Source organism: Petromyzon marinus, chromosome 61 (genome assembly GCF_048934315.1).
Source record: "Petromyzon marinus isolate PM22_M1 ecotype Great Lakes invasive population chromosome 61, UKy_Petmar_22M1.pri1.0, whole genome shotgun sequence".
NCBI classification, from domain to species: Eukaryota; Metazoa; Chordata; class Hyperoartia; order Petromyzontiformes; family Petromyzontidae; genus Petromyzon; species Petromyzon marinus.
Window position 1 is genome coordinate 2,778,600 of NC_133727.1, and position 270,000 is coordinate 3,048,599.

At 53.6% G+C, this 270,000-nt stretch overlaps 4 protein-coding genes across 11 annotated transcripts; 1 reads left to right on the forward strand and 3 right to left on the reverse strand.

Moving 5' to 3' along the window:
* Window positions 1-2,870: 2,870 nt before the first annotated feature.
* Window positions 2,871-39,742, reverse strand: LOC116955686 (palmitoyltransferase ZDHHC20-B-like). Of its 7 annotated transcripts, none has more exons than XM_076053587.1 (14): window positions 39,301-39,742; window positions 37,522-37,548; window positions 36,341-36,435; window positions 28,090-28,210; window positions 27,557-27,626; window positions 26,291-26,323; window positions 23,609-23,741; window positions 22,244-22,376; window positions 21,663-21,762; window positions 15,268-15,294; window positions 12,481-12,564; window positions 9,090-9,190; window positions 8,572-8,652; window positions 2,871-7,936 (listed from the first exon to the last, which is right to left on the reverse strand). In XM_076053587.1, the coding sequence occupies exons 1-13, from the start codon at window positions 39,416-39,418 to the stop codon at window positions 8,615-8,617; spliced, it is 1,080 nt and encodes a 359-aa protein (XP_075909702.1). In that variant the 5' UTR covers window positions 39,419-39,742; the 3' UTR covers window positions 2,871-7,936; window positions 8,572-8,614. The 7 variants fall into 7 exon arrangements, with proteins under 7 accessions (XP_075909702.1, XP_075909703.1, XP_075909701.1 ...); XM_076053588.1 differs by lacking the exon at window positions 15,268-15,294 and adding an exon at window positions 19,899-19,925; XM_076053586.1 differs by lacking the exon at window positions 15,268-15,294 and having other exon boundaries at window positions 21,636-21,762.
* A 35,335-nt stretch (window positions 39,743-75,077) lies between these two features.
* LOC116955729 (uncharacterized) lies at window positions 75,078-83,817 on the forward strand. The gene is made up of 3 exons (XM_032976998.2): window positions 75,078-76,565; window positions 82,391-82,494; window positions 83,445-83,817. Exons 1-3 carry the CDS (start codon window positions 76,091-76,093, stop codon window positions 83,802-83,804), a joined length of 939 nt encoding a protein of 312 aa, XP_032832889.2. The 5' UTR covers window positions 75,078-76,090; the 3' UTR covers window positions 83,805-83,817.
* Window positions 83,818-89,073: 5,256 nt separating this feature from the next.
* On the reverse strand, window positions 89,074-233,087 carry ATRX (ATRX chromatin remodeler). 2 transcript variants are annotated; one of them, XM_076053581.1, is made up of 37 exons: window positions 232,829-233,086; window positions 228,838-228,929; window positions 219,343-219,413; window positions 214,020-214,066; window positions 207,478-207,830; window positions 202,438-202,614; window positions 167,393-167,502; window positions 160,644-160,711; window positions 152,139-156,235; window positions 151,229-151,307; window positions 147,648-147,778; window positions 146,271-146,449; window positions 145,527-145,623; window positions 144,367-144,499; window positions 142,533-142,629; window positions 141,003-141,260; window positions 139,767-139,908; window positions 135,406-135,515; window positions 125,273-125,416; window positions 122,993-123,170; window positions 120,974-121,111; window positions 115,791-115,966; window positions 114,735-114,852; window positions 114,088-114,218; window positions 112,878-112,978; window positions 111,744-112,000; window positions 110,802-110,928; window positions 108,514-108,614; window positions 106,221-106,329; window positions 104,281-104,458; window positions 103,517-103,705; window positions 102,877-103,026; window positions 99,652-99,762; window positions 98,504-98,599; window positions 97,477-97,605; window positions 90,020-96,902; window positions 89,074-89,388 (listed from the first exon to the last, which is right to left on the reverse strand). In XM_076053581.1, exons 1-36 carry the CDS (start codon window positions 232,846-232,848, stop codon window positions 96,627-96,629), a joined length of 8,970 nt encoding a protein of 2,989 aa, XP_075909696.1. In that variant the 5' UTR covers window positions 232,849-233,086; the 3' UTR covers window positions 89,074-89,388; window positions 90,020-96,626. The 2 variants fall into 2 exon arrangements, with proteins under 2 accessions (XP_075909696.1, XP_075909697.1); XM_076053582.1 differs by lacking the exons at window positions 89,074-89,388; window positions 90,020-96,902; window positions 97,477-97,605; window positions 98,504-98,599 and adding an exon at window positions 98,696-99,116 and having other exon boundaries at window positions 232,829-233,087.
* Window positions 233,088-246,610: 13,523 nt separating this feature from the next.
* LOC116955714 (dolichyl-diphosphooligosaccharide--protein glycosyltransferase subunit TUSC3-like) lies at window positions 246,611-262,540 on the reverse strand. Its single transcript, XM_032976976.2, has 10 exons — window positions 262,389-262,540; window positions 258,517-258,686; window positions 257,483-257,600; window positions 256,284-256,424; window positions 252,980-253,120; window positions 251,120-251,209; window positions 250,242-250,305; window positions 248,938-249,012; window positions 247,733-247,823; window positions 246,611-247,136 (listed from the first exon to the last, which is right to left on the reverse strand). Exons 1-10 carry the CDS (start codon window positions 262,497-262,499, stop codon window positions 247,121-247,123), a joined length of 1,017 nt encoding a protein of 338 aa, XP_032832867.2. The 5' UTR covers window positions 262,500-262,540; the 3' UTR covers window positions 246,611-247,120.
* Between the last annotated feature and the right edge of the window lie 7,460 nt (window positions 262,541-270,000).

Below are 270,000 nucleotides of genomic sequence, written 5' to 3' on the forward strand. Positions count from 1 at the left end.
CTCAACCACTCACCTGGTGAGTTATGGAGCCACCCTCACTCAGCCACTCACCTGGTGAGTTATGGAGCCACCCTCACTCAGCCACTCACCTGGTGAGTTACGGAGCGACCCTCACTCAGCCACTCACCTGGTGAGTTATGGAGCGACCATCATTCAGCCACTCACCTGGTTAGTAATGGAGCCACCCTCACTCAGCCACTCACCTGGTGAGTTACGGAGCGACCCTCACTCAGCCACTCACCTGGTGAGTTACGGAGCGACCATCCTTCAGCCACTCACCTGGTGAGTTAGGGAGCGACCCTCACTCAGCCACTCACCTGGTGAGTTAGGGAGCGACACTCATTCAGCCACCTCACTCAGCCACTCACCTGGTGAGCTAGGGAGCCACCCTCAGCCACTCACCTGGTGAGTTATGGAGCGACCCTCACTCATCCGTTCACCTGGTGAGTTCGAATCAGAATCAGATTTAGCGGCGGTCAGATTAGCGGCACTTGCAACGAGAAAACTGCGCCAAGCGTCGTCAGGTCGACATCCACAGGTGAGCGGAGAAGACAAAAACAATCCAGGATGTCTCAACACCTCCAATTTTAATTGGCCGATGGATTCTCTTCCAATCCGATGGCTTCTCTCCAAAGTCGATTGATTCTCTCCCGAGTCTGATGGATTCTCCCAATCTGATGGATTCTCCCAATCCGATGGATTCTCCCAATCCGATGAATTCTCTCCCGAGTCTGATGGATTCTCTCAATCTGATTGATTCTCCCAATCTGATGGATTCTCTCCCGAATCTGATGGATTCTACCAATCTGATGGATTCTCCCAATCTGATGGATTCTCCGAATCTGATGGATTCTCCCAATCTGATGGATTCTCCCAATCCGATGGATTCTCCCGAGTCTGATGGATTCTCCCAATCTGATGGATTCTCTTCCAATCTGATGGATTCTCCCGAGTCTGATGGATTATCCCAATCTGATGGATTCTCTCCCAATCTGATGGATTCTCTCCCAATCTGATGGATTCTCCCAATCTGATGGATTCTCCCAATCTGATGGATTCTCCCGAGTCTGATGGATTCTCCCAATCTGATGGATTCTCTCCCAATCTGATGGATTCTCTCCCAATCTGATGGATTCTCCCAATCTGTTGGATTCTCCCAATCTGATGGATTCTCCCAATCTGATGGATTCTCTTCCAATCTGATTCTCCGGAGTCTGATGGATTCTCCCAATCTGATGGATTATCTCCCAATCTGATGGATTCTCTCCCAATCTGATGGATTCTCCCAATCTGATGGATTCTCTCCCAATCTGATGGATTCTCTCCCAATCTGATGTATTCTCCCAATCTGATGGATTCTCCCAATCTGATGGATTCTCCCAATCCGATGGATTCTCCCAATCTGATTGATTCTTTCCCAATCTGATGGATTCTCCCAATCTGATGGATTCTCCCAATCTGATGGATTCTCCCCCAATCTGATGGATTCTCCCAATTAGATTGATTCCCTCCCGAGTCTGATGAATTCTCCCAATCTGATGGATTCTCCCAATCTGATTGATTCCCTCCCGAGTCTGATGGATTCTCCCAATCTGATGGATTCTCCCAATCTGATGGATTCTCCCGAGTCTGATGGATTCTCCCAATCTGATGGATTCTCCCCCAATCTGATGGATTCTCCCAATCTGATTGATTCCCTCCCGAGTCTGATGGATTCTCCCAATCTGATGGATCTCCCAATCTGATTGATTCCCACCCGAGTCTGATGGATTCTCCCAATCTGATGGATTCTCCCGAGTCTGATGGATTCTCTTCCGAGTCTGATGGATTCTCCCAATCTGATGGATTCTCCCAACCTGATTGATCCCCTCCCAATCTGATGGATTCTCCCAATCTGATGGATTCTCCCAATCCGATGGATTCTCCCGAGTCTGATGGATTCTCCCAATCTGATGGATTCTCTCCCAATCTGATAGATTCTCTCCCGAGTCACGCCGGTTAATACCACCGGCGGATTGTAATATTAACCATGCGGAAAAAGGAAAAAACGTAAAACCACGAACACTTATTTATTTATATAAATCACATCCGCCAATGAATTGCGCGAATGGATAAAACCGCATCAACATCATGCCCCCAACCCCACATCAACCCCTACCTGGCAGCAAACCGCCCACTCACAGGCCAGGCCCTCCGTGCAGCATTCACCCCACGAGGACAGCTGCCACCGGGGGTGCCCCTAGGCTAGACCACATAGCGGCAATCATCGCCACCCGGCTGGCAAGCAGACTGACGCCCCCATCACGCGGGTCCGCGTGCTGAGTCACCATGCACGGCACAGGAACAGCTGCCACTGGGAGTGCCCCGAGGCAAGTCCACATAGTGAACATCGTCCCCTCACGGCAGTCGACTAACGTCCACTCACAGGCCAGGCGCTGAGTCACCATGCACCCCACCAGGGACAGCTGCCACTGGGGGTGCCCCTCGTCCATCGATTCGCCTTGACGCGCACTGCATGGGAGGCGCCGTGTGCATATGAAGGTGATGATGATGATAACGACGATGACGAGCACGATTGTAAAGTTCCCCGGGGAATGCTCCGAGTGAAAAACAAAGCACGATGCGAGAGAGATCGGAGATACGACGACGAGGTGCTCTGGGAGCCGAGTGCTTTTGTGGAAAGATGTGTAAGGGTTAGAGACGTTGTCGTCGTCACACTGACCGTCATCTAGCAGCGGATAGACCGCGGTGCTGATGCTAACGAAAGCGGCAATGCCTTAAACGTGTTCCCGAATCCCAAAGCAGCGTGAATCGCGAGCACGGCGGCGGTGACGCCGAGGACAGCGGCGATAAAAAAAATGTACGACAAATTAAACACGCAGACTTTTAATAAAATACCCAGGGAGTGAACGCAACTTTTACTAAACATCACGGAGTTCGGCAGGAGTTCGGCGGAACCAGGGATGGGGGCCATCGGACTCGAATAATTTGGAATATATTTATAGAGAGAGAGCGAGAGAGACATATACACGGCAAGTTCTCGCTGAGCGCGTGGCGGTGTTCACGCCATTCACACCGTTCGCGGCACACGCACAACGTCACAACGTGGAACGCGTGTTCACCGTTACAACGTGGAGAGCGTTTCTACAGCAGTCGGCGACGAACTACTTCCCCGTGCCGCGCGGCGAAGCGGCTACGGTGTGATACGGCAACGCGACGGCGGCGGCGGTGGAGTAACCCTCGGCGGTTCGTCCCATCGCCATCTCGTTGCGCGCCGTAGCAGCAGCAGCAGTCAGCAGTGGCGCATCGTCGCTCGCCACACTTCAGCGTCGTTACTGCTACGGCGTGGGGGGGGGGGAACCGTTCTCTGCTTGACGCGGCGCGGTCCCGCTCCATGCGTCTACTCCGACCGCAACTGGCGCGTTAAAACGAGGACTCGCCCCCTACACACGGCTCCCAAGAGCCGCAGTTTTTGTTTTGCCAACTTCGTGCGAGGTCGTCCGCTCGGATTGCGCACGCGGGAGGCTCTCGCGAGGCCACGTTGGTGACAATTCGCGGGTTGGGGTTTTTTTTCCCGCGGTCTTGCCAACGAGCGCGGTGGTCCGTAGAGACAACTGTGTCGTGATACCCTCCGCCACCCCCCCGCCAGCTGAGTTGAGCCGACGCGGCCGCGACAATCAGCGCGCCGGGCGACGATTCAATTTGTACGGCCGAGTGTGTGTGTGTGCACGTGTGTGAGCGTGTGTGCGTGTGTATGTGTGTGCGAATGTGTGTATGTGCGAGTGCGTGTGTGTATGTGCGAGTGCGTGTGTGTACATGTGTGTATGTGCGAGTGTATGTGCGAGTGTGTACGTGTGTGTACGTGCGAGTGTGTGTATGTGCGAGTGTGTGTATGTGCGAGTGTATGTACGAGTGTGTGTGCGAGCGTGTGTATGTGTGCGAGCGTGTGTATGTGTGCGAGTGTGTGTATGTGCGAGTGTGTACGTGTGTGTGCGCGAGTGTATGTGCGAGTGTGTGTATGTGCGAGTGTGTGTATGTGCGAGAGTGTGTATGTGCGAGAGTATGTGTGTGTGTGCGAGTGTATGTGCGTGTGCTTGTGGCCTGGCCTGCCGTGGTGACGTCACCGTCACTTAGTGGCGAGTTAAATTCCCACTCACGATCACCAACACCGGTGACGATTACCTGAACTGGTCCTGGGCCTCCCCTAGGTCGACTCAGCCTCGAATGAGTACCTGGTGCGGTGTGCAGTAAACATCGTCACTGGGGAGACAAAGGCGGTCGTGCGTGGTGCTGGCCACCCACCCCCTCGTGTGCCGTGCCGGCCTTCATAGGTGCTCGCTAACAGCAACTTGCGCCCAACAATCTGTTACAGGCTACACGGGGGAACTTTGCCTTTTGTGTTGGGATGGTGGAGGGCTTTACGGCACAAATTTGGGTCGGATCGTTAGGACGCTAGTCCAACGCGGAAACAAAAAAATCCGGAATGCATCGTCTTTTTGTACGCGGCGCAATGCCGCTGCCGTCACCACCGTGATGCCGACGACATCACAGGAGAGTGACGCCATGACAATGACGTCACTTCCGGTGACGTCACCCTTTCGGAACTGGACGCAAAAAAAAATGAGAGCAGACGTTTTGGAACCGTCCGAAAGACGTTTGTCACCTGGGCCAGATATTTTACAAAATGCAATTGGTATAAAAAATCGAGATTGTAAACAAACCCCCCCAAGTACACACGAGCAGTACGTTTCAGATTGAACTCTCTTTGGGCGAAATTGGCTTTCGGTATTTTTTGTTTGTTTGTCAGTACGCCCAATTCCGCAATCGACCTCCCCCGATCGAACCGTTCACGCCGACGTCCCGCGTGCCGCGCCGTTTCCGTTAAGCGCGCGAGGCTCCTTCCCGCGGGGAACGTGGAGCGGTTGTTTTTTGTTTTCCATGTAAACATTGTGTGCGGGGGTGTAAATTATTTCACGGAAACTTCTGACGCGGGCACAAAAAAGAGGATGCGACGACGTCACGGCGGCGGCCGCCGCGGTCGTCAAAGAAAATGAAAATGGCGCGCAGCCACGCGGCGGCACTTTTGGCTTGAATAAAGCGCGACGCGGACGCTCGCAGGAAGTGACCTCATGGCTGTGATGCCGCTTCCTGTGACGTCACTTTTTCCCATTTTTCCTCTTCTACCCACACCCCCTTACCCCCCCCCCGCTCCCTCACCCTCCTCCCAAGTTCATAATTTCGCTGCAGACTATCATGGAACATCATGCATGGGTGTGTTCAACGTCACTACAATCCGGTGTGCAATTACAATTCTGTACGAGTCTAAAAGGGCTCTGTGTGTCTCTGCGCGAATCTATGGGTCTCTGTGCGAGTCTGTGGGTCTCTGTGCGAGTGTGGGTCTCTGTGCGAGTCTGTGGCTCTGTTTACGAGTCTACAGGTCTCTGTGTGAGTCTGTGGGTCTCTGTGTGAGTCAGTGGGTCTCTGTGTGAGTCTATGGGACCCCGTGTGAGTCTGTGGGTCTCTTGGCGAGTCTATGGGTTGCTGTGAGTCTATAGGTCTCTATTGCGAGCCCTTGGGTCCCCCAATGCGAGTCGCTGCGCTTCAGAACCCCAGTTTGGTGTGCGACCAGTGGCTGAGACCCGGATTCGAACCCAGGAATCTCAACGGAGCCGGCTCAGCGTCTCTGTAACCGACGGTACAGGGGCACGGCCCGTACCTCCACGAGAGGCCGCTCTCTGCAGAGCCCCTTGAGTGGCGCTTGGCCTACTCTTACCACGCTTTACCCCACCATTATAATACCTGTATACCGTATATATATAAAATCACCTTCAAATCGACGCCATTCCCATCGCATGCATTGCGTGTGCCAGGGCTGCCGTCCGGTTAGTGCCGCACCTCCGAACCCGGCGACCCGAGTTTGATCCCCGCTAACGGCCACCGACTCAGGGTTAAATGAGCACCTGGCGCGGAGACAAAGGTGGGTTGGGGCGTGGTGCTGGCCGGCCACCCACCACCTGTTGTGTGCGCCGTGCCGGCCTTCACAGGTGCTGCTCGCCAACAGAACTGCCCCCAACCGTCTGTGCGAGCTACGCGGCGGATCGTCGTCTTTGTCGCGGGGAGTGGCTGCGTCCGGCTCAGCGCTACGCCGCGCAACGAACCCCGGCCCCGCCCGAGTTCCATTCCCGCTCATGGCCAATGCCGGTGACGATCATCCGAATCGGACCTGGGCCTCCCCCCCTAGGTCGGCACAGACTCAAAATGAGTACCCGGAGCGTTTCCCTCCGCGACGCAACTTATTCTCACCAGAGCTCCGTTGGGATCGGTTCAACTTCACGGGAGGCGATGGTGAACACCGCCCTTGCGTTACGGACGAACGGACGCACACACTAAGATCACCCCCCCCCCCCCCCCGTATAGCCTCAACAGACTGTTGGGGCAAGCGCTGTTACCGAGGAGCAGCACGGCACACGAGGGGGTGGGTGGCCAGCACCATGCCCGCCCGGCCACCTTTGTCTCCCCATTGGCGATGTTTAGTACACACACAACACCGGGGTACTAATTTAAGGCCGAGTCGGCCTAGGGGAGGCCCAGGACCGGTGCAGATAGTTCTCACAGATGTTGGCCGCGAGTGGGGAATCGGGTTTCTTGGTTTGTAGCGCAAGTGCGCTAACCGCTCCCCAGACGCGCAGACACAAACACAGACGCAGACACACGCAGACACACGTAGACACACGCAGACACACGCAGACACAAACACAGACACAAACACAGACAAACGCAGACACACGCAGACATAGACACACGCAGACACAGACACAGACACACGCAGACACACGCAGACACAAACACATGCAGACACAAACAGACACACGCAGACACAAACACAGACACACGCAGACGCAAACACAGACGCAAACACAGACACAAACACACGCAGACACAAACACAGACACACGCAGACAAAAACACAAACACAGACACACGCAGACACAAACACAAACACAGACACACGCAGACACAAACACAGACACACGCAGACACAAACACAGACACAAACACAGACACGCAGTCACAGACACACGCAGACACAAACACAGACACAAACACACGCAGACACAAACACAGACACAAACACAGACACGCAGTCACAGACACATGCAGACACAAACACAGACGCACGCAGTCACACAGAGACACGCAGTCACAGACACGCCGACGTGCAGATAAAAGATGCAGACACGCGCAGACACGTAGACATAGACACGCAGACACACGCAGACGCGCTGAGTCACAGACACACAGACACGCTGAGTCACAGACACACAGACGCGCTGAGTCACAGACACACAGACACACAGACACGCTGAGTCACAGACACACAGACACACTGAGTCACAGACACACAGACACACAGACACACAGACGCGCTGAGTCACAGACACACAGACACACTGAGTCACAGACACACAGACACACAGACACACAGACACACAGACACACTGACGCGATGAGTCACAGACACACAGACACACTGAGTCACAGACACACAGACACACAGACACACACAGACACACAGACACACAGACGCGCTGAGTCACAGACACACAGACACACAGACACACACAGACACACACAGACACACACAGACACACAGACACACAGACACACAGACATACAGACACACAGAGGGAGAGGGTTGTCTGCGCTCCGTGCTCAGTCCTACGAGGACACGACGAGTGGCCGGCCCTGGGCTCCATCGTCACGATCATCATCATCATCGGCGTCGTCGTCATCATCGGCGTCGTCATCATCATCGGCGTCGTCATCACGATCGTCACCGTCAGCAGCGGCGGCGGCGGCGGCATCATCGACGCGGAACGCGGCTACACTGCGGTTGACGCCGACGTCCATGACGAACCCCATTGGGCGAGAGATTCTGCGGAACGCACAACGCACAAAAGACAAAGGTCCCCCGTGCAGCCTTAACAGACTGTCGGGGCAAGCACCGTCAGCGAGGAGCAGCGCCTGCGGCGGCCGGCTTCCGCCTCTCCCCAGGGGGCGACGTCTGGACACTCAAGGCTCACGTCCACCTGCGGGTCAGACCCGGGACGCGGATTCGTAGCGCCGAGCGTATCCACGGCACGCTCCACCTGGTGCCTTCGCCGTACGCAGACAACCGGGCAAATCGGGAGGTAAGCGGGGAGGGAGGGAGGGAGGGAGGGAGGGAGGGAGGGAGGGAGGGAGGGAGGGAGGGAGGGAGGGAGGGAGGGAGGGAGGGAGGGAGGGAGGGAGGGAGGGAGGGAGGGAGGGAGGGAGGGAGGGGCACGCGAACCGGCACCTCGCCCGCTCGGCCACCCGGTGCCGTGAGTGAAACACCCGCAGCTGGGGAGACAAAGGCGGCCGGGCGTGGTGCTGGCCGCCCACCCCCTCGTGTGCCACCCTGCCAGTCTTTCATAGGGTGCTGTTCGCCAACAGCACTTGCCCCCAACAGTTTGTCAAGGTTATACGGGGAATCTTTATCGTGTCTTCGCGTGGCGTGTGTGCGTGCGCGTGTGTGGGCGTCGCCAGCACCTGTGCGAGCCGTGCCTCCGAACCGACGGGCGACCTCGCCGCCCTAGTCCTGCTCCACATCCATGATGGGTTTGCGGGCGTCTGCCGGGTGGACATGGGGAAAGGGGCGACCACCACCCGCTCAGATTGGCACAGCGATCTCGACAACGTCTCGGTGACGGCAGTGGCGACTTTGATCACGGCGACGATCACGACGATGAGGATGATTATGACGGTGACGCCGATGACGATGATGATAATGACAATGACGACGATGACGCTGATTATGACAATGACGACGACGATGATGACGATGATGATGATGACTACGACGACGATTACGACGTTGACGACAACGACGATGACGATGATTATGACGACGACGATGATGACGACAATGACGTTGATTATGACGATGACGATTATGACGACGGTGACGACGATGATGACGACAGTGACGATGATGACGACGTTGATCATGACGATGACGACAATGATGACGACGAGGATGACGACGATGACGACGACGTTGATCTCACCCGAGTGCGCTCGCTCACCCCAGGCCTGCTCCCCGCCGCTCATCAGGAGGTGAGACTGCGGCTCGTAGGGGCAACCCGCTGGCTCGGGATGTCCGTTCCCACTGCGACGCGCAGACACGGAGACACACACACAGTGACACGGAGACACGCACACACAGAGACACGGAGACACGCACACACAGAGACACGGAGACACACACAGTGACACGGAGACACACAGTGACACGGAGACACACACAGTGACACGGAGACACACACACACAGTGACACGGAGACACACACAGTGACACACACACAGTGACACAGACACACAGAGACACGGAGACACACACACAGTGACACGGAGACACACACACACAGAGACACGGAGACACACACAGCGACACGGAGACACACAGTGACACGGAGACACACAGTGACACGGAGACACACACAGTGACACGGAGACACACACAGTGACACACACACAGTGACACGGAGACACACACAGTGACACGGAGACACACACACACAGAGACACGGAGACACGCACAGTGACACGGAGACACACACAGCGACACGGAGACACACACAGTGACACGGAGACACACACACACAGTGACACGGAGACACACACAGTGACACACACACAGTGACACACACACAGAGACACAGACACACAGAGACACGGAGACACACACACACAGTGACACGGAGACACACACAGTGACACACACACAGAGACACGGACACACAGAGACACAGACACACAGAGACACGGAGACACACACACACAGCGACACGGAGACACACACACACAGAGACACGGAGACACACACACACAGAGACACACACACACAGTGACACGGAGACACACACAGCGACACGGAGACACACACAGCGACACGGAGACACACACACACAGAGACACGGACACACACACAGTGACACGGAGACACAGTGACACGGAGACACACACAGTGACACGGAGACACACACAGTGACACACACACAGTGACACGGAGACACACACAGCGACACGGAGACACACACACACACAGACACGGACACACACACAGTGACACGGAGACACAGTGACACGGAGACACACACAGTGACACGGAGACACACAGAGTGACACACACACAGTGACACGGAGACACACACACACAGAGACACGGAGACACGCACACACAGTGACACGGAGACACACACAGTGACACGGAGACACACAGTGACACGGAGACACACACAGTGACACGGAGACACACACAGTGACACACACACAGTGACACGGAGACACACACACAGTGACACGGAGACACACACACACACAGTGACACGGAGACACACACAGTGACACGGAGACACACACAGTGACACACACACAGTGACACACACAGTGACACGGAGACACACACAGTGACACACACACAGTGACACGGAGACACACAGTGACACGGAGACACACACAGTGACACGGAGACACACACAGTGACACACACACAGTGACACGGAGACACACACACAGTGACACGGAGACACACACACACAGAGACACGGAGACACGCACAGTGACACGGAGACACACACAGCGACACGGAGACACACACAGTGACACGGAGACACACACACACAGTGACACGGAGACACACACAGTGACACACACACAGTGACACACACACAGAGACACAGACACACAGAGACACGGAGACACACACACACAGTGACACGGAGACACACACAGTGACACACACACAGAGACACGGACACACAGAGACACAGACACACAGAGACACGGAGACACACACACACAGCGACACGGAGACACACACACACAGAGACACGGAGACACACACACACAGAGACACACACACACAGTGACACGGAGACACACACAGCGACACGGAGACACACACAGCGACACGGAGACACACACACACAGAGACACGGACACACACACAGCGACACGGAGACACACACACACAGAGACACGGAGACACACACACACAGAGACACACACACACAGTGACACGGAGACACACACAGCGACACGGAGACACACACAGCGACACGGAGACACACACACACAGAGACACGGACACACACACAGTGACACGGAGACACAGTGACACGGAGACACACACAGTGACACGGAGACACACACAGTGACACACACACAGTGACACGGAGACACACACAGCGACACGGAGACACACACACACACAGACACGGACACACACACAGTGACACGGAGACACAGTGACACGGAGACACACACAGTGACACGGAGACACACAGAGTGACACACACACAGTGACACGGAGACACACACACACAGAGACACGGAGACACGCACACACAGTGACACGGAGACACACACAGTGACACGGAGACACACAGTGACACGGAGACACACACAGTGACACGGAGACACACACAGTGACACACACACAGTGACACGGAGACACACACACAGTGACACGGAGACACACACACACACAGTGACACGGAGACACACACAGTGACACGGAGACACACACAGTGACACACACACAGTGACACACACAGTGACACGGAGACACACACAGTGACACACACACAGTGACACGGAGACACACAGTGACACGGAGACACACACAGTGACACGGAGACACACACAGTGACACACACACAGTGACACGGAGACACACACACAGTGACACGGAGACACACACACACACAGTGACACGGAGACACACACAGTGACACGGAGACACACACAGTGACACACACACAGTGACACGGAGACACACACACACACAGTGACACGGAGACACATACACACACAGAGACACGGAGACACACACACACAGATACACGGAGACACACACACACAGAGACACGCACACACACACACAGAGACACGCACACACACACAGAGACACGGAGACACACACACACAGAGACACGGAGACACACACACACAGAGACACGGAGACACACACACACACAGCGACACGGAGACACACACACACAGAGACACGGAGACACACACAGAGACACGGAGACACACACAGAGACACGGAGACACACACACACACACAGCGACACGGAGACACACACACACACACACAGCGACACGGAGACACACACACACACACAGACACAGAGACACACACAGAGAGACACGGAGACACACACACACACAGAGACACGTCTGAGACACGGCTAGAGAGAGTGTGAGCGTGAGGGTGAGCGTGAGGGTGAGCGTGAAGGTGAGCGTGAGGGTGAGCGTGAGGGCTAGAGAGAGGGTGAGCATGAGGGTGAGCGTGAGCGTGAGGGTGAGCGTGAGGGTGAGCGTGAGGGTGAGCGTGAGGGTGAGCGTGAGGGTGAGCGTGAGCGTGAGGGTGAGCGTGAGTGTGAGCGAGACCTCAGGGCTGGGCTGGTGATGGAGCCGCCTGTCTCGACGTCTGCAGGGACGAGGCACGTGGGGAATGAGCAGCCATCTCCCAGACTAGGCACACAACAACAACAACATCAACAACATCAACAACAACATCAACAACAACATAAACAACATCATCAACAACAGCATCATCAACAACAACATCAACAACAACATCAACAACACCATCAACAACATCATCAACATCAACAACATCAACATTAACAACAAAACATCAACAACAACATCAACAAAAACATCAACAACAACAACATCAACAACATCAACAACATCAACAACATCAACAACAACAAAAACATCAACATCATCAACAACAACATCAACAACAACATCAACATCAACAACAACATCAACAACATCAACAACAACATCAACAACATCAACAACAGCATCATCAACAACATCAACAACAACATCAACAACAACATCAACAACATCAACAACAACATCATCAACATCATCAACAACATCATCATCATCAACAACATCATCAACAACATCATCAACAACAACATCAACATCATCAACAACATCAACAAGAACATCAACAAAAACATCATCAAAAAGAACAACATCAACAACAACATCAACAACATCATCAACATCATCATCAACATTAACAACAAAACATCAACAACAACATCAACAAAAACATCAACAACAACATCAACAACAACATCAACAACAACATCAACAACATCAACAACATCATCAACATCAACAACATCATCATCAACATTAACAACAAAACATCAACAACAACATCAACAAAAACATCAACAACAACATCAACAACAACAACATCAACAACAACATCAACAACAACATCAACAACAACAACATCAACAACATTAACATCAACAAAAACATCATCAACAAGAACAACATCAACAACATCAACAACAACATCAACAACATCAACAACAACATCAACAACATCAACAACATCATAAACAACATCAACAACATCAACATCATCAACATCAACAACATCAACAACATAAACAAGAACAACATCAACAACATCATCAACAACAACAACATCATCAACAACATCATCAACAACATCAACATCATCAACATCAACATCATCAACATCAACAACATCAACAACATCAACGACATCAACGACATCAACATCATCAACATCAACAACATCATCATCAACAACATCAACAACATCAACAACAACAACAACATCGTCGTCAACATCGTCCTGCTGGGTACGGGCAGGATCCAGTACCTGCCCTGGTCCCCAAACACCTGCTCTCATGTATGAGTGTGAGTTAGTGAGTGAGTGTGAGTGAGTGTGAGTGAGTGTGAGCGAGTGCGAGTGAGCGAGTGTGAGTGAGTGAGTGTGAGTGTGAGTGAGTGAGAGTGAGTGAGTAATTGTCAGTGAGTGTGAGTGTCAGTGAGTGTGAGCGAGTGAGTGTGAGAGCGAGTGTGATTGTCAGTGAGTGTGATTGTCAGTGAGTGAGTGTGAGCGAGCGAGTGAGTGAGTGTGAGCGAGCGAGTGAGTGTGAGTGAGTGGTAGTGAGTGTGAGCGAGGTCCCACCTGCTGGGTAGGGGCAGGATCCAGTACCTGGCCTGGTCCCCAAACACCTGCTCTCATGTGTGAGTGTTAGTGTGAGTTAGTGAGTGAGTGTGAGTGAGTGTGAGTGAGTGTGAGCGAGTGCGAGTGAGCGAGTGTGAGTGAGTGAGTGTGAGTGTGAGTGCGAGTGAGTGAGTGAGAGTGAGTGAGTAATTGTCAGTGAGTGTGAGTGTCAGTGAGTGTGAGCGAGTGAGTGTGAGAGCGAGTGAGTGTGAGAGTGAGTGTGATTGTCAGTGAGTGTGATTGTCAGTGAGTGAGTGTGAGCGAGCGAGTGAGTGAGTGTGAGCGAGCGAGTGAGTGAGTGTGAGCGAGCGAGTGAGTGTGAGTGAGTGGTAGTGAGTGTGAGCGAGGTCCCACCTGCTGGGTACGGGCAGGATCCAGTACCTGGCCTGGTCCCCAAACACCTGCTCTCATGTGTGAGTGTTAGTGTGAGTTAGTGAGTGAGTGAGTGTGAGCGAGCGAGTGAGTTAGTGAGTGTGAGCGAGTGGTAGTGATTGTGAGCGAGGTCCCACCTGCTGGGTACGGGCAGGATCCAGTACCTGGCCTGGTCCCCAAACACCTGCTCTCATGTGTTAGTGTTAGTGTAAGTGTTAGTGTGAGTTAGTGAGTGAGTGAGTGTGAGTGAGTGAGTGTGAGTGCGAGTGAGCGAGTGGTAGTGAGTGCGAGTGAGCGAGTGGTAGCGAGTGCGAGCGAGGTCCCACCTGCTGGGTACGGGCAGGATCCAGTACCTGGCCTGGTCCCCAAACACCTGCTCTCATGTGTGAGTGTTAGTGTGAGTTAGTGAGTGAGTGTGAGCGAGCGAGTGAGTTAGTGAGTGTGAGTGAGTGGTAGTGATTGTGAGCGAGGTCCCACCTGCTGGGTACAGGCAGGATCCAGTACCTGGCCTGGTCCCCAAACACCTGCTCTCATGTGTTAGTGTTAGTGTGAGTTAGTGAGTGAGTTAGTGAGTTAGTGAGTGTTAGTGAGTGTGAGCGAGGTCCCACCTGCTGGGTACGGGCAGGATCCAGTACCTGGCCTGGTCCCCAAACACCTGCTCTCATGTGTGAGTGTTAGTGTGAGTGAGTGTGAGTGTTAGTGTGAGCGAGCGTTAGTGTGAGTGAGTGTGAGTGTTAGTGTGAGTGAGTGTTAGTGAGTGTTAGTGAGTGTGAGCGAGGTCCCACCTGCTGGGTACGGGCAGGATCCAGTACCTGGCCTGGTCCCCAAACACCTGCTCTCATGTGTGAGTGTTAGTGTGAGTGAGTGTGAGTGCGAGTGAGTGTTAGTGAGTGAGTTAGTGAGTGTGAGTGAGTGAGTGTGAGTGTTAGTGTGAGTTAGTGAGTGTTAGTGAGTGTGAGCGAGGTCCCACCTGCTGGGTAGGGGCAGGATCCAGTACCTGGCCTGGTCCCCAAACACCTGCTCTCATGTGTGAGTGTTAGTGTGAGTGAGTGTGAGTGTTAGTGTGAGTTAGTGAGTGTTAGTGAGTGTGAGCGAGGTCCCACCTGCTGGGTACGGGCAGGATCCAGTACCTGGCCTGGTCCCCAAACACCTGCTCTCATGTGTGAGTGTTAGTGTGAGTGTTAGTGTGAGTGTTAGTGTGAGTTAGTGAGTGAGTGAGTGTGAGCGAGTGTTAGTGTGAGTTAGTGAGTGGTAGCGAGTGATAGCGAGGTCCCACCTGCTGGGTACGGGCAGGATCCAGTACCTGGCCTGGTCCCCAAACACCTGCTCTCATGTGTGAGTGTTAGTGTGAGTGTTAGTGTGAGTTAGTGAGTGAGTGTGAGTGAGTGAGTGTGAGTGCGAGTGAGCGAGTGGTAGTGAGTGCGAGTGAGTGAGTGGTAGTGATTGTGAGCGAGGTCCCACCTGCTGGGTACGGGCAGGATCCAGTACCTGGCCTGGTCCCCAAACACCTGCTCTCATGTGTTAGTGTAAGTGTTAGTGTGAGTTAGTGAGCGAGTGAGTGAGTGTGAGTGAGTGTGAGCGAGGTCCCACCTGCTGGGTACGGGCAGGATCCAGTACCTGGCCTGGTCCCCAAACACCTGCTCTCATGTGTGAGTGTTAGTGTGAGTTAGTGAGTGAGTGTGAGTTAGTGAGTGTTAGTGTGAGTTAGTGAGTGTTAGTGTTAGTGTGAGTGTTAGTGTGAGTTAGTGAGTGTTAGTGTGAGTGAGTGTGAGTGTTAGTGTGAGTGAGTGAGTGAGTGGTAGCGAGTGATAGCGAGGTCCCACCTGCTGGGTAGGGGCAGGATCCAGTACCTGGCCTGGTCCCCAAACACCTGCTCTCATGTGTTAGTGTTAGTGAGTGTTAGTGAGTGTGAGTGAGTGTTAGCGAGTGTGAGTGTTAGTGTGAGTGAGTGGTAGTGAGTGTGAGCGAGGTCCCACCTGCTAGGTACAGGCAGGATCCAGTACCTGGCCTGGTCCCCAAACACCTGCTCTCATGTGTGAGTGTTAGTGTGAGTTAGTGTGAGTGTTAGTGTGAGTGAGTGTTAGTGAGTGTGAGTGTTAGTGTGAGTTAGTGAGTGTTAGTGAGTGTGAGCGAGGTCCCACCTGCTGGGTACAGGCAGGATCCAGTACCTGGCCTGGTCCCCAAACACCTGCTCTCATGTGTGAGTGTTAGTGTGAGTGAGTGAGTGTGAGTGAGTGTTAGTGTTAGTGAGTGTGAGTGTTAGTGTGAGTTAGTGAGTGTTAGTGAGTGTGAGCGAGGTCCCACCTGCTAGGTACAGGCAGGATCCAGTACCTGGCCTGGTCCCCAAACACCTGCTCTCATGTGTGAGTGTTAGTGTGAGTTAGTGTGAGTGAGTGTTAGTGAGTGTGAGTGTTAGTGTGAGTTAGTGAGTGTTAGTGAGTGTGAGCGAGGTCCCACCTGCTGGGTACAGGCAGGATCCAGTACCTGGCCTGGTCCCCAAACACCTGCTCTCATGTGTGAGTGTTAGTGTGAGTGAGTGTTAGTGTGAGTTAGTGAGTGGTAGTGAGTGTGAGCGAGGTCCCACCTGCTAGGTACAGGCAGGATCCAGTACCTGGCCTGGTCCCCAAACACCTGCTCTCATGTGTGAGTGTTAGTGTGAGTTAGTGTGAGTGAGTGTTAGTGAGTGTGAGTGAGTGTGAGCGAGTGCGAGTGAGCGAGTGTGAGTGAGTGAGTGTGAGTGTGAGTGCGAGTGAGTGAGAGTGAGTGAGTAATTGTCAGTGAGTGTTAGTGTGAGTGAGTGTGAGTGCGAGTGAGTGTTAGTGAGTGAGTTAGTGAGTGTGAGTGAGTGAGTGTGAGTGAGTGTTAGTGTGAGTTAGTGAGTGTTAGTGTTAGTGAGTGTGAGCGAGGTCCCACCTGCTGGGTAGGGGCAGGATCCAGTACCTGGCCTGGTCCCCAAACACCTGCTCTCATGTGTGAGTGTTAGTGTGAGTGAGTGTGAGTGTTAGTGTGAGTTAGTGAGTGTTAGTGAGTGTGAGCGAGGTCCCACCTGCTGGGTACGGGCAGGATCCAGTACCTGGCCTGGTCCCCAAACACCTGCTCTCATGTGTGAGTGTTAGTGTGAGTGTTAGTGTGAGTGTTAGTGTGAGTTAGTGAGTGAGTGAGTGTGAGCGAGTGTTAGTGTGAGTTAGTGAGTGGTAGCGAGTGATAGCGAGGTCCCACCTGCTGGGTACGGGCAGGATCCAGTACCTGGCCTGGTCCCCAAACACCTGCTCTCATGTGTGAGTGTTAGTGTGAGTGTTAGTGTGAGTTAGTGAGTGAGTGTGAGTGAGTGAGTGTGAGTGCGAGTGAGCGAGTGGTAGTGAGTGCGAGTGAGTGAGTGGTAGTGATTGTGAGCGAGGTCCCACCTGCTGGGTACGGGCAGGATCCAGTACCTGGCCTGGTCCCCAAACACCTGCTCTCATGTGTTAGTGTAAGTGTTAGTGTGAGTTAGTGAGCGAGTGAGTGAGTGTGAGTGAGTGTGAGTGAGTGTGAGCGAGGTCCCACCTGCTGGGTACGGGCAGGATCCAGTACCTGGCCTGGTCCCCAAACACCTGCTCTCATGTGTGAGTGTTAGTGTGAGTGAGTGTTAGTGTTAGTGTGAGTTAGTGAGTGTTAGTGAGTGTGAGCGAGGTCCCACCTGCTGGGTAGGGGCAGGATCCAGTACCTGGCCTGGTCCCCAAACACCTGCTCTCATGTGTGAGTGTTAGTGTGAGTTAGTGAGTGAGTGTGAGTTAGTGAGTGTTAGTGTGAGTTAGTGAGTGTTAGTGTTAGTGTGAGTGTTAGTGTGAGTTAGTGAGTGTTAGTGTGAGTGAGTGTGAGTGTTAGTGTGAGTGAGTGAGTGAGTGGTAGCGAGTGATAGCGAGGTCCCACCTGCTGGGTACGGGCAGGATCCAGTACCTGGCCTGGTCCCCAAACACCTGCTCTCATGTGTTAGTGTTAGTGAGTGTTAGTGAGTGTGAGTGAGTGTTAGCGAGTGTGAGTGTTAGTGTGAGTGAGTGGTAGTGAGTGTGAGCGAGGTCCCACCTGCTAGGTACAGGCAGGATCCAGTACCTGGCCTGGTCCCCAAACACCTGCTCTCATGTGTGAGTGTTAGTGTGAGTTAGTGTGAGTGTTAGTGTGAGTGAGTGTTAGTGAGTGTGAGTGTTAGTGTGAGTTAGTGAGTGTTAGTGAGTGTGAGCGAGGTCCCACCTGCTGGGTACAGGCAGGATCCAGTACCTGGCCTGGTCCCCAAACACCTGCTCTCATGTGTGAGTGTTAGTGTGAGTGAGTGAGTGTGAGTGAGTGTTAGTGTTAGTGAGTGTGAGTGTTAGTGTGAGTTAGTGAGTGTTAGTGAGTGTGAGCGAGGTCCCACCTGCTAGGTACAGGCAGGATCCAGTACCTGGCCTGGTCCCCAAACACCTGCTCTCATGTGTGAGTGTTAGTGTGAGTTAGTGTGAGTGAGTGTTAGTGAGTGTGAGTGTTAGTGTGAGTTAGTGAGTGTTAGTGAGTGTGAGCGAGGTCCCACCTGCTGGGTACAGGCAGGATCCAGTACCTGGCCTGGTCCCCAAACACCTGCTCTCATGTGTGAGTGTTAGTGTGAGTGAGTGTTAGTGTGAGTTAGTGAGTGGTAGTGAGTGTGAGCGAGGTCCCACCTGCTAGGTACAGGCAGGATCCAGTACCTGGCCTGGTCCCCAAACACCTGCTCTCATGTGTGAGTGTTAGTGTGAGTTAGTGTGAGTGAGTGTTAGTGAGTGTGAGTGAGTGTGAGCGAGTGCGAGTGAGCGAGTGTGAGTGAGTGAGTGTGAGTGTGAGTGCGAGTGAGTGAGTGAGAGTGAGTGAGTAATTGTCAGTGAGTGTTAGTGTGAGTGAGTGTGAGTGCGAGTGAGTGTTAGTGAGTGAGTTAGTGAGTGTGAGTTAGTGAGTGGTAGTGAGTGTTAGTGTGAGTTAGTGAGTGTTAGTGAGTGTGAGCGAGGTCCCACCTGCTAGGTACAGGCAGGATCCAGTACCTGGCCTGGTCCCCAAACACCTGCTCTCATGTGTGAGTGTTAGTGTGAGTTAGTGAGTGTTAGTGTTAGTGTGAGCGAGGTCCCACCTGCTGGGTAGGGGCAGGATCCAGTACCTGGCCTGGTCCCCAAACACCTGCTCTCATGTGTGAGTGTTAGTGTGAGTGAGTGTGAGTGTTAGTGTGAGTTAGTGAGTGTTAGTGAGTGTGAGCGAGGTCCCACCTGCTGGGTACGGGCAGGATCCAGTACCTGGCCTGGTCCCCAAACACCTGCTCTCATGTGTGAGTGTTAGTGTGAGTGTTAGTGTGAGTGTTAGTGTGAGTTAGTGAGTGAGTGAGTGTGAGCGAGTGTTAGTGTGAGTTAGTGAGTGGTAGCGAGTGATAGCGAGGTCCCACCTGCTGGGTACGGGCAGGATCCAGTACCTGGCCTGGTCCCCAAACACCTGCTCTCATGTGTGAGTGTTAGTGTGAGTGTTAGTGTGAGTTAGTGAGTGAGTGTGAGTGAGTGAGTGTGAGTGCGAGTGAGCGAGTGGTAGTGAGTGCGAGTGAGTGAGTGGTAGTGATTGTGAGCGAGGTCCCACCTGCTGGGTACGGGCAGGATCCAGTACCTGGCCTGGTCCCCAAACACCTGCTCTCATGTGTTAGTGTAAGTGTTAGTGTGAGTTAGTGAGCGAGTGAGTGAGTGTGAGTGAGTGTGAGTGAGTGTGAGCGAGGTCCCACCTGCTGGGTACGGGCAGGATCCAGTACCTGGCCTGGTCCCCAAACACCTGCTCTCATGTGTGAGTGTTAGTGTGAGTGAGTGTTAGTGTTAGTGTGAGTTAGTGAGTGTTATTGAGTGTGAGCGAGGTCCCACCTGCTGGCTAGGGGCAGGATCCAGTACCTGGCCTGGTCCCCAAACACCTGCTCTCATGTGTGAGTGTTAGTGTGAGTTAGTGAGTGAGTGTGAGTTAGTGAGTGTTAGTGTGAGTTAGTGAGTGTTAGTGTTAGTGTGAGTGTTAGTGTGAGTTAGTGAGTGTTAGTGTGAGTGAGTGTGAGTGTTAGTGTGAGTGAGTGAGTGAGTGGTAGCGAGTGATAGCGAGGTCCCACCTGCTGGGTACGGGCAGGATCCAGTACCTGGCCTGGTCCCCAAACACCTGCTCTCATGTGTTAGTGTTAGTGAGTGTTAGTGAGTGTGAGTGAGTGTTAGCGAGTGTGAGTGTTAGTGTGAGTGAGTGGTAGTGAGTGTGAGCGAGGTCCCACCTGCTAGGTACAGGCAGGATCCAGTACCTGGCCTGGTCCCCAAACACCTGCTCTCATGTGTGAGTGTTAGTGTGAGTTAGTGTGAGTGTTAGTGTGAGTGAGTGTTAGTGAGTGTGAGTGTTAGTGTGAGTTAGTGAGTGTTAGTGAGTGTGAGCGAGGTCCCACCTGCTGGGTACAGGCAGGATCCAGTACCTGGCCTGGTCCCCAAACACCTGCTCTCATGTGTGAGTGTTAGTGTGAGTGAGTGAGTGTGAGTGAGTGTTAGTGTTAGTGAGTGTGAGTGTTAGTGTGAGTTAGTGAGTGTTAGTGAGTGTGAGCGAGGTCCCACCTGCTAGGTACAGGCAGGATCCAGTACCTGGCCTGGTCCCCAAACACCTGCTCTCATGTGTGAGTGTTAGTGTGAGTTAGTGTGAGTGAGTGTTAGTGAGTGTGAGTGTTAGTGTGAGTTAGTGAGTGTTAGTGAGTGTGAGCGAGGTCCCACCTGCTGGGTACAGGCAGGATCCAGTACCTGGCCTGGTCCCCAAACACCTGCTCTCATGTGTGAGTGTTAGTGTGAGTGAGTGTTAGTGTGAGTTAGTGAGTGGTAGTGAGTGTGAGCGAGGTCCCACCTGCTAGGTACAGGCAGGATCCAGTACCTGGCCTGGTCCCCAAACACCTGCTCTCATGTGTGAGTGTTAGTGTGAGTTAGTGTGAGTGTGAGTGAGTGTTAGTGAGTGTGAGTGTTAGTGTGAGTTAGTGAGTGTTAGTGAGTGTGAGCGAGGTCCCACCTGCTGGGTACAGGCAGGATCCAGTACCTGGCCTGGTCCCCAAACACCTGCTCTCATGTGTGAGTGTTAGTGTGAGTGAGTGTTAGTGTGAGTTAGTGAGTGGTAGTGAGTGTGAGCGAGGTCTCACCTGCTAGGTACAGGCAGGATCCAGTACCTGGCCTGGTCCCCAAACACCTGCTCAACGTTCTTGCGCACCCCGAGGTTGAATCCGTTCTTGTCGGGGCCGTGCCTGAAGATGGGTGCCCGGAACGCCTCTTGGAACACCACAGCGCGGGGCGACACGGGGGCGACACGGGGGCGACACGGGGGCGTGCGGGTGAGCGGACGGGCGAGCGGGCGGGCGGGCGAGCGATCGAGTGGGTGAATTGACGGGCGAGTAAATGAGCGATCGACCGAGCGATTGATTAAATGAGCGATCGACCGAGCGAGCGATCGATTAAACGAGTGAGCGACCGAGCGAGCGATTGATTAAACGAGTGGTTGAACGAGCGAGCAGGTGAGCGGGTGAGCGGGTGAGCGGGCGGTGAGCGGATGAGCGGGCGGACGAGAGAGTGAGCGGATGAGCGAGTGAGCGGGCGGGTGAGCGAGTGAGCCAGCGAGTGGGCGGGCGAGCGAGTGGGCGAGCGTGTGAGCGGGCAGGTGAGCGGGTGAGCGAGTGAGCGGGTGAGCGGGTGGGCGAGTGGGTGGGTGAGCGGGTGAGCGGGTGAGCGGGCGAGTGGACAGGTGAGCGGGTACCCAGGGTGGAGCGGTTCTTGCACACGAGCCAGCAGTGGTACCCAAAGAGCGACACGACGCTCACCCCGAAGATGACGCCGGCGAAGAAGAGGAAGAGGACGTGGAACTTTGCCTGGTCGTCGGGCAGGGCGCTCTGTAGCACAGGCAAAGGTCCCCCGTGAAGCCTCACACAGGACGCTGGGGCAAGGGCGCCGCTGCGGATAGGAGACGTGAACTACCTCGCCTGGTGTACCAGGAGGTCGTGGGTTCGATCCCGATGTTAACTACCTCGCCTGGCCTACAGGAGAGCTCTTGGGTTCGATCTCGACCCTAACGACTGCTGTATATTTGGGAGTCCGCTTGTTTCTCTCTCTCTCTCGAACGCCCACCGGCAGGAGGTCACGGGGCAGACCCGGCAGGTGCCACGGGTCGACTGACTGAGACGACTGGCTGATGCACCACCCGTGCCCCCTACTGTGCCAACTCGATGTGCTTTAGCCACCCGGCGCTCCGCTCGTTGTTGTGAGCGTCGCTCCTCCGCCCTCCGTTTCTGCTGGAGGGCGACTGCCTTCACCTGACCAGTAATCTCAAGGTGCACCTAGCCTGGCACTGCCCAGTAGCCTCCTCAATGTGCACCTAGCCTGGCACTGCCCAGTAGTCTCCTCAAGGTGCACCTAGCCTGGCACCACCCAGTAGCGGCGTCCTTCACGAGCCTCCTCCACAGAGGCCGATCTTGACACCACTGGTACCGGTCATCGGCAAGCCCACTCAGCTCCACATCCTCACACAAAGATAAAAGACAAAGATCCCCCGTGTAGCCTGTAACAGACTGTAGGGGCAAGTGCTGTTAGCGAGTACCTATGAAGGCCAGCACCATGCCCGACCGCCTTTGTCTCCCCAGTGGCGATGTTTACTACACACCGCACCAGGTACTCATTCGAGGCTGAGTCGACCTAGGGGAGGCCCAGGACCGGTTCAGATAATCGTCACCGGTGTTGGCCGTGAGTGGGAATCGAACCCGGGTGGCCGGGTTTGTAGCGCAGCGTAGCGCTAACCGTTGCGCCACCGCTCCCCATCCTCACGCACACACACACACGCACACGCACGCACACACATGCACACACACACACGCACGCACACACACACACACACACGCACGCACACACACGCACACACACACACGTACAGACGCACACACACATACACACGCACGCACACACACGCACACGCGCACACACACACACACGCGCACACACACACGCACACACACGCACACACACACACACGCACACACGCACACGCACACACACACACGCACACACACGCACACACACACACACACGCACACACACGCACACACACACACGCACGCGTGCGTGTACTCACCCGCGTACTCACCCTCCAGAACATGAGAAAGTACTGCAGCACAGTGGCGGACACGTACACGCAGTAGAGGAGCGAGTAGGCCAGGAAGAGCACAAAGAACTTGTAGTTGGCAAACCCCACGCAGTTGTTCACCCTAGAGGGGGCGGGGGGACGGAGGACAAGTAGGTTGGTTCAGGCTCACGCCAAAGATGGTACTGAAGATCATGGGTTCAAGGGTTTCTCTCTCTCAGGGAGTGGCCGTGTTCAGGAAGTGTGTGATGAGTGTTCAGGTTGGTTAGTGACAGGGTGATGAGTGTTCAGGTTGGTTAACGACGAGGTGATGAGTGTTCAGGTTGGTTAGTGACAGGGTGATGAGTGTTCAGGAAGTGTGTGATGAGTGTTCAGGTTGGTTAGTGACAGGGTGATGAGTGTTCAGGTTGGTTAGTTACAGGGTGATGAGTGTTCAGGTTGGTTAACGACGAGGTGATGAGTGTTCAGGTTGGTTAGTGACAGGGTGATGAGTGTTCAGGTTGGTTAGTGACAGGGTGATGAGTGTTCAGGTTGGTTAATGACAAAGTGATGAGTGTTCAGGTTGGTTAGTGACAGGGTGATGAGTGTTCAGGTTGGTTAGTGACAGGGTGATGAGTGTTCAGGTTGGTTAGTGACAGGGTGATGAGTGTTCAGGTTGGTTACCGACGAGGTGATGAGTGTTCAGGTTGGTTAGTGACAGGGTGATGAGTGTTCAGGTTGGTTAGTGACAGGGTGATGAGTGTTCAGGTTGATTAGTGACAGGGTGATGAGTGTTCAGGTTGGTTAGTGACAGGGTGATGAGTGTTCAGGTTGGTTAGTGACAGGGTGATGAGTGTTCAGGTTGGTTAGTGACAGGGTGATGAGTGTTCAGGTTGGTTAATGACAAGGTTATGAGTGTTCAGGTTGGTTAGTGACAGGGTGATGAGTGTTCAGGTTGGTTAGTGACAGGGTGATGAGTGTTCAGGTTGGTTAATGACAAGGTTATGAGTGTTCAGGTTGTTAATGACAGGGCGATGAGTGTTCAGGTTGGTTAGTGACAGGGTGATGAGTGTTGAGGTTGGTTAATGACAAGGTGATAATTGTTCAGTTGTTAATGACAGGGTGATGAGTGTTCAGGTTTGTTAGTGACAGGGTGATGAGTGTTCAAGTTGGTTAATGACGAAGTGATGAGTGTTCAGGTTGGTTATTTACGAGGTGATGAGTGTTCAGGTTGGTTAATGACAGCGTGATGAGTGTTCAGGTTGGTTAATGACAGCGTGATCAGTGTTCAGGTTGGTTAATGACAGGGTGATGAGTGTTCAGGTTGGTTAGTGACAGGGTGATGAGTGTTCAGGTTGTTAATGACAAGGTGATGAGTGTTCAGGTTGGTTAGTGACAGGATGATGAGTGTTCAGGTTGGTTAATGACAGGGTGATGAGTGTTCAGGTTGGTTAGTGACAGGGTGATGAGTGTTCAGGTTGGTTAATGACAGGGTGATGAGTGTTCAGGTTGGTTAATGACAGGGTGATGAGTGTTCAGGTTGGTTAGTGACAGGATGATGAGTGTTCAGGTTGGTTAATGACAGGGTGATGAGTGTTCAGTTTGTTTAATGACAGGGTGATGAGTGTTCAGGTTGGTTAATGACAGGGTGATGAGTGTTCAGGTTGGTTAGTGACAGGATGATGAGTGTTCAGGATGGTTAATGACAGGTGATGAGTGTTCAGGTTGGTTAATGACAAGGTGATGAGTGTTCAGGTTATTTAGTGACAGGGTGATGAGTGTTCAGGTTGGTTAATGACAGGGTGATGAGTGTTCAGGTTGGTTAATGACAGGGTGATGAGTGTTCAGGTTGGTTAATGACAGGGTGATGAGTGTTCAGGTTGGTTAGTGACAGGATGATGAGTGTTCAGGATGGTTAATGACAGGTGATGAGTGTTCAGGTTGGTTAATGACAAGGTGATGAGTGTTCAGGTTATTTAGTGACAGGGTGATGAGTGTTCAGGTTGGTTAATGACGAGGTGATGAGTGTTCAGGTTATTTAGTGACAGAGCGATGAGTGTTCAGGTTGGTTAATGACAGGGTGATGAGTGTTCAGGTTGGTTAGTGACAGGGTGATGAGTGTTCAGGTTGGTTAGTGACAGGGTGATGAGTGTTCAGGTTGGTTAATGACAGGGTGATGAGTGTTCAGGTTGGTTAGTGACGAGGTGATGAGTGTTCAGGTTTGTTAATGACAAAGTGATGAGTGTTCAGGTTGGTTAATGTCAGGTGATGAGTGTTCAGGTTGGTTAGTGACAGGGTGATGAGTGTTCAGGTTGGTTAATGACAAAGTGATGAGTGTTCAGGTTGGTTAATGACAAAGTGATGAGTGTTCAGGTTGGTTAGCGCTACGCTGCGCTATGAACCTGGCGACCCGGGTTCGATTTCCGCTCACGGCCAACACCAGTGACGATCATCTGAACCGGTCCTGAGCCTCCCCTAGGTCGACTCAGCCTCAAATGAGTACCTGGTGCGGTGTGTAGTAAACTGGGGAGACAAAGGCGGCCGGGCGTGGTGCTGGCCACCCACCCCCTCGTGTGCCGTGCCGGCCTTCACAGGTGCTGCTCGCTAACAGCACTTGCCCCTACAGCCTGTTACAGGCTACACGGGGGATCTTTGTCTTTGTCTGTGTGTGTGTGTTCGTGTCTGTGTGTGTACCATGGGCAATGATGGTCCATCTTCAAGATACACCTGGAGGGAGACAGGGAGACACAGACACAGGGAGTGAGACATTGGAGACAGGAAGGGTGGTGATGGGAGACAGGGGGGGGGGGGTGATGGGAGACGGGGGGGGGGGGAGACAGGGAGGGGTGATGGGTGATGGGAGGGGTGATGGGTGATGGGAGGGGTGATGGGAGGGGTGATGGGTGACAGGAGGGGTGATGGGAGGGGTGATGGGTGATGGGAGGGGTGATGGGAGGGGTGATGGGAGGGGTGATGGGAGGGGTGATGGGTGATGGGAGGGGTGATGGGAGGGGTGATGGGAGGGGTGATGGGAGGGGTGATGGGTGATGGGAGGGGTGATGGGAGGGGTGATGGGAGGGGTGACAGGGAGGGGTGATGGGAGGGGTGATGGGAGGGGTGATGGGAGGGGTGATGGGAGGGGTGATGGGAGGGGTGGTGGGAGGGGTGATGGGTGATGGGAGGGGTGATGGGAGGGGTGATGGGAGGGGTGATGGGAGGGGTGATGGGTGATGGGAGGGGTGATGGGAGGGGTGATGGGAGGGGTGATGGGAGGGGTGATGGGTGATGGGAGGGGTGATGGGAGGGGTGATGGGAGGGGTGATGGGAGGGGTGATCGGTGACAGGAGGGGTGATGGGAGGGGTGATGGGAGGGGTGATGGGTGATGGGAGGGGTGACAGGAGGGGTGGTGGGAGGGGTGATGGGTGGTGGGAGGGGTGATGGGAGGGGTGGTGGGAGGGGTGATGGGAGGGGTGATGGGAGGGGTGATGGGTGATGGGAGGGGTGATGGGAGGGGTGATGGGAGGGGTGATGGGAGGGGTGATGGGAGGGGTGGTGGGAGGGGTGATGGGAGGGGTGATGGGAGGGGTGATGGGAGGGGTGATGGGAGGGGTGGTGGGAGGGGTGATGGGAGGGGTGATGGGAGGGGTGAGGGGTGATGGGTGATGGGAGGGGTGATGGGAGGGGTGATGGGTGATGGGAGGGGTGATGGGAGGGGTGATGGGAGGGGTGATGGGAGGGGTGATGGGAGGGGTGGTGGGAGGGGTGATGGGAGGGGTGATGGGAGGGGTGATGGGAGGGGTGATGGGAGGGGTGATGGGAGGGGTGGTGGGAGGGGTGATGGGAGGGGTGATGGGAGGGGTGAGGGGTGATGGGTGATGGGAGGGGTGATGGGAGGGGTGATGGGTGATGAAAGGGGTGACAGGAGGGGTGGTGGGAGGGGTGGTGGGAGGGGTACTCACGCTTCGCAAGTGGAGCAGTGGTGGCAGCGGTCCGGCTTGATGAGGTTGCACTTCTCACAGTAGCGGATGGCTGCAGAGAGAGGGGGGGGGGGGGGGGTGGGTGAGGAGCGTGGGTGAGGAGCGTGGGTGAGGAGCGTGGGTGAGGAGCGTGGGCGTGGGTGAGGAGTGTGGGTGAGGAGCGTGGGTGAGGAGCGTGGGTGAGGAGCGTGGGTGAGGAGCGTGGGTGAGGAGCGTGGGTGAGGAGCGTGGGTGAGGAGCGTGGGTGAGGAGCGTGGGCGTGGGTGAGGAGTGTGGGTGAGGAGCGTGGGTGAGGAGCGTGGGTGAGGAGCGTGGGTGAGGAGCGTGGGTGAGGAGCGTGGGTGAGGAGCGTGGGTGAGGAGCGTGGGCCGGACGTGGTGCTGGCCACCCACCCCCTCGTGTGCCGTTCCGGCCTTCACAGGGTGCTCGCTAACAGCACTTGCCCCTGCAGTCTGTTAAGGCTACACGGGGGATCTTTGTCTTTGTGCGTGCGTGCCCGTGTGTGTAGTCATCACCCCCTGCCAGCGTCCGCGTGTGCAGGGGTAGCGACGCGGCCGCCCGTTGGAGGATCTCGTGGCGCCCGTCCTCCCGGCCCTCCCTCTCCAGCAGCTCGCGCTCCGTGTACGGCAACGAGAACTGGGGGGCACGGGAGGGGGGGGGGCACGAGGGGGGGGACACGAGGGGGGGGGCACGGGGGGAAGGAGGCAAAGGTAAAGATCCGCCCTGCGTGTAGCCCACACAAGCTGTTTGGGGCAAGTGCAGTGCTACCCTTCCAGTTTACATCTCTTATAACAACATAAAACTAAATCCGGCTTCGTGTGAATTATAATTGTGTAGTGACAGTAGAGTCAGCCTGCAGTACGAGTGGACTGGTGGCCACGGGAGGTAATGACAGGGGAGTCAGCCTGCAGTGCGAGTGGACTGGTGGCCACGGGGGGTAATGACAGGGGAGTCAGCCTGCAGTGCGAGTGGACTAGTGGCCACGGGAGGTAATGACAGGGGAGTCAGCCTGCAGTGCGAGTGGACTGGTGGCCACGGGAGGTAATGACAGGGGAGTCAGCCTGCAGTGCGAGTGGACTGGTGGCCACGGGGGGTAATGACAGGGGAGTCAGCCTGCAGTACGAGTGGACTAGTGGCTATGGGAGGTAATGACAGGGGAGTCAGCCTGCAGTGCGAGTGGACTGGTGGCCACGGGAGGTAATGACAGGGGAGTCAGCCTGCAGTGCGAGTGGACTGGTGGCCATGGGAGGTAATGACAGGGGAGTCAGCCTGCAGTGCGAATGGACTGGTGGCCACGGGAGGTAATGACAGGGGAGTCAGCCTGCAGTGTGAGTGGACTGGTGGCCATGGGAGGTAATGACAGGGGAGTCAGCCTGCAGTGGGAGTGGACTGGTGGCCACGGGAGGTAATGACAGGGGAGTCAGCCTGCAGTGTGAAGGGACTAGTGGCCATGGGAGGTAATGACAGGGGAGTCAGCCTGCAGTGTGAGTGGACTGGTGGCCATGGGAGGTAATGACAGGGGAGTCAGCCTGCAGTGCGAAGGGACTGGTGGCCACGGGAGCTAATGACAGGGCAAGAGGACGGTGGAGTCTGCCGGCGGAGCGAGCGGTCTCGAACCAGCGAGAAGGTTTGGGATTGGGGGCGTGGCCTCGGACCGTATATAAGGGAGATGCGCGGGAGACTCGGGGCTGTTGCGGTGGGGGTCTCCGCCTGTCCGAGTGTGAGCACGTGGCTCCACAAATGAAGACACCATCTCAAGACAAGTCCGCCCAGGCCGTCATCACAATGATGACAATCGTGCCGAGATCACGCTCGTCTCGCTGGGCCGAGGGAGGAGGCGCAGGAACCCATGCGGACCATCCTGAGAGATGTTTGGTGGCCATGAGCTGGTGAATCGAACGCTCCGAGTTGGGGAGGGGGGGGTATGGATTTGTAAATTACCAATTAATGAGCCACCTGGCATGGCTCGTTAATTATTAACGAGGCGCTAATTAGCATGGCTAGGAGGTGGTGGCGGCGACGATGGCACAGCGGTGCTCACGCCCGCCCGGCCACCTTTGTCTCCCCAGTGGCGATGTTTACACACTATTGCAGCAGGTACTCAGTTGAGGCTGAGTCGACCTAGGGGAGGCCCAGGACTGGTTTAAAAAAAATCATCGGCACCGTGATGGGTGGCCGGGTTCGGAGCGCGGAGCGCAAACCGCTGCACTGCCGTTCCCCACACACAGACACCACACACACTCTAGACACACACAAAGACACTCACACACACACTAGACACACACACAGACACTCACACACACACTAGACACACACACAGACACTCACACACACACTAGACACACAATAGACACACAAGAGACACACACACTCTCACACACACACAGATAAACACCACAAAAGACAAAGATCCCCCGTGTAGCCTTAACAGACCGTAGGGGCAAGTGCTGTTAGCGAGCACCTATGAAGGCTGGAACAGTACACGAGGGGGTGGGTGGCCAGCACCACGCCCGACCGCCTTTGTCTCCCCAGTGGCAATGTTTACACACCGCACCAGGTACTCATTTGAGGCTGAGTCGACCTAGGGGAGGCCCGGGACCGGTTCAGATAATCGTCACTGGTGTTGGCCATAAGCGGGAATCGATCCCGGGTCGCCAGGTTCATAGCGCAGCGCGCTAACCGCTACACTATCGCTCTCACACACACACAGACAAACACCACACACACTCTCACACACACACTAGACACTCTCACACACACACAGACAAACACCACACACACTCTAGACACACACACACACACTAGACACACACAGTAGACACTCACACACACACTAGACACACACACACACTAGACACACACACACTAGACACACACACACTAGACACACACACACTAGACACACACACACTAGACACACACACACTAGACACTCACACACTAGACACACACACACTAGACACACACACACTAGACACACACACACTCTCACACACACACACTAGACACACACACTAGACACACACACTAGACACACACTAGACACACACACTAGACACACACACACTAGACACACACACACTAGACACACACTAGACACACACACACACACACTAGACACACACACACTACACACACACACACTAGACACACACACACTAGACACTCACACCCACTAGACACACACACACACTAGACACACACACACACTAGACACACACACACTAGACACACACTAGACACACACACTAGACACACACACTAGACACACACACACTAGACACACACACACTAGACACACACACACTAGACACACACACACAACACACACACTAGACACACACACACACTAGACACACACACACACTAGACACACACACACACTAGACACACACACACACTAGACACACACACACACTAGACACACACACACACTAGACACACACACACACTAGACACACACACACACTAGACACACACACACACTAGACACACACACACTAGACACACACACACTAGACACACACTAGACACACACACACACTAGACACACACACACACTAGACACACACACACTAGACACACACACACTATACACACACACACTAGACACTCACACACACTAGACACACACACACTAGACACACACTCACACACACTAGACACACACACTACACACACACACACACTAGACACACACACAAGACACACACACACTAGACACACACACACTAGACACACACACACACACACTAGACACACACACACTAGACACTCACACACACTAGACACTCACACCCACTAGACACACACACACACTAGACACACACACACACTAGACACACACACACTAGACACACACTAGACACACACACACTAGACACACACACACTAGACACACACACACTAGACACACACACACTAGACACACACACACAACACACACACTAGACACACACACTAGACACACACACACACTAGACACACACACACACTAGACACACACACACACTAGACACACACACACACTAGACACACACACACACTAGACACACACACACACTAGACACACACACACACTAGACACACACACACACACTAGACACACACACACACTAGACACACACACACTAGACACACACTAGACACACACTAGACACACACACACACTAGACACACACACACACTAGACACACACACACACTAGACACACACACACTAGACACACACACACTATACACACACACACTAGACACTCACACACACTAGACACACACACACTAGACACACACTCACACACACTACACACACACACACACTAGACACACACACAAGACACACACACACTAGACACACACACACTAGACACACACACACACACACTAGACACACACACACTAGACACACACACACTAGACACACACACACTAGACACACACACACTAGACACACACACACCCACTAGACACACACACACACTAGACACACACACACACTAGACACACACACACACTAGACACACACACACTAGACCCACACACACTAGACACACACACACTAGACACACACACTACACACACACACACACTAGACACACACACACTAGACACACACACACTAGACACACACACTAGACACACACACTAGACACACACACACACTAGACACACACACACACTAGACACACACACACACACTAGACACACACACTAGACACACACACACTAGACACACACACACTAGACACACACACTAGACACACACTAGACACACACACACTAGACACACACACACTAGACACACACACACTAGACACACACACACTAGACACACACACTAGACACACACTAGACACACACACACTAGACACACACACACTAGACACACACACACTAGACACACACACACTAGACACACACACACTACACACACACACTAGACACTCACACACACTAGACACACACACAAGACACACACACACACTAAACACACACACACTAGACACACACACTAGACACACACACTAGACACACACACACTAGACACACACTAGACACACACACACACTAGACACACACACACACTAGACACACACACACTAGACACACACACACTATACACACACACACTAGACACTCACACACACTAGACACACACACACTAGACACACACTCACACACACTAGACACACACACTACACACACACACTAGACACACACACAAGACACACACACACTAGACACACACACACTAGACACACACACACACACACTAGACACACACACACTAGACACTCACACACACTAGACACTCACACCCACTAGACACACACACACACTAGACACACACACACACTAGACACACACACACTAGACACACACTAGACACACACACTAGACACACACACACTAGACACACACACACTAGACACACACACACTAGACACACACACACTAGACACACACACACAACACACACACTAGACACACACACTAGACACACACACACACTAGACACACACACACACTAGACACACACACACACTAGACACACACACACACTAGACACACACACACACTAGACACACACACACACTAGACACACACACACACACTAGACACACACACACACTAGACACACACACACTAGACACACACACACTAGACACACACTAGACACACACACACACTAGACACACACACACACTAGACACACACACACACTAGACACACACACACTAGACACACACACACTAGACACACACACACTAGACACTCACACACACTAGACACACACACACTAGACACACACTCACACACACTAGACACACACACTACACACACACACACACTAGACACACACACAAGACACACACACACTAGACACACACACACTAGACACACACACACACACACTAGACACACACACACTAGACACACACACACTAGACACACACACACTAGACACACACACACTAGACACACACACACACACACTAGACACACACACACTAGACACACACACACTAGACACACACACACACACTAGACACACACACACACTAGACACACACACACACTAGACACACACACACACTAGACACACACACACTAGACACACACACACTAGACACACACACACTAGACACACACACTACACACACACACACACACTAGACACACACACACTAGACACACACACACTAGACACACACACTAGACACACACACTAGACATACACACACACTAGACACACACACACACTAGACACACACACACACACACTAGACACACACACTAGACACACACACACTAGACACACACACACTAGACACACACACACTAGACACACACACACTAGACACACACACACTAGACACACACACACTAGACACACACACTAGACACACACACACTAGACACACACACACTAGACACACACACACTAGACACACACACACTAGACACACACACACTACACACACACACACACACTAGACACACACTAGACACACACACAAGACACACACACACACTAAACACACACACACTAGACACACACACTAGACACACACACTAGACACACACACTAGACACACACACTCTAGACACACACACACTGGACACACACACTAGACACACACACACACTAGACACATACACACACACACTAGACACACACACACTAGACACACACACACACACTAGACACACACACACTAGACACACACACACTAGACACACACACACTAGACACACACACACTAGACACTCACACACACTAGACACACACACACTAGACACACACACACTAGACACACACACACTAGACACAAACACACTAGACACACACACACTAGACACACACACACACTAGACACACACACACACTAGACACACACACACACTAGACACACACACACACTAGACACACACACACACTAGACACACTAGACACACACTAGACACACACACACACTAGACACTCACACCCACTAGACACACACACACACTAGACACACACACACACTAGACACACACACACTAGACACACACTAGACACACACACTAGACACACACACACTAGACACACACACACTAGACACACACACACTAGACACACACACACTAGACACACACACACAACACACACACTAGACACACACACTAGACACACACACACACTAGACACACACACACACTAGACACACACACACACTAGACACACACACACACTAGACACACACACACACTAGACACACACACACACTAGACACACACACACACACTAGACACACACACACACTAGACACACACACACTAGACACACACACACTAGACACACACTAGACACACACACACACTAGACACACACACACACTAGACACACACACACACTAGACACACACACACTAGACACACACACACTAGACACACACACACTAGACACTCACACACACTAGACACACACACACTAGACACACACTCACACACACTAGACACACACACTACACACACACACACACTAGACACACACACAAGACACACACACACTAGACACACACACACTAGACACACACACACACACACTAGACACACACACACTAGACACACACACACTAGACACACACACACTAGACACACACACACTAGACACACACACACACACACTAGACACACACACACTAGACACACACACACTAGACACACACACACACACTAGACACACACACACACTAGACACACACACACACTAGACACACACACACACTAGACACACACACACTAGACACACACACACTAGACACACACACACTAGACACACACACTACACACACACACACACACTAGACACACACACACTAGACACACACACACTAGACACACACACTAGACACACACACTAGACATACACACACACTAGACACACACACACACTAGACACACACACACACACACTAGACACACACACTAGACACACACACACTAGACACACACACACTAGACACACACACACTAGACACACACACACTAGACACACACACACTAGACACACACACTAGACACACACACACTAGACACACACACACTAGACACACACACACTAGACACACACACACTAGACACACACACACTACACACACACACACACACTAGACACACACTAGACACACACACAAGACACACACACACACTAAACACACACACACTAGACACACACACTAGACACACACACTAGACACACACACTAGACACACACACTCTAGACACACACACACTGGACACACACACTAGACACACACACACACTAGACACATACACACACACACTAGACACACACACACTAGACACACACACACACACTAGACACACACACACTAGACACACACACACTAGACACACACACACTAGACACACACACACTAGACACTCACACACACTAGACACACACACACTAGACACACACACACTAGACACACACACACTAGACACAAACACACTAGACACACACACACTAGACACACACACACACTAGACACACACACACACTAGACACACACACACACTAGACACACACACACACTAGACACACACACACACTAGACACACTAGACACACACTAGACACACACACACACTAGACACACACACACACTAGACACACACACACTAGACACACACACACTAGACACACACTAGACACACACACTAGACACTCACACACACTAGACACACACACACTAGACACACACACACTAGACACTCACCTCTGCTGACGGCCCCTGTGGCTCTGTGAATATCGTCTTCCAGTAGGACCACACCAAGACAGCAAACAGCACGTGGAAGAGTAACAGGTAGACCACTGTGTGAGGGCGACACACACAACAACAACAACCAGCGTCATCAGCAGCACAACAGCAACAACCAGCATCATCATCAACAAAAAAACAGCGTCATCAGCAACAACAACAACAAGCAGCATCATCAACAAATACAACAATCAGCTAAGCTGGGTGGGTGGAAGGGTGTGCGGGTGGGTGTGCGGGTGGGAGGGAGGGTGGGTGTGCGGGTGGGTGGTGTGTGGGTGGGAGGGAGGGTGGGTGGGTGTGTGGGTGGGAGGGTGGGTGTGCGGGTGGGAGGGAGGGTGGGTGTGCGGGTGGGTGGTGTGTGGGTGGGAGGGAGGGTGGGTGGGTGTGTGGGTGGGAGGGTGGGTGTGTGGGTGGGAGGGTGGGTGTGCGGGTGGGAGGGTGGGTGGTGTGTGGGTGGGAGGGTGGGTGGTGTGTGGGTGGGGGTGCGGGTGGGAGGGTGGGTGTGCAGGTGGGAGGGAGGGTGGGTGGGTGTGCGGGTGGGAGGGAGGGTGGGTGGGTGTGTGGGTGGGAGGGTGGGTGGGAGGGAGGGTGGGTGTGTGGGTGGGTGTGCGGGTGTGTGGGTGGGAGGGTGGGTGGGTGTGCGGGTGTGTGGGTGGGAGGGTGGGTGTGCGGGTGGGAGGGTGGGTGGGTGTGCGGGTGTGTGGGTGGGAGGGTGGGTGGGTGTGCGGGTGTGTGGGTGGGAGGGTGGGTGGGTGTGCGGGTGTGTGGGTGGGAGGGTGGGTGGGTGTGCGGGTGTGTGGGTGGGTGGGTGGGTGTGTGGATGGCTGGGTGGATGTGTGGGTGGGTGGCTGGGTGGGGAGGGTGGCTGGGACCAGAGGCGGGACACGGTGGAATGGAACTTACGACCTCAAGGTTGTGACTGCAGTGCTAAGCGAGTTGCAGTGTTATCGCTGACCAATGACCACTCGCTCACAGCATAGCCACGCGAGTGGGCAATGCAAGTTATGTGCGGTCAAAGGCAACGTGATGCAACTAAAATAATACTTTACAGAATAAGAATCTTAAGAGACAACGTTCTACTGTTTGGTATTTCTATGCGTTTCAAATAAAAAAAATATTCATCTAAATGTGATATTTACCTTTTTCACCGACGTTTTGCACAGTAACTGTGGGGAAAACAGAACATTATGCAACGTCGGTTAGAGTCCAATGAACAAACGGGAAATTCCACGTTACTATGCCGGGCAAAAGTACATCCCATATATCCGGGGTAATACCGACTTCCTGTCCCGACCGTAGCAGCTTCGAGAAATTGAAGCTTTAAGTCATACGAAGCATTAGGTAACATCACGTAAAGAGCTCAAGCACCTTTAAGTTCGGTCCAAACAACTTTAGAGTTAATTCACGTAAATGTTCACATTTTATAAGTGGCTTAAACACGTTTAAAAATCTAGGCCAGGCCGCGAATTAGAAACCACAGAGCAGATAGGCGCAAAGCCCACGCTGATTGGCTAAGAGCGGACGCTCTACCAATCAAAGCGCGAGATCGGCTCTTGTTTTGCCTATGACGTCTAGGAAATCTAACCCCCCATTCAACCCGATACAATGCCTATCCGTGTACAATTGTGATGTGGAAGTGGATGGGGGTGATGGTGATGATGGGGGTGATGGTGATGATGGTAGTGATGGTGATGATGATGGTAATGATGATGATGATAGTGATGTTGATGGGGGTGATGATTGGCAATGATGGTGATGATGTTGGTAATGATGATGGTAGTGATGTTGGTAATGGTGATGGTTGTGATGTTGATGGGAGTGAAGGTGATGATGTTGGTAATGGTGATGGTTGTGATGTTGATGGGGGTGATGGTTGGCAATGATGGTGATGATGTTGGTAATGATGATGGTTGTGATGTTGGTAATGGTGATGGTTGTGATGTTGATGGGAGTGAAGGTGATGATGTTGATAATAGTGATGGTTGTGATGTTGATGGGAGTGATGGTGATGATGTTGATGGTAGTGATGATTGGTAATGATGATGGTAGTGATGGTGATGTTGGTAATGACAATTGGTTATGATGTTGGTAGTGATGATGTTAATGGTGGTAGTGATTATGGTAATGGTGGTAGTGATGATGGTAATGGTATTGATGATATTGATAGTCGTGTGGTGATGGTAGTAGTGATGCTGATTGGTAGTGATGGTGATGATGGTAGCGATGATGTTAATAGTCGTGAGTGGCATTGATGATGATGTTTGGTGTTGCTGATAATACTGATGTTAGTGATGATGAAAGCTATGATGGTAGTGGTCATGTTGATCATCTTACAGCTGCTAATGTAGCTGACTATTGATTATAATGCTGATGTTAGTGATGATGAAAGCTATGATGGTAGTGGTCATGTTGATAATCCTACAGCTGCTAATGTAGCTGATTATTGATTATACTGATGCTACTGATGATGAAAGTTATGGTGGTAGTGGTCATGTTGATCATCTTACAGCTGCTAATGTAGCTGACTATTGATTATAATACTGATGTTAGTGTTGATTAAAGCTATGATGGTAGTGGTCATGTTGATCATCTTACAGCTGCTAATGTAGCTGACTATTGATTATAATGCTGATGTTAGTGATGATTAAAGCTATGATGGTAGTGGTCATGTTGATAATCCTACAGCCGCCGACACTAATGTAGCCGATCACGATGACAACCCTGCCGATGTTAACGATGCTGACCGATGGCCATCATCGATTGCCGTGCCGATGTTATCGACACCGCCGACGATTTCGAGTAATTCCGCTCTCTCTCTCTCAACGTTGGCACAGGGTTGCCCGAACGTTGCCACGACGTTCGGGCAACGTTGGAGATTGCGTGTGTGTGTGGGGGGAGTGTATGGGGAGTAAACTCACAGACGCACAACTCTACCACGTAGGCAAAGTAGGACCAGCAGACGACCAGGACGATGAACACGACCGGTACCCAATTCACCACCCGCACACAGCATCGCAGGGCCGGGTAGGGCGCCATCACCACCACCACAACTACCACCGGCCGCCTCGTCAGCCTCGTCTCCTCTCCCCACACACGTGAGATCTTCTCTGAGCTTCGTCTAAATAATAAAACAACAACAACAACCCCTCCCCCCGTGTTCAGGCTCTTCACCCGTGTGGTGGTGGTGGTGGTGGTCTCTGCGGAAACGGGGAAGGCGGGCACGCGTGTGAGTTTGGTTGTAGGAAGTTGTTGTTGATGGTGGTGTTGGGTGGTTGTGTAGTAGGTGGTGGTGGTGTTTCAGAGTGCGCGTTTGCTCGGGACATCGCGGTACTGCGCGCGAGTGAATGGGTGGGGAGTGGCGCTTTACCATAAATAGCAGAAAGAAAGCGCACAAGGTGGACGTTTGCGATTGGCTTAGACCGGATTAGTGCGTTAAAGTCACGGTAAGTGGAGGTGAGTGCGCGTTTGCAAGCGATATCGCGGTACTGTGCGAGTGAATGGGTGGGGAGTGGAGCTTTACCGTAAATAGCCGAAGGAAAGCGCACAAGGAGGACGTTTGCGATTGGCTTAGACCGGATTAGTGCATTAATGTCACGGTAAGTGGTGGGTGAGTGCGCGTTTGCTAGGGACATCGCGGTACTGTGCGAGTGAATGGGTGGGGAGTGGAGCTTTACCGTAAATAGCCGTAGGAAAGCGCATTAGGAGGACGTTTGCGATTGGCTTAGACCGGATTAGTGCGTTGAAGTCTCAGATGATGGCACTGACGTGTTCATAGACTCGCACAGAGACCCAGAGACTCGCACAGAAACCCATAGACTCACAGTGACCCATAGACTCACATAGAGACTCATAGACTCACATAGAGACCCATAGACTCACACAGAGACCCATAGACTCGCATAGAGACCCGTAGACTCGCATATAGACTCATAGACTCGCATAGCGACCCGTAGACTCACACAGAGACCCATAGACTCACACAGAGTCCCATAGACTCACACAGAGTCCCGTAGAATCACAGAGACCCATAGACTAGCATAGAGACCCATAGACTCACATAGAGACCCATATACTCACACAGAGAGGCGTAGACTTGCACAGAGACCCATAGACTCACACAGAGACCCATAGACTCACACAGAGACCCATAGACTCTCACAGAGACCCATAGACTCACACAGAGACCCATAGACTCACACAGAGACCCATAGACTCGCATAGAGACCCATAGACTCACACAGAGACCCATAGACTCACATAGAGACCCATAGACTCACACAGAGACCCATAGACTCACACAGAGACCTATAGACTCACAGAGAGACCCATGGACTCACACAGAGACCCGTAGAATCACACAGAGATCCATAGACTCACACAGAGAACCATAGACTCACACAAAGACCCATAGACTCATACAGAGACCCATAGACTCACACAGATACCCATAGACTAACATAAAGACCCATAGACTCACACAGAGACCCATAGACTAACATAGAGACCCATAGACTCGCACAGATACCCATAGACTCACACAGAGACCCGTAGAATCACACAGAGACCCATAGACACGCATATAGACCCATAGACTCACACAGAGACCCGTAGACTCACATAGAGACCCACAGACTCACATAGAGACCCACAGACTCACATAGAGACCCATAGACTCACACAGAGACCCATAGACTCTCACAGAGACCCATAGACTCACACAGAGACCCATAGACTCACACAGAGACCCATAGACTCGCATAGAGACCCATAGACGCACACAGAGACCCATAGACTCACATAGAGACCCATAGACTCACACAGAGCCCCATAGACTCACACAGAGACCTATAGACTCACACAGATACCCATGGACTCACACAGAGACCCGTAGAATCACACAGATATCCATAGACTCACACAGAGAACCATAGACTCACACAAAGACCCATAGACTCATACAGAGACCCATAGACTCACACAGATACCCATAGACTAACATAAAGACCCATAGACTCACACAGAGACCCATAGACTAACATAGAGACCCATAGACTCACATAGAGACCCATAGACTCGCATAGATACCCATAGACTCACACAGAGACCCGAAGAATCACACATAGACCCATAGACTCACACAGAGACTCGTAGAATCACAATCACACAGAGACCCATAGACTCGCATATAGACCCATAGACTCACACAGAGACCCGTAGACTCACATAGAGACCCGCAGACTCACATAGAGACCCACAGACTCACATAGAGACCCATAGACTCACATAGAGACCCATAGACTCACACAGAAACCCATAGACTCACACAAAAACCCATAGACTCGCATAGAGACCCATAGACTTGGATAGAGACGCATAGACTCGCACAGAGACCCATAGACACGCATAGAGACCCATAGACTCACGTAGAGTCCCATAGACTCACACAGAGACCCATAGACTCGCACAGAGACCCATAGACTCACACAGAGACCTGGAGACTCACACAGAGACCCATAGACTCGCACAGAGACCCATAGACTCACACACAGACCCTCAGACTCACACAGATACCCGTAGACACACACAAAGAGACCAATAGACTCACACAGAGAACCGGAGACTCACACAGAGACCCATAGACTCGGATAGAGATCCATAGACTCGCATAGAGACCCATATACTCACACAGCGACCCATAGACTCATCACACAGAGACCCATAGACTCACACAGAGACACATAGACTCACACAGAGACCCATAGACTCACACAGAGACCCGTAGAATCACACAGAGACCCATAGACTCACACAGAGACCCATAGACTCACACAGAGACCCATAGACTCACACAGAGACCCATAGACTCTCACAGAGACCCATAGACTCACATAGAGACCCATAGACTCTCACAGAGACCCAGACTCACACAGATTCCCATAGACTCACACAGAGACCCATAGACTCACACAGAGACCCGTAGCCTCGCACAGAGACCCATAGACTCACACAGAGACCCATAGACTCTCACAGAGACCCGTAGAATCACACAGAGATCCATAGACTCACACAGAGACCCATAGACTCACACAGAGACCCATAGACTCGCACAGAGACCCATAGACTAACATAGAGACCCATAGACTCACATAGAGACCCATAGACTCGCATAGATACCCATAGACTCACACAGAGACCCGAAGAATCACACAGAGACCCATAGACTTGCATATAGACCCATAGACTCACACAGGGACACGTAGACTCGCACAGAGACCCACAGATTCACATAGAGACCCATAGACTCGCATAGAGACGCATAGACTCGCACAGAGACCCATAGACACGCATAGAGACCCATAGACTCACACAGAGACCCATAGACTCACACAGAAACCCATAGACTCGCACAGAGACCCACAGACTCACACAGAGACCCGGAGACTCACACAGAGACCCATAGACTCGCACCGAGACCCATAGACTCACACAGAGACCCACAGACTCACACAGAGACCCGTAGGCACACACAGAGACCCATAGACTCACACAGAGACCCGGAGACTCACAGAGAGCCCCATAGACTCGGATAGAGATCCATAGACTCGCATAGAGACCCATAGACTCACACAGAGACCCAGACTCACACAGAGACCCATAGACTCATACAGAGACCCATAGACTGACATAGAGACCCATAGACTCATACAGAGACCCATAGACTAACATAGAGACCCATAGACTCACAGAGACCCATAGACTCACACAGAGACCCATAGACTCACACAGAGACCCATACTCACATAGAGACCCATAGACTCACACAGAGACCCATAGACTCACACAGAGACCCATAGACTCACACAGTGACCCATAGACTCACACAGAGACCCATAGACTCTCACAGAGACCCATAAACTCACATAGAGAGCCATAGACTCTCACAGAGACCCAGACTCACACAGAGACCCATAGACTCGCAAAGAGACCCGTAGACTCGCACAGAGACCCATAGACTCACACAGAGACCCATAGACTCACACAGAGACCCATAGACTCACACAGAGACCCATAGACTCACACAGAGACCCATAGACTCACACAGAGACCCATAGACTCTCACAGAGACCCATAGACTCACATAGAGACCCATAGACTCTCACAGAGACCCAGACTCACACAGATTCCCATAGACTCACACAGAGACCCATAGACTCACACAGAGACCCGTAGACTCGCACAGAGACCCATAGACTCACACAGAGACCCATAGACTCTCACAGAGACCCATAGACTTACACAGAGACCCAGAGACTCACACAGAGACCCATAGACTCACACAGAGACCCGTAGACTCACATAGAGACCCGCAGACTCACATAGAGACCCACAGACTCACATAGAGACCCATATACTCACATAGAGACCCATAGACTCACACAGAAACCCATAGACTCACACAAAAACCCATAGACTCGCATAGAGACCCATAGACTTGGATAGAGACGCATAGACTCGCACAGAGACCCATAGACACGCATAGAGACCCATAGACTCACGTAGAGACCCGAAGAATCACACAGAGACCCATAGACTTGCATATAGACCCATAGACTCACACAGGGACACGTAGACTCGCACAGAGACCCACAGATTCACATAGAGACCCATAGACTCGCATAGAGACGCATAGACTCGCACAGAGACCCATAGACACGCATAGAGACCCATAGACTCACACAGAGACCCATAGACTCACACAGAAACCCATAGACTCGCACAGAGACCCACAGACTCACACAGAGACCCGGAGACTCACACAGAGACCCATAGACTCGCACCGAGACCCATAGACTCACACAGAGACCCACAGACTCACACAGAGACCCGTAGGCACACACAGAGACCCATAGACTCACACAGAGACCCGGAGACTCACAGAGAGCCCCATAGACTCGGATAGAGATCCATAGACTCGCATAGAGACCCATAGACTCACACAGAGACCCAGACTCACACAGAGACCCATAGACTCATACAGAGACCCATAGACTGACATAGAGACCCATAGACTCATACAGAGACCCATAGACTAACATAGAGACCCATAGACTCACAGAGACCCATAGACTCACACAGAGACCCATAGACTCACACAGAGACCCATACTCACATAGAGACCCATAGACTCACACAGAGACCCATAGACTCACACAGAGACCCATAGACTCACACAGAGACCCATAGACTCACACAGAGACCCATAGACTCTCACAGAGACCCATAAACTCACATAGAGAGCCATAGACTCTCACAGAGACCCAGACTCACACAGAGACCCATAGACTCGCAAAGAGACCCGTAGACTCGCACAGAGACCCATAGACTCACACAGAGACCCATAGACTCACACAGAGACCCATAGACTCACACAGAGACCCATAGACTCACACAGAGACCCATAGACTCACACAGAGACCCATAGACTCTCACAGAGACCCATAGACTCACATAGAGACCCATAGACTCTCACAGAGACCCAGACTCACACAGATTCCCATAGACTCACACAGAGACCCATAGACTCACACAGAGACCCGTAGACTCGCACAGAGACCCATAGACTCACACAGAGACCCATAGACTCTCACAGAGACCCATAGACTTACACAGAGACCCAGAGACTCACACAGAGACCCATAGACTCACACAGAGACCCATAGACTCACACAGAGACCCATAGACTCACACAGAGACCCATAGACTCACACAGAGACCCGTAGAATCACACAGAGACCCATAGACTCACACAGAGACCCATAGACTCACACAGAGACCCATAGACTCACACAGAGACCCATAGACTCTCACAGAGACCCATAGACTCACATAGAGACCCATAGACTCTCACAGAGACCCAGACTCACACAGATTCCCATAGACTCACACAGAGACCCATAGACTCACACAGAGACCCGTAGCCTCGCACAGAGACCCATAGACTCACACAGAGACCCATAGACTCTCACAGAGACCCGTAGAATCACACAGAGATCCATAGACTCACACAGAGACCCATAGACTCACACAGAGACCCATAGACTCGCACAGAGACCCATAGACTAACATAGAGACCCATAGACTCACATAGAGACCCATAGACTCGCATAGATACCCATAGACTCACACAGAGACCCGAAGAATCACACAGAGACCCATAGACTTGCATATAGACCCATAGACTCACACAGGGACACGTAGACTCGCACAGAGACCCACAGATTCACATAGAGACCCATAGACTCGCATAGAGACGCATAGACTCGCACAGAGACCCATAGACACGCATAGAGACCCATAGACTCACACAGAGACCCATAGACTCACACAGAAACCCATAGACTCGCACAGAGACCCACAGACTCACACAGAGACCCGGAGACTCACACAGAGACCCATAGACTCGCACCGAGACCCATAGACTCACACAGAGACCCACAGACTCACACAGAGACCCGTAGGCACACACAGAGACCCATAGACTCACACAGAGACCCGGAGACTCACAGAGAGCCCCATAGACTCGGATAGAGATCCATAGACTCGCATAGAGACCCATAGACTCACACAGAGACCCAGACTCACACAGAGACCCATAGACTCATACAGAGACCCATAGACTGACATAGAGACCCATAGACTCATACAGAGACCCATAGACTAACATAGAGACCCATAGACTCACAGAGACCCATAGACTCACACAGAGACCCATAGACTCACACAGAGACCCATACTCACATAGAGACCCATAGACTCACACAGAGACCCATAGACTCACACAGAGACCCATAGACTCACACAGAGACCCATAGACTCACACAGAGACCCATAGACTCTCACAGAGACCCATAAACTCACATAGAGAGCCATAGACTCTCACAGAGACCCAGACTCACACAGAGACCCATAGACTCGCAAAGAGACCCGTAGACTCGCACAGAGACCCATAGACTCACACAGAGACCCATAGACTCACACAGAGACCCATAGACTCACACAGAGACCCATAGACTCACACAGAGACCCATAGACTCACACAGAGACCCATAGACTCTCACAGAGACCCATAGACTCACATAGAGACCCATAGACTCTCACAGAGACCCAGACTCACACAGATTCCCATAGACTCACACAGAGACCCATAGACTCACACAGAGACCCGTAGACTCGCACAGAGACCCATAGACTCACACAGAGACCCATAGACTCTCACAGAGACCCATAGACTTACACAGAGACCCAGAGACTCACACAGAGACCCATAGACTCACACAGAGACCCGTAGACTCACATAGAGACCCGCAGACTCACATAGAGACCCACAGACTCACATAGAGACCCATAGACTCACATAGAGACCCATAGACTCACACAGAAACCCATAGACTCACACAAAAACCCATAGACTCGCATAGAGACCCATAGACTTGGATAGAGACGCATAGACTCGCACAGAGACCCATAGACACGCATAGAGACCCATAGACTCACGTAGAGACCCGAAGAATCACACAGAGACCCATAGACTTGCATATAGACCCATAGACTCACACAGGGACACGTAGACTCGCACAGAGACCCACAGATTCACATAGAGACCCATAGACTCGCATAGAGACGCATAGACTCGCACAGAGACCCATAGACACGCATAGAGACCCATAGACTCACACAGAGACCCATAGACTCACACAGAAACCCATAGACTCGCACAGAGACCCACAGACTCACACAGAGACCCGGAGACTCACACAGAGACCCATAGACTCGCACCGAGACCCATAGACTCACACAGAGACCCACAGACTCACACAGAGACCCGTAGGCACACACAGAGACCCATAGACTCACACAGAGACCCGGAGACTCACAGAGAGCCCCATAGACTCGGATAGAGATCCATAGACTCGCATAGAGACCCATAGACTCACACAGAGACCCAGACTCACACAGAGACCCATAGACTCATACAGAGACCCATAGACTGACATAGAGACCCATAGACTCATACAGAGACCCATAGACTAACATAGAGACCCATAGACTCACAGAGACCCATAGACTCACACAGAGACCCATAGACTCACACAGAGACCCATACTCACATAGAGACCCATAGACTCACACAGAGACCCATAGACTCACACAGAGACCCATAGACTCACACAGAGACCCATAGACTCACACAGAGACCCATAGACTCTCACAGAGACCCATAAACTCACATAGAGAGCCATAGACTCTCACAGAGACCCAGACTCACACAGAGACCCATAGACTCGCAAAGAGACCCGTAGACTCGCACAGAGACCCATAGACTCACACAGAGACCCATAGACTCACACAGAGACCCATAGACTCACACAGAGACCCATAGACTCACACAGAGACCCATAGACTCACACAGAGACCCATAGACTCTCACAGAGACCCATAGACTCACATAGAGACCCATAGACTCTCACAGAGACCCAGACTCACACAGATTCCCATAGACTCACACAGAGACCCATAGACTCACACAGAGACCCGTAGACTCGCACAGAGACCCATAGACTCACACAGAGACCCATAGACTCTCACAGAGACCCATAGACTTACACAGAGACCCAGAGACTCACACAGAGACCCATAGACTCACACAGAGACCCATAGACTCACACAGAGACCCATAGACTCACACAGAGACCCATAGACTTACACAGAGACCCAGAGACTCACACAGAGACCCATAGACTCACACAGAGACCCATAGACTCTCACAGAGACCCATAAACTCACATAGAGACCCATAGACTCTCACAGAGACCCAGACTCACACAGAGACCCATAGACTCGCAAAGAGACCCGTAGACTCGCACAGAGACCCATAGACTCACACAGAGACCCATAGACTCACACAGAGACCCATAGACTCACACAGAGACCCATAGACTCACACAGAGACCCATAGACTCACACAGAGACCCATAGACTCTCACAGAGACCCATAGACTCACACAGAGACCCATAGACTCGCACAGAGACCCATAGACTCACACAGAGACCTGGAGACTCACACAGAGACCCATAGACTCACACAGAGACCCATAGACTCACACACAGACCCATAGACTCTCACAAAGACCCATAAACTCACATAGAGAGCCATAGACTCTCACAGAGACCCAGACTCACACAGAGACCCATAGACTCGCAAAGAGACCCGTAGACTCGCACAGAGACCCATAGACTCACACAGAGACCCATAGACTCACACAGAGACCCATAGACTCACACAGAGACCCATAGACTCACACAGAGACCCATAGACTCACACAGAGACCCATAGACTCTCACAGAGACCCATAGACTCACATAGAGACCCATAGACTCTCACAGAGACCCAGACTCACACAGATTCCCATAGACTCACACAGAGACCCATAGACTCACACAGAGACCCGTAGACTCGCACAGAGACCCATAGACTCACACAGAGACCCATAGACTCTCACAGAGACCCATAGACTTACACAGAGACCCAGAGACTCACACAGAGACCCATAGACTCACACAGAGACCCATAGACTCACACAGAGACCCATAGACTCACACAGAGACCCATAGACTTACACAGAGACCCAGAGACTCACACAGAGACCCATAGACTCACACAGAGACCCATAGACTCTCACAGAGACCCATAAACTCACATAGAGACCCATAGACTCTCACAGAGACCCAGACTCACACAGAGACCCATAGACTCGCAAAGAGACCCGTAGACTCGCACAGAGACCCATAGACTCACACAGAGACCCATAGACTCACACAGAGACCCATAGACTCACACAGAGACCCATAGACTCACACAGAGACCCATAGACTCACACAGAGACCCATAGACTCTCACAGAGACCCATAGACTCACACAGAGACCCATAGACTCGCACAGAGACCCATAGACTCACACAGAGACCTGGAGACTCACACAGATACCCATAGACTCGCACAGAGACCCATAGACTCACACACAGACCCTCAGACTCACACAGAGACCCGTAGACACACACAGAGACCCATAGACTCACACAGAGACCCGGAGACTCACACAGAGACCCATAGACTCGGATAGAGATCCATAGACTCGCATAGAGACCCATATACTCACACAGCGACCCATAGACTCATCACACAGAGACCCATAGACTCACACAGAGACACATAGACTCACACAGAGACCCATAGACTCACACAGAGACCCGTAGAATCACACAGAGACCCATAGACTCACACAGAGACCCATAGACTCACACAGAGACCCATAGACTCACACAGAGACCCATAGACTCTCACAGAGACCCATAGACTCACATAGAGACCCATAGACTCTCACAGAGACCCAGACTCACACAGATTCCCATAGACTCACACAGAGACCCATAGACTCACACAGAGACCCGTAGACTCGCACAGAGACCCATAGACTCACACAGAGACCCATAGACTCTCACAGAGACCCGTAGAATCACACAGAGATCCATAGACTCACACAGAGACCCATAGACTCACACAGAGACCCATAGACTCGCACAGAGACCCATAGACTAACATAGAGACCCATAGACTCACATAGAGACCCATAGACTCGCATAGATACCCATAGACTCACACAGAGACCCGAAGAATCACACAGAGACCCATAGACTTGCATATAGACCCATAGACTCACACAGGGACACGTAGACTCGCACAGAGACCCACAGATTCACATAGAGACCCATAGACTCGCATAGAGACGCATAGACTCGCACAGAGACCCATAGACACGCATAGAGACCCATAGACTCACACAGAGACCCATAGACTCACACAGAAACCCATAGACTCGCACAGAGACCCACAGACTCACACAGAGACCCGGAGACTCACACAGAGACCCATAGACTCGCACCGAGACACATAGACTCACACAGAGACCCACAGACTCACACAGAGACCCGTAGGCACACACAGAGACCCATAGACTCACACAGAGACCCGGAGACTCACAGAGAGCCCCATAGACTCGGATAGAGATCCATAGACTCGCATAGAGACCCATAGACTCACACAGAGACCCAGACTCACACAGAGACCCATAGACTCATACAGAGACCCATAGACTGACATAGAGACCCATAGACTCATACAGAGACCCATAGACTAACATAGAGACCCATAGACTCACAGAGACCCATAGACTCACACAGAGACCCATAGACTCACACAGAGACCCATACTCACATAGAGACCCATAGACTCACACAGAGACCCATAGACTCACACGGAGACCCATAGACTCACACAGAGACCCATAGACTCACACAGAGACCCATAGACTCTCACAGAGACCCATAAACTCACATAGAGAGCCATAGACTCTCACAGAGACCCAGACTCACACAGAGACCCATAGACTCGCAAAGAGACCCGTAGACTCGCACAGAGACCCATAGACTCACACAGAGACCCATAGACTCACACAGAGACCCATAGACTCACACAGAGACCCATAGACTCACACAGAGACCCATAGACTCACACAGAGACCCATAGACTCTCACAGAGACCCATAGACTCACATAGAGACCCATAGACTCTCACAGAGACCCAGACTCACACAGATTCCCATAGACTCACACAGAGACCCATAGACTCACACAGAGACCCGTAGACTCGCACAGAGACCCATAGACTCACACAGAGACCCATAGACTCTCACAGAGACCCATAGACTTACACAGAGACCCAGAGACTCACACAGAGACCCATAGACTCACACAGAGACCCATAGACTCACACAGAGACCCATAGACTCACACAGAGACCCATAGACTTACACAGAGACCCAGAGACTCACACAAAGACCCATAGACTCACACAGAGACCCATAGACTCTCACAGAGACCCATAAACTCACATAGAGACCCATAGACTCTCACAGAGACCCAGACTCACACAGAGACCCATAGACTCGCAAAGAGACCCGTAGACTCGCACAGAGACCCATAGACTCACACAGAGACCCATAGACTCACACAGAGACCCATAGACTCACACAGAGACCCATAGACTCACACAGAGACCCATAGACTCACACAGAGACCCATAGACTCTCACAGAGACCCATAGACTCACATAGAGACCCATAGACGCTCACAGAGACCCAGACTCACACAGATTCCCATAGACTCACACAGAGACCCATAGACTCACACAGAGACCCGTAGACTCGCACAGAGACCCATAGACTCACACAGAGACCCATAGACTCTCACAGAGACCCATAGACTTACACAGAGACCCAGAGACTCACACAGAGACCCATAGACTCACACAGAGACCCATAGACTCGCACAGAGACCCATAGACTCACACAGAGACCCATAGACTCACACAGAGACCCATAGACTCTCACAGAGACCCATAGACTCACATAGAGACCCATAGACTCTCACAGAGACCCAGACTCACACAGATTCCCATAGACTCACACAGAGACCCATAGACTCACACAGAGACCCGTAGACTCGCACAGAGACCCATAGACTCACACAGAGACCCATAGACTCTCACAGAGACCCATAGACTTACACAGAGACCCATAGACTCATACAGAGACCCATAGACTGACATAGAGACCCATAGACTCATACAGAGACCCATAGACTAACATAGAGACCCATAGACTCACAGAGACCCATAGACTCACACAGAGACCCATAGACTCACACAGAGACCCATACTCACATAGAGACCCATAGACTCACACAGAGACCCATAGACTCACACAGAGACCCATAGACTCACACAGAGACCCATAGACTCACACAGAGACCCATAGACTCTCACAGAGACCCATAAACTCACATAGAGAGCCATAGACTCTCACAGAGACCCAGACTCACACAGAGACCCATAGACTCGCAAAGAGACCCGTAGACTCGCACAGAGACCCATAGACTCACACAGAGACCCATAGACTCACACAGAGACCCATAGACTCACACAGAGACCCATAGACTCACACAGAGACCCATAGACTCTCACAGAGACCCATAGACTCACATAGATACCCATAGACTCTCACAGAGACCCAGACTCACACAGATTCCCATAGACTCACACAGAGACCCATAGACTCACACAGAGACCCGTAGACTCGCACAGAGACCCATAGACTCACACAGAGACCCATAGACTCTCACAGAGACCCATAGACTTACACAGAGACCCAGAGACTCACACAGAGACCCATAGACTCACACAGAGACCCATAGACTCACACAGAGACCCATAGACTCACACAGAGACCCATAGACTTACACAGAGACCCAGAGACTCACACAGAGACCCATAGACTCACACAGAGACCCATAGACTCTCACAGAGACCCATAAACTCACATAGAGACCCATAGACTCTCACAGAGACCCAGACTCACACAGAGACCCATAGACTCGCAAAGAGACCCGTAGACTCGCACAGAGACCCATAGACTCACACAGAGACCCATAGACTCACACAGAGACCCATAGACTCACACAGAGACCCATAGACTCACACAGAGACCCATAGACTCTCACAGAGACCCATAGACTCACATAGAGACCCATAGACTCTCACAGAGACCCAGACTCACACAGATTCCCATAGACTCACACAGAGACCCATAGACTCACACAGAGACCCGTAGACTCGCACAGAGACCCATAGACTCACACAGAGACCCATAGACTCTCACAGAGACCCATAGACTTACACAGAGACCCAGAGACTCACACAGAGACCCATAGACTCACACAGAGACCCATAGACTCGCACAGAGACCCATAGACTCACACAGAGACCCATAGACTCACACAGAGACCCATAGACTCACACAGAGACCCATAGACTCTCACAGAGACCCATAAACTCACATAGAGACCCATAGACTCTCACAGAGACCCAGACTCACACAGAGACCCATAGACTCGCAAAGAAACCCGTAGACTCGCACAGAGACCCATAGACTCACACAGAGACCCATAGACTCACACAGAGACCCATAGACTCACACAGAGACCCATAGACTCACACAGAGACCCATAGACTCACACAGAGACCCATAGACTCTCACAGAGACCCATAGACTCACATAGAGACCCATAGACTCTCACAGAGACCCAGACTCACACAGATTCCCATAGACTCACACAGAGACCCATAGACTCACACAGAGACCCGTAGACTCGCACAGAGACCCATAGACTCACACAGAGACCCGTAGACTCTCACAGAGACCCATAGACTTACACAGAGACCCAGAGACTCACACAGAGACCCATAGACTCACACAGAGACCCATAGACTCGCACAGAGACCCATAGACTCACACAGAGACCCGTAGACTCGCACAGAGACCATAGACTCACACAGAGACCCATAGACTCTCACAGAGACCCATAGACTCACACAGAGACCCAGAGACTCACACAGAGACCCATAGACTCACACAGAGGCCCAGAGACTCACACAGAGACCCGTAGACTCGCACAGAGACCCATAGACTCACACAGAGACCCATAGACTCTCACAGAGACCCATAGACTTACACAGAGACCCAGAGACTCACACAGAGACCGATAGACTCACACAGAGACCCATAGACTCACACAGAGACCCATAGACTCACACAGAGACCCATAGACTCACACAGAGACCCATAGACTCACATAGAGACCCATAGACTCTCACAGAGACCCAGACTCACACAGAGACCCATAGACTCGCAAAGAGACCCGTAGACTCGCACAGAGACCCATAGACTCACACAGAGACCCATAGACTCACACAGAGACCCATAGACTCACACAGAGACCCATAGACTCACACAGAGACCCATAGACTCACACAGAGACCCATAGACTCTCACAGAGACCCATAGACTCACATAGAGACCCATAGACTCTCACAGAGACCCAGACTCACACAGATTCCCATAGACTCACACAGAGACCCATAGACTCACACAGAGACCCGTAGACTCGCACAGAGACCCATAGACTCACACAGAGACCCATAGACTCTCACAGAGACCCATAGACTTACACAGAGACCCAGAGACTCACACAGAGACCCATAGACTCACACAGAGACCCATAGACTCGCACAGAGACCCATAGACTCACACAGAGACCCATAGACTCACACAGAGACCCATAGACTCACATAGAGACCCATAGACTCTCACAGAGACCCAGACTCACACAGATTCCCATAGACTCACACAGAGACCCATAGACTCACACAGAGACCCGTAGACTCGCACAGAGACCCATAGACTCACACAGAGACCCATAGACTCTCACAGAGACCCATAGACTTACACAGAGACCCATAGACTCATACAGAGACCCATAGACTGACATAGAGACCCATAGACTCATACAGAGACCCATAGACTAACATAGAGACCCATAGACTCACAGAGACCCATAGACTCACACAGAGACCCATAGACTCACACAGAGACCCATACTCACATAGAGACCCATAGACTCACACAGAGACCCATAGACTCACACAGAGACCCATAGACTCACACAGAGACCCATAGACTCACACAGAGACCCATAGACTCTCACAGAGACCCATAAACTCACATAGAGAGCCATAGACTCTCACAGAGACCCAGACTCACACAGAGACCCATAGACTCGCAAAGAGACCCGTAGACTCGCACAGAGACCCATAGACTCACACAGAGACCCATAGACTCACACAGAGACCCATAGACTCACACAGAGACCCATAGACTCACACAGAGACCCATAGACTCACACAGAGACCCATAGACTCTCACAGAGACCCATAGACTCACATAGAGACCCATAGACTCTCACAGAGACCCAGACTCACACAGATTCCCATAGACTCACACAGAGACCCATAGACTCACACAGAGACCCGTAGACTCGCACAGAGACCCATAGACTCACACAGAGACCCATAGACTCTCACAGAGACCCATAGACTTACACAGAGACCCAGAGACTCACACAGAGACCCATAGACTCACACAGAGACCCATAGACTCACACAGAGACCCATAGACTCACACAGAGACCCATAGACTTACACAGAGACCCAGAGACTCACACAGAGACCCATAGACTCACACAGAGACCCATAGACTCTCACAGAGACCCATAAACTCACATAGAGAGCCATAGACTCTCACAGAGACCCAGACTCACACAGAGACCCATAGACTCGCAAAGAGACCCGTAGACTCGCACAGAGACCCATAGACTCACACAGAGACCCATAGACTCACACAGAGACCCATAGACTCACACAGAGACCCATAGACTCACACAGAGACCCATAGACTCACACAGAGACCCATAGACTCTCACAGAGACCCATAGACTCACATAGAGACCCATAGACTCTCACAGAGACCCAGACTCACACAGATTCCCATAGACTCACACAGAGACCCATAGACTCACACAGAGACCCGTAGACTCGCACAGAGACCCATAGACTCACACAGAGACCCATAGACGCTCACAGAGACCCATAGACTTACACAGAGACCCATAGACTCACACAGAGACCCATAGACTCACACAGAGACCCATAGACTCACACAGAGACCCATAGACTTACACAGAGACCCAGAGACTCACACAGAGACCCATAGACTCACACAGAGACCCATAGACTCTCACAGAGACCCATAAAGTCACATAGAGACCCATAGACTCTCACAGAGACCCAGACTCACACAGAGACCCATAGACTCGCAAAGAGACCCGTAGACTTGCACAGAGACCCATAGACTCACACAGAGACCCATAGACTCACACAGAGACCCATAGACTCACACAGAGTCCCATAGACTCACACAGAGACCCATAGACTCATACAGAGACCCATAGACTCTCACAGAGACCCATAGACTCACATAGAGACCCATAGACTCTCACAGAGACCCAGACTCACACAGATTCCCATAGACTCACACAGAGACCCATAGACTCACACAGAGACCCGTAGACTCGCACAGAGACCCATAGACTCACACAGAGACCCATAGACTCTCACAGAGACCCATAGACTTACACAGAGACCCAGAGACTCACACAGAGACCCATAGACTCACACAGAGACCCATAGACTCGCACAGAGACCCATAGACTCACACAGAGACCCGTAGACTCGCACAGAGACCCATAGACTCACACAGAGACCCATAGACTCTCACAGAGACCCATAGACTCACACAGAGACCCAGAGACTCACACAGAGACCCATAGACTCACACAGAGACCCAGAGACTCACACAGAGACCCATAGACTCACACAGAGACCCATAGACTCACACAGAGACCCATAGACTCACACAGAGACCCATAGACTCATACAGAGACCCATAGACTCTCACAGAGACCCATAGACTCACATAGAGACCCATAGACTCTCACAGAGACCCAGACTCACACAGATTCCCATAGACTCACACAGAGACCCATAGACTCACACAGAGACCCGTAGACTCGCACAGAGACCCATAGACTCACACAGAGACCCATAGACTCTCACAGAGACCCATAGACTTACACAGAGACCCAGAGACTCACACAGAGACCCATAGACTCACACAGAGACCCATAGACTCGCACAGAGACCCATAGACTCACACAGAGACCCGTAGACTCGCACAGAGACCCATAGACTCACACAGAGACCCATAGACTCTCACAGAGACCCATAGACTCACACAGAGACCCAGAGACTCACACAGAGACCCATAGACTCACACAGAGACCCAGAGACTCACACAGAGACCCATAGACTCACACAGAGACCCATAGACTCGCACAGAGACCCATAGACTCGCATAGATACCCATAGACTCGCTTATAATAAGTTGTGAGCTGTCATTTGCGACAGTCCGGGTCTAGTTAAACAAAACAATAGTTTTAGCTCCTCAACTTTGGCACTGAGCCTCCTGGGACAACATCTGCCGTGGAGCTTTTATTCGTTCATTCATTCATTTATTAATTCGTTCCTGCAGTCGTTCGCGTGGCCACAGTGAGGCAGCAGAGGGCCGCGCCTGGCCTCTGCCCAACGCTCGTCTCTGAAGGGGAAAGGAGAAACCTCGTTGCATAGGCTGTGGTACATTATGCTAATTCTTTATGCTAATGTATTATGCTAATGTTTTATGATAATGTGGTATGCAAATGTGCCATTCTGCATTATGCTAATCTAGCGTTGTACATTATATTATTTTAATCACACATTATTCAAATTTTAGTGTGCATTATGCACATTTATTATCGGACGTTATGTTAATTTAACTACGTAGATTATATTTTGATTTAAAGCTTTCGTGACTGCAGTAATTCATATTCTTAGTTTTTCGGTAAAGTCACGTTGAAGAGAAACAACAAAATAATAAAATATATATAAAACAATAAAAAAATTCTCACGACGTTTCGACCATAACTCAAACGGTCGTCTTCAGGTGTGTTGGTTCGCATAAATTTATTTTTAAACGGCGCATTTATTTATTTATAAAAAACGTTAGCGCCACGCGCAACGATTTGGCAGTTTACCCAGGACTAGTCCATCTATATTCTGAAAAGAGGAGGGGGGAGACGAATTTTTTTTATAATGTATGCTGTCTGAAAGCCACTGTAAGCGTGAACAATCAATTAAGACCTGAAATGGTTTATCAAATCTTTCCAATGATTGCTAAGATAGAATCCATCTTCTCGGTTGAAATTGTCTCTGTGCTTGTATATGTGGATAGCCTCATGAACGAATCTCTCATGGAAGCCAGATGGCTTATTGTTTTATATATTTTATTATTTTGTTGTTTCTCTTCAACGTGACTTTACTGAAAAAACTAAGAATATTAATTACTGCAGTCACGAAAGCTTTAAATCAAAATTTAATCGCCTCTACGGGGAGGGTTTTCACATAACTTTAAGATCCTTCAACAAACTCCGGGATAAGAAGGCTCAGCTGATCGAGTCTCTCACCTTCCTGAAGAGATGCTGCGACTCTGGGGTAATAACAATCGCATTTACACTGACCTCTGCTGCTGTAACTTCTTCTAATGCGAAACGAATTATTTTCAAAACTAGCTTAGCTCTTATCTCAGAAAAAAATCAGACTTATACGCACCGAACTAGATCAGTTAGACAAGACACTCTACAAATCACACTTATCATTGACGGCAACAATGTCCACATCGGATTGGGAACATGTAGACAATGTGACTGCCTCTTCAGCTGCTACTATGTCGACCAAATGTTAGGAAAACCTGATTTCCAAATGTAACCTCCTCTTCAACAAAAGACAGGACCCACACACCAAATAGCTAAGTTAAAGTATACACATCCGCAGAGGTACCCCTTGACAAAGGAATTAGCAGCTATTTCAATGAGCCATTTCAATGATAAATTATATGCTAATTCCTTTGTCAAGTCGCTTGGTCTTTTTCTTCTCACACAGCTTAAAGGTCGTGATCTAAGCGTGGCTTCTTCCACTCCAGCGCTGTCCTCCAGAAAGTCTCGTCCCTTCACCTGATGAAGGCCACTTGTGTTGTGGCCGAAACGTCGTGATTTTTTGTTATTTTATTTCCACCTACGTGACTTTACCCAATAGAACCAAAGAGTATGGATCCTAGCAGTCACGAAAGCTTTAAATCGAGAACCGTCAATTATGTTAATTGCCACGTCGCGGCCCACGTGCTCGTCGAATTAACATAATTTATATTTCACGTGGGGGGGGGGGGGGAGGAGTCTCCTTACTTCCTCCACTACACCCCCTATGTTAATTAATATAAGAGTTTGCAGGTCCAACACGGGCACGTGTTTGTGCTTCTCTCCCTTGCGATGGGACTTTGTGGGAGTGAACAGTGGAGATGTATAAGGGGCGACGGCGTGGCCAATAAGCTCTGAGTTTGTCTGTAACAAGCTGGAGGTCATCACCAAGAAGGAGTTTGATCGGCGAGGTGAAGAAGGCCCTCTCGTGGACATGAGAGGCACAGTATGCAGCCAGGGGGCCGTCCATAAATGACGTCACGCACCTAGGGGGTGTGGGGGGTGGGTGGGGGTCAGACATTTGTGACGAGGGAGGAGGGGGGGTTTGAGAAATGTGACGTCACATCAAAATGCGCAACTTTAAATAAATATAGAATCGTTATAACAACACTAATTGTTATAACAACACTAATTGTTATAACAACACTAATTGTTACAACAACACTAATTGTTATAACAACACTAATTGTTACAACAACACTAATTGTTACAACAACACTAATTGTTATAACAACACTAATTGTTACAACAACACTAATTGTTACAACAACACTAATTGTTACAACAACACTAATTGTTACAACAACACTAATTGTTATAACAACACTAATTGTTATAACAACACTAATTGTTACAACAAGACTAATTGTTATAACAACACTAATTGTTATAACAACACTAATTGTTCCAACAACACTAATTGTTATAACAACACTAATTGTTATAACAACACTAATTGTTCTAACAACACTAATTGTTACAGCAACACTAATTGTTATAACAACACTAATTGTTATAACAACACTAATTGTTATAACAACACTAATTGTTATAACAACACTAATTGTTCTAACAACACTAATTGTTATAACAACACTAATTGTTTTAACAACACTAATTGTTACAACAACACTAATTGTTACAACAACACTAATTGTTACAACACTAATTGTTATAACAACACTAATTGTTACAACAACACTAATTGTTACAACAACACTAATTGTTATAACAACACTAATTGTTACAACAACACTAATTGTTACAACAACACTAAAACAACACTAATTGTTACAACAACACTAATTGTTATAACAACACTAATTGTTATAACAACACTAATTGTTATAACAACGCTCCTACAACATCAGAGTTCAGCGCCACATTAAATACGCACTACTACAATGCAAATATGGTTTTGGGGGGGAGGGGGGGGGCAAAGCTTTGTGACGTCATAGTTGAGGGGGGGGGTCGCGTGACGTCATTTATGGACGACCCCTGCGATGGTGATGCATCGTCATTGTGCTGCTCGCCTTGTGACGTCCTCTGGCCTGTCGCTGTTTGTTTACTACACACCGCACCGGGTAGACATTTCAGACTGAGTTGACCTAGGGGAGGCCCAGGAACGGTTCAGATAATCGTCACTGGGTGTTGGCCGTGAGCGGGAATCGAACCCGGGTCGCCAGGTTCATAGCGCATCGTAACGCTAACCGCTACACTATCGCTCCCCACACACAGACACACACAGACACACACACGCACACATACACAGCTGCACACACACACACACGTAGACAGATACACACACATGTACACACTCACGCACACACACAGATACACACACACGCACACTGATACACGTACACAGACACACGCACACAGATACACGCACACGCACACACACACGCACACACGTACACACACACGTACACACACACGTACACACATACGTACACACATACACACGTACACACGCATACACACGCATACACACGCGTACACACGCATACACATACACACACATACACACATACATCGCATTTTTGAACCGGGTCCAGAATTTTTCAACCATTTCACGTTTTTGCTGCATCTCACGCTATCTGACTCACACACACACACCGACAGACACACACACACCGATACACTCACACACACCGATACACTCACACCGACACACTCACACACACACACCGACACACACACACTCACACCGACACACTCACACACACCGACACACACCGACACACTCACACACACCGACACACTCACACTCACACACACCGACACACACCGACACACTCACACACACCGACACACTCACACTCACACACACCGACACACTCACACTCACACACACCGACACACACTCACTCACACACACCGACACACACTCACACCGACACACACTCACACCGACACACACTCACACCGACACACACTCACACCGACACACACTCACACCGACACACACTCACAAGTACAAAGACAAAGATCCCCCGTATTAACAGACTGTTGGGGCAAGTGCTGTTAGCGAGCAGTACCTATGAAGGCCGGCACGGCACACGAGGGGGTGGGTGGCCAGCACCACGCCCGGCCGCTTTTGTCTCCCCAGTGACGATGTTTACACACCGCACCAGGCACTCATTTGAGGCTGAGACGACCTAGGGGAGGTCCAGAACCGGTTCAGATAATCGTCACCGGTGTTGGCCATGAGCGGGAATCGAACTCGGGTAGTCGAGTTCATAGCGTAGCGCGCTAACCGCTGCGCCACCGCTCCCCACACACATCTAGACACACCTACACGCGCCCACACACACCTAGACAACACACACACCTGTACACACCTGTACGCACATCTATACACAGCAAGACACACATACACCCCTTGACAGAACACACACACCTGTAAACACACACCTGTACACACCTGCACACAGCAGGATACACCTACACACGCCCACACCCACCTAGACACAACACACACACACACCTGTACACACATCAATACACAGCAGGACACACACACCTTGACAGAACATACACACATCTGTACACACACACCTGTACACACACACCTGTAGACACATCTATACACAGCAAGACACACCTACACACGCCCACACACACCTAGACACAACACACACACACACACCTGTACACACATGTACACACATCTATACACATCAAGACACACCTACACACGCCCACACACACCTAGACACAACACACACACACACACCTGTACACACACACACCTGTACACATACACCTGTACACACATGTACACACATCTATACACAGCAGGACACACCTACACACGTCCATACCCACCTTAACACAACACACGCACACACCTGTACACACACACACCTGTACACACATCTATACACAGCAAGACACACCTACTCACGCCCACACACACCTAGACACAACACACACCTGTACACACACACCTGTACACACATCTATACACAGCAAGACACACCTACACACCCACACACACCTAGACACAACACACACACACACCTGTACACACACCTGTACACACATCAATAGACAGCAGGACACACATACACACGCCCATACACACCTAGACACAACACACACACCTGTACACACACACCTGTACACACACCTGTACACACACCTGTACACACATCAATACACAGCAGGACACAGATACACACGCCCATACACACCTAGACAGAACACACACACACCTGTACACACACACCTGTACACAACAACAACAACAACCGCCATTCGCCACTAAGTGGCGGTGACGTCACCACGACGCTTGTGCCAGGCTATGTGCACCCTGAGGCCACGTGAAGTGTCGAACGCCCGCTGGCAGGAGGTCACGGGGCAGACCCAGGTGCCACGGGTCGACTGACTGAGATGACTGGCTGATGCACCACCTGTGCCCCCTACTGTGCCAACCTGCTGTGCTTTAGCCACCCGGCGCTCCGCTCGCTGTTGTGAGCGTCGCTCCTCCGCCCTCCGTTGTTGTTGGAGGGCGACTGCCTCCAACTGCCCAGTAGCATCCTTCACGAGCCTCCTCCACAGAGGCCGATCTTGACACCGCTGGTACCAGTCATCGGCAAGTCCACTCAGCTCCACGTCCTCCTGTACCACATCACTCCATCTCCTCTCTAGCCCGTGCCGCGCCCGCCTAGCCCCCTCAATCCGGCCAAACAAAAGCTGTTTCGGCATGCGGCGGCTGGGCATGCGGGCCACATGACCCAGCCATCGCAGCCTTGCCTGCCGGAGGAGCTCACCGATGGGACCCTGCCCAGCAAAACAACCCCCCTGTACACACACACCTGTACACACACACCTGTACACACACCTGTACACACATCTATACACAGCAGGACACACCTACACACGCCCATACATGCGTCGAGACAACAAAACAAAGATCCCCCATATAGCCTTAACAGACTGTAGGGGCAAGTGCTGTTAGCGAGCACCTATGAAGGCCGGAACGGTACACGAGGGGGTGAGTGGCCAGCACTACGCCCGACCGCCTTTGTCTCCCTAGTGGCAATGTTTACACACCGCACCAGGTACTCATTTGAGGCTGAGTCGACCTAGGGGAGGCCCAGGACCGGTTCAGATAATCGCCACTGGTATTGGCCGTGAGCAGGAATCGAACCCGGGTCGCCAGGTTCATAGCGCAGCGCGCTAACCGCTACACACCTACACACGCCCACACACACCTACACACAACAAACACACACACACCTGTACACACACACCTGTACACACATCTATACACAGCAGGACACACCTACACACGCCTACACACACCCAGACACAACACACACAACAACCGCCATTCGCCACTAAGTGGCGGTGACGTCACCACGACGCTTGTGCCAGGCCATGTGCACCTTGAGGCCACATTAAGTATCGAACGCCCGCTGGCAGGAGGTCACGGGGCAGACCCAAGTGCCACGGGTCGACTGACTGAGATGACTGAGATGACTGGCTGATGCACCACCTGTGCCCCTTACTGTGCCAACTTGCTGTGCTTTAGCCACCCGGCGCTCGGCTCGTTGTTGTTGGAGGGCGACTACCTCCAACTGCCCAGTAGCGTCCTTCACGAGCCTCCTCCACAGAGGCCGATATTGACACCGCTGATCCCAGTCATCGGCAAGTCCACTCAGCTCCACGTCCTCCTGTACCACATCACTCCATCTCTTCTCTAGCCAGTGCCGCGCCCTTTTAGCCCCCTCGATCCGGCCAAACAAAAGCTGTTTAGGCATGCGGTGGCTGTGCATGCGGGCTGCATGACCAAGCCAACGCAGCCTTGCCTGCCGGAGGAGCTCACCGATGGGACTTTGTCTAGATCTTTCAAGGATTTGTGAGCTCCTCACACAATCCAGCCTGGTTAAACTCAGGATGGATCGTAGGCAGGCCGGCCTAAATATTTCTAACCGGCGAAGATGTTCCATTAGGGGGGTCCACGTTTCACAAGCGTAGAGAAGGGAGGGAATGACTGTGGCCGAGAAGACTTGAAGCTTCGTGCAGAGCGACAGACCACGTAGCTTCCACACAGCGTTACGCAACCGATAAAAAATATTGCCGCTCGACTGATTCGGAGTGAGACCTCTGCTGTTAAACTGGAGCCAGTCATAAGCACACTGCCCAGGTATGGGAAAGTCTCCACTCTCTCCACAACTGCCCCATCACCGATTGGGAGTTGTGGGGGTGGAGTGTCCGATGGTACAAAATACCCAGGCAGGTGCTTAGTTTTGGTGGGGCTGATGGTAAGGCCGCATCTCTTAGTAGCACGCTCCAGTCTCAACAGCAGCGTCTCCAACTCCTCCTCTGAATGAGCAGCTATTACCAAATCATCGGCATACATAACGTCGTTGAGCAATAGGGAGCCATCCCTTGACCGCACCCGGGCATCGATCAGCCTCCAATTATATCTGTACCATATGGAGATTCCCCCGGTACAGCTATTTTGTACACCTGTACACACACACCTGTACACACACACCTGTACACACACCTGTACACACACACCTGTACACACAGCTAGGGACACCTACACATGCCCACAACGACCTAGACACAACACACACACGCACCTGTACACACACACACTTGTATACACACACCTGTACACACACACACCTGTACACACACACCTGTACACAACAACAACAACCGCCATTCGCCACTAAGTGGCGGTGACGTCACCACGACGCTTGTGCCAGGCTATGTGCACCCTGAGGCCACGTGAAGTGTCGAACGCCCGCTGGCAGGAGGTCACGGGGCAGACCCAGGTGCCACGGGTCGACTGACTGAGATGACTGGCTGATGCACCACCTGTGCCCCCTACTGTGCCAACCTGCTTTGCTTTAGCCACCCGGCGCTCCGCTCGCTGTTGTGAGCGTCGCTCCTCCGCCCTCCGTTGTTGTTGGAGGGCGACTGCCTCCAACTGCCCAGTAGCATCCTTCACGAGCCTCCTCCACAGAGGCCGATCTTGACACCGCTGGTACCAGTCATCGGCAAGTCCACTCAGCTCCACGTCCTCCTGTACCACATCACTCCATCTCTTCTCTAGCCCGTGCCGCGCCCGCTTAGCCCCCTCAATCCGGCCAAACAAAAGCTGTTTCGGCATGCGGTGGCTGGGCATGCGGGCTACATGACCCAGCCATCGCAGCCTTGCCTGCCGGAGTAGCTCACCGATGGGACCCTGCCCAGATCTTTCAAGGATTTGTGAGCTCCTCACACAATCCAGTCTGGTTAAACCCAGGATGGATCGTAGGCAGGCCAGCCTAAATGTTTCTAACCGGCGAAGATGTTCCATTAGGGGGGTCCACGTTTCGCAAGCGTAGAGAAGGGAGGGAATGACCGTGGCCGAGAAGACCTGAAGCTTAGTGCGGAGCGACAGACCAGGTAGCTTCCACACAGCGTTACGCAACCGATGAAAAGATATTGCCGCTCGACTGATTCGGAGTGAGACCTCTGCTGTTAAACTGGAGCCAGTCATAAGCACACTGCCCAGGTATGGGAAACTCTCCACTCTCTCCACAACTGCCCCATCACCGATTGGGAGTTGTGGGGGTGGAGTGTCCGATGGTACAAAATACCCAGGCAGGTGCTTAGTTTTGGTGGGGCTGATGGTAAGGCCCCACCTCTTAGTGGCACGCTCCAGTCTCAGCAGCAGCGTCTCCAACTCCTCCTCTGACTGAGCAGCTATTACCAAGTCATCAGCATACATAACGTGGTTGAGCAATATGGAGCCATCCCTTGACCGCACCCGGGCATCGATCAGCCTCCCATTATATCTGTACCATATGGAGATTCCCCCGGTACAGCTATTGAAGGCTTCACGAACTACGTGGTCAAAATAGATGTTAAATAATGTGGGAGCCAGAGGACATCCCTGTCGCACCCCAAGGTGTACAGGGAATGGCTCTGACTCCCGGCCACGTAGTTTTACCCGGGCCCGCTCACCATCATGAAGGTCCTTAATGATCGTGAGCAGAGGGTCAGGTACTCCAAAAGCACGAAGAACGACCCAGAGCCCAGGCAAAACAACCCCCTACCTCCTCGCGGTGCCGGACGGGCAACTCTGTCGTGGACAGCGCTGTGGGGGGAGATCCAATTTTGATTGGCTCCTCCCCTCATGGCATATGTGTCCACCACAGGGGCTAAACGGGGGCTCTGGACGGGTGCGAGGGGCTGGTAACCCCTCCACCTTCAATTAATTACCACGAAACTACGAATTAAACTGAAATATGTAACACCTGTACACACACACCTGTACACACACACTTGTATACACACACACCTGTACACACAGCTAGGGACACCTACACATGCCCACAACGACCTAGACACAACACACACACACACCTGTACACACACACCTGTACACACAGCTAGACACACCTACACACACACATAGACACAACACACACACACACACACCTGTACACACACACACCTGTACACAGACACACCTGTACACACAGCTAGGGACACCTACACATGCCCACAACGATCTAGACACAACACACACACAACTGTAAACACACACCTGTACACACACCTGTACACACACCTGTACACACACACACTTGTATATACACACACACACACCTGTACACACAGCTAGGGACACCTACACATGCCCACAACGACCTAGACACAACACACATACACAACTGTACACACACACACACACCTGTACACATACACCTGTACACACAGCTAGACACACCTACACGCCCACACACACATAGAACCAACACGCACACACACACCTGGACACACACACACACCTGTACACACACACAGCTAGACACACCCACACACGCCCACACACACATAGATACAACACACACACACCTGTACACACACACACTTGTACACACACACACCTGTACACACACACACCTGTACACACACACACACCTGTACACACAACAACAACCACCATTCGCCACTAGGTGGCGCTTGTGCCAGGCCATGTGCACACATAGACACAACACACACACACACCTGTACACACACACCTGTACACACACATAGACACAACACACACACCTGTACACACCCACCTGTACACACACTTGTACACACACACCTGTACACACACAAACACCTGCACACACTCACCTGTACACACACACCTGTACACACACACCTATATACACACACACACACCTGTACACACACACCTGTACACACACGCACACCTGTACACACACCTGTACACACACCTGTACACACACACCTGTACACACAACTAGACACACACCTGTACACACACACACCTGTACACACACACCTGTACACACACCTGTACACACACACCTGCACACACACATAGACACACACACACCTGTACACACACACCTGTACACACAACTAGACACACACACACACCTGCACACACTCACCTGTACACACACACCTGTACACACAACTAGACACACACACACACCTGTACACACACACACCTGTACACACACACTTGTACACACACCTGTACACACACACCTGCACACACACATAGACACATACACCTGTACACACACCTGTACACACAACTAGACACACACACACACCTGCACACACTCACCTGTTCACACACACCTGTACACACACCTGTACACACACACCTGTACACACACCTGTACACACACACCTGTACACACACATAGACACACATACCTGTACACACACATAGACACACACACCTGTACACACACACCTGTACACACAACTAGACACACACGCACCTGCACACACTCAGCTGTACACACACACCTGTACACACACACACACACCTTTACAGACACAAATAGATACAACACACACACCTGTACACACACATAGACACACACACCTGTACACACACATAGACACACACACACCTGTACACACACACCTGTACACACAACTAGACACACACACACCTGCACATACTCACCTGTACACACACACCTGTACACACACATACCTGTACACACACACACCTGGACACAACACACACACCTGTACACACACACCTGTACACACATAACTGTACACACACGCACACCTGTACACACACCTGTACACACACCTGTACATACACACCTGTACACACACACACCTGTACATACAACTAGACACACACACACCTGTACACACACACACCTGTACACACACACCTATACACACACCTGTACACACACACCTGTACACACACCTGTACACACAAACCTGTACACACACATAGACACACACACTTGTACACACACACACCTGTACACACACACCTACACCTGTACATACACAGACACACCTGTACACACACCTGTACACACACCTGTACACACACACCTCTACACACACACCTGTACACACACATAGACACACCTACACATGCGCATTCTGAAGTGACCGGGTGTGAACTGGTATCTCCGAGGCTCAGCGAAGGAGGAGGATGTCAGCCTGGATATCAGCGCCATGAGTAGCAGGTGCTATAGGCTGCGTTCTAGTAGAGCGGAGGGAGGGCAATGGGAATGAGATTTGTTGTACTGTACTGTGCTGTGACTTCTATGCTCCCCACATCCACTCGATCGACCTCTAACATCGTCATCAGAAGAATCGGCAGCAGCAGCAGAAGAAGAATCAGACGGAGAATAATAATCATCATCATCATCAGTCGTAGCAGAATAATCAGCATCAGAGTAATCGTTGAAGCTGATGCAGAATCTTGATTTGAAGCTTTCGTGACTGCAGGAATCAGATGCAGAATCACGAGCAGAATTGGCACGATCAGCAGCGGAATAATCATCATCTGTCGCAGAATAATTATCAGCACAATAATCATCATGAATGGCACGTGAAGAATAATCAGCAGCGGCATAATTAATATCATCATTATCAGCAGCAGCAGCAGAATCAGCAGCAGCAGAATAATGACACGATCATATATCATCATTATCTTATTATTATTGGAAGCAGCATCGTCATCATTACCACCGCAATATCATGCTCACGATCATCAGCAGTATGATCAGCAGCTGCAGAATCATCAGCACCGTTATCATCGTCTTGATCATATCAGCAAAATCATCATCAGCAATAACATCACACCGTTACATCATTGCGATCATTACCATCATCATCAGCACCATCATCAGCATCATCATCATCAGTAGAGTCATCAGCACCGTTATCATCATATTGATCATATCAGCAAAATCATCATCAGCAATAACATCACACCATTACATCATTGCGATCATTACCATCATCATCAGCACCATCATCATCAGCAGCACCATCATCATCAGCAGCAGCAGCATCATCAGCACCATCATCATCAGCACCATCATCATCAGCAGCAATAGAACATGCCCCGCTGCCACAAACTAAGAGGTTCATTGACAGAATGCGAGCTCCATTCATGAGATGAGGAGAGGGTGGGGGGGGTAGAGAGAGGCGGGTGAGAGATGGGAGAGAGGGGAGAGAGGGGAAGAAGAGGGGGGAGGGGAGGGGTAGAGAGATAGGGCGGAGAGAGAGAGAGAGAGGTGAGAGAGAGGGGAGGGAGATGGAGGTGGTGGAGGGGGAGAGACGTGAATGTGGGAGACAGAGGGGAGGAGAGGAGGTGCTGGAGAGGGACATTCGGCAGAGAGAGGCGAGAGAGTGGGGAGAGAGGAGGAGTTAGAGAGAGAGAGTGAGAATGTAGCTGGTGTGGGAAGAGGAGATAGCAGAGAGCGTTATAGCGGTGAGAGAGGGAGAGAGAGAAGGGGAGAGTGCGGAGGGAGCGACAGGGCGAGACCTGGAGGGACATTCGGCAGAGAGAGGCGAGAGAGTGGGGAGAGAGGAGGAGTTAGAGAGAGAGAGTGAGAATGTAGCTGGTGTGGGAAGAGGAGATAGCAGAGAGCGTTATAGCGGTGAGAGAGGGAGAGAGAGAAGGGGAGAGTGCGGAGGGAGCGACAGGGCGAGACCTGGGAGAGGGAGGCAGAGAGATGGAGGAGGGCGGGTGGGGGGGGGAGCAGACAGAGAGAGAGAGGGGGTAGAGAGAGAGGGGATAGAGAGAGAGAGAGGGGGTAGAGAGAGCGGGGGTAGAGAGAGAGGGGGTAGAGAGAGAGAGGGTAGAGAGAGAGAGAGGGGGTAGAGAGAGAGGGGGTAGAGAGAGAGGGGGGTAGAGAGAGAGTGGGGTAGAGAGAGAGAGGGGGTAGAGATAGAGAGGGGGTAGAGAGAGAGAGAGGGGGTAGAGAGAGAGAGGGGGTAGAGAGAGAGGGGGTAGAGAGAGAGAGAGGGGGTAGAGAGAGAGGGTAGAGAGAGAGAGAGGGGGTAGAGAGAGAGAGGGGGTAGAGAGATAGGGGGTAGAGAGAGAGGGGGTAGAGAGAGAGGGGGTAGAGAGAGAGGGGATAGAGAGAGAGAGGGGGTCGAGAGAGAGGGGGTAGAGAGAGAGGGGGTAGAGAGAGAGGGTAGAGAGAGAGAGAGGGGTAGAGAGAGAGAGGGGGTAGAGAGAGAGGGGGTAGAGAGAGAGAGGGGGTAGAGAGAAGAGAGGGGGGTAGAGAGAGAGGGGGTAGAGAGAGAGGGTAGAGAGAGAGAGAGAGGGGGTAAAGAGAGAGGGGGTAGAGAGAGAGGGGTAGAGAGAGGGGGTAGAGAGAGGGGTGAGAGAGGAGAGGGGGTAGAGAGAGGGGGGTGAGAGAGGAGAGGGGGAGTAGAGAGAGGGGGGGTAGAGAGAGAGGGGTAGAGAGAGAGGGGTAGAGAGAGAGGGGTAGAGAGAGATGGGGTAGAGAGAGGGGGTAGAGAGAGGGGGTAGGGAGGGGGTAGAGAGAGGGGTAGAGAGGGAGGGGTAGAGAGAGGGGGGTAGAGAGAGGGGGTAGAGAGAGGGGGTAGAGAGAGAGAGGGGTAGAGAGAGAGAGGGGGTAGAGAGAGAGGGGGTAGAGAGAGAGGGGAGAGGGAGGAGAGAGAGGGAGAGAGAGAGGGGTGAGAGAGAGGGGGTAGAAGAGAGGGGGTGAGAGAGAGGGGAGTGAGAGAGAGAGGGGTGGGGAGAGAGAGAGAGGGGGTAGAGAGAGAGGGGTAGAGAGCGAGGGGTAGAGAGAGAGAGGGGGTAGAGAGAGAGGGGGAGAGAGAGAGGGGGTAGAGAGAGAGAGGGGTAGAGAGAGGGGGTAGAGAGAGAGGGGGGTAGGAGAGGGGGGAGGAGAGAGAGGGAGGTAGAGAGAGGGGGTAGAGAGAGGGGGTAGAGTAGAGAGAGAGAGAGGGGGTAGAGAGAGGAGGGTAGAGAGAGAGGGGTGTAGAGAGAGGGGGTAGAGAGAGAGAGGAGGAGGGAGAGAGAGGGGGTAGAGAGGGTGAGGGAGGGGGGGTAGAGAGAGGGGGGTAGAGAGAGAGGGGTAGAGAGAGGGGGGGTAGAGGAGGGGGGGTAGAGAGAGAGGGGTAGAGAGAGAGAGGGGATAGAGAGAGGGGTAGAGAGAGAGAGGGGGTAGAGAGAGAGAGAGGGGTAGAGAGTGTCTTCGAAGAAAGTAGCACAGATTGATTTTGTTGCACAATGGGAAAACAGAGAGACAGAGAGAGCGAGCGAGCTCTTCGTGAAGCGTTCCATATTTATATTCTTGGTTCTTTCGGTAAAGTCACGTAGAAGAGAAACAATAAAATAATAAAAATATAAAACAATAAAATTCTCACGACGTTTCGACTGCAACACAAGCAGTCATCACCAGGTGTGAAAACCACAACAAGAAAATGTTCTAATTTCTTGTTTATATTCAAATTTTCTTGTTGTGGTTTTCACACCTGATGATGATTGCTTGTGTTGCAGTCGAAACGTCGTGAGAATTTTACTGTTTTATATATTTATTCTTTTATTGTTTCCCTTCTACGTGGTGACTTTACCGAAAGAACCGAGAATGTGAATCCCTGCAGTCACGAAAGCTTTAGATCAAAATCCGTTCCATATTTCTAAAGAGAGGAGGGGGAGAGTAAGGCTGTCTGTGGGCGTGTCTTGAGAGAGGGGGAGGAGTGAGGCTGTCTGTGGGCGTGTCTTGAGAGAGGGGGGAGGAGTGAGGCTGTCTGTGGGCGTGTCTTGAGAGAGGGGGAGAGTGAGGCTGTCTGTGGGCGTGTCTGATAGAGGGGGAGAGTGAGGCTGTCTGTGGGCGTGTCTGAGAGAGGGGGAGAGTGAGGCTGTCTGTGGGCGTGCCTGAGAGAGGGGGAGAGTGAGGCTGTCTGTGGGCGAGTCTTGAGAGAGGGGGAGAGTGAGGCTGTCTGTGGGCGTGTCTTGAGAGAGGGGGAGGAGTGAGGCTGTCTGTGGGCGTGTCTTGAGAGAGGGGGAGGAGTGAGGCTGTCTGTGGGCGTGTCTTGAGAGAGGGGGAGAGTGAGGCTGTCTGTGGGCGTGTCTGATAGAGGGGGAGAGTGAGGCTGTCTGTGGGCGTGTCTGAGGAGAGGGGGAGAGTGAGACTGTCTGTGGGCGTGTCTTGAGAGAGGGGGAGAGTGTGGCTGCCTGTGGGCGTGTCTTGAGAGAGGGGGAGAGTGAGGCTGTCTGTGGGCGTGTCTTGAGAGAGGGGAGAGTGAGGCTGTCTGTGGGCGTGTCTGAGAGAGGGGGAGAGTGAGGCTGCCTGTGGGCGTGTCTTGAGAGAGGGGGGAGTGAGGCTGTCTGTGGGCGTGTCTTGAGAGAGGGGGAGGAGTGAGGCTGTCTGTGGGCGTGTCTGAGAGAGGGGAGGAGTGAGGCTGTCTGTGGGCGTGTCTTGAGAGAGGGGGAGGAGTGAGGCTGTATGTGGGCGTGTCTTGAGAGAGGGGGAGAGTGAGGCTGTCTGTGGGCGTGTCTTGAGAGAGGGGGGAGAGTGAGGCTGTCTGTGGGCGTGTCTTGAGAGAGGGGGAGGAGTGAGGCTGTCTGTGGGCGTGTCTTCAGAGAGGGGAGGAGTGAGGCTGTCTGTGGGCGTGTGTTGAGAGAGGGGGAGGAGTGAGGCTGTCTGTGGGCGTGTCTTGAGAGAGGGGGAGAGTGAGGCTGTCTGTGGGCGTGTCTTGAGAGAGGGGGAGGAGTGAGGCTGTCTGTGGGCATGTCTGAGAGAGGGGAGGAGTGAGGCTGTCTGTGGGCGTGTCTTGAGAGAGGGGGAGGAGTGAGGCAGTCTGTGGGCGTGTCTAAGAGAGGGGGAGAGTGAGGCTGTCTGTGGGCGTGTCTTGAGAGAGGGGGAGAGTGAGGCTGTCTGTGGGCGTGTCTGAGAGAGGGGGAGAGTGAGACTGTCTGTGGGCGTGTCTTGAGAGAGGGGGAGAGTGTGGCTGCCTGTGGGCGTGTCTTGAGAGAGGGGGAGAGTGAGGCTGTCTGTGGGCGTGTCTTGAGAGAGGGGGAGAGGTGAGGCTGTCTGTGGGCGTGTCTTGAGAGAGGGGGAGAGTGAGGCTGTCTGTGGGCGTGTCTTGAGAGAGGGGAGGAGTGAGGCTGTCTGTGGGCGTGTCTTCAGAGAGGGGGAGGAGTGAGGCTGTCTGTGGGCATGTCTGAGAGAGGGGGAGGAGTGAGGCAGTCTGTGGGCGTGTCTAAGAGAGGGGAGAGTGAGGCTGTCTGTGGGCGTGTCTTGAGAGAGGGGGAGAGTGAGGCTGTCTGTGGGCGTGTCTGAGAGAGGGGGAGAGTGAGACTGTCTGTGGGCGTGTCTTGAGAGAGGGGGAGAGTGTGGCTGCCTGTGGGCGTGTCTTGAGAGAGGGGGAGGAGTGAGGCTGTCTGTGGGCGTGTCTTGAGAGAGGGGGAGAGTGAGGCTGTCTGTGGCGTGTCTGAGAGAGGGGGAGAGTGAGACTGTCTGTGGGCGTGTCTTGAGAGAGGGGGGAGTGAAGCTGTCTGTGGGCGTGTCTTGAGAGAGGGGGAGAGTGAGGCTGCTGTGGGCGTGTCTTGAGAGAGGGGGAGAGTGAGACTGCCTGTGGGCGTGTCTTGAGAGAGGGGGGAGTGAGGCTGTCTGTGGGCGTGTCTTGAGAGAGGGGGAGGAGTGAGGCTGTCTGTGGGCGTGTCTGAGAGAGGGGGAGGAGTGAGGCTGTCTGTGGGCGTGTCTTGAGAGAGGGGGAGGAGTGAGGCTGTCTGTGGGCGTGTCTTGAGAGAGGGGCAGAGTGAGGCTGTCTGTGGCGTGTCTGAGAGAGGGGGAGGAGTGAGGCTGTCTGTGGGCGTGTAAGAGAGGGGGAGAGTGAGGCTGTCTGTGGGCGTGTCTTGAGAGAGGGGAGATTGAGGCTGTCTGTGGGCGTGTCTTGAGAGAGGGGGAGGAGTGAGGCTGTCTGTGGGCGTGTCTTCAGAGAGGGGGAGGAGTGAGGCTGTCTGTGGGCGTGTCTTGAGAGAGGGGGAGAGTGAGGCTGTCTGTGGGCGTGTCTTGAGAGAGGGGAGGAGTGAGGCTGTCTGTGGGCGTGTCTGAGAGAGGGGAGAGTGAGGCTGCCTGTGGGCGTGTCTTGAGAGAGGGGGGAGTGAGGCTGTCTGTGGGCGTGTCTTGAGAGAGGGGGAGGAGTGAGGCTGTCTTGGGCGTGTCTGAGAGAGGGGGAGGAGTGAGGCTGTCTGTGGGCGTGTCTGAGAGAGTTCCTCTCTAGTGACGTCACAGCGCACCTGTGTGGGACCCGCAGAGTCTCCGGCTGTCCCCGCGTCTCCCTCTAACTCCCCTGTGTCTCTCTCCGTGTCTCTCTCCCTGTCTCTCTCTAACTCCCCCGTGTCTCTCTCCGTGTCTCTCCCCGTGTCTCTCTCTAACTCCCCCGTGTCTCTCTCCGTGTCTCTCTCTAACTCCCCGTGTCTCTCTCTAACTCCCCGTGTCTCTCCCGTGTCTCTCTCCGTGTCTCTCTCTAACTCCCCGTGTGTCTCTCTAACTCCCCGTGTCTCTCCCCGTGTCTCTCCCCGTGTCTCTCTCTAACTCCCCGTGTCTCTCTCCGTGTCTCTCTCTAACTCCCCGTGTCTCTCTCCGTGTCTCTCTCCCTGTCTCTCTCTAACTCCCCGTGTCTCTCCCCGTGTCTCTCTAACTCCCCCGTGTCTCTCTCCCTGTCTCCCTCTAACTCCCCGTGTCTCTCTCCGTGTCTCTCTCTAACTCCCCCGTGTCTCTCTCTAACTCCCCCGTGTCTCCCCGTGAGTAACTGCTCGAACCTTTGCCATGATGTGATGTCCTACTGCACACCATCTGTGTCACCATCACCACCGTCACCACCATCATCACCACCACCGTCATCACCATCACCACCATCATCCTCACCACTACCACCACCTGCACCACCTTTATGCACTGCTCCTGTGAGATTCGCCCACAGCTCATGGGCTGAGTTCGACGTTGATGTTTTTGGTGTTTACTGAAGTGGCAAGGAGTTGTAGGTTAAGATGTGACCTTTAGATACGCAGCGAGAACAACAACAACATCATCATCATCGACACCAACATCAACAACACGAGCAACCACAACAACATTGTCATCACTCTCATTATCATAATCACAATCATCACTATCCTCATCATCAGTACCATCAGTATCATCACTATCATCATCATCATCAGTATCATCATCGCCACCACCACCGCCACCGCCACCGTGAAGATTTCACGATGGCTCCGCTCGCCGTAGGCGCTCTGGCGGCAGGAGGCGTCACCTTGATGCTGCCTCCCGTGCCTCCACTCGTCCAGTACCGCGACCATCTCCTGCTGGTCCCACCTCAAGATGTCCAACACCACCAACACCACCACCAGCAGCAACAACAACAACATCATCATCATCACCATCAGAAGCAGAAGAAAAGCCATCACAACAACAACAACAACAACCGCCACCAGCAGCATCACCACCACCATCATCACCATCATCAGCACAACAACAACAACAACAGGAGGAGGTTCGAGGAGGACAAGGTGGAGCAGGGAGCTGGTGTCTCTTCTCTGGGCGCCCTGCTGGGCCTCAGCGACGTGTCGCACTTGCAGGGCGGCGTGATCAGGAGGCGGCAGCTCTACTGCCGCACGGGACATCACCTCGAGATCCTCGCCAACGGAACCATACGTGGGACTCGCAGGGACCACAGCAGATTCGGTACGGGGTGGGGTGGGTGGGGTGGGGTGGGTGGGGGGGAGAGTACTGCCGTGGGATGGACTACTTGGCGATGTGGACTGTGACATGGTGGTTGGGCTGTGAGATCGACTACGAGATTGACCGTGAGATTGACCGTGAGATTGACTGTGAGATTGACTGTGAGATTGACCATGAGATTGACTGTGAGATTGACTTGTGAGATTGACCATGAGCTTGACTGTGAGATTGACCATGAGATTGACCGTGAGATTGACTGTGAGATTGACCGTGAGATTGACTGTGAGATTGACTGTGAGATTGACCGTGAGATTGACTGTGAGATTGACTATGAGATTGGCTATGAGATTGACTATGAGATTGACCGTGAGATTGACTGTGAGATTGACTATGAGATTGACCGTGAGATTGACCGTGAGATTGACTATGAGATTGACTGTGAGATTGACTATGAGATTGACCGTGATGTGGACTATAAGATGGACTATAAGATGGACTGTGAGATGGACCCGGGTTCGATTCCCGCTCACGGCCACCAACACCGGTGACGATTATCTGAACCGGTCCTGGGTCTCCTCTAGGACGACTCAGCCTCAAACGAGTACCTGGTGCGGTGTGTAGTGAACATGACCACTGGGGAGACAAAGGCGGCCGGGCGTGGTGCTGTCCACAAACCCCCTCGCGTGGCGTGTCGGCCTCCATAGGTGCTGCTCGCTAACAGCACTTGCCCCAACAGTGTGTGACAAGCTACACGGGTGACCTTTGTCTTTGTTTGAGAGGCAGTTGTGGAGAGAGTGGAGGAATTCCCGTAGCCTGGGCAGCGTCCTTACGAGCGGCTCCGCTTTGGTAGCGGAGGTGTCACTCCGAATCGGTCGAGCGGAATTCATCTTTTCGTCGCCTGCTGTAATGTCGTGTGGAAGCTACCTGGCCTGTCGCTCCTCCGTACGAAGCTTCGGGTCTTCTCGGCCACGGCAGATGACCATCCCTTGTCTACACTTGCGAAACGTGGACTCATCTCCCCCCCCCCCCCCCCCTATATACATGGAACATATTTCGCCGGTTTTAAACACTCGGGTTCTGGCCTGCCCACGATCCATCCTCCGTTGAACCTGCAGGCTGGAATGTGTTGAGGAGCTCCACAGATCCTTTCAAGATCTGGACACATTCCCATCGGTAAGTTCCTCCGGCAGGCGAGGCCGCGTTGGCTGTGTCACGTAGCCCGCATGCCCAGCCACCGCATGCCCCAAGCAGCTTCCGTTTGGCCGTATAGAGAGGGAGCTAAACGGGCGCGGCACGGGCTAGAGAAGAGATGGAGTGATGGGTGAGTGGGTGAGTGCGTGGGTGAGTGACACGGGCTAGAGAAGTGATGGAGTGAGTGGGTGGGTGGGTGAGTGAGTGGGTGAGTGACACGGGCTAGAGAAGTGATGGGTGAGTGGGTGGGTGAGTGACACGGGCTAGAGAAGTGATGGGTGAGTGGGTGGGTGGGTGAGTGAGTGGGTGGGTGAGTGACACGGGCTAGAGAAGTGATGGGTGAGTGGGTGGGTGAGTGACACGGGCTAGAGAAGTGATGGGTGAGTGGGTGGGTGGGTGAGTGAGTGACACGGGCTAGAGAAGTGATGGGTGAGTGGGTGGGTGGGTGAGTGACACGGGCTAGAGAAGTGATGGGTGAGTGGGTGGGTGAGTGAGTGAGTGAGTGACACGGGCTAGAGAAGTGATGCGTGAGTGGGTGGGTGAGTGGGTGAGTGAGTGAGTGGATGGGTGAGTGAGTGACACGGGCTAGAGAAGTGATGGCGTGATGGGTGAGTGGGTGAGTGAGTGTGTGGATGGGTAAGTGAGTGGTTGAGTGACACGGGCTAGAGAACAGATGGAGTGATAGGTGAGTGGGTGAGTGAGTGTGTGGATGGGTCAGTGAGTGGGTGGGGGAGTGACACGGGCTAGAGAAGTGATGGGTGAGTGGGTGGGTGGATGGGTGAGTGAGTGGGTGAGTGGCACGGGCTAGAGAAGAGATGGAGTGATGTGGTACAGGAGGACGTGGAGCTGAGTGGACTTGCCGATGACCGCTACCAGCGGTGTCAAGATCGGCCTCTGTGGGAAGAGGAGGCTCATAAAGCACAATGCTACTGGGGCAGTGCTAAGCTAGGTGCACCTTGAGGCTACTGGGACAGTGCCAGGCTAGGTGCACCATGAGGAGGCTACTGGGGACAGTGCTAGGCTAGGTGCACCTTGTGAAGGCTACTGGGGCAGTGCCAGGCTAGGTGCACCTTGAGGAGTCTACTGGGCAGTTGGAGGCAGTCGCCCTCCAGCAACAACGGAGGGCGGAGGAGCGACGCTCACAACAACGAGCGGAGCGCCGGGGCGGATAAAACGCAGCGAGTTGGCACAGTAGGGGGCACAGGTGGTGCATCAGCCAGTCATCTCAGTCAGTCGACCCGTGGCACCTGGGTCTGCCCCGTGACCTCCTGCCAGCGGGCGTTCGACACTTCACGTGGCCTCAAGGTGCACATGGCCTGGCACAAGCGTCGTGGTGACGTCACTGCCACTTAGTGGCGAATGCCGGTTGTTGTTGTGTGTATACATGTAGGTGTCTGTGTGTAAGTGTGTGTGTATACATGTAGGTGTACCTTCATAGGTGCTCGCTAACAGCACTTGACCCTACAGTCTGTTAAGGCTATATGGTGGATCTTTGTCTTTGTTTGTGTATACATGTAGGTGTCTGTGTAAGTGTGTGTGTATACATGTAGGTGTATGTGTGTGTGTATACATGTAGGTGTATGTGTATGTGTGTGCACAATACAGTGTGCTAGATGTGGTGACACGTGTGTGTGTATGTGTATGTGAAGGTGTAAGTGTGTTTGTGTGTAGGCTTAGTGTAGTGTGCGTGACGTGTTGACACGTGTGTGCGTGTATGTATGTGTCTCTATGTGCGTGTAGCGGTTAGCGCGCTGCGCTATGAACCTGGCGATCCGGGTTCAATTCCTGCTCACGGTCAACACCGGTGACGATTATCTGAACCGGTCCTGGGCCTCCCCTAGGTCGACTCAGCCTCAAATGAGTAACTGGTGCGGTGGATAAAAACATAACCACTAGGGAGACAAAGGCGGTCGGGCGTGGTGCTGGCCACCCATCTCTGTAACTCGTACCGCTGTTGTAACTGCCGCGCCTGGAGATCGCATCGACCTGCGTTGTAATACCGTGGTGAGATGTTAACTACCTCGCCTGGTATACAGGAGGTCGTGGGTTCAATCCCGACACTGACCACGCCTGCTGCTGCTGCTGTATATTTGGAGTTTGCGTGTCTCTCTCTCTCCGTGGTGAGATGTTAACTACCTCGCCATGTCTACAGGAGGTCGTGGATTCAATCCCGACACTGACGACGCCTGCTGCTGCTGTATATTTGGAGTTTGCGTGTCTCTCTCTCCATGCTGCTGCTGTTGGGAATGTCCACGTGGCCACGACGAAGAGCGCCGTCTCTCTGTAGCCCTCAATTTGTGATATCCAGCGTGGCTGATGTAAATTGAAAGTGGCGTAGCACTGTCGTAGTAGCGGTAGGAGGAAGTTCGCGAGAGGGGCCTGGAACCGATGATGGGCATAACCGGGGACCCGTGGCTCAGCGAGCAAAGCGTCTCCGTGACACGGCGACGCTTCGCTTGCACCGTACGTAGCCAACCGCGTGTGCGTCTATGGGTCTTTGTGTGAGTCGGTGGGTCTCCGTGTGAGACTATGGGTCTCTGTGTGAGTCTGTGGGTCTCTGTGTGAGTCTATGGGTCTCTGTGTGAGTCTGTGGGTCTCAGTGTGAGTCTATGGGTCTCTGTGTGAGTCTGTAGGTCTCAGTGTGAGTCTATGGGTCTCGGTGTGAGGCTATGGGTCTCTGTGTGAGTCTATGGGTCTCTGTGTAAGTCTATGTACGTATGCTGAACTTCTTTCACACCGTGCGTAGCCAACCGTGCTGATCGGAGGTGCTTGGGGTAAGGAAAACGACACTGATCACAACACCAGCGAGCTGATTCCGCGTCTCTCCGTCGACTTGCGATAGACGAACGCCCCCCCCCTCCCCCGCAATTCCCACGGCAGTGAACGGAGTGGTGAAGTATGGTTAATGAGCACGCGCTGCTGCGTCACCTGACTGGGTGGGTGGGTGAGAGTGTGGGTGAGAGTGAAGGAGAGTGGGTGGGTGAGTGAATGAGTGGGTGAGTGTGTGGGTTGATGTGTGGGTGAGTGTGTGGGTGAGTGTGTGGGTGAGTGTGTGGGTGAGTGTGTGGGTGAGAGTGTGGGTGAGAGTGTGGGTGAGTGTGTGGGTGAGTGTGTGGGTGAGTGTGTGGGTGAGAGTGTGGGTGAGTGTGTGCGTGAGAGTGAAGGAGAGTGTGTGGGTGAGAGTGTGGGTGAGTGGGTGAGTGTGTAGGTTGGTGTGTGGGTGAGTGGGTGGGTGAGTGGGTGGGTGAGTGTGTGGGTGAGTGTGTGGGTGAGTGGGTGGGTGAGTGGGTGGGTGAGTGTGTGGGTGAGTGTGTGGGTGAGAGTGTGGGTGAGAGTGTGGGTGAGAGTGTGGGTGAGAGTGTGGGTGAGTGTGTGGGTGAGTGCGTGGGTGAGAGCGTGGGTGAGAGCGTGGGTGAGTGTGTGGGTGAGTGTGTGGGTGTGTGGGTGAGTGTGTGGGTGAGTGTGTGAGTGTGTGGGTGAGTGTGTGGGTGAGTGTGTGGGTGAGTGGGTGAGTGTGTGGGTGAGTGTGTGGGTGAGGGTGTGGGTGAGTGTGTGGGTGAGTGTGTGGGTGAGAGTGTGGGTGAGTGTGTGGGTGAGTGTGTGAGTGTGTGGGTGTGTGTGTGGGTGAGAGTGAGAGTGTTATCAGAATCTTTATCCTGGAAGAGGGGGTGAGGGAGAGCGAATTGAAGGGTTAAGAAGACGGCGGCGAGGGTAGGAGGATGGTGGGGGAGAGGGAGGATGGGGGGTGGGGGAGAGGGAGGATGGAGGGTGGGGGAGAGGGAGGATGGAGGGTGGGGGAGAGGGAGGATGGAGGGTGGGGGAGAGGGAGGATGGAGGGTGGGGGAGAGGGAGGATGGGGGGTGGGGGAGAGGGGGAACGAGGCAGAGAGGAGGGAGAGACGAAGGCAAACTATATAAACTACTAAACTATTATTTTATTTGACCAGGTAAGACCCCCACTGAACTTCTATGTTGCTCGAATCTCGACGAAGTGGGCTTATCAATGTACATATGTAGAGTAGCAGCCCAAAATTACTCTAAACGCTTGATGTAGATTTTACACGTGGAGGGGGAAACTCCAGGGGATCCGGAGAAAAATCCACGCGACCACGGGGACAGAGAGACACACAAATATACAGCAGCAGGCATCATCAGGGTCGGGATCGAACCCACGACCTCCTGTATACCAGGCGAGGTAGTTAACATCTCCTAGCCACTGTGATGATGATGAGAGAGACACACACACACAAGTAGGGATCGAACCCAGGTCCTCCTGCAGACCAGGCGAGGTAGTCAACATCTCGTAGGGAGGAGAGGGGCAGGGAGGCTGGAGTTGACAGGTCGAAGTTGGTCGGTGTCTGTCCACAACTCAGCCCCTCGTGTGCCACTCTGACGCCCTTCATAGACTGCTGCTGCTAATCGCTCGCAGCTATCTCGTACGTTGGTCCAACGTTGAACCAACGTTGGTTCAACGTCGGCGTGTAGTTGAACCAACGTTGGTTCAACATCGGCGTGTGGTTGAACCAACGTTGGTTCGACGTCGGCGTGTGGTTGAACCAACGTTGGTTCGACGTCGGCGTGTAGTTGAACCAACGTTGCAGCAACGTTGCAGCAACGTTGGCACTGTGTTTTCCCCAGGCATACTGGAGTTCTTCAGCATCGCCGTGGGCCTGGTGAGCATCCGTGGGGTGGACACCGGCAGATTCTTGGCCATGAACGACAGAGGGGAGCTCTATGGAGCGGTGAGACATCACCATCAGCACCATCATCAACACCATCATCAACACCATCATTATCATCAACACCATCATTATCATCAACACCATCATCACCACCATCAGCACCATCATCACCATCATCATCACCATCAACACCATCATTATCATCAACACCATCATCATCAACACCATCATCATCACCACCATCATCAACACCATCATCAACACCATCATCACCACCATCATCACCACCATCAACACCATCACCAACATCATCATAAACACCATCATCATCAACACCATCACCACCATCATCAACACCATCACCACCACCATCATCACCACCATCATCACCATCACCACCATCATCACCATCATCACCATCAACACCATCAACACCATCATCATCATCAACACCATCTTCACCACCATCATCACCACCATCATCACCACCATCATCACCACCATCAACACCATTACCAACATCATCATAAACACCATCATCATCACCCCCACCATCACCATCATTATCATCAACACCATCACCACCACCAACAACACCATCATCACCACCACCACCACCATCAACACCACCATCAACACCATCACCAACATCATCATAAACACCATCATCATCACCCCCACCATCACCATCATTATCATCAACACCATCACCACCACCAACAACACCATCATCACCACCACCACCCCCATCAACAACACCATCACCACCACCACCCCCATCAACAACACCATCACCACCACCACCCCCATCAACAACACCATCACCACCACCACCCCCATCAACAACATCATCACCACCACCATCACCATCATTATCATCAACACCACCACCCCCATCAACAACACCATCATCACCACCACCACCAACAACACCATCACCACCCCCATCAACAACACCAACACCAACATCACCACCAACACCATCACCACCACCCGATCTCTCCCTGTAGACGCAGCTGAGTGCGGAGTGCGTCTTCAAGGAAGAGTTCGAGGAGAACTGGTACAACACTTACTCCTCCAGCCTCCACCGACAGCGGCCGAGTGGGAGGCGCCTCTACCTGGCGCTCAACCGAGACGGCAGCGCGCGCGACGCCACGCGGACGCGACGCACGCAGCGCTTCGCGCACTTCCTGCCCAGACACGTGGCGCAGCAGCCTCAGCAGCGTCGGCAGCAGCAGCAGCCGCAGCAGCAGCCGCAACATCTGCGGCAGCAGCAGCGGCAGCAGCCGCAGCAGCAGCCGCAGCAGCAGCCTCTGGAGAGGAGCGGCCCGGTTCAACAGCGAGCGGCGGACAAACTTGACAACACCTGAACGGGTCCGGAGATTTTCGGGGTTTTTTTTTTTTGGGGGGGTGGGTGGGGGGGGATAGGACCGGAGCCGTTCGTCAGTGCCAGCCAGACAGACAGCCAGCCAGGCAGTCAGACAGCCAGCTAGCCAGTCAGACAGCCAGCTAGCCAGCTAGGCAGTCAGACAGCCAGCCAGCTAGGCAGTCAGACAGCCAGCCAGCTAGGCAGTCAGACAGCCAGCCAGCTAGGCGGTCAGCCAGCCAGCTAGGCAGTCAGCCAGCCAGGCAGCTAGGCAGTCAGCCAGGCAGCTAGGCAGTCAGCCAGCCAGCCAGGCAGTCAGCCAGCCAGGCAGTCAGCCAGCCAGTCAGACAGCCAGCCAGCTAGGCAGTCAGTCAGCCAGCTAGGCAGTCAGCCAGCTAGGCAGTCAGCCAGCCAGCTAGGCAGTCAGACAGCCAGCTAGGCAGTCAGACAGCCAGCTAGACAGTCAGCCAGCCGGCAAGGCAGCCAACCAGCCGGCTAGGCAGTCAGATGGCCGGTGAGTTAGCCAGCCAGCTAGTCAGTCAGGCGGCCAGTTAGCCAGCCAGCTAGCCAAACTTGTATTCTTTCTCCAATGGATTCGGGGGGCTCCGTGTGTGTAAACGCGTGTGTACACACACACGTGTGTACACACGTGTGTGTGTACGCGTAGCACAGTAGGGGGCACAGGTGGTGCATCTGCCAGTCATCTCAGTCAGTCGGCCCGTGGCACCTGCTGGGTCTGCCCCGTGACCTCCTGCCGGCGGGCGTTCGACACTTCACGTGGCCTTCACGTGCACCTAGCCTGGCACAACAAGCGCCGCGGTGACGTCACCGCCACTTAGTAGCGAATGGCGGCTGCTGCTGTTGTTGTTGTTGAGGGGAGCGGTGGTGCAGCGGTTAGCGCTACGCTGCGCTCCGAACCCGGCGACCCGAGTTCGATTCCCGCTCACGGCCACCAACACCACCGGTGACGATTCTCTGAACCGGTCCTGGGCCTCCGCTCGATCTACTCAGCCTCAAATGAGTACCTGGTGCGGTGTGTAGTAAACTGGGGAGACAAAGGCGGCCGGGCGTGTTGCTGGCCACCCACCCCCTCGTGCGCCACAGTGCCGGCCTTCATAGGTGCTGCTCGCTAACAGCACTTGCCCCGACAGTCTGTTACAGGCTACACGGGGGGTCTTTGTCTTTGTTTGTTACTGCTGGGGGAGAGGAGGGGGGTGGTGGATGAACTTCTGATGATGATGGGGGAGGAGCTAAGACGCCGTTGCCACAAGATGTCTCGCACCCCACCCGACCCACCACGCCTACGGCACCTGGCGAGGGCCTGGGTGGTGACCGCGCACCTGAAGACCAACCCAGACTCACGACGCCTGAGATCGGATGACCTCCCCCCGGGTAATCCATGGACGACCCTTAGATGACCCCCTTGATGACCTCCTTGATGGCCTCCTGGATGACCCCTAGATCACCCCTGGATGACCCCCGGATAACCTCCCGGATGACCTCCCGGATGACCCCTGGACGATCTCCAGGATGACCCCTGGATGGCCTCCCGGATGACCCCTGGATAACCTCCTGGATGACCCCCGGATGACCCCCCGGATGACCTCCTAGATGACCCCTGGATGACCCCCGGATGACCTCCCGGATGACCCCTGGACGATCTCCAGGATGACCCCTGGATGGCCTCCCGGATGACCCCTAGATAACCTCCTGGATGACCCCAGGATGACCTCCCAGATGACCCCCGGAAGACATCTGGATGACCTCCTGGATGACCTACCAGATGACCCCCGGAAGACACCTGGATGACCTCGATGACCTCCTGGATGACCTCCGCCGGATCGCGACAGAGCCGTGGACTTCTGGGGCAAGGGGCCCCCACGCTCTCGCTGTTCTGATGGCTCGATGTTCGTGTCGCCATGCCCTCCACCACCCACTGAGTGCGCGTGCCTTGAACTTCTTTCGCACCGCACGTGGCCGAACCGTGCCGATCGCGTCGAGCTCTCGGTGAGGGCGGTGCGGGGTGAGGAGGGGGGGGGTGGTGAGGGAGTGAACAATCGAGGGGAGCGGTGGCGCAGTGGTTAGCGCTGCACCGGGCACACGTTTGATTCACAGCTGCCCGCCCGCTGAAAACCACGTGACGATCATCTGCCGGACCCGGTATCTGGGCTCCGAGCCCAGGTCGACTGAGCCTCAAACGGGTACCTGGTGCGGTGTGCGCGTGTGAACCCGGGGGGGGGGGGGGGGGGGGAGAGACAAAGGCGGCCGGGAGGTGGTGTTCGTGGGCTGGCGCTCGTTAACGGCAGTCTGTTCTGGAGGGGGCAGCCTTCGTCATTTGTGAGTCCCCTTGCAGGCGTTCGTGATATCCGGGATCACCACCACGTGGACTCACTCACCACACGAACCCGCTGAGACGATGATGATGATCGTGATGATGATCGTGATGATGATCGTGATGATGATCGTGATGATCATTCTGGGCTGCAGAAGGCTCCACGTGTTAACTTTAAACGCTTGTTCCAAGTCACGAGGACAACATCGTACGCAACTAATAACTTTTAATGATTTTTTTTATCCTTCCGTCCTTAGCTTTGTCGCAACCCTTAAGATATATTTATTGGTAAGTTAAGATCCTTTCCGTTCGCGTCTTTGACTTAAGTGCCACCCGCCATGTCAAGCCCTTCTCTCTCTCTCAAGATGCGTGTACAAATATTTATTTTTGTATTTATTAAATTGGTTTTATGATCACGACTACAAGCCGCGGGCCTGCGTGATTTCCCCCCCCCCCGGGATTCCGTGGGTGAGAGAGACAAAGGCGGCCGGGCGTGGTTTCTGGCCACATCACCCCCCTCGCTTGCCACCAATGCCGGCCTCCAGAGGTGCTCGCAAACAGCACTTGACCCCCAAGTGTTACAGGCTACACGGGGGATCTGTGCACCAAAGTCAAAGATCCCCCGTGTAGCCTCAACAGACTGTAGGGGCAAGTGCTGTGAGCGAGTAGCAGCACCTGTGAAGGCCGGCACGGCACACGAGGGGGTGGGTGGCCAGCACCAAGCACGCCCGGCCGCCTTTGTCTCCCTAGTGGCGATGTTTACTACACACCGCACCAGGTTCTCGTTTGAGGCTTAGTCGACCTAGGGGAGGCCGTGAGTGCGAATCGAACTCGGGTTGCCGGGTTCGGAGCGTAGCGCTTACCCGCTGACGCTCCCCACTACCACACACAGACACGTGTGTGTGTACGTGCGCGTGTGTGGACAGGTGTGTGTAGACACGTGTGTGTGTACACGTGTTTGTGTACGCGCGCGTGTGTACTCGCGCGTGTTGTGGACACGTGTGTGTGTGTACGTGTGTGTGTGGACACGTGTGCGTGTACACACACGCGCGCACACACAGACACACCGCACCAGGTGTGCTGGCCAGGTAATGTGTACTGGGGGCAGGAATCCCGTCCTATCTCTCTGCCATCTCAATGCGCGCGGTGGATTCCCTAATAAGGCGTCATCACGTTACCTCTCGGGGGAGATGTTGAGAGGATTTGACAACAGACTCACTCGCATCGCAGAGACAAAGCTCCCCCGTGTTGCCTTCACAGACTGTAGGGGCAAGTGCTGTTAGCGAGCAGCACCTATGAAGGCCGGCACGGCACACGAGGAGGTGGGTGGCCAGTACCACGCCCGGCCGCCTTTGTCTCCCCAGTGACGATGTTTACTACACACCGCACCAGGTACTAATTTGAGGCTCAGTCGACCTGGGGGAGGCCCAGGACCAATTCAGATAATCGTCACCGGTGGTGTGGCCGTGAGCGGGAATCGAACTCGGGTGGCCTGGGTTCGTAGTTCAGCGCGCTAACCGCTCCCACACACAGACACGCGATTTCACCAACCCATAGACACACACACACGCGATTCACCAACCCATAGACACACACACACAGACACACACACAGACACGCGATTTCACCAACCCATACACACAGACACGCGATTTCACCAACCCATAAGACACACACATTCCTACAGTTTTCGGGTAGTGTCAGTCTGTGTCTGCATCAGTCTGTGTGTTTGTCAGTCTGTGTGTCAATGACACACACACAGTGACACACACACAGCGACACACACACAGTGACACACACAGCGACACACACACAGTCACACACACACAGTGACACACACACAGTGACACAGACACACACAGTGACACAGACACAGCGACACATACATTGACACACACACAGTGACACAGACACACAGTGACACAGACACACACACAGTGACACAGACACAGTGACACAGACACAGTGACACAGACACAGTGACACAGACACAGTGACACAGACACAGTGACACACACAGTGACACACACAGTGACAGACACACACACAGTGACACAGACACACACACAGTGACACAGACACAGTGACACAGACAGTGACACAGACACACACACAGTGACACACACACAGTGACACAGTGACACAGACACACACAGTGACACAACAACCGCCATTCGCCACTAAGTGGCGGTGACGTCACCACGACGCTTGTGCCAGGCTATGTGCACCCTGAGGCCACGTGAAGTGTCGAACGCCCGCTGGCAGGAGGTCACGGGGCAGACCCAGGTGCCACGGGTCGACTGACTGAGATGACTGGCTGATGCACCACCTGTGCCCCCTACTGTGCCAACCTGCTGTGCTTTAGCCACCCGGCGCTCCGCTCGCTGTTGTGAGCGTCGCTCCTCCGCCCTCCGTTGTTGTTGGAGGGCGACTGCCTCCAACTGCCCAGTAGCATCCTTCACGAGCCTCCTCCACAGAGGCCGATCTTGACACCGCTGGTACCAGTCATCGGCAAGTCCACTCAGCTCCACGTCCTCCTGTACCACATCACTCCATCTCTTCTCTAGCCCGTGCCGCGCCCGCTTAGCCCCCTCAATCCGGCCAAACAAAAGCTGTTTCGGCATGCGGTGGCTGGGCATGCGGGCTACATGACCCAGCCATCGCAGCCTTGCCTGCCGGAGGAGCTCACCGATGGGACCCTGCCCAGATCTTTCAAGGATTTGTGAGCTCCTCACGCAATCCAGTCTGGTTAAACCCAGGATGGATCGTAGGCAGGCCAGCCTAAATGACACACAGTGACACACACACACAGTGACACACACACAGTGACACAGTGACACAGACACACACAGTGACACAGACACACACAGTGACACAGTCAACATAAACAAACCGGCGAGGGTCCAGGCGACTAACAAATCAAAGTCTCGCGCACACCAAAAACAAGCCCTCAAAAAAGGGATGTTTTTATTATTATTATTACCATAATCATCATCTCTCAGTTTCTTTCAACTTCGTATCGCTGTTGTGTTTGTTTACATCTCCCACATCATCAACAACAACAAACCTGGCGAGCCACATGCTCAACAACAACCAAAAAAACGTAAACAGCCCCAAAACGAGGATATGAGAGGCCGATCCGCAACAGGAGGGGGAGAGAGGGGAGGGGGGAATCCAAAACAAGCTCCATGGAAATCGAGAATAAGCTCACCACCGCCCTCAGTAAGCTCACCACCACCGTCAGTAAGCTCACCACCTCGTCAGTAAGCTCACCACCGCCCTCAGTAAGCTCACCACCGCCGCCAGTAAGCTCACCACCGCCGCCAGTAAGCTCACCACCGCCGTCAGTAAGCTCACCACCGCCCTCAGTAAGCTCACCACCGCCGTCAGTAAGCTCACCACCGCCGCCAGTAAGCTCACCACCGCCGCCAGTAAGCTCACCACCGCCCTCAGTAAGCTCACCACCGCCCTCAGCAAGCTCACCACCGCCCTCAGTAAGTTCACCACCGCCCTCAGTAAGCTCACCACCGCCGCCAGTTAGTTCACCACCTCGTCAGTAAGCTCACCACCGCCCTCAGTAAGCTCACCACCGCCGCCAGTAAGCTCACCACCGCCGCCAGTAAGCTCACCGCCGCCGCCAGTAAGCTCACCACCGCCGTCAGTAAGCTCACCACCGCCGCCAGTAAGCTCACCGCCGCCCTCAGTAAGCTCACCGCCGCCGTCAGTAAGCTCACCGCCGCCGTCAGTAAGCTCACCGCCGCCGTCAGTAAGCTCACCACCGCCCTCAGTAAGCTCACCACCGCCCTCAGTAAGCTCACCACCGCCCTCAGCAAGCTCACCACCGCCCTCAGCAAGCTCACCACCGCCGCCGTCAGTAAGCTCACCACCACCCTCAGTAAGCTCACCGCCGCCCTCAGTAAGCTCACCACCGCCCTCAGCAAGCTCACCACCGCCGCCGCCAGTAAGCTCACCACCGCCGTCAGTAAGCTCACCACCGCCCTCAGTAAGCTCACCACCGCCCTCAGCAAGCTCACCACCGCCGCCGTCAGCAAGCTCACCACCGCCGCCGTCAGTAAGCTCACCACCGCCCTCAGTAAGCTCACCACCGCCCTCAGCAAGCTCACCACCGCCCTCAGTAAGCTCACCACCGCCCTCAGTAAGCTCACCACCGCCCTCAGCAAGCTCACCACCGCCCTCAGCAAGCTCACCACCGCCCTCAGTAAGCTCACCACCGCCCTCAGCAAGCTCACCACCGCCCTCAGTAAGCTCACCACCGCCAGTAAGTTCACCACCACCGCCGAGAGTGCGGGGGCCCCAGGGGAGGCCACCCCCTCCAACACGGCAGACTGAACGTCGCCACGCGTCTAGGCCGAGAAGCGTCCCCGTGGGACATGTGGAGGCGGCGGGCCATGCCCGAGAGCCGGCGAGTGGCACGGCGAGTGGCACGGTGTCACGGTGAGTGGTACTGTGTCACGGTGTCACGGTGAGTGGTACTGTCACGGTGTCACGGTGAGTGGCACGGTGTCACGGTGAGTGGCACGGTGTCACGGCGAGTGGTACTGTGTCACGGTGAGTGGTACTGTCACGGTGTCACGGTGAGTGGTACCGTGTCACGGTGAGTGTCACGGTGAGTGGTACTGTGTCACGGTGAGTGGTACTGTGTCACGGTGAGTGTCACGGTGAGTGTCACGGCGAGTGGTACTGTCACGGTGTCACGGTGAGTGGTACTGTGTCACGGTGAGTGTCACGGTGAGTGGTACTGTGTCACGGTGAGTGTCACGGTGAGTGTCACGGTGAGTGTCACGGTGTCACGGTGAGTGGTACTGTGTCACGGTGTCACGGTGAGTGGTACCGTGGCACGGTGAGTGTCACGGCGAGTGGTACTGTGTCATGGTGAGTGGTACTGTCACGGTGTCACGGTGAGTGGTACCGTGTCACGGTGTTACGGTGAGTGGTACTGTGTCACGGTGTCACGGTGAGTGTCACGGTGAGTGGTACTGTGTCACGGTGAGTGTCACGGTGAGTGGTACTGTGTCACGGCGAGTGGCACGGTGAGTGTCACGGTGAGTGTCACGGTGTCACGGTGAGTGGTACCGTGTCACGGTGTCACGGTGAGTGGTACCGTGTCACGGTGTCACGGTGAGTGGCACGGTGTCACGGCGAGTGGTACTGTGTCACGGTGAGTGGTACTGTGCCACGGTGAGTGTCACGGTGAGTGGTACTGTGTCACGGTGTCACAGTGAGTGGTACCGTGTCACGGTGTCACTGTGAGTGGTACCGTGTCACGGTGTCACGGTGAGTGGTACTGTGTCACGGTGAGTGTCACGGTGAGTGTCACGGCGGCCAAATGTTGACTACCTCGCCTGGTATACAGGAGGTGGTTCGTGGGTTCGACCCTGCCGACGCCTGCCGTTGTATATTTGGAGTTTGCGGTCTCTCTCTCTCTGCATCCCCGTGGAAATTCCTCCGGGTCCTCCCGATTTCCACCCTCCCCCCCGCCACCACATTGTTGAATCACCATCACACGGCGTTTAGAGGATTTGGCTATCTGCTATGAATGTCCACGTGATGATGACGACGACGACAGAGCCACTCTACATTTGCGATGGCCAGGTCCGCCTCTGAACAAACAAAACAAGTTACACAGCTCAGTGGGACCTTCACCTGGTTAAAAAAAGTTTAAGTTCCGTCAATCGAGCATCTGGATTCGGGGCCAAGCAGGGCCAGGCGCTCTTCATGCGTTCGCCCCGTGCGTGACGTCACCCCCCACACCACCCCACTCGAGCCAGATTCAGAGGCACGCACGGCTCGGTTCCAGCTCGGTTCCGGCTCGGTTCCGGCCCGGTTCCGGCCCGGTTCCGGCAGACAATGAGTGGGCGAGTGAGATTTAGGATCGACGTCACGCGTTTGTGGGAGTATTTGCGCTAGCGATATGATTTTCCACGTGACGACGACGACATCGATATCAGCCACCTCGCTGAAGCTGTCACCTGCGATGGCCAGGAGCTAAATAGTGGCTCAAGCGGGGCCTTGACCTGGTTCAAAATAATCACGAAAAAATGCGTCCGTACCCGTGCTGGCTCGGCTCGCATGTGGCCCGGTGGGGGTGGAATAACACGGCACAGGTTGTGCGCAGTTGGAATCTTCCAAACAACGCACTCCCCGTAAACAAATGGAACACTCCAACATTACAGTGACAAATAACTCTTGCTAATGGGGGGGGAGGGGTGTTCGGAATGTCCCACTTGTTTGAAGGGAGGGGGGGTGAAAGTGAATTTAAAACGAATACGAATTGACCCCCCCCAACCCCCTTTGGAATGGTAGAGCCGCCGTGAACAATGACGACAATACAATTGTCTCGGGAATTTGAAAACTCTCCTCCCCACAAACGCGTTGGGGGGGGGGTTCGTCAGAAAATAAATTCCTTCGCTTGTAAACATCCAAACAAATCCCGCTCCGATTCATCGTCAACTCCAGCCAGCAGCAGCAACAACAACAAACAACAACAAAGTTCCGCCCTCCCACCATCCCCACTGTGTTCCACACACCGCGATACACACTACACCACACACTACACACCGCTATACACACACACTACACCACACACTACACACCGCTATACACACACACTACACCACACACTACACACCGCTATACACACACACTACACCACACACACACCGCCATACACACACACTACACCACACACACACACTACACCACACACACACCGCCATACACACACACACTACACCACACACACACCGCCATACACACACTACACCACACACCGCTATACACACACACTACACCACACACACACCGCTATACACAGACACACACTACACCACACCACTACACCTCACCACACACACTACACACACACTACACACCACACTACACCACACACTACACACCACACACACTACACACACACACCACACCCCACACACCACACCAGGAACTCGTTGCCTGTCGTGGTTTTTTTCGGCGGCCGGCGAGGACGGAACCGGCGAGGCCCGTGTGGTAACAGCAGCGGCCCACCGCTCCTCATCCTTCATCGTCAACGTCACCATCGTGTTGTTACGACTTGCAACGCACCACAACACTCAGAGCCAGCACGGTACAGCTCGGGGTTTTTTTTCCCCATTGGCTGTATACCAAGCCGAGCCCAGCAGGGCCGGCCGGGGGGGCGGGGCAGGCGCTCACTGTGACGCGTTTCGCCATTCCCGAGATCCGATTGGTTGGCGTCGACGAGTCGTCACGCCGCGACCGGTGGTTGGACCAATGGGGGGAAGAGGGGGGAGGGGGGGAAATCGCCATGGCAACGTTTCCGCCATCGCGTCGACGGTCGTCGTCGCCATTACACAAACGAACATCGATCGCACGACAAAATAAAAAAATACTCACGAGAACAAACTCCGTACGGAGTGACGACGTCACTGAAAGGGGGGAGAGAGAGAGCTGTGGTAAAAAAAAAATTTTTACACAACTCGTAACAAAACCAAAACTTCAAGCTTTAAAAGTATCGGGGGGAAAGGGGGGTAAGGGGGGTGTCGGAGAATCCCACATCGCCACATCTCACGGGGGCGTCCCCGCATTTCACCGCACTCCTGCCGCCTTGGGCTTTGCCTCTCGACTCTACGAAGGGATGCGGCGGGGGGGGAGAGGGTCCCTCTGTTGTCGACTCGGTTACGGGGAATTCTACCGTGACACACCACCGGGGTTTGGCGGGGATCGGTTATGTCGGAGCGAGTCCAAAATCGGTAACTGGTGGGGGGGAGGGGGGCGGAGGGGGGGAGTCCCCCCCGGCGAATTCGCTTGCCGATCGCTCGACCGCTCCCCGTCAAACTCGGCGAGGCCACGGGGCCCCCGGAGGAGCGCGGTAACGCCGGCGACCATCGGCGGACGAGCGAATTTGTTCGGCTGTGCCGTCGTCCGTCGGTGGGTGGAGGGGGGTTTCAAACCCCCCCCCACCACCACACCCCACACCACCACCACCACCACCCTGCCCCCCCCCACCGTGCAGCCCGTAACAGACCGCTGTTGAGGCAAGGGTGCTGCTAGCGAACAGCGGCAGCAGCGGCAGCGCCTATGAAGGCCGGCGAACGAAGTTGGCTGCGTGGGAAAAGCACCGACGCTCGGCCGCCTTTGTCTCCCCCTGACTACGCACCGTGCCCGGTAGTCGTTTGATGCCGAGTCGACCTGGGGGGGAGGGGGGGGGGGTGGGGCCCCCCAGGACCGCTTCTGACGATCGCCCATCACCGGTGTTGCCGGTGGCCGCGAGAGCGGGGAACTGAACTCGGGGGTTCTCCGCTGCCGGATTCGTGGCGGCAGCGCGCGCCGACCGCTGCGCCACCGCTCCCCCAACGCCGCCGCCGCCGCCACCACCACCACACGGCGACCCAGCCCGTTGAAGACTCAACCGCACCGGACCCACCGCCCACGCTGCTGCTGCTGCTGGGTGCACAGAGGCGGGCGGGCGACGGTGGAGAGAGGGTTGAGAAACTCCGCCACACCCGTCGTGTTTTAACCGCCGCGCCGGGAGATTGGAAATGAACCGGTAGTGACCTCTGACTTCGGGAGTGCGGTGCACCGACCCGCTACACCACCACCGTGGAAACAACCCTCTGTTTGAAGTCTACGGGTCTCTGTGCGAGTCTACGGGTCTCTGTGCGAGTCTACGGGTCTCTGTGCGAGTCTACGCGTCTCTGTGCGAGTCTACGCGTCTCTGTGCGAGTCTACGCGTCTCTGTGCGAGTCTACGCGTCTCTGTGCGAGTCTACGGGTCTCTGTGCGAGTCTACGCGTCTCTGTGCGAGTCTACGGGTCTCTGTGCGAGTCTACGGGTCTCTGTGCGAGTCTACGGGTCTCTGTGTGCGAGTCTATTATGGATCTCGACGAGAGTCCGGACTTGCGTGAGACACGTGGTGGTGGGTTTGTTTAAAGAGAACACGAACGACACAGAAACAGGACCACTGACGGAATCGTTTGGACACGTTTATCTCAACCTCACAGCCGCCGGTTTGCCGTGACGCGGCGGGAACGCGGTGAATATTTACCGGGGGGGAATAAAATTAAAAATAAAACAAAAATGGTGGCAATGGTGTGGTCACGTCACGCGGAACGGCGAGCAGTTCGGCGTCGGTCGAGGGAAAACCCCGCGTGCCCGTCGCCGTCAAAACGCCGGGCGGAATCGACGCTCTGTCGGAAAGAGGCCTCCCCGTCCACCGCTGCCAAGGCAACCGGTTCGCGAGGGTTGGTCGCTAGGCAACCGGCCGCGCAGGTCTCTAGGCAACCGGCCGCGCAGGTCGCGAGGCAACCGGCCGCGCAGGTCTCTAGGCAACCGGCCGCGCAGGTCGCTAGGCAACCGGCCGAGCAGGTCGCTAGGCATCCGGCCGCGCAGGTCGCGAGGCAACCGGCCGCGCAGGTCGCTAGGCAACCGGCCGCGCAGGTCGCGAGGCTACCGGCCGCGCAGGTCGCTAGGCAACCGCCCGTGCAGGTCGCTAGGCAACCGGCCGCGCAGGTCGCTAGGCAACCGGGCGAGCGGGAGAGAGCGCGATCGGTGCGGTTGCACACGGCCGCTGGGATCTCGGTCTTTATAAAAATAACACACGGACGACATCACCAAGGCGACACCATCGCTGCTCCTGGACCGCAGCTCCTCACCAACGACTTCCGACATTGGGGGGCGGGGCGGGGGAGGGAGGGAGGGGGAGTACATTCCCGAAAGGAAAACAAAAGTGCCCTGGTGATGGCCAACACAAACTGGATGGCGATGCTGCACCAACGCCGACAGATACAGTAGCAAAAATCGGGGGTGGAGGGGGGGGGGGGATGTGGCGGAAGGGGGGGGGGGGGCCCGTGGTTGGTTTGCGTCTAGGCCGTCCATGGCCTACCCTGGAGGGGCGGGGGGGGGGGGGGGGCCCCCCCCGAGGCTGTATGACGTCGCCAGGCCGGAGCGAGGCCCCCCCACCCGCCGCCCCGTTTTGCGCTTTGCCCGTGGCTCAAACGGAGCCGAATCTCTCAATGGAGCCGGCAGCGGTGTTGACACTTAAAGTCGCACTGGGCCGTGTGTCAGGCCACAGTGGCCAACATTAGGCCACTGAGGCCCACGTTAGGCCACAGCGAACCCACGTTAGCTCGCTCCGACCTACAGCGAGCTGCCAATTAGGCCACGGTCGCCCCCCCCCCCCCCCACCGCACAAACAGGCCACAGCGACCCAACAACAACGGTCGGGCCACTTGCCAAGCTCCCGGCGTTTAGGGCCACCCACCCCCCCCCCCCCCCCAAACGATTATCATCTCGCTCCGACCCACCACGGCGAGCACGAGGGGAGACGGCGGTGACCCGGCGATAGGGCACGGCGATGGCCTACAGAGAGGCCTACAGAGTGGCCCCACCAACCCCCCCCCCCCAAACCCCACCGCCAACCACTCCGTGCCCGCCCTCACCCCCGGGCCAATCAACGTTTAGGCCCGTGGCTCCGTCACAATCACAGCAGAATGGGCTCCTGTTGAGAGCCGTCCCCCGTCTGGGGCACGACACCGGAGGACGAGCCGGGCATAGCGCCGCCAACACCGATACCGCCACGCTGCTGCTGCTGCTGCTGCTGCTGCAGGAGGCCGTGAAGGCCGCCCATGTGCGGCCTGTAGCCCGCGGCGGCCTGCATGGTGAGCAGCTGCTGCTGGTGCTGCTGCTGCTGCTGCAGCATGGCTTGCGCCTGGAGCTGCGCGGTCTGCTGGGCCAGGCTCTGGTAGGCCTGAAAGATCTGGTGGGTGGGTGGGGGGGGGGGGGTGGTCGGAGAGAGGGTGAGTACACGCGTGTGTATACACGTGTGTGTGTGTGTATACACGTGTGTGTGTACTCAGTGCACGTGCGTGTGTGTATGTGTGTGTACCCGGTGTACACGCGTGTGTGTGTGTACATGTGTGTGTGTGTGCACGTGGGTACACGTGTGTGTGCACGTGTGTGTATGTGTACATGTGTGTGTGGGGAGTGATAGTGTAGCGGTTAGCGCGCTGTGCTATGAACCCGGCGACCCGGGTTCGATTTCCACTGACGGCCAACACCCAGTGAGACGATTATCTGAACCGGTCCTGGGCCTCCCCTAGGTCGACTCAAATGAGTGCCTGGTGCGATGTTTAAACATCGTCACTGGGGAGACAAAGGCGGTCGGGCGTGGTGCTGGCCACCCACCCCCTCGTGTGCCATTCCGGCCTTCACAGGTGCTGCTCGCTAACAGCACTTGCCCCTACAGCCTGTTAAGGCTACACGGGGGATCTTTGTCTTTGTGTGTGTGTGTGTGTATACATGTGACGTCGTCCTCGTCGTCGTCCACGTACCATCTGGTGGCGCGCCAGCAGCTCCTGGTAGTTGGCCTCGAAGCGCCGCCGGTCGGCCTGCTGGTTACGCTGCACCAGCTGGCACACCTCCAGCACCTGGCTCTCGTTCAGCGTCGGGTTCGTGTTCCTCTACATGCCCGCCGTTGACGCGCCACGCACGCACACACACACACACGCACACACACACGCACACACGCACACACACACGCACACACACACACGCACGCACGCACAAACGCACGGGCGCACGCACATGAGCACACACCTCCGATTAGCGCGGGTGGATACGTACGGTGTGAAAGAAAGTCAACGTACGTACGTGCGTGCACGCGCACGCGCGCACACACACAGCCACCGAGGCTCGCTGGACGCTATCGGTTTCCTTCCTTTTGCCAAACGAGAAAAGTTAAACCGCAAAAAAGAAATACTTCACTCATTTGGGATCGCACACGGGAGCAGCAGCAGCAGCAGCAGCACCGCCTCCTCCACGCCCCCGCCCGCCTACTGCGGAATAACACCACGGGCCTGCGTCGGCGAGACAGCGGTGCCGTCCTGTTCAACGACTTCCCTTCGCCACGCAGGGGACGGCTGCCGCCGGGGGGCCGGGCCACTCGCAGACAAGCGGGGCCGCCTTCCCGCGCGACCCAAACGGCCCCCCCGAGCGCCGGAGGAACGACGGTGCTAAATTCCACGGCGTGTGGCAGCGTGCAGCGCGCCTACGGGTTTGGTGAACGCGTGCGCTCGCGTGCGTCTGCTCGCGAGTGCGCGGCCAGCGGCGGTGGCGAGCCTCCGGTGAACCGAGAGTTCCATTCCCGCTCACGGCCAACACCGGCGACGGTTTTCTGAACCGGTTCCCCCCCGGGCCTCGCCCTAGGTCGGCTCGGCCCGAAAACATCGCCGCTGCTCGCCACCAACAGCACCTGGCCCGCAACGGGCGAGTGGTCAAGGCTACACGGTTTGGAGCGGGTACGGGACCCTTTGTCTGCGGCGCGGCAATAGCCGGGGGCTTACGAACGAGTCGACTCACCACCCTGCGCAGGATCTCCTCTGCCGAGTCGAGTTTGTTCTGCGCTAGGCGTGTGTGGGCGTCCGCGACCTGCGCCCGGCTCGTGTTCAGCATCTCCTAGCCGGGAGAGGCGCGGCGAGGGGGGAACAGGGATGCAGAGACACGTGCGGAGAGTGAGAGAGAGACACGGGGGTGAGGGTACATGGACACGCACAGACACGGGAGGGGCTTGATAGGGTATGGAGACACGCGGAGAGAGGTGAGAGAGAGACACGGGGGTGAGGGTACATGGACACGCACAGACACGGGAGGGGGTTGACAGGGTACGGAGACACGCGGAGAGAGGCATGGCGAGGGGGGACAGGGATGCAGAGACACGCGCGGAGAGTGAGAGAGAGACACGGGGGTGAGGGTACATGGACACGCACAGACACGGGAGGGGGTTGACAGGGTACGGAGACACGCGGAGAGACACGGTGAGGGGGGAAGTCGTGGTAATATAAATCGGCACGCCGTGCTAATCCCGCACCTCTGATTCGCACGGTTGGCTACATACGGTGCAAACGAAGTTTAACATACAGTATATAGACATGCAGACACACGGAAACACGCAGAGATTCGTGTTCAGCATCTCCTGTGGAGACACTGGGACAGAGTACATAGACACAGAGACACAGACACGTGGAGACACACACAAGAGATATACATAGGCAAACACATATACACAAAGATTAAGCCACACACACAGAGCCACACAGACTTGTGTTCGCGTGTGGTGAGCGGTAGTGTAATGGTTAGCGCACTGCGCGATGAACCTGGCAACCCGGGTTCGATTCCCGCTCACGGCCAACACCGGTGACGATTATCTGAATCGGTCTTGGGCCTCCCTTAGGTCGACTAAGCCTCAAATGAGTACCTGGTGCGTTGTGTAGTAAACATCGCCACTAGGGAGACAAAGGCGGCCGGGCGTGGTGTTGTCCACCCACCCCCTAGTGTGCCGTTCTGGCCTTCATAGGTGCTACTCGCTAACAGCACTTGTGTGTGTGTGTGTACACGTGGCTTCAAGGTGCACATAGCCTGGCACAAGCGTCGTGGTGACGTCACCGCCACTTAGTGGCGAATGGCGGTTGTTGTTGTGTGTGTGTACATTCGTGTGCATGCGTGCGTACCTGTAGCTGCTGTGGGGAGGCGGTGAGCAGCGACTGGGCGTAGTCCATCCTCCACATGGCCAGGCTGGTCATGGAGTGGGCCGAGTTGACCTTCGCGTTCAGGTTCAGACCCTGCACGGAGCACGAGAGGGTCACGTGGGGGTTCGCTCACCAACACGCGAGCCTGTGGGTCTCTGTGCGAGTCTATGGGTCTCTGCGTGAATCAGTGGGGCTGTGTGCGAGTATGTGGGTCTTGTGTGTGAATCTACAGATTTCTGTATGAGTCTGTGGGTCTGTGTGTGAGTCTATGGGTCTCTGTGCGAGTCTATGGATCTGTGAGTTTACGGGGGTGAGGGTACATGGAATCAGTGGGTCTGTGTGCGAGTCTGTGGGTTTCTGTGCGATTCTACGGATCTCTGTGCGAGTCTATGGGTCTCTGCGTGAATCAGTGGGGCTGTGTGCGAGTATGTGGGTCTTGTGTGTGAATCTACAGATCTCTGTATGAGTCTGTGGGTCTGTGTGCGAGTCTATGGGTCTCTGTGCGAGTCTATGGATCTGTGAGTTTACGGGTCTGTTTGAGTCTCTGGGTCTCTGCGTGAATCAGTGGGTCTGTGTGCGAGTCTGTGGGTTTCTGTGCGATTCTACGGATCTCTGTGCGAGTCTATGGGTCTCTGCGTGAATCAGTGGGGCTGTGTGCGAGTATGTGGGTCTTGTGTGTGAATCTACAGATCTCTGTATGAGTCTGTGGGTCTGTGTGTGAGTCTGTGGGTTTCTGTGCAATTCTACGGATCTCTGTGCGAGTCTATGGGTCTTGTGCGTGGATCAGTGGGTCTGTGTGTGAGTATGTGAATTTCTGTGCGATTTTACGGATCTCTGTGCGAGTCTTGTGGGTCATCTGTGCGAGTCTTTAGGTCTCTCTGCGGGTCTCTGTGTGGGCCTGCGAGCCTCTGTGCGAGTCCACGGGTCTCTGTGCGAGTCCACGGAACTCTACGTGAGTCTACGTGTCTCCGTGCGAGCCTGTGGGCCTCTGTGCGAGTCTCCACGCTACTGTGCGGGTGTGTGTCTGCGTGCTACTGTGCGGGTGTGTGTCTGCGTGCTACTGTGCGGGTGTGTGTCTGCGTGCTACTGTGCGGGTGTGTGTCTGCGTGCTACTGTGCGGGTGTGTGTCTGCGTGCTACTGTGCGGGTGTGTGTCTGCGTGCTACTGTGCGGGTGTGTGTCTGCGTGCTACTGTGCGGGTGTGTGTCTGCGTGCTACTGTGCGGGTGTGTGTCTGCGTGCTACTGTGCGGGTGTGTGTCTGCGTGCTACTGTGCGGGTGTGTGTCTGCGTGCTACTGCGCGGGTGTGTGTCTGCGTGCTACTGCGCGGGTGTGTGTCTGCGTGCTACTGCGCGGGTGTGTGTCTGCGTGCTACTGCGCGGGTGTGTGTCTGCGTGCTACTGCGCGGGTGTGTGTCTGCGTGCTACTGCGCGGGTGTGTGTCTGCATGCTACTGCGCGGGTGTGTGTCTGCGTGCTACTGCGCGGGTGTGTGTCTGCGTGCTACTGTGCGGGTGTGTGTCTGCGTGCTACTGTGTGGGTGTGTGTCTGCGTGCTACTGTGCGGGTGTGTGTCTGCGTGCTACTGTGCGGGTGTGTGTCTGCGTGCTACTGTGCGGGTGTGTGTCTGCGTGCTACTGTGCGGGTGTGTGTCTGCGTGCTACTGTGCGGGTGTGTGTCTGCGTGCTACTGTGCGGGTGTGTGTCTGCGTGCTACTGTGCGGGTGTGTGTCTGCGTGCTACTGTGCGGGTGTGTGTCTGCGTGCTACTGTGCGGGTGTGTGTCTGCGTGCTACTGTGCGGGTGTGTGTCTGCGTGCTACTGTGCGGGTGTGTGTCTGCGTGCTACTGTGCGGGTGTGTGTCTGCGTGCTACTGTGCGGGTGTGTGTCTGCGTGCTACTGTGCGGGTGTGTGTCTGCGTGCTACTGTGCGGGTGTGTGTCTGCGTGCTACTGTGCGGGTGTGTGTCTGCGTGCTACTGTGCGGGTGTGTGTCTGCGTGCTACTGTGCGGGTGTGTGTCTGCGTGCTACTGTGCGGGTGTGTGTCTGCGTGCTACTGTGCGGGTGTGTGTCTGCGTGCTACTGTGCGGGTGTGTGTCTGCGTGCTACTGTGCGGGTGTGTGTCTGCGTGCTACTGTGCGGGTGTGTGTCTGCGTGCTACTGTGCGGGTGTGTGTCTGCGTGCTACTGTGCGGGTGTGTGTCTGCGTGCTACTGTGCGGGTGTGTGTCTGCGTGCTACTGTGCGGGTGTGTGTCTGCGTGCTACTGTGCGGGTGTGTGTCTGCGTGCTACTGTGCGGGTGTGTGTCTGCGTGCTACTGTGCGGGTGTGTGTCTGCGTGCTACTGTGCGGGTGTGTGTCTGCGTGCTACTGTGCGGGTGTGTGTCTGCGTGCTACTGTGCGGGTGTGTGTCTGCGTGCTACTGTGCGGGTGTGTGTCTGCGTGCTACTGTGCGGGTGTGTGTCTGCGTGCTACTGTGCGGGTGTGTGTCTGCGTGCTACTGTGCGGGTGTGTGTCTGCGTGCTACTGTGCGGGTGTGTGTCTGCGTGCTACTGTGCGGGTGTGTGTCTGCGTGCTACTGTGCGGGTGTGTGTCTGCGTGCTACTGTGCGGGTGTGTGTCTGCGTGCTACTGTGCGGGTGTGTGTCTGCGTGCTACTGTGCGGGTGTGTGTCTGTGTGCTACTGTGCGGGTGTGTGTCTGCGTGCTACTGTGCGGGTGTGTGTCTGCGTGCTACTGTGCGGGTGTGTGTCTGCGTGCTACTGTGCGGGTGTGTGTCTGCGTGCTACTGTGCGGGTGTGTGTCTGCGTGCTACTGTGCGGGTGTGTGTCTGCGTGCTACTGTGCGGGTGTGTGTCTGCGTGCTACTGTGCGGGTGTGTGTCTGCGTGCTACTGTGCGGGTGTGTGTCTGCGTGCTACTGTGCGGGTGTGTGTCTGCGTGCTACTGTGCGGGTGTGTGTCTGCGTGCTACTGTGCGGGTGTGTGTCTGCGTGCTACTGTGCGGGTGTGTGTCTGCGTGCTACTGTGCGGGTGTGTGTCTGCGTGCTACTGTGCGGGTGTGTGTCTGCGTGCTACTGTGCGGGTGTGTGTCTGCGTGCTACTGTGCGGGTGTGTGTCTGCGTGCTACTGTGCGGGTGTGTGTCTGCGTGCTACTGTGCGGGTGTGTGTCTGCGTGCTACTGTGCGGGTGTGTGTCTGCGTGCCCCACCCGGCACCTCACCTTCTTCTCGGCCTCGTACTCAGTCCAGGCGGCTTTGCGCTCCTCCTCCGTGAGCGCCTCCTCCTCCTTGTGGTCGAGCAGCGAGTCGTGCTCATGGTACTCCACAATCTGGTCCCGGTTGTTCTGCAGCATCTCCGCCAGGATCTTGTCCTGCGTGGCGGGGGCACGGGGTTGGCGCGGGGCCACAGAGCACCGTCATCGTCGCGGGCATCATCATCATCATCAGCAGCGTCGTGGGCATCATCATCATCATCAGCAGCGTCGTGGGCATCATCATCATCAGCAGCGTCGTGGGCATCATCATCATCAGCAGCGTCGTGGGCATCATCATCATCAGCAGCGTCGTCGTCATCATCATCATCAGCGGCAATAGCTGCAACTGCATCTTCATGAGCGCTGCCATCACCTTCACCACTACCGCCACCTTCACCACCACCACCACCAGCACCACCGCCACTGCTAGGTGACGGTGCAGCACCTTGGGCAGCCCCGGCGTGGGGCACTTCAACACCAACAACAAAACCACGTTTCACCACCATCACCACACACGTTTTCGCCATCATCATCACCACAGGGATCACCACCACCACCACAACCACGTTTCACCACCACCACCACCGCCGCGGCTATGCGACGGCACCTTGGGCAGCCGCGGCGTGGGGCGCTTCTTCTTCTTGTTGGGCTCGTCGAGGCGCTCCGGCTCGAAGGTGTAGAGCTCCGAGAGTTCGTTCATCGTGAAGTGACGCTCCACCTGCTGCTGGTCCACCACGCGGAACGACAGCGACTCCTTCGTCACCTGACGGTCATAGATCTTCTCCTCCATGGTGCCCTGACGGCGGGGAGTTTTGGGGGGGGGGGATGAGAGTCGTTCATTCATTAACCCATCCATTCCTTCGACCATTCATTCATCCATCCATTCCTTTGACCATTCATCCATCCATTCCTTCGACCATTCATTCATTCATCCATCCATCCATTCCTTCGACCATTCATTCATCCATCCATTCCTTTAACCATTCATTCATCCATCCATTCCTTCGACCATTCATTCATCCATCCATTCCTTCGACCATTCATTCATCCATCCATTCCTGCCGACCATCCATTCCTTCGACCATTCATTCATCCATCCATTCCTTCGACCATTCATCCATCCATTCCTTCGACCATTCATTCATCCATCCATTCCTTCGACCATTCATTCATCCATCCATCCCTTCGACCATTCATTCATCCATCCATTCCTTCGACCATTCATTCATCCATCCATCCATTCCTTCGACCATTCATTCATCCATCCATCCCTTCGGACATCCATTAATTCCCTCCGGTCATTCACCCATCGGTTCATTCCCCCGCCCTCCCCCCCACGACCGCTCCGGGTCCCCCCCCCACTCGCCGTACCTGCGCCAGGAAGCGGTAGACAAACACGGGCCGCGTCTGCCCAAAGCGGTAGACGCGGAAGATGCTCTGGATGTCGTAGGAGGGGTTCCACGAGGCGTCGAATACGATGACTCTGTTGGCGGCCACCAGGTTGATGCCCAGCGAGCCCGCCTTGGTGGAGATGAGGAAGAGGCGGCCCCTGTGGGAGCGGCGCGGGGACAGGGAGGGCCGCAGGGCGCTCGCACGGAGCTAAAAACTTCACCGAAAGGGCCAAAGAGTACGGACATTCCCTGCAGTCACGAAAAGCTTCAAATCAAGATTGGAGCTAAAACTGTTGAAGACGATTTGTTAAAAAAAAAAAATTTTACATAAAGTTTTAACTCAAGAAGGGGCCTCACACGTGACGTCATCGCATGTCTACAACTCCCCCCCCCCTCCCCCCCCTCGAAGCAGCAGCAGGAGGAGGATTGTAATTACTTGCGAAACATCGTACTCCACCAGAGTGCGAATGCGGTGGCTTTGCTCTCCAATGCACAACGGGCGGGTGCTGTACGAGTAACGAATTGGCCGCGTTCCGTTCACGCAGGCGAACCTCGCTAGTCGGCTGTGTCGGGTGGTGGCGGGTTTAACGACACAACACTTATATATTCACGCGACCTTACCCGAGAAGAAAACACCTGCATTGTGGTGGCAGGGCCAAGTCTGGGCCACGGGAGAGGGGTAGGGGTGGCGTTGGGAGTCGAGGAGTTTGCTGTTGTTTTGCGTTATTCAGCTAATTATCTTTAACAGGCGACACAGTTAAAAGGCCCCAAGATGTAACATATATATTAAAAAAATTGGCTCAAATAAAAACGGCCAGGTTGACATTGCGAGCGAGCGAGTGAACGAGAAGGCCCCCCCCCCCCCCGCCCCACACACGGGGGGGGTGGTGGTGGTGACCTTAGGCCTGCCGCGGTGCGGTTTGACGATTCGTTCGTCGAGCGAAGGTTCCCCGGCGATTCCCATCATCGGTTCCAGGCACCTCTCCACGAACCTCCCCCTCCCGCTACTACAGTACGACTACTTTGATTTTATATCAGGTGAGGCCCGACTGAGCTACGCAGCTCTTTTTCAGAAGCCGCCCTGGCGATCACAAATGACAACGCAACTAAGTGGCTTGTCATCATCACCGTCGTCACGTGGCGATTTAGAACAGCAGCAGCCATTATCACTCTGGACGCGTGAATGTGGAGGGGGAAAACCCCGGAGGACACGGAGAGAAATCCACGTTCACATCCTCGTCGTCGTCGTCGTCGTCATCGTTACAGCTCCATCAGTACAGACATCGTCATCATCGTTACAGCCCCATCAGTACAGACATCATCGTCGTCATGGTTACATCCCCATCAGTACAGACATCATCGTCGTCATCGTTACATCCCCATCAGTACAGACATCATCGTCGCCATCGTTACAGCCCCATCAGTAGACATCATCGTCGTCATGGTTACATCCCCATCAGTACAGACATCATCGTCATCGTTACATCCCCATCAGTACAGACATCATCGTCGTCATCGTTACAGCTCCATCAGTACAGACATCGTCGTCATCGTTACATCGCCCATCAGTAGACATCGTCATCATCGTTACAGCCCCATCAGTACAGACATCATCGTCGTCGTCATCGTTACATCCCCATCAGTAGACATCATCGTCATTGTTACATCCCCATCAGTAGACATCGTCGTCGTCATGGTTACATCCCCATCAGTACAGACATCATCGTCGTCGTCATCGTTACAGCCCCATCAGTACAGACATCATCGTCGTCATCGTTACATCGCCCATCAGTAGACATCGTCATCATCGTTACATCCCCATCAGTACAGACATCATCGTCGTCATCGTTACATCCCCATCAGTACAGACATCATTGTCGTCATCGTCGTCGTGGCAACGGGAGGGACAAATCAGGGTACCGGGGGTTGCTCTCATCGTTGAAGTCCTCCGCCCACTTCTTGCGGAGACTCGCGGACGTGGATCCGTCCATGCGGTAGTAGTCCACGTTACGGAACCACTTCCCCTTGCCTAGAGATACACACGCAGAGATATACACAGAGATACACACAGAGATACACACGGAGATACACAGAGAGATACACAGAGAGATACACAGAGATACACACAGAGATACACACAGAGATACACACAGAGATACACACACAGAGATACACACACACACAGAGATACACACACAGAAATATACACACAGTGACACACACACACACAGTGATATACACACAGAGAGATACACACACAGAGACACACACACAGAGATACACACACACAGATATACACAGAGAGATACACACAGAGATACACACACAGAGATACACACACAGAGATACACACAGAGATATACACACAGAGATACACACAGAGATATACACAGAGATACACACAGAGATACACACAGAGATACACACAGAGATACACACAGATATACACAGAGAGATACACACAGAGATACACACAGACATACACAGAGAGATACACACACAGAGATACACACATACAGACACACAGAGATATACACACACATAGATACACACAGAGAGATACACACACATAGATACACACAGAGAGATATACACACAGAGACACACACAGAGATATACCCATACACATAGACACGCATACATACAACAACAACCGCCATTCACCACTAAGTGGCGGTGACGTCACCACGACGCTTGTGCCAGGCTATGTGCACCTTGAGGCCACGTGAAGTGTCGAACGCCCGCTGGCAGGAGGTCACGGGGCAGGCCCAAATGCCACGGGTCGACTGACTGAGATGACTGAGATGACTGGCTGATGCACCAACTGTGCCCCCTACTGTGCCAACCTGCTGTGCTTTAGCCACACGGCGCTCCGCTCGTTGTTGTGAGCGTCGCTCCTCCACCCTCCGTTGTTGTTGGAGGGCGACTGCCTCCAACTGCCCAGTAGCGTCCTTCACGAGCCTCCTCCACAGAGGCCGATCTTGACACCGCTGGTACTGGTGATCGGCAAGTCCACTCAGCTCCACGTCCTCCTGTACCACATCACTCCATCTCTTCTCTAGCCCGTGCCGTGCCCGTTTAGCCCCCTCAATCCGGCCGAACAAAAGCTGTTTCGGCATGCGGTGGCTGGGCATGCGGGCTACATGACCCAGCCAACGCAGCTTTGCCTGCCGGAGGAGCTCACCGATGGGACCTTGCCCAGATCTTTCAAGGATTTGTGAGCTCCTCACACAATCCAGCCTGGTTAAACCCAAGCTAGATCGTAGGCAGGCCAGCCTAAATGTTTCTAACCGGCGAAGATGTTCCATTAGGGGGGTCCATGTCCACACATACATACAGATACACACACACATACAGATACACACATAGATACACATACATACAGATACACACATAGACACACATACATACAGATACACACATAGACACACATACATACAGATACACACATGCATACAGATACACACATAGACACACATACATACATACAGATACACATACACAGAGATATACACACATACATAGACAAACACACATACAGATACACATACAGATACACAGAGAGAGACACACACACACACATATATACACACACACAGATATACACACACATAGACACAGATACACAGAGATACACACACACACAGACACACACACACATACAGATACACAGAGAGAGACACAGAGAGACAAACACACAGATACACACATATATACACACACACAGATATACACACACATAGACATAGATACACAGAGATACACAGAGATATATATACACACACACAGAGACACACACACATACAGATACACAGAGAGAGACACAGAGAGAGACACACACACAGATATATATATACACACACGGAGAGATACACACAGAGAGATACACACAGAGAGATACACACAGAGAGATACACACGGAGAGATACACACGGAGAGATACACACGGAGAGATACACACAGAGAGATACACACAGAGAGATACACACGGAGAGATACACACGGAGAGATACACACGGAGAGATACACACGGAGAGATACACAGGGAGAGATACACACGGAGAGATACACACGGAGAGATACACACGGAGAGATACACACGGAGAGATACACACGGAGAGATACACACAGAGAGATACACACGGAGAGATACACACGGAGAGATACACACACGCATGAAGAGGCACACGCACGTGCGGCGCGTGGCACGCACCTTTGTAGGGACTCTGCTTCTTGGCCGCCTTGGCCTTGTTTGCCATCTCGAGGAAGTCCTCGATGAGATCGAGCGAGATGAGAGACTGGCTGAACACCAGACTGCAGGGCGTGACATGGTGAGACACGGTGAGACACGGTGAGATACGGTGAGACACGGCGAGACACCGCACACGGTGAGACACGGTGAGACACGGTGAGACACGCAGAGACACGCAGAGACACGGAGAGAATGGCTGAACACCAGCCTGCAGGACGAGACACCGTGTAAACACAGAGACACGCACAGACACAGTGAGACAGGGTGAGATGCGGTGAGACAAGCTCAGACACGGTGAGACACAGTGAGACACAGTGAGACAAGCTCAGACACGGTGAGACACAGTAAGACACGGTGAGACACGGTGAGACACAGTAAGACACGGTGAGACACGCAGCGACACAGTAAGACACGGTGAGACACAGTGAGACACGGTGTGACACGGTGAGACACGGTGTGACAAGGTGAGACACGGTGAGACACAGTAAGACAAGGTGAGACACAGTAAGACAAGATGAGACACGGTGAGACACAGTAAGACATGGTGAGACATGGTGAGACACGGTGAGACACGGTGAGACACGGTGAGACACAGTAAGACAAGGTGAGACACAGTAAGACAAGATGAGACACGGTGAGACACAGTAAGACATGGTGAGACATGGTGAGACACGGTGAGACACGGTGAGACACGGTGAGACACAGTAAGACACAGTGAGACACGGCGAGACATGGTGAGACACAGTGAGACAAGGTGAGACACGGTAAGACACAGTGAGACACGGTGAGACACGGTGAGACACGGTGAGACACGGTGAGACACGGTGAGACACAGTGAGACACGGTGAGACACAGTAAGACACGGTAAGACAAGGTGAGACACGGTGAGACACGGTGAGACACGGTGAGACACAGTAAGACACGGTGAGACACGGTGAGACACGGTGAGACACAGTGAGACACGGTGAGACACAGTAAGACACAGTGAGACACGGTGAGACACAGTGAGACAAGGTGAGACACGGTGAGACACGGTGAGACACGGTGAGACACGGTGAGACACGGTGAGACACAGTAAGACACGGTGAGACACAGTAAGACACGGTGAGACACGGTGAGACACGGTGAGACACGGTGAGACACAGTAAGACACGGTGAGACACGGTGAGACACGGTGAGACACGGTGAGACACGGTGAGACACAGTGAGACACGGTGAGACACGGTGAGACACGGTGAGACACGGTGAGACACGGTGAGACACGGTGTGACACGGTGAGACACGGTGAGACACGGTGAGACACGGTAAGACACGGTGAGACACGGTGAGACACGGTGAGACACGGTGAGACACGGTGAGACACGGTGAGACACGGTGAGACACGGTGAGACACGGTGTGAGATGATGCGCGACGATGGGGTCGGCATCCCCTTCCACCACCACCACCGCCGCCGCACACCACACAAAGGGCGGCTTGTGTTCCATTGTGCGGAGAGACCAACCAGCACGGGCAGAGTGGGGAGTGTGGGAGGGAGCGAGAGAGAGCGGGGAAGAGAGAGTGGGAGTGAGAGCGGGAGAGAGAGCGAGAGAGAGAGCGAGAGAGGGCAGGGGAGAGAGAGAGCGGGGAAGAGAGAGTGGGAGAGAGAGTGCGGGAGAGAGAGCGAGAAGAGAGAGTGCGGGAGAGAGAGAGAGAACGGGAGAGAGAGCGGGAAAGGGCAGGGGAGAGAGAGTGGGGAAGAGAGAGTGCGGGAGCGAGAGAGAGCGGGAGTGAGAGCGGGGAAGAGAGAGTGGGAGAGAGAGCGGGAGAGAGAGCGGGAGAGAGAGCGAAAGAGGGCAGGGGAGAGAGCGGGGAAGAGAGAGTGGGAGAGAGAGTGCGGGAGAGAGAGCGAGAGCGTGAAGAGAGAGTGCGGGAGAGAGAGAGAACGGGAGAGAGAGCGGGAGAGAGAGCGGGAGAGAGCGGGGAAGGGCAGGGGAGAGAGAGTGGGGAAGAGAGCGGGAGAGAGAGAGAGCGGGAGAGAGCGGGGAAGAGAGAGCGGGAGAGAGAGAGAGAGCGGGAGAGAGAGCGGGAGAGAGAGCGGGAGAGAGAGAGAGAGCGGGAGAGAGCGTGGGAGAGAGAGAGAGCGGGAGAGGGCAGGGGGAGAGAGTGGGGAAGAGAGAGTGGGAGAGGGCAGGGGAGAGAGTGGTGGAAAGAGCAAGAGAGAGTGGGAGAGAGAGAGAGAGCGGGGAAGAGAGAGAGCGAGGCCACGTACACTTTCTCGCACAACTCCTCGGCCATGGCGAGCGTCTCGAAGAGCAGCGTCAGCTTGCCCGAGTGGGCAATCACCTCGGCCTCCTCCTCCTTCACAAACTCCTTGAACCACTCGGCCGTGCCTTTGGCTGCGACACGGCGGGGGGTAAGGGGGGGAGGGGTCATGGGTCAAATGCCAAGGGTGAGCGGAGTTCAGCGGGCGGCGGCGAGCGTTCTAGTCGCCCAGCAAGCCACTCGCTGAGCTGAGCTGAGCTGACCGTCTGACCAGCCTGGTCGCCCACTCGCTCACGTAACCGAGTCAGTCGCTCAATCACTCGGTCAGTCAGCCACTCGGCTATCCGTCTGCCAGTCGCCGAGCCAGTTAACCGCTCACTCGCCCGGCTCTCCGTCCGCCCAGTCGCTCACCCACTCCCTCGCCTTCACCCAACTTAGTCATCCATCCACTCAAACACCCCAACGCCCACTAAGCCAACCACAACACACCTCGACAGGCATTCACCTGAGGCTGAGACAACCTAGGGCAGGGCTCGGGGACCGGTTCAGACTATCGTCACCGGCGTTGGTGGACGTGAGCGGGAATCGAACTCGGTTATCCGAGTTCGTAGCGTGGTGCGTGCTCACCGCTACTGCCACGCTCCCCACCACCCACCCACCCACAACAACAACAACGCCCGCCATTCGCCACGAACGCGACGGCGATGTCACCACGGCACCTACGCCAGGCCACCCACCCACACCACCACCACCCACTCACACCACCACCACCGCCACCACCACCACCCACCCACACCACCACCGCCACCACCGCCACCGCCACCCACACCCCCACCACCACCACCACCACCCACACCACCACCACCACCGCCACCACCACACACCCACCACCACCACCACCCACACCCCCACCACCACCGCCACCACCCACACCACCGCCCACGCTCACCGTCATTCTCCTCGACCTTCTCCACCTTGGGCGTGACGTGGGGCACGTCGTCGTCGTCAGGCCGAGTGTTTCCCGCGCCCCGCCGCGACCTCGTGTTCCACACCTTCACCACCTCCACCGTGTCCGAGTCGGAGCTGCGGCCACCGCCGCCCCTCCTGTCGTTGCCGCTGGGGCCGCCGCCGGCGCCGCCGGGGCCGCCGCCCCTCCCGCCGTCTCCGCCGCCCCCCTTGCCGGCGCCCTTCTTGCCCTTCCTGCGACTGTGGTGGAGGTGAGGTGGTGAGGTGGTGGGGGCGACGGTGGAGGTGACGGTGGGGGTGATGGTGGGGGCGACGGTGGGGGTGATAGTGGAGGTGACGGTGGGGGCGATGGTGGGGGTGACGGTGGGGGCGACGGTGGAGGTGACGGTGGGGGTGATGGTAGGGGTGACGGTGGAGGTGACGGTGGGGGCGACGGTGGGGGTGACGGTGGGGGTGATAGTGGGGGTGATAGTGGGGGTGATAGTGGGGGTGATAGTGGGGGTGACGGTGGGGGTGATAGTGGGGGTGACGGTGGGGGTGACGGTGGGGGTGACGGTGGAGGTGACGGTGGAGGTGACGGTGGGGGTGATAGTGGGGGCGACGGTGGGGGCGATGGTGGGGGCGACGGTGGGGATGGGAGGTGGAGGAGGTAATGGAGGAGGCGGTGAAGGAGGAGGTGATGGTGGAGTAGATGATGGAGGAGGTGGAGGTGAAGGAGGTGGAGGAGGTGATGGTGGAAGAGTCGAATGATGAGGTAATGGGAGGAGGTGGAGGAGCAGGAGGGGAGGAGGTGATGTAGATGGTGGTGGTGGTGATGGAGGAAGGGGTGAAGGAGGTGACGGTGAACAAGTTGATGGAGGAGCAAGAGGGAAGGAGGAGGTGATGGCGGAGGTAATGGTGGTGGAGGAGGAGGAAAAAGGAAGAGGTGATGGTGGAAGAGGTGATGGAGACGGAGGAGGTGGAAATAAAGGGGGGGGGGAGAAGGAGGTGGTGACGATGGTGGAGATTCTATCCCTGGTCGACAACTGTGATGGTGGAGTGGATGACGACGTTGTTGACGTTGTTGACGTTGTTGACGTGGGGGGTGAGGAGGAGGGGGTTCCCCGACGGCCCTCACCTCGTCGTGGGCTCCGAGTCCGACCCCAGGCCACTCATGGAGGCTTCTTCCTCGTCGGACGTGGCGATGAAGTCGTCCATGCTGTCTTCGTCGTAAAAGCCCTGCGGCAGCGATGGCGGCAGCGTTAGCAACGGCTCAACCGATGCTAACCAACCACTCAACCAACCACTCAACCACTCAATAACCAACCACTCACTAACCAACCACTCACTAACCAACCACTCACTAACCAACCACTCACTAACCAACCACTCAACCACCAACCACTCAACCACCAACCACTCAACCACCAACCACTCACTAACCAACCACTCACTAACCAACCACTCAACCCAACCACTCAACCCAACCACTCACTAACCAACCACTCAACCACTCACTAACCAACCACTCAACCACTCACTAACCAACCACTCAACCACTCACTAACCAACCACTCAACCAACCACTCACTAACCAACCACTCAACCACCACTCAACCAACCACTCACTAACCAACCACTCACTAACCAACCACTCAACCAACCACTCACTAACTAACCACTCACGAACCAACCACCCAACCACTCACTAGCCAACCACTCAACCAACCACTAACCAACCACTCACTAACCAACCACTCAACCAACCACTCAACCACTCACTAACCAACCACTCACTAGCCAACCACTCACTAGCCAACCAATCAACCACTCACTAACCAACCACTCACGAACCAACCACTCACTAACCAACCACTCAACCAACCACTCACTAACCAACCACTCAACCAACCACTCACTAACCAACCAACCAACCACTCACTAGCCAACCACTCAACCAACCACTCAACCAACCACTCAACCAAGCACTAACCAAACACTCAACCAATCACTAACCAACCACTAACCAACCACTTGCTCATTCAACCAACCACTCAACCACTTACCACTCAGCCAATCACTAACCAACCACTTGCTAACTCAACCAATCACTAACCAACCACTCAACCAATCCCTAAGCAACCACTCACTCAACCAATCACTAGCCAACCACTCAACCAACCACTCACTAACCAACCACTCAACCACTCACTAGCCAACCAATCACTAACCAACCACTCAACCAACCACTAACCAACCACTCAACAGCCACCCACTCAACCAACCACTCAACCACTCACTAACCACTGGCTCCCCCCCCCCCACCCCGCGGTGTGTGTGTGACGTGCCTTGTTCTCCTTGCTGATGTAGTCGAGGTGCAGGCACCAGGGGTGAGTCCAGATGCGGCACAGCATCTGGTAGTCGGCAAACAGCTTCGTGCCGCAGCGGCCACGGCTCTGCTCGCCCATCATCGCCGCGCCTGCACGCCACGGGGGAGGGGCGCGGGTCACGGCGAGCGACGGCGAGCGACGCGGCACACCGAGAGCCATGGCATGACGCACGGTGACGTCACCGTAACAACGCACGGTGACGTCGCACGGTAACGTCACCGTAACAACGCACGGTGACGTCGCACGGTAACGTCGCCGTAACGTCACACGGTAACGTCGCCGTAACGTCGCCGTAACGACGCACGGTAACGTCACCGCGCGTCCGTCCGCCAATTTAGTTTGTCCGCTAAACGATTTCATTTCTTTATTCGTCATTCATTCCCCCCCCCCCCATCCTCGCACCGCACGTGGATTCCCTGCAGCGCCAGGCAGCCATGCGGCCAGGCAGCCAGCCAAACTTATTGGCAATCGCCGCAGCTGAAGCCGGCGCTTCCGGCGGTTCCGATGGCGCTCGTAGGCCTCCCTCTCGCCCCCCCCACCACCACTACCTGCCCCCCTCCCCACCGCCCAGGGTGCGTGCCCTCCACCACTCCTCCTCCGCCGACCTGTGAAGTTGTCCAGGTAGTGCTGGTAGAGCTTGCACTGCAGCGGCGTGAGGCGGATGGAGAGCACGTACTCGTGCTTGGGGGGCAGGAACTTGGTGAGCGCCGTGTAGTCCTTCCTCTGTGCGGGCGACACGCACGCACACACACGCACGCACACACGCACGCACGCACACACGTACACACACACGTACACACACACGTACACACACACGTACACACACACACGTACACACACACGCACGCACACACACACGCACGCACACACACGCGCACACACACACACGTACACACACACACGCACACACACGTACACACACGCATGCACGCACACGCACACACACACACGTACACACACGCACACACACACGTACACACACACGCACGCACACACACGAACGTGCGTCAGTCACCTCGCCCGCGTTTCGTCGCGTGCGGACGCTGTGCTGCTGCTGCTGCTGCGTCGTCGACGTGGTGGTGGTGGTCTCGGCACCACGGAAGCAGACATCGTGGACCTGACTCGGAGAATCTCTACTCCTCCTCCTCCTCCTCGTTTACGGGGGGCCTCCTCCGGTATCACTCGCTCCGTTTGCCCGTTCACAAGCTCACCGACTCCCTCATCCACTCACCCCGTCACGACTCACCCATCCACCCACTCGCCCACCTACCCACCCGCTCATTCATTCACTCACTAGCTCACTCGCCCACCGACCAACCCGCTACTCATCCATTCACTCACTCACTCGCCCACCCACCCATCACTCATCCATCCATTCACTCACTCGCCTACCCCCCTACTCAATCAATCATTCATTCACTCACTCGCCCACCCACCCACCGGTTACTCATCCATTCTCTCACTCGCCCACCCACACATCACTCACTCACTCACTCGCCCACCCACCCGCTACTCATCCATTCCATTCACTCACTCGCCCACCCACCCACTCGCTCACTCATCCATTCACCCACTCGCCCCCCCCCACTCTCCCCCATTCATCCACCGCAACACCCACCCCTCCACCCTACCCACCCACCCACCGCCAACCCAGCACCCACCTGCACGCAGCCGGCGAGCAGCTCGTAGAGGATGTGTGCCCTCTTCTTCATGAGGCGCACGTCGGCCGGCGTGGAGTCAGAGCACTGCCCGTTCTGGATGGGGTTGATGAAGCGGTTCCGGAACTCCTTGGACGAGCCCAGCAGATTCTCCTTGATGAAGTTCACCATGCAGTGATCTGCGCGCACCACAATCCCCCCCCCCCCCCCGTCACACCGCAGCGGTGGGCGAGAAATGTTAACTGCCTCGCCTGGTACGTGGGAGGTCGTGGGTTCGAAGCTCGACCCTGGCGACGCATTGTGGTATATTTAGAGTTTGCGTGCTCTCTATCTCTCCCTGAGGTAGTCACGTAGATTTGTGTGCGCATGGACGAGCTCAGCAAGGGTTATCCTTGATGACGTTCGCGATGCAGTGGTCTGCGCATACCCCCCCCCCCCGTCACACCGCAGCAGTGGGCGAGAAATGCTAACTACCTCGCCTGGTACGCGGGAGGTCGTGGGTTCGACGCCCGACACCGGCGACGCATTGTGGTATATTTGGAGTTTTGTGTGTTCTTTCTCTGGCTGCTATAAATTTCCACGTGACGATGACAATGATGAGCCACTTCGTTGGGCAATCATTTGCCTTATCCCCGCTGAGCTAATGAATAGAGTTTTAAAAGTTAAACTTCAACAGTTTCAAAGGTGGTACCCCCCCTCCCCGTTTAGCTCTTCAAGCCTTTCCCAGTCTGATGACGTCTATGTCCGCGGGTTTTTTTTCCTTCCGATTCCATTTCGGAAGCAAAAACTAAAACGAGAGAGCTTCACCGGTACCGAGGCTCCCCACAAGGCCGTGCGGGAGAGCGCGTCGGGGCACAGCGTTGGCGCCGGCTATCGTAGGGTGGCGGCAGTCGTCTGGCTACGGTTCTCCGCGGTGCCGAGTAACGACGTCTTTAACAAACAACCACGGCGCTGCTGCTACTGATACTACTACTGCTGCTGCTGCTGCTACTGCTGCTGTTGTTACTAATACTGATACTACTACTGCTGCTGCTGCTACTGCTGCTGTTGTTACTAATACTGATACTACTACTGCTGCTACTGCTGCTGTTGTTACTAATACTGATACTACTACTGCTGCTGCTGCTACTGCTGCTGTTGTTACTAATACTGATACTACTACTGCTGCTGCTGCTACTGCTGCTGTTGTTACTAATACTGATACTACTACTGCTGCTACTGCTGCTGTTGTTACTAATACTGATACTACTACTGCTGCTGCTGCTGCAACTGCACCTCTCGGAATAAAATGAACGCTGTGAACCGATTTTAACAGCAGGTACATTTTTTTTTAAGGCTGAGTCGACCTAGGTGATTGCCCAGGCCCGGTCCAGATGTTCGCTCTCTCACTGTCGTTAGGCCTCGAGCGGGAATCGAACGCTCGGGCCGCCGGGTTCGTGGGGCAAGCGTGCTAACCGCTGTGCCACCGATCCCCATTATGCTGTCACACAACACGAAGATCCCCCACGTAGGCTAAACAGACTGTTGGGGCAAGTGCTGTTAAGTTAGTGAGTAGCAGCATCTATGAAGGCCGGCACAACACCCACGGAGGGGGGTGGGTGGCAATCGCCACGCCCGACGCCTTTGTCTCCTCAGTGGCGATGTTTACACATCGCACCAGGGACTTATTTGAGGCCGAGTCGACCTAGGGGAGGACCAGCGAAGCAGGACCGAGTTCAAATAATAATTGTCACTGGTGGTTGCCGTGAGCGGGAATGGAACCTGGGGTGTCTGCCGGGTTCTTAGCGCAGCGTAGCGTTAACCGCAGCACTACACAGACACGCGCACACACACAGACATGCGGAGCGCAGGGCCAACAGTCAGGCAAAACAAGATGAGGGGGAGACAGGGAGGGAGAGAGGGAGGGAGGGAAGGACAGAGGTGGAGGGAGGATGAGTGAGCGGATGAATGAGTGTGTGAGTGCGAGACTGAGCGAGTGAGCGACGGGCGGAAGTGAGAGAGTGAGAGGAGAGAGGAAGAGAGTGAGAGAGGTAAGTGGAGGGGGAGCCTAGGAGCAGAGAGAGGGGGGTGGGTGGGTAGGTGACTGGGCTGCCTTCCCACGCTGCTGTCGGGGCCAGGGTAGTGGCGACCGTGGAACCCGATCCCTTAATGGGCTAGAATAATCGTGCGACCACCACCGCCCCACCACAACCACCAACAACAACCGTCACCACCACGACCAAAGACAAAGGATCCCTCCCGCCCTTAGAGCCTTAACAGACCGTTGGGGCAAGTGCCCGTTGCACGCATGTACGTTGAACTTCCTTCGCACCGTACGCATCCAACCGTGCTAATCGGAGGTGTTTGTAGTGTGTAGCAGCGCCTATGAATGCTGGCGTGACCTAAGAAGGGAGTGAGTGGCCACCATCGCCACCATCACCACCATCGCCACCATCACCACCAACCACAACCCCCCCTGCCAGCATCAGCATCACCACAACCAGCACGACCATCACCGCCACCATTACTCCTCCACGCTCGGTATGCGGTCGGTGATGGTGGTGGTGATGTATCTGATGATGACGTTGACAGCGGTGGGTGGTGGTTAAATCGATTAATGACGACGACGATCAGCGGCCGAAATCCACCCCCCGAACCCCCGACCCGGGATTCAAACTCGGGCGGCTCCAACTCCGCGGAACCGCGAAGCGAGCGAGACGGAGCGAGACGGAGCGGATGATGGATCGATCGATTCCGTGCATCCACCGCCACGGCCACCACCACCGCCGTCACCGCCGTCACCGCCGTCACCGCCGTGGCTGCCTCAGCCAACTGACCGCGCTAAACGGGCCTTAACGGTGGCGTGCCGACAGTTTATGGTACCAGCATGAGGACGCGCGCGTGTGTGTGTGCGAGCGAGCGTGTCTGCAAGTGCGCGCGTGTGTGTGTGTGTGCACGTGTGGGGAGCGGTCGTGTTAGCGATCAGCGCTATGCTGATCGCTACGAACCCGGCAGAGACCCGGGTTCGATTCCCGCTCACGGCCAACGCCGGTGACCATTATCCGAACCCGTTCTGGGCCTCCCCTAGGGCGATTCAGCCTCAAAACGAGTACCTGGTGCCGTGTGCAGTAAACATCGCCACTAGGGGAGACAAAGGCGGCCGGGCGTGGTGCTGGCCACTCACCCCCTCGTGTGCCGTGCCGGCCTTCATAGGTGCTCGCTAAGAGCACTTGCCCCTACAGTCTGTTAAGGCTACACGGGGGATCTTTGTGTACATTGTGTGTGTCATGTACACTGCGTGTCTCACACACGAGGTTGTTCAGCAGTGAGGTTCCGGTGTGTTGTGTACATTGTGCGAGTGTGTGTTGTGTACATTGTGCGAGTGTGTGTTGTGTACATTGTGTGCGTGTGTGCTGTGTACATTGTGTGAGTGTGTGTTGTGTACATTGCGTGAGTGTGTGTTGTGTACATTGTGTGCGTGTGTTGTGTACATTGTGTGCGTGTGTGTTGCGTACATTGTGTGCGTGTGTGTTGCGTACATTGTGTGCGTGTGTGCTGTGTACATTGTGCGTGTGTGCTGTGTACATTGTGTGCGTGTGTGCTGTGTACATTGTGTGCGTGTGTGTTGTGTACATTGTGTGCGTGTGTGTTGTGTACATTGTGTGCGTGTGTGTTGTGTACATTGTGTGCGTGTGTGTTGTGTACATTGTGTGCGTGTGTGTTGTGTACATTGTGTGCGTGTGTGTTGTGTACATTGTGTGCGTGTGTGTTGTGCACATTGTGTGTTGTGTACATTGTGTGCGTGTGTGTTGTGCACATTGTGTGCGTGTGTGTTGTGTACATTGTGTGTGTTGTGTACATTGTGTGAGTGTGTGTTGTGTACATTGTGTGCGTGTGTGCTGTGTACATTGTGTGTGTTGTGTACATTGTGTGTGTTGTGTACATTGTGTGTGTGTGTTGTGTACATTGTGTGCGTGTGTGCTGTGTACATTGTGTATGTTGTGTACATTGTGTGCGTGTGTGCTGTGCACGTGTTGTGCGTGTGTGTTGTGTACATTGTGTGCGTGTGTGCTGTGCATGTGTTGTGCGTGTGTGTTGTGTACATTGTGTGCGTGTGTGTTATGTACATTGTGTGTGCTGTGTACATTGTGTGTGCTGTGTACATTGTGTGTGTTGTGTACATTGTGTGCGTGTGTGCTGTGTACATTGTGTGCGTGTGTGTTGTGTACATTGTGTGCGTGTGTGCTGTGTACATTGTGTGTGCTGTGTACATTGGGTGTGTGTGATGTTGTGTACATTGTGTGTGTTGTGTACATTGTGTGTTGTGTACATTGTGTGTGTTGTGTACATTGTGTGTGTTGTGTACATTGTGTGTGCTGTGTACATTGTGTGTGTTGTGTACATTGTGTGTGTGCTGTGTACATTGTGTACATTGTGTGTGCTGTGTACATTGTGTGTGCTGTGTACATTGTGTGTGTGTGCTGTGTACAATGTGTGTGTTGTGTACATTGTGTGTGCTGTGTACATTGTGTGTGTTGTGTACATTGTGTGCGTGTGTGCTGTGTACATTGTGTGTGTGTGTGCTGTGTACATTGTGTGTGCTGTGTACATTGCGTGCACTGTGTACATTGTGTGTGTTGTGTACATTGTGTGTGTTATGTACATTGTGTGCGTGTGTGCTGTGTACATTGTGTGTGTGCTGTGTACATTGTGTGTGTTGTGTACATTGTGTGTGCTGTGTACATTGTGTGCGTGTGTGTGCGCTGTGTACATTGTGTGTGTTGTGTACATTGTGTGTGTGTTGTGTACATTGCGTGTGTTGTGTACATTGTGTGTGTTGTGTACATTGTGTGTGTGTTGTGTACATTGTGTGTGTTGTGTACATTGTGTGTGTTGTGTGCATTGTGTGTGTTGTGTACACTGTGTGTGCTGTGTACATTGTGTGTGTTGTGTACATTGTGTGTGTGCTGTGTACATTGTGTGTGCTGTGTACATTGTGTGTGTTGTGTACATTGTGTGTGTTGTGTACACTGTGTGTGTTGTGTGCATTGTGTGTTGTGTACACTGTGTGTGTTGTGTACACTGTGTGTGTTGTGTACATTGTGTGTGTGTGATGTTGTGTACATTGTGTGTGTTGTGTACACTGTGTGTGTGTATGTTGTGTACATTGTGTACACTGTGTGTGTTGTGTACACTGCGTGTCTCACACTCCATGAGGTTGTTCTGCAGGGGGGTCCCTGTGAGCACGACGCGTCTGCGCGTCGCGATGGCGTTCATGGCTTTGGAGATGGCCGAGTTCTCGTTCTTCAGGATGTGGCCCTCGTCACAGATCACAAAGTCCGGGCCTACACGGGGGTGGGTGGGGGCCACGCGGGGGGAGGAGGGGGCACGGGGGGGTGGGGGCCACGCGGGGAGAGGAGGGGGGGGCACGGGGGGGGTGGGGGACACGCGGGGGGAGGGGGGGGGCACGGGGGGGGGGGGGGTGGGGGACACGAGGGAGACACGGGGAGATACGGGGAGACACGGATGTTGTCAACGTGCGGGGAGACACCGGGGAGACACGGGGGGGACGTGGGGAGGGGGACGTGGGGGAGACACGGGGTGGACACGGGGGGGACACGAGGGAGACACGGGGGTTGACAACATTCGGGTTGACAAAATGCGGGGAGACACCGGGGGGGTGGGGAGGGGGGGGGGAGACACGGGGGAGAGACGGGGGATAAGGGGGGACGTGAGCGAGACACGGGGGAGAGACCGGGGATAAGAGGGGGACGCGAGGGAGACACGGGGGACACGGGGGCACATGGGGGGGGGAGGGACAAAGGGAAAGCGAACGGGGGTAGATGCGGGGAGAGTTAGGGAGATAATCACCTGGTGAGTGAGAAAGAGACAGAAAAATGGAGAGACAAAGAGAGAGACACACAGAGAGACAAAGAGAGACACACACACAGAGAGACACAGAGAGAGAGACACAGAGAGAGACACAGAGAGAGAGACACACAGACAGAGAGACACAGAGAGAGAGAGACACACAGAGAGAGACAGAGAGATACAGAGACACAGAGAGAGAGACAGAGAGAGACAGACGGTGGTGCCGTCTCACTGGAGTTGACGAGTGTGCGCTCAGCATAGAGAGACAAGCTCAGCACAGAGACACACAGAGACACACCACAGAGACACACCACAGAGACACACCACAGAGACACACCACAGAGACACACAGGCATAGGCACGGTGGTGGTGGTGGTGGTGGCATCTCACCGGGGTTGACAAGTGTGCGCTCAGCACACAGAGAGACACACAAAGACACACAAAGACACACAGAGAGAGACACGCAGAGAGACACACACAGAGAGACACACAGAGACACACCCACAGAGACACACACACAGAGACACGCACAGAGAGAGAGAGAGAGACAAGGCACGGCGGTGGTGTCTCACCGGGGTTGACGAGTGTGCGCTCAGCACACAGAGAAACACACACAGAGACACACAGAGAGAGAGACACACACACACACAGAGACACACACACAGAGAGACACACAGACATAGGCACGGTGGTGGTGGCGGTGGTGTCTCACCGGGGTTGACGAGCGTGCGCTCAGCACACAGAGAGACACACAGAGAGACACACAGAGACACACACACAGAGACACACACAGAGACACACAGAGAGATACACAGAGACACACACAGAGAGACACACAGAGACACACACAGACACAAGGCACGGTGGCGGTGGTGTCTCACCGGGGTTGACGAGTGTGCGCTCAGCACACAGAGAAACACACACAGAGACACACAGAGAGAGAGACACACACACACACAGAGACACACACACAGAGAGACACACAGACATAGGCACGGTGGTGGTGGCGGTGGTGTCTCACCGGGGTTGACGAGCGTGCGCTCAGCACACAGAGAGACACACAGAGAGACACACAGAGACACACACACAGAGACACACACAGAGACACACAGAGAGATACACAGAGACACACACAGAGAGACACACAGAGACACACACAGACACAAGGCACGGTGGCGGTGGTGTCTCACCGGGGTTGACGAGCGTGCGCTCAGCACACAGAGACACACAGAGAGACACACAGAGACACACACACAGAGACACACACACAGAGACACACAGAGAGACACACACACAGAGACACACACACACAGACACACACACAGACACAAGGCACGGTGGCGGTGGTGTCTCACCGGGGTTGACGAGCGTTCGCTCGAAGGCCTCGCGCTGCTTCTTGCTCTTGATGTTGCGCCCCTGCGTGAGGTTGCGGTACATCTCATAGCCCATGATCATGATGCCGCCCGTCTCGTGCCACTCCTGCAACAGGCGCACGCGGTCCTGCACCCGCTTCACCGTCGTCAGCTCCCATACCTGCACAAGCAGCACACACCACGTCACGGCACACCACGCCACGTCACACCACACCACGTCACACCACACCACGTCACACCACGTCACGTCGTGGCACACCACGCCACGTCACACCACACCACGTCACGTCACACCACACCACGTCACGTCATGGCACACCACGCCACGTCACGACAAGCCACCCACAGCACGCCACCCACGCCACGTCACACCACGCCACACGTCACACCACACCACACATGCCACGCCACACCACGTCACACCACGCCACACCACGCCACACCACCCATGCCACGCCACACCACGTCACCCACGCCACGTCACACCACACCACACCACCCATGCCATGCCACGCCACGCCACGTCACACCACGCCACACCACGTCACACCACGTCACACCATGCCACGTCACACACCACGCCACGTCACACCACGCCACACCACGTCACGCCACACCACGGGGGCAACAACACCACCCATGAGTCTTGACATCCAGCGTTCAGGAGGGTGCTGCCAGTCAGCTGTGTGTGTGTGTGTGTCCGTGTGTGTGTCCGTGTGTGTGTCCGTGTGTGTGTCCGTGTGTGTGTGTCCGTGTGTGTGTGTCTGTGTGTGTGTGTCTGTGTGTGTGTCCGTGTGTGTGTCCCCGTGTTGACTCGGTCTCAAATGAGTAACTTGGTGCAGTGTGCAGTAAACATCGCCACTGGGGAGACAAAGGTGGCCGGGCGCGGTGCTGGCCACCCACCCCCTCGTGTGCCGTGTCGGCCTTCATCGGTGCTGCTGCTACTCGCTGACAACAAAAAGTCTATCAAGGCTATAAGGTCTTTGTCTCCGTCTCTCTCTATCCCTCTAGCTCTCCCCATCCCTCTATCTCTCTCTCTCTCTATCTCTCTCTCTCTATCCCTCTAGCTCTCTATCCCTCTATCTCTCTCTATCCCTCTATCTCTCTCTCTCTCTATCCCTCTAGCTCTCTCTCTCTATCCCTCTAGGTCTCTCTATCCCTCTCTCTCTATCCCTCTCTCTCTATCCCTCTCTCTCTATCCCTCTCTCTCTATCCCTCTATCTCTCTCTATCCCTCTATCTCTCTCTATCCCTCTATCTCTCTCTATCCCTCTATCCCTCTCTCTCTCTATCCCTCTATCTCTCTCTATCCCTCTATCTCTCTCCATCCTCCAGATCTCTCTCTCTGCCTCTCTCTCTCTCTGTATCTCTCTCTGTCCATCTCTCTGTCTCCCCGTCTCTCTCCTCTATCTCTTTCTCTGTCTTGCATACCACACACACGTCGGTGATGTGCACGTCTTCTTCGAACGCTGGGGAGCCGGACAAGCCCCCTGTACCAGCGTGGACGGCACCCTCATGTTCGCCTTCTGAAGCGCTCGCTCGTCAACGTGGCGGGCGTGATGACCACCACAACCACGTGACTTTTCTTTCGTGTTGTATGCGGTGCTTTTTAGTGCCACAGCGCGTGGATTTGTAACGTTTATTTTCATTTGTGTTGCTGGTGACTTTGTGTATTTCATATAGAAATCGCCTCCAGTGCTTTTGCTGCTGGCGGCAATAAAAGTTGTTTAAAAGTCAAAAGTCTCCGTCTCTCTCTCTCTATCCGTCTCTCTCTCTCTATCAGAACGTCTCTCTCTATCCGTCTCTCTCTCTATCCATCTCTCTCTCTCTATCTATCCATCTCTCTCTCTATCCGTCTCTCTCTCTATCCGTCTCTCTATCTGATTCTCTCTCTATCCGTCTCTCTCTGTCTATCTCTCTCTGTGTCTCCCTGTCTCTCTCTCTGTGTCTCCGTCTCTCTCTCAGTCTCTCTATCCGTCTCTCTCTCTATCTGTCTCTCTCTCTGTCTATCTCTCTCTGTGTCTCCGTCTCTCTCTCAGTCTCTCTATCCGTCTCTCTCTCTATCCGTCTCTCTCTATCCGTCTCTCTCTATCCGTCTCTCTCTCTGTCCATCTCTCTCTGTGTCTCCCTGTCTATCTCTCTCTGTGTCTCACTGTCTCTCTCTCAGTCTCTCTATCTCTCTCACCTCTCTCTCTCTCGATCTCTTCCAGACGACGGACCCACCTCCCCCCCCCTCCCCCCCCCCTCCCCCCCCGGGCCTCACCTCCAGCTCATCCTCTTCCAGGTTTCCGATCCAGAGGTTGAACTCGTTCTGCCAGTTGAGGACGGTGTTGAGGGGACACACGACGAGGGCCGTGTCGAAGTCGAGCTTCTTGTTGGTCAGCACGGTGTGAAGCAGCGTCACCACCTTCACGCGGCGCACGCACAGAGACGAAGACCAAGATCCCCCGTTCAGCCTCAACAGACTGTTGGGGGCGAGCGCCGTTGGCGACCAGCACGCTACGAAGGCCGGAACGGCGGCACGCTAAGGGGTGGGTGGACAGCACCGCGCCCGGCCGCCTTTGTCTCCTCGGTGGCGATGTTTACTGCACACCGCACCGGGTGCTCATTTGAGGCCCAGTCGACCTAGGGGAGGCCCGGGACCGCGTTCAGATAATCCGTCAGCGGCGTTGGCCGTGAGCGGGAATCGAACCCCGGCTCGCCGGGTTCGTAGCGCGGCAACGGCGCTAACCGTTACACCGCCGCTCCCCACTCGCACGGACGCACGCACCACGCACATAGACACAGTGAGAGACACACAGTGAGAGAGAGGCACACAGAGACACACACACAGAGAGACACAGAGCGAGAGAGGTAAAGACGACGAAGAACAGAATCCACGAGGCCTCTGTTCGATCTTGTCCAGGAGCGTAAAAGCCCAGTTTGATCGGAAGTAGTAAGGAGGCTTTCACCACCAAATCATCCGTAGTAACATTATCCGTGAGTAATAACATTATCCATATGTTTGGGGGTTGGATCGCGTGAATATAAATGTGCCGTTAGACCCGCCACCACCACCAACCACCACCAACCACCCCGACACACAGCCATCGCAACTACGCACTTTTAAATCCTTTCCCCTGCACCTCCGATTAGCGCGGTTGGCTACGTACGGTGCGAAAGAAGCTCAACGTACAGACATGGAGACTCACACAGAGACCCATAGGCACATCCTACAGAGACCCATAGACTCATAACGCAGAGGCCCATAATCATCACACAGAAACCCATAGACTCATCACACAGAGGCCCACAAACTCACATAAAAACCCACAAACTCAGAGACCCACCGACTCACACAGAGACCCACCGACTCACACAGAGACCCACCGACTCACACAGAGACCAATAGACTCACACAGAGACCCACCGACTCACACAGAGACCCACAGACTCACACAGAGACCAATATACTCACACAGAGACCCACCGACTCACACAAAGACCAATAGACTCACACAGAGACCCACCGACGCACACAGAGACCCACAGACTCACACAAAGACCAATAGACTTACACAGAGACCCACAGACTCACACAGAGACCCATAGACTCACACAGAGATCCACAGACTCACACAGAGACCCACAGACTCACACAGAGACCCATAGACTCACACAGAGACCCACAGACTCACAGAGACCCACAGACTCACACAGAGACCCACAGACTCACACAAAGACCAATAGACACACAGAGACCCATAGACTCAGACAGAGACCAATAGACTCACACAGAGACCCACCGACTCACACAGAGACCCACAGACTCACACAAAGACCAATAGACACACAGAGACCCATAGTTTGTTGTCCTTTCCCCCGCACCTCCGATCATCACGGTTGGCTACGTACGGTGCGAAAGAAGTTCAACGCCCATACAAAGGTCCCCCGTATCAGCCATGAAACTCGCCGCGTCTCGCTCGCTCGCTCTTAAAACTCCATGAAGAAGGTCCATTGCCTGCAACGTCGTCTATCATAAACGTTTCCTTTTAAGGCCACAGAAAGCGAAAGATCCCCCCCCCCCTGCATAGCATTCGGGGCAAGTGCTGTCAGCGAGTGGCACCTAACAAGGCCGGCACTGCGCGCCTGGGGTGCTCATCTGAGGCCGCCGTCGACCTCGGGGAAGGCCCCAGGATCGGTTCGGGATCATCGCCAGCCGCGAGCGGGAATTGAACCTCGGCTCGTGGCCGGGTCGCGGCGGCGTGCGCGCTAACCGCTGTGCCACCGCTCCCCACGCCCGTCACCTCGAAACGCCATTTCCCCACCACGACCACCGCCGCAAGCGCCACAACACAACCAGTGAGTCTCAACGCCCAGCGTTCAGGAGGGGCCCTGCCAGCCAGCTGGGTTTGTGTGTGTGTCTGTGTGTCTGTGGCTGGGTCATGTAGCCCGCATGCCCAGCCACCGCATGCCGAAACAGCTTTTGTTCGGCCGGATCGAGGGGGCTAAACGGGCGCGGCACGGGCTAGAGAAGAGATGGAGTGATGTGGTACAGGAGGACGTGGAGCTGAGTGGACTTGCCGATGACTGGTACCAGCGGTGTCAAGATCGGCCTCTGTGGAGGAGGCTCGTGAAGGATGCTACTGGGCAGTTGGAGGCAGTCGCCCTCCAACAACAACGGAGGGCGGAGGAGCGACGCTCACAACAACGAGCGGAGCGTCGGGTGGCTAAAGCCCAGCAGGTTGGCACAGTAGGGGGCACAGGTGGTGCATCAGCCAGTCATCTCAGTCAGTCGACCCGTAGCACCTGGGTCTGCCCCGTGACCTCCTGCCAGCGGGCGTTCGACACTTCACGTGGCCTCAAGGTGCACATAGCCTAGCACAAGCGTCGTGGTGATGTCACCGTCACTTAGTGGCGAATGGCGGTTGTTGTTGTCTGTGTGTGTATGTGTAGGAAGAGGTAGCGTAGCGGTTAGCGCTACGCTGCGCTATGAACCCGGCGACCCGAGTTCGATTCCTGCTCTCGGCCAACACCGGTGACGATTATCTGAACCGGTCCTGGGCCTCCCCTAGGTCGACTCAGCCTCAAATGAGCGCCTGATGCGATGTGTAAACATCGCCACTAGGGACACAAAGGCGCCTCCACCCCCCCTGTCACCTTGCGGAGTTAACTGGGTTAACAACGCTCTACTCTCTTGTTCTTCCCCTCCGTTTGAAGTTCCCCACCGTTTGTGTTTGTTTACCTTACCCTGTCCACTGGGGAAAACACACAGCAGCATTCCTCACCCTCACGCTCTCCCTCAGGCTCTGTGGGAGTCTGTGGGTCTCTGTGCGAGTCTGTGGGTCTCTGTGTGAGTCTGTGGGTCTCTGTGTGAGTCTATGGGTCTCTGTGCGAGTCTGTGGGTCTCTGTGTGAGTCTGTGGGTCTCTGTGCGAGTCTGTGGGTCTCTGTGCGAGTCTGTGGGTCTCTGTGCGAGTCTGTGGGTCTCTGTGCGAGTCTGTGGGTCTCTGTGCGAGTATGTGGGTCTCTGTGCGAGTCTGTGGGTCTCTGTGCGAGTCTGTGGGTCTCTGTGCGAGTCTGTGGGCCTCTGTGCGAGTCTGTGGGCCTCTGTGCGAGTATGTGGGTCTCTGTGCGAGTCTGTGGGTCTCTGTGCGAGTCTGTGGGTCTCTGTGCGAGTCTGTGGGTCTCTGTGCGAGTCTGTGGGTCTCTGTGAGAGTCTGTGGGTCTCTGTGAGAGTCTGTGGGTCTCTGTGTGAGTCTGTGGGTCTCTGTGCGAGTCTGTGGGTCTCTGTGCGAGTCTGTGGGTCTCTGTGCGAGTCTGTGGGTCTCTGTGAGAGTCTGTGGGTCTCTGTGCGAGTCTGTGGGTCTCTGTGCGAGTCTGTGGGTCTCTGTGAGAGTCTGTGGGTCTCTGTGAGAGTCTGTGGGTCTCTGTGCGAGTCTGTGGGTCTCTGTGCGAGTCTGTGGGTCTCTTTGAGAGTCTGTGGGTCTCTGTGCGAGTCTGTGGGTCTCTGTGCGAGTCTGTGGGTCTCTGTGCGAGTCTGTGGGTCTCTGTGCGAGTCTGTGGGTCTCTGTGAGAGTCTGTGGGTCTCTGTGCGAGTCTGTGGGTCTCTGTGAGAGTCTGTGGGTCTCTGTGCGAGTCTGTGGGTCTCTGTGAGGGTCTGTGGGTCTCTGTGCGAGTCTGTGGGTCTCTGTGCGAGTCTGTGGGTCTCTGTGAGAGTCTGTGGGTCTCTGTGCGAGTCTGTGGGTCTCTGTGCGAGTCTGTGGGTCTCTGTGCGAGTCTGTGGGTCTCTGTGCGAGTCTGTGGGTCTCTGTGCGAGTCTGTGGGTCTCTGTGCGAGTCTGTGGGTCTCTGTGAGAGTCTGTGGGTCTCTGTGCGAGTCTGTGGGTCTCTGTGAGAGTCTGTGGGTCTCTGTGCGAGTCTGTGGGTCTCTGTGCGAGTCTGTGGGTCTCTGTGCGAGTCTGTGGGTCTCTGTGCGAGTCTGTGGGTCTCTGTTTGAGTCTGTGGGTCTCTGTGGGTCTCTGTGTGAGTCTGTGGTTCTCTGTGCGAGTCCGTGGGTCTCTGTGCGAGTCTGTGGGTCTCTGTGCGAGTCTGTGGGTCTCGGTGTGAGTCTGTGGGTCTCTGTGCGAGTCTGTGGGTCTCTGTGTGAGTCTATGGGTCTCTGTGTGAGTCTATGGGTCTCTGTGTGAGTCTGTGGGTCTCTGTGTGAGTCTGTGGGTCTCTGTGCGAGTCTGTGGTTCTCTGTGCGAGTCTGTGGGTCTCTGTGTGAGTCTGTGGGTCTCTGTGTGAGTCTGTGGGTCTCTGTGCGAGTCCGTGGGTCTCTGTGCGAGTCTGTGGGTCTCTGTGTGAGTCTGTGGGTCTCTGTGCGAGTCTGTGGGTCTCTGTGTGAGTCTATGGGTCTCTGTGTGAGTCTGTGGGTCTCTGTGCGAGTCTGTGGGTCTCTGTGCGAGTCTGTGGTTCTCTGTGCGAGTCTGTGGGTCTCCGTGCGAGTCTGTGGGTCTCTGTGTGTCTATGAGTCTTTGTGTGAGTCTGTGGTTCTCTGTGCGAGTCTGTGGGTCTCCGTGCGAGTCTGTGGGTCTCTGTGTGAGTCTGTGGGTCTCTGTGTGAGTCTATGGGTCTCTGTGTGAGTCTATGGGTCTCTGTGTGAGTCTGTGGGTCTCTGTGTGAGTCTGTGGGTCTCTGTGTGAGTCTATGGGTCTCTGTGTGAGTCTGTGGGTCTCTGTGTGAGTCTATGGGTCTCTGTGTGAGTCTATGGGTCTCTGTGTGAGTCTGTGGGTCTCTGTGTGAGTCTGTGGGTCTCTGTGTGAGTCTATGGGTCTCTGTGTGAGTCTATGGGTCTCTGTGTGAGTCTATGGGTCTCTGTGTGAGTCTATGGGTCTCTGTGTGAGTCTATGGGTCTCTGTGTGAGTCTATGGGTCTCTGTGTGAGTCTGTGGGTCTCTGTGTGAGTCTGTGGGTCTCTGTGTGAGTCTGTGGGTCTCTGTGTGAGTCTGTGGGTCTCTGTGTGAGTCTGTGGGTCTCGGGAAGAAACAGTAAACCGTGTGTGCTTACGCGTCACGGTCTAGGTGACACACAACAGCCCCGCGGGCACGCAACTAACGCACGCACACACCAACATGCACACGCTCGCACACACGCACACTCACGCACACACTAACATGCAGACGCTCGCACACACTCACGCTCGCACACACTCACGCTCGCACACACTCACGCACACGCTAACATGCACACGCTCCGCCACACTCACGCACGCAAACACTCACGTACACTCAAGCACACACTAACATGCACACGCTCCGCCACACTCACGCACACGCTAACATGCACGCACACACTAACATGCACACGCACGCACACACTCACGAACACACTAACATGCATACGCACGCACACACTCGCGCACACGCTAACATGCACACGCTAACATGCACACACTCACGCACACGCTAACATGCACATGCACGCACACACTAACATGCACACACTCACATGCTCACGCTCGCACACACTCACGCACGCGCTAACGCCTGTGCGCACTATCGCACTCGCGAGCGTGCCCGGCAAGAGGACAAGCACGCGTTGCCCAGTCACTGTGCGGCAGTCGCCCGTCCACGGCGATCCCCCCCCCCCCGCCCCCCACCCTGATTTCGCCGGTGAACTTTCACATCCGCGAGCGACACGGCGATGTCTCGTCGCTGTTGATCGTCGGCGGGGACACAAAGGTTGGTGCCGGGGTGGAAGGGGCGGAGGGGCGGTCACGCCGGAGCTGCGGCGGGGCAGGCGGTGAAACCGAGCGCCGTCAGCGTGGCGGTTCGCTCGAGGTCAGGCGGATTCGTGGCGGGGGAGCGGCGGTGCAGCGGTTGGGGCGCCCGCGCCGAGCTACAAAACCGCCGGCGAGCCGCCGAGTTCGATTCCCGCTCGCCGCCAACGCCGATACCCGGTGACGGCGATTGTCCCGACCGGTCCTGGGCCTAACCCGGGCCTCAAACGAGTACCTGGTGCGGTGTGCAGTAAAACATCGCCACTGGGGAGACAAAGGCGGCCGGGCGTGGTGCTGGCCACCCATCCCCTCGTGTGCCGTGCCGGCCTTCGTAGGTGCGCTACTTGCTAACGGCGAGTAGCGCACCTAAGAACCGGTTCAGATATTCGTCACCGTTGTTGGCCGTGAGCGGGAATCGAACTCGGGTCGGCTGGGTTCGTGGCGCAGCGTAGCGCTAGCCGCTACAATGAGTACACCACACTTAGATACCCACACGCCCGCCCACCAGCTTGTTCACTCACTCACTTCATTTGACCCCAATATGCGGGAGAGAGAGAGAGAGATATACAGGGAGAGAGAGATGGGTTGAGAGAGACAGGGTGAAAGAGGGAGAGACGGGGAGAGAGAGACAGCGAGAGAGACACAGAGAGAGAAAAGACAGAGAGACAGACACACAGAGACAGAGAGACCGTGAGAGAGACACAAAGAGAGACGGGGAGAGAGACAGCGAGAGAGACAGCGAGACACACAGAGAAAAGACAGAGACAGACACACGGAGACAGATAGACCGACACAAAGAGAGAGATGGGGAGAGAGAGAGACAGCGAGAGAGACAGCGAGAGAGACAGAGAGAGAGACAGAGAGACAGAGAGAGAGACAGCGAGAGAGGCAGAGAGAGACACAGAGAGAGAAAAGACAGAGAGACAGACACACAGAGACAGAGAGACCGTGAGAGAGAGAGACACAAAGAGAGAGACAGGGAGAGAGAGAGACAGCGAGAGACAGCGAGAGAGACAGCGAGACACACAGAAAAAAGACAGAGAGACAGACACACAGAGACAGAGAGACCGTGAGAGAGAGACAAAGAGAGAGACGGGGAGGAGAGAGACAGCGAGAGAGACAGCGAGACACACAGAGAAAAGACAGAGAGACAGACACACAGAGACAGAGAGACCGTGAGAGAGAGAGACACAAAGAGAGACAGGGAGAGAGAGACAGGGAGAGAGAGACAGCGAGAGAGACAGCGAGAGAGACAGCGAGAGAGACAGCGAGAGAGACACACAGAGAGAAAAGACAGAGAGACAGACACACAGAAACAGAGAGACCGTGAGAGAGAGAGACACAAAGAGAGAGAGACAGAGAGACAGCGAGAGAGACAGAGAGAGAGACACACAGAGAGAAAAGACAGAGAGACAGACACACAGAGACAGAGAGACACAGAGAGAGAGAGAGACAGAGCGAGAGCGTGCGTGCTCTCTCCGTGGCACCCTCATGCGAGCGTGCTAGCGAGCGCTGCGGGGGGAATGCGAGAGCCGTCGCGGACAGCGCTCGTGATGATGTGGACGACGATGAGGGCGGCATTGAGGAATGACGCTAAGAGCCTCTCTCTCTCTCTCTCTTAGTTACAAAAAAAATATCGAAAAATGTTTTTTTCTCTCTGTCTCTTAAAATATTTCCCAGTGACTTGGAGAGGCAAAGGTGGGGGGTGTGGGGGGGAACGTGGGGGGATCATAATGTACGTGTCCTGTGTTGGAGCCCTGGGTGTGTGTCTCTGTCTCTCTGGGGGTTCATAATGTACGTGTCCTGTGTTGGAGCCCTGGGTGTGTCTCTCTGTCTGTCTCTCTAGGGGTTCATAATGTACGTGTCCTGTGTTGGAGCCCTGTGTGTGTCTCTGTCTCTCTGGGGGTTCATAATGTACGTGTCCTGTGTTGGAGCCCTGGGTGTGTGTCTCTGTCTCTCTGGGGGTTCATAATGTACGTGTCCTGTGTTGGAGCCCTGGGTGTGTCTCTCTGTCTGTCTCTCTAGGGGTTCATAATGTACGTGTCCTGTGTTGGAGCCCTGTGTGTGTCTCTGTCTCTCTGGGGGTTCATAATGTACGTGTCCTGTGTTGGAGCCCTGTGTGTGTCTCTCTCTCTGTCTCTCTAGGGGTTCATAATGTACGTGTCCTGTGTTGAGAGCCCTGGGTGTGTGCCTCTCTCTCTGTCTCTCTAGGGGTTCATAATGGCCGTGTTAGAGACACTGAGAGCCTGGGTTGGAGCCCTGGGTCAGTGTCTCTCTCTCTCTCCCCTTCCCCTCTCTCTTCCTGCTACCTCTCTCCTGTGTCTCTCTCCCTTCTCTCTCTCTCCCCTTACCTCTCTCCCCTTACCTCTCTCCTCCCTCTCTCCCTCAATCCTCCCTCCATCCCCCACTCTCTCCCTTGTCTCGCCCATGTCTCTCTCTCTCTCTCTCTACTCCCCGTACGGTGTCAAAAACTTCCCCCAAAAGTTGTCACAACAAACACGGTGGGGGAAGTGGTGGTGGTGGGGGGTGGCCTGGGGGGTGGGGGGGGATGGAGGGTAGGGGCACCCCCGATTCTCCGTGTCGGGTGTCAGGCTGATGGAGCAGAGTTGGCCGTGGTTGCAGGATGGGCGGTGGTGGTGATGCTGGTTACGGTGGTGTGGTGATGGTGGTGTTTGCCGGTGGTGGGTGTTGGCTGTGGTGACGCCACCGCCACTTAGTGGTGAATGGTGGCTGTTGCGGGTCGTGGTAGCTACAGTGGTCTTGATGAGGACGATGGTGGTAGTGGTGACAGAGGTGATTTGTTCTGTTTAGGGTGGGTGGTGCTGGTGGCTGTGATGATGGTGATGGTTGTTGTGTTTAGGGTGGGTGTTGGTGGCCGTGATGATGATGGTGGTGATGGTGGTTGTTGTATTCATGGTGTGGGGAGCGGTAGTGTAGCGGTTAGCGCTACGCTGCGCTATGAACCTGGCGATCCGAGTTCGATTCCTGCTCACGGCCAACACCGGTGACGATTATCTGAACGGGTCCTGGGCCTCTTCTAGGTCGACTCGGCCTCAAATGAGTACCTGGTGCGATGTGTAAACATCGCCACTAGGGGAGACAAAGGCGGCCGGGCGTGGTGTTGGCCACCCACCCCCTTGTGTGCATTGCCGGCCTTTATAGGTGCTCGCTAACAGCACTTGCCCCCACAGTCTGTTAAGGCTATACGGGTGATCTTTATCCTTGTGTTTATGCTGGGTTGTGGTAGCCATGATGATGGTGATGGTAGAGATGGTGATAATGGTGGTGATGGTGGTTGTTGTGTTTAGGGTGGGTGGTGATGGCCGTGATGATGATGGTGGTGGTGATGGCGGAGATGGTGATAATTATAGCGGTGATGGTGGTGGCTGTGTTGAGTGTGGATCGTGGAAGTGATAGTGGTCGTGATGATGGTGGTGGTGATGGAGATGGTGATAATGATAGTGGTGGCGATGACGAGTGAGCGTTAAAGCGGATGAGTCTGTCCGCAAGATGTGAGCAAGTGCATGTGTTGGTGAGCACGTGGGCGAGTGAGTAGATGAACGAGTGAGTAGGCGAGTGCACGTGAGCGGATGACTGGAGCGGTGGGTGAGCAAGTGGGCGGGTGAGTAGCGGGGCGAGTGAGTGTGTGGGTGAGTGAACGTGTTGGTGAGCGAGCGGGTGAGTCACGAGGTTAGTGAGCATGTGAGTGAGCAAGTGTGTGGGTGAGCAAGCGTGTGGGTGAGCGAGCGTGTGGGTGAGCGAGCGTGTGGGTGAATGAGCGTGTGGGTGAATAAGCGTGTGGGTGAACGAGCATGTGGGTGAGCGAGCGTGTGGGTGAGCGAGGGGGTGAATCGCGAGGCGAGTGAACGTGTGGGCGAGTGAGCGTGTGGGCGAGCGAGCGTGTGGGTGATCGAGCGTGTGGGTGATCGAGCGTGTGGGTGAGCGAGCGTCTGGGTAAGCGGTGATCGAGCGTGTGGGTGAGCGAGCGTCTGGGTAAGCGAGCGTGTGGGTGGGCGAGCGGGTGAGAAGCCAGGTGAGCGAACGTGTGGGTGAATGAGCGTGCGGGTGAGCGAGCGGGCGATTAACAAGGCGAGCGAGCGTGCGGGTGAGCGTGCGTGCGAGCGACCGAGCGAGTCAGCCAGCGACGAGCATCTTGCCTGCAGAGTCTTTCCGAGTCCCATGCAGTGAGCGAGGATGCACCCAGACCCCGGCTCCTTCTTGGCCTTCTTCACGGTCTCAATGCAGCAGTCCCACATGAACTGCACCCCTACGCTCGACAAAACACACACAAAGACAAAGGTCCCCCGCGCGCCACCAGTGTGACCTTAACACGCTGTCCGGGGGGGCAAGTGCTGCTAAGCGGAGGAGGCCTCGCCACCGGCGCCCCGTCCGCCTGTCTCTCCCGCCCATCGGCGACGCTTCACACGGCCAAAGGAACTTGTTTTAAGGTGGAGGGTCTCGGGGAAACACTCAAATATTCGCCAGCGGCATCGGTCGCGAGCGGGAATCCAACTCCAGCGGCCGTGCTCTGGGGAGCGGCTGCCCGCTAACCGCTAATCGCTCCCCACACACGCCAACAAAGACAAAGGTCCCCCGTGTAGCCTGTAACAGACTGTTGGGGCAAGTGCCGTCAGCGGGCACCTATGAAGACCGGCACGGCACACGAGGGGGTGGGTGTCGGCCAGCACAACCACGCCCAGGCCACCTTTGTCTCCCCAGTTGGCGATGTTTATTGCACACCGCACAGGGAACTCATTTGAGGCCGAGTCGACTTAGGGGAGGCCCAAGGCACACTCGAATGTTCGCAGTCAACGTTGTCCATCATCACATCATGAGGTTGGCCAGTAGGTAGGCAGGTAGGCACAGGTGGGTTATGCAGGTGGGTAGGCATGTACGTAGGTATACAGTAAAACCTTGGATTGCGAGCATAATTCGTTCCGGAAACGTGTTTGTAATCCAAAGCACTCGAAAATCAAAGCACTCGTGTATCAGTTGTGATCACGTGACGCTCGGCAGTACAAAGCGTATACGTACGTACTGCTCGTATTGCAAGACCTCGCTCGTTTATCAAATTAATATTTATTTAAAAAATGTGCTCGTCTTGCAAAACACCCGTAGACCAAGTTACTCGCATTCCAAGGTTTTACTGTACAGGTCTGAACGTGGGTAAGGTAGATTGGTAGGCAGGTAAACAAGAAGGTTAGTACACAGGTGTATATGCAAGTGTGATCGTGGATAGGCAGGTAAGTATACAGATGGGCGGGCAGGTAGGCAAGTGCACAGGTGTATGCAGGCATGAATGTGGGTAGGTCGATGGGTTTGGCAGGTATATGGCTGGGTAAGCACAGGGGTGCATGCAGGCATGAATGTGGGTATGCAGGTGGGTAGGCAGGAAGGGAAGGGAGGGAGGGAGGGTGAGCGAGTGAGGATAAAACAAACACACACACAGGTAAAGAAATGAGACCCACATGGCGCGCATTAGATTACAGCCTTGGCCAAGCGGCGGAGACGTGTGTGTGTACGTGTGCATGTGTGCGTGTGCATGTGTGTGCGTGTGTGTGTCAGTGTGAGGGTGTGTGCGTACGTGTGAGTGTGTGCGTGCGTGTGCGTGCGTGCGCGCTTGCGTGTGTGAGTGTGTCAGTGTGGGTGCGTCAGTGTGAGGGTGTGAGTGTGTGCCTGAGTGTGTGCCTGAGTGTGTGAGTGCGTCAGTGTGAGGGTGTGTGCATACGTGTGAGTGTGTGCGTGCGTGCGTGCTTGCGTGTGCAAGTGCGCCAGTGTGAGTGCGTCAGTGTGAGGGTGTGTGCGTGTGTGTGCCTGAGTGCCCCTGTGTGTGGGTGTGTGTGGGGAGCGGTAGCGTAGCGGTTAGCGCCACGCTGCGCCATGAACCCGGTGGCCCGAGTTTGATTCCCGCTCACGGCCAACACCGGTGACGATTATCTGAACCGGTTATGGGCCTCCCCTAGGTCGACTCAGCATCAAATGAGTACCTGGTGTGGTGTGTAAACATCGCCACTGGGGAGACAAAGGCGGTCGGGCATAGTGCTGGCCACCCATCCCCTCGTGTACCGGTTCGGCCATCATAGGTTCTCGCTAACAGCACACTTGTCCCTACAGTCTGTTCAGGCTACGCGGGGGATCTTTGTCTTTGTGTGCGAGTGAGTGTGTGTGTGAGAACCCCCCGTACAGCGTACGCAAGCAGTTGGGGGCAAGTGCTGTTAAGCGGAGTGGCATTTACGAAGGCTGGCACGGCGTAAGATGGGTTGAGTGGCCCAGCATCACGCCTGACTGCCTTTGCCTCCACAGTGGCGATGTTTAAACACCGCACCAGGTACTAATTTGAGGCCGAGCCGACCTAGGGGAGGCCCGGGACCGTTTCAGATATTCGTCACCGGTGTTGGCCGTGAGCGGGAATCGAACTCGGCTCGCCGGGTTCGTAACTACGCGCGCTAACCGCTACACCGCCACCGCTCCCCACATGCACACGCGCGCACACACACACACACACAGACATTTTTAAAAAGTAATCAAATGACAAAAACCTTGAGAGAAATGTAAAAAAACGACGATTCAAACGGCACGGCAATATCTCGGATGCAAACAGCCAGGGAGCGCAGGTGGAGGATGGATGAGGAAGAGGATGGAGGGAGGGAGGGATGGAGGTTGATGGAGGATGGATGAGGATGGAGGAGGATGGAGCGAGGGTATGGAGGATAGGTGGTGATTTGTCAAGGTGGCGGTAACGGAATTACCTTTTCATTATTATTTTTTTATTTTCTTCTTCAAGGGCCGCAGCTTTGTTCCAAAATATGTCCCCCCCCACCCATCGTCCCCGAACTTAGCGGCGTGTTTTTCTGAAATCCAAGACTCTCGCACTCTCTTGCTCCCTCACACTCGCCATCCCTCTCTCCCGCTCAGCCTCTCTCTCTCCCTCTCTCTAGCTCTCTCTCTCTCGCTCTCTCTAGCTCTCTCTCTCACTCCCTCTCTAGCTCTCTCTCTCTAGCTCTCTCTCTAGCTCTCTCTCTAGCTCTCTCACTCCCTCTCTCTAGCTCTCTCTCGCTCTCTCTCTCACTCCCTCTCTCGCTCCCCTGTCTCTCTAGCTCTCTCTCTCTCTCACTCCCTCTCTAGCTCTCTTTCTTCCCTTCACTCTCTCGCTCCCTCCCTCAAGCTCTCTCTCCCTCTCTCGCGCTCTCTCTAGCTCTCTCTCTCTCTCTATCTCTCTCGCTCTCTCTCTCTCTAGCTCTCTCTCTCTAGCTCTCTCTCTCTAGCTCTCTCTCTCTAGCCCTCTCTCTCGCTCTCTCTCTAACTCTCTCTCTCTCTAGCTCTCTCTCTAGCTCTCTAGCTCCCTCTCTCTCTCTCTCTAGCTTTCTCTCTCACTCTCTCGCTCCCTCTCTCTCTCTCTAGCTCTCTCTCTCTCTAGCCCTCTCTCTAGCTCTCTCTCTAGCTCTCTCTCTAGCTCTCTCTCTCTCTAGCTCTCTCTCTAGCTCTCTCTCTCACTCCCTCTCTCTCGCTCCCTCTCTCTAGCTCTCTCTCTCGCTCCGTCGCTCTCTCTCTCTCGCTCCCTCTCTCTCTCGCTCTGTCGCTCTCTCTCACTCTCTCGCTCCGTCGCTCTCTCGCGCTCTCTCTCTCACTCTCCCTCTCTCTCGCTCCGTCGCTCTCTCTCGCTAGCTCCCTCTCTCTCGCTCCCTCACTCGCTCCGTCGCTCTCTCTCTCTCTCTCGCTCCGTCGCTCTCTCTCGTTCCCTCTCTCGTTCCCTCTCTCTAGCTCTCTCGCTCTCTCTCACTCCCTCTCTCGTTCCCTCTCTCTATAGCTCTCTCGCTCTCTCTCACTCCCTCTCTCGTTCCCTCTCTCTAGCTCTCTCGCTCCCTCTCTCTCTAGCTCTCTCGCTCTGTCGCACTCTCTCTAGCTCTCTCTATCACTCTCTCTCCCCGTGATCCTTCTCTTCTCTCTGCAGTGGCGGTTGTAGATTTCTAAAATTAATTTTTCCATCACATTCAATCGTGAGCGCCACGCTCCTACCCACACGTCCGAGCGAGTGGTGAGCACGGGTGAGTGAGTTGTGGGAGTCGGCAAGTGGTGAGCGTCGGTGAGCGAGCCTCACCGTTCACCTGGCGAGCCTTGAGCTTACACACGTGGGTGAGCGTGGGTGAGCGTGGCTTGGTGGTGAGCATCGGTGAGCGAGCCTCACCGTCCACCTGGTGAGGCTTGAGCTTGGACACGCCGGAGTGAGCGAGTGAGCGTGGGCGAATGGGCGAGCGAGCGGTTGGTGAGCGAGTGGCGGTGAGAGATCCTCACCGTCCACCTGATGAGACTTAGCGCTTGGACACGCCGGAGTAAGCGAGTGAGCGTGGGCGAATGGGCGAGCGAGTGGCGAGCGAGCGGTTGGTGAGCGAGTGGCGGTGAGAGATCCTCACCGTCCACCTGATGAGGCTTGAGCTTGCACACGCCGGAGTGAGCGAGTGAGCGTGGGCGAATGGGCGAGCGAGCGGTTGGCGAGCGAGTGGCGGTGAGGGATCCTCACCGTCCACCTGATGAGGCTTGAGCTTGCACACGAGGGAGCGCAGCACCTCCACGACGGGCTCGTGGGTCTCGGGGTCCTCCTCCAGCACGAGCTTCGTGGTGATGGGGCACGGTGCGATCGCCTCATCCTCGATCACGATCACCTGCACCACACACGGGCGGTCACGCAAAGGCACGCACAGTCACGCACGGTCTGTCACGCACAGTCACGCACGGTCTGTCACGCACAGTCATGCACGGTCTGTCACGCACAGTCACGCACGGTCTGTCACGCACAGTCACGTACAGTCACGCACAGGCACGCACGGGCGGTCACGCACTGGCACGCACGCAGAGTAACGCACGCACAGGCATACACGGTCACGCCAGCCCATAACACAAACGAGCTAATCAACTAGCGAGCGAGCGTTTTAACTCTTGCAGCATCATCCCGCTCGTTCCTAGGCGGCCACACAGCACCGCTCCTCCTCCTGCAGCGCCTGTCGCGTCCCCTAACCATCATCACACTAACGAGTGAACCAACTAGCTAACCAATCAGCGACTCGGCTCACGCAGCTCGTCCCGCTTGTATCTAATCGGCCAACAGAGCGCCGCTCCTGCTCCTCCGCCCGCTGCGTCTGCCCTGTGACCCTCTGACCATCCCGCCAAGCATCATCTCGCTAACTGGTTTACCGACCAGCAACTCGCCTCGCTCAGCTCGTCCCGCTTCTCCTCTTCCCCGAGCGCCCGCTGCGTCTACCCCGTGACCCTCTAAGCATCACGCTAGCTCGTTAACTAGCGAACCGACTAGCGAGCCACTCGCCCCGTCAGCTCGTCGCCCTCTTCACTCGCGCTCGGTGACACGCCGCTCCTCCTCCTCTTCCACCAGCGCCAGCTGCGTCTCCTCTGTGCCCCTCTATCACGCTAACTAGTTAACTAGTTAACCAGCCAACTAACAGGCTAGCGGCTCGCCTCGCGCAGCTCATCGCGCTCGGTGACACGCCGCTCCTCCTCCTCCTCCAGCGCCCGCTGCGTCTACTCTGTGACCCTCTGACCATCACGCTAACCAGCTAACCAGTTAACGAGTTGACCGGCGAACTGACGAGCTAGCGACTCGCCTCGCGCAGCTTATCGCTCTCAGTGACAGCCACTCCTCCTCCTCCTCCTCCAGCGCCCGCTGCGTCTACTCTGTGACCCTCTGACCATCACGCTAACCAGCTAACGAGTTGACCGGCGAACTGACGCGCTAGCGACTCGCCTCGCGCAGCTTGTCGCGCTCCTTCTCGCGCTCGGCGACGCGCCGACGCCTCTCCTCCTCTTCCTTGAGCGCCTGCTGCGTCTCGTCGCGCAGCTTCGTGTCCTTGATGATCTTGCGGATCTTCTTGCGCCCCTTGCCGGGCGACTTGGAGTCGTCGTCGTCCGAGCCGCCCTCCTCGTCCGAGCTGCCCTCGTCGTCAGAGCCCTTCCTCTTCTTCTTCCTCCTCCTCTTGCGCTTGCGATCGCTCTCGTCCGAGTTCTGGCGGCCGGTGATGGCGGTGATGGTAGAGGAGGGGTGGAGGAGGGGTGGAGGAGGGGTGGAGGAGGGGTTAGGGGTCGAATCAACGGACGCCGTCATCAGTGACATCATCGTCAGCATCGTCAACATTGTCCTCATCATCGTCAACTACGGGTCTCTGTGCGAGTCTACAGGTCTCTGTGCGAGTCTACGGGTCTCTGTGCGAGTCTACGGGTCTATGTGCGAGTCTACGGGTCTATGTGCGAGTCTACGGGTCTCTGTGCGAGCCTACGGGTCTCTGTGCAAGTCTATGTAACTCTGTGCGAGTCTACGGGTCTCTGTGCGAGCCTACGGGTCTCTGTGCGAGCCTACGGGTCTCTGTGCGAGCCTATGGGTCTCTGTGCGAGTTTATGGATCTCTGTGCGAGTCTACGGGTCTCTGTGCGAGTCTACGGGTCTCTGTGTGAGTCTACGGGTCTGTGCGAGTCTACGGGTCTCTGTGCGAGTCTACGGGTCTCTGTGCGAGTCTACGGGTCTCTGTGCGAGTCTACGGGTCTCTGTGCGAGTCTACGGGTCTCTGTGCGAGTCTACGGGTCTGTGCGAGTCTATGGATCTCTGTGCGAGTCTACGTGTCTCTGTGCGAGTCTACGGGTCTCTGTGCGAGTCTACGGGTCTCTGTGCGAGCCTACGGGTCTCTGTGCGAGTCTATGGATCTCTGTGCGAGTCTACGGGTCTCTGTGCGAGTCTACGGGTCTGTGCGAGTCTACGGGTCTGTGCGAGTCTACGGGTCTCTGTGCGAGTCTACAGGTCTCTGTGCGAGTCTACGGGTCTCTGTGCGAGCCTACGCGTCTCTGTGCGAGTCTACAGGTCTCTGTGTGAGTCTATGGGTCTCTGTGCGAGTCTACAGGTCTCTGTGTGAGTCTATGGGTCTCTGTGCGAGTCTACAGGTCTCTGTGCGAGTCTACGTGTCTCTGTGTGAGTCTACGGGTCTCTGTGCGAGTCTACGGGGTCTCTGTGCGAGTCTACGGGGTCTCTGTGTGAGTCTACGGGGTCTCTGTGCGAGTCTACGGGTCTCTGTGCGAGTCTACGGGTCTATGTGCGAGTCTACGGGGTCTCTGTGCGAGTCTACGGGGTCTCTGTCTAGACTTGAGATCCCGGTTTAAATCACAGGGTCAAGGCTGGGAGAGGAGGTTTAGGGAGCACGGCCAATTTTACCGCCGCGCAAAGAAAGCAGCCCCCGGCGATTGCTCCGGCACCGCTGGCTTCAGGGAGCGCGGCGAATCGGGGACGCTACCTCGTCGGACGAAGACTCCTGGACCTTGATGCGTCGCCGCTTTTTCTTCTGCTTGTAGCTCCGCTGCGTCTCCTCCTCCCCCAGCTTCTTTGACGACCTTCGAACCCCCCCCCCGAACACACGCCGCTCGCTCACCCACTCAAAGGACAAAGATTCCACCCCGCCCCCCCCCCCCGACCCCGCTCGTATAGACCAGTTGGGGGGCGCTAAGTGCCGATGTGTCATGGCGAGCGGCACCACCTGAAGGCCGGCACGCGGCGCCACGCGGCGGGCGGGCGGGCGGGCGGGCGGCCTTCGGTCTCCCCCAACGGTGATGTTCACGACACACACAACGCGTGCCGGGATACTCGCAACGAACAACAACAAGACGGGCCGTTGGGGCCCCCGAGTGCTGTTCTCGGAGTGGCCGTACACACAAAAAAAACCACGCCCGCCCGGCCGGCTTTGTGTCCCCGGCAGCGATGTTTAACTCCACACCGCACCGGGTACTCATTTGAGGCCGAGTCGATCTAGAGCAGGGGTCACCAAACTACGGCCCGCGGGCCGGATCCGGCCCGCGACGGCAGCCCATCAGGCCCGCCGACGGTACTTGAATTTGGTTGATAAAACGTATGGAACACGAGACGTTGTGATACAATTTACATTTAAATATTATGTTTAGAATACGAGGAGATCCTCACGCGTGCGGAGAACTCCTGACTGCTATGTTCCTCAAATGTACTATTTTAAATTTCCAATTATTGTATCTAGATTTTCTTGTTTATGGTAACGTTTGCTTATTTCGCGCCTTCCCAAGTACTTCCCCGGCTCGTGGTAGCTCCGCCTTACGCTCTGACGTTACCATGGTTTCCAGGGCAACGTCATGGCAACACGTTACCACGGTTTCCATGGCAACACACACAAACACGCATCTTTCCCGCCCCCAGATTTTCCCAGCTGTCAACACAGGTCCGACGCTACAGAAATATTTATTCATTACGCGGCCCTTGCGCTCGTCATTCTTTCAGTTATCCGGCCCACTGTGAAAAAAGTTTGGTGACCCCTGATCTAGAGGGAGACCCCAGGGCCGGTTCAGACAATCGTCGCCGATATCGGCCGTGAACGGGAATCGAGCGGTGTTGGTTAGCGCGGTGCGCTGACCACTATGCCACCGCTCCTACACATCAGACCGACGCCGTGGCACGATCGCACAAACCAACACGCAATGGGAAGACAAAAACCAGAGAGAGACACACACACACAACACGTGACACTTAACCGCACCACTGGAACAAAGATAACAAAGACTTAAGATCCCACGTGCAGCCTCAACAGACTGTTGGGGCAAGCGCTGTTAGGGAGCAGCACCTGTGAAGGCCGGCACGGCACACCAAGGGGGTGGGTGGCCAGCACCACGCCCGGCCGCCTTTGTCTCCCCGGTGCTAGCGATGTTTACTACACACCGTACCAGGTACTCATTTGAGGCTGAGTCGACGTAGAGGGAGGCCCGGGGGGGGGGGCGATCTGCAAGGTCGGAAGTCGTCGATCGCACGGCCGATGATTTGGGTCCGATAACCGAGACCCTTTGACAGTAAATAAATGAATAAGCTCGCGGAAAAAATAAAAAAAACAACAGGCCGAGGCGTAGCCCTGCAAGCGCCCACCCGCGCCACTGCCGGCGGATGGGGCCTCCGCTCTAGAGGGAGCCCCCCAGCGACGCGCCGTCTCTGTTAAGACTCCTCGAAGTTTCGTGCTGCTAAGCGGGCGGCGCCCTATGAAGGTCGGCAGGAGGGGAGGGGGTGGGGACATTATTTTACTGCCGAGCGGACCTAGGCAAGGGCGAGGAGGGCTGCACCTGGTCTTGTAGGACTTCTTCTTCTTGCTGTCCGACTGCGAGTCGGAGGTCGTCCCGTCCAGCTCGGACTTGCGCAGAGACCCAGAGCTCCCCTCCTCCTCCGCCTCGTCGTCCTCAGAATCGTCGTCGCTGTCTGAGGGGGGTCGCAGTGCAAGAGGGGGGAGAGCGTCGGCACCATCAATCATCATCATCATCAGCAGCAGCAGCAGCAGTTGGCATCATCATCATCAGCAGCAGCAACAACATGATAATCAGCAGCAATGTCAGCAGAGTAATTATCACCGCGGGAGGACAAAGATTAAAGAAATGGAGACACGGGGAGACACACAAGGGAGACACACAAGGGAGACACCGGTGAGATGTGGGGAGACATGGTGGAGATGCAGTGAGAGGTGGGGAGACATGGGGGAAACCTGGGGAGACGCGGGAAGACATGGGAGAGACGCGGGGAGACACACACGGGAGACATGGGGGAGACGCGGGGAGACACACATGGGAGACATGGGGAAACCTGGGGAGACACGGAGAGACACACACGGGAGACATGGGATAAAACCTGGGGAGACACACACGGGAGACATGGGGGAGACGCGGGGAGACACACACGGGAGACATGGGGGAGACGCGGGGAGACACACACGGGAGACATGGGGGAGACGCGGGGAGACACACATGGGAGACATGGGGAAACCTGGGGAGACACGGAGAGACACACACGGGAGACATGGGATAAAACCTGGGGAGACACACACGGGAGACATGGGGGAGACGCGGGGAGACACACACGGGAGACATGGGGGAGACGCGGGGAGACACACACGGGAGACATGGGGGAGACGCGGGGAGACATGGGGGAGACGCGGGGAGACACACACGGGAGACATGGGGGAGACGCGGGGAGACACACGGGAGACATGGGGGAAACCTAGGGAGACACACACGGGAGACATGGGATAAAACCTGGGGAGACACACACGGGAGACATGGGGGAGACGCGGGGAGACACACACGGGAGACATGGGGGAGACGCGGGGAGACACACGGGAGACATGGGGGAAACCTAGGGAGACACACACGGGAGACATGGGGGAGACGCGGGGAGACACACACGGGAGACATGGGGGCAACGCGGGGAGACACGGTGTGGGGGGAACGCCCACCGGCCGTGTTGATGCCCCGGTTGGGTTTGCGTCGAGGCTTCTTGGGCGTCCGCTCCTCGTCATCCTCCTCCTCCTCGTCGCCCTCCTCCTTCCCCTCCTGCTCGCCGCGCGCGCACAGCAGCCCACCGCGCGTCACCCACGGCCCACGCAGGGCGGCCCCCCACCCCGACGGCAACAACGCCAAGCGGCCAGTAACAAACTGCACCGTTCAACGGGCGACACGCGGCTCTTAGCGAGTTGTTAACGCGGGTCTGAAATCGAGCGACGTTGTCGTTGTTGTTGTCGTAGCAGGAAGAGTTTGGGGGGTGAAGAGACAGTGCTGAGCGAGTGGGCGAGTGAGCGAGCGAATGAGTGAGTGGGCGAGTGAGCGAGCGAGTGAGTGAATGAGCGAGTGAAGGAGTGAATGGGCGAGTGAGCGGGGTGGACGAGCGGGTGGGCGAGCGAGCAGGCGGTTGAGCGAGCAGCGGGCGTGTGAGCGAATGAACATGTTAGCGGGCCAGTGAGCAAGCGAGCGAGCGGGCGAGTGAGGAGCGAGCGAGTTGCGCAATCAGGCGAGTGAGCGAGGAGCGAGTGAGGAGCGAGCGAGTGCCCGAGCGGGCGAGCGAATGAGGGGGCGAGTAAATGAGCGAGCGAGTTGCGCAATCAGGCGAGTGAGCGAAGAGCGAGCGAGTGAGGAGCGAGCGAGTGCCCGAGCAGGCGAGCGAGCGAGCGAGGGGGCGAGTAAATGAGCGAGCGAGGAGCGACCTTGGTCCCCTTGCGTGCGCGTGCCGAGTCCGAGTCGCTCTCCACCAGCTTGTGGCGCAGGAGGTGGTGGCGGAAGCGCGACTTGTTGGGGATCTCGAAGTCCGAGTCGGAGCCGCCACCGCCGTCGTCATCGGCCTCTGCCTCGTCCTCCTCCTCCTCCTCCGCGCCGTCACCGCTGCCTGGGAGGGCGAAACAGAATCCGCGTGTCAAGCGGCAGCAGCAGCAGCAGCAGGAGGAGGAGGAATCCGATGAGCTACGAAGTCACTCACGGGTGTCCAGTCGGGGGCACGGGGTCAGCGAGTTGCAACGGCAAACGATACAGCAACTCACCCACAGAGTCACCCACCTCGCCCATCAAGTCACCCATCGAGTAACCCACCTCACCCACCGAGTCACCCGCCTTACCACCCACCCCCTGGGTGTCTCTCTCTCTCTCTCTCGCCACCCTTCTCTCTGTGGGTTCATCATAGCGGTCGTGTCAAAGACCCCGAGTTGACACGGATGAGAGAATGACTGAGACCGAGGTCTGGGTCGTATCCACTGCTGGATAAATAATAATGTGATGATGTCTCGACCCTGTGTTCCTCTCATTGTAATGAATCATCACCACCATGGTGAATCCACCACTGATTAAAGCTCAAATGTGATGACAATGTCTCTAATCCGCGTGCTCCTCTGTCTTACGCTGTATGAATGACAGCACCAACACCTAATGCACGACATCTTTATTACATTTTCATTCTCTCAAGTTCAAGTGCCATGGAAGAAGGGCCATTGCGTGAAATGTCAACCTCTTAAATTATTTTCCTTTTACGGCCAGGCACAAAGACAGAGGAGCCCCCGTGTAGCCTTAACAGACTGTCGGAGCAAGGGCTGTTAACGGCAGCGATGTTGACCACACACCAGGTACTCATTTAAGGCCGAGTCGATCTAGCGGGAGGCCCAGGGACCGCTTCAGGTAATCGTTGGTGGCGGCCGTGAGCGGGAATCGAACCCGGGCCTCCGCCGGGTTCGGAGCGCGGCGCTAACCGCTACACCTCCGCTCTCGCCCAAGGAAAAGGTAAACATTTAACAAAGTAACATTCCAACGGATATTTTTCTCGTGTTATTATTATAAAAAAGAAAGATGATGACGGTGATAAGAATAATAAATGCTCGGCGTGTCTTTCCGCTGCTTTCGAGACGCCACGACGGTGACAGACACATCCACCGCCACTGCCGCCGCCACCACCACCACCACCACACCCCCGCCATCACCACCACCACTACCACCACGATAGTGGCAATGTTCCTGTAACGATGGCGGCGGCGATGATGATGGTGGTGGTGGTGGTTAAGGCGGAGCTGTGACCACGATCGCCGGCATCGTCACCTCACCTCCTTCGTCTCCCTTGCTCCTCTTCTTCCCGGCCGCCTGCGCATCTTCCTTATCGTCTTCCTCCGATGAGCTGTCCTCTCCCGACAGCTTCCCCACCATGATCTCTTGCAGCAGCATAGACTTGGCGATTCTTAGCACACAAAGGAAAAGGTCCCCCCCCCCCCCGCGTTGTAGCCTTCGACAGACTGCTGGGGCAAGTGCCGTCAGCGAGCAGCAGGACGGCACGCGAGGGGGTTGGGTGGCCAGCACCACGGCCGCCCGGCCGTCTTTATCTCCCCAGCGGCGATGTTTACACACCGCGCAATGTACTCGTTTGAGGCCGAGTCGACCTAGGGGAGGGCCCAAGACCGGTTCACTTAATCGTCACCGGAGTTGGCCGTGAGCGGGAATCGAACTCGGCCCGCCGGGTTTGTAACGTAGCGCGCTAACCGCTGCACGTGCACACAGATGTACACACACACACACCTGTGTATACACACGCAGACTTGCACACACATGTACACACACACACCTGTGTATACACACGCAGACTTGCACACACATGTACACACACACACCTGTGTATACACACGCAGACTTGCACACACATGTACACACACACACGTGTATACACACGCAGACTTGCACACACATGTACACACACACACGTGTATACACACGCAGACTTGCACACACATGTACACACACACACCTGTGTAAACACAGGCAGACTTGCACACACATGTACACACACACACCTGTGTATACACACGCAGACTTGCACACACATGTACACACACACACGTGTATACACACGCAGACTTGCACACACATGTACACACACACACGTGTATACACACGCAGACTTGCACACACATGTACACACACACACCTGTGTAAACACAGGCAGACTTGCACACACATGTACACACACACACACCTGTGTATACACACGCAGACTTGCACACACATGTACACACACACACCTGTGTATACACATGCAGACTTGCACACACAAGTATACACACACACACACCTGTGTATACACACGCAGACTTGCACACACATGTACACACACACACACCTGTGTATACACACGCAGACTTGCACACACATGTACACACACACACCTGTGTAAACACGCAGACTTGCACACACATGTACACACACACGTGTATACACACGCAGACTTGCACACACATGTACACACACACACGTGTATACATACGCAGACTTGCACACACATGTACACACACACCTGTGTATACACACGCAGACTTGCACACACATGTACACACACACCTGTGTATACACACGCAGACGTGCACACACATGTACACACACACACACCTGTGTATACACACGCAGACTTGCACACACATGTACACACACACAGACCTGTGTATACACACGCAGACTTGCACACACATGTACACACACACACACACCTGTGTATACACACGCAGACTTGCACACACATGTACACACACACACAGACCTGTGTATACACACGCAGACTTGCACACACATGTACACACACACCTGTGTATACACACGCAGACTTGCACACACATGTACACACACACACAGACCTGTGTATACACACGCAGACTTGCACACACACGTACACACACACCTGTGTATACACACGCAGACTTGCACACACAAGTATACAAGTGTGCGCGTACAGCCTTAACAGACTGTTGGGGCAAGTGCTGTTAGCGAGGTCTCACAGAGACCCATAGGTGTATATAGAGACCCAAAGACTCATCATACACTCACAAATAGATCGGCTGGTTGCGTGTGGTGGCGGCGGGATAAAGTGTGGGTATACTCTCCACCACTCATCCAAGATGTGCGAACCTGCTTGGAAGAGTAGGCCAAGCTACCTGCGTGTCTGTCTCTCTCTCTCTCTCTTAAGCGCTTCATGTTAGTGGAGGGTCCCCTTCCTCCAGCTGCAATCGAGTGAGCGATCGATTTATCGATAAGCGAGAGAGTGATCGAGCAATCGGTCGCTCGCTCGCTAAATCGGTCACTCGCTCGCTAAATCGGTCAATCGGTCGCTCGATCAATCGGTCGTCCGGTCGCTCGCTCGATCAATCGGTCGCTCGCTCGATCAATCGGTCGCTCGCTCGATCAATCGGTCGCTCGATCAATCGGTCGATCGTTGATCGATCGCTCGATCAATCGGTCGATCGTTGTTCGATCGCTCGATCAATCGGTCGTTGTTCGATCGCTCGATCAATCGGTCGATCGTTGATCGCTCGATCAATCGGTCGATCGTTGATCGATCGCTCAATCGGTCGATCGTTGATCGATCGCTCAATCGGTCGATCGTTGATCGATCGCTCAATCGGTCGATCGTTGATCGATCGCTCAATCGGTCGATCGTTGATCGATCGCTCAATCGGTCGATCGTTGATCGATCGCTCAATCGGTCGATCGCTCAATCGGTCGCTCGCTCAATCGATCGAGCAAGCTATCGAACGAACGCGCTTGCGGGGCCGATCCTTTACAGAGCTCTCTACCGTACGGAGGAGGGGGTGGGGGCGGAACGCCCTCAGGATTTATTCCGGCCAGGCCGGGCCCGGCCCGCCCGTTACGCGGAATGACGAGCACAAGGGACGTGAAGGGCGCGCGGTCTCCGCTGAAACCGGAGCCGAGCGATGGGGCCTTGGGGGTCGGGAGGGGGGAGGGTGGTGGTAGGCAAGGACTCAATCGCTTCATTGTGGGGCCACGTCTCCAGCGGTCTCGGCTACGGCACCGCCGCCACCACCACCACGACCCCCACCCCACTCTCTCTGCCTTCCCATCGCCCTCCTCTCTCCATCCTCTCTCTCTTTCTCCTCACTGCCCTCCCCCCCACTCTCTCTCCATTCTCTCTCTCTCTCGTCTCTCCGTCTCTTCCTCCCCGCCGCTCTCTCTCTCTTCCCTCCCTCACCCCCTTCAAACCACCAACCCTTCTCTCCATCTCCTCTCCACCACTCCCCCCCCCTTCTCTCCACCACTCCCCCCCCCTTCTCCCTCCCTTCCCTCCACCACTCCCCCCCCTTCTCCCTCCCTTCCCTCCACCACTCCCCCTTCTCTCTTTCTTCTCTCTCCCTTCTCTCCGCCACTCCCCCTTCTCTCTCCACCTCTCCCACCTTCTCTCTCACCTCCTCTCTCCCTTCTCTCCACCGGCCCCCCATTCTCTCTTCCTTCTCTCTCTTTCTCCCCATCTTCTCCGCCCCCCACCCCCCCACCCCCACCCCCCCCACCTCTGTCTATCTTTGCACTAAAAGTTCTTCCTCCAAGTAGAAGAAAAAAAGATCCAGCAATCAGAAAACAAACTACGACCGAGAGGTGGAATGACGTGACCACAACGCGGGACACGGGGGGGGTATGGGGAGCAGAAAGACACGGGGGGGGACACTGGGGGGACACTGGGGGGACAGGAGCAGCGGGACACGTCTTGCAAGAGTGGTGCTAAGTACCCACACTTCACCGCACACCGCCACAAGCGGTCCACAACTGAGGGTGTCCCGTCTGCGTGGCCGGCGGGGGAGAGCGGTCTCCGTCATCCAGCAGCGGATCGCTCGCGAACTGGCCGCGAGGACGCTACCTGTTTTCTGGGCTGTCGTCGCTCTCCTCGGACGCGGCGTCCGGCCCGTCCTTCACCTCCTCGCCGCCGTCGTCGTCGTCTACCGGAGGGGAGGGGGAAGGGGGGGGGGGGGGACAAACCCACGACACCTCGTCACGCTGACTCCTCCACCTACCTGCTCCACCGCCGCCGCGCGAACGCGCGTCTGTTATGCGCGTACGTGCGTGTACATGTGTGCACGCGTGTGCACGTGCGCGCGCGTAAGTGTACGTGCGTCTGTGCGTGTGCGCGTGCGTGTCTGTGTAGTCTCGTGTGTGTGTGTGTGTGTCTGTGTGGCCACGTGTCTGTGTGGCCACGTGTCTGTGTGGCCACGTGTGTGTGTGTGTGGGGAGCGGTAGTGCAGCGGTTCGCGCTATGAACCCGGCGGCCAACACCGGTGACGATTATCTGAAACGGTCCTGGGCCTCCCATAGGTCGACTCGGCCTCAAATGAGCACCCGGTACGGTGTGCAGTAAACATCGCCACCGGGGAGACAAAGGCGGCCGGGCGTGGTGTTGGCCACCGACCCCCTCGTGTGCCACAGTGCCGGCCTTCACAGGTGCTGCTCGCCAACAGCACTTGCCCCAACGGTCTGTTACAGGCTAGACGGGGGATCTTTGTCTTTGTGAGCGTACGTGTGGGCTACACGGGGGCTGACGCGTCTGTGTGTGCGTGTGGCGACCTCTGGTGGCTGTTTGTTGAAGCGTGTTATGTACGTGCGTGCGCACCTGCGCGTCCGTGTGTACGTGCGTGTGCGTTACGTGTGTATACGTGTGTGTCTGTGTACACACGAGTGTACGTGTGTATGCACGCGTAAGTGTACGTGCGTAAGTGTACGTGCGTAAGTGTACGTGCGTAGGCGTGTGTGTGCGCGCGTGCGTGGCCAGTCACCAGAGAAGGACTGCCCTCCGGCCTTGGCGTCCGCCACGCTGTCCACGATCGTCTTGATCCTCTGTGCCGACGCGTCCGATTCATCCCCACCCTCCTCATCCTCCTCATCCTCGCCCCCCTCCTCCTCCTCGTCCTCCGACGGCACCAACAGCTTGTCCACCTCTTCCTTCTTCACCCGTTCCTTTCGGGCTCTCCGTCGTAGGCGAGACTTCTTCCCCTCCTCGTCCTCCTCCTCCTCGTCGTCGTCCTCGTCCTCATCACCCGGCTCCTTCTTCACCTCCTTGCTCTTGAGCGCCGCGCTCTTCTGCCTCTTCTTTCTTGCCGCGGCCGCCGCCGCCACCTCGTCGTCGTCGTCGTCGTCGCCGCCGCCGTCGTCGCCCTTGGCCGTCCTGGCACGCTTGGCGGGCCGCAGCTTGCCCAGCCGTCCGATCTCCCGCTCCAGCTCCGGGTCGTAGTTGGAGGAGTCGGATCGCCGGCGCCGCCGCTTGGCGCTGGCCGACCTCGTCGTGGCGCGCGACGGCGACGCCGCCGCCGCCGCCGCCGCCGCCTTGCCGCGCTTCTTGCCCAGCCGGCTCGTGGTCTTCTCGCCCTCCGCCTCGTCGCCCTCGTCGCCCTCGTCGCCCTCCGCCTCGTCGTTCGACGCCGCAGCCTTGCCGCCCCCCGCTTTGCGCTTGCTTGCCAGGGCCGCCCGCTTCCCCTTCTTCGCGACGCCTCGCTTATCCCCGTCGTCGCCGCCACTGCCGTCCTTCTCATCGTCCTCCTCCCCCTCGTCGTCGTCGTCGTTGTCGTCGGACGACGCCCGCCCGGCCGCGCCGGCGTCCCTTGCGGACATCCTCAGGATGAGCGGCACCTCGTCCGAATCCGAGGCCTCGTCCGCCTCATCCTCGGCCTTCGTCGCGGTCCCCGGCGGCTCGTCGGAGTCGTCGCCGCCGTCGTCGCCGCCGTCGCCGCCGTCGTCGCCGTCGGCCCGCGCCGCCAATTTGCTCCCCCGCTTGGCCCGCCCACCCTTGGTGGGGCGTCGCGGTGACGCGGCCTCCGCCTTGCCCGCTGCGTCCTCGCCGCCGCCCTCGCCCTCGGCGTCGTCGTCGTCGCTGCTGTTGTTGTTGCTGCTGCTGCCGGGGCGACGCCAAGCGCCTTCCTCCTCGGCCGCCCCCAGGAGGCGCTTGGCGACGCCGGCCGAGGGGCGCCGCAGCGGCGTGGTCTTCTGCCGAGGCGACCGCTTGCTGTCTGCCGCGTCGGCTTTGTCGTCCCCGCCCGGCCGGCGAGGCGACTTCCTTCGTTTGGACTTGGGCCTCGCGTCCTCGTCGCCGCATCTCATCCGGCTCTCCTCATCCTCCTCATCCTCCTCCTCCTTCCCCTCATCCTCCTCCTTCCCCTCATCTCCCTCCTCCTTCCCCTCATCTCCCTCCTCCTTCCCCTCATCTCCCTCCTCCTCCTTCCCCAACTCCACCTCCCCTTGCTCTCCGTTCTCTCTCTGCCCGTGCGGCCGCTGCAGACGGTGGCGGTCCGACTCCACTTTGTCCGCCGACGCCTCTCCGGCGCCAGCCTCCTCCTCCTCCTCCTCCTCGCTCATCTTCTCTCCCTTCTTCTGTTTCTGCTTCTTCTTCTCCTTCTCCTCCTCCTCCTCCTCCCCCTCGCTCATCTTCTCTCCCTTCTTCTGTTTCTGCTTCTTCTTCTCCTTCTCCTCCTCCTCCTCCTCCCCCTCGCTCATCTTCTCTCCCTTCTTCTGTTTCTGCTTCTCCTTCTCCTCCTCCTCCCCCTCGCTCATCTTCTCTCCCTTCTTCTGTTTCTGCTTCTTCTTCTCCTTCTCCTCCTCCTCCTCTTCCTCGTATTTATGTTTCTTCTCCAGCGTCTTCTTGCTCCTCCTCGTCTTCTTGCCACGGCCACGGCCGTCGTCGTCGTCGCCACCGCGTTCCTTCTTCCGTCGCTCGGTCGTGGCGCGAGTGTGTCTACCCTCCTCCTCCTCCTCCTCGTCCTCCTCCTCCTTCTCCCCGTTCTCACAATCGTCGTCGGCGCCGCCGTCGTCGGTGGCCGGTGACCGCGCCCCCCCCTCCGTCGCCGTCGGGCCCAGGGGCTGCTCAGGCAAGGCCTTGATAGGCCTCAGCCGCACAACGGGGCCCGTCTTGACGCTGGGCTCCGACAGCGCGGACGGCTTGCTGGCAGCCCTCTCTTTCGCGGGGGTCACAGCCTCCTCCTCATCGGCCTCCTCCTCATCGGCCTCCCCTTCTTCCTCCTCCTCTTCCTCCTCTTCCTTCCCGTGGCTCTTTGCGTCTCCATCCTTGGCCTTACGCGACGCCGACAGCGGTCGGTTCTTCCCGTTGGCCTTCTTCTTCCTCTTCTTCGTTGTCGCTCTTTCCTTGCTCTTTGTACCGCCATCCTCATCCTCCTCCTCCTCCTCCTCTTCCACATCATCACCCTCCACGTCCTCCTCCTCCTCCTCCTCCACCACCTCCTCCTCTTCCCGCCGCGCGGCGTCGCTTTGCCGATCGTCGCCGCCGGCCTTGGCCGCGCCTCCAGCATCGGCGGCGGCTTTGCCGTCGGCGGCTTTGCCGGCGTCGCCGTCGGCGGCGGGCTGCACGCAGGAGGAGATGTCGCTGAGCTCGGCGAGCAGCCACGAGTCGTCCGCCACGGCGTGCTCCGCCATGTCAAAGTCGAAGTCCGCGGTGAAGGCGGCGATCGGCTCGTCGCCGGCCTCCGCTTTGCTCGCCCCGTCGACGCCCGACGGCGCCGGCTCTTCCGCCGACGGCTTCGGTTTTTTGACGGCGCCAATGCGGACGGCCCGATCGCCACCATGGCCGCCTCCGTCGCCCTCTTCGTCGCCGCTCTCACCCCCTCCTCCTCCTCCTCCTCCTTCTTCCGACGACGACGCCGACGCCGCCGCCGCCGCAGCCGCAGCCGCCGCAGCGTCCCCTCCGGGCTCCTCCTGCGAGCGGGCGGTGCGCAGGGACTTGCGGCGGTGGTGCCGCGGCGCCGGCGAGGGGCCGCCCGGCGCCGCCCGGCGAGGCTCGGACGCCGGGCCCCTCGCCGGCTCCTCCTTCCCGCCGGGTCGCTCTGCCGGGGCACCTTTGGGCAACCGCTCCGCGTCCTCCTCCTCGTCCTCCACCTCATCGTCCACCTCCTCGTTGACCTTCTCTCCCTCCCTCTCCGCTCGATGCCTGCCCTTGACTTTGTCTTTCGACGGGCGGCTCTCTGCCTGTGCCTTCCGCCCTCCTCTATTTCCTTCCTTAGCGCCCTTCCCTCCTCTTCCGCCCTCCTTCACCTCCTCCTCCTCGTCCACCTCCTCCTTCGCCTCCGCCGCGGCCTTCACCTCCGCCGCGGCCTTCGCCCGCCCCCCCTTGGCCTCCAGCTCCCTGATCGAGGCCGCCTGCGTGGCCACCTCCTCCTCCATGCTCCGGTGGAGGGCCACGTGGGCCTTCCTGAGCTCCGACAGCACCGAGCGGAAGGCCCGGGCCTTCCGCAGGCGCACCGCCAGCCTCTCCGGCGACGAGCCCCGGTGGCCGGCGTCGCCGGCGTCGCCGGCGTCATCGTCGTCGCCGCTGCGCGACGCCGAGCCCAGGAACTTGATGTACTTCAGGCTCAGGTTCACCGTCGCCTCGATCAGTTTCTGGGACTTGCGGAAAACCTCCTTGGGGATCATCAGCTGCCTCCGGACGTCCTGACCGCCGCCGATCGGCGGGCGCGGTACGGTGATCGCGGCGCCCGTTTCGGCGCACCTCACCGTCACGTCGCCGCCGCCGCCGCCGCCGCCGCCGCGCTCGCCGCGCTTGCCCGGCTTCTCGTGACGATTGCGCCGGTGGCGGACCTGCTGCTGCTGCTGCTGCTGCTCCTGCTGCTGCCGCCGATGCTGCTGCTGCTGCTGCCGGTTCTGGTGGTGCCAGCGCTTGCCGCGGAGGTCGAGGGACTCGAAGACGGCGTCGCAGGCGGCGACGACGTCGATGAGGGGGGCCGGGTCGCACACGAAGCAGGCCCACTTGGCGTCGCCGCTGGCGACGACGTCGCGCAGGGCCCTGCGGCCCAGGTTGCGCAGCACGCAGCTCTTGCAGAAGGCGTTGTGGCAGAAGTCGCAGCAGAGCAGGTTGCCACCCTCGGCACACCACCTGGGGGTACGGGGATGTGGTGGGGTGGAGGGAGTTTGGGATCAGGATCTACGGTAGAATCATCTTAACGACGGTGATTGGTTCCATGAAAGGCGATTTGGTCGTTAAGCGAGTATAGGAAATGCACGTTAAGGGCTTAATTCGTTCAAGGCGTCGAAGTTGACCCTTTTCACCCAAAAAACGTACTTTATAACATTCCAACAATGGCTATTAACACATGCAGATACTAACAACATTATAAATAGATAATACTAAAAGAAACACAGTTAATCGATGCACTAATTATTATAATTTACTGTACCTACAACAGCCCGTCGTTAACACGGGAATGGTCGGTAAGTGAACACATTGGGCTCTTTGGAGGCGCTACACTACTATACACTACACTATACACTACACTATTCTAATCTCCACTACACTATACACTACACTATTCTAATCTCCACTACACTATACACTACACTACTATACACTGTTCTAATCTCCACTACACTATACACTACACTACTATACACTACACTATACACTACACTACTATACACTATTCTAATCTCCACTACACTATACTACTATACACTATTCTAATCTCCACTACACAATACACTACACTACTATACACTACACTATTCTAATCTCCACTACACAATTCACTACACTACTATACACTACACTATTCTAATCTCCACTACACGATACACTACACTATTCTAATCTCCACTACACGATACACTACACTACTATACACAACACTACTATACACTACACTATTCTAATCTCCACTACACGATACACTACACTACTATACACTACAATACACGACACTGTACACTACACTGTACACTACACGACTACACTATCCACTACAAATTGGGCTCTATGGAGGCCCGTCGTTAAGCGATTAGTCATTAACAGGGATACAGTGAGGGAAACAAGTATTTGATCCCCTGCTGATTTTGTACGTTTGCCCACTGACAAAGAAATGATCAGTCTATAATTTTAATGGTAGGTATATTTGAACAGTGAGACAGAATAACAACAAGAAAATCTAGAAAAACGCATGTCAAAAATGTTATAAATTGATTTGCATTTAAAAGAGGGAAATAAGTATTTGACCCCTCTGCAAAACATGACTAAATACTTGGTGGCAAAAACCCTTGTTGGCAATCACAGAGGTCAGACGTTTCTTGTAGTTGGCCACCAGGTTTGCACACATCTCAGGAGGGATTCTGTCCTACTCCTCTTTGCAGATCTTCCCCAAGTCATTAAGGTTTCGAGGCTGACGTTTGGCAACTCGAACCTTCAGCTCCCTCCACAGATTTTCTATGGGATTAAGGTCTGGAGACTGGCTAGGCCACTCCAGGACCTTAATGTGCTTCTTCTTGAGCCACTCCTTTGTTGCCTTGGCCATGTGCTTTGGGTCATTGTCATGCTGGAATACCCATCCACGACCCATTTTCAATGCCCTGGCTGAGGGAAGGAGGTTCTCACCCAAGATTTGACGGTACATGGCCCCGTCCATCGTCCCTTTGATGTGGTGAAGTTGTCCTGTCCCCTTAGCAGAAAAACACTCCCAAAGCATAATGTTTCCACCTCCATGTTTGACGGTGGGGATGGTGTTCTTGGGGTCATAGGCAGCATTCCTCCGCCGCCAAACACGGCGAGTTGAGTTGATGCCAAAGAGCTCCATTATGGTCTCATCTGACCACAACACTTTCACCCAGTTGTCCTCTGAATCATTCAGATGTTCATTGGCAAACTTCAGACGGGCATGTATATGTGCTTTCTTGAGCAGGGGGACCTTGCGGGCGCTGCAGGATTTCAGTCCTTCACGGCGTAGTGTGTTACCAATTGTTTTTTTGTGACTATGATCCCAGCTGCCTTGAGATCATTGACAAGATCCTCCCGTGTAGTTCTGGGCTGATTCCTCACCGTTCTCATGATCATTGCAACTCACAAGGTGAGATCTTGCATGGAGCCCCAGGCCGAGGGAGATTGACAGTTGTTTTGTGTTTCTTCCATTTGCGAATAATCGCACCAACTGTTGTAACCTTCTCACCAAGCTGCTTGGCAATGGTCTTGTAGCCCATTCCAGCCTTGTGTAGGTCTACAATCTTGTCCCTGACATCCTTGGAGAGCTCTTTGGTCTTGGCCATGGTGGAGAGTTTGGAATCGGATTGATTGATTGCTTCTGTGGACAGGTGTCTTTTATACAGGTAACAAGCTGAGATTAGGAGTACTCCCTTTAAGAGTGTGCTCCTAATCTCAGCTCGTTACCTGTATAAAAGACACCTGGGAGCCAGAAATCTTTCTGATTGAGAGGGGGTCAAATACGTATTTCCCTCATTAAAATGCAAATCAATTTATAACATTTTTGACATGCGTTTTTTCGGGATTTTTTGTTGTTATTCTGTCTCTCACTGTTCAAATAAACCTACCATTAAAATTATAGACTGATCATTTCTTCGTCAGTGGGCAAACGTACAAAATCAGTAGGGGATCAAATACTTTTTCCCCCTAACCTGTACTAGCTAAGAGGGATTTCTACTGCAGTAGTTGCAATCGTAGTCGAGTTCATTTTAATAGTCGCACAAAAGAGACGAGGCGAAAGACAAACAGTGCAAATTAAAAAAAACCACGGTAAAAAAATAACACGCGCGTGCAAACGAGGCTGGAAAAGCCCAGCGGCGGGCTTTGCATGAAAACCACACCTGACAAAAGAGAACTGTGTGCAGACACAAAACTGATTGCTCACGCAATTAAACGGAGCGTAGCGATCACAATTAAACTTGTCGGAGGCAGCGTTCAAGCAACAAAAAAAACAACGCGTTTATTTTCGTTTGAGTTTTGTGTGTGGGGAGACCAAGGCGCCCGGGCGTGGTGCTGGCCAACCACCCCCTTTCCGTGTGACCGTGCCGGCCTTCACAGGTGCTGCTCGCTAACAGCACTTGCCCCAACAGTCTGTTACAGCCTACGCGGGGGGACCTTTGTCTTTGCCGTTGTGCGAATGTGTGCGAGTGTGTGCGGGAGTTATATGGGGAGCGGTAGGGCAGCAGTTTGCGATCTGCGCCACAAACCCAGCGACCCGAGTTCAATTCCTGCTCACGGCCAACACCAGTGACGTTCATATGAACCGCTGAACAGCCTCCACCCCCCCTAGGTCGACTCAGCCTCAAATGAGTACCTGGTGCAGTGTGTAGTAAACATCGCCACTGGGGAGACAAAGGCGGCAGGGCGTGGGTGCTGGTCACCCACCCCCTCGTGTGCCGTGCCGGCCTTCATTAGGTACTCGCTAGCAGCACTTGCCCCAACAGTCTGTTAGGGCTATACGGGGGATCGTTGTGGGAGTTAGGCTGCATGGAGGAGGACCACTGGGTGACATCGGACTCACTCTATGCTCGCAAGTTATTGAGGGACGATGATGAGATGTTGGCAACGTGCCAGATAGGAATTCCAGAGTACGGAACCCTCTGCATGGAGCGCTTTTCATCAAGCATCTCAAGAGCGCTGTGCAAGGGCACAGCAGCAGCAGCTGCAGTAGCAGCTGCTTGGCATTACAAATAATTACTTTATAAATACATTTGAACGAACATTCAATTGACAAATTAAACTAAAAGTTGAAATGGAGTACTTTTCACGACCAATATTAGTCACAATAAAGTATATTTGTTGGGGCGTTAGATTGTGTCGTTAAAACACCACTCGACACAGCCAATAAAAAATAAATAAATTCATGCGAACCAACACACCTGATGACGACCGTTTGTGTTATGGTCGAAACGTCGTGAGAATTTTTATTGTTTTATATATATTTTATTATTTTATTGTTTCCCTTCAACGTGACTTTACCGAAAGAGCTAAGAATATGTTCCTGTTAGTTTTACACTCTCCAAATACACGACCGGTGCGTGTCCTGCTGAACTCGTAACTAAACTGGCACGTTTTGTTTACGTGACAAACCCTTTACTAATTGGCTGTGTGTCATGGTGGTGGTGGCGGGTTTAAAGACACACGTTTATATTCACACGACCTAATGTTGTTGCTTTGCTCACAACAGCTCCATGGAGGTGGTGGACGGAGGTGGTGTATGGAGGTTGTCGATGGAGGCGGACGGTAGCGGTGGACGGAGGAGGTGGTGGTGGGAGGAGGTGGTGGTGATGGGAGGAGGTGGTGGTGGTAGGAGGTGGTGGTGGTGGAAGGTGGTGGTGGAAGGTGGTGGTGGGAGGAGGTGGTGGTGGGAGGAGGTGGTGGTGGGAGGAGGTGGTGGTGGGAGGAGGTGGTGGTGGGAGGAGGTGGTGGTGGGAGGAGGTGGTGGTGGTGGGAGCTGGTGGTGGTGGGAGGTGGTGGTGGGAGGAGGTGGTGGTGGGAGGTGGTGGTGGGAGGAGGTGGTGGTGGGAGGATGGAGACTGACCTGCACTGCTCATCCATCCCCTCTTCATCTTGGTTGATGTCATCGCTTGTGTAGTACTTGTAGCAGCTCTGCAACGACATCACACCATCACATCGCACCATCACATGGCACCGCAGGCGACATCACATCTCACCGCAGGCGACGTCACATCGCACCGCAGGCGACGTCACATTTCACCGTCACAAACCGCCACGTTTGCAACGCGAGTGTAGTTTTTGGCTACGTACGGAGCGAAAGAAGTTCACACACATACACAACATGACGAGACACTGCACGACTATACACGGAACTACTAAAATGCTCTATACTACAAATACTATATACTACAATACTGTAAACTACACTACTGTACACTACATTAGAGACTATACTACATTGGAAACTAATTTCTTTCGAACTGCTTTATGTTTAGTTTGTTGTTCTTCACCCCCCCCCCCCACACCTCTGATTAGCATAGTTGCCTATGTACACAATACACTACACGATACACGACTATCTGCAATATACCACACTACTATACACTACACCATTGTACACTACACCACGATACTGAATACAAAACAGATTTCCGTAGAACTGTTTTTTTGTGTTCAGTTAGCACGGGTGGTCCACGTAAGGTGCGAAAGAAGTCCAACATACAAAGACAAAGATCCCCCGTGTAGCCTTTAGCAGACTGTTGGGGCAAGTGCTGTTAGCGAGCACCTACATGCAAACACAACGCACGGAGGGAGGAAGGAGCTGGGGTTGGTGGGTAACGTTGCCGAGCGTGGCCGACACCGGGGTTGGTAGCGTGGCACACTTATTAAAACCGGTAACCGCTTCTCAGAAGTTCGCAAGGGGCGTTTGGGTTAACACGGGGACGCGGCTGCCACTGGGGGTGCCCCCCCTTCCTGCCCTTTGGCTAATTTACGGCAGCAGCCGGACGCTCTGAAACGGTGCGACGTCGATTCTAAACGTGGAGGGGGGGGGGGGGGAGTGGTGGGGGGGAAACCGGAGGACCCGGAGAAAAATCCACACGACCACGGGGAGGGCGAGAGAGAGAGAGACACGCAAACTCCAAATATGCAGCAGCAGGCGTCAGGGTCAGGATCGAACCCACGACCTCCTGTAGACCAGGTGAGGTCGTTAACACCTCCTAGCCACCGTGGTGCTCACGATGAGAATGACACTGCCACTGTTGCTATGGCTACTCCTGATGGGAACGACGATAGCAATGATGATGGTGGCGATGATAACAACATCACCGCTTGCTGCTCTGGGTGCAAACATCAAAATCATTTACCCCTCTCCCTACCCCTCTCCCTACCCCTCTCCCTACCCCTCTCCCTACCCCTCTCCCTACCCCTCTCCCTACCCCTCTCCCTACCCCTCTCCCTACCCCTCTCCCTACCCCTCTCCCTACCCCTCTCCCTACCCCTCTCCCTACCCCTCTCCCGACCCCTCTCCCAACCCCTCTCCCTACCCCTCTCCCTACCCTCTCCCCTCTCATCGCACCACCCCCCCTCCCTCTCCCGCAGCGATGTAAATTGGCAAGGTCACGGATGGCGGCTGGGGGTCTCGGTTCCCGACCGTCGCCCATTAATCTCCGCACCCCCTAGGCAGAGACCCCCCCCCCCCCGCGACACATAAAAAATTACACTAGCAAAACAACGATGCAGTTGATGCAGCCGCCGTTTGTTGATGCTGCTCGCAGAAGCGGACATCACATAGCTACTTCTGAGTTCCCATTATTCTGCAAGTGTCGCTCTCGTCCAAGCAGGGAAGCGGACATCACAGAACTACTTATGAGTTTCCATTATTCTGCAAGTGTCGCTCTGGTCCAAGCAGGGAAGCGGACATCACAGAACTACTTATGAGTTTCCATTATTCTGCAAGTGTCGCTCTGGTCCAAGCAGGGAAGCGGACATCACAGAACTACTTCTGAGTTTCCATTATTCTGCAAGTGTCGCTCTGGTCCAAGCAGGGAAGCGGACATCACAGAACTACTTCTGAGTTCCCATTATTCTGCAAGTGTCGCTCTCGTCCAAGCAGGGAAGCGGACATCACAGAACTACTTCTGAGTTCCCATTATTCTGCAAGTGAAGCCCTGGTCCAAGCAGGGAAGCGGACATCACAGAACTACTTATGAGTTTCCATTATTCTGCAAGTGTCGCTCTGGTCCAAGCAGGGAAGCGGACATCACAGAACTACTTCTGAGTTCCCATTATTCTGCAAGTGTCGCTCTCGTCCAAGCAGGGAAGCGGACATCACAGAACTACTTCTGAGTTCCCATTATTCTGCAAGTGTCGCTCTGGTCCAAGCAGGGAAGCGGACATCACAGAACTACTTCTGAGTTCCCATTATTCTGCAAGTGTCGCTCTGGTCCAAGCAGGGAAGCGGACATCACAGAACTACTTCTGAGTTTCCATTATTCTGCAAGTGTCGCTCTGGTCCAAGCAGGGAAGCGGACATCACAGAACTACTTCTGAGTTCCCATTATTCTGCAAGTGTCGCTCTGGTCCAAGCAGGGAAGCGGACATCACAGAACTACTTCTGAGTTCCCATTATTCTGCAAGTGTCGCTCTGGTCCAAGCAGGGAAGCGGACATCACAGAACTACTTCTGAGTTTCCATTATTCTGCAAGTGTCGCTCTGGTCCAAGCAGGGAAGCGGACATCACAGAACTACTTCTGAGTTCCCATTATTCTGCAAGTGTCGCTCTGGTCCAAGCAGGGAAGCGGACATCACAGAACTACTTCTGATTTTCCATTATTCTGCAAGTGACGCTCTGGTCCACACTCAGAAACGGCCAGTGGAGGCGGACTTCACAGAGCTACCTCAAAGACCCCCTTCTTCGTCTGCAAGTGACGCTCAAGAGAGCCGTTGATCTCGCACCACAGTAGGTGGCAGCACTTTCCCACGCTGCCCTGCCATGCCAGAGTATTGCTCCGTGGTGTCGTACGAGCGAGTTCAACCTCGCTCGCATTAACTCGCAGATATTTTTTTATTTGTCAGAGCTGGGGGTTTTGACCAAAATTACGAACAACTCGCTGCACTTGAGAACCCGACGGAATCACAATCCAGTCTAATCTTGATTTGAAGCTTTCGTCGTGACTGCAGGAACCCGTACTCTTTGGTTCTACTTCAGCAGTTTTTTCTTGCTGTGGTTGTCCCACCTGATGACGATTGCTTGTGTTGCGATCGAAACGTCGTCATCTGTTATTTTTCTACCTACGTGACTTTACCGAAAGAACCAGCGAGCATGGAATCCAGTCTATGCGAGTCTGTGTGTCTGTGCGAGGCTATGGGTCTCTGTGGAAGACTATAAGTCTCTATGAGTTGATGAGACTGCGAGTCCGTGGGCCTCTCCATAAAAGTTATGGATCTCTGAGTCTACGGGTCTCTGTGCGAGTCTATGGGTCTCCGAGTCTACAAGGTGTGTGTGAGTCTATGAGTCTCTGTGAGTCTTTCGATCTACGTGTGTATCATGTGCGAGTCTATGGGTCTCTGTGTGAGTCTATGGGTTTCTGTGCGATTCGATCGTTCTGTGTGGGTCTATGGGTCTCTGTGCGAGTTATCGGTATCCGTGCAAGTATATGGGTCTCTGCGAGTCTACGGGTCTCTCTCTGTGGGAGTCTACGTGTCTCTGTGCAAGTCTACGGGGGTCTGTGCGAGTCCATAAGTCCGTGTACGGTGCTCATGAGTCTGTGCGAGTCTGTGGTTCTGTGTGTGAGTCTACGGGTCTCTGCGTCGTAAGTTATGGGTCTCCGTGCGAGTCAGCGGAGACCCGGCTGAGACCATCCACTGGACACACACTTGAGAACCCGGATTAATAGCGGAGCAGCAGCAGCGGCGGCAACAGCGGCAGCAGCAGCTGCGTCGATTCAAGCCTCGCTTTGGAATTCCCAATTGACTCTCACCTGGCCATGAATCTCAATAGGCGGGCTCGCACTCTCGCTCTCTCGCCCGCCCGGTTATAAATCTCGACGGGCAGTCGGTTATTCCACACGAGATTGACTACGATAATTCCGGCGAACGAGCGAGCGAGAGAGAGAGAGCGAGGGCGGTGTGGCCGTTGTGTTGAGTAAGAAGTGTGGCGAGTGAAGAGAGCGAGCGGGAGAGAGCGCGCGAGAGAGAGAGAGAGTGTGAGCGAGAGAATGAGCAAGAGAGAGTGTGAGAGCGGGAGAGAGAGAATGAGAGAGAGGAAGCTAGAGAGAGCGAGCTGAAGGAGAGAGAGAGAGAGTGAGAGAGAGCGGGAGAGAGAGAGAATGAGAGAGAGGAAGAGAGCGGGAGAGAGAGAATGAGAGAGAGAAAGCTAGAGAGAGCGAGCTGAAGGAGAGATAGCGAGAGAGAGTGAGAGAGTGAGAGAGAGCGGGAGAGAGATAGAATGAGAGAGAGAAAGCCAGAGAGAGCGAGCTGAAGGAGAGAGGGCGAGAGAGAGTGAGAGAGAGAGAATGAGAGAGAGAAAGCTAGAGAGAGCGAGCTGAAGGAGAGATAGCGAGAGAGAGAGAGAGTGAGAGAGAGCGGGAGAGAGAGATAGAATGAGAGAGAGAAAGCCAGAGAGAGCGAGCTGAAGGAGAGAGGGCGAGAGAGAGTGAGAGAGAGAATGAGAGAAAGCCAGAGAGAGCGAGCTGAAGGAGAGATAGCGGGAGAGAGAGTGAGAGAGAGTGGGAGAGAGTGAGAGAGAGAGTGAGAGAGAGCGGGAGAGTGAGTGAGAGAGAGAAAGCCAGAGAGAGCGAGCTGAAGGAGAGAGGGCGAGACAGAGTGAGAGAGAGCGGGAGAGAGATAGAGTGAGAGAGAGCGGGAGAGAGAGTGAGAAAGCCAGAGAGAGCGAGCTGAAGGAGAGAGGGCGAGAGAGAGTGAGAGAGAGCGGGAGAGAGATAGAGTGAGAGAGAGAGAGCGGGAGAGAGAGAGCGGGAGAGAGAGCGGGAGAGAGATAGAGTGAGAGAGAGAGAGCGGGAGAGAGAGTGAGAGAGAGAAAGCTAGAGAGAGTGAGCTGAAGGAGAGATAGCGAGAGTGAAAGAGAGCGGGAGAGAGAGAGAGCGAGAGTGAGTGAGAGAGCGGGAGAGAGTGAGAATGAGAGAGAGAAAGCTAGAGAGAGCGAGCTGAAGGAGAGAGAGTGGGAGAGAGAGTGTGAGAGAGAGAGTGAGAGAGAGTGGGATAGTGAGTAAGAGAGAGGGAATGAGAGAGAGAAAGCCAGAGAGAGCGAGCTGAAGGAGAGAGTGAGCTGAAGGAGAGATAGCGAGAGAGAGTGAGTGAGAGAGCGGGAGAGAGAGAATGAGAGAGAGAAAGCTAGAGAGAGTGAGCTGAAGGAGAGATAGCGAGAGAGAGTGAAAGAGAGCGGGAGAGAGAGAGCGAGAGTGAGTGAGAGAGCGGGAGAGAGAGAATGAGAGAGAGAAAGCTAGAGAGAGCGAGCTGAAGGAGAGAGCGCGAGAGAGAGAGAGATGCCCCATTGTCAGCATTTTATTTCACGGGGCGCCAGAGAGAACCGTTATTCATTATTTTTTATTATACTTTTTTTTAAAGACAAACGCAAAATGAGATTGCATTGTCAAGGGGAAGGCAAAAAAATAAAACGACATATTAGGCGTCGGCTCATGCGGAGCGGGGCGGGCAGCAGTCATACCTCTGAAGCGAGTTTCAATTACAACATCATTCCTTGCGCCAAATTAAAAACATGACCCCCCCCTGCCCCTCAATTATTTAATTCTTTCCAAAATACTACTTACTCTCAACTATGTTTTATTTTACTCGGGAAGTACAGGACAACGCCACAGCACCCCCCCCCCCCCTACGGAGCTGCTACTGCATGGCTCTTTTGTCACAAATGATAGCATCTCGACGAGGAGGCGGCCCGGTTTTATCGTCGCCATCGCGGATATTAATAGCAGCAGCACAAATAACTCTTAAACGGCCACGGTGTCCATTTCTAAAAATGTGGGAGGGGAAAAAAAACGGAGGACCCGGAGAACAAAAAATCCACAGCAAGGGGTCAGGCTCGGAATCGAAGCCACGACCTCCTGTAGACCAGGCGAGGTAGTTAACATCTCACCACGGAGAGAGAGAGAGAGACACGCAAACTCAAAATATACAGCAGCAGGCGTCAGGGTCGGGATCGAAGCCACGACCTCCTGTAGACCAGGCGAGGTTGTCAACATCTCACCACGGAGGGAGACACACGCAAACTCAAAATATACAGCAGGCGTCAGGGTCGGGATCGAACCCACGTCATCCTGCACAGCAGGCGAGGGAGATAACGTCTCCTGGCCACTGGGGCATCCCTCCCCTCAAATACAAACTCCACACACTCACTCTGCGAAACAGGGCGAGGATAACAAAATCCACGTGACCACGGGGAGAGACAGAGAGACACGCAAACTCCAACATGTACATAACGTCTCCTAGCCACCGTGGCGCCCCCTAGAGCAATCCGCAGTGGCGAGTGAGGTGCCTGGAAAAAGGCCAAGGTGGGCAAATCCAGCAATTGGTTCATGTACAGGGGCCCTTTAGGATACGGGGGGGATTAGAGGAACCATGGCTTGGGGGCGACTGGAGTTGAGATAACCCTGACTGAGAAAAAATGCGGGTGAACAGCCACAGACATCCGCCAATTCGGCGGCGGTGCGGTGACTTCACCGCGGCGCCTGTGCCAGGCCATGTGCGCCTTGAGGCCGCGTGAAGTGTCGAAGGCTATCCGGCAGGAGGTCACGGGACAGACCCAGGCGTCATGGGGTTGACCAACTGAGGTGACTGCTACACGCAGTGTGTTACCTTGCAGATGAGCGTTTTGAGCACGGGGTGGCGGAACAGCGAGTCCTTGATGAAGTGGTTGACCTGCGACCCGCAAGCTGTGCACGACACGATGCTCTGCAGGGTCCCCTCTGCACACAGCACGGACAAAGGACGCTCGTTGCACCACACAAAGCACCTGGCAACACACGAAGCAGGACACCTCGCTGCTGGGCTCAAGGAGCTGTAAACCACCACCACCATCATCATCATCATCGCCACGCGAACTCCGCTCGTCATCCTCACAGCAGCAGCGGTGGCTTTTGACTCGGCCGTCGAACGAAGGCGGCGGTCGCCGGCAATCATCGTGCGGCGCTTTTGGATTGCGCTGCTTCTGCGGCCGTCTGGAACGCGCCCTTCCTTCCAATATTAGGAAGCCGCTGGGAGCTGTGGCACTTTTTAAATCATCACCTAGATTGACAAACTCATTTCTGTAGAAGTGCTTTTTGTGTATTTTCGTTTGTGGTCCTTCACACGGTTGGCGACTTAGGGTGCAAAAGAAGTTCAACATACAGTGAGGGAAAAAAGTATTTGATCCCCTGCTGATTTTGTACGTTTGCCCACTGACAAAGAAATGATCAGTCTATAATTTTAATGGTAGGTTTATTTGAACAGTGAGAGACAGAATAACAAAAAAAAATCCGGAAAAACGCATGTCAAAAATGTTATAAATTGATTTGCATTTTAATGAGGGAAATAAGTATTTGACCCCCTCTAAACAAGAAAGATTTCTGGCTCCCAGGTGTCTTTTATACAGGTAACGAGCTGAGATTAGGAGCACACTCTTAAAGGGAGTGCTCCTAATCTCAGCTTGTTACCTATATAAAAGACACCTGTCCACAGAAGCAATCAATCAGATTCCAAACTCTCCACCATAGCCAAGACCAAAGAGCTCTCCAAGGATGTCAGGGACAAGATTGTAGACCTATACAAGGCTGGAATGGGCTACACGACCATTGCCAAGCAGCTTGGTGAGAAGGTGACAACAGTTGGTGCGATTATTCGCAAATAGAAGACACACAAAAGAACTGTCAATCTCCCTCGGCCTGGGGCTCCATGCAAGATCTCACCTCGTGGAGTTGCAATGATCATGAGAACGGTGAGGAATCAGCCCAGAACTACACGAGAGGATCTTGTCAATGATCTCAAGGCAGCTGGGACCATAGTCACCAAGAAAACAATTGGTACCACACTACGCCATTAAGGACTGAAATCCTGCAGCACCCGCAAGGTCTCCCTGCTCAAGAAAGCACATATACATGCCCGTCTGAAGTTTGCCAATGAACATCTGAATGATTCAGAGGACAACTGGGTGAAAGTGTTGTGGTCAGATGAGACCAAAATGGAGCTCTTTGGCATCAACTCAACTCGCCGTGTTTGGAGGAGGAGGAATGCTGCCTATGACCCCAAGAACACCATCCCCACCGTCAAACATGGAGGTGGAAACATTATGCTTTGGGGGTGTTTTTCTGCTAAGGGGACAGGACAACTTCGCCGCATCAAAGGGACGATGGACGGGGCCATGTACCGTCAAATCTTGGGTGAGAACCTCCTTCCTGCAGCCAGGGGCATTGAAAATGGGTTGTGGATGGGTATTCCAGCATGACAATGACCCAAAACACATGGCCAAGGCAACAAAGGAGTGGCTCAAGAAGCACATTAAGGTCCTGGAGTGGCCTAGCCAGTCTGCAGACCTTAATCCCATAGAAAATCTGTGAAGGGAGCTGAAGGTTCGAGTTGCCAAACGTCAGCCTCGAAACCTTAATGACTTGGAGAAGATCTGCAAAGAGGAGTGGGACAAAATCCCTCCTGAGATGTGTGCAAACCTGGTGGCCAACTACAAGAAACGTCTGACCTCTGTGATTGCCAACAAGGGTTTTGCTAACAGAGGGGTCAAACACTTATTTCCCTCATTAAAATGCAAATCAATTCATAACATTTTTGACGTGCGTTTTTCTGGATTTGTTGTTGTTGTTATTCTGTCTCTCACTGTTCAAATAAACCTACCATTAAAATTATAGACTGATCATTTCTTCGTCAGTGGGCAAACGTACAAAATCAGCAGGGGATCAAATGCTTTTTTTCCCTCACTGTACATACATAAACTCACACAGAGAACCAGAGACTCACGCACAGAGACCCAGACTCACGCACAGAGACCCAGACTCACACAGAGACCCATAGTTTGTTGTCTTTCCCTCCCGCACCTCTGATTCACACGGTTGGCTACGTACGGTGCAAAAGAAGTCCAACATACATACAACATGAAGGTGCACTTCCCACCAACGTATTAGCTCAATCAGGTTTTGCAGGGGCAAGTGCTGCTGTCGCGAAGCACCAACATTGTAACCATCGCGACCCTGACGCCTGCTGTATATTTGGAATCTGAGTGTGTCTCTCTCTCTCTCTCCCCCGTGGTCGAGCGGATTTTTACCCGGGTCCTCCGGTTTTTCCCCTCCACATTTAGAATCGACGTCACCACGCGTGTTAGTTATTTGGCTGCTGCTATAAATTTCCACACAACGACGACGATAAGCCGCCGCTTCGGTTGAGGCCATCATTTGTGATAGGCCAGGGTCGCGCTTCTGGCAAACTAGCTCTCGCAGTAGCTCAGTGCGGGGCCTTAACTGGTAAAAAGTAAAAATGAATTTAGTTTGTTTTAAAGACAAAGTTCGCTACTGGGTGGCGGCGTTCGTCACCAGCAGCGCCCCGTGCCAGGCTAGGTGCACTTTTGAGGATGTGTCAAAGGCCCCGCTGCGAGGTGCAGGAGGTCACGGGGAAACAGACCCTGGGTGTTATGGGTAACTAACTGGATGTGCCAGGCTAGGTGCAGGAGGTCACGGAGACACAGACCACAAGTGTTATGGGTTAGTAACTGGTGTGCCAGGCTAGGTGCAGGAGGTTACAGGGACACAGACCCTGGGTGTTATGGGTTAGTAACTGGATGTGCCAGGCTAGGTGCAGGAAGTCACAGGGACACAAACCCTGAGTGTTATGGGTTAGTAACTGGTGTGCCAGGCTATGTGCAGGAGGTCACAGAGACACAAACCCTGGGTGTTATGGGTTAGTAACTGGATGTGCCAGGCGAGTTGCAGGAGGTCACATGGACACAGACCCTGGGTGTTATGGGTTAGTAACTGGATGTGCCAGGCTAGCTGCAGGAGGTCACGGAGACACAGACCACAAGTGTTATGGGTTAGCAACTGGTGTGCCAGGCTAGGTGCAGGAGGTCACAGGGATGCAAACCCTGGGTGTTATGGTTTAGTAACTGGTGTGCCAGGCTAGGTGCAGGAGGTCACGGAGACACAGGCCACAAGTGTTATGGGTTAATAACTGGATGTGCTGGGCTAGGTGCAGGAGGTCACGGTGACAGAGCCCGGCTGCCGTGGGTGAACTGGTTGAGATGACCGGCAGATGCGCACTGCCAGTGCGCGCCGATACGCCAACACTCATTCAAGGCCGCGTCCAGCTCGGGGAGGCTCACGACCGACTTAGTCGCCACCAGTGTCGGTGGCCGCGAGCGGGAATCGAACTCGGGTCGCGGGGGTCGGAGCGTAGCGTGCTATCCGCTGCAAGACAAAGATCTCCCCCTATAGGCTTCACAGACTGTTGGGGCAAGTGCTGTTTGCAAGCATCGACGAAAGGCCAGAACGGCACACGAGAGGGTGGGGGTGGCCAGCACGACGCCCGGCCGTGGCGATGTTTACTACGCACCGCGCACCAGGTACTCGTTTGAGGCTGAGTCGACCTAGGGGAGGCCCATGACCGGTTCAGACAATCGTCACCGGTGGTGTTGGCCGTGAGCGGGAATCGAACTGGGGTCTCTGCCAAGTTTCGTAGCGCAGCGTAGCGCTAACCGCTGCACCACCACTCCGCGCACACACCACACCAACACGCACGTGCGCGCACACACAACACAACGAAGACACGCACGTGCACACACACACACACGCAGGTGTCGACAAAGACACACACGTACGTGTGTACATACACACGTACGTGTGTACATACACACGTACGTGTGTACATACACACGTACGTGTGTACATACACACGTACGTGTGTACATACACACGTACGTGTGTACATACACACGTACGTGTGTACATACACACGTACGTGTGTACATACACACGTACGTGTGTACATACACACGTACGTGTGTACATACACACGTACGTGTGTACATACACACGTACGTGTACATACACACGTACGTGTACATACACACGTACGTGTACATACACACGTACGTGTACATACACACGTACGTGTACATACACACGTACGTGTACACACACACGCACGCGCGCGCGGCACGGCACGCACACGGGGCGACCTCAAGGACTCACGCCGCGAGCCAAATAAATCCATGAGCAAGGCAGTTTGCGCTTCCACCAAATCTCACCCCAAAAAAAATAAAATCCGCGCGAGATTCTCTTCTGTAGCGACTGCCAGCTGGGATCTAAGCTCCTCCTCCCCCCTTCCCTCAACAACGCCCCCCCACTCCCTCATGGCCACTTCCCTCAGCCCCCCCCCCCCGGCCCTCAAACCTCCCACCCACCCACCCCAGGGCGATTTCATGAGCTGCCCAGAAAGTTGTTTTGAAAGCGTAAAACGTAAACATGTTGTTGTTTTCAGCAGCAGTTGTTGTTGGTGGTGGTGGCAGTGGTGATGAGCAGCCTCAATTTGTAACTCCTCGCCGCCGCAAATCGCACCGTAGCCGCTCATCACTCGCATAAGCGGAGAGAGAGGGCGACTAGGAGAGAGAGGGCGACTAGGAGAGAGAGGGCGACTAGGAGAGAGAGGGCGACTCAAGGAGAGAGAAAGGGCGACTCTCCCAAGTGGCAATGTTTACACATCGCACCAGGTACACATTTGAGGCCGAGTCGACCTAGAGGAGGCCCACGACCCGTTCAGATGATAATCGTCACTGGTGTTCGTGGCCGTGAGCGGGACTCGAACTCGGGTCAACCCACGGGCTCTCCTCACATTCTCAACCACCCACCACCCAACCACCCAACCACCCACCACCCAACCACCCACCACCCAACCACCCACCACCCAACCACCCAACCACCCACCACCCAACCACCCACCACCCAACCACCCAACCACCCACCACCCAACCACCCACCACCCAACCACCCACCACCCAACCACCGTCGTTAAATTACATGTTTTTTTGTTGCCGCCCAGACGCATTTCATTTCGGCTCCGTGGGCAGCGCCGCTAACTTGGCGCTGCGCACGAGGGCCCTTATCAGTCGGAGCACAACTCCACGCTCCATCTCTGCCAGGATTTTGCAACCACCACCAACGTTACCACGACAGCCGCCACCACCACCACCACCACCGTTGCCGCCAAAGATACGGCAAACCGCGAACACCACCGTCACACCACCATAACCGCAACCACCGTCACCAGTGGACAACCACTACCGTCACTACCACCGCCGCTATTGCCGCGACCACCACGGCCACCGCTACGACCTGCCACGACCACAAGCACCACCATCACCACAATCACCGTAGCCACCGCTACTGCCGCCACCACAACCACTACCGCCATCACCACAACCATCTCCACCACAGCTTTGGCCACCAGCCACCAGTTTCACCAACAGCACAACCACCACCATCGCTACCACCCACAACCACTACAACCAACAGCACAACCACTACCACCACTAGACCAACCACCACAACGACTACCATCTGCATATTGATGTTGTTATTTACATTCTCAGTCAGTATATCAGTTGTGATCACGTGACGCTCGGCAGACAAAGCGTGTACGTACTACCCATGTTGCAAGACCATCGCTCGTTTATCAAATTAATATTTATTTAAAAAAATTACTCGTCTTGCAAAACACTCGCAGACCAAGTTACTCGCAATCCAAGGTTTCACTGTAGCTCCTTTCCAGAAGCGACCAGGCCACACATGATAGCTCAGCCAAGTGGCTCATCATCATCACGTGGAAATTCATACCAGCTGACAAAAACTCTAAACGCGTGATGTTGATTCTAAATGTGGAGAGAAAAACCGGAGGGCCTGGAGAAAAATCCACTCGATCACTGGGAGAGAGAGACACACCGTAAACTCCAAGTATACAGCGGGCATCAGGGTCAGGATCGAATCTCCTATCTCCTGCATACCAAGCGAGGTAGTTAACATCTCCTAGCCACCGCGGCGCCCATGTGATAATGGACACGGGGGGGCGGAGTGGGTGCTGGACTGGACTTGGGCTAGGGAGGAGAGCCCCACTCCTAATCGCTCCCAAAAGATGTAGGTAGGAGAGAGATAGAGAGGAGAGAGGGACAGGAGAGAGAGGGGGACAGGAGAGAGAGGGGGGGACAGGAGAGAGAGAGGGGGACAGGAGAGAGAGAGGGGGACAGGAGAGAGAGAGGGGGACAGGAGAGAGAGAGGGGGACAGGAGAGAGAGAGAGGGGGACAGGAGAGAGAGAGAGGGGGACAGGAGAGAGAGAGAGGGGGACAGGAGAGAGAGAGGGACAGGAGAGAGATGGATATAGGAGGGACATTAGAGGGGGATATGACACAGGGAGGAGAGGAGGGGCGTGAGAGATGAGAGAGAAGAAGATGAGGGAGAGAGAGGAGGGTCAGGGTGGGAGGGGGGGGAGAGTGAAACTTTTTAAAACTCTGATAATCTAGAGAGTGCGGGGGGAGAGAGGGGGGGGGGCGAGCGAGAGAGCGAGTGGGGGGAGAGAACACAAACCATTACAATTTGTGAGAAGGGACCGGCGTTGATAATTGAATTACCAGACTGAGATACGAGGAGGAGGAGGAGGGAATTAAGTGGCGTTGCGCTGCATGGCTCCGGAATGGGCCCGGGGTTCTAGCCCATCACCGCAGCGCCTGCTAGCACTCGCTCTCCTAGCGAGGCTGAGGGTGCTAGTGGGGGGGCGAGGCTGTGGGGTGGCGGCCACTGATAGCGACGCCCGTGGAGTCAATGCCGTGAAGGGCAGAACTCGGAGTGCGAAGTTGAGTTGCCCGTTGATAATTGAATTAGCAGACTGAGATAGGAGGGATGGAGGAGATGATGGAGATGGTGATGATGATGATGGAGATGGAGGTGATGATGGAGATGATGGAGGTGATGATGGAGATGGTGATGATGATGATGGAGATGGTGATGATGATGATGGAGATGGTGATGATGATGATGGAGATGGTAATGATGATGGTGATGATGATGATGGAGATGATGGTGATGATGGAGATGATGGTGATGATGATGGAGATGGTGATGATGATGGAGATGGTGATGGAGATGGTGATGATGATGGTGATGGAGATGGTGATGATGGAGATGGTGATGATGATGGTGATGATCATGGAGATGGTGATGATGATGGAGATGGTGATGATGATGGAGATGGTGATGATGATGGAAATGGTGATGATGATGGAAATGGTGATGATGATGGAGATGGTGATGATGGAGATGATGATGGAGATGGTGATGATGATGGTGACGATGATGGAGATGATGATGATGATGATGATGGAGGATATGGTGATGATGGAGGAGATGGTGATGATGGAGATGGTGATGATGATGGAGATGGAGGAGATGGTGATGATGGTGGAGGAGGAGGGATGGAGAAGGAGTGCCAAGTTGCATTGCTATCGGGGTCCCGCGGAGTTGATGCAACGCGTTTACGTTATTTGTGTCGAGAAACTTGGGAGCGAGACAGAGAGAGAAGGAATATGAATCAGTGCTAACAGTTTTCGGAAGAAACCCGCATCAAGGGAGCGAGCATCTCCTGTCCTCAAGGATGATGGGGAAGGGAGTATGACGACAATGAAGATTATGATGTTGGTGAAGGTAATGAGACAGATAGTGATGTTGATGATGATGATAAAGACTATGATGGTGATGACGAATGTAATGAGACGGATAGTGACGATGATGGTGATGAAGACTATGGCGATGAAGCTAATAATAGTGATGATGGTGATGATCAATGTAATGAGACATATAGTGATGATGATGATGACGAGGAAGGTGACGGTGACGATGACGAGGAAGGTGATGATGGCGATGACGAAGGTTATGACGATGGCGATGCCGGCAAGTGACTCACTCGCACTACGAGCTCACTCCGGTTAAGATGAAAAAGACAGAGAGAGAGAGAGAGATAGGGGGAGCGAGAGAAGGAGAGATAACACAAGCCTCTGCACGTACGCAGTGTCTCTCCGTCAATGTCGAGTGGTGGCGCAACGGTTAGCGCGCTGCGCTACAAACCCGACAAAGACCCGGGGTCACGCCCAACACAGGTGACAATTATCTGAACCGGACCTGGGCTTCCCCTAGGTCGACTCAGCCTCAAATGAGTACCTAAGCGCGGTGAGTAAACATCGTCGCTCGGGAGACAAAGGCGGCCGGGCGTGGTGCTGGCCACCCACCCCCCTTGTGTACTGTGTAGGCCTTCATAGGTGCTTGCTAACAGCACTTGCCCCAACGGTCTGTTAAGGCTATACGGGGGATATTTGTCCGTATTTTTTTGTCCGTCAATGTGGAGTGGTGGTGCAGTGGTTAGCACGCCGCGCTATAAAACCCGGTTTCCTGGTCACAGGCCAACACCAGTGACGATTATCCGAGCCGGTCCTGGGCTTCCCCTAGGTCAACTCAGCCTCAAATGAGTACCCGGTGCGATGTGTGAACATCGCCGCTGGGGAGACAAAGGCGTCCGGGGCGTGGTGCTGGCCATCCCACCCCCTCGTGTGCCACAGTGCCGGCCTTCATAGCCGCTCGCTGCCGGCACTCGCCCCAACAGTCTGTTGAGGCTGTGCGGGGGATCTTTGCGTGTGTGTGCGTGTGTGTGCGTGTGTGTGCGCGTATGCGCGATAGCGCGCGCGTAATTAAATGCGTCTGTTGTGCAAAAGCAACGGCGCCGACGCTAAGGGTATTTGACAGCGCGGGAAAGCTGTGGGTTGGGTGCGCGTGCACGCGCGGTGAACGTGTGAATGCGTTACGACGAGCGGAGGCGCTGCAGTTGGCGCCGCGAACCCGGTGAACCCGGGCTACGATTTTTTGGCCGATCGGCACGGGCCAATAATTCAGACATACGCCCATTGATTAGAATCGATTAGAATCGGTGGGTGGATGTCTGAACCTATCTAACCCCCCCCTAAGGCCGACTCGGCCTTATGAATGAGTACCCCCCCCCTAAGTTGCGGTGTGCAAATGTCATCACCACCGCCATCCTCAACAGTACCATCACTATCAGCATCATGTGTAAGGCTAATGTCGCTATCACGACCATCCTTAACACAACCATCACAATCACGACCATCACAATCACCATCACTACATGCCTCAACACTACCACCACAATCACCATCACAACCATCCCCAACACAGCAGTCACCATCACCACCATCGTTAACTTGACCATCACTATCACAACTCCAAACACTCCCATCACTGCCGACACCATTTCCATCATGATAATCATCATCACCTACCATCACCCATGACGATAACCAATACTCCGCAATTCGCCACTAAGTGACGGTGACGTCACCACGCGCCTGTGCCAGGCCAGGTGCACCGTGAGGCCACGTGAAGTTGTCGAAGGCTCACTACTGACAGGAGGTCACGGGACAGACCCAGTAGGTGCCACGGGTTGACTGACTGAGATAACTACTGGCAAACGCACCAGCTGTGCCCCCTGTGCCAGGCTAGGTGCAGGAGGTCACGGGACAGACCCAGTAGGTGCCACGGGTTGACCGACTGAGATGGCTACTGGCCTACACACCAGCTGTGCCCCCTACTGTGCCAGACGAGGTGCAGGAGGTCACGGGACAGACCCAGCAGGTGCCACGGGTTGACCGACTGAGATGAGTATTGGCCTACACACCAGCTGTGCCCCCTACTGTGCCAACTATAACATCCCTACCACCACCACAACCGACGCCACCACCACCACCACAACCTTCACCACCACTACCACCCATCCTCTGCACAGCACTGCACACGCCATTAGCTTCATGCTACCGTGTAACGTCCATAATTTATATTTAAAAAAAGTGAAAATCAAATCTCATTGACTGCAACACAAAGATCCCCCGTGTAGCCTTAATAAGACTGTTGGGACAAGTGCTGTTTGCGAGTAGCGGCACCTATGAAGGCCGGCACGGCACACGAGGGGGTGGTGAGTGGCCTGCGCCACGCCCGACCGCCTTTGTCTCCCCAGTTGCGATGTTTGCTGCACACTGCACCAGGTACTCATTGGAGGCCGAGTCGAACCTAAGGAAGGCTCAGGACTGGTTCGGATAATTCGGGCCGTGAGCGGGAATGGAACTCGGGTCTCTGGTGGGTTAGTAGCGCAGCGTAGCGCTAACCGCTGCACTCCCGCTCCCCACACATTTATAAATACACAAAGACAAAACAAAGATCCCCCGTAAGCCTCAGCATATTTGTACATGCACATGCACAATACACACCAGCGTGGAACTATTCACAAAACCGCTGCACAGGAGAGCGGCTCCTAATTTATTTACAAATTGGCGCTTGCAGAGGATGAGGTGGAGGGGTCGTGGAGGAGGAGGAGGCGGAGGAGGGAGGGGAGAAGAGGGGGATGGGGAGGAGATACAGCGTCGGCGGGAAGAGTGCCGCAGGATGGTGGCGGTGCAGCGGTTGGCGGTGCAGCGGTTAGCGCCGCGCTACGGTACGAACCTAGCAAAGACCCGAGTTCGATCCCCGCCCGCGGCTACCCGCCAGCGACGATTATCTGAACCGGAGCCGGACCTCCCCTAAGTCGACTCGGCCTCAAAAAACGAGCACCCGGCGCGGTGTGCACAAACGTCGCCGGCGCCACCCGGGGGGGGGAGACAAAGACGGCCGGGCGGGCAGGCATGGTGCCGACCACCTACCCACCCACACCCTCGTGTGCCACAGTGCCGGCCTTCGTCGTAGTAGGCGCTGCTACTCCGGCTAACAGCACTTGTCCCCAAGTCTGTTGAGGCTACACGAGGGGGTGGGGAACCTTTGTCTTTGGTGGTGGCTGTGCACGCTGGCGCGTCACGACCCGTTATCTCCTCCCAATGCGGGGCGCAAATAACAACAACGGGCGGCGGCTTAATAGCGCAGCGCTGCCGCTCATTAGACGCCTCGCCAAGGGAGAGAGAGAGCGGAGGAGAGAGAGAGAGCGGCGGAGAGAGCGGCAGAGAAAGAGAGAGCGGAGAGAGAGAGCGGCGGAAAAAGAGAGAGCGGAGAGAGAACGGCGGAGAAAGCGAGAGCGGAGAGAGAGCGGAGAGAGAGAGCGAGCGCGGAGAGAGAGCGGAGAGAGAGAGCGACGGAGAGAGCGCAGAGAGAGCGGCGGAGAGAGAGAGCGTGGAGAGAGAGAGCGCGGAGAGACAGCGGAAAGAGAGCGCGGAGAGAGAGAGCGCGGAGAGAGCGGCGGAGAGAGAGATAGCGGAGAGGGTGCATAGAGAGAGCGCAGAGAGAGAGCGGTGGAGAGAGCGGTGGAGAGAGCGGCGGAGAGAGCGGAGAGAGACGGGGGAGAGAGCGGGGGAGAGAGCGGGGGAGAGAGGGGGGAGAGAGGGAGGGTAGGGGAACGAGGGCTCCCGCGACCCGGAGGGAGATATTCGGAGCAATTCGGAGCGACGCCTTTGTGTGGTTGCGAGTCCGTCATTGTTGTGCAACGCGCGTCGGAAACGGCGTTTGTGAAAATTTAATTTTACTGGGTTTGGTTCGGGAGGTCGCGAGACACCGAGCCGCAACGGCTGAGATCCTGGGTTCGAGCCCTGGGTCTGGGTGTGTCTGTCTCTGTGAGATGATCATGGCTATGTCAAATACACCAAGCAAAGAGCCTGGGTTCGAGCACCCCTCAGGGTGGTTCATAATGGCCACGTCAGAGATATTAAAGCCAGCACTGCTGGGAATCCACCAACCCACTCGCCCACCCACTCACTAACCCAGTCACCTACCAACCCACCCACAAAACCAACCCACGCACTCACTTCAACCACCCACCCACCAAGTAAACCCACCCACCCACCCACCAACCAAACCCACTCACTTCACCCACCGATGTCAACACGACCTAACTACGCTACTCGCCCAGCAGCCCGCTCATGCACGCACAGGTGACCCAGCAGTGCGTGGGTGGGTGCGTTCATACGTGTGCGCGTACGTGCGTGCGCGGGCGGGCGGGCACCGGTGACACCAGCGGCGTAAGCGCAAGCTGGATTTATCGGCAAGGGGGTGGCACGCGACGCGGCCGGCGTGAGGAGGGCCCAAAGAAGAGTCAGCGGTTTTTTGGCGACGCGTCGATGACTTTGGGAGTCTCCGCGGCAGCTGCGGCGGAGGGCGCGTTGGGCGAGCTGAGTGCGCGGTTTATGACGCGTGAAACATCGAAGGCTCACTCCGCTCAAATCAACCACCGCCGCCACCAGCACCGCCGCTAACACCACCGCCACCACCACGAATAACACTGCCACGACCACCACCACCATCACCGCCACTAACACCACCACTAATAAAACCCTTGCCACGACCATCACGACCACCATCACCGCCACTAACACCACCGCCACTAACACCACCGCCATCACCACCGCCGCTATCAACACCGCTAACACCACACATAACACTGCCACAACCATCACCACCATCCCCGTCACCGCCACCATCCCCATCACCATCACCGCCACTAACACCACCACAAATAACACTGCCACGATCATCACCACGACCATCATCACCGCCATAACCACGACCAACACTAATAACACTGCCAGATCATCATCCAATCACCCCTATCACCACTATCACCATCACTACTAAACTCCGAGGAATTCTATGGGAGCTGGCCAGGTAGGATTTAGCGAGTGGCAGCTTCCGAGGATTACTACGTGGAGTTGGCACAGCGCTAACCTTCCGAGGATTTCTATGGGAGCTGGTCCGGCAAGATTTGCCGAGTGGCAGCTCCCGAAGAGTTCTACATCGAGCTGGCAGAGCGATAACATTCCGAGGATTTCTTTGGGGGCTTGCCCGGCAAGATTTGGTGAGTGGCAGCTTCCGACGATTACTACGTGGAGTTGGCACAGCGAGAACCTCTGAGGCCTGGTAAGATTTGCTGAGGTGGGAGCTTCCGAGGATTTCCGTGGTCATATTCGTAGCTTCCATGGGAGAGATTTCCCAAACTCGACCATCTGACATCGCGCTTTGCCAGATTTAATCACCGCATCAATCACGGCACTCGCACCTCCACCAAACGCCACGCCGCCACCAGGAACACCACCGCCACTACAACCGCCATCACCGCATCAATCACGGCACACACCTCCACCACACCTCACCACCAGCAGCAGCAGCAGCGACACCACCGTAATCGCCACCGCAACATCACGGCACTCACACCTGAATCACACATCACACTATCACCAGGAACACCACCACCACCATTACTTCTAAAGACAAAAGATCCTCCCCCGATATCTTTAACCAGCTGTTGGAGCAAGAGCACACTGGACTCGCATAAAGACCCGTAGACTCACACAGAGACCCACTGACTCGCACAGAAACACTTACAGAGAGGCTTGTAGACTCAAAGAGCCATAGATCCACACAAGAGACCCGAAGACCCACACAGAGACCGATAGACTCACACAGAGAGACCCATAGAGCCACAGAGACCCATAAACCGACAAGAGACCCGTAGTTCATAATAACGATGGCGACTACAACTATGATGGTGAGGACGATGACGGTGATCATTGACGCCGACGACGACGACAACTACAACGACACCACCGGGCACCGGTGAAGACCACGACGACACTAAATGACGACAATAACGTTAACAATTACGACGCCGTCCGACCGCCACGTGAACTCACGACCTTCCGACCCACGCCCCCCCTCCTCCACCCCCACACGCCACACCCACCCACACCCACGATCGTCGCGAGCGGGACGGACGTGCGGAATATAACAATTACGGAGTGAATGAACGAATGACGCGGGGCGCGGTAAACCCCCAGGAACGACTGCGCGAGAATTATTATCGCGCGGGTCCCTCGCGGCAAAGGCAGAGAGCGCCGTGAGCGGCATTAGACGGCATCTCTCCTTCCCACCGTTGATGATGTTTATTATTATTATTTTATTATCGCCATCAACGGAGGTGCGGAGGGGAAAGGAGTCGCGGGGAAGTGCGGGGGATGGAGGTCGCAAAAGGGGAGGGTCGTGGCGTCATCCAAGCGGAAGGGTTCACAATGGCCGTGTCGGAGGCACCGTGACGACAGGGCCGAGAGAGGTCCTGGGTTCGAGGCCTGGGCCCGGGTTTCTCTCTCTCTCTCTCTTTCAGAGGGTTCATAACGGCGGCATTAGATGCTGGGCAAGCACTGCTGAAAATCCTGGGTTCGAGACCCGGGTCTGGGTGTATCTATCTCACTCTCTCTCTCAGAGGGTTCATAGTGGCCGCGTCAGAGACACTGAGAGGACAGCACTGAGATTACGATCTTCAGCCGAAGGTCTACAATGTCTCTCTCAAGAGAGGACGTGGCTCGTGATGGCCGTGACGGAGACACCGAACCGGCAAGGTTACGAGCTCGAGTCCCGACTGAGCCAAAATTGAACTTGGGTCACCGGGTTCGAAATTCAGTAGGCTAATCACTGCGCCACCGCCCACCATGAAGACAAAGATCCCCTGCATTGCTTAACAGACTGTTGTGGGCAAGTGCTGTTGGGCGAGCAGTACCTATGAAGGCCGGCACGGCACACAAGCGGGTGGGTGGGGGAGGCCAGCGCCATACCCGGCCACCTTTGTCTCCCTATTGCTGATGTTTGTACACACCGCCCCAGGTACTCATATTGAGGCTGAGTTGAGCGAAAGCTGAGTCGACACGGACACATGGACGGGCCCACGGGGCAGGGCCCACGGGGCAGGGCCCACGGGGCAGGGCCCACGGGGCAGGGCCCACGGGGCAGGGCCCACGGGGCAAGGCACGACCATTCCTGCTGGGCGTAGCAATTGGCAAGAGGCAGCCCCCGCATCCTTCCGTAAAAAAAAAAACACCGCTACGGGAGATGTCGGCACAACGGTGAGAAGAGTTCTGAGACAGAGGAGAAGCGTGGAAGAAACGCAGAGGGGAGGGGGTTGGAGGTGTGGGGGGAGGGAGGGGGGGGGTGTGAGGGGGGTGAGGGAGGTGGGGAAGGGTCGAGGTGTGGACAGGGGCGTTGAAAGTTTAATGCGACGGGCGGGATCGAGCGTCAGCGGAAATCGTCCCCCGAGCGATGGAGCGAGCAGACGAGCCGGACGTCGATAAGTTTGATTCTCGATCCGGGGTGGGCGCGGGGTGGGGGACGAGGGTGGGGAGGCCGGCGGCGGGGGGGGGGGGGGTGAGTTACCGGACTGGAGGGAACGAGCTGCATCGTCACGAGAGCACGGGGGGCCGCGGTGATGCGACAGTCAAGAGCGGTCGTCGTCGCGATGGCGGTGATGGTAACGATGGCGAGGAGCGGTAGTACAGCGGTTAGCGCGCCGCACTACAGCACACAAGGGGGTGGCCAGCGCCACGCCCAGCCGCCTTTGTCTCCCCCGTGGTGATGTTTACGCACCGCACCAGCTACTCCTTTTAAGGCTGAGTCGACCTCGGGGAGGCCCAGGATCGGTTCAGACGATCGTCACCGGTGTTGGTGGCCGTGAGCGGGAGTCGAACTCGGCTCGCCGGAAACCGTAGCGCTGACCGCTGCACCAACCCGCCCACCCGCTACCCGCCTGGTGCCAGGCCAGGTGCACTTTGAGGCCACGTGAAGTGTCGACGGCTTGCCGACAAGACCCAAGTGCCTTGGGGTTGACTGACAGGGATGACCGAGCCGACCGAGATGACTGGGAAGGTGCACCAGCTGTGCCCCCCCCCCCCTTACTCTGCCAACTCACCCACCCCACACACACGCTCACCCACCTCCTTGACACTTGTGACCCGTGCTCTGCAACGGCCCCCCCCCAACCCCAAACTAATAGATAAATAATGGCTCGGGGGGGGGGGGGGGGGGGGGGGGGGGGGCACGGAAGCCGGCATTGGGGAGACGCGGCCAAGGATTTAGAATTTACGGCTCGTGTCGCCGCTCCGAGCCCGTCCGCTGCGATTAGCGCTGGCCATTACGCGTCTGTCGGCGTGCGGTGGCGGGCAGACGGGCAGTCGGGGGGGGGGGGGGGTGCGTGGGGGTGGCGGGCGACGTCACCGTTTAATTAGCGCCGCCGGTGATGAGAAACGGGGACGACGCGGTCACAGCCCACATCTCCGACCGCCACCGCCACCACCACCACCGCCACCACCGGCACGTGTGTGCACGTTCCACGCGGTCGCCCCTGTAAACCACGCTAAATGTACGTACGTATGTTGAGCTTCTTCCGCACCGTCCGTAGCCAACCATGCCATTCGGAGGTGAACGTTACGTGAGAGTTTCCCCCAGCTCGATGGGGCTCGCGCAAAATGAACGGGCTTCAGTGGCAGCACGGAAACGAGCTGTTTACGCTTCTGGTCTTATCCAGGGTGAGTCGCCAACAGCTGCGCAACGACACAGGAGTTCGTCATTCGTACCGGACCAACTCCGCCAGGGGCACCGTGACCCCACGTGACAGACGGACGCACGGACAGAAAGACAGAGACTTCTCCAGGGTAAGGCCCTAAGAGCCACCCGGGAGCGACACAGTCGCACAGACGCGCTTCCGCGGCCGTCCGAAACGCTCTTTCCCTTCCTATGTGACCGGAACGCAATTGGTTAAAAGTTATCAATACCGACAAGACCGAGGTAAGGGATCGTCGCCTCCAATGCTCGGTTCGGGCCGGCCCGGTGCGAGACCGAACTCGCACTCATTAACGGGGCTCAGCATCGCGCCCTGCCCGAGCTACGTAAACCATGAGGTAGTGGGGGTAGTGGTGGTGGTGGTGGTGGGGTTCTATTTGACAGCAGTCTAAACGTGCGCGTGCAGGCGGCGGCGGCTGTGGCCAAGTCCGCCTTCGAAATTTCACCTCCGCCAACACCTCCCCTTTCCGGTCAGCTTGCGACCTCGAGTCGCTGACCCTCGCATTTGCCTCGACCCCATCACGGTAACGCCCCTTGGCGCGCGCGCGCCGTGCTTCCACGTGCCTTGCCGAGGTACCCGCCAACCCCGGAATTCCCGTTCCCACTAAACCCTGCCCTCTCCGTACCCCATCCCTGTCCACCGTGTCACTTTCAGCTACCAACATCGTACCACTCGCAAAGCCTTGTGTGGGCGCAACGGATAATAGGCGCTGTACGAGTATTACGATAAGTGCTCTTGGGTTCTTTCGGTGAAGTCACGTGAATAGAAAAAAAACTAATTTTGATTTAAAGCTTTCGTGACTGCAAGGATTCATCTTCTTTGGTTCTTTCGGTAAAGTCACGTCGAATGAGAATAAAATAATACATTGATAAAATTAAATAGCACAATAAAATTCTCACCACGTTTCGGCTACAACACAAGCAGCCTTCATCAGGTCCAGCGCTCCAGCGCTGTCCTCCAGACAGCCTCGTCCCTTCACCTGATGAAGGCCGCTTGCGTTGTGGCCGAAACGTGGTGAGAACTTTATTGTGCTATTTAATTTTATCAATTTATTATTTTATTCTCATTCTACGCGACTTTACCGAAAGAACCAAAGAAGAAAAAACTAACAGATCAAGACGTTTCGATCGCAACACAAGCAATCGTCTTCAGGTGAAAAGGGTACAGCAGGCGGACCTGCTGAGGCAGGAATAAATGTAGCGAGAGAGCTTCAAGATATTAAGATGAGAAAATGCGGCGGCCCGAATTCTCAGGGCGTGCAGCCACGCTTCAAGCACATTACCCGCCCCCCACTCGCCACGATGTGCACTGGCTTCCAAGTAAGCCTTTCGCATCCAGTACAAGGTCGCCATTCCGGTCCATAAAGCTCGGCATGGTCTTGGACCAATGTAACCTGTGGGGCCGACTGATCTGCCACGCGACTGGGGTTTATAACTCTACGCTCTGCAGGAGCAGGACCTGCTACTACTCTTCCCAGCCTCGATGCTGGATGGGGGTCACATCGCTATCAACCCCTTATCAGTGGCCAACCTTATTACAGAACCAATTGAGATTTTATTTATTGGTCATCCCGTGCCCCTTATAAATCTCAACGTTCATTCGGCAAAGTCCCATCACAAGGGAGACACACAAACAAATAGACAATAATATTTTTGGCCGTATTGAAACGTTTGTTTGCCATATGGACCTGAAAACTCAGTTTCCTTGTACAAGAATATGGGGTAACCCGTATGGGTTGACAGGTGTGCTATAGCTATGTATCTCTATATATTTCTATGTGTCTCTATCTATCTCCATGGGTCTGTATATAATCATACCCGTCAACCCCTTATCAGTGCCCGACCTTACTACAGACCAATTTAGACCTTGTGGTCACCCCGTGCCCTTATAAATCTCAACGTTCATCCTACAAAGTCCCATCACAAGGGAGAAACACAAACGCATAGACACAAAGTTATATTTTTTGTTGCCCGTATTTAAACGGCTGTAGGCTGTATGGACTTGAAAACCCAATTTCCCTGTATAAGAATAGGGGGCAAACCGTGTGGGTTGACAGCTATGGGGTCGGGCCTTCTCAAGCTTTGCCCCAAAGATCTGGAATGCCTTGCCAGCGGCGATCCGGCACGCTGCGAGCCTCGGTGTGTTTGGGAGGGAGCGCAAGACTCGCGATTTTCTCACGGCTTTTACTTAAACGTGATTTGTCTTGGCGTTTTATTTCCGCGTGCAATGTTTTGACACCCCCTTGAGTAGAGGTAATTTTACATTTAAAAGACGGTTTTGCGATATTAGGAAGCCACTAGGAGCTATGCACTTTAAAATCATTTACACTGAAAACTCACTTCTTGAGAACTGCTTTTAGTGTTTAGTTTGTTGTCCTTCCCCCCACACCTCCGATCAGCACGGTCGGCTACGCACGATGCGAAAGTGCAATGTACATACTGCCCATAGACAAACACTACCCATAGACTCAACACTGCCCATAGACAAACACTACCATAGACTCAACACTACCCATAGACTCAACACTGCCCATAGACAAACACTACCATAGACTCAACACTACCCATAGACTCAATACTGCACCATAGACTCAACACTGCCCATAGACTCAACACTACCCATAAACTCAACACTACCCATAGACTCAACACTACCCATAGACTCAACACTACCCATAGACTCAACACTACCCATAGACTCAACACTACCCATAGACTCAACACTGCACCATAGACTCAACACTGCCCATAGACTCAACACTACCCATAGACTCAACACTACCCATAGACTCAACACTGCCCATAGACTCAACACTGCCCATAGACAAACACTGCCCATAGACAAACACCACCCATAAACTCAACACTACCCATAGACTCAACACTGCCCATAAACTCAACACTACCCATAGACTCAACACTGCCCATAAACTCAACACTACCCATAGACTCAACATTGCACCATAGACACACACTACCCATAGACTCAACACTACCCATAGACTCAACACTACCCATAGACTCAACACTGCACCTCCGGTCAGCAGGGTTGGCTACGCACGGTGCGAAAGAAGTGCAACGTACTGTCAATTGCGGGGCTGCCTCCTTGCCGGTTGTTGTCGAGTCAACACGGCGACGCAAATTCCCACCTCACGCTCCGATCCACGCCCGAACGCCCCCCCCCCCCATCTCCCTCCGCGTGAATCCCCAAAGCGCTCGCTCCGCGTTCTAACGGCGGAGACGCGCACAAACTTGCACCACCACCACCACCACCTCCAACCCCCACACAAACCCTTCCTGCCTTCCAACCCCACAAAGACAAAGATCCCTCCGTATAGTCTCGACAGGCTGTTGGGGCAAGTGCCGCTACGCAAACAGCAGTGCTTACGAAGCCCGGAATGGCGCACGGAGGGGGGTGGGGGGGTGGGGTGGCCAGCACCACGCCCGGCCAACTTTGCCTCCCCTAGTGACGGATGTTTATTACACGCCACTGCACCAGGTGACTCATTTGAGGTTGAGTCGACCGAGGGAGGAGGCCCAGGACCGGTTCAGATTAGAGTCACCGGTGTTGGTGGCCTTGAGCGGGAATCTAACTCTGGTCGTCGGGTATCTTAGCGCAGCGCGCCGATAACACCACAACCCGCCCCCCCACCTCCACCAACTGGCGCCACGTGCGTCAGTGATCAACAGCGACGTGACGCAGCTGCTCCCCGTCAAAATAAGAAAATATAAACCCCCCCCCCCCGAACGATGATCGCGCGCTCCGATAGCTCGACACGCTCACCGGCGGTGGCGGCGGTTCAGTCGCCTCCGTATCAGTCTTCCATAGCTGCTGCTACTGCTGCTACGACGACGACAATGATGATGGCGACCATCTACCGCGCGCTTTTGCTCATCGATTGCTCCACCCATGCTGAGAACTCGGGTCTCTACTGGACTAACCACTACCAGACCAGTACCACCACCACCACCACAGTGGACAGCCACCACCAGCACTACCAGTACCACCACCACCACCACAGTGGACAGCCACCACCAGCACTACCAGTACCACCACAGGCCGTTGAGGCAAGTGCTGTTAGTGAGTCACAGCTACGATGAAGGTGCAAGAGGACTGGGTGCTGAAGTGGACAGCACCACATCCGCGCTGCCTTTGTCTCCCAAGTGGCGATGTTTACACATCACAACAAGTGCCGATTTGAGGCCAAGTCGACTTCGGCGAGGCCCAGGACCGGTTCAGATCACCGCCACCGGTGTTGGTGGCCATGAGCGGGAATCGAACCTCGGGTCGCCGGGTTCGTCCCGCAGCGCGCTTAACCGCTGCACCACCGCTCCCCACTACACCTAAGATCCCCCGTGCAGCCTGTAACAGACTGTAGGGGCAAGTGCTGTTAGCGAGCAGCACCTACGAAGGCCGGCACGGCACACGAGGGGGTGGGTGGCCAGCACCACGCCCGACCGCCTTTGTCTCCCCAATGGCGATGTTGACACCACACCGCACCAGGGTACTCATTTGAGGCGGAGTCGACCGAGCGGAGGAGACCCAGGACCGGCTGTTCTGATACTCATCACCAGTGGTGGTGGTGGTGGCCGTGAGCGGCAATCGAACCTCGGGTTTGCCGGAGGTCCGTAGCGCAGCGCAAACAGCTGCACCACCGCTCCCCACTACACCGCCATTACCAGCACAACCACTGCGGTCACTGGATGGACACGGGGGGGGGGGTGGAGGGCGAAGGATCGATAGCTCTCTATTGTTGTGTTTCTGCTCGCATTGACCCGCAGACACAACGCCCGCCCCGCCCGCCCGTCTAATCAATTAGTGTCTGCGAGCAGAGGTGAGAGGTGAGCAGTGACAGGGTGAGGGGGTGGGTGGGGGGGGGGTGAGCGTGTGGGGTGACCCTCAATTAGTGGGGGCATGTCATTGCTCACTTGCATCATCTCACTCACTCGCTCTCCAACTCGCCCAACTAACACCCATTCATTCATTCGCCTGCTCACACACCTACCCAACCAGTCACTCACTCCATCTCTCACTCTCCTACTAACCCACTGAACACTCCCGCATACACCCATTCATTAATTCATCGACTCACTCACCAACCCACTCAACCTATCCACTCGCTCACATACACACCCACTAGGGAACGCCATCCACTCCCTCGCTTACTTCGTTCACTCACCAGCCCACTCACCAGCCCACTCACTGGCGCCACCTTCGCCCGGCCTTCCCACAATGCCAAGGGGGATGGGAAGGGGTGTGGTGTGGAGGGTAGGGGGGGTTACCCACAATGCACCGGTTACACCCCCCAATGAAATCAAAGTGGGACGACTAATTAATGAATCCATCTATCCGGCGTTATAAAAAGTATTATTATTATTAATTGGGTTGACTGCCCTCGCTCGATCACTTTCACTCACACCCGGATGTGGATCTGACAGCCGAGCGCCTAGAAGAGAGAGGGCTGGAGGAGGGAGAGGGGGGAGGGAGAGAGGATGGGGGAAGTAGGGAGGGGGATCTGTGAGGTGGAAGTCGTTGATCACACGGCGATGATTTGGGTTTGGATAACCGAGACCTTTGATAATAAATAAGCTTGTAGAAAAAGAGGTAAAGCCGCAGCCCTGCAAGTGCTCGTTCGTGCCGCTGCTGGCGGACGTGGCCTCCGCTCTAGAGGGAGCCCCCAAGTGAATGCGCCCCCTCTAGAGCGGGGGCGGTGGTTGCGGCCCGAGACAACGCGTCCATGCAAGACCGGCTCACCGTAACCCCGACCACTGGTGGCGGCCGTGGCCGGGAATCGAACCCGGGTCCACCTGGATTGGTAGCGGAGCAGCGCGGCTAACCGCTGGTGGAGACACCACTCTCCCAAACACATGCACACGCACGGACGTCCACACACGCGCGCGCACGCATAGATACGCACACGTGGTGCACAGATATGCGTGCGCACAAAAGACAAAGATCCCCCGCAAAGCCTTAACAGGCTGTTGGGGCAAGTGCTGTTAGCAAGTAGCAGCACCTAATAAAGGACAGCATGGCATACGAGTGGGTGGGTGGCCGGCACCACGCCCGCACGCCGCACCTGGTACTCGTTTGAGGCCGAGTCGACCTAGGGGAGGCACCAGGACCGGTTCAGACAATCGTCACCGGTTTCGAACTCGGGTCTCCTGCCGGGTTCGTCGCGCAACGCGCCGACCGCTGCGCCACCGCTCATAGACTTAACAGACTGTTGGGGCAAGTGCTGTTAGCAAGTAGCACCCTATGTCGGCCCACACGGTGACACCAGAGGGGCAGATGACCAGCACCATGCCCCGGCCGCCTTTGTCTCCCTCGTGGCACCGCCACACACGCACACACACTCACAAACACACTCACCGACACTCTCACAAACAGACACACTCACAAACACACACGAGCATCACTATTGATCGCTTGACCCCGATTAACACTGCGCTCTTACTGCCGCCCGTGACGGACGTCCGGTCCACCCCCACATCCACCGGGGGGTGGGGGGGGGGAAGCGGAGGACAACACCACCACGACATCACCCGGCAACCACACAGCACGCACGGTACACACACACACACACAAAGATCCCCCGTATAGCCTGAACACACTGCTGGGCCAAGCGCCGAAGGCCGGCATGGCACACAAGCCGGGAGGTGGCCAACAACACTTCCAGCCGCCTTTGTCTCCCCCAGTGGCTATGTTTACTACACATCGCACCAGGTACTCATTGGAGGCTGAGTCGACCTCGTGGAGGCCCAGGACCGGTTCGGATAACAGTCACCGGCGTTAGCCGTGAGCGGGAATCGAACTAGCGCTGTGCAGGTTCCCAGCACAGCGCTACCAACTCCGCACGCACGCACGCACACACACACAGACTTAAAACAGAGATAACATTTCAATGTCATCTATTCATATTTTTAATTCCTATTTTCCAAATGCACATGTTACACATTCAAATGTAACATTTATATTATCACACACGTCGTTTAGCATTTTGCAGGCTCGGGATGTAGCGGCAGATGCGTGGCATGGCGCAGGTGCAGGCGCACTTAGAGTGAGAATCTGCCTGCGTCTCTCCGCAAGGCGGCAGAGCAATGTAGTCAGGGGGACATCCATCGAGTACGTACGAATGGAGTGGGGGGGTCAACCCAAATGCGTACGCTTGCGTATGGGGGGGGGGGGTCTACTGACAATATATGTCACGCAAAGGAAACGGAGGGAGGGTGGGAGGGGGGGGGGGTGAAGCCTCGATAATAATTCGTCCACATTGGCCTTCAAATTAGTTAAGATAGTCTGGCGGTGGACTGTTGGCTTAAACACGTTAATATTATATATATCCTTAGTTTTTTCGGTAAAGTCACGTTGAAGAGAAACAACAAAATAATAAAATATATATAAAACAATAAAAAAATTCTCACGACGTTTCGACCATAACTCAAACGGTCGTCTTCAGGTGTGTTGGTTCGCATGCATTTATTTTTAAACGGCGCCTTTATTTATTTATAAAAAAACCGTTAGCGCCACGCGCAACGATTTGGCAGTTTACCCAGGACTAGTCCATCTATATATTGATCGTTTCTGCGTGGATTAAATATCGGCCGTTCTATAGGATTCGGGGGGGGGGGGGGGTGGTGCATCAAGCGAACGTACGCAGTTGGGGGGGGTAAAAAGTACTCGTGCGTACAGGTAGGGGGGGGGGGTTAAGTTTTGACAGCTTGTTGCGTACCTACTAAATGCATGGCCCCTAACGGGGAGTTGGGGGTGGGGGGCAAGGTGGGGGCCAGGGGGGGGCAGGGGGTGGGGGGACGACGCTCAGAGCTGGTGCCTCGCAAAATGTAATTCAGCGTTCCTGCGGAAGGGGGGATTACTGGCCAACCCTCATCATCATTCCTCGTCCGATTTGCCCGCTGCTTCCATCTCTTTCCCTCTCTCTCTCTCTCTTTCACTCTCTCCGATCGCTCGCTCTCTCCGTGCGTCTGTGTGCATCTCTCTCCACCTCTCTGCCTCTCGCTCCGATCGCTCTCTGTCAGTGCCACTCTCTCGCTCTCTGTGCCTCGCTCTCCAATCTCTCTCTCTCTGTGCCACTCTCTCCATCTCTCTGCCTCTCTCTCCGATCTCTCTCAGTGCCATTCTCCATCTCTGCCTCTCTCTCCCCCATCTCTCCCTTCCATCTCCTACTCTCACTCTCCCCCCGCCCTGCCGCTCTTCTTCATCTCTCCCCTCCCCCCATCCCCTCTCGCTCTCGAGTGATGAGCCCTGTGATTCGTGGCTGGGGTGGTGGCTGCGGTGGCGGTGTTGTGGTTGTTGCGGGAGCGGTGGCGCCGCGGTTAGCGCACTGCACTACGACCCCGGCAGAGAACCGGGTTCGATTCCCGCTCACGGCCAACACCAGTGACGATTATCCGAAGCGGTCCTGGGCCTCCCCCCCCCCCCCCCCCCCCCCCGGTGTCTAAACATCGCCACTGGGGAGACGAGGGCGGCCGGGCGTTGGTGCTGGCCACCCAGTCCCCTCATGTTTGCCGACCTTCATTAGGTGCTCGCTAACAGCAGTTGCCACAGCAGCCTGTTAAGGCTGCATGGGGGTGGCGGTGGTGGCAGCAGCAGCAGCAGCCTGGTACCGTCTCCGCCGCGCACCTTCTATCGGCACGGTTGGCTATGTACGGTGCCAAAGAAGTTCAACGCACGTACGTACGCACAGACACACACGCGGACACACACAGACACGCGCACACGAACACACCTTTCCTCTGGCTTCACTGTCAATTTTCACCACTGTCGCGTGATTTGTACTCCCACCGCAGTGATTTGGGGTCTCCCGGTTTTTTTTTTGGGGGGGGGGACAACAAAGAGCGTGCTTTGATAAACGCGTCGCTCGCTATTCTATAATCTCCAGGGTGAGAACCCAACCCAACCCCACCCCACCCCAACCCCACCCCACCCTAACCCCATCCCAACCCCACCCAACCCTACCCCAACCCCAACCCCATCCCACCCCAACTCAACCCTACCCCAACCCCACCCAACCCCATCCCAAACCCACCCCCATCCCAACCCCAACCCCACCCCAACCCCACCCAACCTCAACCCCACCCCAACCCCACCCCACCCAACCCATCCCACCCCCACCCAACCCATCCCACCCAACCCCATCCCACCCCATCCCCACCCCAACCCCATCCCACCCCATCCCACCCCATCCCACCCCATCCTCACCCAAACCCCATCCCATCCCCACCCCAACCCCATCCCAACCCCACCCACCCCATCCCATCCCCATCCCCACCCATCCCAACCCCACCCAAACCCCACCCAACCCCACCCAACCCCCACCCAACCTCACCCAAACCCCACCCCAACCCCACCCCAAACTCATCCCATCCCCACCCCATCCATCCCAACCCCACCCCACCCATCCCAACCCCACCCCAACCCCACCCCACCCACCCCCACCCATCCCATCCCCACCGAACCCATGACTTCTTGCATACCAGGCGAGGTAGTCAACATCCCACCGACCGCAGCACCCCTACACGTGTGTGTGTGTGTGTTGGGGAGCGGTAGTGTAGCGGTTAGCGCGATTTCGATTCCCGCTCATAGCCACCACATGAGACGATTATCTGAATTGGTCCTGGGCCTCCCCCAGGTCGACCGAGCCTCAAATGAGTACCTGGTGCGGTGGGTAAAGGCGGCCGGGCGTGGCGTTGGCCACCCAACCCAGCGTGTGCCGTGCCGGCCTTCACAGGCGCTGGCTAACAGCATTTGCCACAACAGTCTGTTAAGGCTACACGGGGGAATCTCTCGTCTTTTGGGGCGAACCGGTTTTACTTTCCCGACGCAGTTAACCGGTGAGACTAACCGCCACCCGGTTCAGGCGAAAGCAAATATATTTACAAGGGAGAGTAAATTAGCAGACGGGGGCCCGACGTTGTGGTATTTACTGGCCCCTGGGAGGACCGGGCGAAGGAAAGGTGAGGGAGGTTAACGGTCTGTATCCCGCTATTTATACTCGGGCTACATTATTAGGCCATTATTTTTGTTTGTGCGCAAAAGCGTGCGTGAGCGCGTGCGTGAGCGCGTGCGTATGTGTGTGTCGTATGTGTGTGTCGTATGTGTGTGTCGTATGTGTGTGTCGTATGTGTGTGTCGTATGTGTGTGTCGTATGCGGGGAGCGGAAGTGCAAATGTGAGCGGCGCTACGAACGCGCCGACCCGAGTTGGATCCCCACTCACGGTCGCCGATGCCGTTGAACGATTAAATTCTGAACCGGTCCTGTGCCTTGCCTAGGTCGACTCAGCCCTAAATGAGTACCTGCTGCAGTGTGTAAACATCGCCACTGGGGAGACAAAGGTGGCCTGGCATGGTTCTGGCTTCCCACTCCTTCTTGTGTCGTTTCGGCCTCCATAGGCACTACTCGCTAACAGCACTTGCCCCATTATGAGACCTCCCTTGCCAGCATCAAAACATAAGAATAGGGGGCGACTCGGAGAGGGGGCGACTAAGACACGGGATGACTCAGAGGCGCTGGGAGGAGGACCCACAGACGAGGAGGATCCGGCGCTATCCAACATTCGCCCAAGCTCTAAGGTCCTCTATATAGTAAGGTGCTACCGGCCAATAATTAATGAGCATTGATACTAAACTAAAAACTATTTTTTATTTTACCAGGTAAGGTCCAGTGAGCTATATACCTCTCTTTCAGAAGCGACATGGCCATCACAGACGATAGGTCAACGAAGTGGGGCTTATCATCATCGTGTGGACATTTATAGCAACAGCCAAATACTCGAAGCATGCGAAGTCGACTCTAAATGCGGAGGGAAAAACTGGAGGACCGAGAAAAATCCACGCGAACATGGGGAGAGAGACATGCAGACTCCAAATATACAAATGTCAAGGTCGGGATCGAACCCACGATCTCCTGCATACCAGGCGAGGTAGTTAACATCTCACCACGGACAGAGAGAGAGAGAGAGACACGCAAACTCCAAATATACAGGTGTCAAGGTTGGGATCGAACCCACGATCTCCTGCAAACAAAGCAAGGTAGTTAACATCTCACCACCGAGTGGGAGGAAACCGGAGCGCCCGGAACAAACCCACGCGTGCGTGGGGGCAACATCTCCCATACAGATGGAACGGATGGAGATCACACTTTCCTGTACCGCCTTCTCCTCGCAGAGCCAAGGGTACGGCTTCCTCCTCGACGCCCACCCACGGTGAAGGGAGCTTCGCACAAAATCCGAGAGGAATCCACCAACCCTCGCTGCTGCTGCTGCTGCTTCTTCCACAGCTCTGGGTCACGACACAGGCAGCCACGTGCAGCAGCAGCAGCGTAGCCGCCACCATCATCATCGCCACCACCTGCCATCACCACCCGCCATCACCGCTACCGCCACCACCAACACCACAGCCACCAAACGCCACCACCGCCACCCAGCTGAATATGCCAATCACACTTCTTGGATGTTATTTAAGGTCGTTGACCGGTTCAACAAGGTTAAACCGCTAACTATTTTCGCAACTGGTAACCAAGTCCAGTGGAACGCGAGTACCGCAAAGAACGCACCGATTGTGCGAACCGCACCGATTGTGCAAGCCGCACCGATTGTGCGAACGGCACGACGGCAGGCCCAAGTCACCGCGCGGTACGTACGCGCCGCTCGGCGCAACCGGTCGCAACCGGTTTTTAGGAAGTGTCGTTCCCTGGGCAGCGTGGGTCAGAGGGTCGATTCAGGTGACGTTGGGTTCTTAATTACAGTCACGGGGGGGGTGCTGGTGGAGGGGGGGGGGCGCTTTGCCGTGGGGGGGCAAGGTGGGGGGCTACTAACGAACCGTTCCAATCAGCGATAATTGGCTCAACGGAAGCGTCGATGGGAAATCGTTTGCCTAACGAGAGCGGCGGCGGCCGGGACGCGAGACCGACCGGAGTCTGTTTCTCACAGCCGCCGTTAGCCCCCCAACTCCCCCACCCCCCCCGCTTCTAAGTGTCAATGTCAAGAGTGTGTGAGGTTGGTGGCGCACAAAGAGATGGGAAACATTCAATGCAAGGCATTGAATTTGAGAGCCGAGACGGCGGTGATGGCGGCGAGCGGAGTAACGAGCGGGATGAGCGAGCCATCGAGCGTGTGAGCAGGTGAGGAAACGAGCGAGAAGGTGAGCGAGCGAGCGCCGAGCGAGTGAGCGGGCGAGAAAGGGAGAAGGTGAGCAAGTGAGTGAGTAAGCTAGCAGGTGAGCAAGTGAACACGTAAGCGACAAGGTGAGCGAGTGAGTGAGCGAATAAGCGACAAGGTGAGTGAGCGGGTGAGCGAGCAAGCAAGCGAGGTGAGCGAGTGAGTGAGCGAGCAAGAAGGCCAGTCAGAAGGCGAGCGCGTGAGCGAGTGAGGTGAGCGAGAAAGCGACAAGGTGAACGAGCGAGTCAGTGAGTGAGCGAGATGAGGGAGCCAGTGAGTAAACGAGCAGGTGAGCGACGGAGCGGGTGACGGAGTGGACGGGCGAGCAGAGGGAGGCACGGCGGGGTTTGTACATTGCAGAGACAAATGGGTGTTTGCTTATTTTCCCATCGAGCACCGGAGTCGTGGGAGCGAGGCACGGGGAAGGAGATTCGGGGAGGCATGGGGAGGGAGCCGCCGGGAGAGAGATGCAGGGAGTGAGACACAGGGAGGGAGACGCGGCGAGGCATGGGGAAGCGAGACACGAGGCTGCCCTCGTTCACACCCTGCCCACCGCTACCGTCGCCACTGCCCACTGTTGGGGCGATTGATAATTATTAAATAGTGTACAAACCGTGTGTGTCTTTGTGTGTCTGTGTGTGTGGGGAGCGGTGACGATTATCCGAGCCGGTCCTGGGCCTCCCCTAGGTTGACTCGGCCTCAAACGAGTACCTGGTGTTGCAGTGTGAAGCAAAACATCGCCACTGGGGAGACAAAGCGGCCGTGCATGGGTGCTGGTCACCCACCCCCCCCCCCCCCCCCGTGTGCCGTGCCGGCTTTCATAGGTGCTAGCTAACAGCACTTGCCCCCACTCACCTCATTCCGCTGTGAATTCGCCTGGTGGAAAATATCTTATTACGTTTGCGATCTCAGCTGAAACGCACCCCGTGACATTTTACTGTCCTTCATGTTTTTATTGCTCCCCTGCCTGCCTCTCTCTCCCCTGCCTGCCTCTCTCTCCCCTGCCTGCCTCTCTCTCCCCTGCCTGCCTCTCTCTCCCCTGCCTGCCTCTCTCTCCCCTGCCTGCCTCTCTCTCCCCTGCCTGCCTCTCTCTCCCCTGCCTGCCTCTCTCTCCCCTGCCTGCCTCTCTCTCCCCTGCCTGCCTCTCTCCCCCCTGCCTGCCTCTCTCCCCCCTGCCTGCCTCTCTCCCCCCTGCCTGCCTCTCTCTCCCCTGCCTGCCTCTCTCTCCCCTGCCTGCCTCTCTCTCCCCTGCCTGCCTCTCTCTCCCCTGCCTGCCTCTCTATCCCCTGCCTGCCTCTCTCTCCCCTGCCTGCCTCTCTCTCCCCTGCCTGCCTCTCTCTCCCCTGCCTGCCTCTCTCTCCCCTGCCTGCCTCTCTCTCCCCTGCCTGCCTCTCTCTCCCCTGCCTGCCTCTCTCTCCCCTGCCTCTCTCTCCCCTGCCTGCCTCTCTCTCCCCTGCCTGCCTCTCCCCTGCCTGCCCCTCCCTCATCCCTTTTCTCTCTCCCCTCTCTCCCACCGGTCCTCCCTTCTCTCTCGAATCTCTCCCCCCACTCTCTCTCTCTCCTCTCACTTCACCTCCCTCATTCACAATCCCCTCCCGAGGCCTTTTTGGGAATTGTTGAAAAGGGTCAGACAAGGTCACGTGACCCCAGAGGAGAAAGAGTAAATGCACCAATTACTTTTTGAGTCATTCATTCACTCATTCACTCACTGACATGAACACTACCGCCCCGCACAGAGACCCACAGTAAATTTAAACTATTTTGCCAGGTAAGGTCCACTGAGCTACATAGCTCTTTTTCAGAGGTGACCTGCTCGCAAATGATAGCTCAACGAAGTGGCTTATGTGGACATTTATAGCAGCCAAATACTTTAAACGCATGTTGATACTCAACGCGGATGGGAAAAACCGGAGGACCCGGAGAAAGAATCCACGCTACCATGGGAAGAGAGACATGCAAACTCCAAATATAAAACAGCCGTCAGGGTCGGGATCGAAACCACAACCTCTTGCATACCAGGCGACGGAGATAACATCTCGCCACCTCGGTGCCACATACCCTTACACACCCACTGACACTCCTACCCACCCACCCAACTACTCACTGACACACCTCTCTACCCACTCACCGAGTCACCCATTTGCTCACCCACTCGGCCACTAGCACACCTACTCACTAACCCACTCACAACAGCCGCTCACCCCATGTGAATATATAGAGGCAGCGTCCCGACTTACGAACGAATTCGTTCCCGAGAGCCGATCGTACGTCGACCGGTTCTCGTAAGCCGGAACACAATAATAAAAAATGTGTGTACTGTTCAACAACACATGGAAGCGTTGTTAAAACCCACCGAACCCACGAACTCCTGCGTACCAGGCGAGGGAGATAACATCATGCACACACGCACCAGCTCCCGTTGAATTTCCAAACGGGGGTGGGCGGGCGGGCGGGCGTTGTCGCTCTTGACGGATAATCGCCATCGACGGAATATAATATCGATCAAACATCTGCCAGAGGTCGGCAATTATAAGGGGGGCCCCCCGAGATGACGGGGCCTGTGGCGTTTCGTCCATATCTTATCAAACCCACCGCCCCACCCTACCGGGCGTGTGTCACACACGCAGAGGGCTCGGCTTCCCGCGATCGAACTCGTGGCTCCTTTGACTTTGGTCGGTAAGGTGAGCGAGTGAGAGGGAGAGAGAGAGAGGAGAGAGAGGTGGGGCGAGAGGGGGAGAGAGATTGAAAGAGCGGGGAGAGCAGGCGAGATTGGGTTGAGATGATGTGTTTATCTAGGAAAAAAAATTAAATTGGATTTTTATAAACATATGAGATTACAATGATCCACAGACTTAATAATGTACATAGATACCCACAGACGAACACAGAGACCCAGAGACTAACATAGAGACCCATATATACACACACAGCAACATATGCTTACAGAGAGCCATATACAGAGAACCACCGACTAATATTGAGACCCAGACTAGACTAACACAGAGACCCAGAGACATATACAGAAATCCACAGAAAAACATAAGAAACCCTAAGATATACATACAGCAAAACAAAGCTTAGAGAGCAATAGTCAAAGAACCACCTACTCGTATTGAGACACGGTGAATAACATAAGAGACCCATAGACATACATAAATCAAAACTCACACAGACCCATAAACTAACACAGATAACCATAGACTCAAGAGATCCAGAGTCTAAGAGATTCAGACTCGCAGAAGATCCACAGCCTTGTATAAGGCAACATCGGCACAGACCAATAATCTAGCATATAGACCCACAAACATGCATACAGTGAAGTGGACTTACAGAGACCCATAGGCTTGCACTCATAAAGACACACAACTACAGTCATAGATTAAAATAGAGTGATACCCCAAACTTACTGACACATATATACAAAGCAAGACTTACAAAGAGACCCACATGCTTACATAGAGATCCACAGAATTACACAGAGATCCATAGACTTAGATAAGAAACCCATAGGCACACACAGATCTATAAGCTTACATGGAGACCCATAAATTTACAAAGACACATGGATGCATGTTGACTTGCAGAGAGACCACTAGACTCACAGGAATACCCATAGGCTCACACAGAGACCCATAGACTCGCATTGATACTAACAGACTCATAGGGACCCATATGCTCACACAGAGACCCACAGACCTACAGTTACCCACAGATTTACAGAGACCCATAGGCTCACAAAGAGAACCCATAGGATCACATAGAGAACCCATAGTCTCACACAGAGAACCCATAGAGTTACATACACCCATAGACTTGACTTCGACTTTGGACGGGCCGGGTAAGCGAGTGAGCGTGCAAGCGAGGGAGGGCGGGGGAGAGCGAGAGAGAAAGAGAGCAAGACAGAGAGAGAGAGGGAGAAATGGAGAGAAAATGGGGTTGCGGCGGAAGTATGTTGATAAATTAAATGCATGCAACATGGGGAGACAGTCACTTAAGTGAGCCTCTCGGGTCTGTCAGGGTGAGGGATTGTACGGGGCAACGTGAGCATGTGTGCATTCCAATGTATGTACCGGAATTACATAGACTCATGTAATAACCCAGAGATTCGCAAAGAGATCCATGGACTCACACAGAGACCCGAGAGACTTACCGATACCCATAGATTTACATAGTCCCACAGACTTAAAATACCAGTACCTACAGAAATCCGTAAGACTTCAGAGAGTCCCAGAGAGGCTTACGCAGAGACTCATGTACATAAATAATAAGACCTCGAGGTGGAGGCACATCCACCAGCAGTGGCATGAGCAGGAAATTGCAAGGCTCAACCTTCACCATCAAGGTGACTCGCCGTTTTTTCCCCTCCCTCTCTCGGGCTGATGACATGTCCATCAGCCCTTGTATATTTAATAACAAATATTGACAAACATTTTCACGATCGCCCACCCACTCATCCATCCACCCACCCGCCCACAAATCCACTAACCCACCCGGCCAATCACCCACCCACCCAACCACCAACCAACCCAGTCAACCACCGACTCATACATCAGCCCACAAATTCACCAACCCACCCACCCACTTGTTCACTCACCCACACACCCGGCAACACTCTCATTCACCCACCTATACACCAATGCACTCACCCACCCATTAATACTTTCACTCACTCATACAACGACTCACTTACACACCTGCTCACTCACTAAATCACACACACACACTTAACCACCTACCTGCTCACTCACTAAATAACCCACCAACTCATCCGCTCACTCACCCACCCACCCACTCACTCAGCCGCTCACTCAGCCACCCACCCAGCCACCCACCAGTCCACTCACTCACCCACCCACTCGTCACTCAGCCATCCACCCAGCCACCCACCAGTCCACTCACTCACCCACCCCACCCACTCGCTCACTCACCCACACACCCGACAACATACTCACCCACCTATACACCAATGCACTCACCCACCCATTAATACTTCCACTCACTCATACAACGACTCACTTACACACCTGCTCACTAACTAAATCACACACACACTTAACCACCCACCCGCTCACTCACTAAATAACCCACCAACTCACCTGCTCACTCACCCACCCACTCGCTCACTCAGCCGCTCACTCAGCCACCTACCCAGCCACCCACCAGTCCACTCACTCACCCACCCACTTGTCACTCAGCCGCTCACTCAGCCATCCACCCAGCCACCCACCAGTCCACTCACTCACCCACCCCACCCACTCACTCACCCACCCCACCCACTCGCTCACTCACCCACACACCCGACAACATACTCACCCACCTATACACCAATGCACTCACCCACCCATTAATACTCTCACTCACTCATACAACGACTCGCTTACACACCTGCTCACTTACTAAAATCACACACACACTTAACCACCCACCCGCTCACTCACTAAATAACCCACCAACTCACCCGCTCACTCACCCACCCACCCACTCACTCAGCCGCTCACTCAGCCACCCACCCACCCACCAGTCCACTCACTCACCCACCCATCCCACCCCCCGCCAGCCCTCTCAATCACCCACCCCACGAGCCAGCTAAGCGATATATAAATAAACGATGCATGTGAGAACACAAATCGATGGGAAATTAAACCAAAGCGCGCGACAAAACAATCACAGCTTAAAAGGAATCGGCTATTTGTTAAAGACGCCTTTCTCCCCCCCCCCCCCACCTCTCTCTTTTTACTTTTCCAGGGGTGGAAAAAAAAAAGCACAGACACCGTTGGTTTTTTTTTGTTCTTTCGTCTAGCGCACGCAGAATTACCGTGGGGCTTTCAACCGCGTCGCCTCGCAAATCGAAGAGAGGTCCAGGTGCCACCCCCCCTCCCACACACAGTACCAAGCAGTAACCAAACCCCCTCTCCGCCCGCGAGCTCCCTCTACTCGCGAAAAGACCACCCGCCCCCCGCCACACGAGGGCCGAGTTCGTTGTTTGGCGAGCGAATGTTCTGGACACCGGTTCTCGGGGCTCCCCTAACCCCTAGGTCGACTCGGCCTTAGCCAAGTCACTCCACGCGCGTGCGCCCTTGCTTACACCGTGGCTTTCTGGGCCTCCCCCTAGGTCGACTCGGCCTTAACCCGGGGAAACTCCACGTGCGTGTCTTCTTCACTGCACTGTTTGCTGTCGTTTGCGGGTGTGTTGTCGTTTGCTGTGGTTTTAACTTGCCGACCCGCCACATGCTCGACATCGGTGGAACACAAGAGCTTCGCAGCTCTTCTGATTCTGCATCCTTTACCTGCGCCGTGCACCAATCGTCGTGACTTTCCGGACCTCCCTTCACTCCCTCCTCCTCCTCCTCTTCCGCCTCCACCACCACCTCCTCCTCCTCCTTCACTTCCTCCTCGGAATTCTGGACCCCGGAAGGCATCCCTCTTCTCATCCTGGACCGGCTCAGGCTCCACCACCACCGTGCCTGCAAACCCCAAAGACAAAGACGGCTGTGTCGGGTGGTGAAGGGTTTTAGCGACGCATTTATATATTTACGCGATCTCACCCAAAAACCTCTTACGGATAAAGATCCCCCGTGTAGCCTTAACAGATTGTAGGAGCAAGTGCTGTTAGCGAGCACCTATGAAGGCCGGCATGGCACACAAAGGGGAGGGTGGCCAGCACCACGCCCGGCCGCCTTTGTCTCCCCAGTGTCGATATTTACACACCGCACCAGGTACTCATTTGAGGCCGAGTAGACCTAGGGAAGGCCCAGGACCGGTTCAGATAATCGTCACTGGTGTTGGCCGTGAGCGGGAATCGAACTCGGGTCGCCAGGTTCGTAGCGCAGCGTAGCGCTAACCGCTGCACCACCACTCCCCCCACACACAGACAAAGGTCGGTCACTCCCCTGTACAGCCTCAGGTTTACATGTCCAGGACTCAGGAGTTGTATGTACGTGTGTCTGTATGTATGCCGAACTTCTTTCGCAACCGTACGTAGACAACCGTGCTAATCGGAGGTGTGGGGGAAGGACAACTACGGGTCTCTGTGTGAGGAGTCTACGGGTCTCTGTGTGAGGAGTCTACGGGTCTCTGTGTGAGGAGTCTACGGGTCTCTGTGTGAGGAGTCTACGGGTCTCTGTGTGAGGAGTCTACGGGTCTCTGTGTGAGGAGTCTACGGGTCTCTGTGTGAGGAGTCTACGGGTCTCTGTGTGAGGAGTCTACGGGTCTCTGTGTGAGGAGTCTACGGGTCTCTGTGTGAGGAGTCTACGGGTCTGTGTGTGAGGAGTCTACGGGTCTCTGTGTGAGGAGTCTACGGGTCTCTGTGTGAGGAGTCTACGGGTCTCTGTGTGAGGCGTCTACGGGTCTCTGTGTGAGGCGTCTACGGGTCTCTGTGTGAGGAGTCTACGGGTCTCTGTTTGAGGAGTCTATGGGTCTCTGTGTGAGGAGTCTATGGGTCTCTGTGTGAGGAGTCTACGGGTCTCTGTGTGAGGAGTCTATGGGTCTCTGTGTGAGGAGTCTACGGGTCTCTGTGTGAGGAGTCTATGGGTCTCTGTGTGAGGAGTCTACGGGTCTCTGTGTGAGGAGTCTATGGGTCTGTGTGTGAGGCGTCTACGGGTCTCTGTGTGAGGAGTCTACGGGTCTCTGTGTGAGGAGTCTACGGGTCTCTGTGTGAGCAGTCTACGGGGCTCTGTGTGAGGAGTCTGTGGGTCTCTGTGTGAGGAGTCTACGGGTCTCTGTGTGAGGAGTCTACGGGTCTCTGTGTGAGGAGTCTACGGGTCTCTGTGTGAGGAGTCTACGGGTCTGTGTGTGAGGAGTCTACGGGTCTCTGTGTGAGGAGTCTACGGGTCTCTGTGTGAGGAGTCTACGGGTCTCTGTGTGAGGCGTCTACGGGTCTCTGTGTGAGGAGTCTACGGGTCTCTGTGTGAGGAGTCTACGGGTCTCTGTGTGAGGAGTCTACGGGTCTCTGTGTGAGGAGTCTATGGGTCTCTGTGTGAGGAGTCTACGGGTCTCTGTGTGAGGAGTCTATGGGTCTCTGTGTGAGGAGTCTACGGGTCTCTGTGTGAGGAGTCTATGGGTCTCTGTGTGAGGAGTCTACGGGTCTCTGTGTGAGGAGTCTATGGGTCTGTGTGTGAGGCGTCTACGGGTCTCTGTGTGAGGAGTCTACGGGTCTCTGTGTGAGGAGTCTACGGGTCTCTGTGTGAGCAGTCTACGGGGCTCTGTGTGAGGAGTCTGTGGGTCTCTGTGTGAGGAGTCTACGGGTCTCTGTGTGAGGAGTCTATGGATCTCTGTATGAGTAGTCTATGGGTCTGTGTGTGAGGAGTCTACGGGTCTGTGTGTGAGGAGTCAACGGGTCTCTGTGTGAGGAGTCTACGGGTCTCTGTGTGATGAGTCTATGGGTCTCTGTGTGAGGAGTCTATGGGTCTCTGTGTGAGGAGTCTACGGGTCTCTGTGTGAGGAGTCTATGGGTCTCTGTGTGAGGAGTTTATGGGACCCCAGTTTAATCGCTGCGGTTGGGGCTGAAACCCGAAATTGGAACCCAGGATCTCAGCTGTGCCATCTCAGTGTCTCTGACACGGCCTTTATGAACCCCCTGGGAGATAGAGACAGACACCTAGACCCAGGATCCGAACCCAGGCCATCCTCAATGTTGGCTCAGCGTCTCTTCACCTCTGAGCCACCTCCATTTACTCCGTGCTTGATGAGACAACATTGAGCAAACGCTCTCTGCCTCTCACTTTCTCCCTCTCAACCCCTTCTGCCCTCTCCCCCTCTCTCTTTCCCCATCTCATTACCCCCCTCTCCATCTCTCCCTCTTTCTCTCTTCCACCTTGTCTCTCTTGCTGTCTCTCCCCCTCTCTCACCTTCTTTCTCTCACCTTCGCCGAGCTATCATTTGTGATAGCCAGGTCACTTCTGACAAAGAACTACGTAGCTCGGTGGGGGCCTGACTTGGTAAAAAAAAAAACATTCCCTCTCTCTTAGATTTAAAGCTTTCGTGACTGCTAGGATCCATACTCTTTGGTTCTATTGGGTAAAGTCACGTAGGTGAAAATATTATTATTTAATATTATTTTCACCTACATGACTTTACCCAATAGAACCAAAGAGTATTCCCTCTCTCCCTTTGAAATCTCTCACTTTCCTCCTCTTGGATATCTCTCTCTGCCCTTGTGCTCTCTCATCCCCAGCCCATCTCTCTCATTCTCACTTTCCCACACTCTAATCAATCAATCAATCGCTTTTCTCTTATTCTAATTCGTTCTTTTCCGTTGCTCCATCTCATCCACGCTCTTTCGCTAAAGACTCTCACGGAGACGCGAAGACTCACACGGAGACGCGTAGACTCATCACACACAGACCGAAAGACTCAAGAGAGATCCATAGACTCGCAACAGAGATCCATAGACACACACAGAGAGAGCCGTAGACTTACAGAGATCCACAGACTCTCACAGAGAACCACAGTGCATAACAGAGGTTTTTTGGGTTAAATCGTGTAAGGTTTGTCACGTCAAAAAAAGTGGCAATTCGTTGCTAGTACAGCACACCGGTGTGTTGGGAGAGTAAACCCGCAACATTTACAATTCTAGTACGACGTTTCGCCATCAATTACAACTAGCATCATCAGGCGACAGCCAGAGTTGTGGAGAAATCCTCCTGCTGTTTCGGTCTTAAATAGAGGCGGTAAATGCGATGTCGTCACTTGTGAGCCAATCAGGTGCGAAGGTCGGGGGGTGGGGGGGGGTTGATGTATGTGTAATGACAGTAGAGTCAACCTATGGTGTGAGTGGACTGGTGGCCACGGGAGGTAATGACAGGGGAGTCAGCCTGCAGTGCGAGTGGACTGGTGGCCACGGGACGTAATGACAGGGGAGTCAGCCTGTAGTACGAGTGGACTGGTGGCCACGGGAGGTAATGACAGGGGAGCCAGCCTGCAGTGCGAGTGGACTGGTGGCCACGGGAGGTAATGACAGGGGAGTCAGCCTGCAGTGCGAGTAGACTGGTGGCCACGGGGGGTAATGACAGGGGAGTCAGCCTGCAGTGAGAGTGGACTGGTGGCCACGGGAGGTAATGACAGGGGAGTCAGCCTGCAGTACGAGTGGACTGGTGGCTATGGGAGGTAATGACAGGGGTATTAGTTGTGGGTGCGAAAGGACTGGTGGCTACGGGAATGATCGAGATCGAGAATAGGAGCGTGGCGAGGTGACGGAAGAGGACGGTGGAGTCTGCCGGCGGAGCGAGCTGTCTAGAACCAGCGAGAAGGTTCGGGATTGGGGGCGTGGCCTCGGACGGTATATAAGGGAGATGCGCGGTAGACTCGGGGCTGTTGCAGTGGGGGTCTCCGCCTGTTCGAGGGTGAGCACGTGGCTCCTTAATAAAATAAACCATCGCAAGACAAGTGCGTCGAAGTCGTCTTTACACGTGTATATACATTACAATGGGTATTCATTACTGGTTGGGTTATTTATAGGGTAATCAACATACATTATATGCACGTACATCCTGCCATTTTTGGGTGCAAGAGATCGCAATTCCTGTTATTGTCTGCTCACAGTTAATCACCATCGACGTATGGTGACCTGCATAGGTATACAGTTAAACAGTGTATTACTTGATAATTCACTTCCAAGCAGCACTAAGCCTGTAGCTATCCGAACGGTTACAATTCTTTTTTATTTCTCTCAATTTCAATAGATTATCTAACTAGTCTTGGCCAGTAGTAATTCGTTTTTCAACATTATCAAAATCAATTGAGTGTCATTGTTGGGATGCGAGTTTTGCCACTGCCAATAAAAGACAGAGATCCATAGACTCACAGAGATCCATAGAGTCTCACAGGCCCGCAAACTCTCACAGAGATCCAGAGTCTCGCAGAGATCCAGACTCACACAGAGATCCACAGACTGTCACAGAGACCCATAGACTCACACAGAGACCCATAGACTCACAGAGATCCACACTCACATAGAGACCCATATACTCAAAGAGATCCAGTCCCACAAAAATCTACAGATTCTCACAGAGATCTAGTCTCAGAGACCCGCAAACTCTCACAGAGGAACCATAGCCTCACACAAGCCCATAGACCTCGCATAGATCCAGTCTCACAGAGAACCACCGACCCACACAGAGGCCCATAGGCTCACAAAGATCCAGTCTCAGAGATCCACAGCCTCTCACAGAGATCGACAGTCTCAAGAGTTCCAGACTCACACACAGATCCACAGACTGACACAGCGACCCATACTCACAGAAAACCACAGAATCTCACAGAGATACAAGTTGCACAGAGATCCACAGACTCTCACAGAGACCCATGGCAGAACCAATCTTGAATCTCACCTTCGGGCAGTTCCGAGACATCCATGGCGGCATCGGCAGAATCTTCCGCCTCCTGCTCTTGTGTCGCTTGTCTCTCCTTGTCCCTCCTCCTTCCTCCTCCTCCTCCTCGCCCTCCAACCATGCCCACTCGCCCCTTAGATCCACCGCCACCACCGCTACCATCGTCGTCGTCGCCACCACCACCACCACCACCACCGTCGTCATCCACCTCCTGTCCGTCCTCAAGATCGTCGTTGTCATCGTTGTTGTTGTTGTTGTTGTTGCCTTGCTCTTTGTTCCTGGCGTCTTCCTCTTCGGCCAGATCGTCGTTGTCGTCATCAGAAGCGATGACCTTGACGACGTGCGCGGGCTTCCTAGAGCGAGAGGGAGGGCGAGAGGGAACGGTGAGGCGGTGTCTCGCGCGGCGGCGATGTCTGCGGGTTCGAATCCGACGTCCCGCCCCGGTTATCACCACGGTTCGGGCAAAACTAGACGGGAAAAAAATTGTCCGTTCACCTATAACGCCGCGTGTGGTTTTCACAACGCGAATTGGATACAACGCGATGAAGAATATATTACAGGGAACACATTTTTGTATACAACGCGGAATGCGAATCGGATACAAGGCGATGATGAATGTATTACAGGGAACACTTTTTTGCATACAACTCGGAATGCGAATTGGATACGTGATGATGAATGTATTCCAGGAAACACTTTTTGTTATATAACGGCGAATGAGAATTGGATACAACGTGATGATGATGATGATGAATGCATTACAGGGAACACATTTTTGTTACATAACGCCGAATGCGAATTGGATACAATGCGATCGAGTGAACGGAAGTACATCGCAGTGGGAGTAAGAATAATCGGTCCTATGGCTCCCTCGGCGCAGCATCGTCACACACACGCGCCTCAGTCTTTGTTCGACGCATCTCGCATGCCATCGCGGACTGTGCACTACACCCCCTATATTATATTATTTATTATAACGCGGTGTTCTTAAAAGAACGCAACTGCCTACCGCCACGTTATACGAGAACAGACTGTACCACGGCCACGTCCCTCTCGGTGAACGTTAAAGATTCCCGTGACATCATTCTAAAAGAGTATAAAATCTATAAACAATTTTTTATTTGCCAGCTAAGGCCCGCTGAGCTACGAAAAAAATATTTTTTCAGAAGCAACCCGAGCTGTCATAAGTGACAGCTCAACATAGTGACTTGTCATCATGTAAAAATGTATCGCAGCCAATTACTCTAAATGCGTGATGTTTGATTCTAAACGTGGAGGGAAAAACCGGAGGACCCGGAGAAAAATCCACACGACCACGGGGAGAGAGACAAGCAAACTCCAAATATACAGGCGTCAGGGTTGGCGTGGAACCCACGACCTCCTGTATACCCGGCGAGGTCGTTAACATCTTGCCACTGTGTCGTCACCTAGGATCTCATCGGGACACGGTCCCCCCCATCATCGACGAGTTACTCCGGCAGGCGAGGCTGCGTTGGCTGGGTTACGTAGCCCACATGCTCAGCCACTGCATGCCCAAGCAGCTTCTGTTTGGCCAGATAGATGGGGCTTAACCGGCACAACATGGGCTGGAGAAGAGATAACGTACAGAAGGCTGCGAAGCTGAACGAACTTGCCAGTGAGAGCGGTACTAGCTGTGTCAAGATCGGCCTCTGTGAAGGAGGCGGCTCGCGAAGGACGCTCCTGGGCAGTTGGAGGCAGTCGCCCTCCGGGAACAATGGAGGGACAGAGGGGCCACGCTCACAACGAGCGGAGCGCCGGGCGGATGAAACGCAGCGCGTTGCCACAGTGAGGAGGGACAGTTGGTGTGCATCTGCCAGTCATCTCAGTCAGCCAACCCATAACACTTGGGTCTGACCCGTGACCTCTGGCCAGCAGCGAGCCTTCCACACTTTATGCGACAGCTGCAAAGCGCACCTAGCCTGACACGGAACACCGTGGTGATGTCGCCGCTACTGAAACTACACTATTTTTTATTTTACCAGGTAATGCCCAATGAGCTGTACAGCTCTTTTTTCAGAAGAGACCAGGCCTCAAATGACAGCCCAACAAAAAGTGGCTCATCATCATCGCGTGGAAATGTACAACAGCCAAATACTGTAAAACGCGTGATGCCGATTCTAAATCTGGAGGGAAAAACCAGAGGACCTGGAGAAAAATCCACGTGACCACGGACAGAGACCATAATAGAGGTTTGTGTGTTAGATGGCGTAAATATATAAACGTGTCGCTAAAACCCGCCACCACCCGACACAGCCAACTAGTAAGGGGTTGTCACGTAAACAGAACATGCCAATTCGTCACTAGCACACACACGCAAACTCCAAATATACAGCACGACCTCCTGTACTCCAGGCGAGGTAATTAACATCTCCTAGCCACTGCGGCACCCCTGAACAAGAGGGAGAGAGCTTCAGTCCACAGCAGCCACCGTGGATGATGGCCAGGACAGCAAACCACGCACGCGAGTGGGCGGATGTTGTTTGTCCGTACTATTAATTTGCGCAAATTACCGGCAATTATTTGACATGTGTCTGGCCATAAAAGACTGCTGTGTGGGGGAAGTGGTGGGGTCGATGATGGTAGAGGCAATATTTATTTGAGCATTCGGTGAGTGTCTATGTGGTGCGCACGTCAACAAATTCCAATAAAGGGGGGGAGGAGGGGGGGGGGGTGATACTGCCGCTTGTAAACCCAATTGAGTAATATTTTTGTAAGGTAATTTTACAGCATCGGGATGTTTGGGGCAATGGCAGTTGCATTGTCTGTGTGTGGGGGGGGGGTTACTTTTTAGCTATGGGAGGAAACCGGAAAACCCCTGCAGGAGACCCAAAGATTCGTGCAGAGATGCAGACTCACACAGAGATGTGTAGACTCACACAGAGATGCGTAGACTCACACAGAGATGCGTAGACTCACACAGAGATGCACAGACTCACACAGAGATGTGTAGACTCACACAGAGATGCACAGACTCACACAGAGATGTGTAGACGCAAAGAGAGATGCATAGATTCACAAAAAGATGCCTAGACTCACACAGAGATGCAGACTCACACAAAGATGCAGACTCACACAGAGATGCGTAGACTCACACAGAGATGCGTAGACTCACACAGATGCGTAAACTCACACAGAGATGCACAGACTCACACAGAGATGCGTAGACTCACAGAGATGTGTAGACTCACACAGAGATGCACAGACTCACACAGAAATGTGTAGACGAAAAGAGAGATGCATAGATTCACAAAAAGATGCCTAGACTCACACAGAGATGCCTAGACTCACACAGAGATGCACAGACTCACACAGAGATGCACGGACTCACGCAGAGATGCACAGACTCACACAGAGATGCACAGACTCACACAGAGATGCACAGACTCACACAGAGATGCATAGACTCACACAGAGATGTGTAGACTCACACAGATGTGTAGACACAAAGAGAGATGCATAGATTTACAAAAAGATGCCTAGACTCATACAGAGATGTGTAGACTCACACAGAGATGCATAGACTCACACAGAGATGCCTAGACTCACACAGAGATGCGTAGACTCACACAAAGATGTGTAGACTCACACAGAGATGCACAGACTCACACAGAGATGTGTAGACGCAAAGAGAGATGCGTAGACTCACACAGAGATGCGTAGATTCACACAGAGATGCATAGACTCACACAGAGATGCGTAGATTCACACAGAGATGCGTAGATTCACACAGAGATGCACAGACTCACACAGAGATGTGTAGACTCACACAGAGATGCGTAGACTCACACAGAGATGCGTAGACTCACACAGAGATGCGTAGACTCACACAGAGATGCGTAGATTCACACAGAGATGCATAGACTCGCACAGAGGCGTAGACTCACGCAGAGTTGCGTAGACACACATAGATGCGCAGACTCACACAGAGATGTTTTGACGCAAAGAGAGATGCATAGATTCACAAAAAGATGCCTACTCACACAGAGATGCATAGACTCACACAGAGATGCGTAGACTCACGCAGAGATGCAGACTCACAAAGAGATGCACAGACTCACACAGAGATGTTTTGACGCAAAGAGAGATGCATAGATTCACAAAGATGCCTACTCACACATAGATGCATAGACTCACACAGAGATGCGTAGACTCACACAGAGATGCACAGACTCACGCAGAGATGCACAGACTCACGCAGAGATGCACAGACTCATGCAGAGATGCACAGACTCACGCAGAGATGCACAGACTCACACAGAGATGCGTAGACTCACACAGAGATGTGTAGACTCACGCAGAGATGCACAGACTCACACAGAGATGCACAGACTCACACAGAGATGCGCAGACTCACACAGAGATGTTTTGACGCAAAGAGAGATGCATAGATTCACAAAAAGATGCCTACTCACACAGAGATGCATAGACTCACAAAGAGATGCAGACTCACACAGAGATGCACAGACTCACACAGATGCGCAGACTCACACAGAGATGCGCAGACTCACAGAGATGCATAGACTCACACAGAGATGCGTAGACTCACACAGAGATGCGTAGACTCACACAGAGATGCGTAGACTCACACAGAGATGCGTAGACTCACACAGAGATGCATAGACTCACACAGAGATGCGTAGACTCACACAGAGATGCGTAGACTCACACAGAGATGCATAGACTCACACAGAGAGGCGTAGACTCACACAGATGCATAGACTCACACAGAGATGCGTAGACCCACACAGAGATGCATAGACTCACACAGATGCCTAGACTCGCACAGAGATGCATAGACTCACACAGAGATGCGTAGACTCACACAGATGTGTAGACTCACACAGAGATGCGTAGACTCACACAGAGATGCGTAGACCCACACAGATGCCTAGACTCACACAGAGATGCATAGACTCGCACAGAGATGCGTAGACTCACACAGAGATGCGTAGACTCACACAGAGATGTGTAGACTCACACAGATGCATAGACTCACACAGAGTTGCGTAAACCCACACAGATGCATAGACTCACATGAAGACCCATAACACTCAGAGACCCACAGACGTACAGAAAGATGCGTAGACTCACAGGGTCGCATACACTCTCACAGAGACCCACATAAGCTCAGAGACCCACAGACTCGCACAGGGAGCCAGATTAATGTGGACTACTTTTCCACTGGCTAGGCGTCTTGGAAGGGGAAACAGTACCCACACTTGACTTCACCACACGTGACCTCGCCACACGTGACCTCGCCACACGTGACCTCGCCACACGTGACCTCACCACACGTGACCTCACCACACGTGACCTCACCACACTTGACCTGCTGCTCAACTAAGTGCGCTGAACCCCTCTCTGCTACTGTATGGACAGTCCAGCCATGCTGCTCATCAGGGTCAACTCAGCCAGAACTGAACACGCGGTCAGGCCTTCCCCTAGGTCAACTCAGCCAGAACTGAACACCCGGTCAGGCCTTCTCCAAGGTCGACTCAGCCAGAACTGAACACTCCGTCAGGCCTTCTCCAAGGTAAACTCAGCCAGAACTGAACACCCGGTCAGGCCTTCTCCAAGGTCGACTCAGCCAGAACGGAACACCTGACCAGGCCTTCTTCAAGCTCAACTCAGCCAGAACAGAACACCCGGCCAGGCCTACCCCTAGGTAAACTCAGCCAGAACTGAACACCCGACCAGGCCTTCCTCAAGGTTGATTCAGCCAGAAGTGACAAACCCCACCCCCACCCACCCCGCCGGCGTGAGTGGCGCTTGCTTTATAATTACCGATAAATTATATCTTAAGAAATATTCATCCCGCGCGGGCCGACAGGCAATTAAGGCTCAGCTCGTTAACGAGTTAAAATATTAATAGGGCCGCCGACGTTCAATAATTAACGAGGATGTAGGCGAGGCCCCCACCGATGCATTGGGCATTAGGGGGGGGGGGCGTGGGGGGAGGGGGATGTGGGGGGAGGGCGGATTTTTAGATTCAGGCGCCGCGGTGGTGAGATGTTAACCACCTCGCCTGGTATGCAGGAGGTCGTGGGCTCGATCCCGACAGAGACGAAGAGAGACAAAGAGATTCAGAGAGAGAGATAAAGAGAGAGACAGAGAGAGACAGAGAGAGACAGAGAGAGAGACAGCGAGAGACAGAGAGAAGGATAAAGAGAGAGACAGAGAGAGACAGCGAGAGACAGCGAGAGAGATAAAGAGAGAGAGAGAGACAGCGAGAGAGAGACAGCGAGAGAGACAAATAGAGAGAGACAGCGAGAGACAGAGAGAGGGATAAAGAGAGAGAGAGACAGAGAGAGACAGAGAGAGACAGCGAGAGAGACAAAGAGATGCAGAGAGAGACAGAGAGAGACAGCGAGAGACAGAGAGAGACAGCGAGAGAGACGTGGAGATGCAGAGAGAGATAAAGAGAGGGATAAAGAGAAAGAGACAGCGAGAGACAGCGAGAGAGCCGTGGAGATGCAGAGAGAGATAGAGAGAAGGTTAATCTTGTGATTTAAGTCTCGTACCTTCGTGAGCGCGAGGGACCGGCCTGTGGACTGGGAGAACTCGTGTCCTGCAGCACAAAGACAGCAGACGCAACTTTGTTCTTGTTGTCGTTATAACGCGGAACACACACCCCGTTATAAACACGGAACACACACACACACCCCGTTATAAACATGGAACACCCACCCCGTGATAAACGCGGAACACACACACACCCACCCCGTGATAAACGCGGAACACACACACACATACCCCGTTATAAACGCGGAACACACACACACACACACCCCGTTATAAACGCGGAACACACACACACACCGTTATAAACGCGGAACACACACACACACACCCACCCCGTGATAAACGCGGAACACACACACACCCCGTTATAAACGCGGAACACACACACACACCCCGTTATAAACGCGGAACACACACACACACCCCGTTATAAACGCGGAACACACACACACCGTTATAAACCCGGAACACACACACACCCCGTTATAAACACGGAACACACACACACCCCGTTATAAACACGGAACACACACACCCCGTTATAAACGCGGAACACACACACACCCCGTTATAAACACGGAACACACACCCCATTATAAACACGGAACACACACCCCGTTATAAACACGGAACACACACACACACCCCGTTATAAACCCGGAACACACACACACACCCCGTTATAAACCCGGAACACACACACACCCCGTTATAAACCCGGAACACACACACACACCCCGTTATAAACCCGGAACACACACACACACACACCGTTATAACGCGGAACACACACACACACCCCGTTATAACGCGGAACACACACACACACACACCCCGTTATAAACCCGGAACACACACACACCCCGTTATAACGCGGAACACACACACACACACCCCGTTATAAACGCGGAACACACACACCCCGTTATAAACCCGGAACACACACACACCCCGTTATAAACGCGGAACACACACACACACCCCATTATAAACGCGGAACACACACACACACACCCCGTTATAAACACAGAACACACACACACCATTATAAACACAGAACACACACCGTTATAAACACAGAACACACACCATTATACACACAGAACACACACCGTTATAAACACGGAACACACACCATTATAAACACAGAACACACACCATTATAAACACAACACACACCGTTATAAACACGGAACACACACCGTTATAAACACGGAACACACCCCGTTATAAACACGGAACACACACCGTTATAAACACGGAACACACACACACCCCGTTATAAACACGGAACACACACCCCGTTATAAACACGGAACACACACCCCGTTATAAACACGGAACACACACACACACCCCGTTATAAACCCGGAACACACACACACACCCCGTTATAAACCCGGAACACACACACACACCCCGTTATAAACCCGGAACACACACACACATACCCCGTTATAAACCCGGAACACACACACACATACCCCGTTATAAACCCGGAACACACACACACACACACCCCGTTATAAACGCGGAACACACACACACACACCCCGTTATAAACGCGGAACACACACACACACACACCCCGTTATAAACGCGGAACACACACACACACACCGTTATAAACGCGGAACACACACACACACACCGTTATAAACGCGGAACACACACACACACACCCCGTTATAAACACAGAACACACACACACACACCCCGTTATAAACACAGAACACACACCGTTATAAACACGGAACACACACCGTTATAAACACGGAACACACACCGTTATAAACACAACACACACCATTATAAACACAACACACACCATTATACACACAGAACACACACCATTATACACACAGAACACACACCATTATACACACAGAACACACACCGTTATAAACACAGAACACACACCGTTATAAACACAGAACACACACCGTTATAAACACAGAACACACACCGTTATAAACACAGAACACACACCGTTATAAACACGGAACACACACCGTTATAAACACAACACACACCGTTATAAACACGGAACACACACCGTTATAAACACGGAACACACACCATTATAAACACAACACACACCGTTATAAACACAACACACACCGTTATAAACACAGAACACACACCATTATAAACACAGAACACACACCATTATAAACACAGAACACACACCGTTATAAACACGGAACACACACCATTATAAACACAACACACACCATTATACACACAGAACACACACCATTATAAACACAACACACACCGTTATACACACAGAACACACACCATTATAAACACAACACACACCGTTATAAACACGGAACACACACCGTTATAAACACGGAACACACACCGTTATAAACACGGAACACACACCATTATAAACACGGAACACACACCATTATAAACACAACACACACCATTATAAACACAGAACACACACCGTTATAAACACAGAACACACACCGTTATAACCACAGAACACACACACCATTATAAACACGGAACACACACCATTATAAACACAGAACACACACCATTATAAACACAGAACACACACAGTTATAAACACAGAACACACACAGTTATAAACACAGAACACACACCATTATAAACACAGAACACACACCGTTATAAACACGGAACACACACCATTATAAACACAACACACACCATTATACACACAGAACACACACCATTATAAACACAACACACACCGTTATACACACAGAACACACACCATTATAAACACAACACACACCGTTATAAACACGGAACACACACCGTTATAAACACGGAACACACACCATTATAAACACAACACACACCGTTATAAACACAGAACACACACCGTTATAAACACGGAACACACACCGTTATAAACACGGAACACACACCATTATAAACACAGAACACACACCGTTATAAACACAGAACACACACCATTATACACACAGAACACACACCGTTATAAACACGGAACACACACCATTATAAACACAACACACACCATTATAAAACACAACACACACCGTTATAAACACGGAACACACACCGTTATAAACACCGAACACACACCATTATAAACACAACACACACCGTTATAAACACGGAACACACACCGTTATAACCCGAGACGCAGCCCGCTCTCCTACAACGCGGCGGTAGTAGCTCCGTTCCCGAAGAACGTCGCTCGCGAGATGCGTAAACGCAGGGCCGAACAAACAGACCGAGACGCGCGCGCGTGTGCAAGCGTGTCCAGAAGCTTCCGGCAGCGTCCCGAACGACTCGTTTCTGCGATGGCGCTACGCCGAGGTGGCGGCTGGCTACGGCCGCTCATTCCTACTCGCGTGGGTGGGGTAGCTGCGTCCACTCGACCGCGTTGGGTCATCCACACTCTCTCGGTGCTTTCGGTGAAGTCACGTAGATGGGGGGAAAAAAACAAGAAGAATGGACGAAAACACGACGTTTCGGTCGCGACACAAGCGGCCGTCTTGCGTCGACTTCACCGCAAGAACGGAGAGCGTGCGTGGACACTCCTGCAGTCACGGAAAGCTTCAAATCAAAACTGCGTCGTCCAATTCGCGAGATGCGTAGCGCAGGGCCGGACGAGACACCGAGGCGCGCGTGGGGTAGGGTCTGGAACGTTGGTCTACAACCTCCGCTGCAGCCGTGCACCCCCCCGCCCGTTTGGTTCTCAATCGTTAAAACGTCAATCAATCAAACTTTATATCCATAGCAATAACACCGAAATTGTGTTCTTAGTTCTTTCGGTAAAGTCACGTTGAAGGGAAACAATAAAATAATAAAGTATATATATAAAACAATAAAAATTCTCACGACGTTTCGACCGTGACACACCTGATGATGACCGTTTGTGTTATGATCGAAACGTCGTGAGAATTTTTCTATTGTTTTATATATATTTTATTATTTTATTGTTTCCCTTCAACGTGACTTTACCGAAAGAACTAAGAATATGAATTACTGCAGTCACGAAAGCTTTAAATCAAAACTGAAATTGTAGGCAAAATAATAAACAGAACACATTAAGAAAATCCAAATTAAAAGCAAGCTGAAAAAGGTAAAGTTTTTAGATTTATTTTAAGAGCGCTTAATGAGTCTGTTAATAAATACATAGGGTTTGATGAAAGCAAGTAGTTCATAATAAAGGTTTTTGGGTTGGATCGCGTTATTTATAAATGTGTCGTAACCCTCCACCACCCGACACGGCCAATCAGCAAAAAAAAGTGTCACGTTGACAAAAGACAAATAGTTCACTACTTTAGCCCACCAGTGTGTTGAAGAGTGAATCCACAACATTTACAGTTTGAATACATGTTACAATTCCTTATAGGGGAAACACATACTAATTAACGGATTACTAGCGTAGCATATATTCACAATAACACACAACTCATTACTAATCATAATCTATGACTGATTACCAATCGATTATATAATTACTGCACCTGAATGAGTAAAATGATGATATCACCCTGCTGCTCAATTTAAGACCGGGAGCAGGTGAGGGCTTTACCATTCTGGCGAATTGCCCGATGATGGTGGATGTAATTACCAGCGAAACGTCGTACTCAAACTGTAAATGTTGTGGATTCACTCTTCAACACACCGGTGGGCTAAAGTAGTGAACTATTTTGTCTTTTGTCAACGTGACACTTTTTTTGCTGATTGGCCGTGTCGGGTGGTGGAGGGTTACGCCACATTTATAAACAACGCGATCTAACCCAAAAACCTTTATTATGAATAACATCGGTCGCGAAAGCCTACGTGTTCAACTGAAAGTAAGCAAGTTGTAACTTACGTGCCCGTGATCAATTTGTGTTTCGATTATTTACCTTCTAAAAAAAATAATCTGGCCATGTATCGCCAACCCCGCCTCCCCCCCCCACCCCCGCAGAAATGGCATCTCGCACCCCCAGGGGGTGCCTGACGCACCCCAGGTTAAGAAGAGCCGCTGTTCTAGAAGCATCCGGCAGCATCTCGATGCCGTGTTGTGCGATGCCGCCGAGCCGAGGCGACCGCGACAACCGCTCATCCCTTCTCGCGCGACGTCGTTCCGTTCACTCGAACGCGCTGCACCATCCATCTCGCGTCCGCGTTATCAAGAATGCGTTCCACGATGCGCTGGGCACGTTGCATCGCCCAATTGGCGATGCGGGAACGACGCGGCGCTCCAGGAGAACAAAAAATGGGCCTTCTCATTTTGTTTCGTGCGACCCCTGGTCTGGCTTGACACCGAGGGCCGGTGGAGTGCGGACAACACAAGAGCGGAGTGGGCCTCACCTTGTCTCTCCTCATCTTGTCCGCAAGAGACGACGTCTTCGCGTCCGCGTTAGCCTCCTCCTCGTTGCCGTCTACGACGAGAGAATGCGGACGCACGTCATCACCACCAGCCCCCCCCTCTCATCACCATCACCACCCCCTCTCATCACCATCACCACCCCCTCTCATCACCATCACCACCCCCTCTCATCACCATCACCACCCCCTCTCATCACCATCACCACCCCCTCTCATCACCATCACCACCCCCTCTCATCACCATCACCACCCCTCTCTCATCACCATCACCACCCCCCCTCTCATCACCATCACCAACCCCTCTCATCACCATCACCACCCCCTCTCATCAGCTTCACCACCCCCTCATAATGACCACCAGCCTCTCATCACCACCACCACCACCACTACCCTCTCATCATCATTACCATCACCCTCATCAGAATCATCATCATCACCACCACAATCTCATCATCATTACCACCACCCTCTCATCAAAATGATCATCATCACCATCAGCATTTTATCATCCCCACCACCACCCTCTCATCATTATCACCACCACCATCCTCCTCGCCCTCCTCTCTGCCTGCCGCTCATCTCGTGCCGTGACCCCTCCCCCCCTCACCGTCCCCCCCAGCCCCCCAACTCAGCTTTGTCCATCTTGGGGAATTCCGTCCAGGAATCCCATCCCATATTCCGTTCTCGATTCCTCATTCATTACCATCCATGATTGACTCTGCTCACCCTTTCCCATGGTGCGCCAAAGGTAATAAGTTTTAATATTATGATTATCATAATCACGACTTGCACTGCTTAAAATACATAGTGTGTGTGTGTGCACGCAGCTGCATATATAACGTAAAAAAATCCAATTAAGAAAACGGCACCATCTCTTATTGAACTTCGCAGTAGTAGTAGTCAGTACAATAACACCATAAACCTACACGATTAGCTTTTATCTTTTTAGTGCAAATAAAGAACTTTAAGGCCACTTAAATCCGAGCAGATTGGGCTTGTTTACACGATACGGGGCGCGCGAGTGCCATAAAACCCCGGCAATTGGCACACCGGCACGCACGGCAGCGCGGCCAGACCAGCAGAAAGAACCATGCATATATACCACCTTGTCCTCATGATGATTAACAATCATAATCATCGTTATTTCAAGCAGCCGCGGTCGATCGGCTGCTGGATGAAGGCCCTCCACTTCCCCCGATCCCACCGGCACCTCCACTTTTGCACGCCACGCGCTAAAAACTAAACAATAAACTTCGTTTGTTTTTTTACCAGGTGTAAGAGACCCAACACTGAGCACTTTGTCATAAGCGACCTGGCCACCACAAATGGAAGATCAAAGAAGTGGCTTATCATCATCAAGTGGATTTGTTTTACAGCGCCGGCCAAGTAACTCTAAAACCCGTGGTGACGTTGACTCAAAACGTGGAGGGGAAAAACTGGAGGACCCGGAGAAAAATCCACGCGACCACGGGGAGAGAGAGAGAGACACGCAAACTCCAAATATACAGCAGCAGGCATCGTCAGGGTCGGAATCAAACCCACGATCTCCTGTATACCAGGCGAGGCAGTTAACATCTCACCACGGAGAGAGAGACACACAAACTCCAAATATACAACAGACATCGTCAGGGTCAGGATCGAACCCAGGATCTCCTGTATACCAGGTGAGGTAGTTAACATCTCCTAGCCACCGTGGTTGATTTCATTGTCACTCCATCTCCTCCCCAGACAGTCCTCACCGACATTGGCTGGAGTTATAAAGTCGAATTCAGGTCATCGCTGGGTACGTAGCGGAAATGCACTAACCAGGACGCCACCGCTCCAACTTATTTTGCTTATACAAAGACAATGTTACTCCGTGTAGCCTTAATAAACTGTTGGGGCAAGCGCTGTTAGCGAGCAGCACCTATGAAGGCCTGCACGGCACACAAGGGGGTGGGTGGCCAGCACCACGCCCGACCGCCTTTTGAGGAGGAGTCGGCCTAGGGGAGGCCCAGGACCGGTTCAGATAATCGTCACTGGTGGTGGCCGTACATGGGAATTGAACCCGGGCCACCAGTTTCGCAGGGCAGCATGCTAACTGCTACACTACTGCTCCCTTACACACACGCAACAACAACCGCCATTCGCCACTAAGTGGCGGTGACGTCACCACGACGCTTGTGCCAGGCTATGTGCACCCTGAGGCCACGTGAAGTGTCGAACGCCCGCTGGCAGGAGGTCACGGGGCAGACCCAGGTGCCACGGGTCGACTGACTGAGATGACTGGCTGATGCACCACCTGTGCCCCCTACTGTGCCAACCTGCTGTGCTTTAGCCACCCGGCGCTCCGCTCGTTGTTCTGAGCGTCGCTCCTCCGCCCTCCGTTGTTGTTGGAGGGCGACTGCCTCCAACTGCCCAGTAGCATCCTTCACGACCCTCCTCCACAAAGGGCGATCTTGACACCGCTGGTACCAGTCATCAGCAAGTCCACTCAGCTCCACGTCCTCCTGTACCACATCACTCCATCTCTTCTCTAGCCCGTGCCGCGCCCGCTTAGCCCCCTCAATCCGGCCGAACAAAAGCTGTTTTGGCATGCGGTGGCTGGGCATGCGGGCTACATGACCCAGCCATCGCAGCCTTCCCTGCCGGAGGAGCTCACCGATGGGACCCTGCCCAGATCTTTCAAGGATTTGTGAGCTCCTCACACAATCCAGTCTGGTTAAACCCAGGATGGATCGTAGGCAGGCCAGCCTAAATGTTTCTAACCGGCGAAGATGTTCCATTAGGGGGGTCCACATTTCGCAAGCGTAGAGAAGGGAGGGAATGACCGTGGCCGAGAAGACCTGAAGCTTAGTGCGGAGCGACAGACCAGGTAGCTTCCACACAGCGTTATGCAACCGATGAAAAGATATTGCCGCTCGACTGATTTGGAGTGAGACCTCTGCTGTTAAACTGGAGCCAGTCATAAGCACACTGCCCAGGTATGGGAAACTCTCCACTCTCTCCACAACTGCCCCATCACCAATTGGGAGTTGTGGGGGTGGAGTGTCTGATGGTACAAAATACCCAGGCAGGTGCTTAGTTTTGGTGGGGCTGATGGTAAGGCCCCACCTCTTAGTGGCACGCTCCAGTCTCAGCAGCAGCGTCTCCAACTCCTCCTCTGAATGAGCAGCTATTACCAAATCATCAGCATACATAACGTGGTTGAGCAATAGGGAGCCATCCCTTGACCGCACCCGGGCATCGATCAGCCTCCCATTATATCTGTACCATATTGAGATTCCCCTGGTACAGCTATTGAAGGCTTCACGAACTACGTGGTCAAAATAGATGTTAAAGCAAGCAAGACTCTCCTCAGCGTGCCTGGCAAGGCGATGTTGAATAATCCTTGCCAGGACCTTTCCCGGCCTCACACTGAGGAGTGAGATGCCCCTGTAGTTGTTACAGTCTGTGCGGTCCCCCTTCTTAAAGAGGGAGACCAACAGAGCATCCTTCCAATCCTGTGGAACCCGTCCAGTGGTCCAGACTGTTGTTATGATGTCATATAGGGCAGTCTGTGCACAAACGCCACCCTCCCTCAGCATTTCACTTGGGAAATCATCTCTACCCGGTGCCTTTTCTGGTCTCAGGCTCTGGATTGCCTTCAGTACTTCCTCAACAGATGGCACCTCAGCCAGCCACTCACAGGGGGTGACTTCTTCCAATATTTGAGGCACCGCAGCCTCAGCAGGATCATCCTCACTTTGTGCCATGATGTTTTCCTGCCTGAGGGACTTTCCATCCCCCAGGACCTCACAGAAATGCTCAGCAAATCTGCAAACCTGTTCCTGGGGGTCGGAGATTGGGTCACCGTTTTTTCCTCTAATGATGGTAATAGGTGTGGCGCTGCAGATTACTTTTTGATGGAGTTAAATAGAGATTTGTGATCATGGGCCACTGAGGCAGACTCCATCTCCTCAGCAACCCGCGACCACCACCCATCCTTGCAGCGCCTCACGGCTCTCCGAACCTCCGAGAGAAGGCTGCGGTAAGCCTCCTCATTCTCTGACGTGGGATTCTGTAGCCGATGACAGTGGGCCTGTCGCTTTTTCTCAACCATCCTGAACACCTCCTCTGTCAGCCAGGATCTCTGGGGAGGTCTGGACCGTGTACCCAAAGCAGCCATTGCAGCTGCATGAGTCACAGTCCTAAAGCTCGCCCATTTACCCTCGACATCAGGAGGAGTCGGGGACGATGCCAATCCCAGCCGCAAGCGATGATGAAATTCTCGCTTGCAACTTTCATCAGATAACTGAGACCAGGCCACTTTAGGTTGGAATGGGGTCCTGGGTATACACCCACCACCGGAGTAGAAGAATGGCAGGCGCATCTTACAGATGACAAGTCGATGGTCAGAGGGCAGATCAGCTCCACGGTAAGTCCTGGTGTCAAGGACATGGGCTCGCATCCGCTGGTCCGTCACTATGTAGTCCAGCAGATGTTCTTTCTTGGACCCGGAATGCATCCATGATGTTGTGTGGATGCGCCGATGCCGGAACAGCGTGTTGGTAATTACAAGCCCATGGGCTGCACCGTTGTTATTGAGCTGATCTGGCCCATGCCCTCCAATCACTCCAGACCAGGTGCCAGTATCATGACCAACTCGGGCATTGAAGTAACCCAACATGATGCCACACACGCACGCACACACACACACAAAAAACAAAGATCCCCGTATAGACTTAACAGACTGTAGGGTCAAGTGCTGTTAGCGAGCACCTATAAAGGCCGGCACGGCACACGAGGAGGTGGGTGGCCAACACCACGCACGGCCGCCTTTGTCTCCCCAAGCGGTGATGTTTACCACACACCGCACCAGGTACTCATTTGAGGCTGGGTCGACCTAGGAGAGGCCCAGGACCGGTTCAGATAATCGTCACCGGTGTTTGCCATGAGCGCGAATCGAACCCGGGTCGCCAGGTTCGTAGCACAGCGCGTTAACCGCTACACTACCACTCACCACACACACCCGCATCGGCATTGCAACAACAACACTACAACCGGTGACCAAAGACCAATTTATACCGTAAGCCACTTTCTGCTTTCCAATATCCCCAGCGGTGCTGCGATCCAAATTGAAAAGGAACTCCGTTAAAAGCCTCGACGGGAGGGGAATAGAAGACGCGTGCGTGTGTGCACGTGCGTGCGTGCAGGAGGCTCGTGAAGGACGCTACTGGGCAGATACAGGCAGCCACCGCATGCCCAATCAGCTTCTGTTTGGCCAGCAAAAAGGGGGCTAAAAACGGGCGCAGCACGTGCTGGAGAAGAGACGGGCTGACACGGTACGAGAGGATGTGGAGCTAATTGGGCTTGCCAGTGACTGATATCAGAGGTGTCAAGATCGGCCTCTGTGGAGGGGGAGTTTCGTGAAGAACGCTGCTGGTAAGTTGGGAGGCAGCCGCCCACCAACAACAACGGAGGGCGGAGGAGCGACGCTCGCAACAACGAGCGGAGCGCCGGGCGGATAAAACGCAGCGAGGAGGCATCATCTCAGTCAGCCAACCCACGGGGCCTGCCGGGTCTGTCCCGTGACCTCCTGATGAAGAGGCCTCCACACTTGGTGTGATGGCCTCAAAGTGCACCGAGCCTGGAACCGCCGCTGTGGTGCCGATACCGGCATTAAATGGTGGTTGTTGTACGTGAGGGGAGCAACCCATGAATGTCAGCACAGCACACAAGGGGGTTGTGTGGTGCAGCCAGTACTCCGGCCAGCCGTTTTTCTTTCCCCAGTGTGCTGATGTTTAATACGCACTCCACCATGTGAACTCATTTGAGGTTCAGTTGACCCAGGGAAGGCCCAGGACCAGTTCAGATAATCGTCACTGGTGTTGACTATGAGTGGGAGTTGAATTCAGAGCACCGGGTTCGTAGAGCAGTTTGCTAACCTCTGTGCCACCACTCCCCACAACAGAAACAAAGATCTGCGTATATTCTAGATTTCTGCGTATCGCCTGAACAGACTGTTGGGGCAAGTGCTGCTAGCGAGTAGCACCTACGAAGGCCGGCACGGCACACGAGGGGGTGGGTGGCCAGCACCACTCCCGGCCGCCTTAATCTCCAAAGTGGCGATGTTTGTACAAATCACATGAGGTACACATTTCAGGCTGAGCCGATCCGTTCAGATAATCGTTATTGGTGTTGGCCACCGGGTACGCAGCGAAGTGCGCTAACCACTGCCCACAACACACTCGCACAAAGATATGGGTCCTCTGTATAGCCTACAACAGACTCTTTTGGCATGTGCTGTTATAGCAAGCACACATTAAGTGGGTGGCCAACACCATGCCCGCCCGGCCGCCTTTGTGTCTCCTGTGTCGATGTTTCATACACGCCACACCAAGTACTGATTTGAGGCCGGGTCGACCTAGGGGAGGCCCAGTACCAGTCCAGAAATCCATCACGAATACACCCTAACACATAAATGCATGATCCACCTTCTACATTTGCGTCATAACACAGGCTAAATATGTGCATTCGTAATCAGTAAATACCGGTTTTCTTTATTATTTAACGAGCTGTACTACCCGGCTTCACCCGGGACGTGGATTCACCACGCCCGGCCGCCTTTGTCTTCCCAGTGGCGATGTTCACACACCACACCAGTTACTCGTTTGAGGCTGAGTCGACCTAGGGGAGGCCCAGGAGCGGTTGAAATAATCGTCACCGGTGGTGTCCGTGAGCAGGAATCGAACTCGGGTCGCCGGGTTCGTAGCGCAGCATAGCGCTAACCACAACACTACAATGCGTTACGCTTCCACATACGCGGGTCACATGACAGATTTGACGTCACAGCTCACTTGCCGTGCAAAAAATAAATGCATTATTGAGCTCCCCCCCAAAAAAAAACCAAAAGTGTATTTTTTTATAATTTTTGCATGGTGTACAGTCTGGAAAGTACCCACATGGCAAATTTCAAGTTTGGTGCATGTCGGGAAGTACGCTAAACATTTTGAACAGACACACATTCAAAACTGTGCCTTTTATATATATGGAGATGACAATATTTTGTAACTGCTCACCCCGCGCTGTAAATGCTCTGATACGTACACTGTCTTTGTACTGTTCGTCTTTGGGCGTTCTTTGTTCTGACACTGATGGTGATACTAGGCCCTTAAGGCTGTCTCTGGTGTAAGCCAATCAGTTTCAGGGTCAATGCTATATAGTAAATCTTGACTTAAAGCTTTCGTGACTGCAGGAATTCATATTTTTTGGGTCTTTCGGTAAAGTCACGTAGATAGGTACAAATTAATACAAAATAATAAATATAAAATAAACTACGTTTCGATCACAACACAAACTACGACACAACACAAGCGATCTAAACGTCGTAGTTTATTGTTTATTTTATTAATCTGTTCCTATCTACGTGACCATATTATCAGAGCCACGTGTGTTTGCATGTTCACCACAAAGCACCGTGTGTGGTTACTGCAGTAACTTGATTCCTTGCAAAAGGTTTCAATGTGGTGTTTTAACATCTTAACACCTCCTGTTTTATTGCCAGAAAGGGTAAAACCTATTCTTATTTTTATATTATGACAATATATTACTTGTTTGTATACAATGAAATCACAAATATTTTTTTAATTCATAGGCCTGCCCTTGCCTAGATCTCCTGCCTGGTTTAAGTGACCTCTTACGGCTGTCCATTCAGGCAAGAGTGGAGGGCGGGAGTCATGTTCTGGGCCTACCCATCACTCATGTATAAATGAATACATTCATGGACCATATTTGACTGAAAAGACTCTGGCCCTGATACAAATCAAAGCAAGGAGGTATTAACCCCTTAAATGATCTTCTCACTGGCTCATCAACCCATAAACATTTGCTCACTCACCCGCCCACCTATCCACAAAGTCACTCAAACCACGAACTCATCCACTCACCAAGCCACCGGCCCAGTGACTCATTTGCCCTAGCACAAACCCACCGTCTCGTCTAGCTCACCCACACCAACTAATCCACCCACCCACCAACTCATGCACTTACCAAAGAACCTACCACCCACCAAATCACTCACTCCACCAGCTACCACTCACCAACTCACTCAGCCACCAAACCTACAAACTCAACCACCAACCCATTAATTTGCTCACTCACACACCGACTCCCCCACCTACTCACTCATCCACTAACTCAAGCATCAATGCACAGAATCACTCCATCACCCACTACTTCAGTAAACCACTTACCAAAACGCCTCACTCAGTCGCTCAACCATCTACTCACCGACTCGCCCACCCATTAAACTAACAGACTCACTCATCCACCTACCCACTCAACTACCTTGTCACCAACTAACTCAATGAATCGCCCAACCACGTACATATAAATCACCTACCCACAAACTCACTCGCATGCTCACCCACTCGATCATTTACTCACCACCCACACCCAAGCACTCACTAAATCACGAATACACTCGCTAAGCCTCCTACCTGCCAACTAAGTGACTCAACCGCGCACTCACTCGACTACCTTGCAGTCAACTCACTCGTTCACTTACAGAGTAGCTCAACCGCTTGCCAAATCGCCTACACACCAAACTAACTCACTCGCTCACTGACCTCCTCTCTCAACGACCTTGTCATCAAATCATTCACTCACTCATAGTAATAACTTGTAACATGCCGCACAGTACTCGCTCGCTCGCTCTCGTAGAGAGAGAACGACTCCGAGGTGACAGGAGGAGGAACCACAGACGAGCGGAAAGGCGGCATCCATGCGCTGAGCTGGCACGACATTTTTTTTTCCCCCCAAGCTCTGCGGTCCTCTATATATAAAGGAGTTATCGGCCAATTAATCAGTGTTTATGTGCAGGAGGAAACCGGAGCACCCGGAAAGCACCCATACGCGCAAGGGAGCAACACTCGATCTCATACAGATCGAACAGATGGGAGCCCACATTTGTTCTACGGCATTCTCCTCCTCGCATGCCCACGGGAAGATGGGGAACTTCGTGACGTTGGTGTGCGGGTGATGCACCAACCCTCGCTGCTGCCGCCACCGCCGCAGCGCTGCATTACAGGCAGCCACGCGCGTAGCCACTGCCCACCCACTCGCCAACACCCGCCATTAGCCACTAAGTGATGGTGACGTCTCCACACGCCTGTGTCAGGCCAGGTGCACTTTGAGGCCACGTGAAGTGTCGAAGGCTCGCTGACAGGAGGTCACGGGACAGACCCTGGTGCCATGGGTTGACTGAGATGATCAGCTTTGCCCCCTCTACTGTGACAACTCGCTGCATTTTAGCCGCCCGGCGCTCCGCTCCTTGTTGCGAGCGTCGCTCCTCTGCCCTCCATTGTTGTTGGGAGGGCGACTGCCTCCAACTGCCCAGCAGCGTCCTTCACGAGCCTCCTCCATCCATCCACTCACTCACCTACCTACCTAACCCAATTAACTCACCTCCCCATTCACCCGCTCGCTCACCCACCACCAGCTCACCCGCACACTCACCGGAGCCCATGATTTCTGCCTCCGCCTCTTCCTCGCCGACCGACTGAGTCATGAAGTCCTGCAGCTTCTGCACCAGGGAGTCGAGCTTCTTACTGCAAGCGCACAGAGACACAAAGATAACGTTCCCCCACCCACCATGTAACCTCCGACTGTTCGGAGCAAGTGCTGTTCGCGAGTAGCACCTATGAAGGCCGGCACATCGCACGAGGAGGTTATTTTTTCGTTTTTTTTTATTTTGGTATAGCCCTGTGAGCCATTCGGCTCTTGAATCGGGTGCAACCACAACAAAAAAACAAAAACACGAACAAGAAAAACATCTTGAAGTGACTTTGTGTGACTGTGCAAACATAAAATCCATGAAAAAAAAAACAGCAAAATATTCCTGAAAAAAGCACTGTACACCAACGCTGTGTGCAAAAAATCCCAGTGGGATGTGCAAGTCAAACAACAACAACCACAAGAAAACTTAGATTAAGGCCATCAGTCTAACTCCGTACTACAACAAAACAAGCATGTCCAAACCAAAAAACGCTTTCCAAATCACCAAAAACTAAAGCCATAATTGCAACGTAACAGTGATCACAGGGGACTGTGACCGAATTTTTACAACAAACTACATAAATAACATGTAACACCAAATCCTAGAGGTGGGCCGGGGAGCACCACGCTCCGCCGCCTTTGTTTCCTCAGTGCTGATATTTACATGCCGCACCGGGCGCTCATTTAAGGCCGAGTCGACCCACTATCGGGGACAAGTGCTGTTCCTGAGCACCAACAAAGGCCGGCACGTGTAACACGAGAGTGGTGAGCGGTTGTAAGCCGGCACCACGCGCGACCACCTTTGTATCCCCAGGTGGTGATGTTTACACACCGCAACAGATACTAATTTGAGGCTCAGTCGACCTATGGGGAGGCCCGGGACCGGTTCAGATAATCTTCAATGGTGTTGGCCGTGAGCGGTAATCAAACTCGAGCCGCCCTGGGTTCGTAGCGCAGCGTGCGACTTACAGTGAGTCACAGCCTTCTGTACCTTATCTCCTCTCCAGCCCGTGCTGTGCCCGTTAAGTCCCTATCTGGCCAAACAGAAACCGCTCGGGCATAAGGAGGCTGAGCATACGGGCAACGTGACCCAGGCAACGCAGCCTCCCGTGTCGGAGCTCACCAATGCAACAGTACTTTAAGATTACAGTAAAACCTTGGAATGTAACTTGGTCTGCGAGTGTTTTGCTAGACGATCAAAAATTTTAAATAAATATTAATTTGAAAAACGAGCGAGGTCTTGCAATACGAGTAGTACGTACACGCTTTGTCTGCCGAGCGTCACGTGATCACAACTGACATACGAGTGCTTTGATATACGAGTGCTTTGGATTACAAACATGTTTCTGGAACGAATTATGCTCGCAATCCAAGGTTTTACTGTATTTCGCGGATGTGAGCTCCTCACACGATCCAGAATGGATCGTAGGCAGGCCAAGCAGAAAATGTAAAATCAGCCGCTGTGTTCCTTCCAAGAGGTCCACGTTCTTAAGCACAGCTGTCGCCAAGAAGACTGGGAGCTTCGTGTGGAGCGACAGGCCAGACCAGCTCTCACACAGCGATTCATGCCGCTCGACCGACTCGGAGCAAGTCCTCCGCTGCCAAACCGGAGTTGGTCAGAAGCACACGGCCCAGGTAACGCAAGACAATTCCACTCTCTCCGCAACCAAATTAACACACACAACCGCCCTTCACCACTAAGCGACAGCGATGTCACCCCGGCACTTGTACCACGCTGGGTGCACTTTGAGGCACACGTGAAGCGTCGAAGGCTCGCTGGCAGGAGGTCACGGAGCAGACCAAGTTGCTATGGGTCAACGGACTGAGATGACACAAAGATACCCCGCTAAGGATTAACAGATTGTTGGGGCAAGTACTGTTAGCGAGCACCTACGAAGGCCGGCACGGCACACGACAGGGGTGGGTGGCCAGCACCACGCCCGGCCGCCTTTGTCTCCCCAGCGCTAATGTTTACACACCGCATCGCGTATTCATTTAAGGTCAAGTCGACCCACTATTGGGGAACAAATACTGTTCCCGAGCACCGGTGAAGGCCGGCACGTGTCACACGAGTGTGGCGAGTGGTTTGTAAGCCAGCAACAGCCCCGGCCGCCTTTGTCTCCCCCCCCACTCCAGTGACGATGTTGAGTACAGTGCATAACCGCAACAAGTTGAGGTGGAGTCCACCCACGCACACGTTGCTCACTCCACACGCGGTTGACTCCACACGCTCCACACGTTACTCCCTCCACACGCTACCACTACTTACGCCACACGTTACGCACTGTACACTCCGCGATACTCACGCCACACGTTACACACTGTACACTCCACACGTTACACACCGTACACACCCCACGCTACACTGTACACGTTCGCACTGTACACGCCGCACGTTACACACTGTACACACTACACGCTACTCACGCCACACGTTACGCACTGTACACTCCACACGTTACACACCACACGTTACACACTGTACACACCACACGTTACACACTGTACACACCACACGTTACACACTGTACACACCACGCTACTCACGCCACACGTTACACACTGTACACTCCACACGTTAGACTGCACACACTACACGTTACACTGTACACCACACGTTACACACAGTACATACTGCACGCTACTCATTCTGCTCACTCCACACGTTACATACTGTACACTCCACACGTTACGCGCTGTACACTCCACACGTTACTCACTGTACACACTACTCGCTCCTCACTCCACACGTTAAACTGTACACACTACACGTTACACTGTACACTCCACACGCTACTCATTCTACTCACTCCACACGTTACACACTACTCATTTTACTCACGCCACACTGTACACTCCACATGTTACTCACTGTACACACACGTTACACTGTACACGTTACACACTGTACACTCCACACGTTACACACTGTACACTCCACACGTTACTCACTGTGCACACTACACGTTACACACTGTGCACACCACACGTTACACACTGTGCACACCACACGTTACATACTGTACACACCACACGTTACACTGTGCACACCACACGTTACACACTGTGCACACCACACGTTACACACTGTACACACCACACGTTACATACTGTACACACCACACGTTACACACTGTACACACCACACGTTACACACTGGACACACTACTCACTGCTCACGTGCTCACGCCAGCAACTCCACATGCAGCGATCCACTCACGTTACAGGCACACAACGCACTCGTTGCACCGATTATAAAGCGGGCGGATATTACGAGCACGATGTATTGCAATTAACAGTTAACCTATATCGTATGCACACACACACACGAAGCAATTGCAATGGCGTTGACAAGACACCCAACGCGTACATTCAACGTTGCGCTAAATTAACAAAAAAATAACACAAAAATCCCCACAAAGGGTGACGTCACTCGCCCTTGCAATCCCCACCCCGCACGCGCTCTCCGCGCGACTCCATTGGCCGCGGCCGCGTCACGTGCGGCCCGGCACACCAATGGGGAGATGCGCGCGCGCGCTCGTCCGCTTATCCGCTATAACATTTTCGAGCAGTGGGCCCCATTTTTTTCCCCCTCTGAGATAATTTTTTTTTTCCTGAGGCAAATTTTTTTTATTTTATATATATAAAAATTCCGGTGGGTGTGCGGGGGTAGAGTTTTTTTTTTAATATAACAAAATAAAATTGCTTGCTGTCGAATATGCCGATCGATCGAACCGTTCGACGACGACCACTAAAAACAACCACCACCATTCAACGCAGCCGCACTTAAAAAAAAGAGGCTCCGTCAAAGCCTTTTAGGCCGACGCGAGGCGGCGGGAAGACTTCACGGCCCGCGCGCGCGGGGACGAATGCGGGAGCAGTGGACAAGAACAGCCGCCGCCGACGACGACGATGATGACGACGAGAACGGACTTGCGAACAAAATTTTCACCTCTTTCGTTTGGTCGACATAACGTCGCCGGCTTTCCCGCCCGCGTCTCCTCCCTCCTCCTCGTCTCCTCTCTCCCTCCGCCACGGGCTTCTTTGTTTCTCTCCCAGTCTCCGTTTGGTTGTTGTAGTCGTCGTCGCCGCCGCGTCCGTCTTTGTCTCTCCCTCTCTCTCCCGTCTCTGTTTTCAGAGATGGACGCCGCGCGGGGTTTTTTTTTTTGGGGTGGGGGGGCCGGGAGGGGGGCCCCTTGCGTCACTTCCGCGCGGGTGTCGTCACTTCCGGGCCCGGTGTGACGTCGGACCGTGTGTTTATATACAAGAGGGGGGGTGGGTTGGTGTGGGGGTGGTTTTCAGTTTCATTCATTTTGGTATAGCCCTGTGAGCCATTCGGCTCTTGAATCGGGTGCTGCGGTTGTACCCGACTTAAGAAGAGCCGCATGGCTCACAGGGCTATATCATCTTCCTTTGGTTCTTTCGGTAAAGTCGCGTAGAATGAGAATTAAATAAATTTTGATGTAAAGCTTTCGTGACTGCAAGGATTCATCTTCTTTGGTTCTTTCGGTAAAGTCACGTAGAATGAGAATAAAATAATACATTGATAAAATAAAATAACACAATAAAATTCTCACCACGTTTCGGCCACAACACAAGCGGCCTTCATCAGGTGAAGGGACGAGACTGTCTGGAGGACAGTGCTGGAGCGAACACAGCCAAGCTCAGACCGCGGTCTGAGCTTGACAGACAGTCTCGTCCCTTCACCTGATGAAGGCCGCTTGTGTTGTGGCCGAAACGTCGTGAGAATTTTATTGTGTTATTTTATAAATTTATTATTTTATTCTCATTCTACGTGACTTTACCGAAAGAACCAAAGAAGACGAATCCTTGCAGTCACGAAAGCTTTAAAAAGGGCTATACCCAATAAATGAAACTTGAAACAAAAAAACCAAAACATGAACAAGAAAACATCTTAAAGTGACTATGTGCGAACAGGAAAAAACTTCCAGAAAAAGCACCGTACACACCAACGCTGTGTGCAAAAATCCCAGTGGGATGCAAGTCAAACAACAACCACAAGACAACTGAGATTAAAGCCATCAGTCTAACTCCGTACTACAACAAACAAACACGGCCAAACCAAAAAACTTTTCAAAATCACCAAAATAAAGCCATAAAAGCAATGTAACAGTGATCATAGGAACTGTGACCGAATTTCACAATAAACGACATTAACAACATGTACCACCAAACCCTGCAGCCATAGCTGGCTGCATGAGTCACTCCACAACAGTAGGAGTATCAACATTTTTCAATGCACCTTTATAGATCAGCACACTAAATCAAAACACAAGATCATACTTTGCAGTGGTCATCCGGAGCGAAACATTTGATTTTAGGCCACTGAATAGCAGTGGCAGCTAGGGGTGTACAACTCATCTAGAGCAGTTTTGAGTGAAGATCTCATAAGTAGTGATTCAAGTTGCAGTTTATTGGCAATAGCATTCCAGACCCTGGGGGCATCAATAGCAAAGGCCCTTCCTCCAGTTTTTGTACAGCAATAGGGAATGTGAAGCTGGTAAATGAGCGAAGACCTTAGGTCAAATTTGCTCTTCGAAACAGAGAGGAGATCCAGCAGGTAGTCTGCGGATTTTTTTGTAAGTACATCGTAAATAAATAAGATCTGGTGCACAAGCCGTCGAACATTAAGAGATGTTAAGTTTGACCCAATGTAGAGATCACAGTGGTGAGTCCTATATGGGCAGTTCAATGCAAATCTTAAGGCCGAGTGATAAATTGAGTCAAGCCTCTTCAGTACAATACTTGGGGCTGATTTATACACGATATCACAGTAATCAAGTAGAGGCAGTATGGTAGCTTTTATCAATTCCAAACGGAACATAGGGGGGAAGCAGTGCTTGTGTCGATACAGAAAACCAATTGTTATTTTTGTATTTTTACCAATATAATCAATGTGATCTTCAAAATTCAGTTTTGAATCCAGGATGACCCCAAGATACTTATAGATCTTGACCTGCTCTATTTGATAATTATTTAAGGAATGTAATTGGGGAAAAAATACTTCCTGATTTAGTCCTGGTGAGAAGCATAGCACCTTGGTGTTGGAGGTATTCAGGACTAGTTTAAGAGAAACTAGCTGATGTAGTTTGTCGAAATAACCCTGGAGCTCAGCAATCACGTCATCCGGAGAGCGGCCAGCAGTAATCAGTATCATGTCACCTGCAAACAGATTTACCCTGGAATGATCCAGGTCAGTGCCCAAGTCATTAACATAAAGAGAGAACAAGAGGGGGCCGAGGATGGAACCCTGTGGAACCCCTAATGTTATCTTAACACTGTATGACCTCCAACCATCTGTGAATACAGTTTGGGTGCGAGAAGAGAGGTACATTTTTAACCATTCTACTGCGTGTTTGGAGAAACCGAGGCAACTTAGTTTACATAGCAGGGTGTTGTGGTCTACTGTATCAAAGGCTTTGGACAAGTCAAGAAAAAGACAGGCGCAGTACTGCTTATAATCAAGGCTACTGTAAATGTGATTCAGAGAGTCTAATGCAGCAGATGTGGTGCTGTATTTTTTTCGGAACCCAGATTGTTTTAGATGTAATAGATTGTTGTCAGACAGGAAACTTCTAAATTTCATTTCGATTTAAAGCTTTCGTGACTGCAGGGATTCATATTCTTGGTTCTTTCGGTAAAGTCACGTCGAAGGGAAATTTAAAAAAAAATTCTCACTACGTTTCGATTGCAACACACGCAATCATCATCAGGTGTGAAAAAACCACAGCCACTTTTTTCAACATTTCTTGCTGTGGTTTTTTCACACCTGATGATGATTTCTTGTGTTGCAATCGAAACGCCGTGAGAATGTATTGTTTTTTTTATTATTTTCCTTCTACGTGACTTTACCGAAAGAACCAAGAATATAATAGGAAACTTTTAATTTGGTAGTTCAATAATTTTTCAAAAATTTTCATCAACGGGGACAAAATTGAGATAGGTCGGTAGTTATTTGTTAGGGTGGTTGGTGGGGGTGGTTGGTGTGGGTGGTGATGGGGGGGGGTGGTGGTGGGGGGGTGGTGGTGGGGGTGGTGGTTGGTGGTGGGGGTGGTGATTGGGGGGGTGGTGGTGGGGGGGGGTGGCTGGTGTGGGTGGTGATGGGGGGGGTGATTGGGGGGGGGGGTGGTGGTGGTGGTAGGGGTGGTGGTGGAGGTGGGGGGGGGGGTGGTTGGTGTGGGTGGCGCTGGGGGGTGATTGGGGGGGAGTGGTGGTGGGGGTGGTGGTTGGTGTGGGTGATGATGGGGGTGGTGATGGGGGGGTGGTGGTGGTTGGTGTGGGTGGTTGGTGTGGGTGGTGATGGGGTGGTGGGGGTGGGTGGTGTGGGTGGTGGTGGGGGTGGTAGTTGGTGGGGGTGGTGATGGGGGGGGTGGTGGTTGGTGTGGGTGGTGATGGGCGTGGTGATGGGGGGGGTGGGTGGTGATGGGGGGGTGGTGGGTGGTGGGGGTGGGTGGTGTGGGTGGTGGTTGGTGTGAGTGGTGATGGGGGGGTGGTGATGGGGGTGGTGATGGGGGGGGGGGTGGTGGGTGGTGTGGGGGGTGGTGGGGGGGATGCTGCATGTCGGCCTCGTCTCACCACCAGTGTCAGACCAGAGAACGCCAAAAGTCGAACAGGACAAGGACAATGCCACTATCAGAGTCTGTATAGCTCGGGGTGAGAAGCTGTATGATGGGATGCCTTTTTTTTCCAGTATCAAAGTATACAAAAATAATCATTGGTCTAACACTTCCTGGAAACAAAACAGGAGTTGTGTTACGATGTTCAAACACCAAATATAAACCTTTTGCAAGGAATCAAGTTACTGCATTCACCACGCACGCTGGTGCGTGGTGAATGTGCTTTGTGGTGAACATGTAAAACACACGTGGCTCTTATAAGTATTATAAATACTCATTGGTTCTTTCGGTAAAGTCACGTAGGTATAAAATAAATCACGACGTTTCAGGCGCAAACACAAGCGTCCGTCATCAGGTGGGAAAGCTGATGACGGACGCTTGTTCTGTTGCGCCCGAAACGTCGTGATTTATTTTCTACCCACGTGACTTTACCGAAAGAACGAAAGCGTATGGATTCCTGCAGTCACGAAAGCTTCAAATCAATTATCCTATATGATGCATTGTATCCTTTGGGTCTTTCGCTAAAGTCACGTAGATAGAAGCAAATAACAATAAAATAAAAATAAAGCGAATGAAAAATCATACAAATATCACGCCGTTTCGTTCGCAAAACAAGCAATCGTCCTGATTGGCCGTCCACAAATGACGTCACGCACCTAGGGGGAGGGGGGGTTAGACATTTGTGACGATGCGTGACGAAGGGGGGAGTTTGAGAAATGTGACGTCACATCAAAATGCGCAACTTTTTAAATATAGACGACACGTTCTACTTAATTAAATATACTTTTTAATAAATGTTTCTCCTACAACATCAGAGTGCAGCGCCACATTAAATACGCAACTACAATGACAATAAATTTTGATTTAAAGCTTTCGTGACTGCAGTAATTCATATTCTTAGTTTTTTCGGTAAAGTCACGTTGAAGAGAAACAACAAAATAACAAAATATATATAAAACAATAAAAAATTCTCACGACGTTTCGACCATAACTCAAACGGTCATCATCAGGTGTGTCGGTTTGCATAAATTTATTTTGAAAACGGCACATTTATTTATTTATATATAAAAAAAATTATGACGTTTGCGTCACGCGCAACGATTGGCAGTTTGCCCAGGACTAGTCCATCTATTTTTTGAAAAGAGGAGGGGGGAGACGAAATTTGTTTTTATGTATGCTGTCTGAAAGCCACTGTAAGCGTGAACAATCAATCAAGAACTGAAATGATTTATCAAATCTTTCCAATGATTGCTAAGATAGAATCCATCTTCTCGGTTGAAATTGTCTCTGTGCTTGTATATGTGGATAGCCTCATGAACGAATCTCTCATGGAAGCCAGATGGCTTACAAAGAACCTCCGTCTTGGAAAAGTCAATGGCATGTGAGCCTACTGAATTAGAACAATGATCTGCTACGGCCGAGGTGTTGGTCCTACCGTGTTTAAGGTCTGCTTTATGTTCACGAATGCGGTCCGAGATATGGCGTTTGGTTTCTCCAATGTAACTACTACCACAGAGGCAACTCAGCTTGTAGACACCAGGGTATTGTATGTCCGGAATCACATCTTTTACAGACGGAACCAGATCACGGATTTTATGTAATGTGTTGAAACGGACCTGGATCTTGTGTTTATTCAAGATTTTGGAGATCTTTTTTGTGATCCCAGCAATGTAGGGTAAAGTGATGGTTTTGAAAGGCTCCTCAAGAGGGTTCTTCTTCATGGTTTGAGTGATAGCTTTGCGGATTGTATAGTCGGAGTAACCATTAGCCCTAAGAGCTTGGTGTACGTGCTTGAGTTCACTGCTTATGTGTTCCTGGTCGGATATGCATTGGGCTCTATGATACAGAGTCTTGATGAGAGAATTCTTCTGTGATGGATGGTGGTGGGAATCCGGTTTCAGATAAGCATCCGTATGGGTAGCTTTCCTGTAGACAGAGTGGCTCATTGAACCATCAGGTCTCTTTTTAATTAGGACATCCAAAAAAGGTATCTTGCCATCTATTTCGACTTCCATGGTAAATCTGATGGCTGGGTGTATGGAATTGATGTGGTCGAAGAATTGGTCTAGAGCAGGCCGGCCATGTGGCCAGATGACAAAAGTGTCATCCACGTACCTCTTCCATAAGGTTGGGCGCAGAGTGGCAGTCTGGATGGCGTCAGTCTCAAATTTCTCCATGAAAATGTTAGCTATAACTGGAGAAAGGGGGGAGCCCATTGGGGTGCCCTCAGTTTGTTTGTAGAAAGTTCCATTCCAAGTGAAGTATGTATTGGTTAAACAGTGTCTCACCAGGGGGGGTACCTCAGTGTTTAGTCCTTGATGAACCAAGTCTTCAATGATTGCAATGGTGTCAGGTACAGGAACCTTGGTGAATAAGGAAACTACATCAAAACTGACAAGCAGGTCGTCTGGCGACAGGGAAATACCCTTGATTGTTGATACCAGGTGAGTAGAATTTTGTACCGCAGAGGTGGTCTTTCCAGTGAAAGGACGCAGGATTTCAGACAAAAAACGAGCTAGTTTGTAGGTGGGGGAGCTGATAGTAGAGACTATGGGACGAAGAGGTGTATCAACTTTATGTATTTTTGGTAAGCCGTATAATCTTGGTGGCCTGGCAGCAGAAGGTTTCAACGAAAACTGTTTAGATTGATCAATTAATGCGGTTGAATCAGAAATTATTTTGTTGGTTTGTGTGACGAGGCTGTTGGTGGGATCTCTTTTTATTTTTGTATAACTACCATCGTCGAGTAATTCTTTAATTTTGTTGTTGTATTCTATTTTATCCATGATGACAGTAGCATTGCCTTTGTCAGCTGAGAGAACTACAATATCATTCCTCTTTTTTAATTTATATAATTCAAAACGCTCATCTTTGCTGAGGTTGCTAGCTGGCATCTTAGCGTTTTTGAGGGTTGCAGCGATTTCAGATCTTGCTACGTCTGCAGCGATGTGACCCAGGCCCCTGAGAGCAACGTCTACTTGGGCAATTATATCATTAACTGGTATGTGTTTAGGTGTGACTGCAAAGTTTAGACCTTTAGCTAAAACGGATTTCAGACCATCGGAAATAGAACTGTTACTGCGATTAATTACGACTTTATTAACGTTTAACTTTTTGGTGTGTGGGTCCGGTCTTTTGTTGAAGAGGAGGTTAAATTTGGAAATCAGGTTTTCCTTACATTTGGTCGACATAGTAGCAGCTGAAGAGGCAGTCATATTGTCTACATGTTCCCAATCCGATGTGGACATTATTGCCGTCAATGATAAGTGTGATTTGTAGAGTGTCTTGTCTAACTGATCTAGTTCTGTGCGTATAAGTCTGATTTTTTCTGAGATAAGAGCTAAGCTAGTTTTGAAAAGAATTCGTTTCGCAGTAGAAGAAGTTACAGTAGCAGAGGTGAGTGTAAATGCGATTGGTATTACCCCAGAGTCGCGGCATCTCTTCAGGAAGGTGAGAGACTCGATCAGCTGAGCTTTCTTATCCCGGAGTTTGTTGAAGGATCTTAAAGTTATGTGAAAACCCTCCCCGTAGAGGCGATTAAATTTTGATTTAAAGCTTTCGTGACTGCAGTAATTCATATTCTTAGTTTTTTCGGTAAAGTCACGTTGAAGAGAAACAACAAAATAACAAAATATATATAAAACAATAAAAAATTCTCACGACGTTTCGACCATAACTCAAACGGTCATCATCAGGTGTGTCGGTTTGCATAAATTTATTTTGAAAACGGCACATTTATCTATTTATTTATTTATTTATAAAAATAATAACGTTTGCGTCACGCGCAACGATTGGCAGTTTGCCCAGGACTAGTCCATCTATTTTTTGAAAAGAGGAGGGGGGAGACGAAATTTGTTTTTATGTATGCTGTCTGAAAGCCACTGTAAGCGTGAACAATCAATCAAGAACTGAAATGATTTATCAAATCTTTCCAATGATTGCTAAGATAGAATCCATCTTCTCGGTTGAAATTGTCTCTGTGCTTGTATATGTGGATAGCCTCATGAACGAATCTCTCATGGAAGCCAGATGGCTTACAAAGAACCTCCGTCTTGGAAAAGTCAATGGCATGTGAGCCTACTGAATTAGAACAATGATCTGCTACGGCCGAGGTGTTGGTCCTACCGTGTTTAAGGTCTGCTTTATGTTCACGAATGCGGTCCGAGATATGGCGTTTGGTTTCTCCAATGTAACTACTACCACAGAGGCAACTCAGCTTGTAGACACCAGGGTATTGTATGTCCGGAATCACATCTTTACAGACGGAACCAGATCACGGATTTTATGTAATGTGTTGAAACGGACCTGGATCTTGTGTTTATTCAAGATTTTGGAGATCTTTTTTGTGATCCCAGCAATGTAGGGTAAAGTGATGGTTTTGAAAGACTCCTCAAGAGGGTTCTTCTTCATGGTTTGAGTGATAGCTTTGCGGATTGTATAGTCGGAGTAACCATTAGCCCTAAGAGCTTGGTGTACGTGCTTGAGTTCACTGCTTATGTGTTCCTGGTCGGATATGCATTGGGCTCTATGATACAGAGTCTTGATGAGAGAATTCTTCTGTGATGGATGGTGGTGGGAATCCGGTTTCAGATAAGCATCCGTATGGGTAGCTTTCCTGTAGACAGAGTGGCTCATGGAACCATCAGGTCTCTTTTTAATTAGGACATCCAAAAAAGGTATCTTGCCATCTATTTCGACTTCCATGGTAAATCTGATGGCTGGGTGTATGGAATTGATGTGGTCGAAGAATTGGTCTAGAGCAGGCCGGCCATGTGGCCAGATGACAAAAGTGTCATCCACGTACCTCTTCCATAAGGTTGGGCGCAGAGTGGCAGTCTGGATGGCGTCAGTCTCAAATTTCTCCATGAAAATGTTAGCTATAACTGTTATTTTGTTGTTTCTCTTCAACGTGACTTTACCGAAAAAACTAAGAATATGAATTACTGCAGTCACGAAAGCTTTAAATCAAAATTTATTCGCCTCTACGGGGAGGGTTTTCACATAACTTTAAGATCCTTCAACAAACTCCGGGATAAGAAAGCTCAGCTGATCGAGTCTCTCACCTTCCTGAAGAGATGCCGCGACTCTGGGGTAATACCAATCGCATTTACACTCACCTCTGCTACTGTAACTTCTTCTACTGCGAAACGAATTCTTTTCAAAACTAGCTTAGCTCTTATCTCAGAAAAAATCAGACTTATACGCACAGAACTAGATCAGTTAGACAAGACACTCTACAAATCACACTTATCATTGACGGCAATAATGTCCACATCGGATTGGGAACATGTAGACAATATGACTGCCTCTTCAGCTGCTACTATGTCGACCAAATGTAAGGAAAACCTGATTTCCAAATTTAACCTCCTCTTCAACAAAAGACCGGACCCACACACCAAAAAGTTAAACGTTAATAAAGTCGTAATTAATCGCAGTAACAGTTCTATTTCCGATGGTCTGAAATCCGTTTTAGCTAAAGGTCTAAACTTTGCAGTCACACCTAAACACATACCAGTTAATGATATAATTGCCCAAGTAGACGTTGCTCTCAGGGGCCTGGGTCACATCGCTGCAGACGTAGCAAGATCTGAAATCGCTGCAACCCTCAAAAACGCTAAGATGCCAGCTAGCAACCTCAGCAAAGATGAGCGTTTTGAATTATATAAATTAAAAAAGAGGAATGATATTGTAGTTCTCTCAGCTGACAAAGGCAATGCTACTGTCATCATGGATAAAATAGAATACAACAACAAAATTAAAGAATTACTCGACGATGGTAGTTATACAAAAATAAAAAGAGATCCCACCAACAGCCTCGTCACACAAACCAACAAAATAATTTCTGATTCAACCGCATTAATTGATCAATCTAAACAGTTTTCGTTGAAACCTTCTGCTGTCAGGCCACCAAGATTATACGGCTTACCAAAAATACATAAAGTTGATACACCTCTTCGTCCCATAGTCTCTACTATCAGCTCCCCCACCTACAAACTAGCTCGTTTTTTGTCTGAAATCCTGCGTCCTTTCACTGGAAAGACCACCTCTGCGGTACAAAATTCTACTCACCTGGTATCAACAATCAAGGGTATTTCCCTGTCCCCAGACGACCTGCTTGTCAGTTTTGATGTAGTTTCCTTATTCACCAAGGTTCCTGTACCTGACACCATTGCAATCATTGAAGACTTGGTTCATCAAGGACTAAACACTGAGGTACCCCCCCCTGGTGAGACACTGTTTAACGAATACATACTTCACTTGGAATGGAACTTTCTACAAACAAACTGAGGGCACCCCAATGGGCTCCCCCCTTTCTCCAGTTATAGCTAACATTTTCATGGAGAAATTTGAGACTGACGCCATCCAGACTGCCACTCTGCGCCCAACCTTATGGAAGAGGTACGTGGATGACACTTTTGTCATCTGGCCACATGGCGGGGCCTGCTCTAGACCAATTCTTCGACCACATCAATTCCATACACCCAGCCATCAGATTTACCATGGAAGTCGAAATAGATGGCAAGATACCTTTTTTGGATGTCCTAATTAAAAAGAGACCTGATGGTTCAATGAGCCACTCTGTCTACAGGAAAGCTACCCATACGGATGCTTATCTGAAACCGGATTCCCACCACCATCCATCACAGAAGAATTCTCTCATCAAGACTCTGTATCATAGAGCCCAATGCATATCCGACCAGGAACACATAAGCAGTGAACTCAAGCACGTACACCAAGCTCTTAGGGCTAATGGTTACTCCGACTATACAATCCGCAAAGCTATCACTCAAACCATGAAGAAGAACCCTCTTGAGGAGCCTTTCAAAACCATCACTTTACCCTACATTGCTGGGATCACAAAAAAGATCTCCAAAATCTTGAATAAACACAAGATCCAGGTCCGTTTCAACACATTACATAAAATCCGTGATCTGGTTCCGTCTGTAAAAGATGTGATTCCGGACATACAATACCCTGGTGTCTACAAGCTGAGTTGCCTCTGTGGTAGTAGTTACATTGGAGAAACCAAACGCCATATCTCGGACCGCATTTGTGAACATAAAGCAGACCTTAAACACGGTAGGACCAACACCTCGGCCGTAGCAGATCATTGTTCTAATTCAGTAGGCTCACATGCCATTGACTTTTCCAAGATGGAGGTTCTTTGTAAGCCATCTGGCTTCCATGAGAGATTCGTTCATGAGGCTATCCACATATACAAGCACAGAGACAATTTCAACCGAGAAGATGGATTCTATCTTAGCAATCATTGGAAAGATTTGATAAATCATTTCAGTTCTTGATTGATTGTTCACGCTTACAGTGGCTTTCAGAAAGCATACATAAAAACAAATTTCGTCTCCCCCCTCCTCTTTTCAAAAAATAGATGGACTAGTCCTGGGCAAACTGCCAATCGTTGCGCGTGACGCAAACGTTATTATTTTTTAATATATATATATAAATAAATACATGTGCCGTTTTCAAAATAAATTTATGCAAACCGACACACCTGATGATGACCGTTTGAGTTATGGTCGAAACGTCGTGAGAATTTTTTATTGTTTTATATATATTTTGTTATTTTGTTGTTTCTCTTCAACGTGACTTTACCGAAAAAACTAAGAATACAATGACAATAGTTTAAAGCGATTTGAAGAATCTTTTATTTTTTTTGGGGGGGGGGGGGCAGAGCTTTGTGGCGTCATATTTGAGGGGGGGTCTGAATTTTTGTGACGCCGTGTGACGAAGGGGGGGGTCAAAAGTCGTCCAAAATCGCGTGATGTCATTTATGGACGGCCCCTTAGGGCCTTGTCTCGCACATGTTAAAGGGGCACTTAAAATCGAGATTTGTGGGCCTTAAAATGAACAAACTCAGATTTTCAGATTGTTACCGATGTTTGTGTGCCCTGAAAGCTACCTGGGTACCAAAGTTCGGCTTTCTCCCTTGTCGGGAAGTATCCCAGAGCTATTTGAGACATCCACACTGTGCATAGATACAGATTAAACGTCTTTATTTATATAGCCGTCTGGAACGCTCTTCCTTCCGATATCAGGAAGCCACTGGAGCTATGAACTTTTAAATCATCTAGAATCTAGATGATGGGGAACATTTTTTTTTATGCTAAGGGCCATTTGGATATTTATAACGTCATTCGCGGCCCATACAAAATGATCAACTTAAAAATTAGCCCGTTATATTTGGTCAAACATTTAATTAATTTGCCCCTAATGCGATGGCTGGAACTGCTTCTCTTTGGCGAGGCATGTGATGATGTTAGCTGGCAACTGCTTCTCCAGGTTTGCTCCGAGATTTATTGAATTTCGAGTCCCGCCTGTGGTCGCCCTTGGCAGGGCCAGAGATCAAAATGATTTCGCGGGGCCTTGTAAGGGCCCGCAAGCCGGACGTTACCCACCGCTGATCTAGATTGACAAACTCAATTCTTTAAAACTGCTTGTTGTGTTTAGTTTCTTCCTCTTCCCCTGCACCTCTGATTAACACGGTTGGCTACAAGACCATGAAGGAGGCTGTCTCTGACGCAGGCCAATCAGTTTCAGTGACAAAGCAAACATCGTCGTCAACACGTGTTTGCATGCATGGTCCTCGTACTGTCCGCCTTTTGGCGTTTTCTGGGCTAACAACTGTCGAGACAAGGCCTTAAAGGGCGCTGTAGTTTTGGTGTGTGCCAATCCGTTTCAAAAACAGCGCAATAACGTTTTTATCAAAACTTGTTTTCTTGCATGGTCCTTGTACTGCTCGCCTTCTGGCGTTGTTCTGTGGCCAAACATTGGTGGTGCAGGCCAATCAGTTTCAATGACGATGCATACAATTGCTATCAAAACGTGTTTGCTTGCATTGTCCTTGTGCTGCTCGTCCTTTGGCGTTGTTCTGAGTCTAAACTGGTGCAGAGACAAGGCGACGAAGGAGGCTGTAGCTCTGATGTCGACCAATCCGTTTCAAGGACGATGCACACATTATCGCGGATCAAAGCAGTGTTTGTTTTGCACGTTTTCCCACAAGCACGATGGTTCGGGTGATGATGCCTCACGATACAGGGCGTGTCAATTTGCCGTTTGAACATCTGAACGTCTCCTGCAGTGTTCTTGCAGAAAAGGAGATAAAAAAATCCCACTCGTTCGCCTTTTCAGAGCGAGCCCCTCGTTGCAATAGGTTCGCCAAACCTGTTTAATACAGTTTAACATGTAGGACCAATATCATCCATAGATCGCGTAAATATATAAACGTGCCGTTAAACCCGCCACCACCCGACACAGCCAGATCGTGCCAATTCGTCACTAGTGTAATGACAATAGTGCCTGCATGTGGTGCGAATGCACTCGTGGCCATGGGAGGTAATGACAGGGGAGTCAGTTGTGAGTGTGAAGGGACTGGTGGCCACGGGAGGTAATGACAGGGGCATCAGTTGTGGGTGTGAAGGGACTGGTGGCCACGGGAGGTAATGACAGGGGTATCAGTCGTGAGTGCCAAGGGACTGGTGGCCACGGGAGGTAATGACAGGGGAGTCAGTTGTGAGTGCGAAGGGACTGGTGGCTACGGGAATCTTGATTTGAAGCTTTCGTGACTGCAGGAATCCATACAACAGCAGTGGTAGCGAATTTTTTCATGGAGAAATTTGAGACAGATGCCATCCAGACATCCACCCTACGTCCTTCCTTGTGGAAGAGATACGTAGATGACACATTCGTCATCTGGCCACATGGCCTGGCAGCACTGAACCAATTTCACAACCACATCAATTCCATACACCCATCTATCAAATTCACCATGGATGTGGAAAAGGATGGCAAGCTACCATTCCTGGATGTTTTGAACGAGAAGAGACCTGATGGCTCGTTGGGACATTCCGTCTACAGGAAAGCCACCCACACGGATGCCTATCTAAAGCCTCACTCCCACCACCATCCAGCACAGAAGAATTCCCTCATCAAAACACTACACTAGCATCACCTAGCCAGTGAGCTGGAGCACATACACCAAGCCCTCAGGATGAACGGATATTCCGACCACACATGTGGCTCGCAGGACGCGAGAATGCACAAATATTCTTAAATAAATTTGTAAGTTGATGAGACAGGTATTGGAGGGAGTAGGCAGATCATCTGCTCATTTATTTTGTTGCACAACTCATACAAAGAAAACCAAGGAAATAATTATAAAACATTACACGCTCCGTTCACTCGAACCGTGACGACTACGGGGATGGAGATGATGATGATGATGGAGATGATGACGGAGATGATGACGGAGATGATGACGGAGGTGATGACGGAGGTGACTGCTGTTTTTTCAAGAAAATAGAGAATCACATTGACGATCTTTCCAAAAAGCATTCCGGTTCAGTTTTCCCCTCCAGTGATGGGGAGCGCGCGGTGATGATGAGGTTGACGATGAGGTCGCCGATGACAGGGATGTTAATGATGACGAAGATGATGACCGTCGCAAGGTGACGGCGATGATGATGTTGATGAGCGTGACGTTTTTATGATTGTTGACAATATTAGCGGTGATGATAACGAAGATGTTGACGATGATGACGATGTTGACGATGCTACTGCAATCGTCTTTCCTCCATTCGCCAATGCCATATTCACTTTATAAGAAAGCTGAGAAAATGAGACACAAACATCGCCAATGGGTTAGACAAGGAATTCATCCGTTGCACACGACTTCTAGACTCACATAGAGACCCACAGACTCACGCAGAGAGCCACAGACTCACACAGAGACCCATAGACTTACACAGGGACCCATAGACTCAGAGACCCATAGACTCACACAGAGACCCACAGACTCACACAGAGACCCATAGACTCACACAGAGAGCCACAGACTCACACAGAGACCCACAGACTCACACAGAGACCCACAGGCTCACACAGAGACCCACAGACTCACACAGAGACCCACAGACTCACACAGAGACACACAGACTCACACAGAGACCCATAGACTCGCAGAGCCCCATAGACTCGCACAGAAACCCATAGACTCGCACAGAGACCCATAGACTCACACAGACTCACACAGAGACTCCCAGACTCGCAGAGACCCACAGACTCGCACAGAGACCCACAGACTCGCACAGAGACCCACAGACTCGCACAGAGACCCACAGACTCGCACAGAGACCCACAGACTCGCACAGAGACCCACAGACTCGCACAGAGACCCACAGACTCGCACACAGACTGTGGCTCACCTGTATGGGTACCCGTGGTACTTGGAACGGAAGATGGAGAGGAGGAAGCTGAAGAAGAAAACGACGAGACCCAGGCCTACGAGACACAGGACTGACAACAACATCGTCGTCGTCAACATCTCCATAATTTACATCAAAAGCATCAACAACATCATGATGATGCTGCTGATGATGCCGGTTCTGTTGCTGATGCTGCTGTTGATGCTACTGCTGTTGCTGATGATGCTGGTTCTGTTGATGATGCTGTTGTTGATGCTACTGCTGTTGCTGATGATGCTGGTTCTGTTGATGATGCTGGTTCTTGATGCTTTTGATGATGCCGGTTCTGTTGCTGATGCTGCTGTTGATGCTACTGCTGTTGCATCTGATGATGCTGGTTCTGTTGATGATGCTGGTTCTGTTGATGATGCTGGTTCTGTTGATGATGATGCTGTTGATGATGCTGGTTCTGTTGATGATGCTGTTGTTGCTTCTGATGATGCTGGTTCTGTTGACGATGCTGGTTCTGTTGATGATGCTGTTGATGATGCTGGTTCTGTTGATGATGCTGTTGATGATGCTGGTTCTGTTGATGATGCTGTTGCTTCCGATTATGCTGGTTCTGTTGATGATGCTGCTGCTGTTGATGCTACTGCTGTTGATGATACTGCTGCTGCTGTTGATGCTACTGCTGTTAACGACGCTGCTGCTTCTGGTGTGACCCAAGCGGTCCCTTGGCTGCTGAATAATTAAGACCAAGTAATCACCGCGACGATGGCGCTGCTGCTGATCGTTACTCCACCGTCTCACCGCTGTGCTCAGTGGGCTCAGACAATTAGCGGTGGGCTCGTTAGCGAGCACCGGACAGATGGTGTTGGCTCATCGAGCCTCATCAGTGGCGTGGTGATGGTGATGGCCGGGCGGTTACGTGGTGGCGATTACGTGGTGGTGACGATTGGGTGATGGTGGTGGTGATGGTGATGATGGTGGTAGTGGTGGTGATGATTGGGTGTTGATGGTGATGATTGGGTGATGGTGGTGATGATTGGATGGTGGTGATGGTGATGATTGGGTGGTGGTGATGATTGGGTGGTGGTCGTGGTGATTGGGTGATCGTGGTGATGGTGATGATTGGGTGATGGTGGTAATGTTATTACGAGTGGCTTGTGTACACCCCCACTCCCCCCACCCAACCACCCACTCAAACCCCCCCCCCCTCCACTCACTTTTGCGTTTGCCGATGTCCCCGTCTGGAGCGGCCGAGTCGTGCAGGAGGACGACTCCCAGGGTGATCGCCACGTCTGTGCACATCGTTAAGACTCACGACGACCCCGTGGAGGCTCACGACGACCCCGTCGTGACTCACGACGACCCCGTGGAGGCTCACGACGACCCCGTGGAGACTCACAACGACCCCGTCGAGGCTCACGACGAGCCTCGCTAACCACGACACTACCGCTCCAACAACCGCCATTCGCCACTAAGTGGCGGTGACGTCACCACGACGCTTGTGCCAGGCCATGTGCACCTTGAGGCCACGTGAAGTGTCGAACGCCCGCTGGCAGGAGGTCACGGGGCAGACCCAGGTGCCACGGGTCGACTGACTGAGATGACTGGCTGGTGCACCACCTGTGCCCCCTACTGTGCCAACCTGCTGTGCTTTAGCCACCCAGAGCTCCGCTCGTTGTTGTGAGCGTCGCTCCTCCGCCCTCCGTTGTTGTTGGAGGGCGACTGCCTCCAACTGCCCAGTAGCATCCTTCACGAGCCTCCTCCACAGAGGCCGATCTTGACACCGCTGGTACCGGTCATCGGCAAGTCCACTCAGCTCCACGTCCTCCTGTACCACATCGCTCCATCTCTTCTCTAGCCCGTTCAGCGCCCGTTTAGCCCCCTCGATCCGGCCGAACAAAAAAGCTGTTTAGGCACGCGGTGGCTGGGCATGCGGTGTGCTACTGCTCCCCACACTCGCACACAAAGACAGACACACACACACTCTGCGGAACAGGCTCGGTGGCGGGGGGGGGTAGAGAGAACACACAAACTCCACACACACGGTTGAACACGGGAGGCTTTCGCGACCAATAGTTCTGGCCGTTGCCTGACGCTGCCGGTTGTAACTACCGGTGAAGCGTCACGGTACTCGAACGGCGAATGTTGTGGGTTCACCCTCCTCCAACGCGGCGGTGAGCGCCCAACTCGGAACTGATCGGCACGTTTTGTTCACGCGACTAGAACCCTTACTAACTGGTCGTGTCAGATGATGGCGGGTTTCACGACGCATTTACACTCACGCGATCCAACCCAACAAAAAATCCGCGCACGCACGTACGCACGCACACACGCACGCACGCACACACACACGCACGCACGCACACACACGCACGCACGTACGCACACACACACGCACGCACGCACACACACACGCACGCACACACACGCACGCACGCACACACACACGCACACAACAGAAAGGCACCCCCGGGTCTGGGATCGAACCCAGGCCCCCCCTTGCTGGACGGGTCAAGGATACTGAGAAGGATCACGATGTGGGTCTCTGCCACGAACTGCGCCTGGCTGCTGCCGTGGATGTATGCCTGCAAGGGGAAGGATCAGCGACGCCGTTTCACTCCGCGGCTCCGCCTGGCGCCGCGCCTGGACGTCGCGCATCTCCCACGGAGACCCCCACACGGAGACCCCCACACGGAGACCTCCACACGGAGACCCCCACGGAGACCCCCCCCCACGGAGACCCCCACACGGAGACCTCCACACGGAGACCCCCACACGGAGACCCCCACGGAGACCCCCCCCCCCACGGAGACCCCCACACGGAGACCCCCCCACGGACTCACACGGAGACCCCCCCAGGGAGACCCCCCCCAGAGAAACCCCCACACGGAGACCCCCCCACGGAGACCCCCCCACGAACTCACACGGAGACCCCCACGGAGAGCCCCCCACGGACTCACACGGAGACCCCCCACGGACTCACACGGAGACCCCCCCCCACGGAGACCCCCCCACGGACTCACACGGAGACCCCCCACGGAGACCCCACAGACTCACACGGAGACCCCCACGGACTCACACGGAGACCCCCACAGACTCGCACGGAGACCCCCACGGAGACCCCCACGGACTCACACGGAGACCCCCACGGACTCACACGGAGACCCCCACGGACTCACACGGAGACCCCCACGGAGACCCCCACAGACTCGCACGGAGACCCCCATGGAGACCCCCACGGACTCACACGGAGACCCCCACGGAGACCCCCCCACAGACTCCGCACAAGAGACCCACAGACTCCTCATCTCCAGCAGTCACTTAAAGCGCGAGCGAGTCTGAAGCCACGTCCTTCGGGAGGGTCCTGCCACCCTGGGGAGACGGGCGTTGGGCACGTACCACCTGTCCCGTCTGGGGGTTCTTGTGGGCGTATGGAGGTCCCCGGATGTGGTTCCACATCTGCCCGGAGGTCATGGCGAACACGACACACTACCCGAAGAACACACGCACGCACATTGTATATGCACACACACACACACGCCATATACAAATACAGATATGCCGTCATACACACACACACCCGTATAACCTTAACAGACTGTTGGGGCAAGTGCTGTTAGCGAGCAGCACCTGTGAAGGCCGGAACGGCACACGAGGATGGTGGGTGGCCAGCACCACGCCCGGCCGCCTTTGTCTCCCCAGTGGCGATGTTTACTGCACATCGCACCAGGTACTCATTTGAGGCCGAGTCGATCCTAGGGGGGAGGCCCGGGACCGGTTCTGACAATCGTCACCGGTGGTGTTGGTGGCTGCGAGCGGGAATCGAACCCGGGTCGACGGGCTCGTAGCGCAGTGTGAGCATCGTTTCAGAGCGCTTACACACGTGTGTGCATCCACGCACGTTCACACACGTGCATATCCCTTCACAGACCGTGTCTGTTGGTCGCGAGTGGGAATTGAACTCGCTAACCGCTACACTACCGCTCCCTGCGCACCATAACCCACACGCACCATCATCTTCACATCATCGCACACAGCAGCAGCAACAACAACCGCCCCTTCGCCTCGCCACTAAGTGGCGGTGACGTCACCACGACGCTTGTGCCAGGCCATGTGCACCTTGAGGCCACGTCATCGCACACGCACACACACACATGCGCGCACACACACACATATACACCGTCATACACACACACACACACCACATACACACACAAGGCTGAAGTTTATGATGACAATTCAGAAGCTTCTACTGCTGATGATGATAATGCTGCTCCTTCTGCTGATGATGATGACAAATCTGCTAACCATGACCGCTGCTGTTGCTTCTGCTAATTGCTGATGATGATACTACCGCTGCTGATGATACTACTTCTACTGATGCTACTACTGCTGCTCATGACAATGCTGACACAGACGATGACAATTCTGCTGACGACTCTGCCTCCTGCTGCTGCTGCTCCAGTTGCTACTGCTGCTGATGATGCTGATGCTGCTGCTGTTGATGATGCTGATGATGCTGCTGCTGATGATGCTGATGCTGATGCTACTGCTGCTGATGATGCTGATGCTGCTGCTGTTGATGATGCTGATGCTGATGCTACTGCTGCTGATGATGCTGATGCTGCTGCTGTTGATGATGCTGATGATGATGCTGCTGCTGTTGATGATGCTGATGCTGCTGCTGCTGATGCTGCTGATGATGCTGCTGCTGTTGATGATGCTGATGCTGCTGATGATGCTGCTGTTGATGATGCTGCTTCTGATGATGATGCTGCTGTTGATGATGCTGCTGCTGATGCAGCTGCTGCTGCTGCTGATGATGATGCTGCTGTTGATGATGCTGCTGCTGATGCTGCTGCTGCTGATGCTGCTGCTGCTGATGATGCTGCTGCTGCTGCTGATGATGCTACTGTTGATGAGGATGATGCTGCTGCTGATGCTGCTGTTGATGAGGATGATGCTGCTGATGCTGCTGCTGATGATGCTGCTGCTGATGATGCTGCTGCTGATAATGCTGCTGCTGATGCTGCTGCTGATGATGCTGCTGCTGATGATGATGATGCTGCTGCTGATGCTGCTGCTGATGCTGCTGCTGATGATGCTGCTGCTGATGATGCTGCTGATGATGATGCTACTGTTGATGAGGATGATGCTGCTGCTGATGCTGCTGTTGATGATGCTGCTGCTGATGCTGTTGCTGATGCTGCTGCTGCTGATGCTGCTGCTGATGCTGCTGCTGCTGCTGCTGTGCCTCACCAGTGCCGCGACGGCCCAGCCGGTCTTGTTGTACAGGAAGTCCAGGTTGTTGCGTCTCAGGAAGAGCAGTCCCCCGACCAGCGACATGAGCAGCATCAGGGCGACTGCTCCGGAGTAATTAGGGGGACGGAACACGCGGATCTGGGTGGAGCGGAGGAGGAGCGGGGAGGGAGAAAGGGGGGGGGAGACAAAGGCGGATGAGAGCAGGAACGATCGCGGGGTTGAGATGGGGCACCGGGGTGGTGAGATGTTAACTACCTCGCCTGGTACACAGGAGGTCGTGGCTTCGATCACGACCCTGACGATGTCTGCTGCTGCTGTATATTTGGAGTTTGTGTGTGTCTCTCTCTCATCATCATCATCATCACGGAGGCTGGGAGATGTTAACTACCTCGCCTGGTACACAGGAGGTCGTGGCTTCGATCCCGACCCTGACGATGCCTGCTGCTGTATATTAGGAGTTTGTGTGTATCTCTCTCTCATCATCACGGTGGTTAGGAGATGTTAACTACCTCGCCTGGTACACAGGAGGTCGTGGCTTCGATCACGACCCTGACGATGTCTGCTGCTGCTGTATATTTGGAGTTTGTGTGTGTCTCTCTCTCATCATCATCATCATCACGGAGGCTGGGAGATGTTAACTACCTCGCCTGGTACACAGGAGGTCGTGGCTTCGATCCCGACCCTGACGATGCCTGCTGCTGTATATTAGGAGTTTGTGTGTATCTCTCTCTCATCATCACGGTGGTTAGGAGATGTTAACTACCTCGCCTGGTACACAGGAGGTCGTGGATTTCATCCCGACCCTGACGATGCCTGCTGCTGTGTTCGTTTCAAAGAGATGGGATAACGCTGTGATCAGGTGGAGTCGACTGGGTTGAACTGCGTGGAGATCGGGTGCTGCTTGCAGCGAGCGGTGCACTGCAGGGGTGATCGCCGATCAATAATGAATGTGGGTGTATTCCCAGATCAATAATGAATGGGGGTGTATTCACAGATCAATAATGAATGTGGGTGTATTCCCAGATCAATAATGAACGGGGGTGTATTAGCAGATCAATAATGAATGTGGGTGTATTCCCAGATCAATAATGAATGGGGGTGTATTCACAGATCAATAATGAATGTGGGTATATTAGCAGATCAATAATGAATGGAGGTGTATTAGCAGATCAATAATGAATGTGGGTGTATTCCCAGATCAATAATGAACGGGGGTGTATTCACAGATCAATAATGAATGTGGGTGTATTCACAGATCAATAATGAATGTGGGTGTATTCACAGATCAATAATGAATGTGGGTGTATTCCCAGATCAATAATGAACGGGGGTGTATTAGCAGATCAATAATGAATGTGGGTGTATTCACAGATCAATAATGAATGGGGGTGTATTCACAGATCAATAATAAATGTGGGTGTATTCCCAGATCAATAATGAACGGGGGTGTATTAGCAGATCAATAATGAATGTGGGTGTATTCACAGATCAATAATGAATGGGGGTGTATTCACAGATCAATAATGAATGTGGGTATATTAGCAGATCAATAATGAATGGAGGTGTATTAGCAGATCAATAATGAATGTGGGTGTATTCACATATCAATAATGAACGGGGGTGTATTCACAGATCAATAATGAATGTGGGTATATTAGCAGATCAACAATGAATGGAGGTGTATTAGCAGATCAATAATGAATGTGGGTGTATTCCCAGATCAATAATGAACGGGGGTGTATTAGCAGATCAATAATGAATGTGGGTGTATTCACAGATCAATAATGAATGGGGGTGTATTCACAGATCAATAATAAATGTGGGTGTATTCCCAGATCAATAATGAACGGGGGTGTATTAGCAGATCAATAATGAATGTGGGTGTATTCACAGATCAATAATGAATGGGGGTGTATTCACAGATCAATAATGAATGTGGGTATATTAGCAGATCAATAATGAATGGAGGTGTATTAGCAGATCAATAATGAATGTGGGTGTATTCCCAGATCAATAATGAACGGGGGTGTATTCACAGATCAATAATGAATGTGGGTGTATTCACAGATCAATAATGAATGTGGGTGTATTCACAGATCAATAATGAATGTGGGTGTATTCCCAGATCAATAATGAACGGGGGTGTATTAGCAGATCAATAATGAATGTGGGTGTATTCACAGATCAATAATGAATGGGGGTGTATTCACAGATCAATAATAAATGTGGGTGTATTCCCAGATCAATAATGAACGGGGGTGTATTAGCAGATCAATAATGAATGTGGGTGTATTCACAGATCAATAATGAATGGGGGTGTATTCACAGATCAATAATGAATGTGGGTATATTAGCAGATCAATAATGAATGGAGGTGTATTAGCAGATCAATAATGAATGTGGGTGTATTCACATATCAATAATGAACGGGGGTGTATTCACAGATCAATAATGAATGTGGGTATATTAGCAGATCAACAATGAATGGAGGTGTATTAGCAGATCAATAATGAATGTGGGTGTATTCCCAGATCAATAATGAACGGGGGTGTATTAGCAGATCAATAATGAATGTGGGTGTATTCACAGATCAATAATGAATGGGGGTGTATTCACAGATCAATAATAAATGTGGGTGTATTCCCAGATCAATAATGAACGGGGGTGTATTAGCAGATCAATAATGAATGTGGGTGTATTCACAGATCAATAATGAATGGGGGTGTATTCACAGATCAATAATAAATGTGGGTGTATTCACAGATCAATAATGAATGTGGGTGTATTCACAGATCAATAATGAATGTGGGTGTATTCACAGATCAATAATGAATGTGGGTGTATTAGCAGATCACTAATGAATGGAGGTGTATTAGCAGATCAATAATGAATGTGGGTGTATTCCCAGATCAATAATGAATGGAGGTGTATTCACAGATCAATAATGAATGTGGGTGTATTCACAGATCAATAATGAATGGGGGTGTATTCCGAGATCAATAATGAATGTGGGTGTATTCACAGATCAATAATAAATGTGGGTGTATTCCCAGATCAATAATGAACGTGGGTGTATTCCCAGATCAATAATGAATGTGGGTGTATTCACAGATCAATAATGAATGTGGGTGTATTCACAGATCAGACGAATCGGTACTCACGGTCGCCTCGCTGCGGCCGATCAATAACGGATCGGGGCAAGTTCGCCGATCGACGACAGATCGGGGGTGGGGTTGTGATCGCCGATCGATAACGATCGATAACGATCGATAACGATCGATATCGATCGATGCGTACTCACCGTGACCTCGCTGCGGTCGCTGATCCACTTGGCCAGCTGCTCGGCCATGATGCCGTTGCGCTGGAGGTCAAAAGTGTCGGCACGCTTGGGGCGGCCCTTGGCTGGAAAGTGCATGAAGGTGGGGGCCGAGTTCATGTTGAGCTGCTCGAGGGGAAACCGCGGGGGGGAGGGGGGGGGAGATAAGGGGGAGAGACGTGGGGGAGACGTGGGGGAGATAAGGGGGAGACGTGGAGGAGACAAGGGGGAGACAAGGGGGAGATTAGGAGGGAGACACGGGGGAGAGACGTGGGGGAGATAATGGGGAGACGTGGGGGAGACAATAGACGTGGGGGAGACGTGGGGGAGACAAGGGGGAGATTAGGAGGGAGACACGGGGGAGAGACGTGGGGGAGATAATGGGGAGACGTGGGGGAGACAATAGACGTGGGGGAGACGTGGGGGAGACGTGGGGGAGACAAGGAAGAGACAAGGGGGAAAGACGTGGGGGAGATAATGGGGAGACGTGGGGGAGATTAGGGAGGGAGATAAGGGGGAGACGTGGGGGAGATAATGGGGAGACAAGAGACGTGGGGGAGATAATGGGGAGACAAGAGACGTGGGGGAGACGTGGGGGAGACGTGGGGAGACGTGGGGGAGACAAGGAAGAGACAAGGGGGAGAGACGTGGGGGAGATAATGGGGGAGATAATGGGGAGACATGGGGGAGACAAGAGACAAGGGGGAGAGACGTGGGGGAGACGTGGTGAGACGCGGGGACACACGGGGATACGATGTGGGTACATGACATGGGGGTATATGGGGAGAGAGAGCGAGAGAGACACGATAGAGCCGATGTTGTTCTTGAGCAAGGGAGTGGTTTAATTGGTGAGCGGGTGGGTCGGCGAGCAGTCGAGCGAGCAGTTGAGCGGGCAAGCGAGCAGTTGAACGGGCGAGCAAGCGAGCGAGCAGTTGAGCGGGGGAGCGAGCAGCTGAGCGGGGGAGCGAGCAGTTGAGCTAGCGGGCGAGCAGTTGAGTGGGCGAGCGAGCAGTTGAACGGGCGAGCAAGCGAGCGAGCAGTTGAGTGAGCGGGCGAGCAGTTGAGCGGGGGAGCGAGCAGTTGAGTGGGCGAGCGAGCAGTTGAACGGGCGGGCGAGCAGTTGAGCGGGTGAGCGAGCAGTTGAGCGGGCGGGCGAGCAGCTGAGCGAGCGGGCGAGCCCGAACCTGCTGGAAGACGTCCGACCCCTCGTCAAAGTCCACCATGGCGAAGTAGAGCCGGCTGGAGTAGGACCCCGAGTAGCGCCACGAGTTTGCCAGGATCTGGAACTCCTCGTTGGCGTGCCTTCACCACGCGGTGGTAGCAACAACAACAACACCGGCGGTGGATGAGGAGGAGGAACCACCACGGCATTTCGTTTTGAGGGAACCTTTGCAAGAGTGGCTCACCGCGGGCATCGGAGTGGATATTGACGCACGCTCTCACAAGCTCACCCACACGCTCTCACACTCACCGATACTCTCACAAGCTCACCCACACGCTCTCACAAGCTCACCCACACGCTCTCACAAGCTCACCCACACGCTCCCACACTCACCCACACGCTCTCACAAGCTCACCCACACGCTCTCACAAGCTCACCCACACGCTCCCACACTCACCAATACTCTCCCACGCTCACCCACACGCTCCCACGCTCACCCACACGCTCTCACAAGCTCACCCACACGCTCTCACAAGCTCACCCACACGCTCCCACACTCACCAATACTCTCCCACGCTCACCCACATCATACGACACTCGTCCACACCCTCAGACACCCACCCACACCCTACCACAATCACCCACCCACACCCTACCACAATCACATCCTTCTACACTCACCCACACACTCACACACTCACCCACACCCTCCCACACCCTACCACACCCACCCACACCCACACACTCACACACTCACCCACACACTCACCCACACCCTCCCACACCCTCAGACACCCACCCTACCACAATCACCCACACCCTACCACAATCACCCACCCACCCACACCCACCCACACCCTACCACAATCACCCACACCCTACCACAATCACCCACCCACATCCACCCACACCCTACTACAATCACCCACCCACACCCACCCACACCCTCCCACACCCACATCCTCCCACGCTCACCCATTCTCCCCTCCCCTTTCACACCAATGACAACAAAACTGTTCACCCCTCCTCCCTCCTACCCCCCGCCCCCTCCCGTACTTGCACACTCCGCACTGCCTCTGTGGCTCCAGGGCAGTGAACATGATGACCACCGAGTAGTTGCGCGGCGGCGCCTTCACGTAGCGCCGGAACTTGTCCCCGTTGAGGCGGATGACCGAGCGTCGCACCGTCCACTCCATCAGCTGCTGCACCTTCTCTGACATCAGCACCTGCGGCGGCGGCGGCGTCGTCATCGTCAGCGGCGGCGTCGTCATCGTCGTCGTCGTCATCGTCAGCGGCGTCATCGTCGTCGTCATCGTCAGCAGCGGCGTCGTCATCGTCAGCGGCGGGGTCATCGTCAGCAGCGGCGTCGTCATCGTCAGCGGTGTCAGCATCAGCGTCGTCATCGTCAGCAGCGGCGTCGTCATCGTCAGCGGCGTCATCGTCGTCGTCATCGTCAGCGGCGGCGTCGTCATCGTCAGCGGCGGTGTCGTCATCGTCAGCGGTGTCAGCATCAGCGTCGTCATCGTCAGCAGCGGCGTCGTCATCGTCAGCGGCGTCGCCATCATCAGCAGCAGCATCATCAGTGTCATCATCAGTGTCATCATCAGTGTCATCATCAGCAGCAATCGCCATTAGCATCAATATAACCATTACCATCTTTATCACGGTGACCAGGTGCTGGCTTTTCAACATGACCACATGTATCATCAACATCAGCAGCATCGTGTATGTTGAACTTCTTTCGCACCGTACGTAGCCAACCGTATCGGAGGTACGGGGGAAGGACAATAAACTACTGGTCTCTGTGTGAGTCTATGGGTCTCTGTGTGAGTCTGTGGGTCTCTGTGTGAGTCTGTAGGTCTCTGTGTGAGTCTGTGGGTCTCTGTGTGAGTCTGTGGGTCTCTGTGTGAGTCTGTGGGTCTCTGTGTGAGTCTATGGGTCTCTGTGTGAGTCTGTGGGTCTCTGTGCGAGTCTGTGGGTCTCTGTGTGAGTCTGTGGGTCTCTGTCTGAGTCTATGGGTCTCTGTGTGAGTCTATGGTCTCTGTGTGAGTCTATGGGTCTCCGTGTGAGTCTATGGGTCTCTGTGTGAGTCTATGGGTCTCTGTGTGAGTCTATGGGTCTCTGTGTGAGTCTATGGGTCTCTGTGTGAGTCTATGGGTCTCTGTGTGAGTCTATGGGTCTCTGTGTGAGTCTATGTGTCTCTGTGCGAGTCTATGGGACTCTGTGCGAGTCTATGGGTCTCTGTGCGAGTCTATGGTTCTGTGTGAGTCTATGGGTCTCAGTATGTGTCTATGGGTCTCTGTATGTGTCTATGGGTCTCTGTGTGAGTCTATGGGTCTCTGTGTGAGTCTATGGGTCTCTGTGTGAGTCTATGGGTCTCTGTGTGAGTCTATGGGTCTCTGTGTGAGTCTACGGCTCTCTGTGTGAGTCTACGGGTCTCTGTATGTGTCTATGGGTCTCTGTGCGAGTCTACGGGTCTCTGTGTGTGTCTATGTGTCTCGGTGCGAGTCTATGGGTCTGTGTGAGTCTATGGGTCTCTGTGTGAGTCTATGGGTCTCTGTGTGAGTCTACGGGTCTCTGTGTGAGTCTATGGGTCACTGTGCGAGTCTACGGCTCTCTGTGTGAGTCTATGGGTCTCTGTGCGAGTCTATGGGTCTCTGTGCGAGTCTATGGGTGTCTGTGCGAGTCTGCGGGTCTCTGTGTGAGTCTATGGGTCTCTGTGCGAGTCTGCGGGTCTCTGTATGTGTCTATGGGTCTCTGTGTGAGTCTATGGGTCTCTGTGTGAGTCTATAGGTCTCTGTGTGAGTCTATGGGTCTCTGTGTGAGTCTATGGGTCTCTGTGTGAGTCTATGGGTCTCTGTGTGAGTCTATGGGTCTCTGTGTGAGTCTGTGGGTCTCTATGTGAGTCAGTGGGTCTCTGTGTGAGTCTATGGGTCTCTGTGTGAGTCTGTGTCTCTGTGTGTGTCTATGGGTCTCTGTGTGAGTCTATGGGTCTCTGTGTGAGTGTATGGGTTTCTGTCTGAGTCTATGGGTCTCTGTGTGAGTCAGTGGGTGTCTGTGTGAGTCTATGGGTCTCTGTGTGAGTCTATGGGTCTCTGTGTGAGTCTATGGGTCTCTGTGTGAGTCTATGGGTCTCTGTGTGAGTCAGTGGGTCTCTGTGTGAGTCTATGGGTCTCTGTGTGAGTCTATGGTTCTCTGTGCGAGTCTATGGGTCTCTGTGTGAGTCTATGGGACTCTGTGTGAGTCTATGGTTCTCTGTGTGAGTCTATGGGTCTCTGTGTGAGTCTATGGGTCTCTGTGTGAGTCTATGGGTCTCTGTGTGAGTCTATGGGTCTCTGTGTGAGTCTATGGGTCTCTGTGTGAGTCTATGGGTCTCTGTGTGAGTCTATGGGTCTCTGTCTGAGTCTATGGGTCTCTGTGTGAGTCTATAGGTCTCTGTGTGAGTCTATGGGTCTCTGTGTGAGTCTATGGGTCTCTGTGTGAGTCTATGGGTCTCTGCGTGAGTCTATAGGTCTCTGTGTGAGTCTATGGGTCTCTGTGTGAGTCTATGGGTCTCTGTCTGAGTCTATGGGTCTCTGTGTGAGTCTATAGGTCTCTGTGTGAGTCTATGGGTCTCTGTGTGAGTCTATGGGTCTCTGTGTGTGTCTATGGGTCTCTGTGTGAGTCTATTGGTCTCTGTGTGAGTCTATGGGTCTCTGTATGTGTCTATGGGTCTCTGTGTGAGTCTATGGGTCTCTGTGTGAGTCTATGGGTCTGTGTGAGTCTATGGGTCTCTGTGTGAGTCTATGGGTCTCTGTGTGAGTCTATGGGTCTCTATGTGAGTCTATGGGTCTCTGTGTGAGTCTATGGGTCTCTGTGTGAGTCTGTGGGTCTCTGTGTGAGTCTATGGGTCTCTGTGTGAGTCTATGGGTCTCTGTGTGAGTCTATGGGTCTCTGTGTGAGTCTATGTGTCTCTGTGTGAGTCTATGGGTCTCTGTGTGAGTCTATGGGTCTCTGTGTGAGTCTATGGTTCTCTGTGTGAGTCTATGGGTCTCTGTGTGAGTCTATGGGTCTCTGTGTGAGTCTACGGTTCTCTGTGTGAGTCTACGGGTCTCTGTATGTGTCTATGGGTCTCTGCGTGAGTCTATGGGTCTCTGCGTGAGTCTATGGGTCTCTGTGTGAGTCTATGGGTCTCTGTGTGAGTCTATGGGTCTCTGTGTGAGTCTATGGGTCTCTGTGTGAGTCTATGGGTCTCTGTGTGAGTCTATGGGTCTCTGTGTGAGTCTATGGGTCTCTGTGTGAGTCTATGGGTCTCTGTGTGAGTCTATAGGTCTCTGTGTGAGTCTATGGGTCTCTGTGTGAGTCTATGGGTCTCTGTGTGAGTCTATGGGTCTCTGTGTGAGTCTATGTGTCTCTGTCCGAGTCTATGGGTCTCTGTGCAAAGATCCCCCGTGTTGCCTGTAACAGACTGTTAGGGCAAGTGCTGTTAGTGAGTAGCAGCAGCACCGATGAAGGCCGGAACTGTGACAGGAATTCATATTCCTTGGGTCTTTCGGTAAAGTCGCGTAGACAGGTTCAACGAAAATACCTCGTAGTTTTTTTTGTTATATTTTAGTTATTTTATTTGAACTAATCGACGGTGACTTTACCGACAGACCCAAAGATTACCAACCCAAAATGATAGAAACCCAAGAAACCCGCCGCAGACGTTTCACATTCCCCAGTGCGAATATGCGGAGAGCGTCGGCTCCAACCAATCGCGTCGCGCGCCGCTGACCACCTCAACCAATCACAACCGAGGACCCGGACTAAGCGGACTACGTTATGCAAACGCGCGCCGAACTGAACGGCCTACTGCAGGCTGCGTTCAGGACTTGTCGCGCTCAACGTTTTTTGTTGTACATTTAAAAAACAATGAAACCTCAGTTTGGCGGCTCGCGCTCCTTCACCTCTTTGGTCTTTTGCGCGGCGCCCGGGGTCGAGAGGGAGCAGAGGATGCAGACGACGACGAGCGGCAGCAGCAGCCGCGGCACAAGCAGCCCGGAGCGTGCGGCCGCCATCTTGGGTAGGGAGGGTCGCTTTTCGCACCGTGCGCGGCTCTCATTGGCTGGAAGCCGCGCACGTGATGCGGGCGACAGATGGAGCGAGGCGATTGGTGGTTGTGTCAGTGATATCGTTTCGCTGTTTAACATATTTGGTGAAATGAGAATGTTTTTAAAATAAAAAAATTGTTATTTAAAAAATGTTAAAACACCAAACTGAAACCTTTTATTACATATTATATGATAGCAAAATATAATATCATAGCAAAATATAATATGTTCTAATATAATATATTTTGATAAATATTATAATTATTAATTTTTAAAATATATTATATATTAATAGATAATATTTATACAAATAAAATATTTTATATTATATTTTTATAAATACAATAAAAATAATTTATATTTTTATAAATGGAAATATAAAAATAGAAATAATATTTTATATCTATATATTAATAAATATAAAATATTTATAAATATTATGCTTTGATAAATATATTCTTATATTTTGTATACGCTTTTCGTGTCGATTATTCGAATCGTTGTTCTAAAAGAATAAACACCGATGGGATTTCCAAATTGGACTTTTTCTTTGGTTCGTTAACGTTTTGAAATATTTAAAAAAATATGTGTTGTTGTTTTTTTATGAATTGATTTGGCGGTGAGGTGTGGGAAGCTGTAAGCCCCAGGCTACTTTGGGCTCGCCTTCCCATCAACCGGAGGCGAGGAGTGGTGGTCGTGGTTACTTATGCCCCCACCGAAGACGAACATCCGTGGAGGGATGCATGCAAGGCCGATGAGTCAGATGCCTTCTATGACCTCCTGTCACAGGTGCTGGCTAAAGTGGCCCCTTGGGATAGAGTCATCATGTTGGGTGACTTTAATTCTCGAGGTGGTCATGATGCTGGCACCTGGTCTGGAGTGATTGGAAGGCATGGGCCAGATCAGCTCAATAACAACGGTAGGAGGCTGCTAAATTTTTGTGCAGCCCATGGGCAGTGAATTACCAACACGCTGTTCCGGCATCAGCGCATCCACACAACATCATGGATGCATGCCGGGTCCAAGCAAGAACATCTACTGGACTACATAGTGACGGAACAGCAGATGCGGGCCCATGTCCTTGACACCAGGACCTACCGTGGAGCTGATCTGCCCACTGACCATCGACTTGTCATCTGTAAGATGCGCCTGCCATTCTTCCACTCCAGTGGTGGGTATACACCCAGGACCCCATTCAAACCCATAGTGGCATGGTCTCAGCTAGCTGAAAGTTGCAAGTGAGAATTTCATCATCGCTTGTGGCTGGGGTTGGCATCGTCCCCCTCTCCTCCTGATGCCGAGGGGAAATGGGCGAGGCTTAGGACTGTGGCTCATGCAGCTGCAATGGCTGCTTTGGGTACGCGGTCCAGACCTCCCCAGAGACACTGGCTGACAGAGGAAGTGTTCAGGCTGGCTGAGAAAAAGCGACAGGCCCACTCTCATCGTCTACAGCATCCCACGTCAGAGAATGAGGAGGGGGGGGCGCATAGACTGTAACAACTACAGGGGCATCTCAATCCTCAGTGTGCTGGGAAAGGTCCTGGCAAGGATTATTCAACATCGCCTTGCCAGGCACGCTGAGGAGAGGCTTGCGGAGCCCCAATGTGGTTTCAGGAAATGGCGGTCCTGCACAGATGCCATATTTTCTGTCCGTCTGCTACAGCAGAGGTGTAGGGAATTCCAAAAAGACCTAGATCTCTGCTTTATTGACCTGGTCAAGGCCTATGATACCATCAGTAGGCCTGGGCTCTGGATTGTTCTTCGTGCTTTTGGAGTACCTGACCCTCTGCTCACGATCATTAAGGACCTTCATGATGGTGAGCGGGCCCGGGTAAAACTACGTGGCTGGGAGTCGGAGCCATTCCCTATACACCTTGGGGTGCGACAGGGATGTCCTCTGGCTCTCAAATTATTTAACATCTATTTTGACCACGTGGTTCGTGAAGCCTTCAATAGCTGTACCGGAGGAATTTTCATCTGGTACAGATACAATGGGAGGCTGATCGATGCCCGGGTGCAGTCAAGGGATGGTTCCCTATTGGTCAACCGCGTTATGTATGCCGATGATCTGGTAATTGCTGCTCACTCAGAGGAGCAGTTGGAGGCGCTGCTGCTGAACCTGGAGTGTGCCACTAAGAGGTGGAGCCTTACTATTAGTCCCACCAAAACTAAGCACCTGCCTGGGTATTTTGTACCATCGGACACTCCACCCCCATAATTCCCATTTGGTGATAGGGCAGTTGTGGAGAGAGTGGAGAGTTTCCCATACCTGGGCAGTGTGCTCATGACCGGCTCCGGTTTGACAGCAGAGGTCTCACTCCGAATCAGTCGAGTGGCATTATCTTTTCATCGGTTGCGTAACGCTGTGTGGAAGCTACCTGGTCTGTTGCTCCGCACGAAGCTTCCGGTCTACTCAGCCACAGTCATTCCCTCCCTTCTCTACGCTTGTGAAACGTGGACCCCCCTAATGGAACAACTTCGCTGGTTAGAAACATTTAGGCTGGCCTGCCTAGGATCCATCCTGGGTTTAACCAGGCTGGATTGTGTGAGGAGCTCACATATCCTTGAAAGATCTGGACTAAGCCCCATCGGTGAGCTCCTCCGGCAGGCAAGGCTGCATTGGCTGGGTCATATAGCCCGCATGCCCAGCCACCGTATGCCTAAACAGCTTTTGTTCGGCCGGATTGAGGGGGTTAAACGGGCACGGCACGGGCTAAAGAAGAGATGGAGTGATGTGGTACAGGAGGATGTGGAGCTGAGTGGGCTTGCCGATGACTGGTACCAGCGGTGTCAAGATCGGCCTCTGTGGAGGAGGCTCGTGAAGGACGCTGCTGCTTCTGGGCAGTTGGAGGCAGTCGCCCTCCAGCAACAACGGAGGGCGGAGGAGCGACGCTCACAACAACGAGTGGAGCGCCGGGTGGCTAAAGCACAGCAGGTTGGCAGAGTCGGGGGCACAGGTGGTGCATCAGCCAGTCATCTTTGTCAGTCGACCCGTGGCACCTGGGTCTGCCCCGTGACCTCCTACCTGCGGGCGTTCGACACTTCACGTGGCCTCAACGTACACCTAGCCTGGCACAAGCGTCGTGGTGACGTCACCGCCACTTAGTCGCGAATGGCGGTTGTTGTTGTTTGTGAGTATGACAGTGTGAGTGAGTGCGAGTGAGTTTGTATGAGTCTGAGTATGAGAGTGTGTGTGAGTGAGAATATGAGAGTTTGAGTGAGTGTGAGTGAGTATCACAGTGTGAGTGAGTTTTTTTATGATCTGCCCCTGTTCTGCAGAGTGTGAGAGTGTGCGAGTGTTTGTGAGTGATTGTATGACCGTTTGGGGAGCGGTAGTGTAGCGGTCAGCGCTACGCTGCGCTACAAACCCGGCAACCCGGGTTCGATTCCCGCTCACGGCCAACACCAGTGACGACTATCTGATCCGGTCCTGGGCATCCCCTAGGTCGACTCAGCCTCAAATTAGTACCTGGTGCGTAAAAACATCACCACTGGGGAGACAAAGGCGGCCGGGCGTGGTGCTGGCCACCCACCCCCTCGTGTGCCATGCTGCTCGCTAACAGCACTTGCCCCAAAGTCTGTTAAGGCTACACTCGGGGGGGGTCTTTGTCTTTTGTTTGTACGACTGTGAGTGAGTTTGTCTGCTCTCCCTCTGCTCTGATGGGATTTCCTCTGTGCTCTCAGATCTCCTCCTCCCGTAGTTAAACCACCACACACTGTGGAACTGGCATTGGCCAAAGCATCCGTGCCAAGTGAGGCTTTGGATAGGGGGGTGCCTGCTCTACTGCGTTGTCACGTGCCCTTACAAGGCCCAGAGGGGGTTTGGGATGTCTCACAAATCACTACGTGATCCACCAACCCCTTGCCTCCAAACATCGGCAATCTCAGCCACGTGAATGTATGAGGTTGAGTGGCTTATTAAGGGTTGGTGCATAATGACTCTTAAACTAATCCATTCATATTTGATCACAAATGATAGCTCTTTGATGATTTTAATCATCATCATCATCACGTGCATGGGCATTTACAGCAGCAGCCAGACGCTCTAAGCCAGCACCACTGAGATGCCTGGGTTCGAGACCTCACTCTGGGATAGGACTGGACGATTTTTTGGGGAAAATCTGTAATTGGGATTTTTCTGACAGATATTGCGATTAAAATGTTTTAAAGGCAAGCTTCAGTTCAATATTCGCTGTGTAATGGATGTAAAACACGTGATGGAGCATTAGCACGCGATACCATCACAATATGAACTGCTCCATATAGTCTAACGCAAGGATGAGAACTATAAAGATGTGATTTGCTTCCAACGTGCATTTATTAAAATGTTTTAATTGAAATCGAACATCACGGGACCTCCTTTGCCAGCGAGCGTGTTTTTGTTTGCGTTCTGACCACAAGTATTGTGGTTAATGTCGACGTGATTCCTTGTTAAAGGTTCCAGTTTGGTGTTTGAACATCTTAACACAATTGTTTTGTTGCCAGAAAAAAAGGTGGAAAACTCCTATTGTCTGAAATGGAACAATCAAACATAGAACAATAAAATAATAATAAATATATTTTATTGTTTCCCTTCTACGTGGTGACTTTACTGAAAAAAACAAGAATATGAATCCCTGCAGTCACGAAAAGCTTTAAATCAACAATTGTTAAGTTAAATAAATAAGGTTATAATAATAATAATAATATTAAAACATGAAACAATCCCAATAAGAAAGTAATGGGACTTTTAAAATCGCAACAACAAAAAATCGCGGCCTTTGCGATTTGCTAATCAGCGTTGTTTCAAATTGCGATTGATCGATTTGAAATCGACCAAATCGTTCGAGACCTCACTCTGGGATTCTCTTGTCTCAGGGGGGTTCCTGGTGGCCGTGTCGGAGACGAGTAAGCCAGCACTGCCGAGAATGTGACGTTCAAGTCCTGTGTCTGGTGTCTCTCGGTGGGTTTATGGAGAGAGATGGGAGGGAGAGAGAGAGAGAGGAGTGGAAGAGGAGGAGGAGAGAGAGGGTGGGATAAGGGGGGAGAGCTCGGAGGGGTTTAGAGGGAAGTGATATATATATTTTGTTGGGTCTTTCATTTAAAAGGGGGGGAGGTTACATAAAGCAAAGCATTAACAATTTTTTTTTAAACGAAATGATGAACGAAGCAAAGTGCCGACTACACCGAGCATCTTCTTGTTTCCTCTGATCGTAAACAAACGAGAGAGGAGAAACGAAAATGCATAGAAAACAGGGGGAACATAGACATAGTTAGACATAGACATAGTTCAATTTATGTTGGTATAGCCCCGTGAGCCGTTCGGCTCTTGAATCGGGTGCAACCGCAACAAACAAAAAACAGGAACAAGAAAAACATCTTAAAGTGACTATGTGTGACTTTGTGCAAACAGAAAATCCAGGAAAAAAATCCAAAAAAAATCCAGAAAAAGCACCGTACACCAACGCTGTGTGCAAAAATCCCAGTGGGATGCAAGTCAAACAACAACAACAACCACAAGGCAACTAAGATTAAGGCCATCAGTCTAACTCCGTACTACAATAGACAAAAAACACGGCCAAACCAAAAAACGTTTTCGAAATCACCAAAATGAAGCCATAAATGCAATGTAACAGCGATCATAGGGATAACAGTGATCATAGACATAGAGTGTGGAGAGAGGGGGTAGAGAGAGGGGGGGTAGAGAGGGGGGTAGAGAGAGAGGGGGGGTAGAGAGGGGGGTAGAGAGAGAGGAGGGTAGAGAGAGGGGGGTAGAGAGGGGGTAGAGAGAGAGGGGGGGTAGAGAGAGGGGGTAGAGAGAGAGGGGGGGTAGAGAGGGGGGTAGAGAGAGAGGGGGGTAGAGAGAGAGGGGGGTAGAGAGAGAGGGGGGTAGAGAGAGGGGGTAGAGAGGGGGGTAGAGAGAGAGGGGGGTAGAGAGAGAGGGGGGGTAGAGAGGGGGGTAGAGAGAGAGAGGGGGGGTAGAGAGGGGGTAGAGAGAGAGAGGGGGGTAGAGAGGGGGGTAGAGAGAAGGGGGGGGGTAGAGAGGGGGTAGAGAGAGAGAGGAGTGGCAGAGAGGGGGGTAGAGAGAGAGGGGGTAGAGAGAGAGGGGGTAGAGAGAGAGGGGGGTAGAGAGAGAGGGGGGTAGAGAGAGGGGGGTAGAGAGGGGGGTAGAGAGAGAGGGGGTAGAGAGAGAGGGGGGGCAGAGAGGGGGGTAGAGAGAGAGGGGGGTAGAGAGGGGGGTAGAGAGAGAGGGGGGGTAGAGAGGGGGTAGAGAGAGAGGGGGGTAGAGAGGGGGGTAGAGAGAGGGGGGGGTAGAGAGGGAGGTAGAGAGAGAGGGGGGGCAGAGAGGGGGGTAGAGAGAGAGGGGGGTAGAGAGGGGGTAGAGAGAGAGAGGGGGGGGTAGAGAGGGGGGTAGAGAGAGAGGGGGGTAGAGAGGGGGTAGAGAGAGAGAGGAGGGGCAGAGAGGGGGGTAGAGAGAGAGGGGGGTAGAGAGAGGGGGGTAGAGAGATAGGGGGGTAGAGAGAGAGGGGGGTAGAGAGAGGGGGGTAGAGAGGGGGGTAGAGAGAGAGAGGGTGGTAGAGAGAGAGGAGGGTAGAGAGAGAGGGGGGCAGAGAGGGGGGTAGAGAGAGAGGGGGGTAGAGAGGGGGGTAGAGAGAGGGGGGGTAGAGAGGGGACTAGAGAGAGAGGGGGTAGAGAGGGGGGTAGAGAGAGGGGGGGGGTAGAGAGAGAGGAGGGGCAGAGAGGGGGGTAGAGAGAGAGGGGGGGTAGAGAGAGGGGTAGAGAGAGAGGGGGGGTAGAGAGGGGGGATAGAGAGAGAGGGGGTAGAGAGGGGGGTAGAGAGAGAGTGAAGGGGTAAGGAGAGCAAAAAAGAAAAACATTATTTCGTTGAGTCTTTCATTTAAAAGGGGGGGGGGGGGGGGGTTACATAAAGCAAAGCATTAAAAGAACGAAATGATGAACGACTACACCGAGCATCTTCTTGTTTCCTGTGATCGTAAAAAACCAAGGAGAGAGAGAGAGGAGAAGACGTGGATAGAGACTGGGGAGAAGGATACGGATGGGAGAGAGGGAGAGAGGCGAGCGTGGAAGGGGAGAGAGAGAAAGAGCAGAGAGGGAGGGAGGGAGAGAGATTAGCTGGGAGCGCTGTCCGGCTATGAACGCTGTGGTGCTCACCCCGAGAACGGAGCTGAGGATACACGGAGAGACACGGAGACAGAGAGACACAGACACGTAGAGACCACACACACACACACACGGGGATACATACAGACACACAGAAGCACAGACACACAACATATACACAATAGCTAACACACACACACGGAGATACATACAGACACACAGAAGCAGAGACAGAACATATACACAATAGCTAACACACACACACACACACGGAGATACAGACACACAGAAACACAGACGCACAACATACACACAATAGCTAACACACACAGAGATACATACCGACACACAGAAGCACAGACACAAC

What these genes read in the sequence shown, in the direction of transcription:
- LOC116955686 (XM_076053587.1), bottom strand. Translation starts at nt 39,418, where the DNA reads ATGGCGCCCTACCCGGCCCTGCGATGCTGTGTGCGGGTGGTGAATTGG. An exon ending in GCAAAACGTCGGTGAAAAAG is followed by an intron (nt 36,436 to 37,521) that starts GTAAATATCACA and finishes GCCCTCACACAG; the next exon opens with TGGTCTACCTGTTACTCTTC. An exon ending in TCTGGAGGGTGAGTACGCGG is followed by an intron (nt 22,377 to 23,608) that starts GTGAGTACACGC and finishes CCTGTGCTACAG; the next exon opens with AGCGCCCTGCCCGACGACCA.
- LOC116955729 (XM_032976998.2), top strand. Translation starts at nt 76,091, where the DNA reads ATGGCTCCGCTCGCCGTAGGCGCTCTGGCGGCAGGAGGCGTCACCTTG. An exon ending in CAGGGACCACAGCAGATTCG is followed by an intron (nt 76,566 to 82,390) that starts GTACGGGGTGGG and finishes TGTTTTCCCCAG; the next exon opens with GCATACTGGAGTTCTTCAGC. An exon ending in GAGGGGAGCTCTATGGAGCG is followed by an intron (nt 82,495 to 83,444) that starts GTGAGACATCAC and finishes CTCTCCCTGTAG; the next exon opens with ACGCAGCTGAGTGCGGAGTG.
- ATRX (XM_076053581.1), bottom strand. Translation starts at nt 232,848, where the DNA reads ATGTCGACCAAACGAAAGAG. An exon ending in GAAGGTCGAGGAGAATGACG is followed by an intron (nt 110,929 to 111,743) that starts GTGAGCGTGGGC and finishes GCCGTGTCGCAG; the next exon opens with CCAAAGGCACGGCCGAGTGG. An exon ending in AGTACGAGGCCGAGAAGAAG is followed by an intron (nt 99,763 to 102,876) that starts GTGAGGTGCCGG and finishes TGCTCCGTGCAG; the next exon opens with GGTCTGAACCTGAACGCGAA.
- LOC116955714 (XM_032976976.2), bottom strand. Translation starts at nt 262,499, where the DNA reads ATGGCGGCCGCACGCTCCGGGCTGCTTGTGCCGCGGCTGCTGCTGCCG. An exon ending in CCGCGCAAAAGACCAAAGAG is followed by an intron (nt 258,687 to 262,388) that starts GTGAAGGAGCGC and finishes CCGCCGCCGCAG; the next exon opens with GTGCTGATGTCAGAGAAGGT. An exon ending in GGTCGGACGTCTTCCAGCAG is followed by an intron (nt 256,425 to 257,482) that starts GTTCGGGCTCGC and finishes CCCCTCGAGCAG; the next exon opens with CTCAACATGAACTCGGCCCC.